Source organism: Nuphar pumila, chromosome 3 (genome assembly GCF_984573655.1).
Source record: "Nuphar pumila chromosome 3, dmNupPumi1.hap1.1, whole genome shotgun sequence".
NCBI classification, from domain to species: domain Eukaryota; kingdom Viridiplantae; phylum Streptophyta; class Magnoliopsida; order Nymphaeales; family Nymphaeaceae; genus Nuphar; species Nuphar pumila.
This window is the reverse complement of record NC_143251.1, coordinates 15,999,517-16,268,354: the sequence shown is the minus strand read 5'-3', so window position 1 is coordinate 16,268,354 and position 268,838 is coordinate 15,999,517. Positions and strand designations below refer to the sequence as shown.

General features: G+C 37.4%; 3 protein-coding genes and 1 long non-coding RNA gene across 7 annotated transcripts; 2 read left to right on the top strand and 2 right to left on the bottom strand.

Moving 5' to 3' along the window:
• Positions 1-5,049: 5,049 nt before the first annotated feature.
• Positions 5,050-5,765, bottom strand: LOC149842122 (uncharacterized). Its single transcript, XR_016431038.1, has 3 exons — positions 5,619-5,765; positions 5,445-5,532; positions 5,050-5,298 (listed from the first exon to the last, which is right to left on the bottom strand). It is a non-coding gene; the product is annotated as an uncharacterized LOC149842122 (long non-coding RNA).
• A 35,506-nt stretch (positions 5,766-41,271) lies between these two features.
• LOC149842121 (DNA topoisomerase 2-like) lies at positions 41,272-43,594 on the top strand. The gene is made up of 5 exons (XM_090000590.1): positions 41,272-41,386; positions 41,521-41,682; positions 42,756-43,054; positions 43,198-43,279; positions 43,403-43,594. Exons 3-5 carry the CDS (start codon positions 42,942-42,944, stop codon positions 43,592-43,594), a joined length of 387 nt encoding a protein of 128 aa, XP_089856716.1. The 5' UTR covers positions 41,272-41,386; positions 41,521-41,682; positions 42,756-42,941.
• Positions 43,595-49,197: 5,603 nt separating this feature from the next.
• On the bottom strand, positions 49,198-51,293 carry LOC149842120 (uncharacterized). The gene has a single exon (XM_089998915.1). The coding sequence runs from the start codon at positions 50,813-50,815 to the stop codon at positions 49,400-49,402; it is 1,416 nt and encodes a 471-aa protein (XP_089855041.1). The 5' UTR covers positions 50,816-51,293; the 3' UTR covers positions 49,198-49,399.
• Positions 51,294-76,000: 24,707 nt separating this feature from the next.
• On the top strand, positions 76,001-224,759 carry FAAH (fatty acid amide hydrolase). Of its 4 annotated transcripts, none has more exons than XM_089998922.1 (21): positions 76,001-76,132; positions 93,741-93,832; positions 93,981-94,090; positions 94,245-94,305; positions 94,447-94,637; positions 94,716-94,845; positions 94,920-94,997; positions 95,077-95,224; positions 123,454-123,566; positions 123,660-123,735; positions 124,276-124,347; positions 127,115-127,151; positions 149,167-149,247; positions 149,346-149,429; positions 149,562-149,665; positions 149,763-149,855; positions 150,297-150,365; positions 194,874-194,938; positions 218,596-218,657; positions 219,716-219,811; positions 224,498-224,759. In XM_089998922.1, the coding sequence occupies exons 2-21, from the start codon at positions 93,757-93,759 to the stop codon at positions 224,558-224,560; spliced, it is 1,809 nt and encodes a 602-aa protein (XP_089855048.1). In that variant the 5' UTR covers positions 76,001-76,132; positions 93,741-93,756; the 3' UTR covers positions 224,561-224,759. The 4 variants fall into 4 exon arrangements, with proteins under 4 accessions (XP_089855048.1, XP_089855047.1, XP_089855046.1 ...); XM_089998921.1 differs by having other exon boundaries at positions 127,115-127,166; positions 150,300-150,365; XM_089998920.1 differs by having other exon boundaries at positions 127,115-127,166.
• Positions 224,760-268,838: the final 44,079 nt, after the last annotated feature.

Genomic DNA, 268,838 nt, shown 5'->3' with positions numbered 1-268,838 from the left:
CCATCATCAAAGCTTGTGTCCCTTAAGACCAAATTAGATGGCAATAATAATTCGCCCAAGTTAAAGCTCATCATGTCCCGATTTGTGTGATTCATAAGCGGCAACATACATCACTTTTCATTCATGCCCTCATTCCAATTCCTCAAGCCAGTGGGAGAACCATAATCACATTTTCTTCCCTTAAAAAATGAACTTTAAGCTCTTATCCTTTAAGATGCTAAACGAGTTTGTTTTGACCGTGAAAGGAACGATCTTTGCATCTCTTGAAGCATGCTTCTCATGAAAATTTCCAAGTGCCATGATTTCAAAGAGAGTTCCATGGAAAAGTTTTCATGAATATGGGGATGATGACTCAGGAGAGGTACGCAGGTTGCCCCTGAAGCCCATCAGTAGAAAGCCATGTTTTTCCATTCCTTGGTATCTAAAGTTGCACCTTTCGGTGGCGTTTGATTGCATGGACAGAACTGTGTAGAATAGATCTATCTGAACACTGCTGATCGGGTGCGCAGGTGTTCTCGACTTTTTGTCTCAAGTGTCTCGCACTTTTCTTTTCTTTTTTAATTTTTTTGGTTTTTGTTCCATGTGTCTTGGACACTACTGCTTTAGGATGAGGGGTGAAACGTGTCCCACTAGATGCATGAGACACTGTGTTCCAGGTGTTCCATGAGGGCATGTTTGATGCGCCGTTCCCAGCGAGATTCTGACGGAAATCCCGCTGGGAACAGCGAAAGCAAACAAATGTTGGATGCGGCGGACGACGTTCCGCCGCGTCCACCGCATCCGGCGCCAAGAGGCGGCGTCCCTTCGACAACACAACAGGTGGCTCCTCCTCCTCGTCTGCCGCTGGCCACGATGACTCTGCCGCCCCGTTGATGCCCCTCCCTCCACGTCCAGAGCTCCTTTGCAGGGGCACCAAAAAGCGCAGCAAAGATCACTACTTCGAGAGCAGCCTCCTGCGTACGCCCTTACACACACCTCAAGAGCCTTTGGTTTAGGTAAGGCAACAAGCACGCGGTTTTGATAAGATGTTTTTAGGGTACCACAAACTTTTTCATGGTCATGTTTAGGGTTCGATTCGAGAAGGCTTGTTGTTTTCGTTTGAGTTTGGCTCAATGCATCAAATAATGGAGTATGCGAAGCCATCAAGTCATACAAGATTTGAAGGTCTCTCTCTCTCTCTCTGTGGAACCCCAAATTGTTCTTTGGAGCAACTTCTGATTGTGCGTGATTTTGTTTGTTTGATAGGGTGAATCTTAAATTTTGTTTGTGTTGAACCCATTTTGAAAGCCAGTATCCCGATACTAACTACCATAAGTAATGGGTGTATTTGTATTCTTTTCAGCCTGTTAAGAACTCGACTTCTTCATTTTATCAACTTATTTCATTTTTTTTTATATGTTTATCTTCTTACTTTGTAAAAATTTGTTGTTGATGTTGTTGACGAGTGTGCGACGCCGGAAGCTAGACCATGGAGGCCCTCCCCAACCCTTGTTGTACACACTTCAGTAATTTTCCGTTTTTTTTTTTAAACTATTTCTTCATTTCTGTATTTTTCTTTAGTTTTCTTCTTTTTCCAGAAACTATATACAAGGATTACCACACCGATGATCATGCACTAGTTTTTGAGTCTCCTCTATGTATTCTCTTTCTTTTTTTTGGGTGTTTTATATGTGGCAGAGTTCGTTGTTTTGTTTGAATGAGGGTTCATTGTGGTTTGTATTGTTTGATCGTTAGGTTTTTGTGGCATTGTGATGATCATGCACTAGGTTAGGCTTCTTTCTTCTTTTTCTTCATTTTGCTATGGTTAGAGCTCGCTTCTTCTTTTTCGTTTTAAATCTGATTCAGATTGAGGTCCGGTCGTTTGGCTTAGGGCATTTAGTTGGCATTGATGGAATTAGAAAAGCATATCAAGAATACTTGTTTACTGTGGAAATGCATCTCAAGAATTCCTGTTTACAGATTCAGAACAGGATTACCACTAGTAACTACTAAATGTTGGATTCACCAACTCAGAGTGCCATAGTTGCTACTTTTGATGGGTTAACATTGTTAATATGAAAGAAGAGTTTCATGCATAATTAATAGTTGCTGAAAATATGGATCCATCTCTGGGATGTTCCTCTAGCTAAAAAAATAGTTCCTCAATATTTTTTGAGGAGATTTTCTGGTATTCTTGGTTTGTAAGCAGGTTTTGTCTCTCTAGTGCCAGAGTTAGGAGAAGGTTTTTGATTTTAGTTGCTTGGATAGCGTAATCTTGCAATCCTGCTGTATATCTGTGCTTTTTCTAATGTTCTTGTTTTTTATTTTTATAGACAGTAGAAAGTTATGCTCGTGAGTTTCTTGGTATAGACAATTCAAGCAGCCTGGTTGCAAGTGTGTTACACACCAACAATTATGCTTAGTTTTGTTTGTTGTTTAGCGGGAAATTTCTTGTGTATTGAAATGACTTTTAAAGCTTGTGTAAAGAATATATCGAGTTCAATGGCATGTACATGCAAAACTTTGTTGGTCTGACCGGAAGCAAACATGCATATCAGTCTTTAGGAAAAGGTGTAAGGTTGAAAGAAGGGTGTCATATAAATCGAAGTTTGCTTACACTTGGAACTGTTATTCGCAAACTTAGGTCATATTTTCTTCAGATCTCTTCTTTGTGCTGGGTTGCTCTTACAATAGCGAATTCTTAAAGAATAGTGCCCGGGCTTGGTAGTTTGAAGATTTATCTGTTTTGAGTTCCCAAGTTATTGAGAAGTTGATCATGGCCAATTGTATAGATTTTATCCTTCATCTGATTAATGAAAATTATTCATTTCATAATCCTTCATTTTAAATGTGCACGGTTCACGATATCTCTAGGATTTGTTATTCTCTTCTCTGAAACAATATGGTGTTTTTGGAAGGCCATTGCGTTGTTGCTCTTTTTTCTTTTTTTCTTTTCGAGTGCTGAATTCTGCATCCCATGGCTATTGAGGATCAAAGTGTCGGAAAGTTTCTGAATTTGTCTCTATATGATGCCTAATTCACATAATTTACAGTACACATTTCTAGGATAATTTATCAACGGAGCAGTCAAATCACACAAATAATATGATATCAAACCAACAAAATTGGCTCATAAGAACATTATCACTGGCAAATGGCAGCTGGTACGTATTTGACCAATACATTTCCATATGAAATTATGAGCAACTGCTTCTGCAAACTGCTTTTCCTTTTCTTTTTTTGAATTGCATATATATATATATATATATCATATTTTTTGACATTTTATTTTTAAAGGGTTTTGATAAAAAAGGCATTTGAAATATTGTGATATCATCATGTGGTGTTTTCGTGCAATTCTTTTGTCAATATTTTCATGATGAATGCCACATATTCTAAGTTCTCTGATGAAAAAACTTTGCTAATAAATACTAATATATATATATATATATATATATATATATATATATATATATATATATATATATATATATAGAGAGAGAGAGAGAGAGAGAGAGAGAGAGAGAGAGAGAGAGAGAGAGAGCTACAAACACCTAGGTCTACAAGAAAGTTGCTCGACCACACGATGTCAATGGCAGTGTAACCATAATTTCATACTCAGAAGACAAAATAATAGCTTTTGCACTATCATGATATCAAGGGATCTTCTGAAAATGCATTGATGCCACTGGTAGAGAGCCTGCAAATAGGGTCTCCTCGTTATGCACACAAATCAAACTATATGTACTTGAACAACCCATCTGCAAGGGTTGGGATAAGTGACACCATTAATATACTTTTTAGTGTTCATGTGCTCATATGTATCACTTCTATTACAAATATGAGCTCATGCAAAGATAACCATAGTGAAGAATAGGTAAGCTCAATGCTTGCCACACATATCTAAAATAAGTGTTCTCAAGTAGAGGTAGAAGTTGCATCTAATAATACAGTTATACAAATGCCATCCCAATTTCTTGGTAGTAAAAATTGTATTTCTCACACTTGAGTGAATCCTGCTACCATACCGAGTAGATCTAACAAAGAACACTAGTATCTACTCTAGAGCATATGTTGTATCCGTTAAAAGAGCCCTTACGTGCCTGGTTATGTTTTTAGTCAAAGAATAAAGTTAGGGGCACAAATCCAATTTGAGATCCCTATTTGGAGCAAAAATCCATATTCGGGGTAAAAATCTCATTCGAGATCCATATTTGATGCAAAAATTCATGATTTTTAGATATAATTTCATAATTGGATCCATATCCGGGCAAAAAACCATAATAAACTTGTTAAAACATATAAAATGGTGGATGAATCGGGTCATACGATCCAAAACGAAGTAACAATTTGTCTCCACATCATCGTCAAACAACAAACATTTGGAACATAACATTTAAGTACGGTCTAAACAAACGTTGGACTTAGAGCAGTTGTTACGGAACGAACATAACTAATGTTCCATTCTTTTTGTTCTTTTCGTCCAACCATGGACAAGCCATCAAACATACCCTGAGTCTGTTGTTTGTATCGATGCTTAGAGCGCAGACAGCCTACCTTATTCCTGAACGGACAAACTAGAGTAGGAATCGTGGGAACCACCACAAACAACGTGATTTCTGAGTTTAAGAACCCGAGAGAGCAGCGTCATTAAGGTCCTGTTTGGAATCTGTAGCTGGGATGAATTAAAGAACTGGCAGCTGCCAAATCCATGAGTTGGTGTATAGATAGGCAAAAGAAGAAAGTGCCGCACTTCCCATCTCAAATGCATAAACGCCCGGCAGAGATTCCAAACAGGACCACCAAGGTAGTTTGACCAAGATTTTACCTCGGGACTACCAAATGCATAAACGCCCATCCCAGCACCGAGATTCCAAACAAGATCTAATCGTTCAGGTTCCCATGTGCTCCAAAAAGAACAGTTTGTTTGCCTCAAACTACCCCACGTTCGTACCGCGGACATCACGTGGGTGTCAGAGGGGTTTGGAGTGTGGACATAGCACCAACGAAACGGGGGTGTCTACAGTTTGTAATAGATACATGAACAGAGAGATCTTTTCACAAGAGAGAGAAAGAATCAACACAGATAGTAAATATTATATGCGACTGATTATATACTAGAGTCTAAACTCATCACAAATCCATTCACAAGGCACACAGAGGAAGGGCCAAAAGAAGAAGAAAAAACAGAAAAAAGAAAGAAGTAAAATATGAAGCCACCACAATGGTCGTCAAACCAAAAAGCTTCAGCTAACGAATATGATGGAAGGATCGCAGCAGCACTCGTCGATCAAACAGCAGCAACACAGAGCCGCAAGACTGCCCAAAGAAAGCAGACGAAAAATTAATCAACAACCATGGAACGAACAGAGCTTAGACAAAGAATCAAAGCATCCCAAGAGGGAAAAGGCGAAAACCCAAGAGGGAAAAGGCGAAAAGGGCAGTCGAAGAATAGGGGGACGTACCATCCTTCAAGAAACCCTCGGTTGCTCCTCTGTGGAGGCGGCGCTGCGTATTGGGGAGGTGCCATAACAGGCGGTCCCTGGTAGTACCCTACAAACCAACCACCAAAGACAACAAAACCCCATTACACCAACATATATAAATAAATCACCAAAAGAGAGAGAGAGAGAGAGAACCTTGGGCTGGATAGGGATAGGCGTATTTGGGGTCGGCCATGACTGATGCTTAGCTTTTCCTTCTTCCCTTTCTCTCTTCTTCTTCTCTCTCTCGCTAGCGCGGAGCAAACGATAAAATCTCAAGCGAAGACTCGAGATGGAAGATATGGGGATTGTGGCTCTGTCTTTACTTTTATAGTTGAGAGAAAACGAGGTTTCCAGATAAGCGGCTGAAGCGATTCTCTGATTCCCTACGACCAAAACCACCTTATGATAGATGACGTCTACGCTAAGGAATTTGGTATTCTCTCCTCCACGAAGGTAAAGAAAGTTGGTCTCTTTCCGACTCCTCCCGCCCCTTTATTTCTGTCAGTGGTTCCTTTTTTTTGTTCGTTTCATATTTTTCTGATGATATTTGGGAAGAGAAATCCCTTTAAGAAAGTGATTTCACATCTTCACTGTCCATTGCTTCAGATATCATGGTCCTTGTATAGATCCTCTCCCAACACCCAGATTTTGTGTACAGATACTCTCCAAACACCCAAACTAGGAGTGTCAACGGCCCTGGTTTACCCGGACATGATTAGAACCAAACTTTATAGGGTTTAGGTATGGTGATAAATAAGAAGACCTGATTAAGACTCGGGTTCAGACCCAAAGGTCGGATTAATAAATAGACTCAAGTATAGTTTGTAAAATTTTATATCAGACCCGGACCCGACCTGAGTTTCAATTAAGACCCACGATTTTTCAATGTAAAATGATAAAAAAACATGGTTTTACGAGGTATGATCCGGGTTTGGTTCACCGATTAGACTCGTGTCTAAACCCAATACCATACCCATAAATATGATCCAATTGTGGTTTCACCTGGGTCCGAACCAAATCTGACACATTGACACCCCTAACCCAAACCATCATATGAGAGAGAGATATGCTTGGGTTGTAAATGATTATTACCACAAACTTGGTTTCCTTGGGATTCGCTTGGCCTTTTGATAAATTTGGGTTTTAGTTAGTTTCTCCCATGAAACGAGATTCACACCTTGCTAAGAAATGTCATGCAACAAACAATTTTTTTTTTTTTTGATATTTACATATTTACACGGAGAAACAACCCTGATCAGATACCTAATTGCACTGGCTTTACCTATCATACTCACGGTCGTTGTCCTAACAGCATAAAATTCGGTGGGCTTACCCCTTGCCTCCAGAGAATGGCCACAATTCGGCTTGCACAAGTAGTGATGCCCATGTGATTTGAACCCAGACCATCTGCCTTGCCTAGGTCTCATCCCACTATGCCAAGCCCCTTTGGGGGCAACAAACGATTAATTTGTTAAAGAATATTACGAATGTTGCGTGTTGTGTGATATTTCCAGGTTCCACGAGAGAGAGAGAGAGAGACTAGAATATGTGAACTGAAGTATAAACTTAAATTTTCATGGGTTCTTTTAATTTTTCCTTAAATTTTACCATACTTATGTGATCTACATGCTTGGTTTTATAAAACCAACTCTCAGCTCATCCGATTGTGATGCATAGGTATATATTCAAGCATCCAAAAATCATATTTTTCATCAAAAATACATGATCCAACACTTTATTCTTAGCAAATGGATAATGCCAAATACAACTTTAGGGTTGGATTTGCAAAAAGAGTGCCAGAAATGCCTATATATAGGGTTAATATTGGCTACTAATGAAGGAACTAAACTAATGATTAAAAATCACTTATTTCTTCCAAAATTTCCAATTTTCTGTAGATCAAATGTTAAGTATATGATCTACATGATTTGTTTAGTAAGAAGCTTGTTTTGAATGATGTGATTATGACAAGTAATTAGGTTTTTAAGGGGGGCCAAAAATCATCATCTCACCATGTGCCAAAATTTCACATTTTTACACTAGAAAAGCACTATCCAAGGCTTGATGCTTAGCCGACAAACCATGCTGAACCCATCTATGTGGTCAGATTGAGTCAATACAACTTGCACCTATGATTTTTAGCTCATTAGTTTTGTACCTTCTTAGTAGACAATATATATATATATATATATAACTGAACATATTAGGCCCCATTTTTTGTTCTGCCTCTTCTGGCTTTAAGTGTTTTATATATGATAGATCTGAACCATTAGATTATTTAGCATGATCGATTTAGTGAGAATAGACTCTAGGATTATATTTTTTCTACCGAAAAACATGATTTTATGAGCTGAAAAAAATTGGTACCTTCATAGCCATTGATTTTGGATCACCGGAAAAACCTTTATACAAGTCAGATTTCAACTATCCAAAAACTGGTTCCCTATAGATCACATCTACAGTGTTAGACATGAGAAAAGATACTTAAAACTATGATTTTTGAAGGGGCCTAATGAGACCTAATGAAAAAGTGGGCCTAGGAACGCATTACTCATGTATGTATGTATGCATGTTTTTAAATGAGCAATGCTGGGGTTAGGCAGGATCCCTACCTGTATTAACTAAAGAAATAGATAGATAATGTATAAAATGGGATCAGTTTGCATGAGCTGAGCCAAGTTTGAGCACTGCATGCTCCTTGTTTAACCTTCACTACTTGGCTGGCCGAGCTCAATTTAGAAGCTAAACTAACTTTTCATGAGCCCAGAGAAATCACAAGCTGCCTGTGTCGTTGTTTACGCCCAGAGAGAGAGAGAGAGAGAGAGAGAGAGAGAGAGAGAGAGAGAGAGAGAGAGAGACGAACTAAGAATATCAACATTACGACAGGTTCAACAAACGTTGAAACTGACAAACAAAACACACAAGACCCAGACCGACAAAGAACACATAAGCCAAAAAAAAGGGGGCACAAAATACAAACCAGAAACAAAGGCGATCAGTCCGGATCCGGGGGAGGCATTAGCGGCAAGTGGCGCTGAAGATCAAGAAGACAGATGCGTAACGAGGCATATACATCCGCCAGAATATAATTTACTAACTTGTTGAAATTAATCGAGAAAATAACATTGTTGCGCGACATCCAAACAACCCATCAGGAAGAAAGCAATCAAGTTCTTCAAATGATTTGCCAACTTCTACATCTACGAACTGGCTGGGGGCCCCACAAGAGGTCCACAACAAAAGACTCCTGGTGCACGCACACGACCGACTTATTTCAGGTAACCTTAAAGGAGAGAGAGGATGAAATCTGTGCTGAGAGAGATGATGACATCTGCGATTATTCATAAATATTATTGCGTCTCACAGTTGACCGTTATTTTCCAGAAGGTACTTCTGCTGCAGAAAGAATATGGAGAAGAACCAAAGTAACTGCCACCAGTTGTATTCAAATCCCAACAAATTCAAAGTGTGCAAAACGTCAGACATTAATTAAGAATACCAAGAACATCAAGTCAACATTGGAATCCCACCATCCAAGGATGTAAAGTCAACTAGAGCTCCAGACTTTTCAGTGTTACAAAAAAAAAAACAAAAGTTGCATGGATATCTTATCAACCTTATTGGTTCTAATGGAGGATTAGCCATATCACATTTATTTGTACAAATTATCCTCAACTTCCCAACAAATGAGGAAGAATACAAAAGGTGCGTTTGAACAAATAATCGTTGACCACTCATCCCTCCCTCCATAATCCCGGATAAATAGTCAGTTATCCCCTTTTACAACAACAAAAACAACAACAACAACAACAACAACAACTACACCTTCATCCCAAAACAATTGGGGTCGGCGATATGAACCAAAAAAGAAAATCATTCTGGGTCTTCCACATGAATCCTTCCCCTCCAATCATTTCTATCCAATGCCATGTCCTCGGTGAGGTTCAAAGCATTCATATCCTTTCCTATCACCTCCATCCATGTCTTCCTAGGCCTACCCCAACCTCTTTTAACTAATATATTTTTCCATTTCTCCATCCTTCTAACTGGAGCATCATTAGGCCTTCGCCGAATATGTCCAAACCACCGTAAACGATTCTCTCTCACCTTATTTTCAATGGGTGCAACACCTACCTTCTTACGTATCTCCTCGTTCCAAATCTTATCTTTTATTGTATTTCCACACATCCATCTCAGCATACGCATCTCAGCTACACTCATTTTTTGAATATGCTGTCTCTTGGCAGCCCAACATTCCGTACCATATAGTAAAGCGGGCCTAATAGTCGTCCTATAAAACTTTCCCTTCAACCGCAATGGCATTCTATGATCACACAACACTCCAGTTGCACTCTTCCATTTCATCCACCCAACCTTTATCCTATGATTTACATCTCCATTAATTTCTCCATACTTTTGAATGATAGATCCCAAATATTTGAAACAATCATCCACCGGTATTTCTTTCTCACCAAGTTTCACTACACTCCCATCACTACTTTGTTGCTTACTAAACCGACATTCCATGTATTCTGTCTTACTCTTACTCAACTTAAAATCTCTTGCTTCCAATGTCTGTCTCCATAATTCTAACTTAGCATTAACCTCAGCTCTAGACTCATCAATCCAAACAATATCATCAGCAAACAACATACACCATGACACATTTTCTTGAATTGATCTCGTAAGCTCATCCATCACTATAGCAAATAGGAAAGGGCTTAAAGCAGATCCTTGATGTAACCCAACCGTTATAAGAAAATTGGTTGTCACCCCTCCACAAGTGCGGATATTGGTTACTACTCCTTCATACATATCTTTAATTATACTAATGTACTTGAGAGAAACGCCTTTCTTCATCATTGTCCACCAGAGAACGTCCCTAGGTACTCTATCGTATGCCTTCTCCAAATCAATAAATACTATATGCAAATCTTTGTTCCTCTCTCTATTTCTCTCAATAAGTTGTCTAAGAAAATGTATAGCTTCCATAGTTGATCTTTCAGGCATAAAACCAAATTGATTCTCCAATATCATGACAACCTTCCTCAACCTAGACTCAATCACTCTCTCCCAACGTTTCATAGTATGACTTATGAGTTTTATACCACGATAGTTTGTGCAATCTTGTATATCACCCTTATTCTTATATAGAGGCACCAAAGTACTCTTCCTCCACTCATTGGGCATCTTATTTGTCCGCCAAATCTGGTTAAAAAGATTTGTCATCCATTCTAAACCTTTCTCTCTCAAGCATTTCCAAGCCTCGATAGGTATACCATCTGAGCCAACTGCCCTTCTTGATTTCATTTTCTTCAAAGCCTTTGCAATTTCTTTCTTTTGAATCTTGCGCATAAAGGCATGATTCATCTTATGAAAAGGAATGGAGAAGTCTCCAAGATCCTGAGCATGACTTTCTTTAAATAGCTTATCAAAATAATATTTCCATCTCTCTTTAATCTCCTCATCTTTGACTAAAAGCCTTTGTGTTTCATCTTTGATACATCTAACCATACCCAGATCTCTCGATTTCCTATCTCTCATCTTTGCAAGCCTATAAATATCTTTCTCGCCCTCTTTGGTATCCAACTTGTCATAAACCTCCTTATATACCTTATCCCTTGCGTTCTGAACTACTTTTTTAACTTCCTTCTTTGCTATCATATACTTCTCCAAATTCTCATTATCACGACTCTTACTTAGATTTCTATAGCACTCTCTTTTAACCTTAATAGCTAATTTGACATCCTCGTTCCACCACGATGTATCCTTACCTAGCGGTGCACCACCTTTAGACTCACTCAATACCTCCTTAGCCACCTTTCTCATGCCACCCGCTATCTTATTCCACATTGATTCTGAATCCTCCTCGAGACACCAATCAGCTTCCTTAACTACCTGCTCTACAAACATTCCTTGTTTAGCTCCTTTCAGTGCCCAACACTTAATTCTAGGATCTATCCTATGTGTATCCCTTTTGCAGCATTGTCTAATTCTAAGATCTAAAATTAAGACTCTATGTTGTGTAGATACACTTTCTCCCTGTATAACCTTACAATTGATGCAACAACCCCTATCTCTCTTTCTAAGTAAGAAAAAATCTATCTGACTCGTATTAACCCCACTTTTAAATGTTACTAGGTGAGACTCCCTCTTCCTAAACCCAGTGTTTGCTAAGATCATATCATAGGACAAACCAAAATCTAAAATCCTTTCTCTACTTTTGTTTTTTTCTCTTATACCATAGCCTCCATGGATACTCTCAAATCCATTCCTACTAATGCCTACATGCCCATTAAGGTCACCGTCAATGAAAAGCTTTTCTCTATAAGATATTCCTTGTACTACTCTATCTAAATCTTCCCAAAATTGATGCTTGATGGAATCATCTAAACCTACTTGAGGTGCATAAACACTAATAATATTAATAATATCCGTACCTAATACTAATTTAATAAGTAAAATCCTATCACCCTTCCTACGGACCTCAACTACATTATCTATAAACTTACGAATCATAACAATCCCTACTCCATTTCTATTCCTATTTATTCCTGTATACCAAATCTTATATCCCCAAGGTTCTATCACTTTTGCTTTCTCACCTACCCATTTGGTCTCTTGTAGACATAAAATATCAATCTTTCTCCTACACATAACATCTACTAACTCTACCAACTTACCAGTTAAAGACCCTATGTTCCAAGTGGCTAACCTAATTTTATGATCTTTGACTAACTTCTTTACCCCCACCCGTCCAACAAAGTGAGGGAACCCTTGCATATTTGACACCACACCCGGGCGCCGGTGTGACGCGTCGCTTTCAGACGATGACCTAGCAACCCTTGCCCATTTATCACTGCCTCCGGGCCTATAAAGTATAACGTGTCGCTCAGTAGGGAACGCCCCAACAAAATTCTCATATTGGTTCATATTCATAGGGTATGACTAAGTCTTTATGCTGGCTGTCACAGGCCTACCACAACCCTCCTCCTTTATCCGGGCTTGGGACCGACAGTGTATAACTAAACAGTTATCCCCTTTTGAGGATGGGAAATAATCTCAGATAATTTGCTGTGTTTGTATCGAATGCCAAAAGGTAAAATAAATAATTCTAGTTGCTTTGTTTTTTTTTTCTATTCAAACGCCCCTAAACCAAGCTAAGGGGAGTGATATAACACTTTAATTATACTCAATTATGAGCCTCGATTATAGTTTAATTATATTACTTTAAGCAAAAAGTCGTCTGAAGTTCTTATGTGTTCAAGTGCTGCAAAAGGTACCATAAAAAAATTTAATAATTAAGATGTTACATTAGAGGGGGTCCAAATGAAACCCATCCAATTTTACAGCTTAATAGAAACTAATTTTTAAATTTTTTAAAATAAAAATTGGCTTATGATATGGCATATCAGATTACAATATGTCATATAATTTTTCCTTGAAATTAACATAAGATAGCCCACGATAGCTCGTCTCGTTTGGTTGGGGCAACTCATAAATGTCACCAAGTTGACAGGATGTGAACAGTTCGAACCTCATGGGTGTGCGTGTTTTGCTACAAGACTGTAGTTGGGTGTACTCTCTTGCAGGCAAGGGGGGGAATGGGGTTTTGCACAATTGAACTTGGTGAGTGAGGCAAGTTTTCCACCTTTTTCTAAAACAAAAAAAAAATCAAGATAGTACCTCTCTTATTTGCCCACAAGGGTTTCGCTCATCTGGTAGCTGGGACTGGTGAGTGAGGCAAGTTTTCCACCCTTTTCCAAAAAAAAAAAATCAAGATGGTACCTCTCTTATTTTGGTTTGAAAGGCAAGATGGGGTTAGGCAGAGACCCCTACCAGTTATACAACTATACCATTGGGTTTTGAACCTGCAACGTCCTCACACATGGTGACATGCACTAGCTGCTCCTACCAGACAAGCGGAGCCCCTGTTGGTAGCACCTCTCTTATTTGCCCACAAGGGTTTCTCTCATCTGGTAGCTGGGACTTGTGGATGTCACCAAGTTAACAGGACAACACAAGGTCGAAACCCAAGGGTGGCATCCCTTGCCACAAGGTCAAAGCTGGGTGTACTCTCGGGCGAGCAGCGAGCAGAGAACCTCAAGGGTTTTACCAACCGGAGACCGGTCAATGTGCAGTTATAAAGATACAAAGACTACAACACATTAGAGAACATATAAACAAAAGAGGATTTTGATGAAATTTTCAAATTTAAGTTTCTCTTTGTTTGCTCGGGAGGTGCCACGTTGGTCTCAATGTTTCATGGGCCCTTTTTTTTTTTTCTACTAATGGTCCTTAAAGCCCTCAACCACTCCATTTTCCCCATTCTTGGAAGCATATCTCATTACTTGATTCGTTTGATGTCATATGCATTAAAAATTCTTGAAAACATCTTTACTAAATTGATACACGGGTGCATAAGCCAACAACATTCTTCATAATTTGATGATGGCACCAACAATAACAAGTGTCTCATGCAATCAGGATGGAGTGGTTATACTTGTACGCATACAGCTATACAATGTTGCTAGGGTGGAGCCAATGTTGTCAGTATCGTTGTGAATTGGCCTGAATCGGCCTAAAATCGGTACGAAAGAGGGATGACTCGGGTTAATTTTTCAAAAAAATACTTAAGAATTGTTAAAAACATTTTAAAATATATTTTAATAATTTTACTGACACGTGTCGTCCCCTGATTGAAAACTGATGGATTCAGCGAAATTCAGGTCAGAATTGAAATCTGCCAATTCCTCTCTGAATCATTTTGAAAATAGATTCAGGGCCAATACAGATGCTGACAACATTGGGTGGAGCAGCTCTATTTGCCTGAAAACTACCTACCTTTTCTCATAAATGTGGGAGCAACCACCGTTTTGGTTCGGATGTAGGAGCAGCTAGTGCACGTCACCTTGTGTTGGGATGCTGGAGGTTTAAAACCCAATGGTACAGTTGTATAACTGGTAGGGGAAAGCCTAAACCCCCGGCTTGCCTTTAAAAAAAAAAACTTGTAAGACACCATCTAAAAAGATGGATTTGTGGCATTATGGATGCAAATAGTTTGGATCCAGAACAGCTAAAAAATTGCAAAATTCTCATCCTGGATCTGACCCATTTACTTCCCTATGTGGTAATGCTACAAGCTTGTACCAACGGGGGGCTCCGTGTGGTTGGTAGGAGCTGACAGTGCTAGTCTCCTTGTGGTGAGACGTTGCAAGGGTCTGCCTATCCCCAGCTAAACTTTCAAAAAAAAAAATGCTACAAGCTTGTAATATTGGCTGCAATATAAATCTTGAAGATAGTGATATTGGTACAAAATTTCATTTCTATACACGAATTAAAAAAAACAAATCATGTCATCAGTAAAGGAAAATTCTTTAATAAACAGATTAATGAAAAAGAAGGAGAAAATTTGATCATGAAGACATGGAAAATGCCTGATATACAAGTAGAGGAGAAACAACATTGGTGATGGCTGTTTGGAAGAATTGACATTGAGGAGGTAGTTTATGCATTTGGAAAGAAGGTGAGACAGTCCCTCCTTCGCAGGGGTGAAGCCAGGAATTTAAGCTAGAGTGGGCACAAATGCACAGTAAAAAAATAATAATCTGGGGGCTTAAAATATAAAAGAACTCTGCTGCTTTGACAAGGGGTTTGATATGACAACCAAACACAATCTTTAAGCATGTAGAATCAAATGAGAAGGAAGTTTGAACTTAATTGAAGCACAAACTATAAGCTACCAGGGCCAATTGCTCATAACAACTGTTAAATGGGGTAGTTAGCTTTAAAAAACAAAACAAAACTGTTAGGTTAGAATCGAATCACACCACTAAAGTATGGAACCCAAATGCATTCAAAACTAAATTATACAATTAAGCCCCCATTAGAGGGAAATCCTCAAAAAAGACAGTAGGGGAAAAAGAAAAATGGGTTCCAAGCAAAAGATCCTAATGAATCCATAGACAGCAACCAAAATGAGGCTGAATGTAAACAGTGGCAAATAGAAACTAACCCAAATATTAATTATTGTATGCCACATAAGTTGGAAAAAAATGAAGGCAAAAGATCCTAATGACACCATAGAGAGAAAAACTTTCTTGCAGGAGTATGTAGAGAGCTTGGTGAGCTTCCCTATCTCAACCTGAAGCCATGAATGTGGGTTGAGGGCATGGAGTTGGGGCTCTTTTTATGAGTATGAAAAGAAAGGCTTTCTCATGCCACCAAACTGGAAACCTCCTTGCTTGCCCCAACTCTCTAAAATCCCACACAAGATGTCTAGAATCTAGACCCCCACCCTTCTACAACAAATCTTTAGAATTTCTCACCAACAAAAAAATGGAGCTCACGAACGATACCAGCATACCTACAACCCCAAACAAAATCTCTATAAACTTTTAGACCAACAAAGGGAAAACGAAAAAAAATACCCTCGATTTCAAAAACTACAACCCACCAGAGAATAAACAAAAATAAATAAATAAATAAAAGAGAAAAGAAAACTATGCCTGTTTGGGAGGGATGCCTATTTGGCGGGGAGGATTTAAAGAAAAAGGGATAAAAATGAAAAACTAATACCACTATTTGGAAATGGAACTGTTAAAAACAAATGGGTAGCAGAGAAGAAAAAAAAAACTTGACTGTCTCCAACTGGCGCTATTTTGATAAAAAAAAATGAAAAATCCTTGAGAGAGGAGGTGGGGTCGCATAGCCTCTCAAGGAGAGAGAGAGAGAGAGAGAGAGAGAGATTAGGGCATAATGGGGGCGCCTTTGGGTCGGGCACCAGTTTCCACCCTGACCCGGTCAGGGTGGGCACTGCCCATATTTTACACCGGTAAGGGTGAGGGACTTCTACCCACCCTCCCCGTAAAGTGACTCTGTCCCTTCTCCTTTGTATTTGCACTAAAAATTAGATTTGGTGGGCAATGAATATATAAATCCCCTCCTACTACCCGTTCCCAAACAAAGATGATGCAAATCCCACAACGGATTCACAGGATTACACTACGGTTGTACTATGAAACTAGAACTTCGAATTTATTAAATGGAAATAACAATAGCAATAAAGTAACATGGAATTGGGAAAAAGGAAAGAGACGAGGCTTTTGAGATAATCACATTTATAAGAAACACTAGTCGTAAATTGGATTTGAGACAGATCCATTACATAATTAAGATCAAAATCTAAAAATAACAGGTTTTAATTTATTCATTAGTGAGGGTGAAAGTATTCTTTTTTTTTTTGTTGTTGAAAGGCAAGCTGGGTTAGGCAGACCCCTACCAGTTATATAACTATACCATTGGGTTTTGAACCTGCAACGTCCCAACCAAGGTGACGTGCACTAGCTGCTCCTACCAGACAAGCAGAGCCCCCATTGGTAGGTGAAAGTATTCTTTTGATCTACCAAGATGATGAGTTGAGGGGTGGAATGAGATAGCTAGGTGGGTCTCGGGTTCCAATCCCATGGGAGTCATCTCTTAGCTTGCCCTATCAAAATAAATAAAGGATGAGAAGTTGACCATGGTAGGTCTGATGAAAGTGATTACAGGGGATTGTTTGTATTATAAGTCTTGATCTCATTGTAAGTTGGGGAACTAAAAGATGTTTTTCTTAGGTGTATTAAGCACATAGTTTGGATCTCTTTCACCAAAGCGTGAAGATACGTTCAAAAACGCAACTGAACTCTTTTTTGGCAGTATTTGTGGATCAGGGTCTAGTGGTTGAGGGTAGGGGTGGCAATGGTGTCGGGTTGGCGGGTCAGCATACCTCAACCCGACCCCGACCCGTTTATTAAACGGGTCGGCTGTGGCAAACACGAACCCAGCCCGTTTAATAAACGGATAACCCGACACGACCCACCAACCCATTTAATAAATGGGTTGGGTCGGGTAAACGGGTTCTCAGGTTGGCGTGTCAGGTTGGCGGGTCGGGTTGGCAGGTTGACGGGTCGGGTTGGTGGGTTGGTAGACGGGTTGGTGGGTCGACCCACCCGCCTAACCCGTTTATTAAACGGGTCAGGCAGGTTGGCATACCCCTAATACGAACCTGACCCATTTAATAAACAGGTTAGGCGGGTCGACCCGTTTAATAAACGGGTTGGTGAGTCGGGTTAGGTTTTGCCACCCCTAGTTGAGGGACAGGTTCCCTGACTTAGACTATGAAAAATGCTATAAAGACCCCGTCAGGGTCCGAAGTTTGCTGACCACTAACAATGTTGTGCCACATGGAGCACCTAGGATCTGGGAAAGGAGTTAATGCATTTGGCAAAAACTTGGTCAAACTATGTTGTGGTGGTCGTTTGGAAACTGTTAGCTAGGATGGGTGGCTATAAATTTGGGATGGGAAGTGAGGTCCTCTCACCTTTGTATCTACACTAAAGAATGAAATCCATATCACAGTAAAAACAAAATATCGGGCGGCTTAAAATATGCAGAACTTATGGTTCTGCTATGACAACAAAACACAATCTTTAAGCATGTGGAATCAAATGAGAAAGAAATTGAACTTAATTGAAACACAAACTATAAACTACCAATGTCAATTGCTCATAATAATGTTAGACATTATGGGTTAAGGGTCCAACCCACAGTGTGACCCGGTTTGACAACCAGGGTCATATTAATGGCCAAATAATGGGTTTAGTGGGTGGGAGTTACGTGAATATGGAGAGACCACATTCACGTAACTGCCTTATTCCCCCATTATATAAAGGGTTAGGAGGCTGCGAAGATGATGAGTGTTCGTAGCATTTCCTTGCCAAAATTATGTTTCGCATTCAGACGCTACGAAAAGGGTCCTGCTCACCGTCGATCTAAGGCCTGGGCTCATTGTGGGTGTCGACCGGCTGAGGAGAACGCCGAATTACCTACACGAACTATGGCAAATTCAGGTACGCTTCCTGTTCATGTTGATTTACACAGGGTTTTGCCAACATTGGGTTATGGGCCCACAATGCCACGCATTTCCGTTGTGCGTGGCCGTGTAGGCGTTTCGGCGATTTGGGTGTCGGTGGAGTCGCCGTGGGGCGACAACCACCGATAAGCAGCAGAAGTAAATCCCTGAATCGCCTGTGGCCATTGGGCTGCAAAGGGGTTTACCCTCACCGGTGTGCTTTCCCTTGTAGGTGTGGCCGACATATGGCGAAAGGGTTTCTCTGTTTTCCATTTCAGCCGTTGGGCAAGGGGCTTTTGCCAGAAAGCTACAGAGGTGACAGCGGCGGTCTTGCCGGCGCCCAGGTTACCCCACCTCATCGCCGAAGTAACCTGTACACCGACGACAATAAAAAAAAAAATTAACCCTTACCTGTCACCCGAGGGGTGGGTTCGCCGGGGTTTGCCGTGGGGCATTTTGCCGGCAAGGGCAGCCATTGGTCGGCGACAACCTTGCTGACACCGCCGGGGCTGCCACCGGACCGGCAGGCTGTGTCGGTCTTCACCCATCGGACGACAAAGCCGTGAATCGTCGCCGTGGGGTGACGTCTTTTGACGGGGGAGGGGGGGGGGCTGTCGCCTGATTGGCGTCACCGTGGGGTGACGCAAATCGCCGACAACCGGTGTCGGTCGCCATGACGGCAACGTGGGTCGCTGTGGAACCGAAAAGGGCGGAAACCCTTTTCGGTTTCCCTAATAATGTAAACAGAAACCCATCGGGTTTCTGTTTCATTCGTTTTTAAGGGGACCGGATCGGGTCCGGCGAGAAGACCCGATCCAAACCTTTTTGGGTGGATCGGGTCTGCTATTCACTTTTTGGATCTAACCCAGACCCATAATGGTACTGGGTCTGGGTCTGATCCGGAAAGAATCGGGTCTTTCTCTCGGATCGGGTTTGACCCGGGTCTATTTTGGATCGGGTCCTATCCAGACCCATTAAGAGCCAGGTCGAACCCGGGGTCCATTTTGGACCGGGTCTAACCCGGTTCTGTTATGGACTGGGTCGTACCCGGGGTCCATTTAGGACCAGGTCTAACCCAGGTCCGTTTCGGACCGGGTCTAACCCGGGTTCTGTTCAGGCCGGGTCCGACCCATATCAAGTATGGGTCAGGTCAGACCCTGGAGCCATTTAAACCAGGTCGGATCCATGGAAGCAAGATCCGAACACTATTAAGACTGAATCGGATCAGGAACCTGATCTGACCCCTTACGGAACCGGTTCAGAGTCGTTTTTGACCGGTTCTTTCCAGTTTTTCACCGGTTCCGAGATGCTGAAACCCTATTTTCATAAATATAAAGAGATACAGGGATTTTGGCATACGGTTATGGGGTTTTATGAACTTTTGTTCATATTAAGTATCAGTTTATAAGGTTTAGAACCGGTTCGGACCCTTAGATGACCGGTTCGGGGCGGTTTCAAACCGATTCAGAGTATTTTTAGACCGGTTCCTACTTGAGGACCATGGGTTTTACCCATATGAGTATGCTTTTGTTATTTTTCATGCTTTATAAAGTGTTTGTTTTAAATAATGTATGACTTATGCATGTTAATTCATGTATTTTGCGTTGGTTAAGTTGTGCATGATGATTTTAAGCATGAATTGTAACTAAATTCATGACAATTAGTTTATGCATATTTGTTGAAGTATGAACTTATATTATGTCATGAATATACATGTATTAAAATGTATGCATGAGCGTGCTCCATAATACGAATAGAATTTTCGGTAAAAGATCTTGATTGATCGATTCTTGTAATCATCAAAGCGATCTGAGTCGTATTAATTAAGGATTCTTTGGACCGTATTAAGATTCGTAATTATGATTGTGTGTGAATTTATGAAACATCGATTCTACCCAAAGGTAGGTCATTGTGTTCCAAATTTACACAGGATGTGATAGTAGATGTGTATTCCAGCCCATGAAGCATGTTTGTACCTAAAGTTACAGTGCTGAATTGCCTCTGGATTCATGATCTACTAGTTTCATCAACTGAAGTCAATTCCTTGATAATTGAAGAGACGGAGCAATTATGAGTATTGTCGTTTTCACCAAAGTGAAACAATAATGGCTCAACTACGCTTGTCTCAAAAAAGGTGAAAATAAAGGGTCTCACTTTTACCTTTTCAACACGAGTCTCGTCTGAGCAATAATAGTAATGCCTTTCCATTTTTCGTTCCTTGATTTATCAGGTTTCTTCCATATCGACGGTTCAAGTAGTATCCCTATCTTAGTCGGATCAAATTTTTCTGATTGAAAAGAAATCGTGTTATTCACTTTGGACAATATGGATTTAGATCTGACCCTTAGAATTGACGAACCTTCCGCTCTTACAGAGCAGAGCACAACCGATCAAAAGGCTGCCTCTGAGAAGTGGGAGCGCTTGAACAGACTTAGCCTGTTGCTTTTGCAATCTCGGGTGGCTAAGAATATTTGAGGTGCCATTTCTCATTGTAGGACAGTGGAGGAATTTCTGGGAGCCATTGAGGCTCAGTTCGTTACTTCTAATAAGACAATGGTCAGTACACTCATGTCCAAATTAGTGTCTATGAAATATGTTGGTGACAGTCACATCCGACAGCACATTTTGGAAATGAGGAATATTACGGCTCAAAGGAATGACATGAAGTTCGCCATCTCTGACTCCTTCTTAGTCCATCTGATCTTAACCTCGTTACCTACTGAGTATGAAGCCTTTAAAATCTCCTACAACACACATAATGATGAGTGGTCTTTTAATGACCTGTTGGCTAAGTGTGTTGAGGAAGAGGAGAGATTGAAGTGTGAGAGGGTGCCAAGTGCACATATGGCCACTCATAAGGATAAACAAAGGTCGAGCCAAAGAAAAGCTCTTTCAAAAGAAAGAATCAGAAGAGAGCCACTGGGGAGAGTTCAAACTCTCAGGCAAAAACTAGATCCCAGTTAGGAGGCCCTTTTATAAAGTGTTTCTTCTGCAAAAAGAAAGGGCATAAGAAGGTGGACTATTTGAAGTTTAAGAAGTTGCTCAAAAATAAAGGTAATAGGTCATTCGTTTCTCATGAGTGCAATCTAATTCATGTTCCATTGCATAGTTGGTGGATTGATTCTGGTACCACGGTGCACATTGTCAACTCTTTGCAGGCATTTCTGAACAAAAGGGAATCAACGGAGCATAAAAGAAGCATCTTTTCAAGAAATAAGATGCGTTCGCATGTCAAGAGCGTTGGGACCTGCAGAATTGTGTTGGAGTCGGGATTTATATTGGATTTGGTCGATACTTTTTATGTTCCATCTTATAGTCGGAACCTAATTTCAATTTCAAAACTTGATAAGTTTGACTTTGTATTTAAATTTGAAAAATCTGAACTTATTATTATGAAAAATTTAATGAATATAGGTTCTGCATATATGAGTGATGGTTTGTATCAATTAAGAACCAAACTCCAAATTCAGGAATCTCACTCCATTGAGAATACAATGATTGGCAATAAACGTGGCCTAAAGGATGATCAATCCTATTTGCTTTGCCATCGAAGATTAGGACATATCTCGAAAGAGAAAATCCAAAGACTCGTGAAAGAGGGAATCTTTGGATCCCTTGATTTTACGAATATAGAGCCATGTGTTGACTGCATAAAGGCTAAGCAGTCTAACACATATAAGAAAGATGCCAAACGCAGCAATGAAAAGTTAGAAATAGTGCATACGGATGTCTGCGGCCCTTTTTCACCGTGTTATATGGGTGAAAAATATTTTGTCACCTTTATAAACGATTACTCACGGTATATGTATCTCTACTTATTATCTGAAAAATCAGAAGTCTTTCAGGCTTTTAAGGACTTCAAGAAAGAAGTAGAGAAACAAACCAGTAAAGTTATTAAGGTTATCAGGTCAGATAGAGGTGATGAATATTATAGTCGTTTCACTGAGATGGGACAAAAGGAAGGTCCATTAGCGCGGTTTCTAAAAGAGGAAGGCATTGTGCCTCAGTATACAATGCCTGGTAGTGCTTACCAGAATGGTGTAGCTGAAAGGAGAAACCGTACGCTTAAAGAAATGGTTCGAGCGATGTTGAATCACTCAAACCTCCCTTTGACCTTGTGGGGTGAAGCTCTTAAGACAGCAATGCATATTCTGAATAAGGTTCCTACGAAGGCTGTTCAAAAGACTCCTTACGAGTTATGGACAGGTAGAAAACCTTCTTTATCATATATGCATATATGGGGATGTCTAGCAGAAGCTAAATTGTATAATCCACATATAAAAGATTTTGATCCTAGGACAAGTAGTGCTTTCTTCATTGGTTATCCAGAAAGATCGAAAGGCTTTAGGTTTTATTGTCCATCTCATACACCACAGATAGTGGAAACAGATAAAGCAAGATTTGTTGAAAATGGTTCTGTTGAGATAGATGCGTCTCAAAATATTGATTTTGAGGAAATGCAGGATTCAGGTTTCACACCTGTTAAGAATAAAGACTCGGTTTTCTCTATCATTGTTTATTCGAGTAATGTAAGAGAAAGTCCAGTCAATGAATATCAATCCCAACTAGATCCAGTTGTTGATGAGGATATACAACAACAACGGGATACATAGGGTCATTTTGAGCCACTTGTAGCACATGTATGGAAGTCCACCAGAATTAGGAAATCTGCTATCCATCCGGACTATGTGGTGTATTTACAAGAGTCAAATGATTTCATAGACATTGATGAAGATCTCTTCACATTTGCAGCAGTCATTGAAAGTGAAAGATCAACACATTGGATTAATGCCATGAAAGAAGAGCTTGACTCTATGGCAAAGAACCAAGTGTGGGATCTTGTACCTCGACCTGATGGAGTTAGACCTGTTGGTTGTAAATGGGTTTATAAAACCAAAACAGACTCTAAAGGTCATGTGAAGAGGTACAAGGCTAGGCTTGTTGCAAAAGGTTTCACACAGATAGAGGACATTGATTATAATGAGACTTTTTCTTCTGTCTCAACTAAGGAATCATTGAGGATAATCATGACCCTCGTAGCTCATTTTGATTTAGAGCTGCATCAGATGGATGTGAAAACTGCCTTCCTGAATGGGGATCTGGATGAGGAGGTATACATGCAACAACCTCCTGGTTTCAGTATAGATGACTCGAATAACTTAGTTTGCAAATTGAATAAGTCAATTTATGGACTTAAACATGCCTCCCGTTAGTGGTATAAGAAGTTCAATCAGGTAATAATGAACTTTGGATTCACTGAAAACATTGTTGATCAATGTATTTACATTAAGACTAGTGGGAGTAAGTTCATAATTTTGGTTTTATATGTTGACGATATTCTTCTTGCAACTAATGATTTGAGTCTTTTACATGAAACAAAAGACTTTCTTTCATCTCATTTCGATATGAAAGACATGGGTATGGCCACTTATGTCCTTGGAATCGAGATCTGTCGTAACAGAACTAAGAGTGTCCTTGGCCTATCTCAGAAATCCTATATCCTTAAGGTTCTTAAAAGATATGAGATAGAGAATTATTCTCCTAGTTCGGCACCTATAGTGAAAGGGGATAAATTGAGCTTATAGGACTGTCCTCATGATGATATTGCGAAGGCTCAGATGGATGTTGTCCCATATACTTTAGCAGTTGGGAGTTTACATTACGCGCAAACTTGCACTCGACCTGATATAGCATTTGTTGTGGGAATGCTTGGTAGATATCAGTCAAATCCAGGCATTGTGCACTGGAAGGCAGCGAAGAAGGTCATGTGTTATTTACAAGGAACGAAAGACTATATGTTGACCTACAGGAAAGCTGACCACCTAGAGGTCATTGGATACTCTGATGCGGACTTAGGAGGATGTATTGACAGTAGAAAATCCACTACTTGATACATTTTCCTTCTAGCGGGTGGTGTTGTCTCATGAAGAAGTGGAAAACAGTCTACCACTGTTGCTCATACCATGGAGGCAGAATTCATTGCTCTATACGAGACTTCGTCATATGCCATTTGGATAAGAAACTTCATTATGGGTCTTGGTATAGTGGACTCTATTAAGAGACCACTAAAGATCTTTTGTGACAATGAAGCAGTCATGTCCTTTTCAAATAACAAGAGCTCAACATCGTGTCGACACATGGAGTTAAAATATTTTGTTGTTAAAGAAAGGAGTGAGAATCATCTAGTATGTATTGATACATTTGGGACGAAGGAAATGACTGTCGATCCCCTTACTAAAAGGCTAGCACCGGGATTGTATTCCCAACATGTAAAGGGGATGGGTCTTTTTAATTCCTTCTGATGTATGACAATACATTATGTGATCACATTTGTGTTTATGTTTTGATTCTCTAAGGTTTTGTGTTACTGTTGATTTTGCATAAAGAATCTCTCATATGGGTTAGTAGGATTGAATTCGAAGTGATTTGATCCATATTAAAAATAGACATTCAATGAGGATTTGATCTGAATTTTAGTAGGATTTTAATTCAATTAATTTCGAGTTTTATTTGGAATTAGTTTGATTTAAATTTCAAAGGAATTTAAATTTAAAGTGAATTTGAATTTTATGTAAAGTTGATTTAAATTAGAATTTGAGTGAAATTAACTTGGAGTTTCATTTGAGTTTGAATTTGAGAAATTCAAAAATTTAAGAAGTGAATTGGATCTAAATCTCATTTGAGGTGGATTTCAAATTTAATCTCATGTGATTTAGAATTTAATTGATGAGAGTTTGGAATTTTGCATTTAGAAATTTGAATTTAGGAGTTTGAGTATTGGATCTTGGAGAAATCCAAAATCCATTTTTAGAATTGGATTTGGGTTTTCGGTTGATCCAAAATGGAATAGAATCCAACTGTGAATTCAGGATGAAATATGAAACTTAAAAATGAGAGTTTTAATTAATACAAAAAAAACTAAACATAATTTTGGAGCTATAGAAGATAGGGTGGATTGCCCCCTAGTAGGACCCACTTACAAAAGAAGGGAAATCAACCCCCTTCTCTCTTATTTTGGAATGAAATATATATATATATATATGTATATATATATATGTATATATATATATATATAGATATAAGGGAATTAATAATAAATTTTATATTATGGGTGGAATTTGGTCCATGATTGATTTTGAACTGATCCAATATCCATATCTAGTTGAAGGTGTAACTTGAGGTTGAAATTTTATTCAAGCTGGATTTAAAATTAAGACTGAATTAGATCTTTTATTTAATAGGTAATGTAATGATAAATTGAATTTCAAAGTGAGTTAAATTAAATTAATTAAAGGATTTGATTACAAGTGAATTCGAGTAAAAGCATATTTAATTTGGATAATTAAGTAATGTATTATTTGAGTGTGGAGTCCATTGGGAGGGACACCCCTATATGGGCCCTACAATAGCATATGGATTTTCAAATGGATTTGGATCCGTTTTTAAAACCAAGAAGAGGCCCAAGTAGGACAGGTTGTTTCACTTGTCATATCCCATCCCAGTGTAGGAAGAAGTTTCCTAAACTAAATCAACAAGAAATAAAATAAGAAAGAACAAAATAAAACAAGAAATAAAGTAAAAGGCAAGAGAGAAGTCTTACCTCATTCATGTTTTATTGGATAGGGAGGAAATACTATAAATTTTAAGGTAAGGTGAGAAAGTCAACTGACCTATTTGCCTTATCTTTTAGCAATAAAATAATAATATAATAGGTAATAATAATATATATAAGGATAATTATAAAAAAAACGAAATCCTAGAATTTATTATGACCAGACGGGGAAGTGTAACGCCCCAAAATCTTGGACTTGAAACCTTTTATGAAAAAGGTTAAAGCTTTTAAATCGATCATTTATCAGAGTTTGAAACAGGAGTTCAACGGAAAATCATGTTTGAAATAGCAAGTCCCTCGACCTTGGGCGCATTACAGTGCAAACTTTCCTTTACAAACCGATTTGCAACTCAAATATATTTATTGAAATAAAAAAAAGAAACAGAGTTTTGGTAACACAGTTTTAATAATTCAGAGTTTTAATCAAAGAGAGGCTTTCAAAGAAACTTTATACCATATTTACCAAAGTATCCTCAGAAGCAAAACGTCAAGGAAAGGGTCTCATCTTGATCTCATCACGTCATTATGTCATCGCAAGCTACCTCAACCTGTCCACCACCTGCCCATGAAATGGGTCAATTTCGCAAAAAACTAGTAGGAGTGCAAAAGAAAAGGATGAACAAAGACTACAATAAGCAAGATAATTACTCAACTAAACAGGAGAAACAAAACAGAGCTAACCATACATGTTGTCGAGTATGGCAAGCAAAACTCTAGTAAAGCAAATAGCTAAATACAAGAGCAGTAAGGAACAAAGTGTTGAACAAACAAAATATGCATCTATAGCAATCCAACTGATTCTATAGGCATGGAGTAACTAACTCTACCAAGCAATCAAACATAGTAAGCAGGGTGACTGAATAAGCATTTATAACGGAGCTCACAATGTATGCAATTACCATTGATATCTTCAATTCACCGTCAAGTAACTATATTAATCATAAAGTGCAAGCCATTGCACAACAAACAGTTTATAGGCTATCCGTGATTAAGCAATCACATGACAACAATTATATATTAACCACAAGGGGTAAGCAGCTTATAAGACAAGCAACTACATTGGTTCTAGTTGTAGGTAGTTCGTAGATTACAAGCTGTGAGCAATTACATTCATCATATAAACAGTTCATTATTTACGAGTTGTAAGCAGTTATATTCAGCATATAAACAGTTCATAGATTACGAGCTGTAAGCAGTCACATTCATCATAAGAGATGCAAACCAATAAGTGTTATATTACAACAAGCATGAATAAATCCACCAAGTAGTAAAGCAAGTCACATGCTAATATACTGCAACTAGTGTAATGCTATTATCATAAGCATTCAACTAGTACAAACAGCTAGTTATTACCAGCAAGAAACTACATAAGTAACTCAACCAACTAAAGCAGCGCCACAACAGAAGTGCATAGTTCAATGAGTGGAATACGCTGAACTATAGAGCAAACAAGCAATTCACGTCACAGCATGCACATCTCAACAATGTGAATAGTTTACATTTTATTCTGATTATTAGTTGGTCGTTATGGGTACGCATAAGGCAAAAACGTAGAAACAACCGAGATTGATCTAGGGGGTTATTATGCTATATATATTATGATACTCCGGATGACTGACTGAGTCCGCTCCTAAGGGGACAACCAGTGACTAAGAGATTAAATCCCCATAGGCATTCGTGGCCCTTGGATGCAACCAAACTTATGCAGAAGTGGCATGAAGGCTATCTTTGTAGTATTTATCCTAACTCTGATGACTGAGGAAGCTGAGTCATTTGCCTGAAATAGCCATTAATGGCTTGCCCATTAGAGTTTTGTACCATCCATCATCTCTCTTGATGAACCACTTTGAACGGGCACGATAGGAGTTTCTTAACCGCCAACCCATTCAACATGCTCGGGACTATTATGCCCGCTTGTGCATTTTTTCTGTGAAGGCGCATAATCACCATTATGTGAATTATATGTGCCAATGCACGTTCGAGGCAACCACACACCTCTCATCCTACTCATCGTAGTACGCAACATACCTGTTCAAAAGTATAACCGTGATGAGAGGGGTCAACTCATAGTGAGGGTAACAACATCACCATTTTGTGATCTCAAACATGTGTCATTGCACATTTGAGGTAAATATAGACCTCTCATCCTACTCTTCGTAGTACGTAATGTACCTGTTCAAAAGTATAACTATGATGAGAGGGGCATGGATTTCTTAAAAGAAAATCCCCGCAACTATTCTTTGCCGATAAGATATGGAGTAACCATTCAAGTTCAAACTTGTCATGCTCAGGTCCTTTAGACCATCATGAGCCTCTTGCCTGTTAGGTGAACGTCGATATTACATTATTAACAGAAAGTGTCAAAACATGCCTCGAGGTTACTACAGACCTCTCATCCTGCTCCTCATAGTCCAAACATATCGTACATGACTAATGGTACAACTATAATGAGAGGGGCATGAATTTCTCATAAGAAATCCATCAGCAATAATCTCACAAAGAAAGGAAAACCGTCAACTATTTTAGTTTGGCCAGAAAACCAAATAACTAGGTTTCACATCAAGGGTGATGTAGCAATGGTCTAGAGATGACACAGGTTCATTAGTAGAACCTTCACCCATCTCATGTGCATGCCCTTAAACAGGGTTATCTGAATTGTATCGGATACATGAATTGAAGTTGTAAAACACTTTTCCCCAATACATCGATTTGTGGAATCTAGCCGTTGTCTCGCAAAAGGCTTTCGAAATCTGCTTTACAAAACTGTACGTTTCAAAAATAGGTTTGTGCCTAAAACTCATTCTTTTTGGAGAACCAAGTGCATAAGTGTGCATCGTGTTTTTTAAGACAAATAAACAAGTTGAAATATGCTTGAAGTTGCACTTAGTGAGTGCAAGCTAACAAAAGAGAAACCCGTGCACGTTACAGTGCGGTGGTAAAGTACGATCGATCCTCAAAGTGTAAAACTATATGTCGAGCGCAAAACCTCATAAGCAATATACAAGGTACAAAAAACATATATCGGCTAATCAACCAAGCAAGTACGTGAATACTCATGACAATGCACGAGGTACAAAACCATACCTCAACCAAACAAACATACAAGCAAATGAGTACACAAGACAATGCACGAGGTACAAAACCATACCTTGGCTAAACAAACATACAAGCAAGTAATATTCAAGACAAAAGAGCATCAACAATATAAAAAGCAGAGAGAACAGAAGAAAAGCCTTGGCGCATAAAGCGCAGGGCCACAAAAAGGAAAGTACAATAATTAATAGAGATAAAACATAAAAGTCATGATGCATAAAGCGCGGAGCAACATAAAGAAAAGTACATAAAGTAAAATATGAAACAAAAGCCTGGGCACATTAAGCGCGACGATAAAGTAAAGACAAGTAAAAAACCATGGTGCATAAAGCACGGAGCAGCAGAAAAGTAAAGAGGACAAGGATCGTAAAAACGCATCCTTGAATTAAAAGACATAAAATGTAAAAACAGGAATCAAAAGCATGGGCACATATAGCGCGACGGCAAAAGAAAAAGAAAGTGCAAGGAAAGTAAAGAGGACAAGGATCACAAAACCACATCTTTGAGTTAAAAGACATACATATATATATATTTATACGTATACGTATATCATCGTCCTCTTCCTTTTTTAATTATCTTTTCTTATTTTAGCATTTATCCGTTCATTGTCCTTTTATGCAAGAATCTCCTACCCTGAGGGGTTGCGGGTCCTCGTACGCCTGCGGCGTAGGTAAGCATGGGCTCAAGCTATAGAGAGCGAGTCGGCTCTGTCATGCAACCTGCGGGTGTAAAGGCATTAGCATGAACATGATAAAAAACAATAGGCGGGTCCGATGAGACCTGTAATGGTCGCCGAACCGAACCTCGATACATGGCTAGGCAAAGAAGCTCAACTCCATGCAGAAGAGAAATAAAGGCAGAGAGTCCTCGGCTCCCTGTTTATTGAAACAGCAAAGGCCCTCCTGCTAGGGCCTTGCTGGCAGATGGCGGCAGGTAGGAGTAGAGGTAGGAAAGGCAGCAAGTCAGGGTGTCTTGGGTTCCCTACCTGCTGGAACAACAAAGGCCCCGTGACAGGGCCTTGTTGACCACCGACAACAAGCAGTGGCAGAGGTAGGGAGCTTTGCTCCCTCATGCCCAAATAACATAGAGGTCTAGAGGGCTCAAAGGTGCAGAGGCAGGGACTTCCCCTGCCAGACGAGCAGAGACTGGGAGGCCTGCTCTCAGACTATCAGAGCTGCAGAAGCAGGGGGCCCAACCCCTGCCTGCCGAAACAGAAAAGGCATGGGTGACAGGGTATCACCCCTGCCATCCTGCCGATAACCGGGATGGACAACCAAAGGCAGCAGAGACAGGGAGTGGCAAGGGAAAAGGGGTTTCGCTCCTGCCGACCTATCGATAAAGGCAGAAAACGACAGGGGCTCAGCCCTTACTGGCTTGCCAACAAGAAGAACAGGCAGCAGAGAGCTTGGCCCCTGCCGACCCGCTGGAACCACATGGAGGAAGGGGGTTCAGCTCTCTGACAGCCGGGTTGCAGAGGCAGAGGCCCAACCCCTGCCAGACCCGAGAAGACAGAGAAAAGGAGCAGTCGCTCCCTGTCTGCAGAAGACGCAAGCACCTCGTTACAGACCAGCATAGCTCACAGCCACAACGATGTTGGGCATTAGAGCCAACACTACTCATGCCCAAAGCATGAGCAGCATGCCCAAAGCTCTGCCCACTAGTTGGCACAGTGGCTGAATGAGTGAGCAAGCAAGTCAGAGGCATCAAACACACCAAACGCGAAAGAGGGGGAGCAAGGAGGCGGCAGAGCTCAGTAGGGCTCTGCCGACTCACAAAAATCCCGAGGAGGTGGCAAGGTCTCGACCCTTGCCACTCGCCAACAACCATCAAGGAGAAAAAGACAAGCGATAGGGTAGACGTCCCCCTGTCGGCCCAACATAAGGCGCAGGCGGTAGCCTGGCCGCCTGCCGAAAAAGAAAGAGTGAAGAAGACAACAAGGAGAGGTGCTTGGCACCTCTCTCCTGGTCAACCCAGAGCCACCCACGATGGTGGCTCTGATCCATCGACAACAAACGGGAAAAGGGGAAAAAGGGAGGCAGGAGGTCGACGACCGGTGTGTCCAATGAGAAGATAGCCAGAGAAGAGAGAGGGAGTTACCTGGGAAGACCGCCGATGTTGCGGGTTATTCAGCAAGGGTCGCTAATGAGAACTCAAGAGGAAGGCAAGGAGGCAGTCAACAGAGTTGCTTGCATCGATCTTGGGAAGCAACAGAAGAGGACGAAGGAGTGGGAAGCGATGGTGGTGGCGCTGTCGCTTGGCGGCGGTGCTCGCCGACGATGGCGGGTTAGAAAAGGCGATGAGAATGAGAGTGCTCGGGGTCGTCGGAGGTTCACCAAAGGGGAACATGACTGTCGACAAGGCTACCAGAGAGGGGGACGTCGACCGACAGGGGATCCCGATCGTGGGTTGCCGGCGTATGCAAGGAAGGCGATGAAGAGTGGAGGGGACATCGGGGACGTTGAAGAACCCAACTACAAGAGGGAAAAGGGACGAGAGGCAGAGGTCAAGGCATCGGGGACTGTCACCGACGAGGTATGCCAGAACATGAGCGACAGTGGGGGAGGAGAACAACGGCGGTGGCGTCGGCCGGACGGGAGAAGAGACAACAAAGGTGAAGGGTCGCCGGTGGCCGCAGAGAAAGGGGAGGAGACGGGAGAAGGAGAGGCGGAAGGGAGGAGAGAGAGACTAGCAAGGGTTTTACCCCTCGCCCCTCTCAGCTTGCATCTTTTAAAGATGCAGGCTCTCGAAGGTTTGAGAGCCCGGGTCCGGGTCGGGCCTGAACTCAGATCCGAGTCTGACACGATTGACCAACCCTGACACGTGTCCGACACAGTTTTTGTTTTTTACAGGCTTTACAGGAAGTCAATAGACCACTCAGATTATAGGAAAGAGATTTAAGGAGGGTTTTCAAATCAAGGAGTATGGAGGACAGGTTTTGGTAAGTGAAAAATAAAGCACATGTTTTTGTTTTTTGAAGATGACTCATATTGAGAGGGAATTAAAAATAAATAAATAAATAGGGCAATATGAATTGCTAACATTCTTGCATTATTTGATAGAACCCTCAAACTTGCCTAAACTCTTTGATTAGGGGTTGGAACCTATATATAAAATAAAATAAAAAAAAGAAAACTACATCACACGCCAGCCCCCTCAATTTCTCTATCTACCTCTCTCCCTGTCTTATCTCTTCTCCTCTTGCTCTCTTCTTTTTCTCTTCATTCTTCCCTTTCCTCCACACGTTTTGGAGGTGCTGGACAACATCCAGCTAGGAGGAGGAGGGTAGCCAATTGATCCCGCCATACCCCTAGTCCTATTCAGAGATTCAATTCATCAATAGATATAAAGGGAGTCAACCTAGAAGTCAAAAGAAAAAAAATTGACCATGTGCCATAAAGAGCCAATGGTCTGCTCCGTTCAAGCTGACCCTGGATGTGACTACGTATAGGGTAATGTTTGAGCATGTTTCGGTGTTCACAAGCCTCATTCTTTTGTTTCTTCATGACTGGGTTCAACACCAGTACATGCGTATTGGATACTTGTGGCTCGTATCCTTCATCAGTAGCTATTGTTTAATGTATTTTGAAACTTTTCCCTATTTGTACAATTTTAGTAACCATGAGTTTTCCCCCTCCGGGCCTCCCATGCACGTTTTCATTGTATTTCTATTCAAACCAATATTAGGAAGATATGTTTCCTTGTTGGCTTCTTAGGAAAAATTGTGTTGGATTGAACTCATGTTTTTGTTAAACTTAATGTTGTATCGTAAAATAGGGAGAAGTCTTTCTTATAGAACCGGAGTAATATGATAAATCTACATGCACACACAAAGTGCTTTGCATTACCATTAATGTTGGTTTCTTGTAACGACAGCAGCATGCCACCTTATAAGTTCCGACCGGCAGAGGTCAGCCCGACTCCCAGCCTGACCCTTTTCCCATCCTTTCGGGTGACCAGCAGGGCATGCCACCGTGCTGGTATGATGCAGGATCTAATCAGTGGTGTGTTGTATAACTGATAGGGGTCTGCCATAGAGGTGCAGGCTGGCTGGAGTCTGCAGATCACCACCAGTCGGCTGCCTCTCTTGTGGTACAGTAGGTGTGGCACCTCGCTAAGTAGTGACTTGCTGTGATGAACAAGGTGAGCAACTACAACTGCTGCACCTGTTTAAGTGTGGATAAGATTGGGTCAATTTGACTTAACCCCAGCTTATCTTTCAATATATATATATATATATGTAAACATTATATTGCCTGGTCATTATTTCAGAAGAATGAGCATACAGAATGTAACACACTTGCACGAGCACACTTATTCATGTGTGTTATGCATATGCACAAACATTGCTGTGTGGGGATGTTGTGCACATGCACAGGCACACTTTAATATGTGTGTTGTGTGTATGCTTAGGCACAACTGTGTGCATATACATAGCCATGACTAAAAAATTTTTATGTGTTTCACACACACACACACACACACACACACACATATATATATATATATATATATATATATATATATATATATATATATATATATATATATATATATATATATATATATATTACATTGAATATTTATTGTTGTGTACTTACTCAGAGTTGGTATGAATGAGATATCAGTGATGTATATGTTTCATAGGTGATTTTGTATGTGGTCTACATGTGAATGTCACGATCATTGGTCAATGCATGACCCACTTATTGTTAAATTCATATTTTTGATAATTGCACATTTAAGAAAATTTGCAGGGGCATGATTATGATAAAAACAAAATCGAGCACGTGATTCCACAGAACCCGTGTGGTGCCACATGAACACTTGTGAAAAAAAATTTGTATGTGTGACCTGCGTCGATTGATGCTACGTTGTGATGCATATACTTGGGCGTGTTTCACCCAGAACATAACATATGGTTGCATGACCAATGGGGTATGATGCATACACCCAAATTTGAAAATAAAATTTAAAATAATGCAAGCAGAAGTGTGTGGCTCAGATATGAGCCTATAATTCTGAGAAAAATTGTGTTGGTGCCTATTATGCACTAGGTTGGTGATGTGCATACACTTAGATCACACTGGGTGTGGGTTTGGGGTTTCAATAATCCCTTGTGGTGCAAATGTTTCATACTATGAAATAAACAAAATTTAATATATACACACATAACCTAAGTTACAGGATTCTGGGTATACCTGAAAGACGATATATGTTACTAATTTTTGTAGGTTTTAGGTATACTTGAAAGACAGTATATGTTACCGGACTATCCTAAGTTATAGGATTCTGGGTATACCTGAAAGACAATATATATTATTGGTTTTTCTGGATTCTATGTATACCTTAAAGATGGTATATATTACCGGATTACCCTAAGTTACGATATTTTAGGTATACCTGAAAGACGGTATATATTATTGGTTTTCCTAGATTCTGGGTATACCTTAAAGATGATATATGTTACCTGACTACCCTAAGTTACAATATTCTGCGTATAATTAAAAAATGATATATGTTACCAGTTTCACTAAATTCTGGGTATACCTGAAAGATGGTGTATATTATCGGACCCGTGGTCTACCTTAAGGAAGGTAGATGGTACAAATTCCATGAAACATTTTTGTTCTTGTGAGAGCTAGGCATCTCACCCGGCCCCAGTCCTCGGAGTTAGTGAGACAAGACTACCAATGTTGTCCTAGATGGTGTATCCATGTCTTCTGCAGAAGTCTTAAGATGCATCCTATTCTAGTTTTTGTCATTGGGGAGTACTCTTTCAATCATAGACTGTCCCTTTTGGGTATCTGTACAACTAGTCACTCAGGTTATTCAATAAAATTATAATAAACCCTTGTGCGGTCTCAGTCTACTACGATGTCTAAGCTTGTGCGTACTCACAAAGCAAGTTAAAAAGAGAAACCTAAATTTTACCTTTTATGTTTTTGAGATATATGTTTGGTTTAATGTTGCGACTGTTGAAATATGACTATGGTTTAATTATATGGTATATGGTAGTCAGTGATGTCTTTATTTGTCAGACAATATATTGTTTGCATTGGGTGATTTTCATGTGACTTAAATGAGTTTTGGTTTTTCATACACCAGTATTCGAATGTTTTGCATGTATATTTGTATACATGACACGGTGCACACTCATATTGATATTGTGTTTTTTAATCAGATTGGGTGTAGTCTGACCTCCTCTAAATTACTACTTTTTAGGTAGCGAATAAAAATCACAGAGCAATTATGGGCATCGCTATGGGTGGCGCCATGAGACCATATCATTCTGTTGATGTCCTTTGGAACTCTTATTCAAATTATTCTGTTTTCATGGCTTTACATGGCATGTAATAATTTAAGATAATGTTTTAATTATTTTGCCTAATGGAATGAAAGCTTCTATCAATCACCTATAACTCACCCAAAAAATGTAACCAAAATTTTAAGTAATTCCTCTATGATTTAAAAAAAAATCTTGGAAATTTTCAAGTTAAATATTTTGGGGTGTTACACTCGGGCTTCGAAAAAGAAGGGCTGAAGAAGAAGTTGAGAGGGCCAGGAGACCCAAGAGAGTGAAAGAACAGAAAAGTGGTGGTTCGACACGATCGCAGAGAGAGAGAGAAAGAGGGAGAAATAAAAAGGGTCTGTCAGGCCCTTTTTAAATTTGATTCGATAATGGCGATAAAATTGTTGTCATTATAGAGTAAAACCCTATAACAACGTGATCCATATCTCATCGTTATTGATCTACAACAGCGAGATTTTGTGGCCATTAAATATTAATGTTAAAGTGTTTTAATGGCAAAAAATCTTGCCGTTATACATATCTTTAATAGTGATATAACTCTTGCCATTATGGAGTAAACCCTATAACAGCAAGATTCAGAGCTTGCCATTATTGATCTATAACAGCGAAATCTATTGTTCGTTAAATATAGGCAATAAAGTGTTTTAACATCAATATTTAACGTCCAGATAATCTCATCGCTCTAAACATATCTTTAATGGCAACATCTAAAGGTCATCATTATAGTTCTGTCTTTAACAACAAGATATGTGCAGGGGCAAGGCTCAATCTAGCTCATTGTTATTGATGAAGCAATAATGGCGAGATTCATGGCCGTAGTAGAGTAATAACAGTACAATATTTATGTTGCTGCCATTACATATAATTTAACGATGGCAAAACTCTCACTGTTATTGCATAATCAATAGAGGTGAGTTTTTTTCTCATCGTTAAAGAGTCGCTGCTATTGACCCTCATCCTTATAGTGTAGGGACCTGAGGTCGTTGCTCTTATGAAGTGGAATGAAAAAGCAATCTCATGAAACATGATTTAATGCATTTTTTTTAAATCGAAACAGGTTTGGCCCATAGCGACAAAAGTTGAAAACACATTTTTTTGGCAGTAAAAAACTTGCAGTCTTTTAATTTTTTTTGAAAATCTTGCATTTTTTGAGAAAATCTCTGCAATAAAAAATATAAAAATATTTTTTATAAGAAAGTATAAATAAAAGATATTTAAAAATAAAAACCACACAATTTTGTCACAATAAATAGCCGTTAAAATGTAAATATCACATTTAAATCACAATATTTATGTTTTGTCAAAAAATCATGTTATTTTAAATATATCACGTGAAATTACTGTTCAAAACGTTCAAGTAATTTCCACGCGCTATTATCACAAGATTTTCATAAATCTCGCGATATTTGTTACTATGGTTTGGACCTACACAAAGATCTTGTTTGAATACCCCGATCCTGGAGGTGGGATCTGGCATGGGCCCATGTCAGATCCTCAGTTAGGGATGTCAATGGATCAGATATATCTGATCTGATTCTGAATCCAATTAAACCGATTTGGATCAGAAAACTAAATCCGTTCTGTAATCAGATTTGGATTCAATATAAGGATTTAATGGTAGAATCTGATGGATATCTGATTCCGACAGATATCCAAATCTGAATATAAGTATTTTTCTGGTATTAGTATTAGCCCTTTCCCATCCAAATCCGAGTCTTATTAGTCAATATCCAATTAGTCAGATTGGATATTGGCTACATCGGACCGAATACGAGCCGCTGAGAACACCTACCCCCACACACACACCAAAAAAAAACAACCACCACTAATCACTGTCTTTTTTATTTTTCTGGGTGTACGTTGCGTGCATGGTGAAAAGATCAGGTGCAATATGATTGCACAAATATTTGTGCATTAAGCACCTGATCACCCTCCATCTTGGGGACAGATGGAGGGCCATTGAGTGCTTAATGCACAATTTTTGTGCAATCATATTGCACCAGGTCCGGACTCGGGATGCATGGGTCCCGATCTAAAGCTCAGTGGATTTGAGATCCTACCCACATTTGGGATGCAAACGTCTGACCTCCGTCTTTTGCGTACCAGGGTTTTGCGACAAAAAACGTGGTGTATTGTGTGCTTGTTCTATGCTTCATGCAAACACTGGACATCCGCTAAAGTGGAACATACTCATCCTGTCACGTGCTTTTGCTAATTCAAACAGGCCCTTGGGGTGTATTTGTATTTTGTTTAAATACATGTCTTGGATATAAATGTATGACACGTGCCAAATTTAGTATTTAAGTAGGGTATGAATCTATAGGGTCTTACGTTGGATTAACGGTCGGGTTATATTTGAGTGGGTCTGACAGGATCTTATCTTAGGATCGGTGTACCCATAATCAGTGATGTTGAAAAAAATAGGTTCAAAATAATTTATAAAATCATTTATCAGTTTTTTAATATTTTAAATATAATTTAAAAAAATAAAAAACTAATTGTATTTTATCCATTTATATGGTATATTGCCATTTATTTGGTCCCTTGGCTTTCTTTTTTGTAAATTTCAACAATAATGTTAGTAAAAATCAAAAAGTGGATCGGTGAGGGCATTGAAATATGACCCACATAAGTAGTCTTGGGGGTTGTATTGGATCTATTAGAGTCGGCATTGAGATGAAGATTTGGAGTGAAAGGTGCCACGAGACAGATCATTTTCCAAATCCATCAATCTAAAACATCAACTTTTGTTGGCATTAATGCCTGAAATTAGTGCCATCAAATCAAATCCAATTCTACATGGCTAAATGTGCTTTGATAAGGTGGTAATAGCCATTAACGTTTTACCAATACATCATAATCTCCCATCCAAACAATTTTGGTACCCCAATTTTCTTAACTCGCTAAGAAAAGCTATAACTTAAGGGCACTGGAAGAGAGAAAAACTCTCATAGAAAAAGAAAGTTTTGCCTCTAAGAGTTTTTTATACTAAAAGTTTTTCAAAAGAAAGTTTTTTGCTTAAACATAATGAAAAAATGTGAAAAAAATGAAAGAGAGGAGCGTGGTTGTGACGGTGAGATGGTGGGTGGTGGTGCTGAGATGGGTGGTGGGAGAGTTAAAATAATTTTTCTCTTGGTAGGAAACATTTCTATCAAAATGTGTCCTTTGGGAAAACTTTTTCAGCAAAAAAGTCTCTCGATAGGAAGGGTCAAAAAATTAGTATGGATTTTCTATTTTGTATAATTTTTCCTATGTCTTTCTCACTTTCGAACATGCCCTAAAAGAAGTTACAAAGAGAGGTTGTGAATAAAGACTTGGGAGATTGGAAGAGAGCCACAAGGAGACAATTATTATTTTCTTATGAGAGCATTAATGAGAGAGAGAGAGAGATTACTCCTCACATGCAGCGATTTTATGTGTTTTTGCACTCGTTGCATGCGATAGAAAAGATTGCTACATAGAGAATCACGCATGTGCAGAGCTTTTCTGTATTTTGTGTGAAGTAAACGGGCCTGATCACTGGATCTGCTCTGCATCGAGAGAGAGCATGGGTCACTAGAAGGTAGTATTATATATTTAAAAAAAATCTAGAACCTTAAGATATAATAACAAAAACCAAAAGTTTCTACTATTTATCGATAAAAAAGATAGTATCAATATAAACATAAAAAAACTAAAAATAAATATACTCAATAACGAAGTAAAAAGTTACCATTTTTATAGAATCAGGTAAACCATATATTCACTTTAAATATTTATATTAATTTCAGCGCCTTTTATTGTCATAATTCTACAAACTGATTGTATTACCTTTAATTGATATGAATTTAAAATCTTGGCAAAATTTGAACTTCTTCCTCCTAAATCCATTCAACACTATGGTTTTGATTGATTGAAAGATTGGCCTGATATTGTTAATGATTTGGCCAAATACCTAAAAGATCACTAGGTCCTACATGCTTGGTTTCCATGCAACCTTGAAGGGACGAACTCTTTCATGGTCGTTCACATTGAATTTTAATAGATATCTAAAAGAGATCCAAACCATAGTTTTACTTCTTTTAAAACTCTAATCTTTCTGCTTATCCAAAAAAAAATTAATCTTTCTTCTTTTTCTTTCTTGTTTATTCTCAAGTAAAATATGGACTCTAAATCTGTTAAAGGAGCTGGATAGTTATTTTTTTTTAAAATAATGTAATTTGGACTCTAAACCTGTTGAGCCAATCTCAAACCCACTCATTTAATTTACAAAATAAATACATTGTTTCAAAGCTGTAAGCTATAAGATTTCAATGTAATAAAAATGTTAATTAGTGATGGAAATTTGTGATGAATTTTTTTTGTTGCAAATTTGATACGGATTAATTAAAAAAAACTAGCCGTCGTTAAAATTAAAATTAACGATGGGATTTTTTTGACCCAAAATTCATCGCTAATTTGCGATGAAAACGTTCTGTCTCAAAACTCCATGGCAACTTCGCGAGTGATAAAATTTGTCCGTCGCTAATTCCGTTTCCGTCGCTACTAAACTTTTTTCACTCCCTTCACACTTTTCCCCCTTTCACTGTACGCGCGCGCGCGCGCACACACACACCACCCCCCGAGCCTTTCTCTTCTTCTGCTTTCTCCTTGGCTGAGCCCCATCCACTCCTTGATCAAGGCGGCGTAGGTGACCTTGGCGGCAGATGGGAACTTGGTCTTTCGCCGGACCTCGAGCTCGTTCTCGGCGACCGCCCGCCGGTCCGTGGCTTCCCATATATCCTAGTTTGGGGTTTCCTTGTTCCAATAGTTGAAGATAGGTTGAGATTATTATTTTTCTTCTTCTGATTTACTTGTTTTTAGCGCTATTAGATGTTTCATTTGAGAATATAAAGATATAGATTTCCTTGTGTTAAATATTTTGGGGATTACGGATTTACATATTTCCTTGGCGAGTTCTTGCTCCGTTGGCTTTCCCTAAATCTACAGTGATCACTGTTTTTCATGATCTCTTTAGGCGTGAGCTTTCGATTTTTGTTGTTCCTGGCATGCTTACCTAACTAATTGCATTCTTAGTAGAAATTGTAGAGTTCTGAGAAGATTCCAGTTTTTTTTCTTTTATTAGTTTGCCTAAGATAATTAACAAAAATCGCTCTTATTTCCCCCTAGTTTTGCAGGGTTCCACACTCTTAGCTATTGAGAATTGTTGATTGTTTCCTTTTCTCAACGTTCTCTTTTGGGAAACAAACAGCGTCACCATTCACCTTGGCGCCCGACCTTCTTTCACATAAATCACAGATTGGGTAGTTCGCCTTAGCGGGATGAACTACTATGCTTGTCTCTCTATGCTTTCTCTACTGATTCTTACACCGTTCGCTATAGCCATCGAGGGGGCCAAGATATGGGCTGCTGGTTGGGAGGCTGCCATCCGTCAAATCGGTCCACACTTTGTATGGTAAATACAAACAAAGCCTGAATTCCTTGTTTTTATTTCTGTATGAGCACACTTATTTATTAGTCGTCTTTATTTCTGTTCACCATCGTTCTCCATGTCTTCTGTTCTATTTTTATGTAAATAAATCACTAAGTGACCATATTTAATTGTTTTGTTTGTGTCTAATTTCATAAGTGCCTATTCATGAACTAAAGGGTGTCTTTTCATTAATTGTTGCTTTTTCTGGTTAAATGTTTCTTGTATGGGGGAGAGTTCGATCTGGTATTCTTTTCATAGATCTCCACATGTTTGGCCATTGCTTATCAGTCACTATTATTGTGTGACTTTGCCGACCTTTTTGTCTTATCATCTACTTCTATGTGATCTGTCCGTGTGATTAGGCTCACCATTCCTGCGCCATCACCCTTCTCTATGTGATATGCATATCAAGCATAGGCAATGATTTTGCCTCTGTTGCTGGAAAAGCACTTGGGATGACTGTCTCAATCCATTACTTAAGCTAGCATACAAATGGAAAGAAAAAATGGAGATCTAGTCAACCGGAGTGGAATTGCAGATTTCCTTGGCGCAGAGGCGAATGGTAATAGTGATGTCCCATTGTCTTCTTTTTATTTGCTCTGCCTGTATAACTCACACATGTATATGTTGGAGGACTCATTTCAAACAATAGTTGCTCTTGTTCTCCAATAATGTAAAAAAGTTGTGACTTTGCAGATTTTGAGATGCTTGAAAACGTGGAATTTGGAGAGCAAAAGCAGACAGATGAAGCTTCTTCTCTGAAAACAATCAACTTTTCGTCTAAGATATTAACTCCCATGAACTTTTATCAACTTTTTGGCTTTGAGATGAGCCATTTATTACATTCATCTCTTTCAGGTACAATCATATCCATTGCGTAGGAAATTGTTTATTAACTGAAATACAAGGTCATTCAACTACACGCAATATTAAATGAGAGTCATGCATTATTGACCTGTGATAGATATGAAACATTCAAAGAATGAAGATTGAAGTAATACACATGAAATATGTATTTACCTTCTCCATATGCTGCATGTCAGGCTAATGATGTTGCTATTCAATCTGACATCTTTATTTCAGTCATAATTTCTTTATCATCTTCCAACTTTTTAATTGTCTCTGTTGAATCCCTAGCTTCATAAACATTTTGCATTTGGCCCATTTACATGTCATTATTTTACATTTCCTTTTTATGCATATGACGTTGGAATAAGATGGGTGTTTATTTCACCAGAAAGTTTTATCCTTTTTGTGTTGAACACTGTCACAGAAAAGCTGCTGAAACTTTTAATTTCATAAGTACACGTATGTATGCATGTGTTTGCATGTGTGTGTGTGTGTGTATGCATGTGTGCACATGTGGTGTTGCTGGCAAAAGTGTTGTGAAGGATTCAGAATACATGAGATAGGCATAATTTTTTGCTTGCGTTATGCATCATTTCTTTCATATCTTTAGACTTCCTAAGTACAATATTTTCTTTGTAAGATCTGAAAATTTTGTGAATTTTTAATCAATATATAGAGGATTTTTATTTATTTAGGATGTTGTCCATATACTTCTTTTTATTGAGCTATTTTCAGTTACAAATTGTGAAAGTTAGATTCATGGTTTTTTTGGTTTGAGATAAAGTGCTTTAGCAACTTGAAATCAAGGTTTGTTTTTTGGCCTGAATCAATTTGGCCATAGTTTTACTGAAATTTTGTATATTGTGAAGCAATGCAAGGTCAATCTGGTAGGGATCCTTCAGTAAGTGTGAGAATCATGTACAATAGACCTACCAACTTGCACATATTAGCTGTGTTGCATATTATCCAACTGTCAGCATGTCAAAGTTTTCTGTATTTGGGAATCTGTTTGCTGTGTGTGAATCACAAGAATTGATTTTCATTGCCTTCTAAGCTCTTAGCTGATAACAAAAGTGATGCAGGATCATGATGGTTCCCACGTTAAAGGACTGCTCATAAATTTCATGCATTCTTTCTGGCCATCTCTGTTGAAAATTCCTTCATTCTTGGTGGAATTCATCACTCCAATAGTAAAGGTCAGTGTAAATGCCAACTACAACAGAATTGATCTGTTGTGAGATTTTATCTAATCTTTCATTTTTATCTACATGCAACAAATAAAAATGGTAAGGTATTATCTTTCTATTCCATGCCTGAGTATGAATCATGGAAGGAAAGCTTGGGAGGAAGTACACGTGGTTGGACTATCAAATACTATAAGGTATGTTATTTATATTTTGGATAATGCAAGGTTGGTTTCTTGTATTGTGGTGCATAACAGAACCCACGAGCCTTTACATTCTTGAAGAAACTCAGCAGTCTTGATTTGGTCATTCCAATGCTTGCTTTTGTGGCCTTATGCAGGGGTGGGAAACATAAGAAAGATTTTGTGTGGGTGGATGATCATGATGAGGATGCAATTGAGTTGGCATTCAGCAAGAAGAAGGTAGAAGACAGGAAGACTTGGCTTAAACAGTATGATGTACTATCAGTTTGCTGCTTCTTCATGAAGATCAGGCTAGCTTGTGTTGCTTGTTTTTCTCTATAATTGATTTCTGGTATGTTCCAGGAAGGAACTTACCTTGATCAGAATGAAAAGCGCATTAAGTACAGGGATTTTGTCAACAAGGAGCTTATTCTGTTCTCACGGGCTGATTTGGAAAGATCAATTCCATCCATGCTTGATGGTCTAAAACCAGGACAAAGAAAAATCCTTTTCTACTCTTTCAAGCGCAATTTTGTCACACAGGCCAAGGTATGACAATAGAGCTCTGTTTGAAGATGAAAATGTACATTATTCTGGAGGATCTTTAATGACATCATTGCTATCGGTATGTTGGGGAAACTCTGGCAACTGTATTGAACTATATTTCTGGTGAAAAAAAAAATCCTTAGCTTCTACTTCTTGAATATATGAAATCCTTTCAAAAAGTGACCCAAAATATTTTATGAATTTATTATTTTTCATTAACTAAATTTGTTTGGTCTGTGTCATTAACTCATCTTTCTGTGGGTATGTGATTTGTAAACACAATTCAGAAATTTTCATTGAAATTTACAACAATCAAATAGTAGTTAGTTTTCTCCATTCAGAATTCAAATAGAATTTTCCATTGAACATCTGAAGGTGAAAAAAATAGTGAGAAATAAAACACTAAACTTAGTATATTAGACCCTATGCTCATGGAGAAGCACCTTACTCAGACACCACAAAACTGACATGTCACACCAGTTAACCAACTGAATTTTAAAATATATATATATATATATATATATATATATATATATATATATATATATATATTAACAATAATAAGACTTGGTCAAAGTTGTGCCAATTAGGGGACACGTGATGAGTTGTGGAGTCTGATTCAAAGTTTTTTTCCTTACATGAGGGTTCGGGGGTTTCCCCGGCGCGGGTCCCGGTTTCTTATGGACCAAATTTTTTCTTGGGCTTATGTTTGAGACCTTGTTTTTTATGGATCATACCCGATTTTTTACTAGCAGCTTAGTTAAAATTGCGTAAAAAAACCCTTAATTTTTTATTAAATGAGGACTTTGACCCTCATTTGATTAAAAAATTCAAGGCGTGTATGTCTTGGCATGAGGCGTGCCTTGCCTCGCCTCGAGGCATGCGCCTCAAGGCGTACGAAGTGCACATCTTAGGGTTCTTTTTTTTTAAATTTTATGATAGATTAGCGACAGATAATATCCGTCGCTAATATTCAACGATGAATTTTTGATGGTTTGCGACGGATTATATTCTGTCGTTATTTTAGCGACAGAATATTATCCGTCGCAAACCCAAATAAGTGCATATTTAGCGACGGACTCGCGACAGATCATGTTCATTGTTAATCCATCGTAAATTAGTGACGAAAGTAGCGACAGATAAATTCTGTCACTAATTAGCGACCAGGATTATGCGACAGATGCTATCCGTCGCTAAACTGTTTAGCGACGGATAGCATCCGTCGCTAATCCACATTTTTCTTGTAGTGTTGGAACTTTAAACTCTAAACTTGTAAGCAAACCCTTCAACCATCTAAACTCTATGGTATAAAATATATTTATTATTAGTAACAACCCTATATCAGCCAAGCTGAGCAGAACACTCTGTTGTTTGTATTGGGGTTGCCAGGCCTATTTCATGAGAGTTTGAACAAGCTTTTCACGAGCCAAGGTATGAGCCGCTCATCTTAGCCCTATCTACCGGCCTTGAGTTTTGAACTCGTGATGTCTCCGTGAACTTGGTAACATTCACCAGTCACCCCTACCAGATGAGAGGGGTCCTCATGAATGAAAAAAAGAAAAGAAAAACGTATCTAATTGTTTCAATAATAGAACAACAAAGCTTAAAATATCCCGAAAATAGAAGAGAGAGAGAGAGAGAGATGAATAAACCAAACAGGAGCTGTTCAGGCTCGTCTAGTTTACAAACAGCTACTGTTCGGGCTTGACTCATTTGAGCCAAGGCAAGCTGATGGCTCGTAGGTTGCCCGTCACAAAACAGCCAAGTCAGAGCTGGCTCATTTGAGTAAAAAAAAAGAAATATTAAGGGTTGAGTACAACCATCCAACTAATTAATTGAGCTAATATACTTCTAAAATTTATTATTTATAAATTCTATATAAGCTATTTGAACGAACATATACAAGATGAACGAAGCCGAACATCCCTTGTTGGTGATAGGCTCGGCTACTTATAATTAGGGGTGTCAATGAGCCTGGTACTGAACCCGACCCGAACCAAACCCTATAGGGTACGGGTATGGTGATAAATAAAAAGACCCGATTAAGACCGGGGTCCAGACCCAAAAGTTGGATTAATACATGGACCCAGGTATAGTTTGTGAAATTTTATACTAGACCTGGACACTACCGGAGTTCCAATTAAGAACCGCAATTTTTCAATGTAAAAATGATAAAAAAATATGGTTTTACCAGGTTTGGTTCACGTAGTTCTTATTGGATCCAGGTATGATTTTTGTGTAGTGGACCCAATTAGACCCAGGTCTGGACCCGATACCATACCCAAAAATCTGGTCTGGTTTCAGTACCTGGGTCCGAACCAAACCCGACCAGTTGACACTCCTACTTATAATGACTGAGTTCGCATTTGGCTCACCATCTACATGAACTGACTACGAATAGAGGTGGCTAATGAGATGGCTGAAAATTTGGATTATGACGATAGAGATAGGCATGGCAAACATGATTGATCATATTTAGGGTACAAATTGTAGAAAATTGAAGTTGGCTGCCTGTTCTTTGAATGTTACACAATGTTGATAATGGCATGGATGTTGAAGTTTGTAGCATGATGGATAATGCACTGGCTAGGTGGTGAAATACCTACATATTATACAGTTAAAAGGCAAAGGATAGGATAATCTATGGGCTAGGTTTTAATTAAAGGACCCACGTTTTTTTTTTCTGTTTAATAGTCAAGATGGGTGAATGTTCCCTACAGAATCCGAACCCAATATCAATCAGATCATGGCCAGTATCGGAATCGGACCTGTATTGTTTGGCCAACGATTCAGGTGAATTGGCCGATACCGATTCTCAAGTGAATCGTTATGAATCTGCCAAAAATAAATTAAAAAATATTACATGTCAATCATAACGTGACACATCTCAAAATCATTAAAATAATGTTAAAATATTACTTTTAAACTATTTTTATATTTACTAAAAAATGGCCGATTCAGGTCAGTACATATCGTATCCATTTTCTAGTGATTTGATATGTATTGGCCACTCCTACCCAATATTATCTGTATCGGCAGAAAATTGATACGCTTCATCACTGAATTGGCTATTTTTTAATAAATGTAAAAAAATACTAGAAATTAATTTTTAATATTATTTTAGTGGTTTTAACACAAAATTAATTTTTAATATTATTTTAGTGGTTTTAACACATGTCATGTTATGATCGATATTTTTTTTTTTTTGTGTGTCCGATACAGAATGATTCACTTTAGTATCGATAATTATAGAATCCACTTATAAGTCAAGTTAAAAGCATACACCTATGAATATATATATATATATATATATATATATATATATATATATATATATATATATATATATATATATATATATATATATATATATATATATATATATATATATATATATATGTATGTCTTTTTTAGCTGTTTAGGACAATTTAAGAGATAAACTGTAAACACGCTATTCTAATGATATAACGTATGCATGGGAAAGAAATCATGCCGATCACTAATAACACGAACAAGTAAACCAGTCCAACCCCAACAACCATCGATCCCTTTATACGCATGCCGCAAGGTAGGCGATATTTTCCTTTTGGGATTTTATAATAATTGATCACTAGAATATGCCCTCAAATAATTCAAAAAATTAGTGAGGTTATATAATATATTATTCATTGGTTTACTTTTCATCAACTCTTTTAACGTGTGGAAGTGAAAAATGATAAGAAAAAATGTGACTGAAAAAAAAAGGCATAGCTTTTTCAATTATTCCAAACAAGAGGAAATTTTCACATGAAATTTTTTAAAATCTAAGATGGAGAATTTTTTTTATATCAACAAGCTTCTCTTTCTCTCTCTCCAATTCCCTTTCATGTCACAAACAAAAGAAAAGTATTCATATGTAACATTTTAACTAGGAGTGGCAAAATCTGACCCGACCCGCCAACCCGCTTCTTAGCCGGGTTAAGGTTTGGCTTAAACGGGTTCGTGTTGTAAATGAGTCGACCCGCCTAACCCGTTTATTAAATGGGCCGTGTTCGTGTTAGGGGTATGCCAACCCGTTTGACATGTTTAATAAACGGGTTAGGTGGGCAGGTCAACCCGTTTACACAAACCTGTCAACCCGCAATTCGCTTTTATATATATATATATATATATATATATATATATAAACTTATCTAACTCTAACTCCTAACTTTACACTTTAGTCACCCACCTAACTCTTTCTTACCCAGCCGCAGTCAAGAGCCCGAGACCTCTCCTTTCCAGTGGTGGTGTGCGCCTGTGCGGTTATCTTGTCGACCCATTTAATAAACGGGTCATCATATCATGTAATCGTGTCGTATTGACCCGACCTGTTTATTAAACGGGTTAACCATGTCTTGTCGGGTTACCCGTTTAATAAATGGGTCGTGTTCGTGTTTGCTACATCTGACCCGTTTAATAAACGGGTCGTGTTCGTGTTGAAGTATTCTGACCCGCCAACCCGCTGACCCAACCAGATTGCCACCGCTAATTTTAAGAAGAGAAATTCTCTTGTGTTGGGGTTAGGCTCATAGGCGTGGCGGGGGGGCATCCCAAAATAGTTAAAAAAAATATATTTAAAGCCCAGCCCAGACTGCAGCAAATAGTTTGATTTGTCCATGTGAAATAGATTTTTATTAATAATTGCAGCCATTTTTTATTTTATCTCAAAAAAAAAAATTCCCCAAATATCACACGTTTTTTTTTTGCTACACCCCTGTTTGCCCCCACCACCACACACACGCGCGCACGCACACCCAGCTACGCCAGTGGATAGGCTGCCAGTTATACTTGCAACGCCCCCAACACAAAGTGACGTGTACTATCTGCTCCCACCAGACAAGTGGATAAATTTTTTTTTTTTTTTGCATTCTTATCTCTTTTGGATCAAAAGAAGTCTTTACAGTATGCCGCTGCTAATCAAGTAGGAGCGACCTGTGTTAATGCCACCAATTTGATGAGACTTCACAAGCACAGTGACAAATATCGCGGGAAATTGCCTGAAAGTTTAAAACAGCAATTTCTTGCGAGATTTTCAAAATATCACAAGATTTATGAAAAAACATGAATATCATGATTTAAACGCGATATTTATGTTTTAAACCGCTATTTATCATGAAAAAACTGTGTATTTTTATTTTTAAATAATCTTTATTAATATTTTCTTATAATTTTTTTGTTTTATATTTAAATTTTTTTTTTATTGCCGAGATTTTGCCAAAAAATGCGAGATCTATGAAAAAAAATTTAATTTCTTGTGAGTTTTTGAAAAACAAAATTTTGCCCAAAAAACGTGTCACTATGTTCACAAGTTCAAACCAAAAAAAAAAGAAGGCATGTGGATGTGCTCATGTGAAGATGATCTAAAGCCCCAAAAAAGGGCATTTTACTCCCATGCTCAGCGTAAGTCCTGGAGGCGAGGGTCCTAGCTTCGGAGTTTTAAGCCGCAGGGATGAGGACTATATCTCTTTTTTTGGGTTTCCAAAAAAAAAAAATCAACAATTTTACTACCAACCCAGCAATCACCCCGCTTCAGATACGCTAAGAACATAAGTTCCTCCTCCCGTAATGAGACTCTCACTGCAATGCTTCCCTGATCCCAATAACCACATCATACTTATACATTAATCACATAATAATCACCCAATTGCGGAAGGAAACCAACGTACAAGACATCTGAAGAAAAGACGATAAGAAAAATACACAAACGGGAAAGACGAAACAGAGGGGAAGTGAGGGCACCCCCTACACGCGCGTGGTGCGGGTGGCTAACCAATCGCGGACTCTGGGAGAGGGCTACTTGGTTCTGGCGGCGTCTTGACCGGCCTGAGCCGGTGGCTGGCGGAATTCGACGCCCACCGCTTGATACGGCGGACTCCCGGCGGCCACGGCCCCCTGCGCAGCCGTCGCGTAATACACGGTCCTGCCTCCCCCGGCCGGATCGAACACCACATGCGAGAACGGCGAGGCCGAGTCAACGCCCTGGCGCACCGCTGCATCCGGGTACGGCTGGCCCATCCTTGGCCCCATCCCATACGGATCGCCAACGAACCCGGCAGAAGCGGGGGGAGGAGGCTGTGGCTGGGCCATCATCTTCGCCGGCGGCACGGCGTAGTAGCCCTGGCCCACCGCCGGACCGGTCATAGGCCGGACGGAACCCGAGGGGTACACCGGTGTCGTTAGCATGTACACCGCCTGGTCCGGCGCCGGCGCGTGCCTATCCGGCGTCGACGGTGCCCAGTAGACCGGAGGCGCCGGTGGAGAGACCATTGGTTGGGGCTGCGGTGGCTCGTACCGGCTCTTCTCCTGGATTCTCTGCACGTAGTATTCTCCGGTGGAGGACACACCACCACTACCACCGGCGGCGGCCTCCCTAGCAGGGAATCCCGACGCCGATGGGAGGCTCCGGGTTAGGGCTTCTTCCTGCTTCCTCTGGAACCATGCCGCCTGCTGCTCCTGGCTCTCTATCTGCATCCTCTGGAACTCCTGTATCTGCCTCTGTATGTCCGCCGCCGGAAGCACGGCCGTCGGCGCCGTCTCCAACGAGCGCTGCTCCGTCTTGGCCGCCGCAGCGCCGGTGGGCAGCGGAGGCGAGTAAGTTCGAGGGTCGGAGACAACGGACGACTGAGCGGAGACGGAGGCATGGACGTCTTCCCGCGACTTGGGTCCCTTTTCGAGGCCGAAGAGGAAATCGGGGCTGCCGGAGCGGTCGAGGGGCTGGACGGGGCCGGGATTCAGCGCGTCGACGAACCACTTCTGGTCCGGCTTGGTTTCTCCGGCGGGCGGGAGCGAGGAGGAGTCGATGGGGAATAGGAAGAGGCGGAGTCGGGGGGGCTTGGGGGAGCGGTGGAGGCGGTCGTACTCGAGCATCATGTGCTCGAGATCGTCGTCGTTGGTGACGGAGATGAGGGCGTCCAGATCCTCGCCGGGGAGCTGGTACTTGAAGCAGACGTCGGCTTCCCACAGGGAGGAGAGCCGCGCCACCACCTCGGGGAACTTGGCTCCGCGATCGATGGCCAGGATCTTGGTGTCGCCGCCGACGTAGGAGAGCTGGTTGTCGTGGGGGCGAGGCTGGATCTTGCCGCCGAAGCTGCACATGAACTTCACCTTGTAGCTCGGCTCCTCCCAAGACTGGTTGTCCCCGTCGATCTCTCGCGACCTCGGCGATGAGTCCCGAGAGTCCCCGCAGGACGAGTACGCGAAGTTCTCCATTCGTTGCAACAACTACCAAAGGAACGGCTAGTGCTGCTTCCTCTCTTTCTGATCTCAAAGGAGCTGAGGTTAAATGATCGGGGTTTTGAGTTCCATCATGGTGGCTTCTTGACGACGACGGAAGCAAGCAATTTGACGGACGAGGGAGGGAACCGAAAAAAGTAAGCAAAAAGGTAAAGCTTCGCTCTCCGGCGGGGACCCACCTGTGATTAATTTGAGACAAAGGATAATGGGGGATGGTGGTGCAGTAGGTAGGGTTAAAAAAATATATGTACAGGACAGGCTCGGCTCGAGCTTCTCCTAAGCGGAGCCTTAACCGGACCGAGCCCCTGCCTAGCTCAGGTCAGTGTTTCGTACCGCTGCACAACAGACCGAATTGGGTTCGTGGCTCGGCAAGCATAGAGCGACACTCTTCCCTCTCTGAGCTCTCTCCCCTCAATCTGGAAGAGCCAGAAACAGAGAGGGAAAGAACCGGAAAAGAAAAGAGAGAGAGTCTTTCGGATCTCCTCTACTGCAGTCTGCAGGTGAGAAGGCACACCAGCAGGGAGGGTGAGGGCGTCCGTCAAACAGGGCACACTGGTGAGGGGTCTGGACAGCCCGACGAGGATGAGTTTTTCGGTGAGAGAAAGAGAGAGGCACGAGGCTCAAGAAGAGTAGGCCTAATGAAGAATTCATTATTCTATATTAATATATATTTTCTGTTATATAAAATATAAATACAAAACGAGCCTTATCGAGCTTAATAGGCTGATCAATCTCGGCCAAACCTTAAAGCTTAGTTCAAGATCAACTTATTTACAAGATAAGTTCAGTCCGAACTGAGCTTTATCTAGCCGAACCCGAGCCAGCTCGATTCGTTGTGCATACTACTTTTACGTAGGCATTGTACGGCATATGATGGAACTCGTCATACACCCATCTGCCACTTGTTTTGTCTTCAGCGTTTTGAGAAATTTATGAGGGAGTTTTTCCCGTTTTGTCCTTCGAGGCGTGGAGTGTAGAATACGCAGCCATGTGACGTGGGTGTGATTTGGTTCGTTGGGCCACCAATTCAGCTGTATCGTTGCTGATACCGATACTCAAGTGAATCGTTCTGTATCGGCTAGAAAGTAATAATAAAATATTATGTATCAATCATAACGTAACACATGTTAAAATGATTAAAAAATATTAAAATTGTAATAAAAATTAGTTTTAATATTTTTTGCATTTATTTAAAAATAACCGATTCAGGGGTGAAGCGTATCGATTTTCTGACAGATACTGATAACATTGGGTGCCAGAAGCACCTATTAAGAAAGCACCCAATTTTTGAAGTGCGAAATATAAGGGGAAGTGAAGAAGAAACCAGTCAACAACAATGGAAGTCGTGAGGAGATAAAAACGCAATTACGATTTATGTTTTTTTCTTTAATTTTTTTTATAAAAATGTTCAATATATACGTAAATTCTAAAACCGCAAATTTGAAAATTATAATTTGTTAATATAAAATTTGTTTTTTATATCCAAAAACTTTAGTTTCGTACCAAGAAAAGCAAGTTTTTTTTTTTTTTTGCAAAAACAAGGTCTTATAAAGCTGAAGGCACGTGAAATAAGTATCAGATCTCTCTCTCTCTCTCTCTCTCTCTCTCTCTCTCTCTCTCTCCTTCTGCATGCGCGTCAGATATTTTTGAGTTGATTTAGATGGACGACCAGATGGTGTCCCACCATCTCTGTATTCATTTGTAGATTTCTGGAAAATGTCTTATATTCTCCTAAAAGTCTTAGGGGGTGATTCATGATGATGATGACTAACCCCAAAATAATGACAACGCCCTACTTTACACTCAAGTCTGTTTGTCATGGCCCCTCCTAACGATATGATCGTAATTATTAAGTTATTTCCTCTTTTGTTTTTGGTGCCCTAATTCTCCTTACAACCTCAAATTTTAACTTTTTTTTTTTGGCTTTTCAACATGTTTATAACAAGAGAAAATATTTTGGCAAGATAAAATACTAATTATTAAAATATCGTTTATATATATATCGTCCCTGACCCAATTCTCAAGTATGAGCATGCAAAAAGTTGACCAGATTAATATTCAGGTCGATCCAAACCTGACCCAAGCAATATGCGGGCCCATGTTTGGGTCATGATTTTTGTCAGATACCCAACTCGACCCAACTTTTTTGCTGGGTACCCAACCCGACTAAAGTATTATATATATATTAATAAAATAAATAAATTATGCAGGTCTAGGTCTGGGATTTCATTTTCGTGACCCGACAAAACCCGAACCATGGGTCTGAGTCAAGCCTGACCCGTTGACAACCCTATATAAGTTGTAGCCATGTTCTTTTTCTCTTTGCTGCTTGAGAGGTTCCCCAAGGAGATTTGTTGTGGATTTCGAAAAGCTTATTTGATGTTTTTTTTTTAATTTGACCACGATTTTCCTTGTTAACCCGGGCGGCTCAAGAGAAGTTGATGCCCTAGGCATATTTTATTGGAAGCCTATATTTTTCCGTATGTTTTCTTTCATTGGAGGCCCTCAGCATGAGGCACATGCATGTGCCAGGTTAACCCTAAATTAAAACGAGTTATTTATAAACACATGCAAGTTAGCTTTAAAAATCTGGAAAAATGTTATTTCACATAATAGCTGCAAGATATCACAATATTTCTTAAATACTCACCTACTCATTCTCTGATAAATATAAGGGCATTTCTAATGATTTTACTTTTTTGCTAAAACATGAAACAACTTTTTCGCTAAATATTTCAGCAAAATTGAGTTTTGCCTATAAGTTTTAGAGAAACTCAATTGCAATAGAATACTAAATAAAATGCATCTAAATTCTAAAATATTCAATAAATGATGAGAATATATGAAAAATAAAATAGATCGTTATATTAGGTAATTAGAGTTTAGACATTGCCATGAGAGAGAGAAAAAACTGCAATGGAAGTCCAAAAGTTCAAAATCCAAAGTCTGAAGCCTAACATCGATTGTTTAACTCTCAATTAATATCAATAAAGATTCAATTTTGGCCCTCTTTTCAAAGTTGCATGGTATAGAAAAAACTTAAGGATTAATAATAAGAAAGAGAAACTAAATTGGCAAATTTACAATCTTTACTTCTTGTTGGTTTTCTTCTAAAAAACAAACCTTTTGAAAACTAGATTCATTAGATGTCTAACTCGAACAGTTTAAGCCGAGTTTGATTGATTTATGGGAAGTTTGTTGAGTTAAGACAATTAATGAATCTTGTGATTTATGGCAAGTTGGTCAAATTTACAATTCTTGTTGGTCAGTTTAGGCCGAGTTGATGACAAGTTTAGGCAAAAAAAAAAATGAGTCATTCTCAATTGGTGAGTCGTTTGGTACCTATTTTGAAACCAAGTTGACTCAATGAGTTTGCCAACCTTGGTAGTGGTGATGGCAATGGTGATGAATGGTAGTGGTGGTGATGGAAATAGTGATGGATGGTGGTGGTGAAATAAGTAGTTGTAAAAACAAAAAGGAAAAGTCTTACAACTAAGATTTGTTAGTTGTGTAACAACTAAACAGAGTTTTGTTATTTTGATGATAGTCGAGTTTTGTTAAAATGATGAGTTTTGCTAAAACTGTATAGGTGAATCTCAGTTTTGCTAGCGATCGTTGAAATGGTGAGTTTTGATAAAATTGTATAAGTGAATCTCAATTTCGCTGGTGACAAGTTTCCCTTAAATAGTGAGTTTTGCTAAAACTGTATAGGTGAATCTCAGTTTCGCTGAAATGATGAGTTTCATTGTTTCATGTTTTATAGGAAGGGTAAAATCATCAGATACGTATTCAGCAAAAATAGAACCGGTAGGATTCTAGGAATATTGTGATATTTGCAGCTATTTTGTGAAATGGCAATATTCTTAAGGGGGGGGTGTAATACAGTTATTTTCTTTAGAAATTCAAAGGCACCTGAATTTTTTTTTTCAGTTATCCAACATACTTTCATACCATATCTGTCTTTACTTTAATTATAATTAATATGCACATGATTAACTTGATGTGCACACGATTAACTTGATATTGGTTCTAGCTCCTCATAACAATTCAAGGAATCGGTGATTCCGATTCTGAACTGAATCAGCCAATTTTTAACTAGCAGATGACATGTGTCACAGAAATATAAAAAATATTAAACAATATTTAAAAATGTATTTGACAATAAACCGAATTAGATTGGTTTCTTATCAATTTCTGGCTGATACGATACAAATCAGCCTATTCTCAAGGATACTAACAGCATTGCTTCTCACAACTGCTAGATGAAAAGGTTAATGGTGCAAAATGGATGAGAGAGAGAGAGAGAGATTTATGATTTCCTCTTTTATCAAGGTAATTAATTTAGAATCATCATGATTGCTGTTTGACAAAATTAATAGACAAACAGACTTAATTATCTTACAATTAAGAGTTTTTTAATGAAAACTCGGAATTAAAATATAATTAGGTCTCGATTTGTGGATAAACTTATTAAGTTGTCTTTCTTGTTTACTAGCACAACAGTAGAAGCATCTTTTCAAAAGGAAAGTTGAAATAGAACATTTCATATGCTGATTCTTGTCCGTATGTTAAAAAAGATTGGAGTTAAAAGCACCAATTTTAGATACATACACCTGTCTTTGAAAAAATGGCAAGGGATATCTCTATTTGAAAATTTCCCTTAAGAGAACTTTTTTTGGAGGCTAAATCAAGAGCCCGTCCCTGTGCCTACTCCAAAAAAATGAGTATTAATTAGATACTTTTTCTCCAAAAAATCTCATCTTTTGCATTGGAATAATCTTTTGCATAATTTTGTATTATGTGGCATCACTCAAGTCTGAACTATAAGCTCAGGAATGTCAAAGGTTCTATAGTTTTTTTCTTTTTTGGTTAGTGGCTAGTCTGAGGGCCCATCACCGACCACACATTGACAGGCTTTCGGCTGATAAAACTCTTTTAGGTCGCCCGTGCCCCCACCGGGGGTACGGGAATAAAAACCTACCCAATAGAAAACCTCCCAAACCTACCCAATAAAAAACATGTATCAGATTTTCGGTGTTTTTTGAAATTTTGACCTTACAGATGTGATCTATGTGGTGGTTTTTATAAGAATCAGTTCTTGGAGCATTTGATTCCGATGCATGAATATGTTTTAATAAGGTTTTAAAAATTAATGGCATAAAATTTTGAGGCTCTAAATACCAATTTTTTTTTATCTAAAATGCATGATCCAAATATCAATTTTAAGTAAATCAATCATGCTGAACACATCTGTATGGTCAGAATTTTGAAAAAAATACCGACAATATGATAAATGCTTCTTATTGGGTAGGTTTGGGAGGTTTTCATTTTCCTCAAGGATTATACCCAACTTCAACCTCTTTGAGTTTCAAACTCATGACATCCCGTCAACTTGATGGCATTCAAAAGTTGCCTCTGCCAAATGAGCAGAGCTCTTGTGGGCTAAGTCCTTTAGTCTTATGTCAACTGAAGGATGAGTGAAATCTCGTTTTTCTAGAGAAAATATAAGAAGCATGCAGTGTATATAATATATAAAATATTATATAATATGAATTCTAAATAAATTCAAAATGTGCTTTTATCATGATAAAAGCATGTTACATTCAATATAGATGATATTTAAAAACATTTTTTTAGGTTTAATATTGGCTTTTGAAAATATCATCAAACTATGGCCCCACTTTAAGATTTGGCCCAAGACATAACCAAGTCTTGGATATTCACATACGATGCTGCTAAGCGTGTCCAACCAAATAAATCTGGACGGCTAGGATCACATGTACAAATGGGTGAGAATGTGGACGGCAAAGATGCATTCGGTTGGATGGCTAGCATCAACATGTGATGCACAATGTCATGTCATGGATTAGGATCTTTTTTTTTATCAGTGCTTAAGAGCACAACCGCCGATTCCTTGGGGATGTAATATTGTTTTCAATTCATTTATACTATAAAAAAATGTAATATTTTCAAAATATTTTAAATGATTGCATTGTTTATCGTTGATATAATTATGATATTTTCAAAATATGTTGAGATTGTGAAATGACTTTTAATCATAGTTACTTAGAGCTTCTTGCTACATGGAGAAACCAGCTTCAGAAGCATGGAACTCCTCACTTCTCTAAAGGAGGAGAAGCTTTGGACTCTTTGTTTTCCAAATTGAATCTTTTTTTACTTCTTTAAAGTTTTCTTGTCCCTTCTCTCTCACTTCCTTTTTTTATATTTAAAATTTTATAATTTGTTTACAGTAAGCTTGAATGTTGATTTTATATCGTTTTATATTTTTCCTTGTGTCATTTCTTATTTGTTTCGTTCTTTGCTTAATATTGTTTTCTTCGAGTTTATTTTCATTTTTCATGCACTTGTATAATCGCTTCATAACTGTATTGATACTACTTTTTAGCACTTGCTTTGCTTTTCTGCTTATGCTTCACCCCCGTTTCCTGTTAAGTATGCTTTAAATATATTCTTCGGCTTTCATAAATAATTGCACCAATAAGGGATGAAGGTCTGGTCCAAAGTGACATGGAGCGTGTTTGTGGGATGCTTTTGTTTCTTGCCAATCGTGGTACAGGTACGGTGGAGACTTGAGAGTAAAGCTTTTTGGCGTTTCCCTTTTGTGAGTATGAACATGGGTACTTTAAGGGCACGTCCCTTTCTCTTTCTGTGTGGGTCCTGCGGTGCAATCACATGGCACGAAATTTGTGCATTGAGCACCCCCATCACCCTCCATCAGGTCTTAGGTCCCACACCTGACAGGCCCTGTCTTCAAGATGGAGGGTGATCAGGTGCTTAATGCACACATATTTGTGCAATCATATATATTGCACCTGATCTTTTCACCTTTCGTGAGTATGAACATGGTACTTTAAGGGCACGTCCCCCCTCTGTGTGGGCTGGGATGCAAGGATGAGGCAGGATCAGATTGCACAAATGCAATTGTGCCGCTGCAACCGATGTCTTCTGTCTTACAGCTGTCGAAGTGGTCCCACCGGGCAAAATGTATGGTGATCAGCTGTAGCTGCACATTGATTTGCAGGTAACACTCTTTATGCAGAAAGTAGCTTCATGAGTGTGAAACAAAATCCGGCCACCTGACCTCCTCCTATCAGACTTTGTTTTCACAGTTAAAGTGGTGTGGTCACGGAGCTTTCTGCGTCCAAGTATCCCCTTATATTTCCACACGACGTGCCTTGTGGTGCGGGCCCCATTGAAAATGGTTCCTTTTACCACAGGAAATATATAGACCTTTATGGTGATCCACAAACAGGCCCTTAGAACATGGACTTGGTTAAAGAGTCAAGTAAAAAATAAAAGAATATTTCACATCTGGCTAAGTGGGTCTGCCAAAGGCGTTGAATGGCATCAAGAAATTGGATTCCCTGGGTGGAGAGGAGATCAGGTGACAACTTTAAGAAAGTGATTTAACATCTTCACGGTTCATTGCTTCATGCTTGTGTACATTGTGGACGGTGAGGATGTCAAATCACTTTGACATCTTCACTGTTCATTGCTTCATGCTTGTGTACATTGTGGACGGTGAGGTTGCTAAACCCCCCCGGCGTGTACTTTGCCGCGAGGATCAAGAGGTGGTCAAGAGATTTTACATCCATGAATGGCAATTGACAAAGGGACGGTTGTGGCCGTGAATCTTTTTGAACTTCTATGTAAGGGGAGCAGATCCAGTGTTTGGAGCAGAACACCTTATGAGAATGGTTTTTTTTTATATTATATTAAAAAAAAAAGGCAGGCCCATCTCGATTATTCATTAGAATCCGAGCGGATCATATAAAACGCTGGATGAGACTCGCCCAGAATTTACAACCACAAAATTAGCAATCTCTCCCAGCGTTTTACAGGATCCACTAAGATGCAATGGTTTTTCCCACTATTTTAGATTATACAAATGAAAACTTCAGTAGTAGGTGAATTTATACATCACAAATAGAACATCATGGCAATGTTCTTTCAAAAATTTCTTGGAGCATAGTATGTGTATGCCTAATGATGATTTCAAAGGGATTGGGGGTGGTGGGATGGGGCCTAGGCAGACGATTTAGGTTCAAATTTCATAGGTGTCATGTTTGCGCAAGCAGAAGCCGGGAGACTCTGGGGTAAGGGATAAGCTTACGGAGTTTTACGCTACCATGACAGTGATCATAAGTACGACAGGCGGAGCCAGTGCGGCTAGGTCTCTGATCCTAAAAGTAGTTTCTCTGTGTAAATATCAAGAAAAAAAAAAAACATCATCTTCAATGTTGTTATCAAGGCGTGAAGTGTGTGCCTCAGGGCAAGGCAGACCCTTCATGCCTCAATGGGTGAGGGTGAGGTCCAGACAGGGGCGTTGCTAGGATTCATGTGAGGGGGGGGGGGGGGCAAACAGGGGTGTAGCAAAAAAAAATTTATTTGTGTGGGGGCAGCGCCCCCGAAAAAAAAATTGAGATAAAATAAAAAATGGCTACAATTATTAATAAAAATCTATTTCATATGGACAAATCAAACTATTTGCTGCAGTCTGGGCTGGGCTACAAAAATGGATAAAAATCTATTTCATATGGAATCAGGCTGGGCTAGGACTGGGCTTTTAAAAAAAAATTAACTGTTTCGGGAGGCAAGACTGGGCTACAGCCCAGTCCTGCCCCCCCCCCCCTAGCTACGCCTTTGGGTCCAGACCTCCCACAAGCCTACGCTTCAAAGTGAAAAGTGCACGCCTTGAAGTGAGTATGTGCCTCACTTTGAGGCGGTCGCCTCTTTTACGGAAGCAGATCAGGTCATGCTGAACATGAGTGTTTTTGCTCATGCCGAAAATGCTCATGCCGACATCGTGGCCGTCTGTTTCCATTTTGGATGAATGCCACGTGGTTTTGTTGACTTTTTAGCTTTTTAAAATACAAATCGGATGACCACGATGTCGGCATGATGCTCATGTTCAGCATGACCTGATCTGCTTCCCTCTTTTACGGCAATGAAATACCAAGAACTTGTAGGGTTGAAAACAAGAGTCCTAAAACCTGCTTTGGTTTATTTCCTTATCATGTGCTTCATGAGAAATCTGGTTTTTTACCAGCCTTCTCTAAATCTTAGGTAGTAAAAACACATTTTTAAAAACTGCACCTAAATAAAGAATTTCTCAAAACATTTATCATATGATAGTGATAAGATTGGTTTGCAACAAGTTTTGGTTTTCTTCTTGCATCACCAGTTCATACACTTTGCTAATATTAGGCAAAAAATTAATCGTTAAAATTTAACTCCTAACAATGGCAAAGGAGTTGTTTAATCCCATGAGAAACTGGTACACTTTTTTTTTTACGGACATTCAACTTCTTGAATGCTCCACCTGTACATTCAGGAATATGTGAATACAAATTCAGTTCATCCCAAAGAGATTTGAAGGTAGTATAATAAGAACCAAGGGACGATTGATTTTGTGTATGATCTGTGATCATCTTCTTCAATTGATAAATTCTTGCAGCTTGCGAAAAACGTTCTTTTAAACCAAGGGACGATTGATTTTGTGTATGATCTGTGATCATCTTCTTCAATTGATAAATTCTTGCAGCTTGCGAAAAACGTTCTTTTAAATCGATATAGACAGCTCTAACAGTGTTTGCATAAATGACACAATTGGCTAGATCTTTGGATAAGACAGTCAACAACCAAGACAGAAACATGTGATTACAATGATCCCATGCTTGGAAATCTGAGGAAGATGCAATGAGTTTTGGTAAAGATCCATCAACAAACCTGAATTTATTATTTTCACTAAGAGCTATTTTCATGGCTCCTATTCGCGTGGAGTAATTATCACAATTTAGTTGAGATGAAACGAGGATGGAACCTGGGTTATCAGAGTGATGCAAATAATAAGGTGATTTTGGAGCATCTGCACCTCTTGGACCTTCATTGTTTGTGTTTTGTTGATTGTTGTCCGTAGCCATGGGAGAAAATAGTGATCTTTGAAATTTGTAGATGATTTAAACAACACTTTGGGCACAATCAAAACAGGGTGTGTGAATGGACAATCTCACACGTAAAAGGGTTGATCTACAACACTTCAGGCATGATTAGAACAAGGTGTGTGAATGGACAACCACACATGTAAAAGGGGCGATCTGGCAACCTGAATTTGAGTAGAGACCTCACCACCACCACAACAGTTGCAAGATATAGAGAGGAATCATGCATTCCAATGGATAAGCGTCGCTGCTATGATATCATATGGAAATGTCAAAAATGAATGGTAAGTTTCTTGCTTTTATTGTATTTGACAATCAATATAGAGAGAGATATAAAAGGTAGAATCCCACGATTAAAGGGATTGAGGTTGTAATACTTGCAAAAAAATTTAATTATTCTATGAATAAAAATGAATTTTATATCACAATTGTGGGTTGAATTTAAAATTTGATGTGAATTTGCATTTGAAATTTAAATTTAAGTTGGAGTGAATTTCATTTAATTCCAAAGTGAGTTTTGACTAAATTTGAATTACATGTAAATTTGAATGTACAATTAAATTAAATTTAGAATTTAATTAAATTTGAATTTGGATATGAAATTTAATTGGATTTGGATTTGAAATTGGATATGGGTTTAACTTAAATAGAATTGGATCTAATTCGGATTTGGATTCAATTAGAATTTTACATAGGAACTAATTAGAATTTGAATTAAGAATTTAATTTAAATTAAGTAGGTAATTTAAATTAAGTAGGTAATTTAGGAAGTAGATCCAAGAGGGTGGGACACCCCGCCGCCCACCCCCCCATGTGGGCCCATCCTACTTATCCAAAGTTTCTATTTTCCTAATTTCTAATTGCTTATAAATTCTAAAGTCAAAAGACCCCAGTTAGTTTTTTAATTAAGAAGTAAGCTAATTTGCTAAGAGATTTGGAAAACACATTAGGATTTGGTTTTGAATTAATTAGAAAGAGAGATTCACAAGGTTGGACACCCCACCTTCCCTCTTTAAAATATTTAATTAAACTAATTAATTAAGAATTCTAGGTGGCTAGGGATACCTAAACAATATATATTTAAGAAATCTAATTAGAAAAGATAATAATACGGTAAGTAGGTAACTCTCTCTTATCCACATTTTTTTTAGGAAATAACTGCATGGGAGTAGGAAACCCATGTGGAAGGAACCCCCTCCCTATTTCTTCTATCTCTCTCTTCTTTCTCCCTATCCCATGACCCTCCCTTGGAGGTTTGGAAGCTAGTTACTACTAATGTGAGTGCACATTGAAAGTGTGTGTATGTAGGAGGAAGCTCAATTGGTGCTCTCAATTTCATTAGAACCTTTTTCTGGCTATTTTTTCGAATTTGAGGTAGGTGCACTCTAACATGGTGTGTGTGTGTGTGTGTGTGTGCATAATGCTAAGATGCATATACATGTTGTGGTAGGATTCATAGATGCATATCAATATCCATATGTCATCCATGTAAATAAAGAATGTAGATATGATATTGATTATGAAGGTTTTGATAAACCGAGCTTTGTTTTCGAAAAAACCGTTTTTGAGAAAATCCCCTACATATTTTCTATGGATTTTGTAGTTGTTTACAGGTGTAGATCTATGGTATGACTTATGTTTACGTATTTAGCATGTTAATAGTGTTTATGTATTGATATGGTTTTGATGGATTAGAAGTTTCATTGGAGATATTCATAAAACCCAAAATATTTTTCAGAAATCAAATTTTGAGAAAATATAGGTTCTTATGTAAATACATGTGATTTTGCATTTGATACATATTATGAATTTGATCTATATGATTCTCGTATTCTTAGAGGTACACCTACATGTGTATGATATATGATTATGTTGAATTAAAATCATGAGATGCTTGATTTTGGTGTTTTATTTATGAAAAACATGAAATTATGTATGTGCTTAATGAATATGCATGTTGTGATGTTAATTCTATTCTGACCAGTTTAAAAAAAAATTATGGTTCTTCAAAATGGTAAATTCAAAAATTCTCAAATTTTAGAGAGATGTTTTAGACATGTAGGAGCAGTTCTAAAAAAAAATTGGGTTTGTTTGAGATTCAGATTGAGAGATATGACCTCTGCAAGTCAGTAAAGGTAATGGCTACACGATTTTATTGATTTTATTTCTCTCAAACTATTTGATGTTTATGGACAATATTTTTATATGTGTTAGTTTATATATTGAAGAACACACAATAAAAATATTGTGTGCATATTCATTACGGTTTGGAAATTAAAAATCATAAAAGTCTGTTGTAAAATTTAATTTTTTTAGAAAATAAAGTTTGTCCAAGAACATGAACAGACTGTAGTGTGTGAATTTTAATTCTCAGTTGTATTAAAGTTTAAAATTGATTTCTTTTAGAGCTTGTATCAGACGCACCAAGCTAACTATAGTAAAAATTACAAAAATTATTTTATTTTGTAAATTTGTTAGTTGTAAATAGAAAACCAGTTTTAGTAAAAGATTTATTATTTTCTGATCCGTAATGAGTTTAGGGCAAGATTTTCGCATATATAAAGCTAACACATATTGCATCTACAGTAAAATCTTTAATTTAAATTCATTATGCAAATGTCATGGCAGAATTTTTATCGTCTGATAATTTTTGTTCATACAATTTCGAGTTTGAAACTCTTTTTTGCATACATGTCATGGTTTAAAAAGTGTATCAATTGGACGGATATGGATCCCAAAGCTGGACCAAATGAATACACATTATTAGAGTATAGTGTGTGGGCCTAATGAGACTATATAGTTGTGTCTCTACTTGGGATCATGCATTGATTCACATGCTCTAAATTTTTTGTACAATATTAAAATAAATTGCATGCTTAATTAATATGTTTATATGATAATATGATATTCAACATGATAATATGACAAGCAACATGGGCTTATGATATACAATATGATGTTATGGTATGCATCATAATGATATATATTATTGTTATGTGCTATAAGACATGATATGCATGTTTGCACAGGTGGATGCTCATGAATGAACCTATAGTTTGAGAAATTGATTCAGTGCTATGAGAGCACGAGTTTGATATGTTGCATATGCTTATATTTATTGTGATGTAAGACATGAAAATACATGCACACATATGTTGATGAATGAATTTAGGGTTCAAGGAACCAATGTGGTGTCATGTGTGCACAAATGAATATATATATGGCATATAATTTTAACACCAAAATAAAAGTATGTCATGTGTTTTGGTTACATATGAGACCTTGAAAACTGTATGTATGCACATGAGTGCATATTGAGCATTGGTTTAAAAGGAAAGCATGTCATACTAAATGGAATGAGCTATCCATATGAAATAACCATATTGACCTATGACCTTAATACAAATATCCCTAATTAGGGATTATGGGTATACCTTGCAAGGGTATATATTACCGAAAATCTTAGGTCTACCTTGAAAAGGGTAGGTAGTGCAAAACTCACGTGAACCGTTGAAATATTATTATGATTCTAGTGACAATGGCTCAGTTGGTCCACAGTCCTCGGAGTTAGGTAAGCGGTATGTTCATGTCTTCTGCAAAAGTGTAGGATCGATCTTGTTTGGTTTGCGCCACTGAAAGAACTTCTCTTGATTGTGGGCCGCTCCCGCGGGCACCTGATTATGTCAATCGCTAAAAAAAATTAAAATATAAAGTATAATAAACACCCGAGTGGTCTTGTCTCATCTATGTTCATGAGATACCCTTCGCATACTTGATAGGGTTGGTAAGCAAGAGAAACAATGTGTTAGTTAAGTATGTATACTTTTTTATTATGCAATTGCATTTATATTATATTTGTATTGAAAGCATGCATTTTATGATGTTAATGTTCAATTAATGACATATTTAGATAATATGTTACCTTAGTTGAACTATTGCAGTTATCCATGTGAATGTATGACGATTGTTAAATTACACTATATATATTCTGAAATAATGTTGAGTACATGTATGCTTAGTACTATGTGTACATGCTCTATTAGTGTGTTTCCTACTTAGACTCATTGAAGTCTGACCCTTATCTTTTATACACATATAGGTAATCACTGTATCGAGTTGGAGTGATTGCGGGATGTTGTGGTGGTGCCAGGTGAACCAACTATTTGAATCTTAGAAACTTTGTTTTGAATAATTGATTATTAATCTTAAGGCTGATTGTATGAACAATTCATTTATTTAATAAATGATTTAAATTGATTTATGGATGAATGATGATGTGTTTGAATACTTGTAATCCGCTCAAAGTTTTAACTGAGTTAAGATAAATGATTTTCATTGTGTTTTCAATATATAAAAAAAATTACTTATTTTTGGGTGAAAATTTTGGGGCATTAAGTTACATGGGTGAAAGATAAGGATATACAATTAGTTACAATCAATATGAGCAACACACATGAATAGCTCACATGGATACATATGTTAGCTGGATACGTTATTGCCATGATTGTAGTTTAGCATTGATCATGTCAATTACCGGTTGCCATAATGGGGCTCGAATGAGTCGAGTGTCAATAAGAAGGACAAGCTACATTTTAGGCAGAGATCCAACTTTGTAGCCAAAGATGGAGGTGCCCTTGGACAATGTGAGACGGTCCAAGTTAAAAAGAAACACCTCACATTTGTTTTCATTGATGGTGAGACTGGAGACAAGTGCAAAGGATTTGAGGATGTTGATTTTGATTGTTTGCTATAATGAAGCTTCTCCAAAGACAATGCAATCATCGGTGAATTGTAGTAGCATAATGTCCCTTTCATGAAAGTGGAGGGGGTTTATTCGTCTTGCAGCAGAAGCTCTACGAAACAAAGTTGCTAACCCACAACTGCCAAATCGAAAAGGAGAGGAGATAAAGAACAACCCTGTTGAAGCAACCTATGTTGTTGGAAAGTGTCTTCCATCGATCTGTTGACATTTAGAACAATGGGGGCAGATTTGAGCAGGGTTTCCATACATTGACACCATTTAGACCAGAATCCCATATGCTTTAATGTTTGAATTAGGTATGGCCACAAGATGGGGTCAAAAACCTTTGATAAATTCAGCTTTAGCATAAAAATCTTCTTCTTAGATCGTGAAATATCATGCAACACCTCATTAACAAGAACCATGCAATCTTGAACCCTCCTTTATGAGATGAACACCCTTTGTGAGCCATCAACCAGTTTGGCAGCAACCTTGCGAGCCTATTTGCCAAAGTTTTGTCTAGAATCCGGTAGATCACACTAAGAATAGAGATAATCTCAGATCATAAACACATTCCACCATCAGTTTTGGGATGAGAACAATTTTTGCCTGCCAAAAATCTTCAAAAGAGAATAATTCATATGGAATTCAGTACAAAATAATTGAAGATTGATTTTGGTGTTGTCTCAAAACCATTTAAAAAAATCAGGTGAGAAACCATCGAGCCTGGGGGCCTTGAGATTGGAGATGGCTCAAGTTGCTTGGTGAATCTCTGATTCTGTAAAAGGAACTTCAAGCTGGCCGGCCTCCTCAGTCAAGAGCCTCCTAAAGATTAGAGGGCAGAGAGGCCCTCCTACAGCTACCAGTGTAGAGAAGAAGTTCTTGAAATGGTTCATGAGAGTCCAAATGACTTCATTATTGGATACTAAGTAATCACTCACATGAATTTGATTGATGTGATTAATCATTTTCCTTTTGGAAGCAAAATTATGGAAAAAGTATTATGGTCTCCAAATTTTAGCCATGAGACCCTTGTATGTTGCTTCCATTTTAGCTCGTCTATAATCATCCAATCTTTTTTAATGAGGGAAACGAGTTAAAAAATGTGCATGTCATGGTCGGGGTCATGTTGGCCGTCCTAAAGATTACTGAGACTTTGTAGCTCAGTCTCCCATTTTTCCACAAGCCAATTGTTGGTTGCATGCCTCAAACGTGCCAATTTATGGTCGATGTGATAAGTTGCTCAAATGTCTTTAATTGGAGTGCACCAAGACTATTTTATGATATCACACAGTATGTGTTCATGCATGGAGCCACCATTGCTGGAAGCTAAAGCAACACTTCCCCCACCTTGCATTTCCCCCCACTAAAAAATGACTACACCATGGTCAGATATTGTCCACATAATAGTGTCTGATATGTCTGGTAAGATGTCCAGAACACCAGGGGTTAGCAGCATCCGATCTAGATTGTGAAAGCAGGGATTCAATAGCTTGTTTGGCCAAGAGTAGTGCTCACCCCCAAGGTACAAGTTTGTCAGTTCCCATCAATCGATGAAATTTTACAAGGCGATAGAATCACACATGTTGAACAGATTATTAGAGTCTGTACAAATAAATTGTTTAGAAGTAACTTTTTTTTGAAAGGCAAGCTGAGGTTAGGCAGACCCCCACCAGTTATTATTCAATGTACCACTGGGTTTTGAACCTGTAATATCCCACCAAATGAAGACGTGCATTGACAACTCCTACCAACCACGTGGCGCCCCCGTTGGTTTCTTAGAAGTAATTTGATCTGTTTGGAACAACCTTCCTAAGTCTAAATTTGCTTCTTCTAAGTTGCTCAAGCTAGATTGGATTCGACCCTTCAGTTGCATGTGTTAGTGAAAAGAATGATCCAGAAACATCTAAAAGTTTAGATTGTTTAATTAAAGATAATCAAGATCAGGGACACCTAAAACATGATCAGGTGATGGAAGTTCGAGATGAGATGAAGACTCTAAAAAATATTAAAGATGCATGTAGAGGTCAATATTCTCAAAGGACTCCTATTAAGAGATACAATTACAAAGATTGATGAGCTAGTTAATGGAAGATAAGCCTTGGCAGGACTCCATCTTAGAATCATGTTTTACACTAGAAAAATCCTGACCATCTAGATGTTTAGATCAAATCCTTGTTCAGGATAAGACTACACGATCAAGTTGATGTGGGGTCAGCCACTGACCTTAATAGGATTGTAACCTTTGATAAAGATAAACTTGATAGGTAATCCTTTTAGGAAAAATCGTGTAATATGTTCTATATAAAGAGAAGCTCTCATCTCTGTAAAAGTGTGTAGAGAGATAGAGAGAAATTCGGTTGGTTGTGGACGTAGACCATCCTGGTTGAACCACGTTAAGGTTGTGTGGTGTGTTTATTACTTTAGTATGGTATCAGAGTCCCTCTGATCCAACGATCCTCTGACTAGCCTATTTGTTTGTGCGTTTATTGAGATCCCAACTCTTGGTGCAAGATTTTTGCTCTCCTTAAAGTTGTGACGGTTGCAAAAACAATCACCAATACAACATGTTCTAATGATTTTTTATCCTTATTCCTGCTCTAAATACTCTTCAACATTTTTTGTTTGTTAAGCTATCAACAAACAATTTTCTGTTACGAGAATCACAATTTATTCTCTTACTCAAAAGTTGTAACCTCATGGGTTACGTCGATGGAACAAACCCAAGACCAAATATGCTTCGTAGTGAACCGAAAAAAGAACCTATGGTTACTCGTTATCAAATAGGGTTCCTTAAGCCTAAAACCTTTACTATCTCCTGGTATCTCATTCCACTTTGTTCTTCTCATTCAATTTCTGAGAGACCATGAATTTAAACTAGCCCAATAAAGAACCTCACTGGCATAAAGCTAATAGAGGATGGATTTAATGCCTTACTTAAAAATGGTACTTGGACCCTTGTTCACCCAAAACCTAACATCAATGTCATTGGCAATAAGTGGATTTATAAAATCAAAAGATGGTCAGATGGTTCTCTTAAAAGGTATAAAGTGAGACTAGCTGCCAAAGACTATATTCAGAAAGAAAGCAACAATTATTTTGAGACATTTAGTCTAATTGTAAAGCCTCTTATTGTTCATATTGTTCTCACTTTAGTAGATGTGCACATTGTTTTTCTTCATGGTGTTCTATTCTAAGAGGTTTACATGACTCAACCACAAGGTTTTACAAATTTTTGTTATCTTAACTATGTCTACAAATTATCTAAGGCTCTTTATGAACTTAAACAAGCTCCTAGAGCTTAGTACGAATGGCTTGGTCAATTTATGTTGAGTATTGGGTTCATCATCTCTTCTTTGGATACTTCCCTCTTTGTTTACCAATAGAATCAATTTACAATATTTGTTCTAATCTATGTGGATGATATTGTTATTACTGGAAACTCTCTTTCTTATGTGCTTGTTATTATTTCTCAGTTGGGTGTTGAGTTTGCCATTAAGGATATGGGTCTTTTAAATTACTTTTGGGATATCAAAACCATTTTGACCCCATCTAGCTTATGTTTATCATAACAAAAATATATGTTGAATTTATTAGATAGGACAAATATGTCGGATGCAAAACCAGTCACCGCTCCCATGGTGTCCTCTACTAAATTATTTGTGGATGATGGAGAACCTTTTCTGGATCCCACACAGTACCATCAAGATGTTGATGCTTTGCAGTATCTTACACTTACTTGGTCAGATCTTAAATTTGTTGTGAATAAAGTGTCTCAATTTATGGATAAACCCTCTAACACTTATTGGACGACTGTGAATTGAATCTTCGCTATATAAAACATACCCTGCACTATGGACTTCTTATTCCTAAATGTTTCAATTTTCATATTTCTGCTTCCTCTGATGTTGATTGGGTAGAAAATATTGATGATAGAAAGTCCAATGGTGGATTTGTTGTCTTTTTGGGCCAATATCTTATTTCATGGCTAGCCCAAAAATAGTGCATTGTAACCCGCTCAAGTACTGAAGCTGAGTACCAATCCTTGTCCATCATTGTTGCAGAGGTTCTTTGGCTATGATATTTATTGTGAGATATGCATGTTCCAGTCCTGTCCACATCAACATTGTGGTGTGACAACATTGGTGCATCAAATCTTGTTGCCAATCTTGTCATGTGTAGTTGCACAAAACACATTGAGTGTCATGGGCCTATTTTTTCAATAGGCTAGTGTGACGCATCGGTCCTTTCTTGCCACCGCAAGCCTTTCGGTCACTTACTTGCCACTTGCAGAAGCTTAGATAACTCAGGGTGCAAGAGAGCGAGCAAGAGAGAGAGAGAGAGAGATTGCAATCACTTAAAAGTAATCACAATGAGAGTGAACAAAAGAAAGCTCAACGCATTTGCATTCATTCACACTTTTGCATGCAAGCTCATTACAGTTCAGATCTATGGGCTAACCCTTCAAGGTATCGATCAACCTGAACCAAAGTACAAGGGTGGCCCAGAGAAAGTTATAAGTGACTCAACATTTGCATCAAGACTCAACCAAATCAAAACAAACTCTAGACACAATTGTATAAAGTAGGTCACTCGGGAACAGGCTCCCTCCTTCAAATCATGCGCCGCCCTCTGCGCCATCTGTTTCATGGTAGTCTCTGACTTTATCTAGATTGCAGCTCTTCATCCGAAATGTCGGTTCTGTTGTCTCCTCCCACTGCACAAAATACTTCTTCGCTTTGCCTAAGTAGTTGACCTTGTGGTGAAGGATCGTGTTGAGACGCTTCTTGGCCCATTATATTCACAGGGCCCTTTGCAAGATAAGAGCGCATTGTGGTACGCTATGTTTCAAATCTCTCTCGTTCATATATAACGGCTTTAGGTTATACACGTGAAACACCGAGTGCACCTTGAAGTCCGGGAGTAGGTCCAACTTGTACGCTAGGTTGCTCACTTTCTTGGTGATGATGAATGGTCCATCGTACTTTCTGATTACTCCATAGTGTCGTCCATGAAAGATGCCTGTGCGATCCAGGTAAAGTTTCACCAACACCTGGTCTCCTACACGAAACTCAGCAGGTCGACGATGTTTGTTCACCCAATTCTTTATCCTCTTAGCTGCCTTATGTAGAAACACCTTCGCCAACTCGGTCTGCTCATGCCAGTCTTGAACAAACTAATAGGCGAAGGATAGCCTTCCCTTCTACTGTGTGACTAGAGTATGCGAGGTCAGCGGTTGTTGCCCTGTAGCTATCTCGAACGGGTTATGGCCTTAAGACTCACTCTTATGAAGATTGTAGCAGAATTGGGCCATGTCTATGAGCTTCACCCAGTCTTTCTGATTGGCACTAACAAAGTGCCTGAGGTATTGCTCCAACAGTCCGTGAAAACTTGTTGAAAATAGCATATTAAAGTCGAGTATCTGAAACACTTCACGCCAGAATTTGCCTGGGAAGTGAGCATCGAGATCGTTCACAATGTTTCTTGGTACACCCAAATGCTTCACAACATGCTTAACGAACAACTTCACAGTCTTCTCTGTGGGGAACTCCTTGAAAGCTGGGATGAAGGTGACGTACTTAGAGAAACGATCAACCACCACCAGGATGGAGCTGAAGCCATCTAGACTAACAATGAAGTTCATGAAAATGCTCTCCCAATAATGTTCTAGAATATGTAGAGGCAAACAATCTTCTGGTTGGTCCCCTTGTCTTGTTGGCAGATAAGGCACGTTCGCACATACCCCTCCACATTGTCTCTCATATGTAGCCAATAGTAGCCGCGCTTAAGGAGTACTAAGGTCTGCTCCTGACCTGAATGACCAACCTATAATGTATCATGACAATCTTTAAGCAATTTACGGTGAAGGCTTCCCCACTGCGGCATGAAGACACGTCCTTCTTTAGTCATAAGGAGGTTGTCCCATAGCCAGAATTGTTGAGTCTTTCTTGTTTGCGTCAGAGAGACAAGGTGTTGCGCTATTATGTTCTGTTGCATTCTTTCACGGATGCGGTCCAGCAACGCACCCTCCAAGTGAACTTCGGAAGGCTCCGCCCACGCAGTTGTCAATTCTACCTTGTGACTCAAGACATCAGCAACAACATTGGTCTTCTCCACCTTATACTCTAAAGCGAAGTCGAACTCAGCTAAAAACAATTGTCATCGAGCTTGCTTGGGCGTCAGCTTCTTTTGCATTTGAAAATAGCTCATGGTGACATTATCTATCTTGATGACGAACTAGGCACCCAAAAGATAGTGTCGTCAAGTCTTGATGTAGTACATGATGGTCATCATCTCACGCTCGTGCGCAGTGTAGCGCCTCTTCACATCCTTCAGCTTCTGACTCTCGTAAGCAATCAAATGTCCCTCCTGCATGATAACTCTGCCGATGGCAAAGTCTGAAGCATGTATGTGGACTTCAAAGGGTCTTGTGTGGTCTGGAAACCACAGTATCAGTTCCCTCACCAGGGTCTTCTTCAAGCCATCGAAGGCATCTTGGTGGGCTCCTGTCCAGAGCCATACCTGATTCTTCTTTAGTAAATCCGTGAAAAAATTGGCAATTGTTGTATTCTCCTTCAACCAAGACTTCTCGGTCCTTGTAACTAGGTCGGGTATACCTGACCCAACCCGACCAACCCAATGTTCCGAGCCGGTTATATTCAAGTCAATCCGATTTTAGTAAACTCAAGGGATTGAAAAAGAGGAACCAAGCTCGTTTGGACGCGACCCAAATGGTTCAACATAATGTAAAGCCAAACTTACTATCCTACCCTTCAACTGATTCAAACCCAAACCGGTTATATGCCCTAACCTGTTTTATACTTGAACTGACCCGAACCAAACTCATTGAAACTCGACCCACTGTTGAAATCTGAACCCGTTTTTTAAAGTTTTGGATTTTAGAAATTATATTGAAGAAAGGAACCTCTGTTTGAAGCGATTCACCCCAAGCTTATTGTTTCATTTGTTGCTCCAAAAACGATTTGTCATCTATTTCATATTGAGACCCGAGCTGAAACCCGAATCTTTTAGCCTATATGGGTCTACATTTTTCAACCACACCCAGAAGACCAACTAATTCTTAGAACCTATTAAAAATAGGCCTATTAAACAGCCAATCACATTATACCCGACCCGATACATACTCAAACCCGTAAACCTGTATTCATCCATAATTTTCACCTGTACACGAATCTAAACCTGAACTACATTTGGTCGGATTTGGATCTAACTTTTTAGCTCTGACTTAGAATCAGCTTTGACAAAACCTGACCCAAATACACCCCTATGACCTAGTCAGATTGCCGCCCACAGGCACATGGTATTGCTATAAATGAATAATAAAAACAAGAATAAATGTAAAATAAATATTGACAAGGAGAGATACCTAGCTGTTAGCGGCTGTAGCCTTAGCCGAATGATGCTTGACAGTGAGCAGAAACATTTTGTTGTTAACATTTATATAGTCTTTTGTAAGTAACATTTTTATAGAACAATAGAAAGGGAAATTAAACTTAAAATTTCATAAAAATCATTCATTTGTTAAATTACTTAAAAAAAAAAGCAGTAAGGAAAGATTTTTTTGTTCTAACTGCCCCTCCAAGATGTGATGATAACAGTGAGCTAGTTCATGGGTTTATTTACTTAATCCTGATTCAAAATTTGGAGCATTTTCTTTGCCAACTGAATTTCCTAGGACATGAAAGGATGAAATTGTTATTTGAAAAATAAAAAAAATAAAAATAAAAATGTTGGATGAAATAGTTAGGTTTTTCTGTTTTCATAATCTAAGGTGAAGCGACTGTAGCTCAAGTTGCTTTAGGAGCAACTTGAGTGAAAGGTAGTAACGGATCCACAGATTCCCTCAAGAAATATATTTGTTTTTAAGTAATAAAACAAAACAAAGCAGTGTGACAAATATCGCGAGATTTATGAAAATCTTGCGATAATATCTCGAGAAATTGCCTGAAAGTTTAAAACAGCAATTTCTCGCGAGATTTTCAAAATATCACAAGATTTATGAAAAAAACATAAAATACCATTATTTAAACAAGATATTTACGTTTTAAACAGCTATTTATTGCAAAAAAAATCATGTATTTTTATTTTGAAATAATTTTTATTAATAATTTCTTATAAAAACTAATTTTTAAATTTATTTTTTTATCACCGAGATTTTGCCAAAAAATGCAAGATTTATGAAATTTTTTAAATTTCTTGCGGGTTTCTGAAAAATGAGAAATTGCCAATAAAAATGTTTGTCACTATGAAACAAAGCAAGCTGACGGAGGTGCGATCCCTGAGTCAACAATAAGCAGTCATCGGCTTAAAAATTAATAAATTAATTCCTTCACCCATCGCTTGTGGCTTCCCGGAGCCTAAGATCCTGTATCCTTAGAGAGACTGGATAGAATGTCGATGGGTCATTTAAAACCTGCCCTTGTCTTGTATAAAAATAATAACTTGCTTGTTGTTTTCAAATTAAATAGCTTTGCTGGCTGCATCCCAATCCCCAATGGCTAATTAATTGAAAAAAAAGTCAATTTCCTGATCCGGACCCGCCTAATTTTACCTGAAATTTCGCACATTAGAAATTTAAGAAAACTGAAGGTACTTTTTAAATTAACTGCAAAAGTTGGTCACTAAATGAAAATCTTCTTTTTCTTCTTCAAAAAATTGAACCCCCAAATTTTCTATAATTCCAAAAGGGTGAACCTATATTATCCAACTAAGAGGATCACGTGCTCGAAATTTGTCTTTTCGAAATGTCGGACTTTTTTCTAACCACCTCATCAACTTCAATAATAAATATAACTTTTTTCCCATCCTTTCAAGGAGAGGGTCGTGAAAACGTCAGACTTGAATCAGTGATGACGACAGGAAAGTCTGGGTCTGGGTCTCGATCTGGACCCAAAAATGAGGACCCTGGACATACAGGGACCAGGTCAACAACCCGTAGGACCCATTTTCCATACAAGGTTTTGGCTTCAAAATATAGTTTGGTTAGAAGAGAACGAGTTGTAATGCGTAGGTCCGTGGAATCATTTCCAATGGACTTCTGCTCCATCTTCAAATCCAAAGACCGAGTAAAAGGGTCAATTTATTATCTCAATGGGTCGGATGTAATCCGGAACCCAACGAGAATCTGAATCCCAATAGTCGGATTGGCATTTGCTATTGAGTTTTGAATCTGAGTCCAAGTCCAAGTCCGAATCTGAATCTAACAAAATCCGAACCCTGTTATGTGTAAATATCGGATTATAAGCTAGTCAGATATGGATTCATTTTTGTCTCCGTAATGAATAAATTCAACCCGTTTACATTCCTACATACCCATGTTACAAAACTCTGGTCTCATTCCCCCATGTCCCACTTGGGAAAAATACTTCAAATTATACTCAATTATACAAAAATGACCTGTCATGTGGGTGAAGTATGAAGTCAGAAAGATACATTCAATTATACTCACTTATACAAAAATGTCATGTCATGCGCAAGTTCATTTTCAAATTAAAACCAAACTTTTTAATTCATGTAAGAAAGGTATAATTTTTAAGTGTTCTTACAGCCAGATTTTAAGAAGCTTCCGGTAACTATGGTATAGAAACAAAAACACGTTAGCCAGTGAAATAAGGAGCAGAAGTGATAAGGCTAATCGAGAGGCGGGCTAAACCACTCGGGCCAGAGTTTCGGTGGGCTCGAGAAAACGTGGTCGGGTCCGCTCTCAAGTAGCCAACAAATGAACTTATTTGGGCAATGTTGTCAGTATCGGTATTATTTGTCCACAGATTCCGCTGTATCGGCTGATACCGATACTCAAGTGAATCGTTCTTTATCGACAAAAAAAACAATAAAAAAATTATTACATGTCAATGTGTTAAAACTATTTAAAAAATATTGTTTAGAATTTTTTTACATTTATTTAAAAATAACCATATATAGATTTTCTGCCAATATGATGCGTATCGGACGATAGCACCGATAACATTGCTTTTAGATCAACAGCTTGAGGACCCGATCCAACAGGTCGATAGACACGAGGCCGGAGCCGAGCAGGGATCCAGGGAGCTGTTACGTGCCATGGCTAAGTGCCATAGCCATCCACATGACAGCATTTCATGTGGAGCCTGCACTCTGTAACTGTGGGCCCCATGCAATGCTGTCATGTGATTGGCTACGGCACTTAGCCATGTCAATTGACCGGTCCTTTGATCTCAACTCGGCCCGAGCCCCCTACTGGATCCTCATTCTCAGTTGGGATATTCTTCGCCTTCGGGTCTGGTACTTCTCAGGAGTCTCTTGGACTTGGACCTCTCAAATTCAAAAGGTGAAAAAGTCCGAGAACCGCTCGGACAAGGCAGTGTTTTAAGGAGGTGGGTGGGCCCCACCACCGCTCGCTCCTGTCAGAGGCGAAACCAAGAAACCGTCCACAAAAATGAGAAAAGCGACACCTCCTTCAACTTGGCTTTTGCTCTTCTTCCTCTTTTTCAACTTAGTTTGCTCTCGAAGTTTCTTCTTCAACACCGAACGCCTTTCCGATCCGAGCAACGGCTGAGAGACCGACTGCTGCACAATTATCGCCTGAATCCGGTGAGTTTCGAAACGTTTTCTCTTTCGAACGAAACTATGCGGTTTCTTTCTTCTTCTTCTCTTCTTTTTTGTTTTCTTTTTCGAAGCTTGTGGTGCTTGTTAGACGATTCTGAAGGAATGCAGAAGTTGTATGTATGGTTCGTATAATGAAGCCTTGCACAGCAATCGCAGTGACTCGTGATTCGGGTTGTTTATTTAAAGCTTTCTTTCCTTACGTACTTCTTTCTAACATGTTCTTCTCGGGATGTGAAGTTGGACAAGGCGTCTGTTTGGGCAATCCTGCTGCTTCCTTGGGGCATTTCTTTTTCTCTTGTTTTCCTTAGTAGTTAATCATTGATATAGTGAATGTTGACAGATGTTTGGTTTCCTGTTAGATAGAAACCAAGTGTTTGAGAAATCTGATGCTTCTTAATCATATAACCACGTTTACACCGTCTTTATCTCGAAAAGTGTGATACATTGGGACAGGGGCGTAGCTAGGATTCATGTGAAGGGGGGGGGGGGTTGCAAACAGGGGTGTAGCAAAAAAAAAAAACTGGTGTGATAGTCGGGGGGGGGGGGGGGCAGCTGCCCCGATTTTTTTTTGAGATAAAATAAAAAATGGCTACAATTATTAATAAAAATCTATTTCATATGGACAAATCAAACTATCTGCTGCAGTCTTTCTCAACCTCAACTGAAAGTTCTTAAACATTATTTAGTGGCAATATATAACACTGGTGCGATAATTTGAAGTTCATAACAATGCATAAATTGTATTTATGAAAAAATAAATCAAAATATAAAAGTATCAACTAAAATGGACCCCGACGGTTACCCGCAGCATAAAATTCATCTATAAGAGAATCTATAGCTAAAGTCATAGTATATTCTCGTTCGATGTATAATGTCATGCAGTCAGCAAGAAAACCGTCGTCCATTTTGTTACGAATTTCCATCTTCACATGCTTCTATCACTGAAAATGCTTGTTCTGTAGTGGCCGTAGAAACTGGTAATGTCAATACAAGACAAAATAATCTAGTTAGCATGATATAACTTTCTGACCTTCCACTTGCAACCACCTTTTGATACAAATCAGGTAGAGTAAGTACTTGAAATTGAGGATCAGAAACCACATCAATTTGATACAGTTGCTGATTGATGATAAAATTATTAATCAAACACGTAAACTATCAATAATCTACACAATTAATTATTACAATTCTACACAAGTACACCGAATCAGATACAATTACTGATTGGTGATAAATAACAGAAAAATACTAATATAACACTATAAGTCTATATCAATTAACAAATTAACACTATAACACTTAACACTTAACACTTAACAACTATAACAAACTAATAATCATGCATAGGGTATGGATCGGGACAAATAACAACAAAAAATTTGTAAATTGCAACTAGATGAGAGCTAAGCATATACTCACAAGTCACTAGGAGAGTAACTAGATAAGAGTTAGCACCGCTGAAACAATATTCACTAATTCACAACCTTCAAATATATCTTCTTGTCCTTCAAATAAATTCACTGATTCACAACATTCTCCTACTGTCCAAAGATAATTAATTTGGATATCAGAACATTAAAACACAAGTTAGAAGTCAGGACTTTTCTATATTTCTATATAATTTGAATAGATAAAGTAAATAATTGATTCTATAATTCCGAAATCAGGACTTATTCTAAAATTCAAAAGTCACTGATTCACAACCTTCTCCTAGCTTTGTTCCAACTAAAATGAGTAGATAAAGTAGAATTATTGCACCAAAAAACATAAATTACCATCAATAGTCAACATTCATCTTCCACTTTAATTTAATTTGTGAGTCAAACAATTAACATGAGATAAAATACTGAGAGACATCTGCATATATGTATATAATATATACATATATACATAAGAATATATGGATAGGAGCTCATTCAGGAACAAAAAATAGGACTTATCCCCAAAATGGGTAAATTGTTTTTTTATTTTAAATAAAATTTGATAAAAAATAAATGCAGTGAATTGCTTCAGGTCAGGATCAACCCTACTTCAGAGTTGATTTGATTAAATCCACTCCAATCCACTCTAATCCACCTATAATTTGATTCAATCAAACTAGCACATATTTGATTAGTCAAATTACCCAAAAGATCGATGTCTCGTCGTCGTGCTCGGTCGGTGTATCGTCATCTCGCTCACTCAGGAGCACGGGAGCAGCGCTGGAGGCTTGGAGGAGAAGCGTGGGCGGCCGGCGTCGGAGGAGAAGCTCGGCCGACATCGAAGAAGAAGCTCGGCGGCTGGGCGACGTTGGATCGGTCGTCGAGAGTCGGGGGATTTGGGGAAGACGAGGGCAAGGGCTAGGTCACTCAAAATCAAGATCGAAGAAGAAGAGGGGCTGAGGGGTAATAAGTTAAACGGGTCGGATCCAGCACGGGCGGGTGCCCGCCCTCGCCAGGTGCTGGATCCGACCCGTGAATCAGGGCTGGGCTAGGACTGGGCTTTTAATTTTTTTTTTTAACTGGGCCGGGAGGCAGGACTGGGTTGCACCCCCCCAGCTCCGCCTTTGCATTGGGACATTGTATCATAGATCTGACTGTAACACCCTACCATACTGTACTTTTCTAGATAAGTGGGTTATCAAAGATAAAGTTGCTAGACTGAGAAGCAGAATGAAGAAGTGATCCAGGGAAAGTGGACTTCAAGGGGTCGTCCACATGGCCTCGGGCTTTGAATAGGGAGGTCTCCCCCTGACCTCAATTCGAATCCCGGTGTAGGTGTTCCCTTCCGCAAGGTGAAGCAGGAGGTTCCCTGGGGTTGATGGGGGCCGTCCCGCAAAGTTTTACGTCACCGGGATGGATGGCCAGCGCGACCAGGTCTCTGGTCCCGAGGTGCGATTTCTGTGTAATAAAAAAAATTTATATAGGGAAACAGATGCAAGAAGTGGGACATTTTAAAACATCTAAAATGCAAGAAGTGGAAACCAAAATCAAATGTGGGATAGGGGCTGAATCGGAAGCAAATGTGTAATGTTTTCTTTATGAGTGTTGTACATATATGGAAAATCAGAAACGTGAGAATTCTAAGCCTACATAGTAATTACTATTGTGCATCATGTAACCTGTTCTAATATAAAATCAGCATGATGGTACACATTTTTACAATAGGGATAAACGTCTCATCATAATCTAGGCCATAGTCTTAACTTTAACCTTTTGCCATAAGTCTTGTTTTGTATCTCTCTATTGAGCCATTGGGTTTATACTTTATCTTGTAAACTGTTTTGATCTATAGAAGATGAACCGAGTCCTAGAGAGAGAGAGAGAGAGAGAGAGAGAGAGAGAGAGAGAGAGAGAGAGACGGATGCACTGAAAAACTCAAAACTCGATACCAATATTAGGGCCTCTCTCTATGTTAAATAGAGAGAGGCTTAAAAGCATAATTACAATAAAGCCCCATTATAAAAAACTAAAAATACAAATAGCATCTTAATATAAAATAACTTTACTTAAAACCACCTATTCTCAACACTCCCCCTCAAGCTGGAGCATAGATATCAATCATGCTCAGCTTGTCACAACATTTTGAGAAATTTGGTCTGGCAAGAGGTTTTGTGAACATATCTGCAACTTGGTCTTCCGACTTTAGATATTTGGTAGTGATATGACCCGCTTGAACCATATCCCTTACATAGTGGCAATCAACCTCAATGTGCTTTGTTCTCTTATGAAATACAGGATTGTTTGCTATATATGTTGCAGCTTTGTTATCGCACATCATGGTCATGGGAGAGGAAACCTTCACCTGAAGATCAAGAAGAACAATACGGACCCACATCAATTCAGCAGCTGTTTGGGCCATAGCCCGATATTCTGATTCTGCACTCGACCTAGAAACCACATTTTGCTTCTTACTTCTCCAAGAGATCAAGTTGTCTCCCAGGAACACACAAAATCCTGTGGTAGATTTTCTATCTACTACAGATCCTGCATAGTCAGCATCAGAATAGGCCACTATCTCCAGAGTTCCACCTTTCTTGAACAATAACCCCTTTCCAGGAGAAGATTTTAGATATCTGAGAATCATAATAGCTGCATTCCAGTGTACCTCAGTTGGTTTGTCCATAAACTGACTGACTTTACTTACTGCTAAAGCTATATCCGGCCTGGTCACAGTTACATACAGTAGTTTCCCAACTAAGGAGCGATAGCTTTTGCTATCAACCAGTTTTGACCCTTCTTCAAACAACTGAACTTTATGGTCCATGGGAATATTTGCTGGTTTAGCTCCCAACATTCCTGTTTCCTTTAATAAGTCAAGAACATACTTCCGTTGAGACAAAACCATCCCTTCACGGCTCCTGGCAACTTCTATACCCAGAAAATACCTGAGTGAACCAAGGTCTTTGTAACAAAGTGTTTTTGAAGATGAGCCTTTGTGACTTCAATAGCTTTCACATCATCACCTGTAAGAATGATGTCATCCACATATACCACCATAATAACTATGCCAGAGCTAGTTTTCTTTATGAATAGTGTATGATCTGCTGCTGACCTATTAAAGCCAAAACATGACATCACTTCCCCTCAACCTCGAATCCTGGAGGTTGTTGCATGTAAACAGTCTCAGATAAGTCCCCATATAGAAATGCATTTTTCACATCTAATTGGTACAGGCTTCAACCATGCTGAACAACTACTGAGAGAACAAGACGAATGGTACCCATCCGTGCAACAGGAGAAAAAGTTTCAAAGAAATCAATACCATATGTCTGAGTATACCCTTTGGCTACTAATCTGGCCTTGTACCGTTCAATTGAACCATCAGATTTGTACTTTATCGTATATACCCATTTACATCCAACAATGTCAGCATCTGCTGGGGAATCAACTAGATCCCAAGTATGCTGAGATATTAAGGCATCCATTTCTTCTTGCATAGCCAGCTTCCAGCGAGTATCAAGCTCTGCCTGCTGATAGTTCAGAGGAATAATTTCAGCAGATAAAGCTGAAATAAAAGATTTCATCTGATTTCCAATTCTGGCTTCGGAGACAAAATGAGATATGGGATATAAGGTACATTGTCGTGTCCCCTTTCGTAGAGCAATCGGCCTGTTATCATCATCATGAAGATCATTATTGTCAGTAGAACTTACCTCAGGGGAATAAGAAGATGGAGGCACTTGCGGAGGTGGATCTCTACGCACATATACCAATGGAGGATTATGAAATCTGGAAGAGGATGAAGTTTGGTTCGGGAATGAGGGCACGAATTCCAAGGGAAAAGGAGGTATAGGTAATGGACAAGACTCAACTGGATCAACCTGTAGCGGGGAACCGATATTAGAGTAATATGGAGTGGATTCCAAGAAAGATACATCCGCACTGACATACTCTCGGCGAGAAATAGGATCATAACATCGATATCCCTTTTGATTTTTGGGATAACCTATAAATATGCATTTTGTAGCTTGAACAACTAATTTATCACGGTCAGGGCCAAGTTTGTGTATAAAACAAACACATCCAAACACTTTGTGCGAGAGGGAGAAGAGAGGGGTATTGGGTTTTAGGATATGAATTGGAATTTGATCACCCACAAAAGAGGAAGGCATGCGGTTGATCAGATAGCAAGCAGTTGTAATTGCATCTCCCCAGTATACTGCAGGAACATTTGATTGAATCATAATGGTCCTGGCAACATCAAGTAGGTGACGATGTTTTCGCTCAGCCACCCCATTTTGTTGTGATGAATAGGCACAGGAAGTTTGGGGTTGGATGCCATTATCTTGGTAAAATTGTAACAGACTTTTTGATTTAAACTCGAGAGCATTATCAGTGCGAACAATCTTGACACTAGATTCAAACTGAGTTTTTATTTCAAGAATTAAAGATTTGATAATATTTGGAACATCAGATCGTTCCTTTATTAAACACCCATGATAACTTAGAGAAATCATCAACAATAACTAAATAGTATTGACACTGAGTCCTAGTAGGAATCTTACTAGGACCCCATACATCTGCATGAAGAAGTTCAAAGACTTTATTACTAGACTGACTCTGACTCGAAGGAAACGAACTTCGATGATGCTTGCCCAGCTGACATGCTTCACACTGAAATGATGTGGTGGAGGGAATCTGAGGAAAGACCGAACGAAGCTTTGACAATGAAGGATGACCAAGACGACGATGCCACTGAACAGGACTAAATGAATGTTCCACTGCAGCATGAACAATACCCATTGGATGATGTAAGTAGTAGATTCCATTTTCTTCATAGCCTCCACCAATCTTCTTCCCCGTCAGCAAATCCTGAAAATGACAACCCATTGGATCAAATATTACTCTACAGTGTTGTTCTTTTACAAGGCAACTAACAAAAAGTAAACTTTGAGAAAATTTTGGAGCATGAAGAGCATTTTTCAACTGTAATGATATAGAAATATTTTCCTGACCAACAACCGGGGAGGTACTCCCATCGACTAATGAGACTCCAAGCTGAGCCTTAATATCGTTTAGATCTGAAAAAACAAGTGAATTTCCACACAAATGTCTGGATGCACCAGAATCAATAATCCACTTACGATCAGTCGGATGAAGAAGATTTCCGGTTGAATAGGCAACACCAGCAACAGGAGAGGTAGAACTCAAAGGACGAAGAGCTATCAGCTCATCATATTCAGCACGACTGAGGGTTATACTACTGTCACTTGCAGAGATATTTTCTTGTGCCTTTGTTGCCTCGGGAGTAGTAGTATTAGCTTTAGGAGCATATGACTTTGATGAAGAGGAGGTTGGTCGGCCATGCTTATCCCAGCAAGGATCTTCTAAATGTCCAGATTTTCCACAGAATGTACATTGAAGCTTTCCTCTGCCTCCCACACCTCGTCCGCGACCTCGTCCTCTGATGTTCTGAAGATTTCCACGTCCATAACCAGATGAGACAACTAAGGCAGATGACTGAGTCACAGGCTGAGAATGTGGAAGAGATATCGCAAGTCTGCTTAGACGGTTATATGCCTCAGCAAGAGTAGGTACATCCGAACCAGTCAACATTTGGACTTTTGCAACAGAAAATTCTGAAGATAAACCTGTAAGAAACCTAGCAACCATAGTTTGTTCTTGATGATCTTTTTGTTTCGAACAACAGAGAGGTCTGTGAGCATTAAGTCTTTCAAACGCAGCTTTTACGGAGGCATAGTACTGGGCCAAGGTTTGATCTCCCTGTTGTAAATTGTATATTTCCTGTTCGACTTATACGATACGACTCACATTAGTCTCTTGTGAGTATGTATCTCGAAGATTGTCCCACATCTGTTAAGCTGTATTATAATAAATTAAACCATCTGCAATATGGGGTTCAATACTATTCATAATCCATGACATAACTATGTCATTATCTTCATCCCAGGTAACATATTTTCCCACCTTTTCAGTGGGTTCATCTTCCAACAAGATATGTTTTCTACGATGTCCAGATATCGACATCATAAATGTTCTGGACCACCTGGCATAGTTAGTTTCATTTAACCTTACAGACGAGCCGTACGAAAATGGATTGGCAAATGCCTTATATTCTCCAATATGTTCCAATTTTGAATCACATTTCGAAGTTTCAGCCATACTTCTGGTTAAAAAAAAAACTGGACAGTCTCCAAACTAAATAGGGAAAAAACCGTGTGTTACACTCACACACCAACTGATATTCCAATCAGCAGTTGTTCACTCACGAACAAAAACAAACCCCACGACAGTAGTGAGCAGCAACCCACAAATAGAAAAATAATTCAGCACGTCAGTGAATCACGACTAACATGACTTCTGCATATGCAACAAATTTTTTTTTTTCATAACAGGGGCAGCTCCCCAGACATATACAGTTCGACAATGAGTCATTCATTTTTTTTTTCACGAGCAACACCACTACGTGTTGGATTGCTGCTAAAAAAAATAAGCAGGAAGTCACGACCTGAAATCACGACATGTTCAGTGCACATTGTACCACCAGCAATCAAACTCCCCACAGCAACGATATCAAGATAAACAAAACAGGGCCCCAACCATATGTAGAATCACCAACAACAATCAAACTCCCAACAGCAACGATATCAATATCTCACACGACATGTTCAGTGCACACTATACCAACAACAATCAAACTCCCAACAGGTAGTCACGAGACTCACGGCAGGAAATACCACCGAGGCAGTAGGTAGTCACGAAACAATAAAAACAAGGAGCTACGAACCCACAGCAAGCATCCACGACTAGCAGCATGACCAGATCTGTCATCAGATCTAAAATTTTTTTTTCATCGCTGACCTGATTAGGTATTGATTTCTTTTACTCATTGGATCGGAGTTTGATCACGATCAAGATGGCCTCCACGATCGACCGAGCCTTGATCACACTCGATCACGCTCCCATGTCACAGTCGATCACGCTCCCACGATCGGCTAGGCTCTGATACCATGTAGAAGATGAACCGAGTCCTAGAGAGAGAAGAGAGAGGGAGAGAGAGAGAGAGAGAGAGAGAGAGAGAGAGAGAGAGAGAGAGAGAGAGAGAGAGAGAGAAAGAGAGAGCGAGAGAGAGACGGCTGCACAGAAAAACTCAGAATTCGATACCAATATTAGGGCCTCTCTCTATGTTAAATAGAGAGAGACTTAAAAGCATAATTACAATAAAGCCCCACTATAAAAAACTAAAAATACAAATAGCATCTTAATATAAAATAACTTTACTTAAAACCACCTATTCTCAACATGATCCAACCACATTCTTCCCTTTAGGCCTTGGTACAACTTCCCAGTATGACATTCATCTATGGTCTCGTCTCTTCATTCATGGTTTCAACCTATCATTTGTTTTGGCAGCTTGATTATATGATTTAGGTTCGTCATGTTTGCTTATCTCAGTCAAGAATAATTAGTGGTCTATTAAAAAACTATCATAACTTAGCCATCTCTCTATCAGGTGTCGAATCCTTCCTGACCTTCTCGACTCAATAGGATGTTGGACCTCTTGAATGATAGGATCAGTTTCTGCAACTCTTGATCTTCTTCTATATACAATGTGTTCTTTATACCTTTTAAATTCAGCTGTAGACTGATTAGCTATTTCATCCGGTTCTGCTGTAAACTGATCAACCAGTTCAATTTCTTGTTTCTGCAACTCTCCAATGTTCGGTTCAACTGCCTCCCTGTTTTGTTCTTGCTGAACATATTCAAGATTAGGGAGAGCAAACAATTCAACACTAAGCCACAGCTGATAAGATTTAGTTTAGTACCACCTTTATTCGCAATCTGATCTTCCATGTCTCTGGGCACATCCTTGAACAATAACTCATCAAATTCCACATTTCGAGATATCTAGATACACCTCTCTGATAGATCATAGCAGTGGTACCCCTTATAATTATCTGCATATCCAACAAATCTACACACATGAGCTCTTTTCTCAAACTTAGTCCGCAAAACTTTGTCTATATGAACATAACAAGTGCAGCCCCATGCCTTCAATTCGTCATAATCCAGATTTTTTCCATACGACATAAAAAAAATGCCAACTTGTTATCTGATTTCTAAGGCCATTTTGTTGAGGGGTTCCTGAACAAGACCTTTGATGTGAAATTCCATTTTCTTTTAAATAACATTTGAACTCATTTGATAAAAATTGACCTCCCGAATCAAAGCAAAAAAATATGAATGTTAGTTTGAAATTGATTTTAACTAGGTTATGAAATTCCTTGAAGAAATAAAAGGTTTTTGATTTTTGCCTAAGAAATTAAATCCAAGTATATGAAGTATAATCATCAATAAAAATAGCACAATAAGAGAATCCTCCTTTACACATGACCGGAGTGGTCCCCATAAATCCGAGTGCGCCAATTCAAAAGGTATTTTAGTTTCATGAGATCTATAAAAAAAAGGAAGAGTTTTCATTTTCCCAAGTATACAATCTTTACACACAAATTCTTTATCATTACATAATTTTTCTAAAACACAAAAAAGACAAAGTTAAAATACACTTTGATGACCTAATCTTCTATGTCAAGTTTCAATATTTTTATCTTGAGGCATAGTTACAAAAAGATTTTCTTGGTATACATAAAAAATCCATGTAATATAACTTTCCTCTTCTGTGATCTTCCCCATTCAGCTTTTTTGACTGGTGATCCTGCACGAAGCAACCTATAGATGAAAAGGGTATTTCATACTCATGATCGGATATTTGAGAAATGAAAAGTAAATTTAAATTTAGTTTAGGAATAACTCTTCCCAACAGCTAGCAAAGTGGAACAAAATATACCTTATAAAAGGGGTAAATAACATAAAAACAAAATTAAATAAAAATACATATTAACCTAAAATACATTATAATAAACTACACACACAAATATATATATATATATATATACACTCACACATACTAGAAATCATAGTTGTAGGTTGTATATTCTCAATCAGACCTTACGGATATACTCAACATAGTTTATTTGCTAGGGATCATTATTTGGATCATGTTTTTTGGACATAAAAATAGAATTTCTTAAGTCATTAGATTTTGATACATTGTGAGCCATTGATTTTTAAAGGTCTTAAAAAACCTGCACGTATGCTATAATCAGCTGATCCAAAACTTGTTTTCTACTAAATAATACTTATAGATCATATCTGATCAATTCAAGAAATTTGAAAATCTAATGCTTCTATTAGGTGGGAGTAGGTGCTCTGGGAGCACACTATCACTACTAATATATATATATAAACACCTTTTCCCAATTTTTTGCCACACTTGATTGAAAAAGCATGCTTGTTGAGAATGGAGAATTCCTCTTAAAAAAAAACAATGGAGAATTCATCAAAACTTTCACTGGTGTATGTTAGTGTGCAATGCTAGAGACCAAGGCATCTAACTTTAAGAGTTTTTTTTTCCTTGAGGAACTCTACAATATCTTCAATTCTATTTTATTGTTGAAATATTAATCCAAAAAATATGTGGGAATGAAGTTATTTGGTGATTCACATTTGAGCTGTGTTAATATGCATGTGATAATTCAGTCTTGCTTAACCTAAGATGCTGACAGCTTCTTTTTTATGTGAAAGTGGGGCTATCTCTTCAACTACAATGTGATAAAAATAATACTTGTTGAAGGAAAGATTAGATACACCGAACCCTAGGTAGAGAGAGAGAGAGAAGGGAGAGAGAGAGAGAGAGTGAGAGAGAGAGACGGCTGCACAAGAAAACTCGTTTAATCCACATTAGGGCTGCTCTCTATGTTAAATAGAGAGAGGCCAAAAGAATAAATTACATCTAAGTTCATTATTAAATAAAAATTTCAAATAACCTCAAAACTAAGAAGATTTAAACTTAAACCACCTATTATCAACACTCCCCCTCAAGCTGGAGCATAGATATCAATCATGCTCAGCTTGTCACAACATTTTGAGAAATTTGGTCTAGCAAGGGGTTTTGTAAACATATCTGCAACTTGATCTTCCGACTTTAGATATTTGGTAGTGATATGTCTAGCTTGAACCATATCTCTTACATAGTGGCAATCAACCTCAATGTGCTTTGTTCTCTCATGAAAGACATGATTGTTCGCTATATATGTTGCAGCTATGTCACATGGACTCGGCTAGGGAGGTGCCGCACCCGAGTCGACACGCCCCGACACGGGTGCGGCTTTGGACTCGGCCTGGACTCGGTCAACGAGTCGAGGCCGAGTCTGTCCACATTTTGGACTCGGTCAACTTTGACCGAGTCCAAAAATGTCTATTGAAAAAACTAAAAAAACGATTTTTTTTATATAAAAAGAGACAGTGCACAGTGCTTGTGCCTGTGCACAGTGCTGTGCCTGTGCACAGTGCTGTGCCAGTGCACAGTGCTGTGCCTGCGCACAGTGCTGTGCCTGTGCACAGTGAACAGTGCTGTGACTGTGCACTTTTTAAATAAAATAAAATAATATCTTTTTAAAAAAATAAAATAAAATAAAATAATATATATATATATATATATATATATATATATATATATATATATATATATATATATATATATATATATATATATACACATATAGCCGAGTCCCCGTGTCCAAAAATTTTAAAATTGCGCCGCACCCGCACCCATGTGACATAGGTTGCAGCCTTGTTATCACACATCATGGTCATAGGAGAGGAAACCTTCACCTGAAGATCATGAAGAACAGTACGAACCCACATCAATTCAGCAGCTGTTTGGGCCATAGCCCGATATTCTGATTCTGCACTAGACCTAGAAACCACATTTTGTTTCTTACTTTTCCAAGAAATCAAGTTGTCTCCCAGAAACACACAGAATCCTGTGGTAGATTTTCTATCCACTACAGATCCTGCATAGTCAGCATCAGAATAGGCCACTATCTCCAGAGTTCCAGCTTTCCTGAACAATAACCCCTTTCCAGGAGAAGATTTTAGATATCTGAGAATCATAATAGCTGCATTCCAGTGTACCTCAATTGGTTTGTCCATAAACTGGCTAACTTTGCTTACTACTAAAGCAATATCCGGCCTGGTCACAATTACATACAGTAGCTTCCCTACTAGGGAGCGATAGCTTTTGCTATTAACCGGTTTTGACCCTTCTTCAAACAACTGAACTTTATGGTCCATGGGAATATTTGCTGGTTTAGCTCCCAACATTCCCGTTTACTTTAATAAGTCAAGAACATACTTCCGTTGAGACAAAACCATCATTCATGGCTCCTGACAACTTCTATACCCAGAAAATACCTGAGTGAACCAAGGTCTTTTGTAACAAAGTGTTTTTGAAGATGAGCCTTTGTGGCTTCAATAGCTTTCACATCATCTCCTGTAAGAATGATGTCATCCACATATACCACCATAACAACTATGCCAGAGCTAGTTTTCTTGATAAATAGTGTATGATCTGCTGCTGACCTATTAAAGCCAAAGCGTGACATCACTTCAAACAACTTTTGAAACCATGCACGAGGACTTTGTTTCAAGCCATAAATCGCCTTTCTCAGTCTACACACATTCTGACACTCCCCCTCAACCTCGAATCCTGGAGGTTGTTGCATGTAAACGGTCTCAGAGAGATCCCCATATAGAAATGCAATTTTCACATCTAATTGGTACAAGCTCCAACCATGCTGAACAACTACTGAGAGAAGAAGACGAATGGTACCCATCCGTGCAACATGAGAAAAGGTTTCAAAGAAATCAATACCATATGTTTGAGTATACCCTTTTGCTACTAATCTGACCTTGTACCTTTCAATAGAACCATCAGATTTGTACTTTATTGTATATACCCATTTACATCCAACAATGTCAGCATCTGCTGGGGAATCAACTAGATCCCATGTATGCTGAGATACTAAAACATCTATTTCTTCTTGCATAGCCAGCTTCCATCGATTATCAAGCTCTGCCTGCTGATAGTTCAGAGGAATAGTTTCAGCAGATAAGGCTGAAATAAAAGACTTCATCTGATTTCCAATTCTGGCATTAGAGACAAAATGAGATATGGGATATAAGGTACATTGTCGTGTCCCCTTTCGTAGAGCAATAGGCCTGTTATCATCATCATGAAGATCACTATTGTCAGTAGAACTTACCTCAGGGGAAGAAGAAGATGAAGGCACTTGCGGAGGTGGAGCTCTACGCACATATACCAATGGAGGATTATAAAATCTGGAAGAGGATGAAGTTTGGTTCGGTAATGAGGGCACGGATTCCAAAGAAAAAGGAGGTATAGGTAATGGAAAAGACTCAGCTGGATCAACCTAATGCGGGGAACGAATACTAGAGTAATATGGAGTGGATTCCAAGAAAGATACATCCACACTGACATACTCTCGGCGAGAAATAGGATCATAACATCGATATCCCTTTTGATTTTTGGGATAACCTATAAATATGCATTTTGTAGCTTGAGCAACTAATTTATCACGGTGAGGGCCAAGTTTGTATACAAAACAAACACATCCAAATATTTTGGGCGAGAAAGAGAAGAGTGGGGTATTGGGTTTTAGGATATGTAATGGAATTTGATCACCCACGGAAGAAGAAGGCATGCGGTTGATCAGATAACAAGCAATGGTAATCGCATCACCCCAGTATAACGCAAGAACATTAGATTGAATCATAATGGTCTGAGCAACATCAAGCAGGTGCCTATGTTTTCGCTCAGCCACCCCATTTTGTTGAGATGAATAGGCACAAGAAGTTTGAGGTTGAATGCCATGATCTTGGTAAAATTATAACAGAACTTTTGATTTAAACTCAAGAGCATTATCAGTGCGAACAATCTTGACAATAGATTCAAACTGAGTTTTTATTTCAAGAATTAAGGATTTGATAATACTTGGAACTTCAGATCGTTCTTTTATTAGAAACACCCATGACAACTTAGAGAAGTCATCAATAATAATTAGATAGTATCGACACTGAGTCCTAGTAGGAATCTTACTAGGACCCCTTACATCTGCATGAAGAAGTTCAAAAACTTTATTACTAGACTGACTCTGACTCGAAGGGAACGAACTTCGATGATGCTTGCCCAACTGACATGCTTCACACTGAAATGATGTGGTGGAAGGAATTTGAGGAAAGACCGAACGAAGCTTTGACAATGAAGGATGACCAAGACGACGATGCTACTGAACAAGACTGAATGAATGTTCCACTGCAGCATGAACATTACCCATTGGATGATGTAGGTAGTAAACTCTATTTTCTTCATAGCCTCCACCAATCTTCTTCCCCTTCAGCAAATTCTGAAAATGACAACCCATCGGATCAAATATTACTCTACAGTTTTGTTCTTTTACAAGGCAACTAACAGAGAGTAAACTTTGAGGAAAGTTTGGAGCATGAAGAACATTTTGCAACTGTAATGAGGAGGATATAGAAATATTTCCATGACCAACAACCGGGGAGGAACTCTCATCGGCTAATGAGACTCCTCGATGAGCATTAATATCCTTTAGATCTGAAAAAACAAGTGAATTTCCACACAAATGTCTGGATGCACCACAATCAATAATCCACTTACGGTCAGTCGGATGAAAAAGTTTTCCGGTTGAATAGGCAACACCAGCAACAGGAGAGGTAGAACTCAAAGGACGAAGAGCTATCAACTCATCATATTCAGCATGACTGAGGGTGATACTACTGTCACTTGCAGAGATATTTTCCTGTACCTTTGTTGCCTCGAGAGTAGTAACATTTGCTTTAGGAGCATATGACTTTGATAAAGAAGAGGTTGGCCGGCCATGTTTATCCCAACACCGATCTTCTAAATGTCCAGATTTTCCACAGAATGTACATTGAAGCTTTCCTCTGCCTCCCATACCTTGTCCACGACCTCCTCCTCTAATATTCTGAATATTTCCACGCCCATAACCAGAGGAGACAACTAGAGCAGATGACTGGGTCACAGGCTGTGATTGTGGAAGAGATATCACAAGTCTACTAAGGCGATTGTATGCATCATCAAGAGTTGGTACATCTGATCCAATCAACATTTGAACTTTTGCAACAGAGAATTCTGAAGATAAGCCTTTAAGAAACCGAGCAACCATAGTCTGTTCTTGATGATCCTTCTGCTTCGAACAATAAAGAGGCCTGTGAGCATTGAGTCTTTCAAACACAGCTTTTACTGATGCATAGTACTGGGCCAAGGTCTGATCTCCCTGCTGTAAATTATATATCTCTTGTTTGACTTGCAGGATACGACTCACATTAGTCTCTTGTGAATACGTATCTCTAAGATTGTCCCACATCTGTTTGGCTGTATTATAGTAAATTAAACCATCTGCAATATGGGTTTCGACACTATTCATGATCCATGACATAACTATGTCATTATCTTCATCCCAAGTAACGTATTTTCCCACCTTTTCATTTGGTTCGTCTTCTAACAAAATATGTTTTCTACGATGTCCAGACACCGACATTATAAAAGTTCTGGACCACCTGGCATAGTTAGCTTCATTCAACCTTACAGAAGAGCCGTACGAGAAGGGATTGGAAAAAGCTTTATACTCTCCAATATGTTCAATTTTGGAATCACATTTCGAAGTTTCACCCATACTGAATATTTAATTCTATTTCAGCAAAAAAAAATCAGATTTACCCACTTGAATAGCAAGTTTTATAAACCTAGCAGCCACACCAGAGATAAATTTTTTTTTGACAGGCTTCTAGCAGCACATAAAATAGTGTGTGTGACAATCACGCATCAGCTAGAACCGACGACCAACATCTATACTCAACACAGAATCCCACGACAATAAAAAAAAAACTTTCACATAAACAAGATATTTTTCAACACAACAGAGAAACACGCTTGTTGTTTCCACGACATGAGCACAACTGAAACTCTTTCACAACAAAAGAAAACAAATCACGACAGCATGAAAAAAAAAATTCATGACCCAGCAGGGAATCACGACAGATGCTGAAATCAGGACAGATGTTGAAATTTGATACCAACTGAAATCACGACAGTTGTAAATCACGATAGCTGCTGCTGAAACTATATTGACAGATGCTGTAAATCACGACAGCAAAAAGGAAGCTCATTTCTTCAAGATCTCACGACAGCTAACAAGGGACACGATAAAAAATCACGGCAGCAGCACATCTCGATCACAGATAGCAGCACCTAAAATCTGTTATCAGCTGCCAAACCCAAAAATCACGGCAGGTGGAACTCATGGGCTCAAGGGTTTGCACAGCAGGAAATCACGGCAGGAAAAACTCGAAAATCACATCAAGGCTTCTCCCAAACAACAGAAAATCACGGCAGGAACAAAACATCTGCTCCCTTAGATCTGATGACAGATCTGGGTCATCAATCCCAGATATGTTATCAGATCTTACACAGAATAAGAACAACTGACCTGATTTGAAGATATAAAATTTTTTCGTTGGTGTAGATCATTCGAAGATTGATCACGATTGACGATCACGCTCCCACGATCGGTAGCTCTGATACCATGTTGAAGGAAAGATTAGATACACGAACCCTAGGTAGAGAGAGAGAGAGTGAGAGACGGCTGCACAAGAAAACTCGTTTAATCCACATTAGGGCTGCTCTCTATGTTAAATAAAGAGAGGCCAAAAGAATAAATTACATCTAAGTCCATTATTAAATAAAAATTTCAAATAACCTCCAAACTAAGAAGATTTAAACTTAAACCACCTATTCTCAACAATACTCATGCAACTTTGATTTCTTGAAACTTCTATTTTTGGCATCTTAGTTTTTATTTCTTTAGTTCCTAGGTTTTGGTTCTCTATTGACAATTTGGCAAATCAAATTTAAACTATGGCCTGGATCATGTTGACTTTTTTTATTGGCGTTTATACATGCAATTCCTTCCCTCACCTAGGTGAGTATATGTCAGGTGCCTAACCAATAAACCAAAAGGTCCTAGGGGGATTAAGGTGCATAAAGTCAAGTCCTTAAGCCAACAGGATCCTAACAATATAGCTTACGTAAATAAGAAAAATGTTTGATTGACTTGCAGTTCTTACCTTTTTGACTAGTCTAAGCATAACAGTGATAATATGGGTCTTTTATGATCTTGCAGTTTATTTGTTAAGGACATGGGGAAACACTTCATGTTGCCTGTGGAAGAGGTGGATATTTCTGCAGTGAGGTATCACTCTGAGGTGGTCAAAGGTCAGTGGAAATATCTTTCCTTTTATCAATTAAAATGGATTTACATTCTTTGAACAGTTTGCCAGAGGAAGTGTTTTATCATTCATCAAATCCTTCAAACTTAAGGCTACTTTAACTTGCATCTTATCCATAAATTGATGGACAACAGCTCCTCGTATAGCGGGATTTGTACTGAGGCTATTCTTTTGGTTGCTTGAAACTCCACTGATTGGGTCTTCCATCCTCTCAATTATGAAGCGGCAGAATAAGCTCAATGAGGTCCATTTCTATCTGTATTGTTGATACATATTTGTGTTTTGATTTGAAAGTGCTTCATGGAAGTCTCAGTTGATTAGATTTGTTCTCATGAGGTATGTAAACTTCATTGGTTTTATTTTATATGTCTGATTGGGAATGAAATTTTTGCTCTCAGATGTTGCGTGATACTGTGATCCCAGAGAAACCAATGTTCAAACCTGAATTTCCTCCCCAAGGTACTTGTTTTTGCAGTTGTGGGCCTATTGCTCTGTTTCACTCAATTTTAAGATTTATCTTTGCACTCATTAGATGTTTTTCTATGTTAAATATTAAATTTATAGATACCAGAATTCAAAACTTTTACATAATTGGTGTAGATCCAGAAACTGGTGTTTGTCCGCTAGGTGAGGAAGCAATGCCTGCTCTTCGAGTCACGTCAGCTGTGGACTGCCTTCTGCCTTATGATACTACTTGTCATTCAACTGATGGCACTGCTCGCATGCCTTTGTATTGGAGGATTCGTGATTATGCTCGTGCATATCGATCTGGATCCATTACTCCTTCAATTGTAAGTCCCTATGTTTAGAAATCCATGACTTAGATGGTATTTGACTTTTAAATCACAGAAATAATATCAGACATCTAGGTTGCAGAGCGCGTCATCTTGGTCATAGAGGAATGGAATAAAACACATCCTTCCATGCCTTGGCTTGTTTCCTTCAGTGCTGATGAAGTAAGGAAGCAAGCTGCAGCTTCTACACAACGCTTTGAGGAAGGTATGTTGGCCTCTATTTGTGAAGCATGAATTGTCAATCAAGTACCTTCAAATACGTGTATATGACATATGCAGGAAAACCATTGTCCATTTTGGATGGAATTTTTATGCCAATCAAAGATGATATAGATTGCCTTCCATATCCAACCAAGGGTAAGCCTATGTTCATGTAGCATATGTGTAGGCTATATTAAAAGATTGATGCATTTGGCTGAGACGTCCCATTCTTCAGGTGCTACAACATGGTTACACAAGGTCCGTCCAGTCAGAGAAGATGCTGCTTGTGTGGCAAAGTTGCGAGGTTGTGGTGTCATCTTCATAGGAAAAGCAAATATGCATGAGTTGGGCCTTGGGACAACTGGAAATAATCCAAATTATGGGTAGGGCAAACAACATTTCACAACATATCCTTTTCCTATTTCAATTTTAGGATTACATTGTATATCCTGACGAAACTATTGATAAATATAGAATACATCTTGATGTTCTTACAGGTGATTAGAATTATGAATGCATAATGATTAATAGCCGATAGTTGGATGTCCTGTCACTTCCAACTCCCGTTGAAAATTTCATTCTCCAGTTGTCCCAATTTATGGCATATCCTTTCTCTTGTTTATTTCCTCCTTGTAGTGAGAAAGAGGGATTGTACATCTTGGATGAGCCCCAAGTTATGGTTTCTGTGAGAGCCAATTTTGTCTCGTGTTGGATAAAACTCAGTTATGCAAAGATAAATTCGGTCACTTGCCCTGCAAGAGATCAAACATCATCATGTCTTTCCCTAGTAGTTTTTCAAGGAGTGCCAAACCTTTCGAGACGATACATTCTGACGTATGGTGTTTGGTCAGTACTTTGTAGTTTGTATATTTTGTTGATAATTGCACAAGGATGATTATGGTATACTAAATGAGATCTAAAAGTGAAGTATCAATTATATTTTTGTTGTGCATAAATGGCTTCAAAACTATGTCACATGGGTGCAAGTGCGGGGGTGCGGCACTTTCAAAAACCTTGGGTGCGGGGGTGCGGCAGGGCAAAAATGTAAAATATATATATATATATGTATATATATATATATGTATATATATATAATTTTGAAGTTTTAACAGTTAACATTGTCATAATATCATTCATCATGCATGCAATATATCAACCTAAATATCAATCAAATAAGTAAAGCAATTACATAAATCAACCTAAATATCAATCAAATAAGTAAAGCAGAAAAGAACTAAATTACATACCAAAAGTATATCCTACAATGTATATAACGATGAAGTAATGGATCTTAATAATTTTCTTCTTAATCATCAAATGCATCATTAAAAGGAATACTGGGCTCAGCTGAATCCATGTTTGTCATGTTGAAATCATGCTGTCCTTCGAAGTCACAGTCTTCTGGGTTTATATCCCAAAATTTGGATGTTCCTTGTCTGCGTTACAAACCCAATTTGAAAATGTTAAATACAATACAAGTATATTTAAATGAAAAACTAAGAAATAATCAAATAACTAAGAGAGCAAATTAGTACCTGCATTCATCATTGGTTCGCGAAAGTAATCGAAGATTTGAATGAACATATACTAAATCCTTTGCTGGTGAGTTTGTTTCTCTTCATGTTGTAGATTTGAGAATATGTGCTCCAATTTCTTTCACAACAGGATGAACTAGCAGGCTGCGATAGCAATCTTAATGCAAGACGTTGGAGAAGAGGTGTTTTTGATCCAAATGTTGACCACCGTGTGATAGGATCAATATTATCCTTCTTTCTCGCGAATAATGCTGGTCCATATAATCTCGAAGATGAAATTTTTTCAAACTCTTGTGTGACTTGATGTAGAAGATATGCTTCTGGAAAAAGTCTTGTCATACATATATTTCTATGTCTTGATAGCTCTGGGTCTAAATTTGGAGGGACACGACCAATACCACCTGCCCGCCACTTATTTGCATAATATTTTGGATTAAGAGAATGTGCTATGCAATGCAAAGGAGTGTTGATCTTATCTCATCTTCTGACTAAAATTGAATGAATATGGTTAAAAAATTCTGAATCATCCAATGCAAATTTTTTTTCTTCATGTTTGAAAACTATAGCTTGTATTTTTTCAATGATATTATCTCACATTTCATAAACTCTGTGAAGCATGGGCTCATCCTTATCAACTTCTCTTAACATTTCCCAAATAGGTTGCGTAAATTGAAGGAAGTATACCACTATGTCCCAAAACTCATCATCAAAAATGAATTTCTTAATTTCTTGAGCCTTGATATCATCATCAGCACGATAGAATATCCAATTTTCATCAGTCACCATGTTAACCAAAACATTCTTCACTTTTTTAATCCTCTTCACTATTACAATGATGGATGCAAAACGTGTTTCAGTGACCTTCAACAATTTCAGGTCAGAATGCCTATTAAATATAGCATTAGCACGATGATGGTTAACAACAAAATTCCTAATGCTTTTGACATTTCTTTTTAAATCTTCAATTCATGAACATAAAGCATTTGGTTGTGAATTTTCTTCTTCTTTGGGGTTGCATATGCTCTTTAGGGCCATATTTAAGTTGTGCGCTACACAAGGAGTCCAAAAAATATGAGGGTACTCACTCTCCAAACTCAACACTGCACTTTTACAAACTGGAGCATTGTTTGCAATGATTTGTACCACTTTCTGATCACCCACTTCTTTTATGACTTCTATAAACAACCATTTCAAATACTCTGCATTTTTATATTCCCTAGATGCATCAACTGCTTTCAAGAATATTGGGCCACTATGCGAACAAGCAATGAAATTGATCAGTGGACGCCTTTGAATATCTGTCTATCCATCAGAAACAATATAAACTCCATTTTACTCCCATGAATATTTTTTAATCTCCAGCAACCTCTCCACATTTGCCCTCTCTTTTGCAAGAAGTGTGGTTCGTATTTTTTCTTAGCTTGGAGGCATATAGCCACTCAAATTACAAATTGCCAAAGATGTTACTAAATCCTTTCAATAAGGATTTCTAGCCGCATTAAATGGGAGTGAACTAGAATAAAAATACCTCCCTACTTTTCTATCCATATCCTCCATTTCATATGTATTGAATGATGCTTGTATCATTCATCTACCTCCTATATTGACTTTTCTTTTTTTTCAGCATCTTCTTGGTGGCTTCCAAATGGCACACTAATTGCACAAGAATCACTCATTGTCTTTCTCTTCTCGTATTCTTCTTATATTTTCTTGTATTGTCTTCGCATTGCCTCATCAACTTTTCTGTATCCTGAAATACCATGTCCTGGTATCTTCAACAAATGAGCCTTCACTCTTGTGTATGACACAATAAAATCTCTTTCACAGAGCTTGCATCAAAATCTCTTGTTTGCACCACCTCCTTCTCCAGTTTTTGCAAGCTTATCTACATGTACTCATAGTAGCCCTACATCATCACTCCCACTACAACTATCAACAAAACTAGCAGCAGAACTCACATATGGGGATGAAGATGATGCAAGTCCTTTCCCTTTATCCGTCATTTTTGTCCTGAAAATACAAAAAATTATATTAAAATCAATTATGCAGACAATCAAGATTTATAATATCGAGTCTAATGATGAGTTGTGGAGCCTGATTCAGAGTTTTTGCCCTTATTGGGGGGTTCGGGGGCTCCCCTCCCCCCGACGTGGGTCTCGCTATGCGTTCAACGGGCGGGTGTCTAGGGAGGGGGTGCCCCTGGCGGGGGGGGGGGGGGGTCGTAAGGGGGCAGCGCCCCCCGAAAGAAATTTTTTCTTGGGAGGGGCTCGGCCCCTCCCCTGAAATCAGAGGGAGCAGGGTGGGGGGCTCGGCCCCTCCACTGCCGAAAACAGGGAGGGGCTCGCCCCCTCCCCTGAAATCAGAGGGAGCAGGGAGGGGGGCTCGGTCCCTCCCCCTGCCAACCCAACAAGAGAGCAAGAGGGAGCAGGGAGGGAGACTCGACCCCTCCCCTGCCGACCCAACAAGAGAGAGAGAGGGAGCAGGGAGGGCTCGACCCCTTCCCTGCCAACCTAACAAGAGAGCGAGAGGGTACCTGCGATGAGGGAGAGGAGGTGGCGTCAGGAGGAGAGGAAGTGAGTGAGAGAGCGGAGCTGCGCAGGAGAGGAGAGGATTAGGGCAAAAGAAATTTGCCCTAATCCTCTTTCGCAACCCCTTTTAATCGGGCATTAGAAAAAAAAATTATGTTAAAAAATTGGACAAAAATGACCCCGGGTGCGTTGACCACACCCAGGGTCGTGTTGACCGCACCGGGTGCCGCACCCACACGCGCACCCGCGTCGCATCGCGTCGACAAGGGTGCGGCACCTGCTTTGCCGAGTCTTTGTGACTTAACTTCAAAATCATTTAAGGTATTACAATCAGATAATGGGCAAGAGTTTGCCTCCCATCATATTAGAGATTACCTTATAATGTATGGCATTGAACCTCAGACTACCATACTCCTTAGAGGAATACAGTTGCTGAGAGAAAGAATAGACATGTACTATAGGTCAATGTTGTCAGTATCGGAATCAGACCGGTATTGTTTGACCAATGATTCTGGTGAATCGGCTGATAGTGAATCGTTTTGAATCGGCCAAAAAATAATTACAAAATATTACTTGTCAATCAGAACGTGACACATGTTAAAACCATTAAAATAATATTAAAAATTAATTTTAAGCTATTTTTTACATTTATTAAAAAATAACCAATTCATGTCAGTATCTTATGGATTTTCATCGGGAATCACACTGATACTGACAACACTGCTTTAGGTTATGCAAGCACTTTTGCTTACAGGTAATGTCCCTAAATTTGGGAGATGCTCTTTTAACTGCAGCTTACTTCATCAATAGAACACCCAACAATGGTCTTGAATAATGAAATTCTTGTGAGAGTTTTTGACCAGACAACCAAAGCATGTCATGTACCTCTCAGAGTCTTTAGTTAAATTTGCTATGTCCATGTTTTTGCTCAAACTGAAGATGAGCTTGACCCAAGGGCAATAAGGTATCTTTTTTAGGTACTCTTTCTCAAGGTTGTAAGTATTGTATCATTACTCGTATTGGTCAGGCCCAAAGTCACACCGTATCGTAAATGTATCAAAAATTTGTAATAAAATTTTTTCAAAAAATCCAAAAAAACCAAGAATTAGGAGTGAACACAAACTCACCTTAAGGAGTCTTCTTATATATTTCAAAAAAAAGAAGAAGAATTAAGTGCAACATAAAATGCACTAATTGTGTATCGTAAGATACACCTTGTTGAAAATCAGATCATGTCACATGAAACATTAGAGAGAAGACAAGACAAGACAAGACAAAGGGGCTGCAATGAAAATTTTCTATGTGGATTTCCTTTTAATCAACATAATCATATTTTTATGTTATAAATATGCCTTTAATTCACAAACATAAACAACGACAATGAATAAGGGTAAAACCGTAAAATAGACAAAATAATATAACACGCTAAAATATAACATGTTGGGACGTGATGTAGAGCTATGATCTTGATCCAGTATTGGATCTGGATCCAAACCCATCACGTATCAATACCCTCCCTCAAGTTGTGCATGGTAAGAACCATGAACACCTTGCTCTTCAAGTAGCCAAACCTTTCTTTACTTAATCACTTTGTGAACAAATCTGCAACTTAATTATGGGTCCCAACAAATTGTGTATAGATCTCTCCACTTTCATTTTTGCTTCTAATGAAGTGTTGATCTATCTCTATATGCTTTGTTCTTCCATGCTGAATAGGAATGAGGGATATTTTGATCGCACTTTGATTATCACAAAACAAGATGGAACTTGGCATTTGTTGATGTAGATCAGACAATAAATATCTAATTCAAGTAATTTAAGATGTTGCTGCTGCCATGGATGATTGGATCTGTATACAACTTCAGTACTTGACTGAGCCACTGCTTTCTGCTCCATGAAACTAAGTTATTACCAATAAAAACACAATACCCAGAGATAGACCTTCTGTCATCCAGATCCCCTGCCCAATCAACATTTGAAAAGGCCATGATTGTTAAATCACGTTCTCCACAATCACACTTCCGATAACATAACCCATCTTCAAGGGTACCTTCTAAATATCTAAGAATTCTTTTGACAGCTTCAACCTGAGTCACACGGGGGGGGGGGGGGGGCAGTGCATGAACTGAGAAATTTGATTGACAACATAAGCAATGTTAGGCCGAGTAAAGGTGAGGTATTGAAGCATACCCACGATGCTTCTGTATCTTGTAGAATCGCTAAAAACATCCCCTTTGTCACGTCCAAGTTTTTGCTGCAAGACACTTGGAGTAAATATTGGTTTGCAATCCCTCATTCCAGCTCGATTGAGTAAATCAATAGTGTATTTGTGTTGGGTCAACATCAATGAGTCTTGTTTTCGATCAACCTTCACACCCAAGAAATATTTGAGTTCTCCCAAGTCTCTCTTCTTGAATATGCTATTCAACATTCCTTTGACATTATTAATATGATTTTCAGAGTTCCTTGCAATGATGATATCATGAACATAAATAAGCAATATTGTAATCTAATTATCAGTTTTGCAAATGAACAAAAAATGGTCTAAAGAAGACCGACAAAATCCATGTTGCTGAATTTTGAGAGAAAAACTCTCAAACCATGACCGAGAAGCCTGTTTCAGTCCATATATAGCTTTGTTCGGTTTGCATGCATAATTGGCTGGATCTTTCTCACTATATCCCTGCGACTGTTCCATACACACCTCCTCCTTAAGATCTCTGTACATGAACTCATTCTTAATATCTAGTTGACTTAAATGTCATCCATAATCCACTGTTAGAGAAAGAACTACTCTGATAGTTCCCATCCTCATCACTGGGCTGAACGTTTCATCATAATCCAATCTGTGTTTCTGAGTAAACCCCTTTTCAACCAATTTTGCCTTGTATCGCTCTATGCTGCCATCAGTCTTGTATTTTATTTTAAAGACCCATTTTGATCCGACAACATTCTTTTCAACATGTTTTTTTACAATATCCCATATTCTACATTCATACAATGCTTGCATTTATTCATTCATGGCCTCAATCCATCTGTTGGATTTTGAGGCTTGGTTATTGTAATGAAGTATGCAGAAGAATTCAAGAATGCCAATGCATTCACTATGTCCAACACCAGACAAAAGAAACAAGCATAAGAGAGGAAATCCACTAAGGGATATACGAAAGGCCTTACAACAAGACTACACACATAAAATAAATACCCTTTTTATTGGAGAGGAGCTCTCTAAAAAGCAATACAAGATACAAGGGGGTTCCCCCTATTTATAAGCAAAGGGAGACTAAAGGGGGCTCCCAATAGAGTCGTTGGGAGCCCCGAACAGTCACAATTGTGACCGTTGGGGGCCCCAACGACTCCATTGTGGGCCCCTTTAGTATCCCAAATAAAGATTCTAAAAAAAAAAAATTTAAATAAAAAATAGAAAAATAAAAAGAAATAAAACAAGTACCCCTATCGGGTACTTGTGAAAAGACCATAATACCCCTATCGGGTATTATGGTGAATACATCTATATATATATATATATATGTATTATTACATATGTTTTAACACCCCCCTCAAACTTTACGAGGAGATGACCGAAAGTTTGCCAAGAAGAAACAAGAAGCGAGGAGCAGAAAGTGCTTTGGTAAAGAAATCTGCAAGCTGATATTCCGAAGTGACGTATGGCAATGTAACTGTCCCACGAAGATATTCATCACGAACATAGTGACAGTCCATTTCAATATGTTTAGTCCTCTCATGAAAGGTGTGGTTGCTGGCAATATAGATCGCACTTTTGTTGTCGCAACAAAGCTTCGAAGCACCGGTAATTTCGACTCCCATATCTTGAAGAAGACTTCGAAGCCACACAAGCTCCATTGTAGTAGTTGCCATGACCCTGTACTCAGCTTCAGTGGAAGACAACGAGACTTTCTGTTGTTTCTTGCATTTCCAAGCAATTAGCGAATCTCCTAAAAAAACACAAAAGCCAGTAGTTGAAACTCGATCATTTGAGTTTCATCCCCAGTCAGCATCAATATAAGCAAGTAAATTTAAGGAAGAGAGTGAGGATAAGAATAACCCTTTAGTTAAAGTATTTTTTATGTAGCGAATGATCCGAAGCACAATACTCATATGCATAGTTGTAGGAGCATGCTGAAATTGGCTTGCAGAGTGCATAACATGAGCAATATCAGGCCTGGTGATAGTCAGATAGGTGAGGGAGCCAATGAGTTGCCTGTAGGGCGTAGGATCATCCAACAGAACTCCATCCTCCAGTCGTAGTTTAGCATTGATAACCTCGGGAGTCTCCACTTTTTTGACATCTGAAATCCCAGATTTGGAACATATGTCTGCAACAAGCTTCATCTGTGACAAAATATACCCTCGAGGAGAGTACGCTACTTTTATACCAAGAAAGTACCTGAGAAAACCCAAATCAGACATATCAAAATTATGTTTTAACATATTTTTAACATTAAGAATACCACTTTCATGATTGCCAGTGATGATCATATCATCAACATAAAGCAGAAGGATGATCATGTGAAAATCTCTACAAAAAGAGATTGTGTGTAACACCACAATACAAGAAATACAAAGAGTGCACAAAGGCACAAAGGAGAACACTCACAAGTGCACAAAGGCACGGATACACATGCACAAAAGCATGAAACAAAATGAACTTCAATTCATAAGTTCCCAAGAGGGGCTTTACAAAAGCATTGTTATTGCATATGCACTCACAAAAAAGGATTAGTTTACAAGGGCCACTAAGGCCTATTTATAATGCAATAAGAAGCCACAGGGTGCAGCTCAATATGACTGTTGGAGCTGCACCCAACGGACACATTTATGACTGTTGGGGCAACTCCAACCGCTATATGGAGCTGTCCCTTTCACAACAGTCAAAAAGAAAAAAAGTGTAAAAAGAAAAAGGTGTAAAAGGCAAAAGTAAATAAAAAAAGAAAAAGTAAAAATGTTAGCTCATTAGGGTGGCTGACACCTATTGAGTAAAAGGACTGAAATACCCCTGATGGGTATTTCAGTTTACAGTTAAAAGAGACATAATATTTTAACACTCCCCCTCAAACTTAGGGTGTCACGACCGAAAGTTTGCCAAGAAGGAAGTTAAATCTTGGAGAACATAATGCCTTGGTGAAGAAGTCTACCAGTTGATATTCTGATGTAACATATGGAAGGTCAATGGTTTTTTTTTTAAATATTCTTCACGAACATAGTGGCAATCCATCTCGATATGCTTCGTGCGCTCATGAAATGTGTGATTTTTGGCAATATAGATTGCACTTTTATTATCACGACATAATTTTGTGGGCCCTTGAACTTGAATATTCATATTTTCCAACAAGTTGCGAATCCAAACAATCTCCATGGTAGTAGATGCCATGGCTCTATACTCAGCTTCGGTGGATGAAAGCGATACTTTTTGCTGCTTCTTGCATCTCCAAGAGATTAATGATTTACCTAAAAAAATACAGAAACCAGTGGTGGAGTGACGATTATTTGTGTCACCTCCCCAATCAGAGTCAGTATAAGCAATTAAACTTAATTCAGACGTAGAAGATAGAAATACTCTCTTGTTTACTGTACCTTTTATGTATCTGATGATGCGAAGGATGACGCTCATATGGACTGTAGTAGGTGCATGTTGAAATTGACTAGCAACATGTACTGCATGAGAAATATCAGGCCTGGTAATGCTGAGATACGTTAGGGATCCAACCAGTTGCTGGTAAGGTGTGGGATCTTTTAGGAGAATCTCATCATCAATCTTCATCTTTGAACCTACTATTTCAGGAGTTTCGCAGACCTTGTCATCTGTGATTCCTGATCTATCAAGAATCTCACAAGCAAGTTTAGTTTGAGACAAAAAATAGCCTCTCTGAGAATAGGCAACCTCAATTCCAAAAAAATATGTCAGAAATCCTAAGTCTGACATTTCAAATCTTGAAGTCAAAATAGATTTAATGCTCTTGATTCCTTTGATATCATCACCTGTTATTAACATATCATCAACATATAACAATAATATAACAATCCCTGCATCAAATTTCTTAACAAACAAAGCAGTGTCAGTATAGCATGAAGTGAAACCATTTTCAGTCATTACATTGTTAAACCTATCGTGCCAAACCTTGGGTGCTTGTTTCAGTCCATAAAGAGCTTTATGAAGATGAAGAACTTTATTTTTAGGGATTTCCATACCAGGTGGAGCATCCATGTAAACTTCTTCATTAAGATCTCCATTTAAAAATGCATTTTTGACATTCATTTGGTAAATATTCCATTTTCGAATTGAAGCAATGGTGATAAGACATCTTTCAGTAACCATACGAGCTACTAGAGCAAATGTCTCTTCATAGTCAATCCCATATTCTTGACTGTACCATTTAGCTACAAGACGAGCCTTATACCTTTCAAGAGAACCATCACTCTTAGTCTTGACCTTGAACACCCATCAACATCCTATAGTTTTCTTGCCATTGGGAAGAGATTGAAATTCCCAAGTGTTAGCTTTCTTAAGAGCTTTGAGTTCACTCTCCATGGCTTCTCTCCATTCAGTACATCGTTTGGCTTCTCCAAAAATTTTTGGTTCAAAATAAGAGTGAATGGCTCTCAAACAAGCTCGATATTTAGGAGAGAAAGAATCAAAAGATACGAATCTAGAGGGAGTCCTTCTAGTTCTTTCAGTTCTCCTAGGATGAGAATCATGAGTGAAAATAGTCTCACTAGGTTCACTATATAGTTCATTAGCACTCCTAAAGGTGCTTCTATCTCTATGAGAATAAGTGATGGGTTCTCTAGATACATTTTCTTCTTAAGGGATAGAAGGGTTAGAGTTATTGTTGATCACAACCGTTTCATTTTCACTATTATATATTGATTTATCATCACTAGAGATATCATCATCCTTAGATAAAAGGTCAAAAAGAAAGGAGTAATCGGCATTTTCTAAATGAGATTCATTTTTTTCAAAACCACTATCATTTTCCAAAAAAGTTACATTCCTTGAAACATATAATTTATCATTCTTAGAGTCATAACATCAAAATCCTTTTTGAGTTTCCGAATAGCCAAGGAAAGCATAAAGAATGGCTTTTGGTGAGAGTTTATCATTTTTATCGGTAAGAACAAAGCACTTACAACAAAAAACTCTCAACCTATTATAATCGGGTTTTTTTTCATATAGAATCTCAAAGGGAGAAATTTTATCTAAATTTTTGGATGGAAGTCGGTTGATAAGATAGACGGAAGCAAGAGCCGCTTCAGCCCAAGATTTTTTAGGAATATTTTGGGAAATGAGAAGGGTTCAAGTGGTTTCAATGATATGCCTATGCTTTCTTTCGGCCAAACCATTTTGTTGTGGGGTCTTAGGACACGATCTTTGATGGACAATGCCACAATCCTCAAGATATTTCTTAAACTCATTAGAGAGATATTCACCTTCGGAATCGGTCCTAAATATCTTTAAATTACTATTAAATTGATTTTTTATCATCATATGATATGTTTTAAAACATGAAAAAACTTCATGCTTATGTTTGAGAAAATATATCCAACAATATTGTGAAAAATCATCCACAAAAATCACATAGTAAGCAAAACCACCTTTGGATATGACATGTGCCGGTCCCCAAACATCTGAGTGAATAATTTCAAAGGTTTAGTACTAAACATAGTTCTTGGTTCAAAAGGTATACTTCTCATTTTTCCAAGAATACAATCATTACAAGAGAAAGTATTTTTACAAAGATCTTTAACAAAATATAGATAGGATAACTTGGTAATGTTGGGATGACCAAGTCTCTTGTGCCAAACATTTATGTCTTTATGTTGGGCCACATTACAAAAGGTGTTTTTAGGAATTTGAAGAAAGTCCAAATAGTACAAGTCTCCTTTCCTAGAGCCTTCCCCAATCAATCTCCCAGACTGGTGATCCTGTATTAAACATTTATTAGATGAGAATTGAATGTTACACCCAAGGTCCGTGAGTTGAGAAACAGAAAGCAAGTTTAAATTTAATTTTGGTATAAGTCTAATTTTGGAATAAAGAAGTTTTGGGTTTCAAAATTTCCAATTCCTTTAATTTCGAGAGAAGTACCATCCGCGGTCGAAACAAAAGAAGGTGACACATTTTTAGAATACTCGGAAAGAGATGAAATGTTTGGGGTCATATGAAAGGATGCACCCGAATCTAAGAGCCAAGAAGTTTTACCTGGAGGAGAAGAGGTGGATACGGCGACACCGGAAATAGCTTCCTTTAGAAGCGGTTGAAGAGCCTCCACAATTTGATTGAGAGATAGAGCTTCTTTTGAAGATTCCTCTTTGGATGGTTGAGATGTAGTTGCCATTGCTAGAAGTTTCTTCCATTTTGGGCAAACCGGTTTGATATGACCCGGTTCTTTGCAAAAGTGACACGAGATTTTGCTATAATCTCTTCTTCCTCCTTGATTACCTTGATTTTGATTCTTAAAATGAGGAGGTCTATATATTCTTAAATTGTTACCGGGTCTAAAAACGGCATTAACACCATCACATTCTTCTTGATTTGTGGACATTGCAAGCACACTAGGATTTTGCTTGCTAATGCCCATACGGGTTTCCTCTCCACTTAATTTAGTTAAAACATCTTCAAGAGAGGGAGAGGTAAAAGAGGATAGGAGAGAAGATCTTATTTGCTCAAACTTGGGCCTTAGCCCATTCAAAAAATTGAAGAATCAGTCTTCTTCTAATTGCTTATGACGAAGCTCTATGGCTTCTCCACTCCACTTGGGTTCAAGCATGGCAAGCTCATCCCAAATTGAAGAGAGTTCCGCAAAATACTCTCTTATAGACATATCACCTTGAACAAGAGTTAACACTCTCTTTTGAAGATAATACTTATGAGACAAGTCTCTAGAAGTATACATCTTCTCAAGATACTCCCACGCTTGAGAAGCCTTTTTAAACTTTATAATGTTGGCATTAATCCTTGTCTCAACGGAATTGAAACTCCAAGACAAGATCTTAAATTCTTCATTTCCCATTCCTCATGTTTCCTACTATATTCCTCAAGAGCATTAGTTCTTTCATCTCCCTCAAGGATTTTGATTTCCCCTTCTTTAACCAAAGTAATTTTAGGCTCTGGTTCCGGAATCGAGCCTTGAATGTAACCCCAAAGCCCTTTCCCTTTGATGTGAGCTTTCATATTTCCGGCCCACACGTGATAATTTGAGCCATTTAGCTTGAAACCAAGAGAAAAATGGGAGTCTTTCTCACCCATTAGAGAGGAAAGAAGAAAGAAAAGAATACGTACCACAATAAGATTTTAAATCTTTCTTGTTGTAGTTGTTAAAATATATCTAATATATATATATATATGCATATTACATCAATACCCGATAAGGGTATTTTTGTAATTTCACAAAGTTGTTTTAGAAAACAACTATTTTTCTTTTTTGAATAAATGTAATTTTATTTTTTAAATTCTTTTTTTATTTTATTTGAGGACCTAAAGGGGCTCCAACCTTAGAGTCGTTGGAGCCCCCAACGGTCACAAATGTGACCGTTGGGGGCTCCCAACGACTCTATGGGAGCCCCCTTTTGGCTCTCCTTTTGAGGCCTTTTGGCCATCCCTTTGCTCATCTCCTTTTTGTATAAATAGGGGTGAACCCCTTGTATATTTTTCATTCTTGAGAGCTTTCTCTCTTCTTAATAAGAGGCTTTTTATATTGTTGCCTTCTTAAAGGCTTGTGCTTGTATTGTCCCTTTATGGACTTGTGATATTGTCTCTTTTATTCATTGTTGTAAGTGCTTGTATGCACTCTTTATATTTCCGCAATATCTCATTACATGGTATCAGAGCCACTCGATTCTTGAAGGAAAGGTGTGGTTCGTGTATCTCATATTTACTGAACATCTTTTCACTTCTTGGCAACATCATGGAGACAAAGATTGACCTATCTTTCAAGCTTAATGAAAAGAATTATATGATGTGGGCATCAACAATGAAAAATAATCTCAAAGGAAAGAAGCTTTGGGGTTTTGTCATGGGTACTGTTCCGAAACCTAAGCTTATGCTCACGAAGGTAGAAGAAGGTCAAGAAAAGGCTCTTGAAGGAGATGCTCGCCTCAAGGCCATTGAAAGTCATCAAAAGGAAGTGGAAGATTGGGAAAGCAATCACGCAAAAATCCTTGCGTGGTTTATGAACAATGTGGAGCTTAAGGTATGTGCTAATATAACTAAATTTCGTAGAGCCAATGAGGCTTGGTCCTTTATGAAGGGTATGCATACCCAAAAGGATCTTGCAAGAGCATACTTCTTGCAAGAAAAGATTAGAACCACCAAGCAAGGTGATTCTAGCATTCAAGACTATTATAGTGCCCTAAACCCACTATGGGATGAATTGGCTCTCTTGGAGCCAAAATGGGTTTCTATGGAAGATATTGATTTAAGGCAAAAAAAAAATGGAACAAGAGCGATTGTTTCAATTTCTTTTTGGGCTACGTCCCGAATTTGAGCAAGTGAGATCTTCACTTCTCCATAGATCTATTTTTCCTCCTATTGAAGATGCTATTGCCGAAATCACTCAAGAGGAGACAAGGCTTGGCATGAGTAAGCATGTTGATGAAGTCCTTGTCGTATCAAAACCGGGTAACAATGTTAGAACCTATAAGCCTCCTCATTTTGGGAAACAAGGAAACTACAATGGAGGAAGAAAAATGATTGTTTGTCATTATTGCAATAAGCCGGGTCACATTAGACCCGCTTGTCCAAAGCTTATTGGAACCTTCAAGCATAAAGTGGCCTCTCTTGAAGAAACCACCACCAAAGAAGATGAAGGAAAGAACAATGACATCAAAGAAACTCTTGGACAAATATCAATGGCTCTCCAACAAATGCTAAAAGTTTCTTCCTCCACATCGGGTGCGGCTATTGCTTCAACATCATCACCCGGTACGTATTCTTGGATCCTTGACTCCGGAGCTTCTTTTCATATGCCCCTCATGAAAATGCACTTAGTGATGTTTGCACCAATTCAAAGGACTCTTGTGTCTCTACGGCCGATGGAACCTTTTTAAAAATTTCAAGTATTGGCTCTTTTAAAGATTCACAAAATTTTTGTGTTCCAAAAGTAAGAGTTGTTCCCAAACTAAATTTAAACCTATTTTCGGTTTCTCAAATTGCCGACCATGGATGTGAAATATCTTTCTCATCTAATGGTTGCTTTGTGCAGGATCTCCGGTCTGGGAAGCGGATTGGGCAAGGCCATAGAAAGGGAGACCTCTACTATATGGACCATCTTGATCTCCCTACAAACTTTTTTTGTTCTTATGTCAAAGAAAAAAACATGGAAACTTGGCATAAAAGACTTGGTCATCCAAGTTATTCCAAAATGTATCTCTTTCCTTTTGGAAACAAATTTTGTAAGGAAAAAGAAATTAATTGCAAAGATTGCATTTTTGGAAAAATGAAGTCTATTCCATTTCCAACTAGAACATTTCTCTCATCAAGGCCTTTTGAATTGGTGCATTCGGATGTTTGGGGGCCTTCTCCGGTTATGTCTAAAGGGGGCTATTCATATTATGTTACGTTTATTGATGACTTTACTCGGTATGTTTGGATTTATTTCCTTAGTCATAAGTCGGAAGTATTTACTTTCTTTAAAGATTTTCATAAAAAGGTTCAAAATCAATTTCAAAGTAACATATCCATTTTAAGATCTGATTCCAGTGGCGAATACTTATCTCACGAATTCCAAAACTATTTAACCCAAAATGACATTTGCCATCAAAAGTCATGTCCTAGGACTCCTCAACAAAATGGCCTAGCGGAAAGGAAACATAGGCACATTATAGAAACCGCTAGAACATTACTTGTTTCTAGGAATATTTCAAAGAAGTTTTGGGCCGAAGCCGTTCTAACCTCAACCTATCTAATCAATAGAATGCCATCTTCAAAGGTAAAAAATGCTTCTTCCTATGAAAAACTCTTTAAATTTTCACCCGATTTCAATCATCTTCGTATTTTTGGTTGCAAATGTTTTGTCATATTACATAAAAGGGATAAGTTATCTCCAAAAGCAATTGAATGTGTTTTTCTAGGATATGGTGAAAATAAAAAAGGGTATAGATGTTATGATTTTAAAAATGATAAACTATATGTTTCAAAAGATGTAACATTTCTAGAAGAAGAAAACGGTTTTGATAAAATAGAAGAAACAAATGAAATTGATTATATATTCTTATATGATCTTATTGATGACATACAAGAAGATTTTCTTGAAAACATAGACGATACTCATGAGGTATCCCCTCTTGACATAACACCCTCAAATGATAGTGATTCAAATATAAATGTTCATGATAGTGATACCAATATAAATGTTTACTCAAGAAGAAATCAAGAAAATCCTATTAGTGCCCTCGAAAAATACTCTCAAATTTCTGAATCCACTGAGGAACCACAAATTAGGCATTCTTCTAGAATATCAATACCCCTAAATAGGTTTGTATCTTATGATTCCTTAACTCCCAACTATCGGGCATGTTTAATAACCCTACATTCTTATTTTGAACCGGCCCACTATAATCAAGCTAAATCTATACCTCATTGGGTTGAAGCAATGCAAGTTGAACTAAATGCTTTAAAAAGGCCAATACTTGGGAAATAGTTAATCTACCCTCACACAAAAAACCTATTGGTTGTCGCTGGGTCTTCAAAGTTAAAACTAAAAGCGATGGTTTTTTAGAACGATATAAAGCTAGATTAGTTGCTAAGGGATACTCCCAAGAATATGACATTGATTACGAAGAAACATTCGCTCCCGTAGCTCGAATGACTAGTGTCAGGACCTTAATAGCTGTCACATCAACCAAAAAATGGCCTATTTATCAACTTGACGTAAAAAATGCCTTTTTAAATGAAAGTTTAAGTGAAGAAGTTTATATGGATCCGCCACCCGGAATAAATATTAAGCAAGGTCAAACACTTCGGCTTTTGAAGGCATTATATGGTCTTAAACAAGCTCCTAAGGCTTGGTATGATCGTTTCAGTGATATCATGATAAAGTTAGGATTTCACTCGTGTAATACTGACACTGCTCTTTTTGTTAAACATGCAGGTACTAGTATCGTAATTTTGTTGCTTTATGTTGATGATATGATTATCACTGGGAATGATCAAAATAATATTATTAATGTTAAAAATATGTTAAAAAATAATTTTGATATGTCTGACTTAGGTTTTCTCAGATATTTTCTTGGAATTGAAGTTGCATATTCTCCCAAAGGATATATTTTGTCACAGATGAAGCTTGTTGCAGATATATGTTCTAAGTCTGGGATTTTTGATGATAAGAAAGTAGAGACTCCCGAAGTTATTAATGCCAAATTGCGGTTGGGGGATGGGGTTCTTCTGGAAGATCCCACACCTTACAAAAACTCATTGGGTCTCTTACCTATTTAACCATCACCAGACCAGATATCACTCATGCGGTTCACTCAGTTAGCCAATTTCAGCATGCTCCTACAACTGTGCATATGAGTGTTGTTCTCCGAATCATCCGCTACATTCGGAATACCATCAATAAAGGGCTATTTCTATCCTCCTGTTCTTCTTTGAATCTTCTTGCTTATACTGATGCAGATTGAGGAGGTAATCCCAATGATCGAGTCTCAACTACTGGTTTTTGTGTCTTTTTAGGGGACTCTTTGATTGCCTGGCGATGCAAGAAGCAGCAGAAAGTTTCACTATTATTCACTGAAGCTGAGTACCGGGTTATGGCAACCACGACAATGGAACTTGTATGGCTTCGCAGTCTGCTTAAAGACATGGGAGTTGATATTACCGAAGCCTCAAAACTATGTTGCGACAATAAGAGTGTCATCTATATTGCGAGCAATCATACTTTTCATGAGCGTACCAAACATATCGAAATGGATTGCCACTATGTTCGTGACGAATTCTTACGAGGAACTATTGCTCTTTCATATGTCACTTCAGAATATCAGTTGGCGGACTTCTTCATTAAAGCTCTTCCGGCTCCTCGCTTCATGTTTCTTCTTGGCAAACTTTCCGTCATTTCCCCGTAAAGTTTGAGGGGGGTGTTAAAATGTATCTAATATATATATATCTGCATATTACATCAATACCGATAGGGGTATTTTTGTAATTTCACATAGTTGTTTTAGAAAACAACTATTTTTCTTTTTTGAATAAATGTAATTTTATTTTTTAAATTCTTTTTTTATTTTATTTGAGGACCTAAAGGGGCTCCAACCTTAGAGTCGTTGGAGCCCCCAACGGTCACAAATGTGACCGTTGGGGGCTCCCAACGACTCTATGGGAGCCCCCTTTTGGCTCTCCTTTTGAGGCCTTTTGGCCATCTTTTTGCTTCTCTCCTTTTTGTATAAATAGGGGTGAACCCCTTGTATATTTTTCGCAATATCTCATTACAGTAGTAATCTTCTAAAATATTGAATGAAGAAGAGTCTTCACTCCAATCACCAAAAAGTTGAAGGCACATTTTCTGAGGCACTTGATATTGAGAAGAATCACACCAATTTCTTTCTCCAAACAACCTTGCTCTGATACCATGTGAAAATCTCTACAAAAAGAGATTGCGTGTAACACCACAATACAAGAAATACAAAGAGTGCACAAAGGCACAAAGGAGAACACTCACAAGTGCACAAAAGCATGAAACAAAATGAACTTCAATTCATAAGTTCCCAAGAGGGGCGTTACAAAAGCATTGTTATTGCATATGCACTCACAAAAAAGGATTAGTTTACAAGGGCTACTAAGGCCTATTTATAATGCAAAAAGAAGCCACAGGGTGCAGCTCAATATGACTGTTGGAGCTGCACCCAACGGTCACATTTGTGACTGTTGGGGCAGCTCCAACAGCTATATGGAGTTGTCCCTTTCACAACAGTCAAAAAGAAAAAAAAGTGTAAAAAGAAAAAGGTGTAAAAGGCAAAAGTATATAAAAAAAGAAAAAGTAAAAATGTTAGCTCATTAGGGTGGCTGACACCTATTGAGTAAAAGGACTGAAATACCTCTGATGGGTATTTCAGTTTACAGTTAAAAGAGACATAATATTTTAACAGATCATACTACTACCTGCACATTTAACAAAAAGAGCAGTGTCAATATAACATGAACGAAATCTCAATTGTAACATGATAGCACTAAATCTATCATACCAAGCCTTAGGGGCTTGTTTAAGGCCATATAAAGCTTTTAATAATCGAAGAGTTTGACCTTGGTTAACACTAATTCCCGGCGGAGGGTTCAAATATACTTCTTCATTCAACTGACCATTAAGAAAGACATTTTTAACATCTAATTGAAATATAGGCCATTTCTTAGATGATGCTACAACAATTAGAGTTCTAACACTTGTCATGCGAGCCACTGGAGCAAAAGTCTCCTCATAATCAATGCCATATTCTTGTGAGTATCTCTTAGCAACTAATCTAGCTTTATAACGTTCTAGGGAACCATCACTTTTTGTTTTGACTTTGTAAACCCACCGACATCCTATAACTTTTTTATTTGGAGGAAGTTGAACTATTTCACAAGTTTTAGCCTTATTTAAAGCATCTAGTTCAACTTTCATTGCTTCAACCCAATGAAGAATATTTTTTGCTTGATTATAATGGGAAGGTTCATAGTAAGAATGCAAGGCTATTAGACAAGCTCTATAGTTAGGTGAGAGAGTTTCATAAGAGACAAACCTATTAGGTGGAATTGATTCTCTAGAAGATCGCCTAAGGGAGGTTTCTTCTAGGGGTTCATTAAGCCGCAAGAATTTTTCTAAAGCACTAATAGGTTGCGCTTGCTCACGCCGAGTGTATACTTGGAGATTGTCACCATTAGAAGGTTGACAATCTCCAGTTAGAAGGTTGGAGAAATGGGAAAATATATTAGTTAAAAGAGGTCGGGGTAGGCCTAGGAAGACTTGGATGGAGATGATAGGAAAGGATATGAATGCTTTGAACCTCACCGAGGACATGGCGTTGGATAGAAATGATTGGAGGAAAAGGATTCATGTGGAAGACCCAAAATGAATTTCTTTTTTGGTTCATATCGCTGACCCCAATTGTTTTGGGATGAAGGCGTAGTTGTTGTTGTTGTTGTTGTTGTACTAATAGGTTGCGCTTGCTCACGCCGAGTGTATACTTGGAGATTGTCACCATTAGTTGGTGATACCTCAATATCAAGAGAATCATTATCATAAGTATTTTCTAAAAATTCAGGATGACTTAAAGAGTCATCATTTGAATATTCTAGAAGATCATTGATAAACATATAATCAATTTCATTTGGTTTTTCCAATATTTCAAAGCCATTTTCATCTTCTAAAAAAGTCACATCTTTGGAAACAAATAACTTATTGTTTTTATAGTCAAAGCATCTATAGCCCTTTTGACTTTCACCATATCCTAAAAATACGCATTCAATTGCTTTTGGTGACAATTTATCTCTTTTATGCAAAAGAGCAAAGCATTTACACCCAAAAATACGAAGACGATTGTAATCGGGTATTATATTGAAAAGTTTTTCATAAGGAGAGATATTGTTCAATTTTGAAGATGGCATTCTATTGATTAAATAGGTGAAGGTTAACACGGCTTCGACCAAAAAATTTTTAGGAATATTTTTAGAAATGAGTAATGATCTAGTGGTTTCTAAAATATGTCTATGTTTTCTTTCCGCTAGACCATTTTGTTGAGGAGTTCTTGGGCCTGATTTTTTATGACAAATGCCATGTTGTTTTAAATATGATTGAAACTCATTTGATAAGTATTCTCCACCCGAATCGGATCTAAGAATGAATATGCGACTTTGAAATTGATTTTGAACTTTTGCATGAAATTCTTTGAAAAAGCGTGTAAGCGAACCACCGACGCCTCCTTAGTAGCTTCTTATTACTTCAAGGACGTGGCCCACTTTGTTTACCTCACACGATCACTTCAGATCGTGACACGCGTTTTATGAGTTATTTTTTGAAATCGTTATGGGCTTACCACCCTCAAACAGATGGCCAAACCGAAGTTGTCAACCGCACTTTAAGAAACATGTTACGGAGTCTAGTGGGGGAGAATGTCAAAACTTGGGACCTCGTATTGCCTTAAGCCGAGTTCGCATATAACAGCTCCATCAACCGGTGTAGAGGCAAATCTCCGTTCCAAGTGGTTTATGGTCGGTCACCCACCCATGTAGTTGACCTAGCACCTGTGATATCCATTTTGGAGAACCGGTCAACAATGACTAAAATTAAATCAAAACGACGCAGGGTTTTGGGAAGACCCACAATAAAATCCATGGACACATGCTCCCAGGGACGCTCCGGGATGGGTAACGAAGTATAAAGACCACTATTCTGACGATGACCCTTAGACACTTGACATACTTGACAACTTTGAATAAACTTAACAACATCTCCGTGCATTTTGGGCCAAAAGTAGCGTTCCTCTAATAGAGCGAACGTCTTATCATGTCCAAAATGCCCAGCTAGTCCCCATTCGTGTAACTCGGAAATCAACTGAAGTCTCAGAGAGAAATCAGGCACACATAACTTGTTACCGCGGAAGAGGTAACCGTTATGTATACTAAATCGTGGGTCGACCTTGCGATCAGAGGAGAGGCACCCTTCCCAGATTTGCTGAAAATTCGGATCCGCCGGGTATAACTCCTTACATTGCTCGAACCCAATGACTTGCACTGACATAGTCATCAGAAGACTGTTCTTCCTGCTAAGAGCATCAACTACCTTATTCAAAGTACCAGATTGATGGCGAATCGTGAAGGTGTACTTTTGCAAGAAACTGGCCCACTTGGCATGACGAGCACTCAACTTCCTTTGACTATTCAGGTACTTCAAAGCCTCATGATCCGTGTACAAGACAAACTCCTTATAAATAAGATAACGCCTCCAATAACGAAGGGCTTGTACCACGACATAAAATTTGACATCATAGGTGGAATATTGGCACTTGGCCTGAGTCAGCTTTTCACTAAAGAAAGCAACGGGTCTGACTCAAGATTGCGCCAATCCCCACTTTAGAGGCATCACACTCAACCTCAAAGACTGCAATAAAATCAGGAAGGGCTAAGACAAGGGCACTAGTCATTTTCTCTTTGATGAGCGTAAAAGCTTTTATTGCAGCAGATGTCCAATGGAAACTAGTACCCTTTACGTACTCCGTGATGGGGGCCATGAGGGTGCTGAAGTTTCTCACAAAACGACGGTAGAAATTGGCTAGCCCATGGAAACTACGGATTTCTCCTATGGTCTTTGGGGTAGGCCAATCTACAATCGCACGGACTTTGGCGGGATCCGCCTTAACTCCATCAGAAGACACAATAAAACCCAAAAATACGACACTTGACGTCATAAACTGACACTTCTTAGCATTGACATACAACTTTTCCCTTCTTAAAATCTCTAAGACCTGACGCAAATGACTTAAATGATCAGACAACGACGAGCTATAAATCAAAATGTCATCAAAATACACAACAACAAACTTCCCTATGCAAGGACGCAATACTTGGGTCATCATATTCATGAAAGTACTCGGGGCGTTTGATAACCCAAAGGGCATGACTAACCACTCGTACAATCCATCACGCGTCTTGAATGCTGTTTTCCACTCATCCCCCTCTCGGATACGGATTTGGTGGTACCCACTTTTTAAATCAATTTTGGAGAAGATAGAGGCACCGACCAACATATCAAACATATCATCCAATCGAGGGATGAGAAAACGGTATTTGACAGTGATGCGATTGATAGCACGACTATCAACACACATGCGCTTGGACCCATCTTTCTTAGGAGTGAGAAGGGCGGGTACCGCGCAAGGGCTCACACTCTCGCGAATAAAACCCTTTTGCAGTAACTCCTGAATCTATCTCAACAACTCGACATGCTAGGATGGGTTCATGCGATACGCGGGGAGGTTAGAGAGACTCGATCTCGGGACAAAATCAATGGCGTGCTGGACCACCCTCATTGAAGGTAGCCTATCTGGAAGGTCATTTGGCATAATGTCGCGAAACTCCTCAATGAGGGGGCCAACATCTACGGGAACATACAAAGACGTACTCCTTTAACGGCTTAGCCACCAAGGCATAACAATAACCATCTCCCCGACAATGGTTCAAGAAAGACCGGTAAGAGAGGCCCGCGAGCTTGGGAACTCGCTCAGGCTTATCCACAGTGGGAAAACCGGTCTCCTTGATAGGGAGGACTATTTTATGGCCCTTAAAAATAAAAGAATATGTGTTCTTGCGGCCATCGTGGATTGTCTTGTGATCAAACTGCCAGGGACAACCCAAAAGAATGTGACACATACTTATAGGGGCTATATCACACCACACCTCATCATGGTAGTGCCCCCCCATGGAGAACTGAACTAAACAACGTTGGGTGATGGGAACCTCGTTTCCTTTATTGAACCACGCCATCTTGTATGGTTAAGACAATTTCTCTGTTTTCAGGTTCAAGGTAGACACAACACTCTCGGACACTATATTCTCACACGCACCAGTGTCGATAATAACATCGCACGCATGACCCTCACAGTTGCACCAAGTTCTAAAAATGTTGTTCCGCAACCATTTTGCAAGGGTCGACTCACGAGGTGTGATCAAAACATGACAGATGGACAATAAATTGTCGACGTTGCCGTCAAACTCTACGACTTTCCTCTCATCCTCGTCCTCAACCAATGACTCACTCTCACTCTTAGAGGCTGACTCAACAATACCCTCGACGAAATGGGTGTTCTTGCTCATGGTGGGGCATTTGGACGCAATATGGCCTAACTCCTGACACCTAAAACAACGAATGGTAGACTCACTGGGCTTGGCTTTGGATCTGGTATGGTACGCGGTTTCGGACTGGTCAGGTTTACTAGGGTCTGCTCTATGGGTGGATTTTGAGTCCTCTTTCCTAGGGGAGCTTGCTCCCTTGGTTGGGAAACTCGACTTGGGTCGACTGGACTGGTCACTACGGGAGGTCCTATATTCGTGTCGTCTTTTCAACTTTTCCTCAACATTCATGACATAACTGCTTGCCTGATCTAATGTCTCGATTGTGACACAACTGAAATCATCAGAGATAGCAGGATAGAGACCAGAAACATACCTCGTGACCTGCTGGCGGGCGGTCTCCACAATCTGCACTCGCAGGGATAAACGATGGAACTCAGTAGTGTACTCCGCCACAGTTCGGGTGCCTTGACGCAAGGTAAGGTACTCCTTGTAGGATCTCAGTGTGATCTGACAACACGAACTTGGACTGCATTAACCTTTGCATCTCCTCCCACGTCTGCACATGCTCTAGTCCCTGTCGCTCCCTCGACCTCTGCAGCTCAACCCACCATGTCTGTGCTAGGCCCCTCAACCGGGTGGACGCTAGAGAGACGCGATGGTGCTCCGCTACAGCGTGGTAGTCGAAGAAAAACTGAACGGCGTAGGACCAGTCGAAGAACTGCTCTGCATCGAATCGTCCCGCGAACTCCGGAAGGTCTAGCTTCACCCCGTAGGTGGAGGGGTGCTCGGGCGCTCTCTAATGACGAGCCTCCACTATTCCTGCAGGGTACTCGTTCCAGAATGCGTCATCATCCAACACTGCTTCATCACCCTCTTCGCGGTACTGCTCGCCTGGATGATGGTGCTGACGAACTCCAACGACGTGTGGTCAGCGCTCAGGTCGCGCCGGTCCTTGCTGATTCTGCCTCGGTCTGGCTTGCCCGTGGGCGGGAGCCATCTGTGGCCGACGTTGTGGCGCCGGTATGACAGGAGGTCCTACAAAAGGCGGACGGACTTGCCGGGTATCGGGCTCTAGGTGGGTAGGAATAGGATAACATGGGCCTAGGTTATGGGTTGGATTAAGGTAGAGATAGTGGATTGGGTATGATACGGGGTTCTGGGTTGGGGATGGGTTAATGGGTTGGTCCAAGTTTGGGTTTTGGTAAGGGTATTGGGTCTGGTTTGGGTAGTATTGGGATGATTCACCCCATTGGATATGGATCGAGTCAAGTCCTAAACTACTCGTCGGACCCAGAGTGGGATAGGTAGGATCATGGATCGAGTTGTGGTGTAAGGAGGCCTGGTTCGAACTCGATCCTTGATTCATAACAAAATGGGTCTGGTTTTGACCCGACTCAACTTCAAACTGGAGCTCCGTCCGGGTCCGATACAAGTTTGGGTCGGCATTGGATCCATATTGTGGGTCAAAACTAAAGGGTTGGGTCTGATTCGGGGCGAACCGCGAACCAAACCCAACTGGGTAGGTCGAGTAAGGGGCTTCGAGACTCGAACCCGCTCCCGGGGACCCAAAGGATGGTCCTCGAGAACCGGGTTTGGGTCCTGTTCTCGCGAACTCGAGTCTGGACCCTCTCGGGCCTGTGCCCGTCCACACGGACCCTGCTCCCGCTCGTGGGTTTGCTGCCTTATGGCTCCCCCTCTCGGGTTCATGGGGGAAGGATAATTCCTTCCTGGGTCGAACAGATGCACCTGGATCTGCAACAAGGCCCAGCGTGGTGCTGGGACCCTGCAGATCCGACCCACTCTGTGGCGCACCCCCATGGCCCGAGGCCACGAGCCCAGACCTGTGGCAGGATCCAGCGTGACACTGGGTTCCTGCAGACCAGGCCCAACCTGCGATGCAGTCGTGGGGACCCGCTGCCACAGCTGGGGTACACCCGAGCGATGGGGTGTACCACTTTGATGGTTCGGTTGGAGGGTACCCGGATCTGGGCGAGCCACAATCGCTACTGGTTTGAGATGGAGGGAGTTTACTGGATGGGGAAGGCTGCCACGACCTGCATCCCTGTGCAGGGTCCCCTCAATGCCCTCTCGCCGCGCAACATGTTGGAACGTCAACTGGGCTGGGTCGACGACGGTAGTGTCAGCAGGGTCAATCGTACGCTCGCCTGACTGGTTCAATGGCATCGCATGCGCATCTACCTTTGATTCAAGAGCACCCATCCGCGCCTCGACCCCATCCATGCGCTTCGATAGACCGACTACATCTTTACTTACTTGTAGCATACTTTCTTGAACCTTGGTCATCATGGCCATCATATGCGCCATTGGATCTTCGGTGTCGGTGTCCTCCCGCTCCGTTCGATTTGATGGGTCGTTCCTCGCATCATGAGACATGCTGCTGACGACAGAGGAACCCTGGTGCTCTGATACCACTTTGATGCAGCGAGGTACCGGCCTTCACGTGTGCTTGTGTGCTGAACCGAGGGGCACGACTTCCCCGTCGTGCGATGAACAGTAAGGAATCAATGAAATGGCCACTGAATTCGATGGCAATGACTCTTTATTCTTTTTATTTCAATGAAAGTTGGTCGAACATTGGGAACAATCTTAACAGGAAATAAGAAAACAAATAATGAGAATGTAAAGGAGAACGAACTAAGGGAAAACTGCTAACAGAAACAAAACGAAGGAAAAGTTGCTGCAAGATCAATCTTCTTTGCCCCTCCATGCAACCCTAGAATAGGGTTTTATAGACGTCAGCTGGATCCGGGTCTCGGGTCCGATACCGGACCCGAGACATCTTCTCGATGCTGCTGGGTCTGTGTCGTCTGAGCCTGCGCACGTATGGAATAGGTACGAAACACGTCCTTGCACCGGGTCACCTTACCTGTGGTCGGATCCCGCTCTTGGGTCCAATCGTCCATCCTTGGAAGTGGATCGGGCACCCGGGCCGATCCTGGGTCACGTGGTATAGAACCTTTCGACATCCACATCTGCATCACGATCACAAATGTGGATGTCGAAGAAGGAGAAGAAAACAAATATAATGAAAATGATTATGATTATTGATGTATCATGTATTTATGTTTTATTAAAAAACTTGTTCTTGTGCAATGTTTTTTTATGTAATATGAAAGTATGACTCTTGTGGTATGTAATAAAGATATAAATGCTTCCTAATGTGATTTTATGTATGTAGTTTATGCAATTCATCATTATTTTATGTCATGATTTTTTTATTTTTGGATTTTTTAAATTTTTTATTAAAAATTTATGATACGTTTAAGAATTGGTGTTACTATTGGGTCGACCGATACGAATAATGATACACTACTTACGTTGAGACCTCCCCAACAGCTCTATTTTTAGCCGTTGGGGAGAGTCCCAATGCTTCTATCGCTTCCTCTCTTGTATAAATAAGGGGTTTTCCCCTCTTGTTCGTTAAGCTTGTTCTCAAACACTCTCTCAATGAAATCTATATATTTTTTATGCTTTCTCTCTTGCCCATAAGTGGCATTGTGTTTGTGTTTGTATCTTGACCCATAAGTGGTCTTTGTTCGTGTGTGTTTAACTTTCCCATAAAAGGCATTTGTTTGTGTTTCTTTGTATTTCATTACAGAGAGAACCAACCACATAGATACAAATTGTCACTTTATAAGGGGAAAAGGTTGAACCCAAGGAATTTCAGATTATCTTTGCATTCACCTTCAATTAGCTGATATCTTAACCAAGGCAGTGAGTAGAGCCCAATCACAAGAGAGACTATTAGCAAGTTAGTGATCAGTGACATCTCCCCCAATTGAGGGGGAGTATTAGAGTGTCATTCATATTAGTCACTGTCCATTTTGTCTTCAACTCTATATAACAATGCAGTCTTAATCTCAGCGGCACAAGTGCACTTTTGTCATGGAAAAAATATAGGCATATGTACATAACTGAAGGACAAACAAATGAGATTAAGCTTTTTCTCTTTGCCCTAACATTATCATACGAGACTCCTTCCCCTTCATATTCTTCTTCAACTCAAATCTGCACATGCATACACACGATATCTCACAAATCAGCCATAACACAACTATAAAAATGCAGTTCTATTACTTATCAACAGGGATGTGGGTTATTATTTTGCATGAGTCTTCAATGCGCCATTAGAGAAAATGAAGAAATGCCCCTGCAGTCAATGATAATAATAGCAAGAAAGCCATAAACATGTTATGACTGCAGTACATCACAACTGTATCCTTATTAACAACTTATCACAATATGAAACATTGTTGAGTTGTTCAATAAGGCTGGATATCAACATAATTTGGATAAATAATCAAGAAATTCCTCCTGAATAATTGATCTGAAGGTCCATAGCAGTTCAAAGCATATAGATCAATTATTCTTATATTGCTGCCCTATGCTATATTGGGTTTCTTCCATTATCTTTTTCTCCATTTTTTTACAGTTGGAAGGCTTTCCATATGTGACCAACTTATTTTCGTGGTCACAGAATAGTTTCGGAAATTTATGATCATAATCTGAAACGTATTTTTTATGCAAAAGGTTGGTGTAAATCGCCACAACAATTTCAAAGACTCAACACATCATCTTGAAAATGATAAATAGTTTATTATTGCAAAAAACATTGTAGGTGTTTCAGTTGGGTTCAACAGTCTCTGTACTATATTTAATTCATCATTTTTAAACAAATTGTATGTGCCACTAGCTTTGATATGCTGCTGCTGACCATTAACACTTCATCTGTTTACATAAATTTGTCACAGAACACCACGAAACCCTCATTCAATAGATAGGTATACTGGTGGGTCTTCATCAGGTCCAGCAACAATTGTAGCTTCTGGGCTTTGTCCAGCTGCACTTGGAACTGATGGTGGAGGTTGTGCTAACTTTTCACTTTATATTCATAAAACTTATTTCATTGGATGTACTTAATTGCATAGCTTAATGGAAATTTTAATGTCAAATGCAGGCTCTATACGAATTCCTTCTTCACTTTGTGGTGTTGTCGGATTAAAAACCACATATGGGAGGACTGATATGACAGGGTTAGTGCTATATAAGTGCAGTTATTACTACTATTTCAGTATTTCTATTGTTCTTTTTTGTTTGTCTGAGAATAGCACGACTTTTTCCTGTTTGAAAGATTCATGCTCAATGGCAGATTATAGAAGCCATACACATTCTTTTTTGTATTTCGAGGGAAAGAGTGGTTGCCCTTCGGTTTCCACTTAATGCAAATACTTTGGATGCTGAGCAGGTTATTCTCTTCAAAATAAGAAGGAAAAACATCTTATCAAGTAATCTGAATAAATCACATGTGAATTACTCTGAACTATGTATGTGGAATAATGTTTAGAAATCCGTTGATGAATTTGTTGGATTGTGCATAGGTTCTATGTAGTGATGGTGACCCAAAAAATTTACTATTAGCTGGATACCATTAATAGAAACTTGCAGGCACTATGTTTCTCTTAGTTCACAACGTTGATGATAGCTTGACCTTCTCACGATGCAGATAAGAAAAAAATAACTTACAAGTTGGTACTATTCTTGCTGACATGTTTCTCACACTAGTGTTTTTGCAGTTCTTTATGTGATTGTGGAACGGTCGAGGTAATTGGCCCAATTGCTGCCACAGTTGAGGATATTTTGCTAGTGTACGGTATTCTTTTTTAGTACTAAATCTAAATTTGTTTTCTTTGCATCATCTTTGTCACCTTCATCAGTTCTTATCCCAACTACATGGGGTTAACTTTACTGGTCTTGTTTCTCTATTTCTCCCTGTCTAGAGCTACATCTTCAGTCCCTTGGAATCCTTCATACCACCTCTCAATGCCACCCTCTAGGTGTTTAACAGTCTTCCTTTTTTCTAATTTCTTTCCACTTGGCATCGTATTAATCTTGTTGATGTTGTGATAGGTTTCCATTGAGCATGCCCAAACCATCTTAAATGACATTCTCTAATTTTTATTGGTAGGATTCATGTTTTTTGATCTCTAATTTTAACCTTTTGTGTAACTCTATACATCCATCTTGACGTTTCTATGACATACATTCTCTTTCCATCACCTTTAGTTGCCCAACATTCAACACCAAACAAGAGTGTTGCGCCCTTTCAATCAGAGTTACTCATTTAACAACACTCCAGCTTGTCGCCACTTTATCTAACTGGCAGAAATCCTATTAGTGGTAGCTTCTTGAAATCCACCATCTTATTCTATCATAGATTTTAATTAATGATACTTTTGATATTGCTGACTTGCAAGATCTTGTGTTTTTATACCATTATTTTGACCAATTTCCTTGCAAAACCTGCATGCCATATATTTAGTTTTTGTTCTGATTCTTAAACCAGTTTTCTTTGATATGCTCCTCTAGTGTTCTAGTTATGTTTCTACACTTTCCTTGCCTTAGCTAACACATACTATATCATCTGCAATCAACATACACTGAGGGACTTCCTCTTGGATAGAAGATGTTACTTTGTTTATGACTAGGTGAACAGGTATAGACTTAAAAATTGGATTTTTGGTGTAACCCAATCGTAATTGGAAATATACTTGTTTCTTCACATGTCTTAATAGTCATTATGGCTGCCTCATATATATATTTGGATTATTTCAGTATATCTGTAAGGGCTTCTTTCTTTGATAATTACCAAATTAGTAGCCTGAGAACTTCATAAGCCTCCTCTAAATCTATAAAAAAACGTACTCAAGATTTTTCATGGACTGTCCTAACAAAAAAAAAATCTATTGTTGATCTTCTTGGCATGAAATCAAATTGACTTTCTGATACATGTGATTTTCTTCTTAGACATCTCTGTTATTCTCTTAAGCTTCATACTATGAGTTATAAGTTTAATATCCTCATACTTGCGACAATTTTAAATGTCACCTGTATTTTAGATATAAGAATCAGAGTGCTCCTTTTCCACTCGTTTGGCATTTATTTTATTTCATCTTTCCCTTTGACATCCAAAACTCAATGGGTATATCATTTGGACCTAATGTTTTATTTTTTCTCATATTCTTTATCCCTATTTATACTTCTTAATTGCTAATTTATCATATTTTCTCTAGTTTGGTTCTCACCTTTAAGATTTCACCTCTTGGTTCTTGGGTTTCTCTTGATGTCTCTTCTTATCATCTTACTGTTTATACACAAATGTCAAATTGATATGCTGAGTTGTAGTACACTATCCTAGAATGGCCTTGCATTTTCTTACACATTTTTTTTCTTTTCATATTAGAATAAAATAATCAATCAGTGTCATGTGAGGCTCTTGAATCTTGAATGTTATCAGGTGTTTATCTTCCTTCTGAAAGTATGTATTTGCTATTGCAAGATAAACATGCAATTGCAAAGTCAAGAATATCATATCTCCTAGCCCAATTTTATCACTAACTCCATATCCTGCATGTATTCTCTCAAATTCATTTTTTGTTTTTCCTATATGTCCATTCAAATCTCCACCAATGCATATACTTTCATTATTTGGAATTTTTCAAATTACTTCTTCAATCAAGTCTCTAACTATTTCCTCTTAATCGTGGTTGGTTGAGGTATATATGCGCTCATAACATTAAAGGTCTTTTTATCTAAGATAATCTTTAGGTACTTAAACAACCTTTTCAGATAATAAAACAGTATCAATTACAATCCCTATCATTTATTGAATTATTCATCCTACATATGATAACATAAATCCTTGTAAATCTTCCTTTCCTTCTACTGACTCTTGTAGCCATACATACATACATACATACATACATACATACATACATACATACATACATGTCCTCTTAGCACTTGATATTTTTGCACTCTTTCATGTTAATGTTCCTATATTCCATAATGCAATTCTCATCCTGCTACCAAGACTCTTTTGCATAAATGTATGTGAGTGCTAAGCCCTTTCTTTGTACTGACAACAACTAGGTTTTGTTGAGCATTGCTTATGGGGAATGTCCTCACCCTTGCCTGCTTCTCAGTATGACCAGGTGTCATCTTAGTGTGTCCCTTTCAGTGAATGCCCTATCCCTTGACTACTTCTCACAGAGATGTGTTTTGCCATAGCATATCATTTCAATGAATGTCTCACACCCTTGCTCACTTCTCGTTATGATCACTTTCCATCTTAACCCTCCAGTGGGGAATGCCCCAGCATTAAAGGACTTTCTCTTAGGATTTATATTCATATAATGTAGTAAAGTTTCACACCCATTTATCAGTGAACCCAACCCTCCTTTATCCAGAATTGTTACTGTTATTAGTAGGGTCGCAACCTCCTAATGGCTGAGTTTATTTTCTTTTCCAAAAAAAAAAAGAATATTGCGAGATGGTTGTATTATAAATGAAATATTTATCCTTGTTTAAATGGTTCATATTTGGAATTTGATGTTGTTTATAATCTCTATTCAGGTATTCTGCAGTCTTGGGTTCTTCTGCCATTGACAGAGTCAGTTTGAAGCCTGTAATGTGATGTTTCCAATTATATCTGTCTTTGTTGATGATGTTTATATCATGCAGATTGATTGTTCTATTTGTGTTTATTAGGGTTAATTATATGGCTTTATGAAGAGATAGTAACAAGGTTCATGCATTTGTTGTCATTTTCATAAATCTTTCTTTGCAACGGACTTATTGTTATTGTGTACTATTTATCCTCCATATCATATCTGCTTTTTGTGAAGTTCGTTCCACAAACATATAGGTTTCATGACCAATATTTGAAATGAAAATGCATTTTTGTATTTGTGAAAGTATTGGTTCTGAGTTCTCTAAGAACTTATGTGAAGAGAAAGAGGCTTGGATTACCTTGGAGGGGAAACAACGTGTTGCCCCAAATAACCTCTTGTCTGTGGGGCAAACACATCTAAACATCCCTAATGGGATGATTTACGTGAGGTTACACAAATACAATGAATAACGAGAATGCCACACAAGAATAACTATAAAGAAAATACATATCCACTAAATTAACATTACATCCAATTTACTTCCAAAAAAAATCGATAAGAGTAAAAAATAAGGGTGGAACTCAAAGGATAGAAAAATATAGAATGCTGAAAGTACCCTAGGCCACCCAGTAATGCTCCCCGCTCCCCTTCAGTACATGGGGTTCCAACTGTTAGAATATGTTCATGTTTCTATGTAACTTGTATATATAATCATATATATATTTATGTGTTCATATTACATGTATATATATATACACCTATTTGTCTACTTTGTAATAGGAAATACCCTCTAGGGGTATTTTGGTAATTTCATTATGTAATAGGGTCTATCCTTTAGCGACAAAAAAAATCTTATTACACACTCTACCTTTAGGAGCACAACTGACCTTTTGTTATCCGTTAGTCAATATAGCTATTGGGAATCATCAACAACTATATTCAGTTTTATCTTTTAGCCAATATAGCTCTTGGGAATCTCCAACAAATATATTCCCCTTTGTCTTTTAGTCAATATAGCTGTTGGGAATCTCCAACAACTGTATTTCTAGCTGTTGGGGCCTTTACCAACAAACAACTATGTAGGTCCTTAGCCCTCTTGTTTATATATAAATAGTGGCCTCTTGTCTCATTAGATGTAATGCATTTTCTTAATGCATGTTTTGTGCTTTCCTCCAAATATATATTGTTTTTTTATATGTGCTCTCTTGACCCTTAGTGTTAAGACTATCAAGAATAGTCGGATCAGATCAGATCCAGATCCAGATCCAAATGTATTATTTTGTTATTTGTATTCCTGTATTTAACTTCATATCCAAAGGGAAATATTGCAATGTCTCTTATTCATATATATAACAAAGGACATCACCCTAGAGCCGGTGAGACATCTTCTTTGCCTCCATCAATATCTTTTCCTTTCTCTCTTTGCTTGTCTTGTCTGTTTATTGTGCAAGATCATTTCTCAAGGTTATTTCACATGGTATCAGAGCTCAAAAAGAGGTAAGTCTCATCGATCCTGGTTTCTTTCTTCCTTCCCATTCTTAAATCATCCTTCTTTCTCCATATCCCAAAAATAATAATAGTATTTTAACAGATTTGAAAAGTCCTTTCCTGTGTCAGATCTGAAAAGTCTTATTTGATCAAATCAATCCAGATCTGACGATCATCACGTCAGATCTATCCCTTGTCCATAAAAAAAACAAGATCTTATCATGTCAGATCAGACCCGTCTTATTTGATTAAATCGATCCAGATCTGACGATTCATCACGTCAGATCTGATCCCTTCTCAAAAATAAAAAAGAAATCCCATACCTATCATTTTGTTGAATAAAAAAAGTATTTCTTTTCTTTCCCAGCTTTATTCGTTCTTCTCCTATCACATCAGATCAGATCCGATGTGACTCATCCTCTTTTCTTGAAATATATATATATATATATATATATATATATATATATATATATATATATATATATATTCTTGGATCTGTGTTTCTGAATCAACCATAAAGAGTGCCACTACCTTTAATCTGTAATTTCTGATCATCTGCAAAAAAAAAGAATGCAGATATTGCTCAGATTACAATAGCCTGGAATTCAGAATCGTCTGACAGATTCAGCATGATTAGTTGGTTTTGCTTTTCATTGAAACCCATTGTCCTTGTTTTTATTCCTCATTTTTTTGTCAAATGGCTGCCATCAATGCCTCTTTCCTCAGCCATTTAGTCACTGAGAAACTTGATTCTTTCAATTTTGGAAGAAACAAATTATTCCTTTCCTTTGCAGCCATGATCTGATGGGACATCTTGATGGGTCGATTTCTGTACCTTTGGAACTTTTTCCCCAAATAATTTTAGTGCAGGATGGAAGCGCAGATAAAGCCTCTAAGGTCATGATCAAAAACCTAGAATTTATTGCGTGGCAAAAAGATAATCAATCAGCCATAGCATTTATCACTGCTACCCTCTCCTGCAAGGCACTTCTATACATCCCATTAGGAGTTCCAGCAAAAAAGCTATGAGATACCTTACATCAGTGGTATGAGGAGATTTTCATTCCCAAGATATATCAATTAAAAGTAGAGTTTGCAGAGTTAAAAAGGGGAAATTCGCATATTGCTGAATATCTCACTAAAATTAAGGTCCTAGTGGATCAGCTTACTGCCATAGGATCCCCAATGTCGGATGAAGATATCTACACAGACTTGGACAGGAGTACATGTTTATTGCTGTTTATACTAGAATTGTGCCTCATCCACCTTTTGATAGGCTGAGAACCATGCTATTAGAACATAAAACCATGATCAACATATCATCCGGGTCTCATAAGGATGAGGTGAATCATGAAGTCCTGGTTGCAACCCAAAGCTTTAACTCTTCCCGAGGAAGAGGGCGTAGCCGTGGCTACAATTTTGGTGGATGTGGAACAGGTATTCTCCCTTCACCTTCTTCCTCTTGTAATCAAATGAATGTGATATGTCAAATGTGTGGGAAGAAGGATCATACATGTTCCAACTGCTATTGGCATTATGTTCTTATCTATCGGGCACCTACAGTGCTGATTCCTGCTCGTTTTCGAGCCCTTGCAGCTGCTGCCCCACCTTTAGCTGGTGTTGATCCTCGTGCTCCAACAAATTTTATGCAGGCTCCCTCTAGTTCATATCCTTCTTCAGTTGCTGGTTCACATGATTTGGAGGCCCTTAATGTTGGTTTCGAGCAGCTCAATTTCCATTAAAATGATAATCTTGTTGAGAATTCGTGACCTGTCAACATGCACTCTTCATCCTCACTTGGGGTGCACTCTATGTCAGGACACACTCTGAGCACCTCTTCTTAGGGCTGGTTCATGGATTCATGGTCCGCACACAATGTTACGGGAGATTCAGGTAAACTCTCTTGAACATTATCGTGGTAATGGGAGTGTGATTACGGGAGATGTGAAACACCACCATTTTACTTACATAGGTACAACTATTGTTCCCACAAGTAAATGATTTCTTTGTCTAATACGTTGCTTATGCCTAATATTAAGAAAAATCTTATTTTTGTTTTCCAACTTTGTCGTGATACTAATTCTTGTGTCTCCTTTTCTCCTTCCTCTATTTCTATGAAGAAAATTCACACGAATTAGACGCTCGTTGGGGGGAGAATATGCAAAAATCTATATGTCCTAAATGAAACTCCAAAGCCTCTTTCATCGTTAGCTAGTCATTCGTTGTTTGCATCGTCATCTAGTCCAGGAGTTTACCAACAAATTAATGTTTGACATCGTAGATTAGGTCATTTCAATTCGAGTTTTCTTGATCTTTTATATAATAAAGGTTTAATTGAGGTCAAAAGAAGAAACTTTTCTTCTTGTATTGTCGTATTTGTAAGAGTCATGAACTCCCTTTTTCCATATCAAATAAAGGAACTTATTTTCCTTTTGAGCTTATTCACTTTGATGTTTGGGGGCCTTTTCCTATTATGTCCCTATCAAAATCCAAATACTATGTGATTTTTGTAGATGACTTTACTTGTTTCACTTGGATATATTTCCTGAAATCCAAGGACCAAGTTTTTCATATTTTTCGTAGATTCAAAACATATGTTGAAACCCAATTTTCTCGAAAAATCTTAGCCTTATAAAGTGATGGTGGTGATGAATACATTTCTAATGAATTCACACAATTTTTACTTGATAATGGGATTCAACGTGAGTTGAGTTGTCCAAGGACTTCCCAACAAAATGGTGTGGCTGAATGTAAATACCATCATATTATGGAAACAACCTTGACTATGATGTATGATGCTAATCTCAAGGCTGGTTTCTAGTCAGAGGCATTTCATACAACGGTTTATTTGATAAATAGGATGCCTCTATCCAATCTTGGAGGAGAGTCTTTCTATTTTTTGTTGTACGGTTTGTAATGAAATAAGTGGAAATAAACACAATGTCCTAGAATGGACATTCACAAGCAAGATGCAAAGAACAAGTCCACAATGGACAAACACAAGGCCAAGAATGACTTGCTAAAAGGAAAAATCTTATAAAGCAAAAAATGGGCTTGTAAAAGCCACACATTACAAAGGGGTTTACCCCTCTATTTATAAGCAAAAGAGTGAGAGAGAGAGAGTGGGAAAAGAGAAGAGAGAGTGGGCATTGGGAGGCCCAACAAGGAGTCGTTGGGCCCCCAAATGCATTATGCATTTAATGCATTTACAATAAAAAAAAGAAAAAGAAAAATAGGAAAAAGAAAAGCAAGAAAATAAAAGAAAAGAAAAAGACTAAAATGCCCCTATTGGGCAAAATTACAAAAATACCCTTTATCGGGTATGATGTGATATATATATATATATATATATATATATATATATATATTTAACACCCTCTCTCAAGCTTTACGGGGACATGACCGAAAGCTTGTTGAGAAGGAACATAAAACGAGGAGCAACAAGAGCTTTGGTGAAGAAGTCCGTCAACTGGTACTCGGATGTAACGTACGGCAATGCTATGGTCCCTTGGATATTCTTCACGAATATAGTGGCAGTCCATCTCAATGTATTTAGTACGCTCATGAAAGATGTGGTTGCTTGTGATATAAATTATGCTTTTATTGTCATAACACATCTTCGAAGGTGTAGAGATGATTATGCCCATATCACCGAGGAGTCTTCTAAGCCACACAAGCTCCATGGTTGTAGTGTCATTGCACGATATTCAACTTTCGTTGAGGACAATGAAACTTTGTGTTGCTTCTTGCATCTTCAAGAAATCATAGTAACCTAAGAATACACAAAAACCAGTAGTTGAGACTCTATTATTGGGATTTCCTCCCCAATCAGCATCAGTATAAACAATTAATTCAAGTGATGGAGAAGAGGAAAGAAAAACTCCCTTAGTTATAGTATTTTTAATGTATCTGATGATTCTTAAGACTGTACTCATATGCACGGTTGTAGGTGCATGTTGAAACTGACTGACTGAGTGAACTGCATGAGCTATGTCTGGCCGAGTGATGGATAAGTATGTCAGAGAACCAATAAGTTGGCGGTAGGGAGTGGGATATTCAAGAAGATTTTCATCTTCCAACCTTAACTTTGCATTGATAACTTCAGGGGTTTCCGTCTTCTTGTCATCTGTGATGCCAGACTTTAAACAAATGTTAACTGCAAGTTTCATCTGAGAGAGAATGTACCCCCATGGAGAGTACGCTACTTCAATACTTAAAAAATATCTTAAGAAACCAAGATCAGACATGTCAAAATTTTCTTTAAGACAGTGATGATCATATCATCAACATAAAGCAAGAGAATAACTACTGAAGACCCTGCACTTTTCACAAACAAAGCAGTGTCAGTATAGCAAGAGCAAAAATTCAAACTCGTCATTACGTTACTAAATTTATCATGCTAAGCCTTTGGAGCTTGTTTTAATCTATATAAGGTTTTGTTAAGTTTAAGAATTTTATCATTACCAATACACACTCCTTGCGGAGGGTCCATATAAACCTCTTCATTTAGTTCTCCATTTAAGAATGCATTCTTAACATCTAATTGATAGATAGGCCATTTTTTAATAGAAGCAACAACAATAAGAGTCCTAACCTTTGGTGAAAGTGCTTCGATTGGTCGGCAGTGAAGACAAACCAACTATGGGTTATCTCTATGAGGCCATGGATAAGGCAAAAAAGGCCATTAGAGATAATTTGAAGGAGAAGAAAAATTGTACATACCTATATGGAATATCATTGATCATAGGTGAACTGAAAAACTTCATCAACCTCTTCATGCTGCAACATATTATTTAAATCCCGCGTTTAAATACTCATATACATTTAAAATAAATAGGGAAGTCAACAAGAGACTTTTGGATTGCATTGAAAGGTTGAACCCTGATTATAACATTCAAGATTAAATTCATAAAGAAATTTAAACTTATGATAATGTATTGTATGATATGGGGAGACTTGCAGCAGTGCAAAACCATGTCACAATACGTACAGGTAATTTATTTTGCCTATTTCAATTTTAATTTCAAATTGTTATTTAGTTATGGTGTTTAATATGATTCTATATATGTTATTGTCTTATAATTGATTTCTCATTTTTTTAATTTTCTTTTCAGACTTGTGGTGAGCAAGGTTTGGAAGTGATATTCCAAATTTGAGAGTTTTTGCCATTCACATTCTTAGCCAAACATGTAGTACAAGTGAATGCTAGAGAAACTAGAGTATATTTGAGCAAATCCATAACAAAAGAAGAAATAGATTGGAGCATAGAAGGCTCAATGACCTCGTCTACATTTGCTACAACTTACAACTGAGGCAGAGATATATAAGATTATAAATTTTATTTGTCATTTTCATTCAAAACTCAATTATTTCTAATTTTTTCATGTCATCTTTTTAAGCAAATCGAAAGGTTATCAATAATAAGGTACAAAGAGCAATTCAATCCCATCAATTTGGAACATTTTGATGAATTGGATGCATGGGTTGAAGAAGCAAAAACTCTTTTGAATGAAGAGGGCATTTAATGGATTAACGCGAAAGGAGCATAAGAGGTAGATGATGAAGACCCCACGTATTTTGGAGACAATATCAATGTCGAAAGAGGAATTTATTTTTTTTAAACAATTGCGAAAACAAACACAAGGATTCAGGGCCTCACAAATTTAATATACTAAACCACAAACTATAGTGTGCATTGAATCCAAGGAAGAATAAATCAAACTTTATTAATCAATAAATAAATGTCGAATGGGCTCAGAACAAAAATCGTCTATCGCATAAAAGCCATCTTGTCAGAGAACTAGAAACTAGTCACAAGGCTCGCAGTCTCCAGCCAGCTAGTCAGGACATCACTGAGCATCCGAACCTATAAGACAATTTTATGAAAACGAGTAAGAACCAAAATTATTTGTATGAATTTCTATAAAAATTTAAACAGTAAAGGAATAACATAAACCAAATTCATGTATAAATTTCAGAGGAATATCATAATAACAATTCACCATAATCAACTTACCATTCAAGTATTAACAAAATATCATGCAATAACAAATATCATGTGAAACAAAGTAAGCATGAATGCATGAACTAATGTTGAACAGTAAATATGCATGATTTCATGTACATGCATGAGTAACTTATGAAGTTATTTATCAGAGTTATTTTTGCATGCATGTCCCTATTAAATACACACAAGTTTAATTTTTACTTTTCCTTAAGCTCGCAGATACTTAAAACAGGCACAAATTTTTGAAGTTCAAGTTAGGTTCTCAGTTGTAACTTAACACCCTATTTGTATTTTATTACTGGGTTTCACACTTATTACTTGACCGATATGAAGAATTCTCACCTTCCATCGGAACATTAGGAATCATCACCTAATGTCGGGATATCAATGAAAATCCTCAACAATTGATGCACTTTCTTGATATACCAAAACTACTGCTGAGTCAACACCCCCCCCAGGCAAAGTAGTTGAAATCTCCCTAAAATCGAAGTCGGGAGGTAAATCACTATATCGGGTTCAGAAGCATAATCACACAAGAGTTTTAGTATCCTCACGCTCTCCCATGACCGTTACCCAAGATTCCCATATTGTGAAAGGGGCATTAAGAGATTAATTACACTATTTGGTCTCTTTTACCTTTTAAATAATTTCAAGTTCTTTACACAAGAACCATTTTGTAAATCCACATGCAAAACGAACTTCGGGCTATGGCCCACACAATTTAATAGTGCAACTAATTTTGAAAAACAAATAATTTTCATAAATAAATTTTGCAATACATAAATAAAATCAACAATAAGTGGAGCAATACATGCTCCTGGCCTATATGGCTCACAATGGTTCACATCTGACTATCAACATATCTCAAAAGTGATTTATGTATCCTTTGCAAAATTTTAGTGAACATGCAACACACATTGTTTCAAAACATGTCTACAATGCACATTCAAACACCAAAAAATGAAAGCACATAAAATCAAACGCATACGCATGCGAACAAATGCTTGCAACACACATTATCATGATCAATTACATGCATAAACACCCAAACATGCACATGATCATATTTATGAAAACATCAAAATAAACTTCAGATTTATATGTATGATATGCATGTTTGCAACATGACATTCGATTGCATAAACATACATAACCAACCAAACTTATAATCGAATACATAATCCTGCAACCAACATGAATGTGAGCCTAAACACGACAAAATTGTTCAGATTTACATGCTCACGAATCTCGACAAATCTGGTCAACTTTACATATATCTTGGTCTTAGTTGATCTGATCAGATTTACACACTAGCGAAACTCTGCAAGTCTGATCAGATTCACATACAAGCGAAACTCTGCAAGTCTGATAAGATTGCATACACAGAGTCCATCGATAAATCTGGTAAGATTGCACATATAGGGCACATTAGCAAATCTGATTAGATTGCAAACCCAACACAGTAGCAAATCATATCAGATTGCAAGCATACAAACCACTAGCAAATCTGATCAAATTCCAAATGCAGCACACATTGGTAACTCAGATCAGATTGCACACACACACAACCATCGACAAATCTAATCAGATTGCACACACATAGCCATCGACAAATCTGATCAGATTGCTCACTCACAACACACTAGAAAATCTGATCAGATTGCAAACTCACAACACATCTGCCAATTTGATCAGATTGCTCACACGCAACATATCGATAGTCTTATCAGATTACACATGCACAACATATCGAAAGTCTGATCAGACTGCACATGCACAACACATTGACAAATCTAATCAAATTGCACATGCTCACACATTAGCAAATCTGATCAAATTTCACACACAATATATATAGGCAAGTCCGATCATACTGCACACACATAGCATATAGGCAAGTCTGATTAGACTGCACACATGTAGTGTATAGGCAAGTCTGATATGACTACACACACATAACAAATTGGCAGATCTGATTAGAAAACAACACATTCTTATGCGAGTATACATAACTTAGCTGAAATTTGAATTGATAAGAGGAATCGGTAGATCTGGGCCATATCTGCACACACACACACACACACACACACACACACACACACATATATATATATATATATATATATATATATATATATATATATATATATATATATATTCTGCAAATCTGTACTAGATCTGCGTACACATATATGTATGTTACGGACCTGTACCAGATCTGCATATACATATAGGTATGCGGCAGATCTGATAACAATAATAAAAATTTAGTTCAGCGACATATTAAAAAAACCACTAAAATCCATGGTAAATGATAGATAAATACATGAGCATAATTAAATTTCTTCATCTCAATGAAGATAGCAAAAACAACAACACATATATTAAGTGCAAATTTTCATATGCATCAACCGAAATTATTTTGTGCTCATAGTTTTGATGCATGAACTAGGGAACTCGGTAATATGCATATAAATAAAATTGATGGCATGCTCAAATCAAGAAAATTGACATCTATGGGGATAAAAAACATAGATATTTCAAGATTTAATACTCTAGGGGAATCCAAATCTCAAGAAATAATCATATATATGTATACATACATGAAATCGTTACTTTATATACATATACATATATATTTTTTAATTAGATTTTCCTTTCCATCTAAACTTACACATGAAATCAGATTTATACCTATTTCTTCCCATAAGAACTCAGAGAGAATCCAGTACTTTAATCGTAGCGTAGAAAAATACTAAAAAATTGATGGATGTATGAAGAAAACAATTTTTTCTCCTCTCTTTTTCCTTTCTTTCTCTTTTTTTTTCTCTTTCTTTTTCTTTTTCTTTTCTCTCTCCTCACCCGATTTTGGGTTCTCTTTTTTTTAGCTCTCTCTCTCTAACTCTCTCCCTCTTTCTCTAGAACACGATTTTCTAGAGAGAGGAGACCAACCCCTTATATATTGGTTTATCTTATTTTATTTTAGTTTTAGTTTTTTAACAAGGATTTATCTAGAGGGTGACGTCCCCTCTAGAGTACTTAATTAAGTAGCTCTAAATATTATCTTTCTTTTAATTAATTTATTTACTTATTTATTTATTTTTTTATCTAATATAATATTCAGAGAATATTCCAGAGGGTGTCGCCCCCCTCTAGAAGTCTCCCTAGAGTAGAGTTCTACTCCAGGTAGAATTCTACCTACCCAGTTTAAATTTTAAATTAATTTTAAAGTTTTAAATTAACCATGGATGGATTTTGGATCTAGATCTGGATCTGCTAGACCAGATCCTAGTTAATATGGATCTTGGACTGGGTCCAAATTTATATTAACTTGGATAAAATGGAGTGGATCCGATCCAATCTAGAAAAAGTAAAAAACAGATACGGGTCATTTTTGAAAAATGCGATTTTCGGGCCAATCGTAACTTGATTTCAGAAAAATAGGTCACAAACGTGCTTAGAATTACGAGGCGCATCTAACGATATACATACCTGAATTTCGCCTGAATTTTGCTCAATTTTTGCTCGAATTTAAAGGTTAAAAGTAAAGAAATAAATAAATTATAATTGACTCAACTAGGCCACGCCCAGACCCAACTGTTGTCACCTATATTTTAATGTATTTTTCATCATTTTTATCAATATAATTAAATATTAAATTTAAAAAATTATATTTTTTGAAATTAAAAATCATGAAAAATACGCGATATTACAATTTCTCTTATAGAAAATTAGTTTAACACTTTTGCTTATAAAAGATTGAAATGCAAGTCTATACTCGTTGTACCGAGGATCACCCTCCATGTGCCTTAGAAAAGTATTCTCAAAATCAAGTCATCGACTAATCTAGTATTAAAAGATCCATGAGAATATCTAAAGCACCTAGTAGATTAGTATCCTATGAATTCTTTGAAACTAAATATAGAGCATGTATTTGTAATGAAATGAAAAAACAAACAAACAAGTGTCTTTTATAGACTTATTAGAAGACAACCAACCAAGAAGCACACTTGATTGATCAACCCACACCACCCACACAAGGGTCAAATAAAGGCTTTTGTATTACATAAAATGCTCAAAAGACATTGAGCTTTACAAGGGCTTGAAGCCCTATTTATAACAATCAATGGGAACAGGGAGCAACTCAATTAACTCTTGGGAGCAGCTTGGAGCTGTCCCAATCAAGGTACAAAAAAGTAAACATTACAAAAAAACAAAAAATAATAATTTAAACAGTTAGCCCCTAATTGGTTGACTACTATTACAAGGTAAAATGATTGGAATACCCCTGATGTGTATTCTGGTTTACATACATATGGACATATATATATATATTTTTATTTATTATATATATATATATATTTATTTAATATATACATATAAATATATATATTAGAAGCTTATCTTAACACCCCCCCCCCTCAAACTCACGGTGTAACAATTGAGAGTTTGCTAAGTTGGAAATGAAATCTAAGTGACAGGAGTGCTTTAGTGAAGAAATTCGCTAGTTGATACTCAGGTTGAACATAAGGCAATATGATGGTCTTCTTCAGAAATTCTTCACGAACGTAGTGGCAATCCATTTCAATGTGTTTGGTCCGTTCATGAAATGTATGATTTCTTACAATGTATATTGCGCTCTTGTTGTCACAAAATAATCTCGAGGCTTCTGCAATGTGAACTCCTAAATCTTCTAATAATTGTCTCAACCATACTAACTCTGACGAAGTTGTTGCCATGACATGATACTCTACTTCAGTGGAAGAGATGGACACTTTCTGTTGCTTCTTTCATATCCATGAAATTAGTGAATCACCTAAAAAACACATGAACCAGGGGTTGAGTGTCTATCATTCACATCCCCTCTCCAGTCAGAATCAGAATATGCAATAACTTCTAACGAGGAAGCGGATGAAAGAAATAACCCATAATGAATAGAATCTCTAATATATCTAATAATTTTCATTGCAACACTCATATGTACTATAGTGGGAGCATGTTGAAATTGACTAACAGAATAAATAGCATAAGAAATATCAGGACAAGTAATAGAGAGATAAGATAAAGATCCAATCATGTCTATATGGAGTTGGATCCTTCAGAGATTCTCTATTATCTTTTATCTTTGCATTTATGACCTCTAGAGCATCAACTCGTTTTTCATCTGAGTCCTGACCGTTCAATGATCTTTGTTACATACTTAGTTTGTGACAACAAATAACCACAAGGTGAGTAAGCCACTTTTATTCCAAGAAAATACCATAAAAACCCAAGATCTATCGTATCAAAGTTATCTTTGAGCACATCTTTGATATGACTAACTCCTTGCTTATCATCTTCTGTGATAATCATATCATCAACGTATAAAAGTAATATCATTATTCTTGTATTAAAAGACTTGACAAACAATATAGTGTCAGTCTAACAAGATTTAAAGTGAAGTGTCATCACACTACTAAATCGATCATACCAAACCTTGGGGGCTTGCTTTAGACCATACAATGATTTTCATAACCGATTTTTTTTTCATGTACTAAACTTAAACCTGGTGGAGGATCCATGTAAACTTCCTTATTGAGATTACCATTCAAAAAAGTATTTTTTACATCCATTTGAAAGATTGGCCATTTTTTAATGTATCGGTAGAAATAAGGGTTCTAATAGTAGCCATTCGAGCGATTGAAGCAAATGTTTCGTTATATTCTATTATGTATTCTTGACTATATCTATTGGCTATTAACCTAGCTTTATATCTTTCTAATGTCCCATCACTTTTAGTTTTTTATCTTATAGACCCATCTACATCTTATAGTTTTTCTTCTTTTAGGTAATGTTTGAATTTCTCAAGTTTTTTAGCTTTTGTAAAGCTTGTAATTCATCATTCATTGCTTTAATCCATTCTTGATGGTTATTTAGCATCATGGTAAGATGTTGGTTCTGTAATGAAATGGTGGTCTTCCACAAAGCACACGAATCTCTCAAAAGAATGTCTATTAAATACACTTCAAACAAAACCCATAAAAGGGTATAAGTGGAAGAACACAAATAACATAAATGAATATTTATTTATCACAAAAATGCTTAAGAAGCATTGATACAAATGTTTAAGGGGATCACCCCTATTTATACAAAAAAGAGAGAGAGGCAATCTCACTTTGAGCTCTCTTCAAAAGAGTCGTTGGACTCTAGTCCAACGGCTCTTATTATAGCCGTTGACTAGAATCCAACGTCTATAATACCTAGTCAAGTTCCTAGTTGGAACTTGACTAGTTTCTAATTCTAGTTCAATTCGAACTAGAAAAATAAAAACCAAAAAACAATGAAAAGAAAAATAATAAAATAATATATATAATAATAATATATCATATTATTATATATATGTTGCATTTTATGCTTTAACACTCCCTCTCAAACTTACGGTACAATGAGCGAAAGTTTGTCTAAGAGAAAGTGAAATCTGGGAGCCACGAGAGGCTTGGTGAAGAAGTTTGTTAATTGATACTCTAATGTAACATATGGCAGATCAATGGTTTCATGTAAATATTCTTCTCTAACATAGTGACAATCCATCTCAATATGTTTGGTGCGCTCATGAAATATCTGGTTGCTTGCAATATAGATTACACTTTTATTGTCACAACACATTCTTGAAGTGTGTGTTGCTTCAGCTCCCATATCAGCTAGTAGGCATCTGAGCCAAACAACTTTTATAGTGGTGGTTGCCATGGCTCTATACTCAGCTTCGGTGAATGAAAGCGAGACCTTTTGTTTCTTTTTGCACCTCCACGAAATTAAGGATTCACCTAAGAAAACACAAAAACCAATGATTGAGTGTTTATTATTGGGATCACCTCCCCAGTCAGCATCAGTATAACAATTAAATCTAATGACGATAAAGCAGACAAGAAGAGTTATCGTGAAAGAGAGGACTTTAAGTATCTAATAATAAGCAAAAGTGCTCTCATATGTACAGAGGTGGGAGCATGCTGAAACTGACTGATTGTGTGAACGTGTGCTATATCTGGCCTAGTAATGGAAAGATAGGAAAATGCTCTGATAAGCTGTCTGTAAGGAGTAGGATCATCAAGAAGTTCTCCATCATCAATTCTCATTTTGACATTGACAACTTCTGGAGTGTCCACTTTCTTATTATCTGTAATTTGAGACCTGAAAACAATATCAAAAGCAAATTTAGATTGAGATATCAAATACCCACGAAAGGAATAAGCAACTTCAATTCATAAAAAATATTTTAATAAACCTAAGTCAATCATTTCAAAATGAGTTTTAAGAAGAGTTTTGATATTTGCAACTCCCTGTTTGTCGCCTCCGGTGATGATCATATCATCCACATAGAGGAGAACAATGATTTATGCATCAGATTTCTTAATAAACAAAGCAGTGTCAGTCAAACACGATTGAAAACCAATATCAAGCATAACATGACTAAATTTGTCATACCAGACTTTTGGTACCTGTTTAAGACCATAAAGAGCTTTTTCTAGACGAAGAACTTTACCCTTAGAGATACCAATACCTGACAGGGCTTCCATGTATGCTTCCTCAATTAGATTCTCATTTAAAAAGGCATTTTTGACATCCATTTGAAATATAGATCATTTTTAATGGAGGCCAAAGCTATTAAAGTTCTGACAATGGGCAAAGCCCTTGCCTGACCAACCCCGGAAAGGGAGGCAGGGTGCTTCACCTCTGCCTGCCGAAGGAGGTGGAGGCAGGGGACTTGGCCCCTGCCATCCGAAAGAAGGGCAAAGGTAGGGGATTCGGCCCTGGCTGCCAGAGAAAACAAGAGGCAGGGGCCTTGCCCTTGTCGGTCGGTCATACTCAGGCGGCAGGGGAGTCGCCCCTGCCGGAAAGGAAGAAGAAGAAGAAGAAAAAGAAGCAGACAACGAAGGTAGAGGGAGAAAGAGAAAGAGAAAGGGAGAGAGGAGGCTCACCTGAGGGAGGGCGTCGAAGGTCCTTGACAGCGACAATCCTGGGGTCGGGTGGCCGGAACACGAGCGGGAGAGGTGACAGAGAGGGAAAGCATCGGGGAGGGTTCCTCTGGCGAGGGCTCGGGAGAGAAGAGTGAGGCAGAGAGGGACGAAGGTTACTTGATAGGCAAAAAACGAAGGGGCAAAAACCCGAGCGAGAAGGAAGAGGGTTCGGGGTTGTTGGAGCAAGGTGGGTTCCGGCGTCGGAGGGCAGCGGTGCGTGGGAGGAGGGCGAGCACACACACACACACACACACACACACACACACACACACACAGAGAGAGAGAGAGAGAGTCGGGTTGGGGTGGCCAGCACACGACGAGTCGGGGAGAGGGAGAGACGAGACACCCTGTGTGGGGTTGCCTGCGTTGGTCCCGACAACGGAAGAGGTGAAGGAGAGGGGAGTTCAAAAAAAGGGGAGGCTCGGGCAGCCTACTGGTGCCAGGGCTCCTCCGATGAGCCGAGGAGGTCGAGGGAGAGAGAGCACGCGAGGGAAGGGGGATGGCAGCGGTGCTGTCGGCGGCGGACGGCCAGAAAAAAAGAAGTGGGAGAGGGAGGGAGGGTATCAGGCGACAAGGAGAGAGGAAGGGCAGGGGGAGCAGGGTTTATCGAATGAGAAACCCTCATCCCCCTGTGTGCTTTAAGTAAGCATGGGGGAGGCGACGGGGTACCCAGTTCGTATCCGGGTCGGGTTCGACCCAATTTTTTTTCAAAAATTACGAGCTTTATATTATATATATATATATATATATATATATATATTCAGATTTGATGATTTTTACACTTGAGAATTGGCGTGTCGATTTTCAATTTTCGTTGCTTATGCATATGACTCCATACATTTAGATTTATTGATTTTTATTTGTTCATGCCGTTGAATATATATATATATATATATATATATATATATATATATATGTATATGTATATGTTCAAATTTATGGTCATGCAAAGAGGCACATGTATTTAGGTTTATTGGTTTTATTAAATTTGTATCTAAAGATATGCATAAACCTTCAGATTTATCAATTTTGATATTCATACATCTGAATGTATGTTGATTTTTTTTAATGACCATAAATGCTATATATATATATATATATCTATATATATTCAGGTCTATCAACCTTCTTAATCATATATCTTAATATGTGCATCTTGTCTATGTGCAAAATATAGGCTCGTATGGTCCTGGTTCAGATCGGTCGAGTGTATAAACACTGATCTGGTTCAAATATGCTGAGTGATCTGTCCAACTCCACGCTCATGCATTTGAATGCATTGTTTTGATTCATATTAGTCAAATTTCATGCTTATGCTTCTGCATATAATTACATGTTTCAGTTTTATAAAATTTATACTCATGTATTTATGCAGACCAGCATGTGTAGTTGTGTACTCAGGTCTGAATTTTTATACTGTTTGGATTTTTAGAGGTATTCATATAAAGGACTTCGGTTGTTACCCTTTTTCTTAAAACTGTTTTATAAGCACAGATGCTCAGTGATGTCATGACTAGCTGGCTGGATACTACTAGCTGTGTGACTGGTGTTCTAAGTTCTGACAGAGTGGCTCGAGTTGATATATTCGATTTTCATGTTCTGGACTATTTGACATTTTCATTAAATTAATAAAGTGTGATTTATTTCTCCAGTTGATTCAATACACGGTATGGTTTGTGGTTTGGTATATTAAATTTGTAATGCCCAAGATCCTTGGATGAGTTTTCACAATTGTTTAAAAAAAAATTCCACTATTTTTACAAGGGTCAGTTGGAGTCATTACAATTTTGATGTCTTTCACCCTCACGCTGGGTATACACACGAGCACCACGATCAATAAGGCTCAAGGGTGAAAGCACCTAGGGGCTCTAATACCATGTAATGAAATCAAAATGTGCATAAAAGATATGCCTCTAATTGGCTACAAGAGTACAATATGTGCCCAAAAGCAAAAGCCACTAATATGCTAAATATAATAAGCCATAAAGGGCTAACACAAACAACTCACAAAGAGTAGAAGAGAGCACAAAAAATAAAAATAAATAATTTTATAAATGCTTTAAGAGAAGCATACCATAAGAGGGGACAATAGGTCCCTTATCTATAACAAATGGGGCCTAGGGAGCTCCCAACACTTCAAAAAACATAATTTTTCGATATCAGGATGCTGAGACATGATATGAAGAACGGGCCTGACTGACGCACCAGAGTCACCCGAAAGACTGTACTCTCTGTTCGGGTCCGTTTAAGAGAGTGTAACAACAAAATTTGTTGACAGACAGAACATGAAAGATGTAGATATTTTCGATAGCTTTTCAACGAATCTAAGAACACAAAATTATAACATTGGGGTGTCGAGATATCACACCAACACTGAGACTGACTCATAAACCATAACACAGTCACGAAAATGATGATGCTCTCTGTTTGGGTCCGTTATTTGAGACTGTAAATACATAATATGTTGACGGACAGAACACAAAAGATGTCGGTAAATTTGTTTGCTTTCCAACGAATCTAAGCATGCATAAATCGGACTTATATCTAACGAGATATGCTTCGTTTACTGAGATTGGGTCAGACGGACCAGAAAACCGAAAATGTATACAAGCACAAGCAAGATTATTATATGCCGATTTTATCTTAGGGTGATTAGAGTTCGACCTGCACAGAAAAACACTTCTAAAGGTGATTTCTATAATGTCAATATCCCTTCCTCCTTAACCCGATTCTGGTTGGATCAAAATACAAGCAACAGACGATAATAAGAAAAACAATTTCTCAAAACCGAAATCTTTCAAAACGCTGTCAAGTTTTATAAATGATAAACACAAAATTAGAACTCAATCAAGAACTATCACGATGAAATATCAAACCCAAGACCCAACAACTTTCATAGCACAAGTTTAACAAAATAATCAAGTTTCTAGTTAAACCGAAATAGATGAATGTTGGTTGATTTAAACACCACGAATCGTCGATTCAATGGACACCAAAGATGAAGATGCAGTCCATGGCTGCCACAAAACGTCACAAATGACTGCAAGGTTCACGAACAACAATGGTTCACTCAAACAACAACAACGAGATTCCATGAACAAGGTTCACAAACAAAGTTCACACAAACAAGGATCCAATGGCCACAACTTCACACGGCTAGGGTTCCTCCAAGAAAGTCGATTTCTCCTTTTCTTTTCAATGACGACAAAGAATGGTCGAACACTTTTCCAGAATAGTTTAATAGACTTCAAAATCTAGCTCTTTCCAAGATTTTAAAAGTAGAGCTAGGATTAATGCCAACTCCATTTTTGAGGAAGCCTTAAAAGAGCTTCTTCAAGTTTCTATGCTTATTCAAATTAAGTCAAAAGAGCCTTAAAGCATCCAATGTTTTTCCAAGAGGCTCCTAAACTCCTCTACACAATTTTTCTAGAGGCCTCTTAAGTGTGGATCCAGATCCACATTGACCCAAATAAAAGCATTTTCTCAAAATAGCCAATGTAGATCCAAAGCTTGAATTTTGGATCCCTCTCAAGATCCAAACTTGAAAATTGGATCTTTATCAAAAGAATGGACCCAAGGTCTAAATCCAAAGTTGGATAAAAAAACTACCCTTATTCCCAATACACCCTCTAGTACCCAAAGTTAAGCCTAACAGATACCAGAACTATCCGGATCCATAGAATTCAGCAACCTAACAATAATAAAAATACAATCGCAGATTTCTAAAGCTACAAAAATGGAATAATTTTCTAAGAAGGATGAAAAAAAAATCTCAAAAAATTAAATCACGCAAAATTACCAAAATGCTCCTAGGATCCATTTGGACCCAAATGGGTCGAATTAGCCTTGGATCTTCTAGAGTAAGATTTCTCGGATCGGGTCTTCAATGGCGGTTCACTCTCTTGCTCCATGCTAATCTCCTGATGATCTGGATGCCCTGCATCGGTGTTAGAATATGTTCATGTTTTTATATAACATGTATATATATATATAATCATATATATATATACATATTTATGTGTTCATATGACATGTATATATATGTATATGTATTCACATTATATATATACGTATTTTTCTACTTTGTAATAGGAAATACCCTCTAGGGATATTTTAGATAATTTCACAATGCAATAGGGTCTGTCCTTTATGGATAAAACAATCTTTTTACACTATGCACATGTAATAGGCTCTGCTCTTTAGGAGCAGAACTGACCTTTTTTTGTCTTTTAGTCGATATAGCTATAGGGAATCTCCAACAGCTATATTCAGTTTTTCTTTTAGTCAATATAGCTGTTGGGAATCTCCAACAGTTATATTTCTAGCTGTTGGGGCCTTTCCCAACAGTTGTATGGGTCCTCGTGGCCCTCTTATTTATATATAAATAGGGACCTCTTGTCCCATTAGATGTAATGCATTTTCCTATTACATATTTTTTGCATTCCTCCATCAATTATATATTATTTTTTTAGATGTGCTCTCTTGGCCCTTAGTGGCTCTTGTGATTAAACCCATTTTGGGTTGTGTTTTTCCTCGTGTGAGGTGTGAAAACTCTCTTAATTTCATTACACCAACTTGTACAACTTGTCGCAGAGAAATCATAACCTTTCTTTTGGTAGGCACTTGAACTACTGCCCCTACATATTTTGTTTTTACTTCATTCTCCAGTTTTTGTTGTGTATAAACTATAAAGTGACAATCAATGTGTATATTTCTTGGTCTATCATGAAAAATGAGATTGACTGCAAATGTCACTGCACTTCTATTATGACAAATTATGGTGGATTAACTTGCTTGGGCACCAACATCACAAACTAAGCTTTTAACCCATACAGTCTTTTATATTGTATCTACTAATGCCGTGTCTACTTTTGTATTGAATATTGATCTAGCTAATTTTTTCTACTTTACTTTTTCAAGTTATAAAGTTTTTTCAAAAAATACGTATACCCTGAAACAGACCTTCGAGAATCTAGGTCTCCAGCCCAATCAATATCAAAGTATCCAAAAAGCGAATCTTCACAATCTATAAACTGACATACATGATCAAGAACGAATATTATACCAGGATGGGTAATCATTAAGTGCTGAAGCACTCCAGCCATGCATCTCTACAATTCTGCTTTCAGCTCCATCATATCATGACATCTTTCTACTTAATGACATGGGTGTGTCAGTAGGATTGTAATTTCTGAACTTTAATCTTTTGACATGTCTAAGCCATGTCTTTGTTGGGTCAGTCTTAAACTTTCATGATCTCTATCAACTTCTATCCATACCAAGAAAGTACTTCCGCTTACTCAAGTCCTTCATTTTGAAGATCTCATTCAAGAAGACTTTAATTTTATCAATCAACAAACTGGAGCTTCCAGTTGTAATAATATCATTTACATATAATAAAATGACAACTATACCTTTTTCACCATGACATGGAAACAACAAGTACCTCTTGGCTAACCTCTCTTTTCATAGCTTCTGTATTTAAGTCAGCCTCTTGGTGTAAAATCTTGTTTCATATTGTCCCATATAGCAACATGAAAGGACAACCCTCAAGCACTTTTTTCTCCTAGCCTGACTCATGTTTGAATGAGAACCACCATTTTAATTATTTATAAAATCTGACCAAGGGGTTTTGCTGCATCCAGATCTATCTGTGATGTGCTTCCAAACATTGGACACAGTGCTGTTTATTTTCCTTTTCACATTTATAAAGGTAGCACCTATTAAGTTAAGGAAGACCAAAGCTTAATCTGTCTTTGGTTGGCAATTCATTTTCCTCGTGATTTAAGAATCTAATGTGATTTTTGGAACAAATTCATTGCCCCAATTTTTAATTGGGTGTGTAACTCTTACCGTCCTGCAACTCTTCGTTGTAGACAATATTTCAAGATCATACCATCCCACCATAACATCTTTTCCTTTCAAAAGGTTACTAGCCTCTTATTTATTCTGGTTTCAAGTGAGTGAGGGGAATGGACACACAAATCTGTGCAAGTTGATACCTTCCTCAAGAGAGCATGTAAGATATCTCTCCATGATCTTCTAGAGGATGCAGTAAAGTGGTAAGAGGTCCACTAATCCATGGATCTGGCCAAAATTTTGTAGTCATGTCATTCTGTATCTTCTAAAGAAATAACATTTTTTAAGCCTAACCAGCCCCAAGTCATTCCTTTCCATGTGTAACAGGCCTGATAGATCTTGTAGTTGGTTGATATTTGCTTGGTTGCATTAGTATTAACCAATGTGGTAATGTGTCTTTCAGAGGCCATAGCTAAGTGTTCATCATAGGAAGATAACCATGCACTTCTTAAGATGATAAAAAGTCATTTGGGTCTTTTATTTCTCTTTTTATTATCTTTATATAGTTTCTCTCTCTGATGCTTAAGATGGTTTCTTCTTCTTATAGTTTATTATAGAATAAGTTTAACTTGTTTGACTTCATTTTGTCAAGAGTTCATTTTCTTAACTTGCTTTTCTTGGTAGCCAACTATACACTGAAATTTTTAAATTTGTTTGTTTTTTCAGCCAGTTCCCTGTGTGCCAAACTTACTTCCCGATGAAAAATCAGGTGCATTGAGATCTCTGAGGTTAGGAAAATATTCTCCGGTATGATTCCTAGTCTCTGGGTGTAAACTCTGCCTTATAGATGGATTATTTATGACATTTGAACATCAAGTTCAATCTGACACTTAATTGTCTGTCAGTGGTTCAATGATGTCTACTCCCCTGATATATCTAACACATGTGACGATGTTCTTAAGCTGCTTTCAGATACATATGGTTGCTTAGTAAGTTCATGCAGAAGTTCCTTTTATTTCTGAGCTTTTTGCTGCCTTTGTTTAAACTGAAAAGCAAAGGGAAGTCCTCAGCATGTAAACTTTTTTTCCTTAAGTCTGATTAGTTGCTTGTCTTGTATGAAGACAACAGAGATTGTCCTACCAGAGTTGCATGAGATGCGGATGGCCCATATTGTTTCTATTGGTTCAGAACAATTATGTGGTTTAAATCCCGAACGTCTTGATGGGTATGGTACTTTGTGGTTATGGAGAATTTGTTGAAAGACATTTACCTCATGGATCAGTGTGCAACTATCTTTTCTAACATACTCTTTTGTTTCATAGAAACTGGTCTCAGCTAACCTTTGATACACGCACTAACCTGAAACTCTTCCAGTCATTCTCTGCAACAGACTATGTTGCTGCTCAACGCCTTAGGTGAGCTAAAAACAACTTACTGAAAATGTAGCCATATTTCCATTTTTCTATGCTTCTTTTTATAGTTATTGGATTTTGCTTTTGCCAACAACTATTATAATTTTTACACTTAATTTTTTCTGTTTTTTTTTAAGTTTTTGGGGACACAAAACTAAGCCCATGGGTTCATTTCCATTTTGTTAGACTTGTGAGAACTGAGACGTAATTACCATTTGTTTTACACAGTCAAACTAGCCCAGCCATGCACTGTTTAAAAGTTGTGTCACATCAAAAGATTAGCAGGCTGAAGTTGAACATTATGTTTCGATTTGTTTGGATGTCTGCCTTCATTACTGATTTGCTTATTGCATACATTTTTAGTTTCTCCTCAAATATTTAAATTTTTTTTCAGTGTGATTTTCTTGATAATACTCAAATCACTTTTCCTTTCTAATGGTTTAGAAGAAGGATAATGCATTACCACATGGAAGCCTTCAAAAAGGTTGATGTCATTGTGACCCCAACAACTGGGTAATGGAAATGTTTTATTCTCCTACTCTTGATATTGTACCTTTCCTGGTTTTTGTTGAATACTTTCAAGTCACAATTAATTGCATTTGGTGATGCAGTTAGTAGTCATTAAGGAGAGATGTTTCACTTCCATCCATGGACTTCGTTAGAATAGGCTCTTTTAGCTCTTTATGTGTCTCTATGCATCATTCTTGATTGTATACTATTTAGAATGTATTATTATTGTTGTTTGTATATGTATTGTAACGACCCCAAACTGACCCTTGAAAAATATGGAATTTTTTTTATGGTTAAATGATTTAGAAACATTGTGGAAATTATCCCAGGGACCCAAGGCACATTACAGATTTAATTTACATGACCCAACAATCATTCAATGTATAGAATAAGGCAAACCATAAGTTAAATTGAATTTAATTTAATTAAATAGTCCTCATTTAAGGTTCACATGTTCCCTCCAAAACAAAAACTCACAATTACAGTTAGAACTTGGGTCACCACATCATAACCCTCGCTCCCTCCAGCTAGTTGGTCCCTCTATAACTGTGCCTCAGTACCTAAAAATGGTTTTTTTTTAAATAGGGTAAGAACTGAAGTTCTCGTACGAGACCCTCTCAAAAATCATTAGTAAAAAAATTAGCAAAAATCAAATCAAACATAAGTTTAACATGGTTCTACAAACATCACGCATTTAGAACAAGCTTGCAATACAAGCAGTTCAAATAAAACAACCAATAATTTCATGTTAAATTAAATATTTAGAGATGCATTGATCAGTGCAACATGCATGAATAACTTTTTAAGTTCAATTATCAATATTGATTTTGCATGCATGTTCCTACTTAATACACACAATTTAATTCTAACTTTCTTAAAACCCGTAGATACTAAAAAACGGGTCAAACTCTCGAGGTTGAAGGCAGTTCTCAGTGGTAGCTTAACACACAATTTGTATTTTATTTTGTAGGTTCTACACATTTTCCTCGACCCACGTAAGGAATCATCACTATTAATCAGAACATTAGGAAATCACCTAATGCTTATACGACAAAGAAATCAACATCCATTGACGTCACTTTCTCGGTATACCAATACTACAGTTGAGTCTAACAACACTACCCTCAGGCAAAGTAGCTGAAGTTTTCTACAACCGTGGCCAGGAACACGAATCACACATCAGGTTCTTGGAGAAAACAAATACACACGGTGTTTAGTATCCTCACAGTCTCCCATGACCATCATTCGAGGTTCTAACCGTTTTAGAGGGCCACCAAGGAAGAAACTTATTAAGTTGTTTGGTATCTTTTACCATTCTTAATCAATGAAAGGTTTTTTATACAAAAACAGTTATGCAAATCATTATGCAATAACATATTCGAGCCCTTGCTTTGTCAAATTCAACAATATTATTAATTCAAAAGTAATACCAAAATAGTTTTGCAATGCATTTACAATTTACTACTGCACGAGCAATATATGCTCTTGGCCTCCAATAGCCCATTAGTGGATTCACACATAACCATTACATAATTGAATATACATTAAATGACATTGCAAATTTTACGATAACAATAATCATGCATAGACGAATACAATTTAGTATTCACGGTTCACAAGACATGATAACAAAGCATATTCATGGCTAGTGATCAAATGCAAACTTTATCAAGCACATCAGATGTGTTATTATATTGTCCTAGAATCCAAACTTTTTTGAGACCGACCAATTTAAATACTCACTCATTAGGTTCAATTTCAATAAAATATTCATGACCAACGAAATTTTATAGTTTCAAAAGAAATCAGATTTTGCAACATAGTAAATCACATAACTGAATGTGTGTATGCAACTCAGATTAAAACAATAAATTAAATATAGCATGTATAACCAAAACTCTCATAACTACAATACTTAAAACCTATATATATATATATGTTGATCGATATACATATAAATATATACTGATCAATATATGTATTTTGACATATATATATCCTGATTGAGATATACATATGCTGGTACAGATTCAGGTTAAAGATTGCAGGTACATGTATTAAGCATAATACATGCCCACACTTGTACAAAAAAAATCACTGCTGCATATACACAGTGAAATACACGAATGTTCCTGATTAATTCATATATGTGATGGCTGATATATATCTATATCCTGTTCCATATACATACATATATACTTATTTATATATATATATATATATATATATGCTAACTGATAAATATTCATATATATATCTTGTTTGATATATATACCGACTGATACAAGAATCTGTCTTGAATCTCTCAGTCCAAGAACCTGTCTTGAATTTGTCAGTCCACGAATCTGAAATAAAAATCAGTTAGCTCACTCTTATGTATCACAAATCTGAGTATAATATAACCTTTCATAATATTACAATATCAGCCAAGAAAAGAAACCAGATCTTATCATGATGCTACTCTAAAATCTGTACATATTCATGTATGAAAAGTTACCACCAATGCACAGGGAAAAAGAAAATCAGAATATGCGAAACTCTGAGCCTACGAAAAAAATCTGGATGTGTAACCCTGAGCATGGAAAGACATGTTCAAGATTCTATACAAAGTCAAACTGACTCATATTGATCAACACAGTGAACACAAGAAAATTTATTTTTTAGACTTGATGCTATGGTCTGAATCAGGCTCCAATCAGTTTGTAAAAAAAACATGACAGCACATGAAATCTGTACCGAGGTACACAATCCAGCAGAAATCATACTCAAACCCATATTAAATCACTGATTATACCCCAAACAGTTGCAAATTCAGAACCCAGATTTTTAATAGGTTCAAGAAACACACAGTCCAACATATTTATACATGTATATGTTCAAGGGCATGCAGTCTAACACACACACATATATATGTGTGTGTGTGTGCGCGTGTGTGTGTGTCCATGATACACGCATGCCATATGCCTACTCTTCCCCAGGCCAGCTGAAACCAAAAACCCTTCTTGGGAAGGGTTTGGATTTCAGCATGAGCTTCTTTAAACTTATGTGATTCAACTCATGCTAGCCTCCTATCTATAGGAAAAAGAGAAGAACCCGTACCTTTTCCCTTGTTGTAGCTGAACCTTGAAGAAAGAAGAAAGGGATGTAACGTTGGCGGATAAGGCTTCTCTCTCTCTCTCTCACCCACGGTTCAGCCCGTCTTCCTTTTTTTTCCTGAAATCAGCCTTCTCCCTCTCTTAAAATCAGCATAGAGAGAAAGAGCAGTTATTGGGTTTTTATAAAGCACATGGGACTCCACTAAGGAGGACGTCCCATGTGTTTCTAGAAATAGAAAGCCTTCTATTTCCTCATGGAAATAGAAGTCTTTCTATTTTAGGACTCTTATATATATATATATATATATTTTCTTGTTATAATAATTTTGTTTTTAAAAGCTTATATTATAACGACTCCAACTCATACCCGTGAAAAAGTGACAAATTTCTTTTTTTTTTAAACAAGTGCGGAAACATTCCCAAAGATCTAGGGCCTTACAGTTAAAACATAATCACCACCACAAAGGATCTTATACTCATCTTTCGTACCAAACCAAACCAAACCAAACTTTATTTATTCAATTGCATATAGTTTGAAACATAAGTAAATAAAACGTAAATAAAGCAAAAGAAGAGTCATGTTGTTCAAAAGAATCCGTCAGATAATCATGTAATTCTCTCGTAGCTTCTCTCAAAAGCAAGTCGCCCCACTAGGCATCTGAAGCTGCGAAAAACACAAAAAGTAAAGTGTCATAATCCAAAGAATCATGTATACAAATCCCTCTAATGAAACAAATAAGTAAAAAGAGCATAACTAAGATTCATACAATATTTTAGAGGGATACAGTTATAACAAATTCATAATTCAATTAACTATTCATGCAATAGGGAACAATTAATAAGCATGATGTAACAATTAATAAACAACAGGGATCACAAATTAAGCAATACAAACATTTAGCATGCATTAGGGAACAAACATCATGCATTCACCATTATATCACAATTCAGAGAACAAGTAAATATGCATGATCTAATGCATAGTAATAATATGCATGATTTCAATGCAATACATGAACAAATTATTATCTTTAATCAAGGTTTCTTTCACATGCATGTCCCTATTAAATGCATATAATTTAAGTTTTACTTTTTATTACCATTGTCCGCAGATACTCAAAACGGGTAAGAATCTCTGAGGTAGTGTTCTCAGGATAACTTAGCACACAAGTTGTATTTTATTACTGGATTTCAAACTTAGCCCTCGACCGATATTAGGAAACAACACCATCCATCGAAATATTAAAAATCAGCATCTAATGTCGAGACACCAGGGACATCAGTATTCACAAGTGTCACTTTCTTGGTATACCAAAACAACAGTTGTATCTACACACCACCCCCAGGCAAAGTGGCGCAAACTCCCTAAAACTGTCGCCAAGAGAAGAACCTCAATATCGAGTTCAGGGGCAACAACAACGCACACGGAGTTTTAGTATCCTCACGATTTCTCCTAAACCGCAATGTCCAAGATTCTCACACTATCGAATCGACATCAAGGAAACGTAGATTACACTATTCTTTAATTTCTTTTATCTTGTTATTAATTCATCTTCTTTAATTTGCAATTCAACAGGCAAAATTAATAACACAAGCTTGCAAATCAACGTGCTAAGCTCTTCACGGGACTACAACCCGCGACAACATAGAACAGTGCAATAAGACAATAATATCACATTTGATTTTTGCAATGCATATAACAATAAAGAACAACACATGCTCAAGACTCACACAGCTCAGGACGATCCATTTTGATCATCGATGCATTCATATGCAAAAATCATCAATCACATGCCACTATGCATTCTTTTTACATGTTTTTCAATACACATTCATGTATACAATCTTTTAAGATATACAAAAAACCATAATATCCATATGCATGTGCATGAGTTCATATATTCAGGTTAAATGCATGCTTTCATTCAATACACATATCCATGTCCAATGCGTGATTTAATTTAATACATGTATTCATATCAACTGCATGCGTTCAGTCATGAAACCTTTCAATTAAAACATGTGAACATTCATGCTATTACTTACATGCGAAACATATCAATTTTATGCATGCATTTGCACATAAGAACAATGGTGCATTAATACTTCAAGTGAGCATGACGTACTATCGTGCAAGAAATGCAGAGATTTCATTCTTTTACATGCATAAAGCCAAGCCCAATTTGATTAACAAATCTTAAAATTTAATTACATAACCGAACACATCCACTTTATGCACGGACATACACTTGAAACAAACTTGAAAGAAAACATATTGCTTAGGCATGTCACACCAGGGTTACCGGAAGCGCCTAGCTAAAAGGGGAAGCGCGCTTCCCCGAAGCGCGCTTCGGAAGCGCGGAACGTCGCGCTTCCGAAGCGTGGGGGGAAGCGTCCCCCTTTTTTGGGAAGCGCGTCCCCCTTTTTTGGGAAGCGCGCTTCCCTTTAATGGGGGACGCGTTTCCCTTTAATGGGGGACGCGCTTCCCTTTAATGGGAAGCGCGCTTCCCCCTCGCTTCCCCCTCGCTTCCCCCTCGCTTCCCCCACGCTTCCCCTGTTTTTTTCAATTTTTTGTGTATTTTGTATTTTTTTCGCTTCCCCCTCGCTTCCGAGACGCTTCCTATGTCACTTCCGAGACGCTTCCTAGGTCGCTTCCGAGACACTTCCCGAATCGCTCCTAAGTGGTCCCACGCTTCCCCGCTTCCTAAAATTTTGAAAGTGCCTCGCTTCCCGCTCCCGCTTCCCGTATCGCTTCCCGCTCCCGCTTCCTCAACTGGCAACCATGTGTCACACTAAGTCGACGCATGTATTAAAATCAAAATACATGTACTTAACAAAATCTGAAATTTTAAAATACACAACACAGTTTTTTTTTTGTAAAACATAATCCAGCACCCAGCCGACTGACAGTCGGCTGGGGCTCGGCTCCAGCTCAGCCGACCCAGTCGGCTGGGGGCTGACTGCCCCCATGGCATCAAATAAAATAGTATGTTTGTTATTATTTTTTTGTTTTTTTTTTAATACCTGTGACCCAGCGGACCCAGTCGGCTGGGTCTGGCACACAACCAAACCCACCCAGCCAACCTAGTCAACTGGGTCATACCCCCAGTCCAGCCGACCCAGTCAGCTGGGGGCTGACTGGCCCAAAAGCCCAGCTGATCGGGGTCGGCTGGGATCCTTAAAAAAAACCTCTTTATTTTTTTTTTTTTGAAAAAAAACAACTGTACCCAGTCGGCTGGGGTTCGGTTCAGGCCCGGCTGAACCCCATCAGCTGGGTCTGATCTGGACAGACCTGGCACGGCCTGGCAGGGAGCTGCCAGGCCTGCACTGGTCCATCCGCAGGCTGGAATGGGCCCGACACGGCCTGGCATGCCCTGTCCTGTCACTTGGCTGGGCTGCCAGGTGCCCAGCCAGCACCCTGTTGGGTCTGGTTCAGCCAGACCAGACCCCAGCCACGCCTGGCATGTCAGGCCAGTTGAACAGGCCAGGTTCAACTGGCCTGACAGCCAGCTCACCTGGAATCCAAAAGTAACTATATATACTTTTTTAAAAACATAGGAATCTTTTTTTTAAGTGTAACAGCATAATACCAAAGCGTTGATATGAGTGAAAACTTGTATGTGCAAGAAATAACCTAAGTATACATACACAGCAGACTCATGTGGCCAAAATCATGCACTTAGGGTCTTATGCTCAACAATGCTCAAGAAATGCCAAAACCCCCAAATCAGGTATTAGCAGACCCATCAGCAAGAACATGCTTATTCTAATTTTGCATTCAAGATTTCACATGATCACAAGAAGTAACCTAAACGTGTATCTTAATACACTATTTTTATAAATCCAAAAACTTGATTTCTAATTTAATCATGGAACTAAACTTGATCATAAATCATTTTAAAGTGCTAACGCACTAGATCGGCGGCTCGTCATATATATATATATATATATATATATATATATATATATATATATATATATATATATATATATATATATATATATATATATATATATATAGATAGATAGATAGATAGATAGATAGATAGATAGACGTACATATATACACGTATCCTAAAAAAAATATTATTTTAACCATAGAGCTTAGAGTAAATATTCAAGTTTACTCTTTCTCATGGATTTTTATCGAAAATATTGCATGGAATACAAATCCATGCTCTTTTTCTCATTCGAAACAAGAGAAAGACCCGTACATTTACCGTAGATAAAAAAAGAAACAAGATTAATGGTGGAAATTGATGGATGATCGAAGAAGGTGACCTTCTTTCTCTTCCTCTCTTTTCCTCTCATTTTCTCTGTTTCTCTTCTTTTTATCTCTCTCTCTCTCTCTCTCTTTATCTTTCTTCCCCTTTTTTTGGATCTATTTATAGATCTCTAGATGGGTTGGAGAAGAGAGTGCAGCCCCAGCTGGAACTCTCTTCTCTGCTAGAGTTCCAAAAATTTTGAAACTCTCCAAGTGTTGACTTTTCAAATTTGAGTATTTTTTTTAAATCTTTCTTAAAGCTTCTAAGGCATGAACAAGGGCTCTATAAACAGTCCTAAACTCTCTAAAAAATAAATCTCAGAATTAATTAAAATTAATTAATTAATTAATATTTATTAATAAATAAATACCTAAAAGCTTCTAAAAATCATATTATTGAACTAGAACACTTCTAAAGTGATTTTATATGGGTTTAAGGGCTCTACTTAGAGTCATAAACAATTATCAAATTAAATTCTCATATTTACATTGAATTAATTAATTATTTATTTAATATAAAATAAAAATAAATTTCCAGAAGCTTCCAAAAATTACCAAATTAACCTGGGAGGCTTCTTAACATTAAGTAACTCTAATTTAAAGGTTTCTGATGAAATTAAAGTTGGAAAATCGCTGGGCATGGATTTGGATTTGGATTTGGATCTAGATCCAATATCCAAATCCATCTCGAAAATCCAAATGGGTCTTGAGCTGTATCAAATCCAGATTAATATGGGTCTTGGATAGAGTCCAAATCCATATTATTTTGGATCAAATCCATCACATCCGGTCCGATCCAAATTGGGATCCAAACCGCCAAACTATTAAATTTTTGAAAAAATGTGATTTTCTGGCCAACCGTAGCCCGAATCAAGGAAAATAAAATATCGTTACATTCAAAATTTTGAGATGTATCCAACGATATATAACTCGAATTTCTCTTCCGAAATTTGCCAGAAAATAACCCGGATTTTGCTTGAATTTAAAGGTCAAAAATAAAACTTTTTGTCAACTTTTAATTGGCTCATTTAGGCCTTGACAATGAGACCTGAGCCAAGCCCAGACTCCAAAGCATCGGCCTAAAATCGAGAATCTACCGATTTTTCTTCTATACATAGCCAATTTTTTAAAAATCTCAAATTTAACTAGGTGTGAAAATACGCGATATTACATATATATCCCACTACAAATGGATCTTGGATTTTGGCCCAAAGGGTCCCAAATCCAATATTAGGATCCATATCACGTCACACACACACACACACACACACACACACACACACATATATATATATATATATATATATATATATATATATATATATATATTTGTTAAATCAATTTAAATAATAAAATTACATTTATTAAAATTTGAAAATTAGGCAAAATTTGTGAGATATTACATGTATATTCTGTATTTGAATTGTATATGATCTGTATTTATGTTGGGCATGTACTATTTCAATATAAGGGTATTTTCATCCACGATATATATATATATATATATATATATATATATATATATATATATATATATATATATATATATATATATATATATATATATATATATATAGTCACTGGAATATGAGAATTGTCGTGTGAACTATTATTTTCATGCATTTTTTGTTCCTTTTCTCTTAAATCTAATGTACGAATGTGATCTACATGATTGGTTTTATAAGGACCAGCTCTTGAATCATCCAATTATGGTGCATAAACAAGTTTTTTAAGGATTTAAAATCAATGCTCATAATCTTCATAAATATTAAAGCATCCGAAAATCATATTTTTTCATCGAAAAATACATGATCTAACAATTGATTCCTAGTAAATTTCACCATGCCGAACACATCTGCATGGTTGGATTTGCAAAAAATGTGTTCGAAATGCCCACGGTAGTTCTCATATTCTAGTGACCAATAGAGGACAACAAAACTTTCTCTACCATTTCTTCTTGCTTTCTCTCTCATACATAAGGCACAAACAATCTAATAAGGGGGAGGGAAAGGAAGGCCATGATTTTTATCTCCATAATTGTGAAAGTATCTTTAAAAAGATACTATGATCAAGACACGATGTTCTTGATGGAAAACAAGTGCACTAATGCACATTAAGAACATGTGCACAAAGGCACAACCCACAATATCTCACAAATGCACTAATGCATAAAAGAATGAAAAACTTTATTAGATCACACATAGGCTTTGACCCAAAGCCTTAAGAATTACAAGGGGAGAGCCCCTATTTATAATCCACCAAAAAGGAGCCTTGGAGGGGCTCCACTCATAGACGTTGGAGGGGCCCAACGTCTATTTGAGTGCCCCCCCCCCCCCCCAAGGTATCTTTTGGTAAAAAAGAAAAACAAAAAAGTAAAAATAAAAAAGAAAGAAAAGAAAAAGAAAATTACAATCACATTCACGAAAATGAATGTGCGTAAAATTAAGAAAATGACTAAACTACCCCTATGACTAAAATAAGGGAAAATATGTATTTTATATATATAAGTGGATAGATACATATATATCATATATGTATATGTATATGTATCATCCTTTATATATATAAAATATATAAGATTACAAGATTTCGGTAATATAATTTAACAACCCCCCTCAAACTTAGGGCAGGATGATCGAAAGTTTGCCAAGAAGAAAGTTGAAACGCGGAGCACACAACGCTTTGGTGAAAAAGTCTCCCAACTGATATTCTAAAGTTACATATGGAAGATCAATGACCCCTTTCAAATATGCTTCACGAACATAGTGACAGTTCATCTCAATGTGTTTGGTATGCTCATGAAATGTGATTTTTGGCAATATAGATTGCACTCTTGTTATCACAGCAAAGCTTGGTGGGCCCTTCTACATTAATCCCCATATCTTCTAATAGCTGATGAATCCACACAATTTCCATGGTAGTCGTTGTCATGGCTCGATATTCAATTTCGGTAGAAGATAAAGACATTTTTTGCTGCTTCTTACATCTCCATGAGATCAGCGAGTCTCCTAAATACACAAAAAAACCAGTGGTGGAGTGACGGTTATTTGGGTCACCTCCCTAGTCAAAGTCAGTATAAGCAATCAATTTCAATTCAGAAGAAAAGGATAAGAATACTCCCTTATTTAATGTACCCTTTATGTATCTGATGATCCGCAAAATGGCACTCATGTGAACAAATGTTGGTGCATGCTGAAACTGACTTGCAGTATAAACTGCATGAGAGATATCTGGTCTAGTAATACTTAGATACATCAACAATCCTACAAGTTGTCTGTAGGGAGTGGGATCTGTGAGGGGAATGCCATCCTCAATCTTCATTTTGGCTCCTACTATAGCAGGAGTCTCACAAACTTTATCATCTGTAATACCTAACCTGTCAAGAATCTCAGAGACAAGCTTAGTCTGAGATAAAAAATATCCGCTATGAGAGTATGCCACTTCAATACCCAGAAAATATGTTATAAATCTCAAATCAGACATTTCAAATCTATCCTTTAAGATTGATTTTATGCTTTTAACTCCTTTAGTACCACTTCCAGTTATTAGCGTATCATCCACATACAAAATCAAATAACTATCCCTGCTTTGGTTTTTCTAACAAATAGAGCAGTGTCGGTGAAACAGGATGAGAAACCATTTTCTAACATTACAGAATTAAATCTATCATACCAAGCCTTGGGGGCTTGTTTTAAATCATACAGTGCTTTTTGAAAATGAAGCACTTTTCCTTTGGGAGTCTCCATACCTGGCGAGGCATCCATATATACTTCTTCATTTAGATCACTATTTAAAAAAGCATTTTTAACATCCATTTGATAGATGTTCCATTTGTTGATTGAGACTACAGTGATGAGGCATCTGATAGTGACCATTCGGGCCACAGGGCAAATGTTTCTCCATATTCAATCCCGTATTCTTGACTATATCCCTTTGCAATAAGCCGACCTTTATATCTCTCTAGAGATCCGTCGCTCTTAGTTTTTACCTTAAATATCCATCTACACCTTATTGCTTTCTTTTCCTTGGGAAGATCTTGAAATTTCCAAGTTTTTGCCCTAGTGAGAGCTGTAAGCTCACATTCCATCGCTTTTAACCATTCATCATTCTTTTTGGCTTCTTCGAAGTTTCTGGGTTCTACATAAGAGTGAATGGCGCTAAGACAAGCTCTATGTTTAGATGTAAAAGAATCATATGAGATGAACCTAGAAGGCACCTTTCTGTTTCTCAGTTCTTCATAGGGTTTCTTCATTTGTTGAAGTGGAGCTACTAGGTTCATTGTATTTTTGAATCGCACTTCTAAAATTGTTTTTGTCTCTATGGGTATAGGTTATAGAATCTCTAGATGCTCCTTCATCACTATTTTGGTAGGTAGATGGATGGAAAGAAATATTTTCCTCATCTTCATTATTATCATCATCATAAGTGAGTTCATCCTCACTATCATCATCTTTCGATAACAACTTAAACAAAAAAGAATAATCCATATTTTCTTCATAAGATTCATTTTCTCAAAACCATTAACATTTTCCAAAAAACTCACATTTCTAGAAACATATAACTTATCATTCTTAACATCATAACATCAAAACCCTTTTTGGGTTTCGGAATATCCAAGAAAGGCACATGTAATGGCTTTCGGTGAGAGCTTGTCGTTCTTTTCAGTAAGAACAAAGCATTTGCAGCCAAAGATTCTCAACCGACTATAGTCAGGTTCTTTGGTATACAACATTTCGAAAGGCGAGATTTTGTTCAAATTTTTAGATGGTAAACGATTTATAAGATAAACATATGTTAAGGCAGCTTTGACCCAAAAACCTTTTGGGATGTTTTGAGAAATAAAAAGGGTTCGAGTTGTCTCTATTGTATGTCTATGCTTTCTTTCGGCTAATTCATTTTGCTGAGGTGTTTTTGGACAAGATCTTTGATGAAGAATATCATGACTTTCAAGATAAACTTTGAATTCATTTGAAAGATATTCTCCTCTAGAGTCGGTTCTAAAAAATTTTAGGTTTCCATTAAATTGATTTTTAATCAACGTATGATAGTTTTTGAAAGTCGAAAAGACTTTGTATTTGTGGTTAAAAAAAATCCAACAATATCTTGTGTAGTCATCAACAAAAATTACATAATACGCAAAACTCCCTTTTGATAAAACTGGTGCTGGTCTCCATACATCCGAATGAACAATTTCAAAAGGTCTTGTTGTAAACATAGATCTTTGACAAAAAGGTATCTTTTTCATTTTCCCAATAATACAATCATTACAAGTGAAATCACTTTTACTTAACAAAAGGTAAGTAAGAAATTTTTACAACATTTGGATGTCCAAGTCTCTTATGCCATACATTAATATCCTTTTGTTGGACAACATTACAAAAAGGGTTCTTTGGAATTTGAAGGAAATCGACATAGTATAGATCTTTCTTCCTAGAACCTTCCCCAATCAACCTCCCGGACCGACGATCCTATATCCAACATTTGTTAGATGAAAATTTTATATCACACCCATGATCCGAGAGTTGAAAAATCGAAAGCAAATTTAAGTTTAATTTGGTATAAATCTAATTTTTTGGATAAAGAACCCTTGTTTTTCAAAATTTTCAATTCCTTTTACTTAAAGAGATGTTCCATCCGCGGTTGAAATGAAGGATGATAAGAGATTGTTTGAGTATTCGAAAAAAGTACTAATACTTGGGGACATGTGAAAAGAGACACCTGAATCTAAAAGCCAAGAGGTCTTACTGGCAGGTGAAGAGGTTGACATGGCGGCTCCGAAAATTGCCCCTTTGTGAAAAGGTTGAAGTGCATCCACAATTTTTTGTAATGAGAGAGCTCCATTTGAAGATGATGAACACTCTTCCTTTTAGGTTGGGATGTGGTAGCCATAGCTAGTAACTTCTTCCACTTTGGACAAATGGGCTTGATGTTCCCCGGTTCCTTACAAAAGTGGCACACAAGCTTGCTATAATCTTTCTTTCCGCCTTGACCACTTGTACCTTCGCTTTGATCCTTGAAGTGGGGAGGTTTATAAGTTCTTAAGTTGTTCCCCGGTCTTGAGACGACATTAACACCTTCACTTTCTTCATGGTTGGAAGATGTGGCTAGAACACTTGGGTTATTTTTGCTTATGCTCATACATGTCTCTTCCCCACTTAGTTTCGTAATTACATCTTCAAGAGAGAGGGAAGTGAAAGAGGAAAGAAGGGAGGATCGAATTTGCTCGAATTCGGGCCTAAGCTCATTCAAAAAGTTAAAAAAGCGATACTCTTCTAATTGTTTATGCCTAAGTTTAATAGCCTCTTCACTCCATTTGGTTTCAAGCATAGCAAGCTCATTCCAAATAGACGATAATTTCGCGAAATACTCTCTAATAGTCATTTTGTTTTGTTGAAGGGTCAAGGCCCTTTTTTTAAGATAATACTTGTGGGACAAGTCCCTTGAAGTGTACATCTTTTCATGGTATTCTCACGCTTGAGAGACTTTCTTGAACTTATGATGTTGGCATTAATCCTTGTTTCAACTGATGAGAAAATCCATGATAGGATTTTGAAGTTCCTCATCTCCCATTCTTCATGTCTCTTACTATAGTCTTCAAGAGCCGTGACTCTTTCTTCTCCTTCAAGGATCTTTATTTCTTCTTGTTCCATCAAAGTGATTTTGGGCTTCGGTTCCGGAATCGAGCCTTGGACATAGCCCCAAGGCCCTTTTTCCTTTAATATGGGCCTCCATGTTTTCGGCCCATACGTGATAATTGGACCCATTGAGTTTAAAACCAAGAGAGAAATGGAAATCTTTTTCACCCATTAGAGAGGAGAAAAGTGAGAAAGAGATACGTACCACAAAGGAATTTAGGATCTTTCCTGGTAAAAGAGACTTTTAAAATATTGGATGAAGAGAAGAGTTCACGCCAATCACCAAAATTTTGAGTGCACGTTTTTTGAGGTACTCGAAAAAGGTGAGGAACCACATAATCGTTTTTCTTCAACCTTGCTCTGATACCATGTGAAAGTATCTTCAAAAAGATACTATGATCAAGACACGATGTTCTTGATGGAAAACAATTGCACTAATGCACAATAAGAACACTTGTGCACAAAGGCACAACCCACAATATCTTACAAATGCACTAATGCATAAAAGAATGACAAGCTTTATTAGATCACACATAGGCTTTGACCCAAAGCCTTAAGAATTACAAGGGGAGAGCCCCTATTTATAATCCACCAAAAAGGAGCCTTGGAGGGGCTCCACTCATAGACGTTGGAGCCCCTCCAACGGTCACAAATGTGATCGTTGGAGGGGCCCAACGTCTATTTGAGTGGCCCCCCCAAGGTATCTTTTGGTAAAAAAGAAAAAGAAAAAAGTAAAAATAAAAATAAAAAAGAAAGAAAAGAAAAAGAAAATTACAATCACATTCACGAAAATGAATGTGCGTAAAACTAAGGAAATTTCTAAACTACCCCTATGACTAAAATAAGGAAAAATATATATTTTATATATATAAGTGGATAGATACATATACATATATATCATATATGTATCATCCTTTATATATAAAATATATAAGATTACAAGATTTCGGTAATATAATTTAACAATAATGTCATTTGATCATTTTGTTGACATGGTATTACTTGTTTAGATTAAGGTTTTGGTGAGATTCAAGTGCTGGTTGTAGGAGGCAGAGAGAATAAAGGAGAGGAGATGTGATAGGGGCCTCCCGATTAACTAGATAGGGTCAACAATGTTGAATCCTCTCTCGTTCTTTATTAGTATTCTGTCTAACGTATAAAAAATCAAGAATATAGATTTCCCTTTACATTTGAGTAGATGGTTCTATTGAAAGGCATAAGGCGAGATTGGTAGCCAAGGGCTATATCCCAATGTATGAATAAACTACTATGAAATATTTTCATCAGTTGTAATATAACACCCAATCGTATTAACTACTACTTCAATTATGGTATACTTAAATAGGGTTATAGATGTGTGAATGAGACATTATGCAAATATGCCTAGTACAACAGGACAATTCTCAAAAATTAGGATACAGAAACATGACCTTACACACGCATAATTCTTAACATGAAGCAATAAAGCATGAATATCATCTTATGTGCAAATTCTTGAACTTCAATCACTATAACTAAAAATATCAAATAATAAAATTAAATTGAAATTAAAATATATTATAACTGATAACAAACTTTGGGAGAAAATGTAAGTGAATATAAAAATAAGTAATTAAGATCATAAAAATAAATAGATAAAGCTAATGATAATGTGAGTTGTCCTATGTCCATGAAGTGTCTTTGATGTGTCCAAGTGTCGTGCTGTTTTAAGACGGAATACACATATTAAATGTCCATGTGAAATGTTAAATGATATGTATTAATGCATATATATATATATATATAACACTATAATACCCGATAGGGTTATTATAGTCTTTTCACAGTTGTTTTATTAAACTATTTTTTCTTTTTTCTTTTTGTTGTTTTATTTCACGCCAAATAGGGGCCCCACAATAGAGTCGTTGGGCCCCCCCAACGGTCACAAATGTGATCGTTCGGGGCTCCCAATGACTCTTTGGGAGCCCCCTTTTGGCCTCCTTTTTGAACCCTTTGTGAGTGTATAAATAGGGGTGAAACCCCTTGTATTTTAGTTAGTGAAGCCTTTGTGCTCTCTTTCAATAAAAGAGATTTTATATTTTTAGTTTGTGATTCTCTTAAAGCTTGTGTATGTATTGTCCAATAGTGGACTTGGCTATTATTTCCTTTGTGTATTTGTCCATTGTTGGACATTGTGAATGCTTGTAGCATTCTTTATCTTTTTGCATACTTTATTGCATGGTGTCAGAGCCATTCAGTTCATAGAAGCAAATGCGTGATATTCATCTCTTTACTCATTGTCCTTTTTCTTCACACACTTTGGTGGCATCATGGAAGCCAAAATCGATTTATCCTTCAATCTCAATGGAAAGAACTATATGATGTGGGCATCGGCAATGGAAAACAACCTCAAAGGTAAGAAACTTTGGGGTTATGTAATGGGTTTTATTACGGAACCCCAATTAAAGCTCACCAAGATTGAAGGAGACCAAGAAAAGGCTCTTGAGGGAGATGCTCGCCTCAAAGCCATTGAAGACCATCAAAGGAAAGTTGAAAATTGGGAAAGCAATCACGCCAAGATTCTTGCTTGGTTCATGAACAATGTTGAACTCAAGGTATGTGCAAATATAGCTAAATTCCGTCGAGCCAATGAGGTCTGGTTATTTATGAAGGGTATGTATACCCAAAAAGACCTTGCAAGAGCATATTTTTTGCAAGAAAAGATTAGAACCACCAAACAAGGTGATTCAAGTATACAAGATTACTATAGTGCATTAAATCCACTATGGGATGCGTGTTAGAATACAGTTTGCATATGCGTATGGATCTGGATCCAGATCCATACACATATTATATGAAACACATGTTAAATAGGATCTCATTAATGGCATTCTTGTAATATGCATATGTTTTTACTTTATAATGTTTAGGGTTTTGGAGGTCGTGTATTGCAGTGCCGCCCCAGCCATTGTGAATTTCTCTCTCTTTCTCACTCTCTCTCTCTCCTTATTTCCTGTGAACGAATTTGATATGGTATCAGAGCTTAGGTTAATCCTGTGTGTGAACAACAACCTAGATCGTGGACAGTAACAGTTCCAGCATGAACAACAGATTTGTGATTCTTCAGCGTGAACAGCAACCCCAGATCGTGATTCTTCAGCGTGAACAGCAACCCCAACGTGAACAGCAACCCCAGATCGTGATTCTTCAGCGTGAACAACACCCAGCGTGGACTGTTTCAGCGTGATCATCTTCTCTTTATCTCAAATCTCATCTTTTGAATCTGAAATCTCATCTTCTGAAAGGTGGTCCCTTTTTTCCTTTTTCCTTTCAGCGTGCTCATCTGGCCTTTTCTTTTTTGTTACCCATTTTTATTATTCTCGTTCATTGGCATTTGTTTATCTTCTTCATTCCATCGTTTGTGTTGATTCCATCTTTTCCTCAACATCAACGACTGTTTTTTTTTTTAGACCTGTGTTGGTTCTATTTCTCCTTTCCTTTATTGCTGTTTTAGTGTTCTTTGTGCAACACTTTTGGTAGTACAAGTATTTTTCCTATATTCATCTTGTTTGCTTATTCATCGTTTCACTGCTATGGATTTCTCTTCGTCATCTGGTCCCTCTGCCAATTTCTTGAGTCAGCTCGTTACTGAAAAACTTACTCATTCTAATTTTTTGACCTGGAAGAGGCAAATCCTTCCTTTTATACGAGGTCAGGATCTCGATGAACATTTGGGTGGTTTAGTTCCTATGCCACCACGGCTTATTTTGCAGGAAACCAAAGATGAGAAGGGTGACCTAATTACCATTTCTATTAAGAATCCAGAGTATACAGCTTGGAGGAAGCGGGATCAGTCTTTGGTTGCTTATATTACGTCAACACTCTCTCAAGAAGTGTTGGTTACTCTTTCAGATGATTGCACTGCGGCAGATCTGTGGAGTAAGCTGTCTCAGACATACTCTCAGATATCAGAAGCTCGAGTTATGTACTTAAAAAATGGATTTCAAAGTTTGAAGAAAGGCTCCATGACCGTCATGGAATACATAGGCCGCTTGAAGAGTATTACTGATCAATTGACTGTTGTTAGAAGTGCTATTGCAGATAAAGATAAAGTTCAACAACTTCTCAATGGATTGGGTCCTGATTTTGACATGTTTACGACAACTTTATCCTGCCTTCCTCACTTGCCCACTTTTGACGACCTCTAAGCGAAACTTCTCCAACATGAGATGATTATGAAGCAAAGGGCAGAAGGAAATGAGTCAGCTCGTCCTCAATCAGTTTTGGCCATGGACACTTCTGTAGGTTTTGGACGAGGGAATGGAGGGTATCAAGGAGGCAGAGGCCGCGGACGTTTCGGGCAGAGAGGACGTGGTATCTTACCTACACATAATATTTCAGGGGCTTTTAATACAGGGAATCAGAGGAGAGTGCCCACTTGTTTCTTATGTAACAAAAGAGGATATGTGAAAGCTGATTGTTGGTTCAATCCACAGAATAGAGGAAAATAAACAAAATTGAGAATAAATCAACTACTGTTGTGGACACAAAAGTGCCATCCACAGATGTGCAACAACTTTTGTTATCAGCATTGTCACAGATGACGATAAAGCAAAATGAACAAGGCGAATGGTATGTTGATTCTGGTGCCGCCACACATGTTACGGGTAATGCGGGTAAGTTATCTCACTTATTGCCTTATTTTGAAAAAGGTAGTATAGTTACGGGAGATGGAACTTATCACTCCATTAGTCATACTGGCAATGCACATATCCCTATGTCAAAGTCCTCACTTCATTTGTCAAATGTCCTTCTTGCTCCTAATATTAAAAAGAACATTGTTTCTGTAGCTAAACTTGTTGACGATATGAATTCTTCCGTCGAATTTACTCCCTCTTCTATTTATGTTAAGGATCTACGAACGAAGGAGACGTTCGCTAAGGAGGAGCGACAAGGAAACATGTACGTCTTCAAGGAGATTCCTCCAGTGTCTTCGCCCTCAGTCCCAGTCCTCCAGTTGAAGTCGTCCAAGCATTCTTCAGTGTCTTCGCCTTCAGAGTCTTTGTTTTTTCCTTCATTGGAAGTTTTTAATTCATCTCATTGTAATAAGCCAAATATTTGGCATAGTCGTTTGGGACATTGTAGTCGAGGTTTCGTTGAAAATCTTGTATCTGATGGTCTCCTTCCAGAGTCTAGTTTAAGTTCATTTTTTGATAATAATAATAAATGTTCTTCATGCGAACTCTGCAAAAGCCATGTTCTTCATTTTCATATTATAAATAAAAGAGCTTCAAAGCCATTTGAGATTATTGGTTCCGATGTTTGGGGACCCGCACCTATTTCTTCTCTTTCTGGCAGTCGTTACTATGTTGCCTTTATTGATTCCTATTCCCGTTATACTTGGATATATTTCTTAAAACACAAGCATGAAGTTTTTCAAATATTTCGGGAATTTCATTCGATGGTCAAAACAAAGTTTGCTTGTGATATTGTGCATTTACAATGTGATGGTGGAGGAGAGTATTCGTTGAACGAGTTTATTGCCTTTCTTCGAGATAAAGGAATAAGCCGACAGGTTTCTTGCCCTCATACTCCTCAACAAAATGGGGTTGCGGAGAGGAAACACAGGCATATTGTCGAGAGCGCGATGAGCATGTTACATGATAGCAATGTGCCCGTTAGTCTCTAGACAGAAGTTTTTCACACATCTGTTCATATCATAAATCATCTTCCTATGGTACTCTTGGATCGAAAATCTCCCTATTATACTTTATTTGGGCAACATCCCTCTTACGATGAACTGCGTGTTTTTTGTTGTGTATGTTATGTACATATTGATTCATCTCTGCGAAATAAGTTTCAGGACAAGGCTGTCAAGTGCAGATTTGTTGGGTATGCAGATGAATACAAAGGTTATCGATGCTATGACCCTACTACAAAACGTATTAGGACCTCCAGAAATGTTGTTTTTGATGAACAAAATTTTCAGGTCAATGACTCTGCAGTGTTGCCACCTCGAGAATTAGAAGTATATGATCCATGGATGAACGCAGATCTTTTTGCTAATACAGGAGAAACATGTCAAACAAATTGTCCTTCCTTCGGCTTGAGTAGGGAGTTGAATGACTCACAAATGCATGGTGAATTATCTCCAGTTGAGCCACCCCCAGTAGAACGTTTCTCTAGACAGATATACACTAGACGGGACAAAAATACAGAGTCGAGGAATGTGGAGGAAAGCATCGCCAATGATTCGGCTCAAAGGTCGTCACGCATTAAGCATCCTATTCAACGATGGGTGAGTTATGAGACCTTCTCCCTTGATTTCCAGTTGTTTATGTCTCAGCTCACAAAACAGGATGAACCCACTTGTTTTAATCAAGCTCTTCAATCCCGTCATTGGACTGAAGCTATGAATAAAGAAATGGAAGCTCTTTATGAATGCCAGACTTGGGGAATAGTCTCTCGGCCAGAAGGAAAGAATGTAGTTGGCTCAAAATGGGTTTATAAAATAAAATATAAGCCTGAAGGAAGTATTAACAGATATAAGGCGCGACTTGTTGCTCGAGGATTCACACAACAATATGGTGAAGACTACGACGAAACTTTTAGTCTCGTAGTCAAAATGGGTACTATTCATATAATCATATCCTTAGCAGTCGATCAAGGTTGGAGCCTTAGCCAGATGTATATTAAAAATGCATTTTTGCATGGAACTTTAAAGGAAGAAGTGTATATGGAGCAACCACCTGGTTATGCCGAGAAGGATCCTATTGCTTGGGTGTGCAAACTAAGGAAATCTCTGTATGGGTTGAAACAGGCGTCCCATTCCTGGTTTGAAAGTTTCTCTATGCAGATTCAGAGTTATGGTTTTAGAAGATGCTCTCTGGATCACTCACTCTTTATTTACCAAAAGGCGGACATTGTTATACTTCTTATATATGTTGATGACATTGTGATCACTGGGAGCTCAGATAGTCATGTGCAAGACGTGAAACAGTTTTTAATGAAAACTTTCAAGATGAAAGATTTAGGGGAGTTGCGGTATTTTCTTGGTGTGGAAGTTGACAGACAACAAGACACATTGACACTCATGCAACAAAAATATACTCTTGACCTTCTGGAAAGAGCCGGGATGACGAATTGCAAACCAGTCAGCACTCCTAGTGTATTACATCAAAGGCTGAGCTCTGAAGATGGTCATCTTTGTGTCAACCCTACAACGTATAGAAGTCTCGTGGGGATGTTACAGTACTTGACCTTTACCAGACCTGATATAGTTTATGTTGTCAATCAGGTATCCCAGTTTATGCATGCTCCAACGGAGGGTCATATGGAAGCTGTGAAGCGCATTCTACGTTATTTAAAAGGAACTATAGGAGACGGACTTGTTTATCGCAAGAACGATAATCTGCATAGAGGACATGCACTCATCACTTATATAGACGCAGATTGGGCAGGGGATCCAGATGATAGACGATCTGTCTCTGGATATTGTGTTTATATTGGGCACAATTTAGTGTCCTGGAGCAGCAGAAAACAAAAGGTAGTGGCACGATCGAGTACAGAGGCTGAATACAGATCGATGGTTGCAGGCACGACAGAAGCCACATGGATTAGACACTTATTGAGTGATCTTGGGGAGACAATTATTCGATCATCTCTTTTATGTGACAATCAAAGCGCAATAAACATTGCATGTAATCCTATCCAGCATAGCAGAACGAAGCACATTGAGATTGATCAACATTTCATACGGCAGAAAGTCGAGATGAAGGAGATAGAACTACGTCATGTTCGAACAGAAGATCAAGTGGCAGACCTGTTTACCAAGGGATTAACAGGACACCAATTTTGGCTATTGAAGAGCAAGTTGTACATGCTCCAAAATCACGTACAACTTGAGGGAGGGTGTTAGAATACAGTTTGCATATGCGTATGGATCTGGATCCAGATCCATACACATATTATATGAAACACATGTTAAATAGGATCTCATTAATGGCATTCTTGTAATATGTATATGTTTTTACTTTATAATGTTTAGGGTTTTGGAGGTCGTGTATTGCAGTGCCGCCCCAACCATTGTGAATTTCTCTCTCTCTTTCTCACTCTCTCTCTCTCCTTATTTCCTGTGAACGAATCTGATAATGAGTTGGCTCTTTTAGAGCCAAAATGGGTTGCTATGGAGGATGTTGAACTAAGACAAAAACAAATGGAACAAGATCGATTATTTCAATTTTTGTTTGGGCTATGCCCCGAATTTGAGCAAGTGAGGTTATCACTTCTCCATAGGTCTATTTTTCCTCCAATAGAAGATGTTATAGCCGAAATCACACAAGAGGAAACTAGGCTTGGCATGAGTAAGAATATTGATGAAGTGCTTGCCGTATCCAAACCCGGCAACAATGTCAAAACGTATAAACCACCCCACTTTGGAAAACAAGGAAACTATAGTGGAGGAAGAAAGTGTTAAATTATGTATATATATATACATATACTTATATATATACATTCGTATATATATAAGTATATATATACATATATGTATATATATACTGTTTTCTTTTTAGTGAAATACCCGATAGGGGTATTCTTGTAAAAACACAATGTATTTTTCCTTTTTACTTTTTTCCTTTTTTCTTTTTCTTTCTTACTTTTTTTCCTTTTTATTTTTCTACTTTTTGTAAGACCACAAGGGCCCCACTCTTGTAGTCGTTGGGGCTCCCAACGACTACAAGGGAGCCCCCTTGTGGTCCCTTCTTTGAGCCTCCCTCCTCTATAAATAGAGGAGGTATTCTCCTCTTGTAAGCATGGGGTTTTCACCCTTCTCTTCCTTTCTTCAATAAATTCAACTTATGACTTTAAGTCATTTTTTACTTTTGAGAGTTTTGTGTGTACACTTATAGTGTTTGTGTTCTTGGTTCTTAAGGTCACTCTTAAAGAGTGCTTTTTACTCCATTGGAGCTTTCGCCTCTTTTCATTACATGGTATCAGAGCTCGGTTGGTGATTGGGCTTCTCTTTATTATCTTAGAACGTGTGCCTCTCAAATTTTGAGAAGAAAGGAAGGATTTGGTGCGGATGAAACGTGATTCTAAAGTGGAGCTTTCTTTTAAGCTAAATGGGTCCAACTATCTCATGTGGGCCTCCGTGATGGAAAATCATCTAAGAGGTAAGAAACTTTGGGGTTATGTTATGGGAACTACTCCTGAACCCTCTCTTGTTCTCACTAAAATCGAAAATGAGATTGAAAAAGCTTTAGATGGCGATGAGCGCATCAAAGCTATCAATGACCATCAATCCAAAGTTGAGGATTGGCATGGTTTATGAACAATGTTGACTTTAAAAATTGTGCTAATATTGCCAAATTTAGGTCCAATGAGGCATGGTTTTTTCTTAAGGGTATGTATACCCAAAAGGATCTTGCTCGACAATTTTTTTGTCAAGAAAAAATCCGTTCCACCAAACAAATGGATATGAGTGTCCGGGATTACTTTAGCTCTCTAACCCCTCTTTGGGATGAACTTGCTCTTCTTGAGCCTAAATGGGTGGCTCCGGAAGATATTGAATTAAGAAGGGAACAAATTGAAAATGAACACTTCTTTCAATTTCTTCATGGTCTTCGCCCGGAATTTGAACAAGTTAGGGCATCTCTTCTCCATAGAAGCAAAGCCTTACCTATTGAAGATGCCCTCGCCGAAATATGCCAAGAAGAAACTCGACTTGGCTTAAGCATTAAGAATGATGAAGTTTTGGCCGTTACTAGGCCCGGATCAAATGTATTGGAATTTGGCATGAGAGACTTGGTCATCCAAATTTTGTAAAAATGTCTCTTTTTCCGTTTTTGAACAATACTTGTAAAGGCAATCACATGACTTGTAAAGATTGCATTTTTGGGAAATCTAAAGCTACTCCATTTCCTCAAAGAAGTTACTTTACCACTCGGCCATTTGTACTTGTTCATTGCGATGTGTGGGGACCTTCCCCTATTTTGTCTAAAGGAGGATTTTCGTATTATGTGGTCTTTATTGATGACTTCACTCGATTCACGTGGATTTACTTCCTAAGTCGCAAATCCGAAGTTTTCTTCTTCTTTAAAGAATTCCATGCAATGATTAAAAATCAATTTTTGGAAAATCTATCTATTCTTAGGTCCGATTCGGGGGGTGAATATATGTCCAATGATTTTCAAAGCTATTTAAAAGAACATGGAATTTGTCATCAACGTTCTTGTCCCAACACTCCGCAACAAAATGGTTTTGCGGAAAGAAAGCATAGACACATAATAGAAACTACAAGAACGTTATTAATTTCAAAAAATATCCCAAAATCCTTTTGGGCCGAAGCAGTTCTAACCTTAACGTATCTTATAAATAGAACCCCTTCATCTTCTTTGAAAAATCTTTCTCCATTTGAAAAACTTTACAATATATCTCCCGATTATAAAAGACTAAGGATTTTTTGATGTAAATGCTTTGTTCTAACTCACAAAAATGATAAACTTTCACCTAGGGCTATTGAATGTATTTTTTGGGGATATGGCGAAAAACAAAAAGGTTATAAATGTTTTGACATACTCAAAAACAAACTTTATATCTCAAAAGATGTCACATTCCTAGAAGAAGAAAATGGTTTTTCGCACCAACCAAATGAAAATATTGATTATTCTTTTTTATTTGACTTATTGCCTCAAAAAAACATCACAGATGATCATATTGATCCTAGTGAACCCCTTGGTGAAAATCATTTTGAACATCCAAATGATGATCAAAACTTAGAAGAAAATGTTTCAAGACAAATACAAGTCTACTCTAGAAGGAATGAAAGAAATCCACCTTGTGCCCTTGAAAAATTTTCTCAAAGTGAGTCAATCGAAGAGACCTCTAAAAGAAGATCAAATCGGATTTTCAAAATACCAAATAGATTTGTTTCATATGATTCCTTTTCTCCTAACTTTCGAGCATGCCTACTTGCTCTTCACTCCTTTCATGAACCATCTCATTACAATGATGCTAAGCAATATGCTCATTGGAATGAAGCTATGGAACTTGAACTTAATGCTCTTAAAAAGGCACAAACTTGGGAAATCATTGATCCTCCCAATGGCAAGAAACTCATTGGATGTAGATGGGTTTTTAAAGTAAAAACTAAGAGTGATGGTTCATTGGAAAGATATAAGGCTAGGTTGGTTGCCAAGGGATATGCCCAAGAGTATGGGGTAGATTATGATGAAACTTTTGCCCCAGTTGCTCGAATGACTAGTGTTCGAGCTCTTATTGCTATAGCCTCAGTTAAAAAATGGCCAATCTTTCAACTTGATGTCAAAAATGCCTTTTTGAATGGTAATTTAAATGAAGAAGTTTATATGGAACCGCCTCCAGGTATGAACTTAAATGAAAAAAATTTGAAATTAAAAAAAGCTTTATATGGACTTAAGCAAGCTCCTAAAGCTTGGTATGATAGGTTTAGTAATATATTAATCAATTTAGAATTTTCTTCTTGCTATACTGACACTGCTCTTTTTGTTTAAGGGACATGTGACTCCATTATTATGCTTCTACTGTATGTTGATGATATGATCATCACTGGGAATGACAAAAAGGGAGTAAATGATGTAAAGTCTATGTTAAAAGAAACTTTTGATATGTCTGACCTTGGATATTTGAGATATTTTTTAGGGATCGAAGTGGCTTATTCCCCGCGAGGATACATCCTATTTCAAATGAAATTAGCTGCAGAAATTTGTACCAAATCAGGAATATCTGATGAAAAGAAAGTTGAGACTCCCGAAGTTATTAATGCAAAACTGAGACTTGGAGATGGTGTTCTTCTTGAGGATCCAACCCCCTACCGTCAATTAATCGGATCTCTCACCTATCTATCCATCACATGTCCAGATATAGCTCATGCAGTTCATGCAGCACGCCAGTTTCAACATGCACCTACTTCGGTTCATATGGCGGCCGTAATGAGAATAGTGCGATATATCAAAAATACTATATCCAAGGGACTCTTCTTATCCTCTTCCTCATCTCTTGACTTAACTGCTTTTACTGATGCTGACTGGGGAGGAAATCCCAATGATCGTATCTCAATAACGGGTCTTTGTATTTTTTTAGGTGAATCCCTCATTTCGTGGAGATGCAAGAAGCAGCAGAAGGTTTCACTGTCATCCACTGAAGCTGAATATCGGGCCATGGAAATGACAACTATGGAGATCGTATGGCTCAGGAGTCTCCTTGGTGACATGGGCGTCCCCATTTCCACTCCCACCAAGCTCTGTTGTGATAACAAAAGTGCGATATACATTGCCAGCAATCACACCTTTCATGAGCGGACCAAGCATATCGAAATGGATTGCCATTATGTTCGAGATGAATATCTCAGAGGGACTATCTCATTACCATATGTTACTTCAGAGTATCAACTAGCTGACTTCTTCACCAAGGCACTCTTAACTCCACGATTTATGTTTCTTCTTAGCTAACTTTCGGTCTTCTCCTCGTAAAGTTTGAGGGGGCGTGTTAAATTATGTATATATATACATATACTTATATATATACATTCGTATATATATAAGTATATATATACATATATGTATATATATACTGTTTTCTTTTTAGTGAAATACCCGATAGGGGTATTCTTGTAAAAACACAATGTATTTTTCCTTTTTACTTTTTTCCTTTTTTCTTTTTCTTTCTTACTTTTTTTCCTTTTTATTTTTCTACTTTTTGTAAGACCCCAAGGGCCCCACTCTTGTAGTCGTTGGGGCCTCAATGGTCAGATTTCTGACCGTTGGGGCTCCCAACGACTACAAGGGAGCCCCCTTGTGGTCCCTTCTTTGAGCCTCCCTCCTCTATAAATAGAGGAGGTATTCTCCTCTTGTAAGCATGGGGTTTTCACCCTTCTCTTCCTTTCTTCAATAAATTCAACTTATGACTTTAAGTCATTTTCTACTTTTGAGAGTTTTGTGTGTACACTTATAGTGTTTGTGTTCTTGGTTCTTAAAGTCACTCTTAAAGAGTGCTTTTTACTCCATTGGAGCTTCCGCCTCTTTTCATTACAGAAAGATGATTGTATGTCATCATTGTTATGAGCCGGGTCACATTAAACCCGCTTGCTCAAAGCTAAATGAAACATTCAAGCCTAAGGTGGCTTCCCTTGAAGAATCCACTACTAAAGAAGATGAAGGTAAGAGCGGTGACCTCAAAGAAACTCTTGGTCAAATCTCTATGGCTCTAGAACAAATCCTCAAAACCACTTCCTCCACATCGGGTGCAGCCATTGCATCTACTTCGTCTCCCGGTACGTATTCTTTGATCTTAGACTCTGGCGCATCTTTTCAAATGACCCCACATGAGAATGCATTAACCGATGTATGCACCAATTCAAAAAGTTCATGTGTTTCCATGGCCGATGAAACCTTTTTAAAAATCACAAGTATTGGAACACTTAACTCTAAAAATTCTCAAAATCTTTTTGTTCCAAAAGTTAGAGTTCCAAAACTAAATTTAAATCTTTTTTTAGTTTCCCAAATCGCCGACCATGGATGTGAAATATCTTTCTCATCTAATGGATGCTTTGTGCAGGATCTCCAGTCTGGCTGTCATTTATGTAAGTCATGTATTACCTTTCCATTCTATCAATAAAAGAACTTCAAGGCCCTTTGAGGTCATATATTCTGATGTTTGGAGTCCTGCTCCAATTGCCTCTGGATCCGGTAGTAGATACTATATTATCTTTGTCGACAATTATTTTCGTTACACTTTGATATTATTTATAAAATACAAGTCTGAAATTTTTGGGTTGTTTCATAAGTTTCTTTCCTTTGTCAAAAACCATCTCTCTGAAAATATTCTACATTTTCAATGTGATGTAGGGGGGGAGAATTCTCCTCTAGTGATTTTATTAATTTTCTTCAACATAATGGAATAAGCATATGGGTGTCTTGCCCACGTACACCTCAATAAAATGGGATCGCTGAGAGGAAGCATCGTCATATTGTTGAGAGTGCAATGAGCATGATGCACGACAGTAATCTCTCCATTACCTTATGGACGAAGGCCTTCCACTCTGCAGTGCATGTGATAAATTGCTTCCCCATGGCCATTTTAGAAAACAAATCATCATATTTCTCCCTTTTTTGGCACTCACCCCAATTATCATGAATTACCTGTGTTTGGATCTATTTGTTATGTGCATATTGACAGCTCATTGAGACACAAGTTTCAGGACAAGGCCTTGAGGTGCAAGTTTGTGGGGTATGCTGAGGATTACAAGGGGTACAGGTGCTATGATCCTTTGAGCAAGCGTATTAAAATATCGAGAAATGTTGTTTTTGATGAGATGAGTTTTGATGACCAGTCAGCTAATCCTTCCGGTTCAAGTTCTAGCGTTGAGGTGTACCATCCATGGTTAAGTTCAGAGCTCTTCTCAAACATTAATTATGGTTGTCCTTCAGATTGTAGGCAGAATAAGATATGCAGGAAACCAGCAGATGGATCACAATCAGAAGAGATTATAGCACCCCCTTGGAAACAGGAAGGTATAAAGGTGTTATCTACACTCAATGATGTAAGGAGCCTCCATCCGTCTCCAATCAAGATGTTAATGTTTCCCCTACTTCTACACATGCATTGGATGTTAGGAAATCTACTTGAATACGACACCCAATAGACAAATGGGTCAGCTATAAAAACTTCTCAATGGATCTCCAATTATTTTTAGCAACCATAAGCAAAGAGAATGAACCTCTCACATTCTATCAAGCTGCAAATTCTAGGAAGTAGATTGAAGCAATAAATGAGGAGATGGAATCCCTCCATGAGTATGGCATGTGGGAAATTGTCCACAGGCCATCCAGTAGGAATGTGGTGAAAAGATGTGTTTTTGTTCATATCGGGTCACGGGTCAGGGTCCAAACCCGTAATCATGTATTCCTTTCATTAATGGCACATATGTAATTATTCTTTGTTGTAAAAAGGGTATTTTAGTACCCTAAAATTTTGTATTAGTAACAACATATAATAAGAAGATTAGCAGTGATTCCTGTATTGGGGAATCAGGATTTCTCTGCGGCTCCTCTCTCCCTCTTCATGCACGGTAAAACTTTGGATTTTATAAAATCTAACATGGTATCAGAGTCACGCTAGAACTGGATTTGGGATTCCTTCCAAAAGGTATGTCTAGAAAGATCGTTTAGTCTCAAGTCAGAAAATTGATTTCCAATATCTTTCTGCTTCTCAACCTTGATCAGACCTGATCAAAATCAGATCTGATCACGTTTTCTGTCATTAAGCAATTTTGTCTCACCACCTTAATTCCCAAAATATTTCTTGGCATCACCATCTTGATCAGATCTGATCAGAATCAGATCTGATCCCATTTCTCTGTTATTAATAGATTCTGCATTGTCTTCTTAATTCTCAACCTGGTTCTAAATTATCTTGTTGATCAGAATCAGATTTGATCACGTAATTGGTTGCCTATCAATCTCGTTAATCCTTTCTTGATCAAATCTGATCAGATTTAGATCTGGCTCCATTTGCCATTTGACATTTTCATTCTTTTCATCATTGAACAACTCTAAATCAATATCGGATTTGGGCTTTACTTATGTGTTCATTTTAAATTTTCGTACTTAGTGCTTACCTATTTATTCAATTTTGGATAATTACAGATATGATCAGAATTCAATATCTGATCTAAATTAGATACCAGATTTGGGATTTTGTTTCAGTTTTTTTTTATTTATTGTCTATTGTCCTTCACATAGCCTGATATAGTCTATTCTACAGAAAAAGAAAAAGGGAGGTTCCAGTTACTTTAGTCATCTGCGTGACTATTCTGTCAGGAAAAAAAAAAGAGAGTAAGAGGCTGCAGGAATTTCTTTGAGGTTAAAAGTTGTCTTTCGATATACTGATTTATTTAGCTATTATCGGGTTGTGTGCTAAATATATTCTTCTTATTGTGAAACATGGATTCATTTCCTTCTCAGTCTGGTCTTTCTTCAAGCTTTCTTAGTCAACTCATGTCTGAAAAATTAAACAATTCCAATTTCTTGACTTGGAAGAGGCAGATCATTCCTTTAATTAGGAGTCAGGATCTTTCTGGACATGTGGATGGATTTGTTTCAGTCCCTCCAGAGTTTATATCACGAGAAGAAAAGGAGCATCTACCACAGGATATGTTAGAAATCCAGAATTTGTAACTTGGATGAAAAGAGACCAGGCACTAGTTGCTTATATTATACGTTGTCACAAGAGGTGCTTGTGGCAATTCCAGATGACTGTACAGGCATGCAACTTTGGGACAGACTAGTTTAGACATATTCACAGGTTTCTCAGGCCAGGATTGTATTTCTTAAAAGAGAATTTCAGATGTTAAGAAAGGACTTCATGACTATCATGGAGTACTTGAACAAAATGAAGATCATCACAGATCAACTAGCAGTCGTTGGGTGTGCAGTGAGTGATAAAAATATGGTACAACAAACTCTGAGTGGATTGGGGCCTGACTATTATGTGATTGTTACTTCCTTATTGTGTTTACTTGATCTGCCCAGATTTGAAGACCTGCGTGCAAAACTACTTCAATATGAGATGAACTTAAAAGGGTTCTCTGAAGAATCATATATGCATACAGGGACGCAAGATGTTCTTGCCACAGGGGTAGCTTATGGACGAGGACGAGGAAGTTATGATGTTAAGGGAAGAGGAGGACAAGGAAGAAGTGGACAAGGAGGTTGTAGACTATTACCTACACCCAACATGCCTCCCAACTCACAGCGACAGAGGCCAATTCCTACTTGTTTTCTGTGTAATAAAAAGGGGCACATCGAAGCTAACTGTTGGTGTAATCCCTTAAATAAAGGAAAATCAACACGAACTGAAGCAAAGAGAGGAACAGATAACTCAAAGGCCAGTGGAGAAGTAAAAGAGTTGCTATTTGTCAGCCTTGGCAGGATTAAATCTGAAACAGAATGAGTAGGGTACTTGGTATGTGAACTCTGGAGCAGCGACTCATGTTACTGGTGATGTTCGTAAGCTCCTAAACTTTGTTCCTTATATTGGTAGAAATAGTATAGTCACTAGGGATGTATCCCACCATTCTATCTCTCATATTGGAAATTTCGTTATACCTATGTCAAAGTCCTCTCTCAGTCTTTCAAAGGTTCTCTATGCTCCTAACATTAAGAAAAACATTGTTTCTGTTTCTAAACTTGTTGATGATATCAATGCTTCAGTTGAATTTACTCCCTCTTCTGTTCTTGTCAAGGATCTCTGCACGAGGGAGACGTTCGCTAAAGGAAAACGACAAGACAATATGTATGTTTTTCAAGAAGATCCTTCCACTCATGTTCGCCCTGTTGACCCCAACTTGAAGCTCTCCTCATCGTCGTCTTTAGTGATTCCTACATGTGTTTTTAGTGTCCCTGAATCCAATAAGCCAAATCTTTGGCATGGTCGTTTAGGTCATTGCAGTAGTAGTTTCATTGAGAAGCTTGTCTCGATTAACCTCGTTCCCAAGTTTAGTTTAGGAATAAATGTCAATGACAACAAATGTTTTAGTTGTCTCTTATGTCAGAGTCATATTTTACCTTTTCATTCTATCAATAAAAGAGCTTCAAGACCTTTTGAGATTATCTATTTTGATGTTTGGGGGCCTACCCCAGTTGCTTCTGTATCTGGAACTAGATATTACCTTATATTTGTTGACAATTATTCTCATTATACTTGGATTTTCTTTATGAAACACAAGTCTGAGACCTTTAAGTTCCAAAATTTTCACTCTTTTGTCAAGAATCAATTTTCTGAAAACATTTTTTGCTTCCAATGTGATGGAGGAGGTGAATTCTCTTCAAGTGACTTTATTAACTTTCTTCAAGGTAATGGAATAAGGAGAAGGGTGTCTTGCCCTCTTACATCTCAACAGAATGGGATTGCTGAAAGAAAGCATCGCCATATTGTTGAGATTGCAATGAGTATGATACATGATAGTAATCTTTCGATTACTCTATGGACAGAAGCCTTTCATTCAACAGTCCATGTGATAAATCGATTGCCCATGACTATTTTGGAAAACAAGTCTCCTTACTTTTCCCTATTTGAAGTTCATCCCAACTATCATGATTTGCGCGTGTTTGGTTGTGTATGTTATGTTCATATTGATAGTTCAATGAGACATAAGTTTCATGACAAGGCTTTGAAGTGCAGGTTTGTGGGTTATGCATATAACTATAAAGGATACAGGTGCTATGATCCCATGAGCAAGCACATCAAAATATCAAGAAATGTTATCTTCGATGAATTGAATTTTGATCATTGATGCATCACTTCTTTTGAATCAAATTCCAAAGTTGAGATCTATCATCCTTGGTTGAATTCTGAACTTTTCTCCAGTACTAATAATATTTGTTCTTCAGATTGTGATCAAGAGGATAAGGGAACTATGCATGCTGATAGGTGTAAAGAGTCTTTCACACAATCAAGTCTACAAACAACTTGACAAAACATACATTCATCCAATATGGTAAACCAAAATAGCATACAAAATGCTCCACAGCACAAACATAAGAATAGTGCATAAATGCACTTGAATCTAAATATGTAAGAGGTAAAACCCTCTACCTTTGTATATGAATTACAATGGGCAGCATGCCCTTATTTATAGAGAGGTTACATGAGAGGAGCTATTAAAATAGCTGTTGGGATAGCTGTTGGGCTACTCCCAACAACTCTAATTAGAGCCGTTGGGAGTAGCCCAACAGCTCTATTCAAACAGTCAACATTTTGACTGTTTGACAGAACCTGACAAAAAGGCTGTTGGATGTTTTGACAGTCCAACAGCTCTAGTCAATTATGACTATTTGACAAAAAGACAAAAAATAAGAAAGAAATAAAATTACAAAAATAAATAAATAAAAAAGTATTACAAGAATATAAGTATATACTTTAAATATATAGTTATATACATATACATACTCTTGTATTACGAAAAGTATGTATATATATATATATAAATATATATATATATATATATATATATATATATATATATATATTCAAGTATATACATATATATGTCATTTTCTAACAATAGGTTGATTGCACAGGAGAGTGCAGAGCCATCTTTGGATCCAGAAAGGTATAAGGGTTTTGTTTATACTCGACGAGGAAGAGAGGCGCCCACTATTTTTAATCAGAAAATGAATACATCCTCTACATCTACTTCTACTTTTGATGTTAGAAGATCCACTCGCTCTCGTCATCCGATAGAAAGATGGGTTAGTTATGAAAATTTTTCATTGAACTTTCAACTTTTTCTAACTGCTTTGGGCAAGGAAGATAAGCCCACAACATTTTCTCAAGCAACAAATTCTAAAAGATGGATTGAAGCAATGAATGAAGAAATGGAGGCTCTACATGAATGTGGTACCTGGGATGTTCCCAGACCACCTGACAGAAATGTAGTTGGGTTGAAATGGGTGTACAAAATAAAGTACAAACCGGATGGGACTATAGAATGGTACAGGGCGAGACTTGTCGCCAAAGGATTTACGCAAGAGCAAGGACATGATTATGATGAGACCTTTAGTCCAGTTGTGAAAATGGGGACAATCAGAGTCATACTATCTTTAACTATTGAACATCAGTGGACAATTAGTCAGCTTGATGTCAAAAATGCTTTTCTACATGAAAATTTGAAGGAGGAAGTATACATGGAACAACCCACTGGATATGCAGAAGGCAATCCTACAAAATACGTATGCAAATTAAAAAGGACAATATACAGGTTGAATCTGGCATCCCATTCTTGGTTTGATAGTTTCTCTCTTGAAATACAAAATATAGTTTTAGGCGATCTCTCCTTGACCATTCCTTGTTTATATTCAAGAATCAAACATAGTTACTCTGCTATTGATATATGTAGACGATATTATCATCATAGGTAACTTCAAAGTTTATATTGAGGTCAAGTATCTCTTGAATCATAGATTCAAAATGAAGGATCTTGGAAAACTGCGCTACTTCCTTGGAGTTGAAGTTGACAGTACTTCTAAAGGAATGACTTGTTAAAATGTAATGTTCTTGTTATATATATATATTCTTATATATATATATATGGAGAGATACATATATATATATATATGATATATATCTATCTAAGTATATATATAAAAATATATTTTTCAAAACCCGATAAAGGGTATTTTGGTCATCTCTCATTTTGGGCATATTCTCGTTTGAGAATATGACTGTATTTTTTCATATTTTTATTTCTTTTAATTTTTTTTATTTTATTTTTTTGTTTTTTGTCTTTTATAATATGGGGGGGGGGGCATAACACATACGTTGGAGCCCCCTCCAACGGTTATATTTATAACCATTGGAGGGGCTCCCCCACTCCTCCAACATGTATATATTAGGGGTGCTCCCCTTCTAGCTTTTTTATGCTTTTGTAAAGCCCCTCTTGGGACCCAATATATTAAAGTTGATATTTTTTATGCTCTTGTGCATTTGTATCCGTGCCTTTGTGCACTTGTGAGAGTTCTCCTTTGTGCACTTCGTGCTTCTAGCATTGTGTTTATACACAAAATCTCTTTTCATAGAGATTTTCACATGGTATCAGAGCAAGGTTGCTTGGGAAAAGAAAATTTTGCGGTTCTTCACAATATTGAGTGCCTCGAAAAGCGTGCCTTCAACTTTCTTGTGATTGGTGTGAAGACTTCTCTTCATCCAATATTTTAGAAGATTACTACAAGTTTTAAAATCTCATTGTGGTACGTATTCTTTTCTCTCGTCTTATCTCTCTAATGGGTGAAAAAGACTCTCATTTCTCTCTTGGCTTTAAGCTCAATGGCTCCAATTATCACGTGTGGGCCGTAAATATGGAAGCTCATATTACAGGAAAAGGGCTTTGGGGTTATGTTTAAGGCTCGATTTCGGAACCGGAGCTTAAAATTACTTTGGTTGAAAGAAGAGAAATCAAAATTCTTGAGGGAGATGAAATAACTAAGGCTCTTGAAGAATATAGCAAAAAACATAAGGAATGGAAAATGAAGAACTTCAAGATTTTGTCATGGATCTTCTCCTTCGTTGAGACTAGAATCAACACCAATATTATAAAGTTTAAAAAGGCTTCTCAAGCGTGGGAGTAACTTGAGAAGATGTACACTTTTAGAGACTTGTCCCCATAAGTATTACCTCCAAAAGAGGGCGCTAACCCTTCTTCAAGGGGAGACGACTATAAGGGAATATTTTATCGAACTCTCTTCCATTTAAGATGAGCTTGCTATGCTCGAACCTAAGTGGAGTGGAGAAGCCATAGAGCTTCGTCATAAACAACTAGAAGATCGATTTTTCAACATTTTGAATGGGCTAAAGCCGGAGTTTGAGAAAATTAGATATTCTCTCCTATCCTCCTTCACCTCTCCCTCTCTTGAAGACGTCATTACCAAATTAAGTGGAGAGGAAACTCGCATGGGCATTAGCAAGCAAAATCCAAGTGTTCTTGCAATGCCCACAAATCAAGATGAGTGTGATGGAGCAAATGCCGTCTCTAGGCCCGAAAACAACTTGAGGACATATAAACCTCTTCATTTTAAAAGCCAAAATTAAGGTGGTCAAGGCGGAATGAGGGACTATAGCGAAATTGTGTGTCACTTTTGCAAAGAGCTGGGTCATATCAAACCGGTTTGTCCTAAGTGGAAGAAATTACTAACAATGGCCACCACATCTCAACCACAAAAAGAGGAATCTACAAATGGAGCTCTATCTCTAAATCAAATTGTGAAAGCCCTTCAACCCCTTTTTAAGGGAGCTATTTCCGGTGCCGTTGTGTCTACTCCTCCTCCAGGTAAAACTTTTTGGCTTTTGGATTCTAATGCTTTATTTCATGTCTCCAAACATTTCCTCCCTTTCTGAATATTTTAAAAGTTCGTCTTCATCTTTTGTTTCAATCGCGGATGGCACTTCTCTTGAAATTAAGGGAATTGAAAATTTTAAAACTCAAAACTTCTTTATTCCTAAAATTAGATTTATACCAAAATTGAATTTGCACTTACTTTCCGTCTCTCAACTCTCGGAGCTTGGGTGTGACATTTAATTCTCACCTAATAAATGTTTAATACAAGATCACCGGTCCGGGCGGTTGATTGGGGAAGGATCTAGGAAGGGAGACTCATACTATGTGGACTCTCTTCAAATTCCTAAAACCCCCTTTTGTAATGTGGCCCAACATAAAGACATAAATGTTTGACACAAAAGACTTGGCCATCCCAATATCACCAAGTTTTCCTATTTGGACTTTGCTAAAAATCTTTGTAAAAGTACTTTATCACTAAACCTTTTAACAAATGAAAAGTATGTCTTTTTAACAAAGATCTATGTTTACCACTAAACCTTTTGAGATACAGAAGCATGGTTTCTCACGATCCCTTCTAGATCATTCATTATTTATCTACAAGGAACAAAATATAACCACTCTCTTGTTGATATATGTAGATGACATCATTGTCACAGGGAACTCTAGACCTCATATTGAGGAAGTGAAGCAAATATTGAGTTAGAGATTTAAAATGAAAGATTTAGGAGACCTACAATATTTTCTTGGAATGGAGGTTGACAGAAGAGGTGATACTCTCACTCTCACTCAACACAAGTACACTGTGGGCATTCTTAGTACGACAGGCATGAAAGATTGTAAGCCTCTGGCCACCCCAAGTCCTTCATCATAAACTCAGCTCCAAAGATGGGGACCTTTATGAAGATCCCACTATGTATCGTAGTATAGTGGGTATGTTCCAATACCTAACCTTCACTTGACCTGCCATAGTGTACTCAGTCAATCAGGTGTCTCAATTCATGCATGAGCCACATACAGAACATATAAAGGTTGTTAAGAGGATACTTCGCTATTTGAAAGGTATGACTGGAGATGGACTGGTGTACAGGAAGAGCAAATTAAATCAAGGTGCACATGAGATCATTGTTTACACTGACATCGATTGGGCGGGGGACCCAGATAAACAAAGGTCAGTATCTAGTTATTGTAACTTTATTGGGACAAATCTGGTGTCTTGGAGTAGTAGAAAACAGAAAGTTGTTGCTCGATCGAGCATAGAGGCTGAATACATATCGATGGTTGCAACTACTGAAGCTACATGGATCAGACATCTCCTAACAAAGATAGGAGAACCGATTGCTCGATCTCTTCTATTATGTGACAACCAAAGTGCTATTAATATATCCTTTAATCCCATCTATCACAATCGGGGAAAACACATTGGGATAGACCAACACTTTATTAGACAAAAGGTTGAAGAAAAGGAGATTGAACCTAACTTCGTGCATACCGAAGAGCAGGTTGCTGATATATTCACCAAAGGTTTGACGAAGGACAGATTCTGGTTGCTAAAAGGAAACCATGAACAACTTGAAGGAAGGTGAAAAGAAGTCATGATGTATATGGGTTGGACCCAACCCAATGTTGTTTGACGTGTTATTATACTATTGTAATTTTGTGTTTTATTAGAGGGTATTTTCGTACCCTAATTATTGTAATGTTCTATAATATGTTGAATACAATTAGTCACGTCTGAGATGAACAAAATGTAACCTTCTGCAGCCCCTTCTCTCTATCATCCTTCCTCCCCTGTGCAGATGATTCTGGATGACATTTTTTAACATAGGTAATGATTGAATCTCTCAAGTCTTGGTCTTTTCTAAGGCTTCTAATTCATTATTCATGGTCGCAATTCATTCATAATGATTTTTGACCTCATTATAGGAGGAGGGTTCTACATAGGAGTGTATGGCCATAAGCGAGACTCTATAGTGAGACTCAAACGACTCATAGGATACAAACCTACTAGGTACTTGGGATATTCTCGTTGATCTTCTAACACTAGATTGATCTATGTCTTGACTTTGGATATACCTTTCTAATGCACATGGTGGTTTGAAGTTCATTGTGAGGTTCAACAATAGTCATATCGCCTTCATGTGCATCATGAGTGTTACCATTGACACTCTATGCATATCATGAATATCATTACTTTCATTCATGTTATCAATAGTATCATCATTATGCTCATGCATTAGATCAAACAAAAATTAATACTCACATGGTTTCCTAGAGTCAATTTTTCCAAAACCATTTTCTTTTTCAAGAAAATTTACGTTCCTTGAAACATAAAGTTTGTCTTTCTCAATATCATGATACCTAAACCTTTTTGGTTTTTGGCATATCCTAAGAAAACATAAGGAATGGCTTTAGCAGAAAACTTATCATTTTTTGTTAGAAAGAACAAAACATTTAGAACCAAAAGTTCTTAATCTTAGATAATTGGGAGAGATTTTAAATAGTCTCTCAATGGGAGATGTATTTTCAAGAATGGTGGAAGGCATTGTAACGCCCCCAAAATTCTAGACTTATAACTTTTTAGGAAAATTTTGAAAGCCTTGTAATCATTCCTTTATCAGAATTTTAAATAGTAATTCAGCGAAAAATGGTCTTTTGAAATAACAAGTCAACGGACCTTGGGCGCATTACTTGCAAACCTCTCATTTACACAACGGATTTGTAACTCCCTACGTTCATTGAAACCAAATAGATTCAAAACGAGGCTTTAGAGTTTATACGAAAGGTGGAATTTCAAAGAAAACCCTTATACCAAATTACAAGAAAAATGTCCTCAGGAGCGAAACGTCAGGGAAAGAGTCTCATCTTGATATCATCACATCATCGTGTCATTGCTTGCCGTATTAACCTAATCATCACTTGTACCCATGAAACGGGGTCCGATTGATGAAAATTTGGTAGGTGCATAGATATAACAATTCAGAATAAGACTAACATATGCGTAGTTCCATTCATGATATGTTGTTTAGAATAAGTAAAAAAAATGAACATGATAACATTGTTTCGATATTAGCTGTCCTGAGGGTACGCACATGAGAGAACATAGAAGCAACTGAGACTGTCCGAGGGTTTGTTATGCGATGTATTTTGATACCCCAGACAACTAACTGAGTTTGTTCCTAAAGGGACGTCCAGTGATCGAGAGAGAATTTCCCAGAGGCATTTGTGCCAAGGGATGCATCCAACTTCTGCAGAAGTCCATGTGAACTACCACCTAGGATAATTTTTGGTAGCCCCGTCCCCTAACTCCGATGACTGGGGACACCGAGTCATTTGCTTAAAGAGTGTAGTTGTTAGCAACCTATCCATCAGAGTTTTTGTACTATCTCATCGTCTCTCTTGACAGAACCAAGAGACGAATGGGTACGTCAGGTCCTATTTTAACTGACGACCCTATTCTGCATGCTCTAGTCTTTCAAACCAAATCGAGCATTTTACCTGTGAAAGCTATGATCACCATTTATGTGATTTTTCTTTTTATCATTGTGCATTTGCACACCTTGAGGTTACCATAAACCTCTCATCCAATCATCATAGTATTAACATGTTGCACATGTCTGATAGTACTGCTACGATGAAAGAGGTATCAGTTTCTCAAAAAAAAAAAACCAACTTTATTGTGTTGTGAAAGAAACAATGTAACCATTTTAGTTTAACTTGACATGCCCTGGTTTTTCAAACCAACTCTAGCATCTTGCCTATGAAGGCGATCATCACTACTTATGTGATTTTCCTTTTTTAACATTGTGCAATTACACGTTACGAGGTCACCATGAATCTCTCATCAATTTATCATAGTACCCATATGCCGCGCATGTCTGATGGTACCACTACGATAAAAAGGGGTATTGGTTTCTCAAAAGAAACCCCCAACTTTGGCTAGAAAGTATCAACTCCCCGTGCTCTTGGTTGGGGGTATCTGAGTCATTCGGATATCGAACAAAATCTGTATGTACCCCTTCCTATCACGCTGGTTCAAAGAAAAAGCTTGGTTGCGAATAAGCAACCGTCAGGTGTTCGTTTTTGCTTTTCAAAACCACACACATTTCAAATACTGGAAATCTTGCATAAAATCTCCTTTTAAAAGACTTGGCGAGCATGTGCAAATTTGCGTCTTTAAAAGCAAGCGTAAGCCTGTGCACATTACAGCGCGACGGCATAGTATATGTATATCAAAACATAAGTTTGTGCATATTACAACGTGGCGGTAATCTAAATGACATAAAGCGAGACTCGATATGCGAAACCACACACCGAGCTAAATAAATTGTGTAAGCAGTGCATGATGTACGAAACCGTACATCGGCTAAATAGCTAGCTAATAATAGAAAATGAGGAGGCAGGAGGCGTTGCTCTTGCCAGCTGACCGAGAAAAGGAGGCAAGGGGCGTCGCCCCTGCTTGCTAATCGAGAAGAGGAGGCAGGGGGTGTCGCCCTTGCCTCCTAATCAAAGAAGAGGAGGCAAGGGGTGTCTCCCCTGCTTGCTAACCGAGAAGAGGAGGCAGAGGGTGTCGCCCTTGCCTGCTAATCAAAGAAGAGGAGGCAAGGGGTGTCTCCCCTGCTTGCTAACCGAGAAGAAGAGGAGGAGACGGCGCCCCTCCCCTGCCATTGTTTTACCGGAAACACAGAGAGAGGGCAGGAGGGGCGGTGCCCTCCTGTCAGCTAAACTAGACAGAGAGAGAGAGGGAGGACGCGTACTTACGAGGTCAGGCAGCTCCAGCGAAAAGAGAGGGAGCGAGTGCAGAGGGGAGAGGGAGCAGGGGTGAGCGTCGGGGAGAGGGGGAGAGATGAGCGCAGGGGGATGAGAGAGAAAGAGCAGGGAGCATAAAGCGAGACTCGATATGCGAAACCACACACCGAGCTAAATAAATTGTGTAAGCAGGGTGTCTCTCCTGCTTAGATTACCGCCACGCTGTAATTTAGATTACAGCGTGGCGGTAATCTAAATGACATAAAGCGAGACTCGATATGCGAAACCACACACCGAGCTAAATAAATTGTGTAAGCAGTGCACGATATACGAAACCGTAAATCGGCTAAATAGCTAGCTAATAATAGAAAATGAGGAGGCAGGAGGCGTTGCTCTTGCCAGCTGACCGAGAAGAGGAGGCAGGGGGCGTCGCCCCTGCTTGCTAATCGAGAAGAGGAGGCAGGGGGTGTCGCCCTTGCCTCCTAATCAAAGAAGAGGAGGCAAGGGGTGTCTCCCCTGCTTGCTAACCGAGAAGAGGAGGCAGGGGGTGTCGCCCTTGCCTGCTAATCAAAGAAGAGGAGGCAAGGGGTGTCTCCCCTGCTTGCTAACCGAGAAGAGGAGGAGGAGACGGCAAGAGGGGCGGCGCCCCTCCCCTGCCATTGTTTTACCGAAAACACAGAGAGAGGGCAGGAGGGGTGGTGCCCTGCTGTCAGCTAAACTAGACAGAGAGAGAGAGGGAGGACGCGTACTTACGGGGTCAGGCAGCTCCAGCGAAAAGAGAGGGAGCGAGTGCAGAGGGGAGAGGGGGAGAGATGAGCGCAGGGGGAGGAGAGAGAAAGAGCAGGGATGGGAGTCGGGGGAGACTCAGGGGGTGCGAGCCTGCGATAAAAAAAAGCCCCCCCTGGGGGGTTTAAATAGAATACATGGGGGGGGGGGATGCTGGATCCAAAAAAAAAAAATTTTAAAAATACGTTACAGGCATTCTATTAATTAAATAAATTGTCATAAGAAGAGCTTCTGCCCAAAACTTTTTTGGAACGTTTTTTGGATATTAGAAGAGTCCTAGTGGTTTCAATAATATGCTGATGCTTTCTTTCGGCCAATCTATTTTCTTATGGGGTTGTAAGGACAAGACTTTTGATGAGTAATCCCTTGTTGATCAATAAAACTTTTAAAATCTTGTGACAAAAATTTTCTCCCAGAATTGGATCTAAATATTTTGATGCAGGTTTTGAATTTATTTTTAACATAATTATGAATTTTTTAAAAACATTCAAATACTTCATATTTATGTCTAAGAAAATAAATCCAGGCATGTCTAAAAATCACATAATAAGATGCTCCTCCTTTAGACATAACCGGTAATGGTCCTCATATATCCGAATGTATTAACTCAAAAGGTTCTTTAGATATAAATTAGCTATTTTCAAAAGGTAAAGTCTTCATTTTTCAAGTATTCAATCTTCACAAACAAAATCCTTTGCATTACAACTTTCAAGAAAAAAGAATAAATACATTTTTAACATACTTGGATGCCCTAATCTCCTATGCCAATGTTCAATACTTTTCTTCTCAACAAAATTACAAAAATTTCGATTTGATAATTCCAAATTGTCCATGTAGTAGAGGTCACATCTTCTATTGCCTTGCCTAATCGGCTTCTTAGATTGGAGATCCTATACCAAGCAATTATTAGATGAAAAAGTGACCTTACATCCATGGTCGGTAATTTGAGAAACGGATAAAAGGTTTAGGTTAAGTTTAGGTACTACTCTAATATTTGGGATAAAGAATTTTTTAGTAATTTTAGAAGAATTTTGTAAAGTACCCAAGCTTTTAATTTTTAAAGACGTTTTATCGGCAGTTGAAACATAAGAATCATTAGAGTTAATAAGACATTTGGATAGTATGGACTCATTAGGAGTCACGTGGAAAGAGGCACCAGAATCAAGAATCCAAGAGTTCTTGCCAAGGTCCCTGCATATTGATACGGCCACACCGGAGAGTGAGAAAACTTGGCCTTTGATTAGTGGTTGAAGGATTTCCATGAGTTGAGGAAATGAAACATTCTTGGAGCCTTCATTTACACCACCTCTTTCACTTGATGATCCCATAGAGGCCGCTTTCTTTTTATTTATCTTTTTTAGGCAAAATGGTTTGATGTGACCCAACTCTTTGCAAAAGTGGCATATTATCTTACCATATTTTTTGTATTCATAATCACTTGGATTTCTTTCATAGTCATTTGAGCTCTTCCCATAGTCATTTTGGCTTTTTCCAAAGTGAGGAGACCTATATGCTTTGATATGATTTTTGGGTGTTGACATAGCAAGCACCGTTTCCTCATCTTTGCTAGGAGAGGATTTCTTTAATCTATTATCTTCAATAGTTAATTCTTCTAAGGTTTCTATTATAGAAGGAACACCATCTCTACGAAGAAGGTCCGATTTGGTTCTTTCAAATTCGGGCCTAAGCTCATTTATGAAATGATATAAATGTTCCGAGTTGATTTGTTTTTCTTGAAGTTCTATGTCAAGTGGACAATGCCACTTAGGATCTAAAAGAGTCAATTCATCCCAAAGGAGAAAAAGAGCATTATAGTATTCTCTTATGCTCATATCTCCTTGGGTTATGAATCTTTCTTTCTTTTAGAGATTACATATATGAGCTATATCCTTTAGAGAATACATATCTTGGAGATATTTTCAAGCATCACTAGCAAATTCAAACTTTGTTAAGCTAGAACATTTTTTTATTTCAACACTATTAATGAGTCATCCCATGATTTTAGAATGACTCGTCCTCCACTCCATCTCTTTTCATAGTCGGCAATGGCTTTGTTCATCTCTCTTCTTGAAGTACAATTTCTTTGCCGTTTTCACTCTTTGAAAGCATAAGCTTTGATTCTTTCTCGGATCCATCTATCAAATACCATAAACCCTTTTTTCAAATCTTGTACTTCACTATGGATGCCCACATCACATAGTTTGTGTCATTGAGTCTTACCGGTATGGTGACAACCATTCACCACGAGTCCATGATCATACGATCCGCGATCTCACATCCACACGAGCATGTTTTACCATGATAAAGATTGCAATGGCTCTGATACCATGTAATGAAATCACGAACTTTTCGCATACCTCAAACAAGAGACAAGATACGGGTTGGGTATAAAACTAAAGGCACCCATTAATTTACATTATGACAAGACAACAATTTGAATGGTTTTGGATCTAGTATATCATTAGAGAATGAAACACATTGATAGTGATTGTCACTTTGTAAGAGAAAAGGTTGAGTCCAAATTATTTAAAGTGATTCCTATGTGTACTCAACTCCGTGTGTGTTGCGTCTTTCTTGTACTAAGAAGCCCCAATTCCACCGAAATGTAGAACTATGCTTCAACATTCTAGAGATGACTTCACATGCTGGCTAGCAAAACAACTTTATTGAGTGGACAAAACACATTGAGATGGATTTCACTAAGCCCAAAGTTTTTTGGATTTCTCTCACATAATGACTCTTTTTCCTAGCTATCGGCCTTCATGAAACTTTTTCCACTTTGTTCCTGTCCCCTCCAAGCACGTAGCCATCACGGCATGACTACAAGGGTTGTTAAAGAGTAGAGATTTTATTTTGCTTTATTTTGTTGTAAATTTTCAATGATTAGTGTGATTTGAAATCTCTGATGATATTTGCCTCATTTTGGCTCCTTATACCATGTATAGCTTGAACGCATTTGTTCCACAAAAATGTGCGGACTTGTTTAGCTTCCATACTGTCATTGCATTATGTCACGTATATGGGTGAGGGACTTTTGCATCATATTGTCACAGTGGAGAAAGAGTTATCAATTTTCTTTGCATCATAAGTTTTTAATAATCATGATGTGTTGACAATGTTTCATTTATACAACAGTGTGACTGCACCCATAATACAGCCAGATGCCCTCAAATTTGGGGAGACAAACTTGCAGCTGGCAGGTATGATTGGAGTTTCTGTTTTCTTCTGTGCAGATTTCAAATTTTGGTTGATATAATATGGTAGATACTAAGTATGACTATAACTCACATCAATATATAATCACCTTTCCTCTAAGTTTTCTAGTTCACAGAAAATTTTATTTTTGTTCGTCTCTGAGATGCAGAACTTGCTTTTCCGTTTCGTCCATTTTATATGTATATTCTTATTTTAAAGTAATTTATAATGAACTTTATGCTGATAGTATCTTGGGTCATTCTCATTAATGCAATTTCCAAGCAAGATTTGCTCACATACAACAAATGCTATCCTTCGGTAATTGGTTAGAATTGAATAGGTAGTGTTCTGTATTGTTTATGCCCATTTACACCTTGAACTATGTAGCCTTTTGTATGGTTATGGTTGTCAAAAGCTTGTTGATGTTAAATTATGTACATAATCATATAATGTAATATATATATTTTATATATATATGGTAATACATATACATATATTAATATATATGTATATATATTAATATATATGTATATGTATCTACTCAAATATATATATATATATAAAATATATATTTCTATTTGTTTAGTCATAAGGGTAGTTTAGTCTTTTCCCTATTTTTGCGCACATTCATTTTTTGGATGTGATTGTAATTATTTTTATTTTTCTTTTTGCTTTTTTCATTTCTTTTTGTATGTGTACCAAAAAGGTACCTTGGGGGGCCCACCAACATAGTCGTTGGGCCCTCTCCAACGGTCACATTTGTGACCGTTGGAGGGGCTCCAACGACTATGGGTGGAGCCCCTCCAAGGCCCCTCTTGTGGTGTTATAAATAGGGGTTCTCCCCTTTGTATTTTCTCATGGCTTTGAGTCAAAGCCCAAGTTCTCAATAAATTGATTCCATTATTTTGTGCATTTGTGAGTTATTTGTGGGTTGTGCTTTTTGTGCACAAGTGCTCTAAAGTGTTCTTATTGTGCTTTCGTGGTGGGTTCAATATCAAGAATATTAAGGTCTTGATATTAGTATCTTGTTGGAGATACTTTCACATGGTATCAGAGCCTCGTTGGAAGAAAGAAGATCGTGTATCTCGCCTCTTGTGAAGCACCTCGAAAATCGTGCCCTCAAGCTAGTGAAGTTTTTGAGTAAAGCATTTGCTCCGGGCAATATTTTAGAAGCAACTTTTGTCAAGAAAAGGTTGAAAATCCGTTAAGGTACGCTTTATTTTTCATCTTCTCCTCTCCATAATGGGTGAAAAAGACTCTCACTTCTCCCTTGGTTTTAAACTTAGTGGTTCAAACTACCATGTTTGGGCCGGCAACATGGAAGCCCATATCAAAGGGAAAGGTCTTTGGGGTTATGTTCAAGGATCCATATCGGAACCCGAACCCAAGCTTTCTATTATAGAGAAAGGGGAAATCAAAATTCTTGAAGGAGAAGATAGACAAAAGGCCTTAGAAGAATATTCCAAAAGGCATGATGAGTGGGAAATGAAGAACTTCAAAATATTGTCTTGGATTTTTTCGTCCGTTGAAACCAAGATCAATGCCAACATCATCAAATTTAAAAGGGCCTCTGAAGCTTGGTTATACCTTGAAAAAATGTATACGTCAAGAGACTTGTCTCACAAATACTACCTCCAAAAGAAAGCCTTGACTCTTCAACAAAATGATTTATCTATTCGGGAATATTTTGCCGAATTATCATCTATTTGGGACGAGCTTGCCATGCTTTAACCAAAATGGAGTGGAGAAGCTATTGAGTTAAGGCACAAACAACTTGAGGAAGATCGTTTCTTCAACTTCTTAAATGGTCTTAGACCCGAATTTGAGCAAATTCGGTCCTCCCTTCTATCGGCTTTTACCTCCCCATCTATTGAAGATGTCATCACCAAGCTAAGTGGTGAGGAAACACGTATGGGGATTAGTAAAAATAACCCAAGCATTCTTGCTACACCTTCTCAAAATGACTATGAAGTGGTCAATGCCGTGTCAAGACCCGGTAATAATTTGAAGACCTACAAACCACCCCATTTCAAAAATCAAGGGCAAAATGATCGATATGGCAAGAGAGATTATAGCAAATTAACTTGCCATTTTTGTAAAGAACCGGGACATATCAAACCCAATTGTCCTAAATGGAAGAAATTCCTCGCCGCGGCCTTAGCATCCCAATCGGAGGAACGGCCTTCAACATCAAATGAACCTCTTTCGCTTCATCAAATTATGGATGCTCTTCAACCTCTTCTCAAAGGAGGCACTTCTGGAGCCGCCATGTCATCTTCTTCCTCTCTCGGTAAGACATCTTGGCTACTTGATTCTGGTGCTTTGTTTCATATGACTCCAAGTCATTGTTTTCTTTCTAATTATTCTGAAAATCGCCTTCCATCTTTTGTCTCAACCGCGGATGGAACCCCTCTTGAAATTAAAGGAATGGGCAATTTTGAAAAACAAGATTTTTTTATCCCAAAAATTCGTCTTATTCTAAAACTAAACTTAAATTTACTTTCCGTTTCTCAACTCTCAGACTATGGTTGCGATATAAAGTTCTCTTCTAATAAATGTTGGATACAGGATCGCCAGTCCGGGAAATTGATTGGGGAAGGCTCTAGGAGAGGAAACCTCTACTATGTTGGTTTTCTTAAAATTCCCAAGAATCAATTTTGTAATGTTGCTCAAAACAAAGATATTCATGTATGGCATAAGAGATTGGGTCATCCCAATATTGTTAAAATCTCTTATTTGCCTTTTATTAAGCATCTTTGTAATGAAAATTTTGTTTGTAATGAATGTATTCTTGGAAAAATGAGAAGTCTTCCTTTTCCTCAAAGATCCATGTTTACAACAAAACCTTTTGAAATCGTTCACTCCGATGTATGGGGTCCAGCTCCGGTGATATCCAAGGGAGGTTTTTCTTACTATGTTATCTTTGTGGATGATTTCACTAGGTTTAGTTGGATATATTTTCTTAAACATAAATATGAAGTTTTTTCAACTTTTAAAACATTTCATATGATGGTTTTAAATCAATTCAATGGAAATTTGAAAATTTTTAGAACCGATTCGGGTGGCGAATACCTTTCCAATGAATTTAAAAGCTATCTTGAAAACTATGGAATTCTTCATCAAAAGTCTTGTCCCAAAACCCCCCAACAAAATGGGTTGGCTAAACGGAAACATAGGCATATTATTGAAACCACACGAACTTTGCTCATTTCTCAAAATATACCGAAAAAACTCTGGGCGGAGGCCGCTCTTACTTCTGTCTATCTCATAAATAGACTTCCATCTAAAAACTTGAACAAGATTTTCCCGTTTGAAAAATTATACGAAAAAGAACCTGATTATAGCAGGTTAAGGGTTTTTGGATGTAAATGTTTTGTCCTTACTGATAAAAATGACAAACTCTCCCCTAAGGCCATTCCTTGTGCCTTTCTTGGTTACTCTGAAACTCATAAAGGTTTTCGCTGTTATGATGTTAAGAGTGATAAACTTTATGTTTCCAGAAATGTAAGCTTCTTGGAAAATGTTAGTGGTTTCGAAAAACTTGAAACTAATAATGAGAATATAGATTATTCTTTTCTGTTTGATTTATTAACTGAAGATGATGATACTAGCGATGATGAAACAAATCAAAATGATGAAACTCATACTGATCAACCCATTAATGAAGAACCACATAGAGATCCTATAACCTACTCTCATAGAGATAGGAGTACTTTTAGAAGTGCCCTCGAAAGATATGATAGTGAGTCTACCCCTTCAAGTGAAGGAAATCTTCGTAGGACCGAAAGATCAAGAAAACCCCCCTCTAGGTTCATCTCATATGAGTCTTTTTCACCAAAATATGGAGCTTGTCTAAGCGCCATTCACTCGTACATAGAACCTAGGGATTTTGAGGAAGCACGAAAATACCCAGAATGGATAGTTGCTATGAACAATGAACTTGAAGCCCTAAAGAAAGCAAAAACCTGGGAGTTTCAAGACCTTCCTAAAGATAAGAAAGCAATAGGGTGTAGATGGGTGTTTAAAGTCAAAACTAAGAGTGATGGGTCTCTTGAGAGATATAAGGCCCGCTTAGTTGCAAAAGGGTATGGTCAAAAATATGGGATTGATTATGAGGACACTTTTGCCCCCGTTGCTCGGATGGTCACCGTCCGATGTCTTATAACTGTTGCTTCAATAAATAAATGGAACATCTATCAAATGGATGTTAAGAATGCGTTTTTAAACGGAGATCTAAACGAAGAAGTATATATGGATGCTCCTCCTGGAATGGAGTATCCTAAAGGGAAAGTGCTTCGTCTTCGGAAAGCACTGTATGGTTTAAAACAAGCTCCCAAAGCTTGGTATGATAGGTTTAACTCTGTGATGTTAGATAATGGTTTTTCATCATGCTTTACTGACACTGCTTTGTTTGTTAGAAAGTCTAATGCAGGGATTGTTATTCTGTTGCTATATGTGGATGACATGCTTATTACTGGAAGTGATTCTAAAGGGATTAAAAGCATAAAGTCCATATTAAAGGATAAGTTTGAAATGTCTGATTTGGGTTTCTTAACTTATTTTTTGGGTATTGAGGTTGCATACTCTCATAGAGGGTATTTTTTGTCTCAAACTAAGCTTGCATCTGAGATTATTGACAGGTCAGGTATTACAGATGATAAAGTTTGTGAAACTCCTGCTATAGTAGGAGCAAAAATGAAGATTGATGATGGTGTTCCTCTCTCCGATCCTACTCCCTACAGGCAACTAGTAGGCTCGTTGATGTATCTAAGTATCACCAGACCAGATATCTCACATGCGGTGCATACGGCAAGTCAATTTCAGCATGCACCAACTTCTGTTCACATGGGTGCTATCTTGCGTGTCGTGAGATACCTAAAGCACACTATTAATAAGGGAGTTTTTTTGTCTTCCTTTTCTGAGTTAAAATTAATTGCTTATACTGACTCTGATTGGGGAGGTGACCCAAATAACCGTCACTCCACCACTGGTTTTTGTGTATTCTTAGGAGACTCATTGATCTCATGGAGATGCAAGAAGCAGCAAAAGGTATCTCTATCATCAACTGAAGCTGAATATCGTGTCATTGCGACTACTACCATGGAAATTGTTTGGATTCATCAGTTGCTGGAAGATATGGGAATCAAAATTGAAGGGCCTACCAAGCTTTGCTGTGACAACAAAAGTGCGATTTATATTGCTAAAAATCATACTTTTCATGAGCGGACCAAACATATAGAGATGGATTGTCACTATGTTCGGGAGGCGTATCTCCAAGGAATCATTGACCTTCCATATGTCACGTCCGAGTATCAGTTGGCGGACTTCTTCACTAAAGCCTTGTGTGCTCCGCGCTTCAACTTCCTTCTTAGCAAACTCTCGGTCATCCTGCCCTAAGTTTGAGGGGGGGTGTTAAATTATGTACATAATCATATAATGTAATATATATATTTTATATATATATGGTAATACATATACATATATTAATATATATGTATATGTATCTACTCAAATATATATATAAAATATATATTTCTATTTGTTTAGTCATAAGGGTAGTTTAGTCTTTTCCCTATTTTTGCGCACATTCATTTTTTGGATGTGATTGTAATTATTTTTATTTTGCTTTTTGCTTTTTTCATTTCTTTTTGTATGTGTACCAAAAAGGTACCTTGGGGGGGCCACCAACATAGTCGTTGGGCCCTCTCCAACGGTCACATTTGTGACCGTTGGAGGGGCTCCAACGACTATGGGTGGAGCCCCTCCAAGGCCCCTCTTGTGGTGTTATAAATAGGGGTTCTCCCCTTTGTATTTTCTCATGGCTTTGAGTCAAAGCCCAAGTTCTCAATAAATTGATTCCATTATTTTATGCCTTTGTGCATTTGTGAGTTATTTGTGGGTTGTGCTTTTTGTGCACAAGTGCTCTAAAGTGTTCTTATTGTGCTTTCGTGGTGGGTTCAATATCAAGAATATTAAGGTCTTGATATTAGTATCTTGTTGGAGATACTTTCACAGTTGACTTGTGTTAGAATGTGGGCTCTTATTATTTATATTTATACATATGATGTGACTGTAATATGTATTATCCTCCAGGGGTATTTTGGTCCTTTGACCATTATAAATTCATTGTAATAGGTGTCGCCCATTAGGGGCTTTTATATTTATTTTTGTAATATGTTATGTCAAGGGCATTTTTGTGCTTGACAATATAACAACTATATAGCTGTTGGGAGCTCCCAATGGCTAGATTTTTAGCCGTTGGGGAGCCCCTGTAATGAAAAGAGGCGGAAGCACCAATAGAGCAAAAGTCACTCTTTAAGAGGGACCACTAGAGCCACGAACACAAACACCAAATGTGCACACACAGAACTCTCAAATATAGAAAATGACTTAAAGTCATAAGTTGGATATTATTGAAAAAAGGAAGAGAAGGGTGAAAAACCCATCCTTACAAGAGGAGAACACCTCCTCTATTTATAGAGGAGGGAGACTCAAAGAAGGGACCACAAGGGGGCTCCCTTGTAGTCGTTGGGAGCCCCAACGGTCAGAAATCTGACCGTTGGGGCCCCAACGGTCAGAAATCTGACCGTTGGGGCCCCAACGACTACAAGAGTGGGGCCCCTTGTGGTCATACAAAAGTAAAAAAAGAAAAAGAAAAAAAGTAAAAAGGAAAAAGGAAAAAAGAAAAAGGTAAAAAATAAAAAGTACATTGGCTGTATTACAAGAATACCCCTATCAGGTATTTCACTAAAAAAGAGTATGTATATATATACATATATGTATATATATACTTATATATATACAGATGTATATATATAAGTATATGTATATATATATATATATATATATATATATTTTTTAACACGCCCCCTCAAACTTTACGGGGAGAAGACCGAAAGTTTGCTAAGGAGAAACATAAATCGTGGAGTTGGGAGCGCCTTGGTGAAGAAGTCAGCTAGTTGATACTCTGAAGTAACATATGGTAATGAGATAGTCCCTCTGAGGTATTCGTCTCGAACATAATGGCAATCCATTTCGATATGCTTGGTCCGCTCATGAAAGGTGTGATTGCTGGCAATGTATATCGCACTTTTGTTATCACAGCAGAGCTTTGTGGGAGTGGAAATGGGGACGCCCATGTCAGCAAGGAGACTTCTGAGCCATACGATTTCTATAGTTGTCATTGTCATGGCCCGATATTCAGCTTCAGTGGATGACAGTGAAACCTTCTGCTGCTTCTTGCATCTCCACGAAATGAGGGATTCACCTAAAAAAATACAAAGACCCGTTATTGAGATACGATCATTGGGATTTCCTCCCCAGTCAGCATCAGTAAAAGCAGTTAAGTCAAGAGATGAGGAAGAGGATAAGAAGAGTCCCTTGGATATAGTATTTTTGATATATCACACAATCCTCATTACGGCTGCCATATGAACCGAAGTAGGTGCATGTTGAAACTGGCTTGTTGCATGAACCGCATGAGCTATGTCTGGACGTGTGATGGATAGATAGGTGAGAGATCCGATTAATTGACGGTAGGAGGTTGGATCCTCAAGAAGAACACCATCTCCAAGTCTCAGTTTTGCATTAATAACTTCGGGAGTCTCAACTTTCTTTTCATCAGATATTCCTGATTTGGTATAAATTTCTGCAACTAATTTCATTTGAGATAGGATGTATCCTCGCGGGGAATAAGCCACTTCAATCCCTAAAAAATATCTCAAATAACCAAGGTCAGACATATCAAAAGTTTCTTTTAACATAGACTTTACATCATTTACTCCCTTTTTGTCATTCCCAGTAATGATCATATCATCAACATACAGTAGAAGCATAATAATGGAGTCACATGTCCTTTTAACAAAAAGAGCAGTGTCAGTATAGCAAGAAGAAAATTTTAAATTGATTAATATATTACTAAACCTATCATACCAAGCTTTAGGAGTTTGCTTAAGTCCATATAAAGCTTTTTTTAATTTCAAAATTTTTTCATTTAAGTTCATACCTGGAGGCGGTTCCATATAAACTTCTTCATTTAAATTACCATTCAAAAAGGCATTTTTGACATCAAGTTGAAAGATTGACCATTTTTTAACTGAGGCTATAGCAATAAGAGCTCGAACACTAGTCATTCGAGCAACTGGGGCAAAAGTTTCATCATAATCTACCCCATACTCTTGGGCATATCCCTTGGCAACCAACCTAGCCTTATATCTTTCCAATGAACCATCACTCTTAGTTTTTACTTTAAAAACCCATCTACATCCAATGGGTTTCTTGCCATTGGGAGGATCAATGATTTCCCAAGTTTGTGCCTTTTTAAGAGCATTAAGTTCAAGTTTCATAGCTTCATTCCAATGAGCATATTGCTTAGCATCATTGTAATGAGATGGTTCATGAAAGGAGTGAAGAGCAAGTAGGCATGCTCGAAAGTTAGGAGAAAAGGAATCATATGAAACAAATCTATTTGGTATTTTGGAAATCCGATTTGATCTTCTTTTAGAGGTCTCTTCGATTGACTCACTTTGGAAAAAATTTTCAAGGGCACAAGGAGGATTTCTTTCATTCCTTCTAGAGTAGACTTGAATTTGTCTTGAAACATTTTCTTCTAAGTTTTGATCATCACTTGGATGTTCAAAATGATCTTCGCTAAGGGGTTCACTAGGATCAATATGATCATCTATGATGTTTTCTTGAGGCAACAAGTCAAATAGAAAGGAATAATCAACATTTTCATTTGGTTGGTGCGAAAAACCATTTTATTCTTCAAGGAATGTGACATCTTTAGAGATATAAAGTTTGTTCTTAAGTATGTCAAAACATCGATAACATTTTTGTTTTTCGCCATATCCCAAAAAGATACATTCAATAGCCCTAGGAGAAAGTTTATCATTTTTGTGAGTTAGAACAAAACATTTACATCCAAAAATTCTTAGTCTTTTATAATCGGGAGACATATTGTAAAGTTTTTCATATGGAGAAAGATTTTTCAAAGAGGATGAAGGAGTTCTATTGATAAGATATGTAGAGGTTAAAACCGCTTTGGCCCAAAAGGATTTTGGAATATTTCTTGAAATTAATAACGTTCTTGTAGTTTTTATTATGTGTCTATACTTCCTTTCCGCAAGACCATTTTGTTGCGGAGTGTTGGGGCAAGAACATTGGTGACAAATTTCATTTTCTTTTAAATAGCTTTGAAAATCATTGGACATATATTTGCCTCCCGAATCGGACCTAAGAATAGATAGATTTCCCAAAAATTGATTTTTGACCATTGCATGAAATTCTTTAAAGGAGAAAACTTCGGATTTGCGACTTAGGAAGTAAATCCACGTAAATCGAGTGAAGTCATCTATAAAGACCACGTAATACGAAAAACCTCCTTTAGATAAAATAGGGGAAGGTCCCCACACATCGGAATGAATAAGTTCAAATGGCCGAATGGTAAAGTAACTTCTTTGAGGAAATGGAGTAGCTTTAAATTTCTCAAAAATGCAATCTTTACAAGTCATGTAATTGTCTTTACAAGTATTGTTCAAAAACGGAAAAAGAGACATTTTTACAAAATTTGGATGGCCAAGTCTCTCATGCCATATTCCAATACTTTTGTCTTTTACAAGATTGCAAGATGACTTACATGGAAGAGTCAAAAAATCCATAAAGTAGAGGTCACCCCTTCTATGGCCTTGCCCCAATCAGCTTCCCTGACTGGAGATCCTGCACGGTACAATCTTTAGGTGAGAAAGAGACTTGGCATCCATGATCGGTGATTTGAGAAACGGAAAAAAGGTTTAAATTAATTTTAGGAACGATTCTTACTTTAGGAACGAAAAAGTTTTTAAAATCAAGTGTTCCAATACTTTCAATTTTTAATGATGTACCATCGGCCGTTGAAACACAAGAGGATATGGGTTCGGAAAAAACATTTAAAAGAGAGTTTTTATGAGATGTCATATGAAAAGAAGCATCGGAGTCTAGTATCCACATACCTGGAGGTGATGAAGAGTAGGCGATGGCGGCTCCGGATGTTGAAGGAGAAGTCTTGAGAAGATGTTGGAGAACTTCGGACATGTGATTTAGAGTTTCTTTGATATCTCCTTCTTTGGTACTTTCTTCCTTCTTTGGAGAATTTTCCCCAACCGCGGCTACCTTTCCTTTGAGTTTTGGACAAACCGGTCTAATGTGTCCCGGTTCATTACAATAATGGCATATTATTCCCTTTCTAGGCCCATTACTATTTTTGTTAAAATGGGGAGGTCTATATGCTTTAACATTCGATCCGGGCCTAGTAACGGCCAAAACTTCATCACTCTTAATGCTCAAGCCAAGTCGAGTTTCTTCTTGACATATCTCAGCAAGGGCATCTTCAATAGGTAGGGCTTTGCTTCTATGGAGAAGAGATGCCCTTGTTCAATTTCCGGGCGAAGACCATGAAGAAATTGGAAAAAATGTTCTTTTTCAATTTGTTCCCTTCTTAATTCAATATCTTCCGGAGCCACCCACTTAGGCTCAAGAAGAGCAAGTTCATCCCAAAGAGGAGTTAGAGAGCTAAAATAGTCCCGGACACTCATATCCATTTGTTTGGTGGAACGGATTTTTTCTTGATAAAAAAATTACCGAGCAAGATTCTTTTGGGTATACATACCCTTAAGGAAAAACCAAGCCTCATTGGCCCTTCTAAATTTGGCAATATTAGCACAATTTTTAAGGTCTACATTATTCATAAACCATGCCAAAATTTTGGCATGGTTACTTTCCCAATCCTCAATTTTGAATTGATGATCATTAATAGCTTTGATACGCTCATCGCCATCTAAAGCTTTTTCAACTTCATTTTCGATTTTTGTGAGAACAAGAGAGGGTTCGGGAGTAGTTCCCATAACAAAACCCCAAAGTTTCTTACCTCTAAGATGATTTTCCATAGCGGAGGCCCACATGAGATAGTTGGATCCATTTAGCTTAAAAGAAAGCTTCACTTTAGAGTCACGTTCCATCGGCACCAAAAGTCCTTCCTTTCTTCAAAAAATTGAGAGGCACACGTTCCAAAGGAAAGCCCAATCACCAACCGAGCTCTGATACCATGTAATGAAAAGAGGCGGAAGCACCAATAGAGCAAAAGTCACTCTTTAAGAGTGACCACTAGAACCACGAACACAAACACCAAATGTGCACACACAAAACTCTCAAATATAGAAAATGACTTAAAGTCATAAGTTGGATATTATTGAAGAAAGGAAGAGAAGGGTGAAAAACCCATGCTTACAAGAGGAGAACACCTCCTCTATTTATAGAGGAGGGAGACTCAAAGAAGGGACCACAAGGGGGCTCCCTTGTAGTCGTTGGGAGCCCCAACAGTCAGAAATCTGACCGTTGGGGCCCCAACGACATCAAGAGTGGGGCCCCTTGTGGTCATACAAAAGTAAAAAAATAAAAAGGAAAAAAGTAAAAAGGAAAAAGGAAAAAAGAAAAAGGTAAAAAATAAAAAGTACATTGGCTGTATTACAAGAATACCCCTATCGAGTATTTCACTAAAAAAGAGTATGTATATATATACATATATGTATATATATACTTATATATATATATACAGATGTATATATATATATATAAGTATATGTATATATATATATATATTTTAACAGCCCCCAACAACCATATTTGGGGAGCTTCTCGATCCCCTCTTGCCTATAAATATGGGGCCTGAGTCCGTTGTAAGTTAATGCATTTGTGTGCATTTTGATATCAATAAAGTTATTATTTTTTATGCTAGCTGTTGGGGAGCCCCCAATAGCCATATTTGGGGAGCTTCTCACTCCCCTCTTCCCTATAAATATGGGGCTTGAGGCCCTTGTAACTTAATGCATTTTGTGTGCATTTGGATATCAATAAAGTTATAAATATGGGGCTTGAGCCCCATGTAAGTTAATGCATTTTGTGTAAGTTAATGCATTTTGTGTGCATTTGCATTTGCGTAAGTACAATCTGGAGTGTATCCTGTTTTGCTCATTTATTTTAAAATGATGAGTCACACTTATGCATTTCGGTTTTCAAAAAGGGATTTCTAGCGCGAATCTGTCTCCAAATGCGTACCTTTAATGAGCAGGTTTTGAAAATCTTTTTTATTGCAAAATTGCAACCAAGTCTCCCAAATTGACGCATTTGGGAGAAGTGTTTTTACTACCTCTGTTTGTGTATATGATACGACTCGGATAACCCTGATTTAGGGGCACGAACAAGTGTTTGGGCGGGATTCTGTTGAGAAACTCGTATCTTGTTTATCGAAACTAGTATCAAGTCATGTGTTGCATACAAATACTATGATAAACAGATGAGAAATCAGTGGCAATCTCATACCGCTGCATGCAGATACTATGATAAACAGACGAGAGATCAATGGCAATCTCATACCATGCAAATAGCACAAATGTTGTACTTCAGTTTCGAAAGATAAATCATGTCAAATAAGTTTTTACATTACATTGCATCTTTGTGAAACTTGATGTTGGGGTTTTCTTTTGAGAAACCTATACCCCTTTTGTCGTAGCGTACTCGTAGATATGCGGGTCATGTCAATACTACGATGATCAGATGAGACGGTCATGTAACCTCGAATCGTGCAAATGGCATAATGTTGTAATCACATAAATAGTGATAACTCGCCTTCATAGGCAAGATGCTTGTGTTAAAACTAGAGCATGACAATTTGTGATCATGCAAAAATTTTCCTCTCGGTTCTCCTCTTCCTTCTCTTTGCCTTTCTAACCTCTATTTCTCTTTTTGAAGGGGAATAAAAAATAGAAAAGAAAAGAGAAAAGAAAAGGAATAAGAGAGAGAAACTCTTTTGCAAGGTCTCATCTGACCAAAGAAGTGTTTTGAAAATCACTCGCCTCCGTTTTGAAAATTTGCAGGAAAATGGAGAGACGGGATTCGCTCGTCAGTACGAGGTTCGATCGTTCTTGGCGCCTTTACCAGGGGTAATCGAACCGAGGATCGAATTTATGCTTTTTGCTTTGCTAGAATATCATCTAAGAATTTATTTTAAGTCTAAATGCACAAAGAATCATGCTTGTGCGAATGCAAATGCAGAAATATATGCTTTTGAGAAAGTATTTTGGAAATTTGGGATTTTCCAAGTGATTCTGAGATAAATATGATAATGGAGTGAAGAAATGATTCAAAGGGTTGAATTTGATTTGAAAAAGTTAGATTTTGAATCTAACTCGAAATTTGAAATAGATCTGGAGGGAGAGACTTGAAATTCCAAGTCTTGGAATAATCAGAATTTTGGAAAGATAAGTTTATAATCAGAATTTTGGAAAGATAAGTCTTCAGATGAAGAGAAAAGGAATTTAGAATTGGAATTTTAAAATAAGAATGAATTTTCAAAGTCATAATGGACTTTGAATTTGGATCGATTTTCAAGAATCGATTTTGAAAAAGGAGATTTTGAATTCAGAACCTAAAACAGGAATTAAATTTGAATTTAGACTTGAAATTGGATTTGGAAATGAGATTTGGAAATGGAACTGGATTTTGAATTTGGAATAGAATTTGATCTGAAATCTGGAATCCTAGATGGATTTGAATCTGAAATCTAGAATCTTAAATGGATTTGGATCTGAAGACTGGAATCCAAAATGGAGTTTGAATTCGAAATCTGGAACCCTAGATAGAATTGGATCTGAAGTCTGGAATCCAAGATAGAGTTGGATTCGAAAATCTAAATCCGAGGTGGAATTGGGTTCTAGAATCCAAGATGGAATTGTTTTTTCGAAAATCCAAATGGGACTTGTTGATGGATCTGGATTTTGAAAATCCAGATTTGAATTTAAAACTTAGGAAAAATCGAATTTTGAGATTCAGAATCAATCTCAAAACTTTGATTTTGACTTGAGAATCAAGACTCAATAAAGGATAAACTTGATTTAAAGCTTAAGTTTTCAAATCAAAAGATGAATCAGGAATTGAATTTTGAAAATTGGATCAAAAATGCTAAATTGAATTTGAATTTGAATCTGGGAGATGAAAAATGAATTTGAATTTTCAAAGTTGAATTTGGACTTTGAGATTGGTTTTGGATTGGAAATTGAATTTAGAATTGAATCTTGAAAATGAATTTGGAATTTCAAAGTCAAATTGAACTTTGAAATTTGTTTTGAATTGGACATTGAATTTGGAATATAAAAGTGAATTCAAATTTGCAAAGTCAAATGGGACTTTGAAATCGATTTTTTTTTTTTGAAATGAGATGGAAAGGTGAATAAAAATTGAAGGTTGGTTTGAGAAATGAAAGAAGATATTTGAAGAATTATCTCAAAATCGCTTGGGTTTTGAAAAAAGAATTTTGAAAACATGATGAAATTCTATCCTAAATGATGAATGAATTAAAAGAATTTGAAATTGGATTTTTTTGAAAAGCATATTTCATTCTTTAAGTGAATTAAAATAAGATTTGAGAATATAATACATCTCTGACTATGGTCATAAAATGTATTATATAATAATCATATTTAAATTCAAGTGAAGAATAAAACACATTTTTTGTGCCTTTATAGAGTTTAAAATGAAATTAACTCTTAATATATCCTGACTATGGCCATTGCTATAGATTTTGAGTTAATTTTAAGTTAAACTCCAATAAAGGAAAAAAAATAGAAAAATATGATGATTTTAGAAAAAGATCAAGTGTAGATCCAATGTTATTCCATAAAAGATGAAAATTCTAAGTTTTGTTTGCACCCTGACTATGGTCATTGATGCAAATCGTCAACTTAAGATTTAATCACTTTTTATTAAAATGGTGCACGTGTCATTCGTGTTCCCATTCGTGAATTTTTGAAAGAAAAAAGAGAAATAACATGAAATAGGCATGCTCATACATTCTAATCTAGTGCAGGAAAGGTAAATTTCTCATTATAATCTAGCTATTACAATTCTGAGATTGAAATGACAATTACAACTTCTAAACTAAGGAAGGAAATAACATTCTCCGTGCATTTCCCTCAAAATCCCAGTTAATACAAGGTTAAAAATGTTTATAAAAGGGGAATATCACATTGAATTTGAGATGCAAGAAGGTGGAATGGATGTTTGAGATGCACACTAAGCTAATGAGGAAATGAATTCTATGATGCTTATGCTTATACCTATTCATGGTATTTATCTTGAACAGGGAAGGCTTAATGAGGTTTGAAGTATTGGTGCCCATGGGAAGTGGATGCATGCTGTAGAAGATATTCAGGATATGTTGTTGATGTAGAGACTAAGTATATGTACATAGGTGAACCAGGGAGATTGAAGATGAAGTGCATTTAAACTACGCTGGAGGTGATAGGGGTGATGAATAGTACAGTTTGCAGGAAATGGAAAGTGGACAGGGTTGTTGTGAAGGACTGTGGTGCTTGTGGTGCTGAAGGGCATATGCAGCGGGTGGCCAGTGAAATCGAGCATGTATACAGGGTATGCTGGATAATGCGTTGATAAAGTGATAGGTAAATGTAACCAACAGTCTGATGCAAGAGTGAAGGTTTTGCTGTTGTATGATACAGCAGTGGCATAGGAAGTAGAGAAGGGTTGCTGGGTTGAAGATTATGACTGTTGTAGTATAGCCTTGGTACATATACAGCAGGATGCAAGGGTAACGAAGGGAACTGAGTAATGGAAATGATGGATGGGCAGCAAGAAAGATGGAGTAAGATGCTGAAACAGTGGGAATCACTATCTCAGACTTATGAATGGATTTCTTACCACATGGAATGTCATCAGGCTGAATTTCTGTGGCTGTTGGTGATGCTTCACCAACACAGGCTTCATTGCCCCTATTACTTCCACCAGTTTGTAATGGGGTATTTATGGAGGGAGACGATGTAGGACATGAGTTTTATCGTCATGGTAGATGCACTATTACAGCCAGAAGGTAGTGTACAGCAGTAGCTTGCATGACATATATGGTGGGTGGGAACGTAGTATACTAGTGGCCATATAAATGCAAAGAATGTCAACAGTGTGTACAGGTGAGGGGTATGTGTTGTGCCATGAGAACAAGTGTAGCATCACCAGATGATAGCAGAGCTACATTACTATCTAAGTGTAAAGCTTGTCACTATGAAACCATTCAAGATGATGAGTTGTCCCCAAGGTGCCAATTTGCAGAAAAATCCAGATCATCACAGAGGATTTTACCCAGAAGACAAATGTTACCTCTTTACACAACTATGGAAGATAAATGCAAGTGATCATGAAATGAAGTTAAAATGCAAGCCAACTTCTACATTTCAGAACTTTGGTCCGCTTTTGCTATCTAAACTGAAATGAAGATGGTTAACTGATCAAGAGCATGAAAAGAAAGAAAAATGTTATTACAGGAAAAGGAACAGGGGATGAGATTTTTCCTCTTTTGGAACCTGATTTCTTTAAACAAGACCTGAAAACGTTATTGAAAATCATCCAAACTTATAGTCATCTTTGTAGTATTTTCCCACAACTCCCCTTTCAAGTTCCACCGTTTTGCTGTCAGCACCAAAGCTTCCCTTCTGGACTTCTATCAGACTTATGTCTTGAGTATATCAACACTTGACTTTTTTTTATATACAATTTATCAAATTTGATAATCCATTCTATCACCCATTAATACAGATATCATTAACGATAATCAAAACATAGTAGGTTTATCAATGAGAATGGATGAAACCTGGTTGGGCTCCAATTGCTCCACATGCATCGAAAGCAAAGCTTGCTCACTTTCCCCCTCAGCTCAGAGGATGCAAACAGCAGGATTCTCCAGAACCTCTGGCTTTCCTTTTGGATGAACTGCATGAAGATCTTAACCATGTGAAGTAAAAACCTTTCAATAAAACAAAGGAACCACATAAATGACCGGATGAGGAAATTGGCAATGAATACTGGGAAAACCCCAAGGCTCGAAATAATTCTGTTGGTGTAGATGTTTGCCAGGGTCATTATAAGTCAACATTGGTTTGTTCAGTTCGCAGCGAAAATTCCCATCACCTTTGATCCCTTTACGTGCCTGTCACTGCCATTACCTTTGACAAACACTTATTCTAGGAGAATTATATTATTCTTTGGGGATGGAAGTGGATAGTAAAATGACGGAGGATGCTATCTCAAATGTCGACAATCAGATGGTTGACCCAGATCTTGATGAATGAACTCAGAAACGAGATGATTAATCAAGATCTAAAGGAGTTAAATCTTGGACACCGGTCCAGGATTCAGACGACCGATTGTCCGAATCCTGTCGATCGGCAATCAAACAGTTTCTTGTCGATGCAAGGCAGGAACCGATAGATAGCAATCAATCCAGACTTCCAGTCGGTCATTCTCAAACAACCGATTGAACAGATTCAAAACTTTGATCACTAAACTCCACCATTGATAAAACATTCCGGCGACCAAGCATTTTCAAGACCGCCGGAAACACACCTCCCCTTTTCAACTTCAAACAACACTTGACCACCAGAATTCCGTTCAAAGCTTTGGCAATTTAATGACAAAACGATCAATCAGACTGATCCCGAGGCCAGCAAATCAATGTTCAAGACATATCCGGTGATCAGGCTATTCAATTAAAACTTGCCAGAAATCAAGTCACAGTTAAACAATACTCAAGTGATCAATCGGATCAAGCTTTTGACAATATTCTGATAAATCAGAATCGGTCCAGAAAACATGATCAATGTCGAGAAGTGAAATAAGAGCACCTGAATGCTATGAAATGAAGCATCACAGGAGATGACAAGGTTAACGAGGATTAAAATGTAACAACCTATGAATACACAAAATCAAATCCCGAGAACAGAGATAATGACACGAACGGAAAATAGAAAATTCTAAAAAAAAGGGAAAGCAAAAATATATATATATATATATATAAGTCCACTACGAGACAATATAAATGCCAAAATCGAATACAAGAACACACAAGCACAAAAGTGTATACAATGGATACTAATGGGCAATCAAGTGAACACAAACAACATAAAAAATATGTCTTTATTGGCTAACAAATGCATAAGAAAATCATTAACAAAAGAGGGGAAATACCCTCTATATATACACTTGCCTTGGGGAGCTCCAATAGAGTCCAGACTGTATGGTCTTTTAACCAAGAGCTCCTGCACAGTGAATAAAAGACAAAAAATAAAATAAAATAAAAAATAAGAAAGAAAAAAAAACAAATTTGTGCCTGTAACAGGAAAAAAAATTGTTTTGATTCGGGCCGGACCCGACCCGGACCACCGCCTTTCGCTGTCTTTTAAGACAGCGAGGCAGGCGGGAGGAGGGTTACGAAACCCCCCTCACCGCCTCTCGCCCTCTCGTCTCTTCCCAACTCTCTCTCGCTCGTCCACTGTCGCTGACGCAGGTGACCCGCGGCCATCGGCGACACGCGTACTCCGGCGGGCTTCTCTCCGGCAGCCTCCCCAGGTACGTTCTTCTTCTTCTCCTCTTTCCATCTCTCTCTCTCTCTCTCTCTCTCTCTCTCTCTCTCTCTCTCTCTCTCTCTCTCTCTCTCTTAACTTTCCGTTGCGCATGGAGGCGGTCGAGCTGCCTCCCTGCTGCCTTAAATCACCAGGGAGGGGTCGAGCCCCTCCCTGCGACGTGTTTTGTAAGGGAGGGGCCGAGTCCCCCTTCCTGTGCCACTTTTTGGAGGGGAGGGGTCGAGCCCCTCCTCCCTGCTCCCTGCATCCCCTTATGGCATGGGGGGGCTGAGCCCCTCCTTGCTCTTTATCATGGCAGGGGAGGGGTTGAGCCCCCTCCCTGCTCTTGGTGTTGACAGGGGAGGGGGGGGGTCGAGCCCCTCCCTGATTCCTGTTACGGCAGGGGAGGGGCCGAGCCCTCCTCCCTGCCTCCTGTTACGGCAGAGGAGGGGCTCGCCCCCCTCCTCTTTGTTCCTTTTGTTCGGCAGGGGAGGGGATGAGCCCCCTTCCTGCTCCCTGTTACGGCAAGGGAGGGGGGCGAGCCCTCCCTGTGCCTCTTCTCTCATTAGGCAGGGGTGATTCCCTGCCTTCGCTGTTTTTCGGCAGGCGGGGGCAAGCTCCCTCGCCTCGCTTCTCCCTGGCATCAGGCGGGGCCTTCGGCCCTTGCCTATTCGTATTTCGACAGGCAGGGGCAAGGCCCCCTGCCTCCCTCTTAGCATGTTTGTTAGGCAGGGGCGAAGCTCCTTGCCTCTGTTCGTTGTTGACAGGCAGGGACTTTGACCCTACCTCTCTTCTACTTTGTCAGGCAGGGGCGCAACCCTGCCTGCACTCGCTTTATGAGGGCGGGGGTGCAACCCCCTGCCTCCTCGGAGTCCGCTGACAGCAGGTCAGCAGGGGCTCGCAGCCTCTGCCCCTGCTTCTTGTGCTTATAGCAGGGGCACGATGCCTCTGCTTCCCTTACGTCAGGATGGCGACAGTGTCCCTGACCTTCTATTTTGGTATTAGCTTGCTAAGATTGTTACTTTTGCAGCTCGTGCGACGGACTCTGCTCGCGCTCTGCGACCCCAGTCGTCCACCGCTTACATTTGCAGACGCCAACAAGCTTGCAACTCTCAAAGGTAGGGGAAGATTGCATGAAAGACTTGGATAATTGAATTAAGTTCAATTAACTAAAAAGGGACTATTAAATAAATATATATATTGAAATATATATATTTATACGAGTCCGCATTTAACTCAAGGATGTGGTTTCGCGATCCTTGTCATTTACTTTGCCGTCGCGTATCGCGCAAAGGTTTTGCGTTGCACTCCTGCTTACAGTCTTTACTTGTCGTCGTGCATCGTGCAAAGGTTCTGCGTTGCACTCCTGCTTATAGTCTTTACTTTGTCGTCGCGCTTTGCGTCATACTCTTGCTTTTGCATATGTGTTGTTTCTGCCTTGCTATTGCAAATGACATGTAGGTTCTTGCTTTTTGCGTATGCCTTAAAGGCATCCTCATGGAGGATGCAAGGGGCATTTACCACTCTCCCTCTTGTGACAAGAGTTCAGTCGGGAGCTGGCGATACACCTTCGTCTAAGGAGAGGGATACCTCGTAAGGATCCTGGCTCTTCGTGTGCGCAATCCTACACAGTCGACTTGAGATTTTACGGAGCTGCGCAAAAGCATCAAAGACTGCTCCAAATCGAAGCATTTGGAAGGATGTGACTGGCTGATCCTGCTCGCCTTTTTGGCATATCTCGGGTGATCTCGGATTGGGGGTTCGAGCGAACTTCTTAGCGGGTGTTCTGTTGAGAAACATGTATCCTGTCTATCGAGGTCGGTATCGAGTCATGCGAGACATGTAGATACCCCGATAGCGGATGTGATTCGAGATAATCACATGCATAATGTTGGCACAAGGTACTGTTGTTTCAAAAGATAAAGTAAAGTTGATAAACTTTACATCTTTGTGGAACACTCCTGTTGAGGCTTCTATTGAGGAGTTATACCCTCTTCATCCTAGAATACTTGTAGTCGTGCACGACACGTCTAGTACTGCGATGATCGAATGAGACGGTCGTGCGACCTCGAACAGTGCTAAATGCACAATGTTGTAATCACATAAATGGCCTCACATTCGCCTTCACAGGCAAGATGCTCGAGTAGTTTAAAGACCACAGCATAGGATGGGTCGTTAGTTAAGCAACCCCTAACGCACCCATTCGCTTCTGGTTGTTCTGTCAAGGGAGAGGATAGAGCGGTACAAAACTCCAATGGACAGGTTGTTAACAACCACCCCACGGGCAATGATCCGGCCTCCCCAGTCATTGGAGTTAAGGGGAAAGGTGCTACATTAGTTAGCTCAACACTTCTGCAGAAGTTGGATGCATCTGTAGCATAGCCTCCTTTGGGGAATCCTCTCTCGGCTAAAGCCGGCCCTTTAGGAGCGGACTCAACTAGCTATTCGGGTTATTGAAAATACATAAAATAACAGACGCCCGAACTAGTCTCAGTTGTTTTTACGTTTTGCCTGCGCGTACCAGCGGGCCAGTAATATCGAAACATAAAGTTTGTTCACATTGGTCGATCGCTTGCTTGCTCGGTAGTTTAGTATGCTACTCGTTGAGCTGTGCACGCCTGTCAAGGCGTTACTCTAGTTGGTTAAACTGCTTACGCAGTTCTTTACGGAGTAATAAGGAGCTTCTCATACTAGTTAAATGCTTATAATAATAGCAATATGCCAGTTGCTACATATTAGCATGTGACTTGCTTTATCCCTTGGTCGAACTGTTTAGTGCTTATTGTAGCGTAGCACTTGTTGGCTTGCATCTCTTATGATTGATATGATTGCATACAGCTCGTAATCTACGAACAGGTTGCAACTAGGATTGATGTGGCCGCTTGTTTTATAAGCTGCTTACATATTGTGATATAACTGTTGCCATATAATTGCTTATGAATGGCTTGTGACGCAATGGTTTATGCCTTACGATTAATTTAATTACTTGTTGATGGACTGAGTCATTTAATGGTAATTGTATGTTTTACGAGCATTGTTATGAGTGCTTGTCTTTTTCAGTTGTTTTGTTTGGCTGACGGGTAGAGTTAGTTACTCTTCGCCAATGTGTGTTCTCTTATGTTGTTTACGCATGCGTTGAGGTCCTATTTGAGGATCGCAATGTTCCTCGTGGCAATAACACGATGCGTAGTATTATATGCTTCTGTGTGATGTGATTGATATGCCGCGTGATATGAAATGTTGGAAGTATGCGATAATATGTTCAGGGTTCATGGAACCTTATTGGAGGAATGGGTGATCGTGTGTTTTGTTTTACTATGTGAAGTGATATGATGCATATTGATAATATACATGCTTGTGCTCACATTGTGGCTACTGACCCCAAGAGCAGTCAACTGTTCGGAGCAGTTGATTGTATAGATGCGTGTATCACTGAGTATGGTATCTGTTGAGGACCTGATCTCCAAAGGATTATATGTGAGGAAGTGTATGGTCTAAGACCAGATATACCATCTTGGGCGGAATTCCTTGTGAGGTTATACATTTCCCAGACCAGGTGATCCGGCGTTGATCTTGTTGATTGTAATAGTGGCTATCGACCCTGAGAGTGGTCATTTGCGTTGATGCGTGTATCGCAATGATTTTCATTGGATGTGGTATTTGTTGGGGATCGGCTTCCCAAAGGTTTCGCTGTGTGGTTATACATTTCTCATATCGGGTAATCCGGCTAGAGCGGTAAAATCTTTGTGAGGATGTACACTGTCCATAAACGGGTAGCCGCGAAGTCGGTGAACTCCTATGAGGAAGTGTATGGTCCAAGACCAAGTATACCCTCTAGGGTGGTAATTCCTTGTCAGGTCGTATATTTCCTGGACCGATCGATCCGACGTGGATCTTGTGTTTTTGCTTACCATAAAAAGTTATGGTGAGCTATGATGATCTTCTGAGATTGTTTGTGATAGCCAACTATGAATTCATAGTTTCAGCTTTCTGTTTTAGCATGATTACATGTAGGACTCAGATGTGAGAATCAAATCGTTAGCGATTTGAGTTAGTGATTATGTTTTGGACCTTCTACGGAAGGGTGGGCTTTTCTGAGAAATTATGACGCCTTAGTGAGTCATAACAGGTGGCAGTTGGCCGCGTAAGGTTTTGAGAGATGAGAATAGATTAAGGTGGTTCAGGACAAAGCGTTTGTTAGAAGTAGTGAGCAACAAACGATGTCCTGATGGTGATTAGATGCAGAGATCCCATTTTAGGAACGAGAACAAGATTGTTGTGTGGTAGTTCACAACTTACGATCAAATGGATCGTATGCTGCGTTGTCAGTTGTACTGTTTTCTTGCTTTGAGCTACTTACTCGCTTGCACTACTTACCCGTTTGCACTGCTTACCTTGTTGTTTTGCTTACCTGTTTAACTGCATATCTGCTTTAAACTGCGTAACCTACTGAATTAAATGTACTTAATTCAGTTTCCTGTAGTCTCTCTTGCGCACCTACTAGTTTTTCGCGAAACTAACCCATTCTATGGATACAGGTGATGATTAGGTACACTACGGGCGATGGCGCGATTGCAAGATGGCTTCAAGACTTCTTCTTTCTGCTCTTAGCTCGCGTCCTGGACGCTTTCGGTTTGTATCGGATTTTTCTTCGGATACTCGAATTTTGTGAGTTTTGGTTTTTTAGCTAGCGTGCCCAAAGTTGTCAGCTTGCCTTCTGATTTAACAAAAGAAAAATCTTCCGCTGATTTCATAAATAAACTCTGAAGGAAAGAGATATTTCTAGTCTCTTGCCTGTTTTTCTGAAAAGGTTCGCAAGTTTGAAATTCGGGGCGTTACAGTGCCTATTGGACAGACCCTATTAATAGGCAAAAAGATCAAAATACCCCTAATGGGTATTGCCTATTACATCAATGTATACAATTATATATACATATGAATATATAAATATATTTTAACAGTTTGTCACTTCATGTATTACTCTGATAAATTAGATGCATATACTATCATTTCATGCAGTTGAAACTTGAAAGTATGGATCTCTCTCTCACTAGAACAGAAAATCTAGAGAACATCCCTTTACTTCTTACAGGCAAACTTGTTCTTTGTTAATTTTTTATGAATGTTGTTACTGATTCTGATTAGACCTGGTTACAGTGTATCTCCTGGCTACCTTTAAGATGAAAATTGAAGTTTGTTAGTAGCTGATCTCTATTTAATTGCAGGCTACCTCATGCGATTTATAATTGCCGGAAACCTTCTTGGTCTCCCTGCCATTTCAATCCCAGTAAGTCCCTGAGTTATTTTATTTTGTTTGACAATGCCATTCTGAAAATTAGTCAATATAATCATTTCTTGCATTGCAGTCAAATTCATTCTGGTTTATGTTGCAGGTCTTAAAAGTTAATACAATCCATAAATTGTACAGATAACCATAACCACCCATTTCATTTGGCAAGACCTTCAAATTCAAGATATGTTGAAGCTTTTGTTGCATTTTCTCCTAGATAACTTTGATGCTTTAATCAACAGATCCATGCACCTGATGGATTTCTCCAATTTTTTCATCTCTTAATCCATTGGCTATTTTTTTGGAAAATGAACTGCATTCCGTCACCATATTGCTTGTTTATGGGGGGAAGATTAAGGTTACTTTTCCTTGGACATATTTTTTATCATCTGCACTTCATTGACCTCTAAAGTGAATCCATCGAGACATTGAGACCTATTGGGTTTGTTTGTGTTTTTTCTTTTTCCCCAGTACCTTTCTCCCTCTTTGTCAAATCAAAGTTTAAGGGGGTGGGTAGATATTTATCTTTTTTTCATTTGACATCTTATCTTTATCATTTCGTAAGAGGAAACATTAAGGATTTAATTTCCTTCAAGGCACTGCAGGGAGTTGGTAGAAACAGATGCTAAGTAGGGCGAAATATCCACAAGAATGTTCCAAAAACCTCATTGTTGAACCTAAAATTCTGCTGAAAAAGCTTCTGATAAATGTTATTGCATGTAGGGTTCATTGGTCCTTGTAGTGCTTGGGTGTCCTTATATTTTTCCTTAAGGCTGTCATAGAGTTGGTAAACAAAGATACCACGTATGTATTCTCTTTCTTTTTATATTATTATTATCACACCATCCAACCAATGTTACAAAATGTTATCTCATTGTTCAATTACACTTGAGACAGTTCTCTCGGACCCTGCTAAGTAATTTTCTATTTGTAGTTTCTTTTTTATTGATATCAACATTTGTAGATGCATATATTGTTCTTTTCTTTTGGTTAATCCCATTAAGCTTTGTCTTCATGGTTAATACTATAGCCTGGTGTCTGCTTTTTCATTTCAGGTGGGCCATGATAAGGAAGGGCTTCCTATAGGTTTGCAATTGATTGGACGTCCATGGGAAGAAGCCACAATTATACGGTTGGCTTCTGCAGTGGAGGTAATAAATTATATGTCGAACTCAAAGTTGCATAGCTTTTGCTTACTGAACATACTTATCTTGCTCCATTTTTCTTAGTCTATTTATGTGACTTAAACTTGAAGGAGATTGCTTATACGAATGAATGTTTCTTCTGTTGATGTTCCATTGCTTGTGTTCTTGAAGAGGTTGTAGTAGTTCTTGGTGTAATGAAAGGAAAAATACTAGAGGCCTCTTATGGGCTTACAAGAACACAATGACCACTTATGGGTCAATACAAAAACACATACAAATAAACTACTTATGGTCTGAATCACAAGTAAAAAATAAACAATTTTACTGAGAGGGAGGGTGGTTGCATAAGGGGAGGTCCCCTTTGTATACAGGTAAAGAGCTCTATAGAGCAATAAGCATCCCAACTGTAACAACCTCAAAGTGACCCTCGAGATTTTGCGGATTTTTTTTCAAATAAATAATTTAAAAACATCGTGGAAAATATCTCTGGCATCTAGGGCATATTACAGGTTTAATATACACAACCCAACAATCATTCCACATATAGAATAAAGCAAGCCATGAATTAAAATTTAATTAAATTAAATAATCCTCATTTAAGATTCACATGTTCTCTCAAAACAAAATCTCCCCAACACAGTCAGAACCTAGTCCACCACATCATAACCCTAGCTCCCTTCGACAAGTAGGTCCCTCCATCACTATACCTCAGTACTTAAAAACAATTTTTAAAAATAAGATAATAACTGAAGTTCTCATACGCCACCCTCTCGAAATTCAAAAGTAAGAAAATTAACATAAATCAAATCAAACGAGGTCTTAACAACCATTAGACATGTAGAACAAATTTACAATATAAGTAGTTCAAATCAAACAATCAACAATTTCATGCTAAATTAAACATTTAGGGATGCATGAATAACTTTTTAAGTTCAATTGTCAATATTGCTTTTGCATGCATGTCCCTACTTAATGCACATAATTTAATTCACTTACTTAAAATCCGTGGATACTCAAAACAGGTCAAACTCTAGAGGTTCAAGGCAGTTTCTAGTGGTATCTTAAAACACAATTTGTATTTTATTTATTAGGTTTTACTCATATTCCTTGACCAACATCAAGAATCATCATCATCAATCCAAACATTATGAATCATCACTTAATGTCAGGACGACAAAGAAATCCATATTCATTAACGCCACTTTTTCAGCATACAAATAATTGCAGTTGAGTCTAACAACACCACCATCAGGCAAAATAGTGGGAGTTCGCTACAACTGTGGTCGGGAACACGAACCACATATTGGGTTCTTGGGAAAAATAATGCACACGGCGTTTAGTATCCTCACGGTCCTCCATGACCGCCATCCGAGGTTTTCACTCTTTTAGAGGGCCACCAAGGAAGAAAATTTATTACATTGTTTGGTCTCTTTCACCATTCTTAATAAATTAAGGGTTCTTTACACCAAAACAGTTATGCAAATCATTATGCAATAACAGATTCGGGCCCTTGCCCTATCAAAGTTAATAGTGTAATTAATTTAAAAGCAACAATAAAATAGTTTTGCAATGCATTTACAATTTACTATTGTGTTGTGAGCAACACATACTCCTGACCTCCAAAGGCCCATCAGTGGTTCTCACATAACCACTACATAATTGAATATAAATTAAATGGCATTGCAAATATTACGGTATCAACAATCTTCTATAGACGAATAGTAATCACATAATTAATTTGTGCATGCAACCTAGACTAAAACTGGAATTTAAACATGATATGCATAACCAAATCATTGGATAAATAATCGGATGACCAAAAATTTCAGAATGCATTGATTGCAACACATAAATACATTTGTATATATATACGCCTGTATATATATATGCTGATTGTTATATATACATATATTTATACCCCGGTCAACACACACACACACACACACACACACACACACATATATATATATATATATATCATGTTTAACATATATATGCTCAAGAAAACTGCATGTGTATATAACATACAGAATATATGCTGGTACAGATTCAGGAAAAATCACAGGTACATGTATTCAGCATAATACATGCCTACACTTATCCAGAAAAATCATTGCTGCATATCCACAATGAAATACATGGGTGTTCCTCTTTAGGAAACGCAGATGCAAAATACATGCTAACTTCTCACACAATTAGATGCATATTCATAGTTCACGAAAGTCATGCATATGCAGAAAATAGTTAACCAATCGCAGAAAATAGTTAACCAATCTGCCTATGCAAACCCAACACAATACAGGTCTAATATCCATCATGCAGGAACAAATTTATTAAATATTAAGCATGAGCTGATTTAACTAATCATTCACATACAAATCGGGAATCAAACAAGCATATGCTGAACATGTATGATTCAGTGTCAGCATAAGTGATTTCTTAATAAAAGAAAACTGATTACAATCAGTTCTATAAAGGAAATATACATATATATCCTTTTCAGAACTGATTATAATCAGTTTTAATATATGTTACCAAAAATCTGTTTCATTAACCAGCATCGATCATCAGTTGAGGCCAAAATTATCGTGAACTCTCTTCAAAAGAAAACACAGATTCAAGAATTTAACCCATTCAATCTGTTCCACACAAGAATACCCTTGAACCCAACCTAATAGCAGCCCAATTCACGAACAAAAACAAATGCAGAGTCGCAGACTGCTATATATATGTTATGTTATGAAGTGAATGTATCAATGCACAAACTGAAAAATTACTTAAAATGTTGAAGTTGCCCTTTCACAGAGTTGGCACTATTTTTCAATGTGGCTTTGTTATGAGGGGTAAGAAAAGTGGTTTACTTATTTCTCGTGGAATGAGTAATAAGGTGCATTTATACAAATATAAAAGGAAATTATGTTGCAAATGAGTGATACATTTTTATAATGAGAAACACAAAATAGTGAAAAATATAGGTGAAGAATTATTCAAAAATGATTTTCAGGGAGTGCAAGGTCATGAATGGTTCCAGTGTGAAAAATAAATAATAGATTGAATAAAAAATAAAATCGGAAATTAAGAACGAGAAAGTGAGAAAAACAACGATATATGTGGCTCCGTTAAAGGCCTACATCTACTGGAAAAGTCTCGCACTCCCTCTTTCATTATATTTAATCCCTCAAGTCAATATTTATATAGGTTTAAAATCCAAATCAAGAAACCTTATCTACAACTCTTATGGAAACTAATCAAGATAAGATAGTGATGTATTGAATCTCATCTAATCCATCAAATCTTAGAAAAACTATAACTGAAAATCTCCTCCAGATTTAGATAGAACCTTCCATATTGTCATAGATTTTAACATCCCCTCAAGTTGGAGGTTGAACAAAGAGGACTTTTAACTTGCAACTTGAAAATTAATGCTAGAATTGATGCAAATGATTGAAGACATCAATGCTCCAATGATGATCAGGCAGCAACAAAGCGTCAAACGAACCACAATTTGAACCAAAGTCACCAAAAAACTACAACCTTCAAGTTGGTAAATTTGGATCATACCCTGCTCTAATATCATGTGAAAAATAAATAATGGACTGAATAAAAAATTCAGAAATTAAGGAGGAGAAGAACACTGATATGTGTGGTTTGGCCAAAGGCCTACATCCACTTGAAAAATCCCACGCTCTCTCTTTTTCATTTTAATCAATTCCTCAAGTTACATATTTATACAGGTTTAAGATCCAAATCAAAAAACTTTATCTACAGCTCATATGAAAACTCTGATGATAAATGGTCGGTGATTAATCTTAATTTTCTTGGCACACATGGATTTCCTAATTTATAACTTTGAACGGAGATTTGTTTATGGCCCATGAGAATCATTCTCTCATACAAATGAGAACAATTATCATTGGTCTCCATTCTCTCATGTCAAAGCAAATATGAGAGAATGGGACTTCAGAAACGACTTTCATTTGCTTTTGTCATTTTCTTATTTGCCCCATAATCAGAATCACAAGGGACCCATTGTGATTCTGATTCATATGACTAACCACATTTGTTTTAGAGTCGTATTGGCCAGCAAAGCAAACGTACCCTAAGGCAGCGTTATATGCTGGACACATGGAGCGGGGCACACTTGTTTTGAATGGTTCTGTCCTGAACAAGTGATTCACACCTCTAGGGGTGCAACACTATTGTTCCAAACAATGAAGAGTCAAGCGTGGCCAAAGGACCTAAGGGTTCTCACGTTTTTGTGATGTGTTTGCTCCCACCAAAGGGCCCATGTGGAAAGGGATGCAACAGTGCCCGCTGACTGTTGCGTCCTTTGATTCAAACACACCCTAAATATCATTTATTTCTCCACAATGGATATGGTTCTAGAACTAGTATTTGTCAAACTCAGTATGGAGTAGGTAGAGTCAGATTACTTGAAAACTGACAAGGTCGCAGGATGAAATTTGCCTTAATTTCTTTTGCAATTGTTGATTGGATGCTCGCCGTGTTCTATCACCTAGTTTGTTATCATCTTCAGACAATAGTCGTAGGGATTCAGAAGCTTATCATGTGGGCACCTTGTTGTCTTTGTCTTATTTACAAACTTTAAATATTTTTCTTACTGAAATGTGAAGAGCAGATTGTTGGATTTTATGTGATTAATGTTGGTGACTTGGAACTTTTGAATTGCAGGAACTGTGTGCACGTTCTAGGAATCGGCCATCCATCTTCTGTGACATTCTCAACGACCGCTGATGAACTGAATAACATGGCTGGGCTCTTTGCTTCCTCTACTTCAAACTCATTATCCTAGTAATTCCGATGAACGAATTGAATAAGTTTGCTAAACCGTAAACATGCTTTTCTTTTGTTCACACAATGTGATGCAAAATTTGATCTGGCAAAACGGCCTCCTTTGGGATTGATTTCCATAATTAAACATTTGCCTCTGCCACTTTTGTGTAAGGGTACATTCATTAGATGTGTTCAGCACATTGAAATAACTGAAAAGAGGAGGCTTTTTTTAAAACATATAGCTGCGGAAGAGCGGGTCTTTCATTTTTGGAGGACAAAAAAGACTCCAGCATGTTTTTTGAAAAAATAATAACAATGTTTTGTAGTTTTATTTTAAAAAGTGAAAGGCAACTTTTTCCTAAAACAAGCAACTTTATATTTTTTTGAATTTTTCATTGGTTTTGAGGGTGTTAATCATTTTAACTAGTTGAATGTTGCTAGCATTAATGGAAAAGGTTCAAAGTTAAATGAATGCTATATATATAGTAATGATATGGTGGTGCTCCAGGAGCACTTACTTTCACATACTAGAAATCATAATTGTATGTTGTATCTTCTCAATCAGGCCTTATGGATGTATTCAACATAGTTTATTTGAAGAGAATCTTGCATTATGTTTTTTGGACATAAAAATAGGATTTTTCAAGTCATGAAATTTTGATACATTGTGAGACATTGATTTTTAAAGGTCTTAAAAAACATACATGTATGCTATAATCGCATGATTCAAACCTTGTTTTCTACTAAATAATGTTTATAGATCATATCTATAGGGTCTATCAACAAATAAAGTTCAAGAAATTTGAAAATCTAAACCTTCTATTAGGTGTGACTAGATACCGTGAGAGCACCCTATCATTACTAATATATGTATATATATATAGAGAGAGAGAATAATGCACTCCTTGGTCTCCCTTTTCTCATTAGGCCCTTTAAAAAAATTTAGTTTTTTGTATTTTTACATCTAACACGGTAATATCGTGCATTTTTATACTTAGTCAAATTTAGAGACTTTTGAAAATTTGCCTAAGTGTCAAAAAAAATTTGATAAACCTTCGATATTAAGAATGTGATATTCGAGTCTGGGCTTGTGTCAGGTCTCATCAACAAGACCTAAACGAGCCAATTAATGGGTAATAAAAAATTTTATTTTCAACCTTTAAATTTGAGCAAAATTTGAGAGAATTTCGAAGGTGAAATTTGAATTATATATCGTTTGATGTACCTCAAAATTTTGAGTTTAACGGTATTTTAATTTTCTGAATTCAAGTTACGATTGGCTTGAAAATCGTAATTTTCAAAAATGACCCAACTCGATGGGTCGAGTTCAGATTTTGATCGAACTGGATACAATCCATATGATCAAAATTAATATGGATCTGGACTCAGTTCAAGACCCATATTAAGTAGAATTTTATCCATTTTTAAATTCAAATGGATTTAGATATAGATTTGGATCTTAGATCTAGATCGAGATTCAAAATTCAAATTCAATTAAATTAAAGTTTTAAAATCTGAATAAAGGTTTAAATTAAAGATATTTAATGTTAAAAAGACTCTTAGAGGAATAAGGTATCTTGTAGAAATTTTTGAAGAATTATTGATTAATAAATAATTATTAATTAATTATTTTATTATAAAATAAATAATTTTTGAAATTTGTTGGAGAGGGTAGTTGGCTGATTAGGGTTTCTAGAATAATCCCTTGCTACTAAAAGATAAAGAAAGTAAAAATAATAAAAGAAGAAAATATGAAAAAAATGAAAGAGTTGAAAAGTCAATATGAAATATTTAAGAAATAGGGAAAGTGTGTTAGAGATGGACTCTCACAGGGAAAATCCTACCTCCAACATACATTAGAAAGGCTTAGAAAATGGGGGGGAGGGGCGATCACCCCCTATAGAGCCCTACATAAACAAAAAAAAGGAAAAAGAAAGAAAAAGAAAGAGAGAGGAAAAGAGAAAGAGGAGAAAATATTGGAAAAGAACGAGAAAAAGAAGAAGGATCTACTTTCTTCTTTGGTTGTCTCACAAGTTTTTTCAGTCTTTTCAAACTTTAAACAAGGTAGGTTCGTTCTTTTGATTTGAACAAGAAAAACGGAGCCTAAATCAAATTTAGGCGAGATTTTTAAAGGGAACCGTGAATCTGATCTAGTTTTTCATGTTCGAAGTAGGAAAAATCGATGTATGCATGGTTGTCTATGTGTATATCATATTCAACTCCTATTTTTATGATAAAAATATGTTTTATATGCGATTATTTCATGTGTTACTTATGAGATTTGAAAGAAAAGCATATAGATTATTTATTTATGTCGATCCCATGTTAGTCATGTGCACACACGCACCTTATATTAATTTTTTATTTATGACAGTACATATACATGTATATATGATTATTCATACATGTGCGTAAATGTCTATGCATATAAAATATATATATAAGGTTTTGTACATGTGCATCGCAACCGCGGTTTAGGCCTGATTCGATCCAAACCGGGACCGCTACAACATCCCGTATAAAAACTGTTAAAGCACAACAGAGGGAGTATAGGGAGCAGAATTGGGATTGTTCAGTCCCAGCCGACTGGGTTGGCTAGCCTGACACTACAACAGAGGGAGTATAGGGGGCAGAACCCTCAGACCCCCCCTCTAGATGTTGTCAACATTATAAAAAAATAGTAGACTAGGGATAGAAGACTGCACTAGTTTTCATGAGAAATGACCTCTAACAACTAGCCAGCCAACCCAGACAAGGTAAATCAAGTGGTAGGTGTCATCATATATAATTGATACAACATAAAACCAGCATATTGTCTTCAACAAAAATGAGTTGAAAAAGGGCAGGAATTTTGTAATATTGAGATTTACATAGGGAAGAAATAGGAGGTAAGAAGAAACAAACAAGATGTTGATAATGATGACAATGACGATGCAGTGATATTGTTTCTTGTAAGTTTTTTTTTTTTAGACATGACCAGTGGAAGAAATGCACTAAAAGGAACTGAAATATAACAAGAATTGGAAGTGGGCAAGATTATGCATTGTGTCAAGCGGCAGAGAGAGAGAGAGTATCCAAAGTTCCTTAACCTAAATATGACACCATAAACAGTGTAGAAACCAAATAAATGCCAAACAATTGGCTTTAATGATCTGTGCCATGATTGGCTAATGCATCCTTGAATTTCTTAATTTGTACAAACACAACCACATTCTGAAAATGTTGGAAGGCCCTCTCTTATAAAAACTAGAATATGAACAACCAAAAAAATCCTAATCAAAATTAAAAAGGAAAAAAATGAAGGAAGAAAAAAAAACCAAAAAGGTGTTTAGATGTTAACTGGAAGAATGAGTGAAGGAAATTGGGGGAAGTGGAGGTCGGTGGTCTATTTAATTGTCACATCGAATTGAGAGGAAAAGAAAATCAGGCATGCATGTAGGACTAGAACATGATTGTTAATGCATCCACATCAAGCAGTGTTATCATCGCAAAATTTTTACTTTTTGCAAGTCAAACTGACCTTTGAAAAAGTTTTTGAAAATAACTCGCCTCCGTTTTAAAATGCGGGAAAATTCCGAAAAATGGGACTCGTCTGTCGGTAGGAGGTTCAATCGTTCCTACCGCCTTTACCAGGGGTAATTGAACCAAGGATCAATTGTATGCTTAACTTTGCTCAACTTGTCTAAATCATATTCTATTTCCTAAATGCACAAAGAATCAGGCATGTGTTATGAATTTCTGAAAATGCATATTTGAAAACATGATGTTTGCTTCAAAGATTGGAAAATATTTGGAGATTCTTGAAAAAGATATCACTTGAAAATTGTGAATCATGATTGAGATACTGTATTTGAGAAAATGAAAATCGATTTCTGAAGAATCTAGAGGTTTTTGTGAAAATCGATTTTGAGAAATGTGAAATAACTTTGGAAAACTTGATTTCTTTGAATTCAAACTTTGAAATTGAAAATATAACTTAGAAAATTGAATTTGGAACTTGGGAAATACTTGAAATATCATTGGCAAATCAATATTTTGATAAAATCGATTTTTGAGTAAGACTTATGAAATTTTTGAGAAAATTGATTTCTCTGAATTGAAATTGGAATTTGCAAATGCATGAATTGAATGAATATGGATTTGAAAGACTTGATTTTGAGGAATTGAGAAAATCCTTTTTGTATTTTTGAGAAATGCAGTGCATTTTGAAGTTAGCCTAAGAGTGTAGGATGAATGTGGCTAATACGAAGATTACAAATCTGGGTATCATTCGTATTCTGACTATGGCCATAAATACAAATTCCACCGAGTTTGTCAACTCCATAAGAGCTAGTGCACGTGCCATTCGTGTAGACCATAGTGAATTGGTAAAAATATGCATGAATGATACATTCATCAGACATTTAATATTTGCAGAATTAAACTATATGCAATGCAATCCTAGTCTAAGCTGAAATTTAAATTCTTATTCCAAATTTAATTTAATTTACATCACTATTGAATTTAAATGACTGAAAATAAAGTCTTCAATGTCCCTGCAAAACTAGAAAAACTGGTTAATGAAAATATGTTGGCTTTTCTAGGTTTATCTAGTAATATCTAGAAATTACTGGATTTTGCTAGATATAAGCCTTTTCCATGATTCCCTTAAAAAAAAATGATAAAATATGAAATAAAATTGAATAAATAAGGAATATAAGATATGAAATTTCGAAATTGGGGTTTAAATGACCAAAATACCCCTGATAGCAAGACTATGGCCTTGAAATCAGGGTTTTCAGAAAAATATTTTGTAAAATGCAAGTTTTGAAATTAAAATGAAGATAAATCAAACTAAATATGATGTGACATGATTAAAAATATGGAAATTAGGGTTTAGAATTTTGAAATTGAGGTCAAATGACCAAACTACCTCCGATAGCAAGACTATGGCCTTGAAATCAGGGTTTTCTGAAATAGATTTTGGTAAAAACTTGGGATTTATGATTGAAATAAACACAAAATCAAACATGAAACACCCTAACATGATTATAAACATGAACAAACCCTAAAAACACACACTTATGCACGAAAATTAAGAAATATCACAAAAATTGTGATTTTATCAGTGTTTTTGGATCTTTCAGGTACCCTGTTTTGCAATTTGATCAATTCAGACATCAAATGAATTCTAAATTTCATAAAAATTGGCACAGACACTTATTATAACCCTAAAATCAGATTGGAATTGCAAAAATAATTTTTTGACATTATTTTAATCTGAAAATTGCATTAATAACCCTGAAATAAGCTATTTTTAACCTAGGTCACATACCAGTTTCAGAGTTAGACCCGAATCAGGGGTCAATCTTCCATGAAAACTTCTGAATTTTTACAAAGATAAACTAGGAAGAAAAACAGAGATTTCTAAATTTACAAATTGGAAAAATCATCTCCGGTTAGGGAAAAACTCTTCCGGCAATCTGAACTAGAATCTAACAAACCTAACAAGGGTTAAAACAACTACTTCAGATTGAAAATACAGACATAAATAACAAACTTAATCAAAAATTTCTAAAATTTTAACAGTAAACAGTAAACAGTAAACAGAAAAATAATAATACTCACTTTTTACAGATCATGAATCGGATCTGTGGTTTGGGATTTATGAACAACACAAGTCTGATTAGGGTTTTGGTAAACTCTAACGAGTTTTAAATTTAAAATCACACTTTCTGTCAGAAGAAAAATACTAAACAGATATCAAAAAATCTCAAAATTTTACAGTAGATAAATATAATCAATATGAATCCATGGCATTTTACAGATCTCAAATCGGGTATAAGATGAGAAAAATATCATAACAACAAGTTACCCTTTTGATTTTAACAACGATTTTAAAGTTTTAAAACCCCGATTTGATGTCTGATTTTTCTGACAGGGTTTCCGAATCCCAAAAATTCTGATTTTTTTACAGTTGTTCAATCACATATGCATGTATCACATATAAAAAAATCCAAAATTAACAGTGAATATTTCAATCCGAAACAGCATGCTCTTTTCTGTTCTAAACTAAGAACACATAGAAATCTAAGAAACTTAGGAAATCATGCATTAACGAATGAAAAACAATAAAATAAACACTAAAACAGTAAAATAAAAATTATTTCTATGCTGGAAAACATGTAATAAACATAAACAAACACATAAATAAATAAAACTTAGGGAATCAATTGCTGGAATTTGATGTTACCTTTAAAAGCATGGATTTAACCCATTAAAAGGGTAAATCACATGTTTTATTGGTTAAGAATATAAAAAATAATGCAATAAACGATTCTAATGGATTAGAATCATGAAAAACAGCATGGAATAGGGTTAGATCATCTTCTTGAATTGATTTTGGGGTTCTTGGATGAAATCCATGGTTAAATCCATGAACACAAGAGTTTCCATGGTGAAATATATTGAAAACTCATAAAAAACTAATAAAATAATAATAAAATAATATTAAATAACTCACCTTGGGGATGAAACTGCAATGGAGGAAGGTGGAGGTGCTGGAGAGGAGAGAGAAGCCACGAAAATTTGAGAGAAAAAAGCCCCCTTTTGCCCCTCTAAAGACCCCTTTTTATAGTTTTTCAAAACTCATGTAATTAGGACTAATTAATACCTAACTTTGACTTTTTCAAACTCTATCTAAAACCACCAAGGGAGGACGATTTTTTGTGGTTTTATAACCCTAAATGAACTCTAACTAAACCTTAATTAACACCTAATTAAACCCTAAAAAGTCCAAATGTGGCACCACCTAGTATGGACCCACATTTGGTTTTAAAAACTTGAATTTAAAACCTTTAAAAACCAATGGTTTAAAACTTAAATAAAATGGATTTTCAAAATTGATTTTGACTCCTTTAAACCCCTAACCTAACTAGGACAATTACTAACCCTAGTCTAACCTTGACTTCTTCAAATGTGGCGCCACCCCGAGTGGGCCCTACTTGAGTTTTTCAAAAAGCGATTTTAAAACTTGAAATTGAGAAAGTTTTCAAAAGATTTTCAAAAGTAAACTTTGAAATTAAATTTTTTGAAATGGCATAGGGTCCTAACTGGATCAGGACTCCTCTGCATATGGCTTCAACTGAGTGGACCCCACATCAGAGTTTTGAAAATTTGAAATAAATATTGAAAATGGCTTTGAAAAGGGGTTAAAATCAATAGTTGAAATTCAAAGTTTTGAAAGTAGAGTCTCAAGCGAACTGGAACTCCGGGTTAGAGTCCTGGATTTTTAGGACTCTTGATTTTGGTTTTTAAAAGCCAAATGAAGGAGTTTTTGAAAAGATTTAATCGAAAATGGTGAAACAAGTTAGAAAATACAGTCAGGGTTAGACTCCTAACTCAATCAGAACTCTGAAATAGAGTCCTGAATTAACTGGACTCTACAAAATGACCTAATTTTTGAAAAAAAATGGAAATAAGTGAAAAGGGAATAAAAACATACTTCAAAACAGACTCATGACTGGACTAGGACTCCGAGACAAAGTTCTGATCGGACTGAAACTCTAGATTTTTTTGGTATTTTTCTAAAAAACAGATAAAAGAACTTGTGAAAACAATAACAAATATTGGAATAAACCAGAGTTCTGATTCAACTGAGACTCTGAGGACAGAGTTCTGATTGAACTAGGACTCTCAGATTTTTGGATTTTCTGAGAAAACAAATGAGAGAATTTTGAAAAACAGTTAAAAACATGATGAAATTGAATTTTGGTTCAGAGTCCTGATCTGATTAAGACTCTGAGAAAGAGTCCTGATTCGATCAGAACTCTAAGAATTTTGGCTTTCTAATAAGCAAATAATGAAATTTGGAAAAAGCTTTTGAAATCCAGTGAAAATGAAGTGAGAAAATCAATTTTGGATAGAGTCCTACTTCGATCAGGACTCTGGGGTAGAGTCCTGATTTGATCAGGACTCTGAGATAAAATCTCAGAATTTTGAAATTCTTTGATAAAAGTGTAATAGTTTTGGTAGATTGAAAGATTTCTGAAAGATTCTCTCAAAATTGAAATCAGGATCAGAGTCCCGATCCAACTAGGACTCTCTGAACAGAGTACTGCTTTGACTTAAACTCTGAGTTTCTGACTCATTTTGAAAGATTTTGAAAGATTTGATTGAAAATAGATAAAATAGCTGTAAAAGATTAAAGTCCCAATCCAATTGAAACTCTGAAGAAGAGTCTTGATCCGATTGGACTCTTAAAGAAGAGTCCTGATCCAACTAGGACTCTGAAATTTTGGCCAAAACAGAAATTTTTTAAAAGGTTTTCTTCAAAAACAGGTAAAAAAGTAGTGAAAAATAGAGTTTTGATCCGACTAAAAATCTGAAAAAAGAGTCCTGATCGGACTAGGACTCTGAAATTTTTGGAGATTTTTGACAAGTAAAGGAATCCAGAAGCGACACCACCTAAATGGGTCTCATCTGAGAATTGAAATCAGTTGAAAATTGAGTTTAAAATGAATCCAGATTGTTTTCTGAGAAAACATTTCGAAATATAAGGTCCCGGGGTTGGAAAATGACAGAATGTTGAATAAAAACCTAGGTTTTGAAATTAATTTCGAAAGAAAAAGTTTTAAAACTCAAATCTGGATTAAATATTTTGAAAACATGAGTGTTAGATCTCGAAAATGAGATGTAATGACATGCAATGCTATACAATGCAATGAAATGATATGCTGAATTCATGCAATGATAAGCAATGACACATGAAATGGATGAATACTGAATGAGGAGGAAAATTTGGGGTGTTTACAAGCAGTCGAGAAGAAACAAACATATGAAAGAGGAATGCAGCAATACTAGCAGTCTTGTGAGATCCAAAAGACTGGTCACAACAACAGGAAATGGTTCAACAATTGAAACTGCATACACCTCCCTGCAGAGGAAAAATAAAATGAGAAAATGGATAAAAACAATAAGAGGCTTTTGGTTTTGGTGATGCAATATAGCAAGGGCAGAGCAGCAAACTAAAAGATACAAGGACAACAAGAAAATTTGTTTAAACACAATAGCAATACAGGTATGGCTTTGAAGCAAGTGGAATACACTCATTTCTGAGAAAATGATAGGGATCATCTTTTATGTGACTTCAAGTATCAAAGGAAAAAGAAATAGGTGCAACAAGAGCAAATAAACAACTGAGGGTCCTGTCCTAAATCGTCACCTCTTGGTGACAGTAGAACATCTATAACCTAGCAAATACAAACAAATAGTATGTCCAACATATCCTCTCCCACTTTCCACCACCACCAGCCCGAACAGGAAAAGATGAGAAGGTGAGCAAAGGAGTCTGTTCCTAAGATAATTCAATCACATGGAGAAAATTCACTAAAGTTCAATTAAAAGCATATCCTCTCCTTCAGCTAAATGACAGCTTTACATCTGAGCATGTGGAATTGTTTTCCAATGACAATCAGAGACATTTCAACCAAACGCAACTTTGATGGTGACTGGCTAAACAAATCTAAGAAAGCAGTCTTCATTGATCTTTGCTTCTCAGGCTCATTTCAGAAACAAGGGTTGCAAACTCATGCATTTGGTTACTGCATACACCTCCCTACAGAGGAAAAATAAAATGAGAAAATGGATAAAAACAATAAGAGGCTTTTGGTTTTGGTGATGCAATATAGCAAGGGCAGAGTAGCAAACTAAAAGATACAAGGACAACAAGGAAATTTGTTTAAACACAATAGCAATACAGGTATGGCTTTGAAGCAAGTGGAATACACTCATTTCTGAGAAAATGATAGGGATCATCTTTTATGTGACTTCAAGTATCAAAGGAAAAAGAAATAGGTGCAACAAGACCAAATAAACAACTGAGGGTCCTGTCCTAAATCGTCACCTCTTGGTGACAGTAGAACATCTATAACCTAGCAAATACAAACAAACAGTATGTCCAACATATCCTCTCCCACTTTCCACCACCACCAGCCCGAACAGGAAAAGATGAGAAGGTGAGCAAAGGAGTCTGTTCCTAAGATAATTCATTCACATAGAGAAAATTCACTAAAGTTCAATTAAAAGCATATCCTCTCCTTCAGCTAAATGACAGCTTTACATCTGAGCATGTGGAATTGTTTTCCAATGACAATCAGAGACATTTCAACCAAACGCAACTTTGATGGTGACTGGCTAAACAAATCTAAGAAAGCAGTCTTCATTGATCTTTGCTTCTCAGGCTCATTTCAGAAACAAGGGTTGCAAACTCATGCATTTCTATAGCACTGCCACTTTGGCATATTTAGTGAAGCCCTCCCTAAAGCATACAAAATGCATGCTCGCTAAGTGCCTGAGGGTCAAATATAGAACTCATAACCTTAGAAAGAAATAGGTTCACATTCCAGAGGGAATATTTTTCATGAACAGAAAAAGAGAAAGATTATAATACATCACTTAACCATCAAACAAATTTCTAAAAAAAAATTGTGAATGACCAACTTACAACTCTGTTACAACCCTGTAATCTCCCTGATTAGAACATTTTACACCAAACCAAGGTGGTAAATCGCCGTCTCCACAAGGATCATCTCCAATCCATGAATACACCACTCTCCAGCCAAGGGATGCCTTTATTTCATTTAGTGCCTTCACTGAAATAGAATATCAATATGTCGCTATGTCAACAAACAATCCTAAAAGGCAAATGCAGAAACCCCACATCAGAACTAACTTTATTATTCAACCATTAAATCACAGCTAAATATTCAGGGTTTGCTTCACATGTAGAACAATTAATCTAAGAAGTGGCGATAGGCTGAATGGCGCCATAGCATCTGATATTCCCGTGCACTTAAAATCCCAGTAGAGGTCTTCTTGATGAATGCATTCCAATCAATTTTGACACCAGGAAATTGATCAACTTCTTGGAGAAGAGCAAGTATTGTTGTAGCGGTGTACCTATAAAACAAAGAGAAAACACAAGTTATTCATGAGATCACACAAAACAAAAGATTCTAGTTACCATTTTGTGGATGCATATGATTTGTTTAAAAAAGTTTTGACAGGTGGGTTAGCTTCATAACATACAAAAGCATCTCTCCTTTCCCTCAATCATTATCATCCTATTTCTTTTTACATACAAGAACATATACAATGCCCAATATTTGCAGTATCTTACAAGAGAAAACAAGAAGTCATCAAACAGAAAGGAAAAAACATAAAATTAACAGAGAAAGGGAACAATAAACATCCTCCTCTTCTTTTCATATGCGTGTACTAAGAGCCTAATAAATACACATCAGTTGTCAAAAATATCTAAACGGATCACAAATTTATCCACAATTTACAGGTAATGGAGTCATGAATTAGATGCATTCGTTCACAATAAATATGTGATTGTTCACTTTATGCACGATTACCTAACATAGTTGTGCAATAAAACCCATCAACTCTTCCTCCTTCAATGTCGAGCAATATAACCAACGCCATAAACTCCATGTCAAGTCCTTAACTAATCAAGCTGGACAATACAACCCAAATGAGAAACTTCCCCGCTTCGTGCCTTGCTTCAGATTTTAATGGGATGAGATTTTAATGGGCTGAAGTACTGAATTTGAAACTCCAGTTGCATACTCTAATTAGAAACCGTTCTACCGTCACAAATCTATAGAATTAAAATCCCATATGAATATAATGAAAATGCTCTATTTTCATAGGAATCACACAAAAGAATGCGATGTTAAAGCAGAAAAAGACTCAAAATATCAGGATGGGTCGAGATCTATCGTCTCTCTTTAGGGTTTTGGAGTGAGTGACGGTCAGAAGCAAAGAGAGCGATAGGAGGAAGTCGAACACAGAATCGAAAGATGATGCCATTGGGATCGAACTCGGCACTTATGATGCCGACAGATAGAGCGGAAAGAGGAGCAAAGTTGCAAAGAGAACCCATTGAGGGTGGAACTCATGAGAGATGCGAGGAGCCGGCTTTTATACTTCCCTTCAGTTTCTTCCCACTAACTCGAGGAAAAATCGCTCCAACATCGAATCGGGGATCGGACTAACCCACAACTCTCAGTTATGGGGGTAATTAGAGAGAGAGAGGGAGGGAGGGAAAATTTTGCGTGTTTAAGTCAAAAAGTAGCGATGGATTAGCGATGAAATTTTTTTGTCGTTAATTTGTCACTAATTAGTGATGAATTTTGAGACAAAAATTTTTTGTCGCTAATTCCATTTTTAGAGATGACTAATTTTCTCTAGCTAATCCATTGCAAATTTCTGTCACTAATTAACATTTTTCTTGTAGTGTGAGTCTCGACAAAAAAAATTGGGACATGACAGTTTGTTGTTCGGTTCTAGCTGACACAGTCGACTGGGATAGAACAACATGTTGTTCAGTTCCAGTCGATTGGTTCGGCTGGGACTAGTTCCCTGTCAAAACAGAGAGAAAAAAAACAATGGATGCTCTGTTTGTCTGGTAAGAGCAACTAGTGTATGTCACCTTATGCAGCGATGTTGCAAGCTTAACAACCCAATGATATACTAGTATAACTGGTAGGGATCTGCCGACCCCACTTGCCTTTCAAAAATATTTTCTTTTTGGGCATCTAGTTAAGCCCAGTCGACTGCAGTCAGCTAGGCAAAACCCTACGCAATTGTGCCCAGATGACTGCCTCGACGAGGCTGGTTTAACAATAGTGAAAGAGGGCCCAGTCGACAGTCGGCTGGGCAGATTTCTAGATTGTCAGCTGCGCAACACCAAGCATGATTAAAAAAAATGAATAGGCTTGGAGATCATAAAATCTCTGGATAATTACTTTGCTGCATAGATTAAAAAAAAGATTTCTAAGCAGATTCTGAGAAAATTTTTGGGCAAATTCAGGATTGTTTAAAGAGAATTAAAACGGGTATAACTCAGGGCAGTTTAAAAAAAAAATGAATATATGTGTATTCTAATGACTAAATTTGCATGCATGTGCAGATTTACACGTGTGCAGATTTATACATAAGTGCAGAACTACAAATAGGTTCATATTTAGATGAATAGTTAGATCTACATGTTCATCTGCATGTTTCGAATTTACATGTTTATATGTATGAATAGATTTAATACTCATGATGTAGACATGTTTGTATCCATATTCGTATTTGTTAAATGCTCGTAGCTATGTCCAAATTTACATATGTAAATTGCTCATGTTTTTTTTCAGATCTACATTTGATAAATGTTTAGACTTTATGCATGTTAAATGTCTAGATTATGCATGTTTATGACTAGACGATTATGCATGTCTTCATATGAGCATTGGAATGGTTGTTTGTGACTTTCAATGTTGTCCCATATGTGGGCAACAATGGTTTGGATTCGGTGGGTAATTGTTGTACCCCGTGCTTCCCAAAAAGGCAAAAGAGTTGTTGGTTACACATGATTTCAATATTTAATGTAATGCTTGCGTCCATATGCATGAGATGAAAACGTGAATCCTGGAATTTGTGTTTGTAGTTACACTAGTATGATCACGTGCATGTTTGCATAGTGTGCTTAAGATGAAACATAAAATTAAAGATGCATTTTTGCAATCATGTGATGATATGCATATGTGAAAGTGTTATGCATTTACATTCTTTTTGTGGTTGCGTGAATAAATGGCATGCTCGTTATGGTTTTTGCATAGGGTGTATCGGTGGTCAAAAGCGAACCACTATAGGCCGTGTGGGTCACAAGCAGGTGTTGCTCCATGTTTAGTTTTTATGCATCGCAAAGATTAACTTAATGTTTATTGAATTTTAAATTAATTACATTGTTCATGTTGTAACAGGCTCAGGTCCTGTGATGAGTTTCCCATGCTGATTTGCGAAACAAATGATGTTGTGTTTTGTATGTTGATTTGCAAAATGAGTATTGTGAAATAAATTATTCTTTTGATAAAAAGATAAAAAAAGAAAATGGTGTAATTAATATTTTTTCTAGATATCCCTTCTTTAGTGTGGGAATTCTGGATTGCGATTTTAGGAAACCATGAGGATACTAAAATTCAGTGTTCGTTTGTGCCCCTAAACCCGACTAGGTGGTTTACCTCTCGGCCATAGTTTTAGAAAAAAAAATCACTTTGCCTGAGGGTAGTATGTAGACATAACTATTGTTATTGGTATACCAAGAAAGTGGCATTAGTGGATGTTTATTTTCCTAGTGTCTCGACATTGATGTTAATTTTTAATGTTTCGATAGATGGTTTTGATTCTTGATATCGGTCAAGGGTCAAGTGTAGAACCCATTGATAAAATATAAATTTGTGTGTTAAGTGACAATTGGGGACCTAACATGACCTCGGGAATTGTTGTGCTTGTTTTTTAGTATCCGCGTGTTTTAATGAAAATTGAAACTAAAATTATGTGCATTTAATAGGGTCATGCATACGAAGAAAAACTCCGATAAAAGCTAATAATTTACTCATGTATGTACATTGATATCATGCATATTTCTGTTCTGCATTAAATCATCCATATTAACCTGTTTTCTTACTTGTACTATATTGATGGTTGCATGATAAATGTTCTCTAATGCATGAATGGCTATTTGAAGTATGAATTTGTTATAGTTGCATCCCTCTAAAAATGTTGTTTGAATCTAATTCATGTTATTTTTACTTACTTAAATTATTAGAAGAATTTATACGTAGGATATATGATTCTGACGCCATACATTTTATATTTTTTACAGTTTTTGAGGTTCAGTGATGAGATCAGACGCTTTGAGGAGCTACGAGGACTGTGTGATCGCGCTGACATATGTTTCCTTCGACAGAGTGACTCTATTTAGTTTTATTTGATATTCATTGCTATTATTCTTAGACTTTCATTAATAATGAATAAAGTTATTTTTGGTTTGGGTGATGGTGGTGTAAGATCCATTGTGGTTGTGGATGTGGTTATGACTGTAAGACCCCAGGTCTCTGGGATTGTTTCCGTAATTGTTTTAAAAAAAAACACTTTTCAACGGGGATGAGTTGGGATCGTTACAACTTTGGTATCAGAGTACACCACAAGATTTTACATTTTAACCATTTTTGTGTACCAAAATTCTTATTTTGGTAATTGTGCCCTGTCCAAAAAAATTTGTCAACAAGTCACGACTCATGCTTCAGAGCAGTTTTCATCACTAGTAAGGTTATTAAATATTTTTTATATGATGAAATGCAAATATAGCTTAATTAATTCCTTTTGAGGGTAAATTAGTAATTTTGGTATATTTGTACTAATGTAAGTGTGCTAAGATCAATCCTAAGAGGGTAGGATCAATCATGGTATAACTTTCTAAATTTTTATCTTTTAGATGTATCACTGTACGTGAACCTCAACTTCTAGCGCTTTCGCTGACTGGCAGGAGCAGAAAGTCTTCATGTTGAATGTCCTCAACACTTTGACTGAGACTCTGACTACACACATTCAGGCGCAGGTGGCGCATGCACCCATGTGTATCCGTCTCACCAAGGTCACTCTGAACCTCGGCGTTGTTACTTATGAGAAATTCTTAAAGTTGGATCCATCAACTTTTTTTAAGAAGGCCGACCCAGAGGTTGTTGAGAGCTCAATCGAGGAGACTGAAAGAACTTTCCATGTTCTGCCTATGCTCGAGGACAAGAAGATGGACTTTGGCACATACTGATTGAAGGGTGATGCCAAGAAGTGGTGGGACATCCTACGATGGATGAAATATGATGGAGCAGATGTTATCCTCTGTGAGGTTTTCAAGGAGGAGTTCCTAGAGGTGTACTTCTCAACTTATGTGTGGAAACATATACAACAACAGTTCCTCGAGTTAACTCAAGGAAACATGAGTTTGGTGGACTATACCACCAAATTCAGGAGTTGAGAGCGCTACTGCCCGAACCTCTTTGCTGATGACATGGAGAGAGCAACCAAGTATGTTCATGGACTGAAGAACAGACTCCGAGTTTCGGTGATGATGAGTTGCCCTACTACCCTCAACGATGCTATAGAGTCTGCATCCATCTTGAACGAGGAGTGGGAGAGGTTCAAGGAAGGATCACAGAAGAAGGGCGGCAATAGAGGCAGCACCAGCGATAGAGCAAGGAAGAACCCACCTATGGGTGGCGAGGCACAGGAGTGTAAGAAGCAGAGGACTCATGAGGGGCGCCAGTAGAGAGCCCAGCAGGGGAAGACTCCATTTGTGTGTCGATGATGTAACAAGCGCCATACTCAAGGCTCTTATCCATTGTTCAAGGGGGTCTACTACCAGTGTCAGCAACTAGACCACATTGCTACCTATTGTTCAAACAAGCAGGCGGCTCAGGGAGGGCAACAATAGCAGCAACATAGGTCTCAGCAGTAGCAACCACAACAGAAGACCAATGGGAGAGTATATGCTGTCACAACTGCCACACAGGGCGATCATGCTGATATGATAGAAGGTATTTTCTTAGTTGTTGATTATTATACTTGTGTGGTGTTTGATTCGGGTGCTACTTACAACTTTATATATGCTTTGTTTGCAAGCTTGCTTGATATTATGCCATCGAGCCATGAGAAGGCTCTTGATGTAATGTCTTGGATGGGTAGATCCCCTTCTTGTGGGAAATACTTTCATGCAGTTTGCATGGTTATCAAGAGGCATGAGTTGTATGTCGACCTGATTATCCTAGATATGACTTTTTATAATGTCATTCTGGGTATGGACTGGTTGTCCAGACATAATGCTACCCTCTAATGTCGAGGAAAGAAAGTTCAATTAGAGCACCCCAATTTGTCCACTTTGGTGTTCCCAACGACTACACCAACGAGTGAGGTGAAGATAGTCTCAACATTGAAGATCTTCAAGTACCACAAGCAGGGTTGCATGGTGTTCTTGGCTAGTGTGTCTGTGAAGGACAGACAGGCGATACCCTTGGAGCAGTTGGACGTGGTTCAAGAGTTTTTGGATACCTTTTCCAAGGATTTGTCGGGTTTGTCACTTAACAAGGAGATCGAGTTAGTGCCTGGCATGACACCAATGTTCTGAGCACCATACCGCATGGCATCTGCAGAGCTAGTGGAGCTGAAGAAGCAGCTACAGGAGCTTCTTGACAAGGGCTTTATTAGACCGAGTGTGTCTCCTTGGGATACACTGATTCTCTTTATCAAGAAGAAAGATGGGTTCATGCAGCTCTGTATCAATTACTGCACGTTGAACCAAGTAACGGTGAAGAACAAGTATCATTTACCTAGGATTGATGGTTTATTTGACCAGCTGAGGAAGGCAAAGGTGTTCTCGAAGATAGACCTTCGTTTCGGATACCATCAGTTTTGGATCAGGTCGGAGGATATTCCGAAGACCGCATTCATGTCCAGATATGGGCATTATGAGTTTCTGATGATGTCTTTTGGACTCACCAACTCGTGTTCATTGATGACATTCTTATCTACTCAGAGAGCATGGAGTAGCACCTAAAGCATATGCGGATTGTACTGCAGATACTGAGAGAACATCAATTTTATGCTAAGTTCTTGAAGTATGAGTTTTGGCTTGACAAAGTGATGTTTTTCGGCCACGTGATCTCTGCAAAGGGTGTTGAGGTTGATCCAACCAAGGTAGAGGCAATATTATCATAGGAGCAGCTGAAGTTAGTTACAGAGATCATTGGGATTGGCAGGCTACTACCGTTGATTTATCCAAGACTTCTCACGTATCATTGTTCTGATGACTCGATGACTCAATTACTGCAGAAGGAGGTAAAGTTTGATTGGTCGCCTCGGTATGAGGAGAGCTTTTAGGAGCTAAAGAGGATGTTGACCACAACCCCAATTTTGACATTGCCTTCTGGGATGGGTGGATTTGTGGTGTATAGCGATGCTTTAGGGAACAGACGAGGTTGTGTTCTTATGCAACACGAAAAGGTCATCGCATACGCTTCTCGACAGTTGAAGGTGCACGAGAAGAATTACCCCACGTATGACTTGGAGTTAGTGGCGATCATCTTCGCGCTAAAGATCTAGCGGCACTACCTATATGAGGAGCAATTTGAGGTCCTTTCAGATCACAAGAGCCTCAAGTATATATTCACATAGCATGATTTGAATTTGAGGCAGCGAAAGTGGTTGGATTTCCTGAAGGACTATGACTTCACCATCACCTACCACCCCGATAAGGCGAATATAATGGCAAATGCACTTAGCAAGAAGGCATCAGTCACAATAGCGAGTTTGATAGGGCGCAACTGATATCTGATCGAGGACTTTGTCAGATGGCAGTCATTTGCAGATGATTCCAGATGCATCTTTTGTGCAGGAATACAGGTGCGACCTAAGATTATAAACTGCATCAAGGAGCTCCAATTAGTTGATCCATACTTTGAGAAGTTGTGTGTGAGTGCCCAGAAGCCTGATGCACAGTTTTGCCATGAGGAGGATGAGACCATCATGTTCGAAGACAGATGGTGGGTCTCGAAGGCACTGCAGGAGGAACTAATGAGTGAGACCCACAGGTCGAGATATTATTGAGTGTGTTCGAAGAGTGTCTTCCAGTTCGGAAAGAAGGAGAAGCTAAGTCCTCGGTATATCGGACCCTTCGAGATTCTTGAGTGTGTTGGGAAAATCGTGTACCATATGACACTTCCTCCTCATTTTTCACAAATTAACAACATTTTTCACATCTCGATGTTGAGGAAGTATGTACCTGACTCATCACATGTAATCCACTATAAGGCGATCAAGATACAACCTAACTTAACGATAGAGGAGAGACCGGTGGAGATTATGGGCCGCCAGGAAAGAACGTTGCGCAATAGGATGATCTCGTTCATGAAAGTGCACTGACAACATCATGGACTCAACAAGTGCACTTGAGAGCCCAAGGCGGATATGCCTGAGCATTATTCATATATTTTTGGTACGTTCTAATTTCGTGGACGAAATTCTTTTAAGGGGATAGGGATGTAATATCGTGCATTTTTATACTTAGTTAAATTTAGAGACTTATGAAAAATTGCCTAAGTGTTGAAAAAAAAATCGATAAACCTTCGATATTAGGAATGTGATATTGGAGTCTGGGCTTGGTTCAGGTCTCACCAACAAGACCTAAATGAGCCAATTAAAGGGTGATAAAAAGTTTTATTTTCAACCATTAAATTAGAGCAAAATTCAGGTGGATTTCAAAGGTAAAATTCAAATTATATATTGTTTGATGCGCTTCAAAATTTTGAGTTCAACGGTAATTTAATTTTTCGACTTCGGGCTATGGTTGACTCGAAAATCATAATTTTTCAAAAAAGACCCACCTCGATGGGCAGGGTCCGGATTTGGATCAAACTGGATCCAATCTATATGGTCTAAATTAATATGGATCTGGACTCAGTCTAAGACCCATATTAAGTATAATCTGATCCAACTTAGAATCTAAATGGATTTATATGGATTTGGATCTTGAATTTGAATCAAGATCCAAAATCCAGATCCATTGAAATTAAAGTTTCAAAATCAAAATAAAGGTTTAAATTGAAGATATTTAATGTTAAAAAGTCTTCCAGAGGGATAATGTATCCTCTCAAAAATTTTGGGGAATTATTGATTAATAAATAATTATTAATTAATTGTTTTATTATAAAAATAAATAAATTCCAAATTTTTTTGGAGAGGGTAGTTACCAGATTAGGGTTTCTAGAATAATCCCTTGCTACAAAAAGATAAGTAAAAATAATAAAAGAAGAAAAAGATATGGAAAAAAGGAAAGAGTTGAAAAGTCAATATGGATTTTTTAAGAAATAGGGAAAGTGTGTTGGAGATGGACTCCCACAGAGAAAATCCTATCTCTAGCACACATTAGAAAGGCCTAGAAAGGAAGGGGGGGGGGGTGCATCACCCTCTATAGATTATACAAACAAAAAAAAAGAAAGGGAGAGAGAAAAAGATGAAGAGAGAGAGAGAGAGGAGAAAATGTTGGAAAAGAAGGAGAAGAAGAATGATCTACCTTTTTCTCTGGTCGTTCGACAAGTTTTTTTGGTCTTTTCGAGCTTCAAAGGAGGTACGGGTTTGTTCTTTTGATTTAAATAGGGAAAAGGAACCTAAATCAGATTTATGCAAGATTTTTAAAAGAAACCATGAATCTGGTCTGGTTTTCCATGTTCAAAGTAGAAAAAATCAATGTATGCATGGTTGTCTATGTGTACATCGGATTCAACTCTTGTTTTTATGATAAGAATATGTTTTATATGTGATCATTTCATGCGTTACTTATGAGATTTGAAAGAAAAGCATACAAATTATTTATTTATGTCGATCTCATGTTAGTCATGTGTACACACGCACCTTATAATGATTTTTTGTTTATGATAGTACATATACATGTATATATGATTATTAATCCATGTGCATAAATGTCTATGCATGTAAATATATATATATATAAGGTTTTGTACATGTGCATCGCAGCCGCGGTTTGGGCATGATTCAACCCAAATTGGGACCGCTGCAACATCCCGTATGTATATATATATATATATATATATATATATATATATATATATATATATATATATATATATATATATATATATATAAAAGGATGTTGAACAGTTTTAGAAATTGTTAAAGCACAATAGAGGGAGTATAGGGGGCAGAATTGGGACTGTTTAGTTCCATCCGTCTGGGTTCGCTGGGTTGAGTCTCTGTCAAACAAAAAAAATTGGGATAGGTCATTTTGTTGTCTGGTCCTAACTGATACAGTCGGCTGAGACAAAACATGTTGTTCAGTCCCAGTTGACTAGTTCGGCTGGGGCTGGGTCCGTGTCAAAATAGAAAAATAAAATTAAAAAAAACCAATGGATGCTTTGGTTGTGTGGTAAGATCAGCTAACGCATGTCACCTTGTGCAGAGACATTGCAGACTTAAAAACCCAATGATATACTGGTATAACTGGTAGGGGTCTGCTGACCCCAACTTGCCTTTCAAAAACATTTTTTTTTGGCATCTGGTTAGGCTCAGTCGATTGTTGTCGGCTGGGCAAAACCCTATGCAATTGTGCCCAACCGATTTTGTCGGCTAGGCTGGTTTAAGAATAGGGAAAGAGGGCCCAGTCGACTGGGCAAATTTCTGGATTGTCAGTTGCGCAGCACCAAGCACAATTAAAAAAAAATCTGAATAGGCTTGGAGATCAAAAAATCTCTGGACAATCACTTGGTTGGACAAATTAAAAAAAAGAAGATTTATAGGCGATTCTGAGAAAATTTCTAGGCAGATTTAGGACTGTTTAAAAAGAGTTAAAATTGGTACAACTCAGGGCATTTTAAAAAAAAATGAATATATGCGTATGCTAATGACCAAATTTGCATGCATGTGCAGATTTACACATGTGTGCAGATTTATACATAGGTGCAGAATTACAAATAGGTTCATATTTAAATGAATAGTTAGATCTACATATTCATATGCATGTTTTCAATTTACATGTTTACATGTATGAATAGATTTAATGCTTATGATGTAGACATGTTTGTATCCAGATTCATATTTGTTAAATGCTCGTAGCTATGTCCAGATTTACATATGTAAATTGCTCATGTTTATTTCCAGATTTACATATGATAATGTTTAGACTTCATGCATGTTAAATGTCAAGATTACACATGTTTATGACTAGACAGTTATGCATATCTTCATATGAGCATTGGAATGGTTGTTTGTGACTTCCAATGTTGTTTCGTGTGCGGGCAACAATGGTTTGGATTCTGTGGGTAATTGTTGTACCCCAAGCTTCCCAAAAAGGCAAGAGAGTTGTTGGTTATGCATGATTTCGATATTTAATATAATGTTTATGTCCATATGCATGAGATAAAAATGTGAATCCTAGAATTTGTGTTTGTAGTTGCACTAGTATGATCACATGCATATTTGCATAGTGTGATTGAGATGAAACATAAAAGTAAAGATGCATTTTTGCAATCATGTGATGATATGCATATATGAAAGTGTTATGCATGTACATTCTTTTTGTGGTTGCGTGAATATGCATGTGAGAGCATGTTGAGTAATTGCATAAGTGACATGCTAATTGTGGCTTTTGCATAGAGTGTATCGGTGGTCGAAAGCGAACCACTATAGGTCGGGTGGGCCACGAGCAGGTGTTGCTCCATGTTTAGTTTTTATGCATCACAAAGATCAACATAATGTTTATTGAATTTTAAATTAATTGCATTGTTCATGTTGTAACGAGTTGAGGCTTTGTGATGAGTTTCGCATGCTGATTTGCGAAACGAATGATATGTTTTGCATGTTGATTTGCAAAATAAATATTGTGAAATAAATGATTCTTTTGATAAAAAAATAGTGTAATTAATATTTTTCTTAGATATCTCTTCTTTAGTGTGAGAATCCTAGATTGCGATTTTAGAGAATTGTGAGGATACTAAAACTTCATGTGCATTTGTGCCCATGAACCCAACTAGGTGGCTCACCTCGACCATGACTTTAGAAAGATTTTGTCACTTTACTTTGGGGTGGTGTTTAGATACAACTGTTGTTATTGATATACCAAGAAAGTGGCATTAGTGGATGTTGATTTTTCTGGTGTTCTGACATTAGATGTTAATTTCTAATGTTCTGATGGATGATGTTGATTACTGATATCGGTCGAGGGTCAAGTGTGGAACCCAGTAATAAAATATAAATTTGTGTGTTAAGCTACAGCTGAGGATCTAACTTGACATCAAAAATTATTGTGCTAGTTTTTTAGTATCTGCGGGTTTTAATGAAAAGTGAAACTAAAATTATGTGCATTTAATGGGGTCATGCATACGAAGAAAAACTCTGATAAAATATAATAATTTACTCATGTATGTACATTGATATCATGCATATTCATGTTCTGCATTAGATCGTCCATATTTACCTGTTTTCTTACTTATACTACATTGATGGTTGCATGCTAAATGTTCTCTAGTGCATGAATAGCTATTTGAAGCATGAATTTGTTATAGTTGCATCCCTCTAAAAATGTTGCTTGAATCTAATTTATGTTATTTTTACTTAAATTATTAGAAGAATTTATACGCATGATCTATGATTCTGACACCATGCATTTTATATTTTTTACAGTCTTTAAGGTCCAGTGATGAGATCAGACGCTTTGAGGAGCTACGAAGACTGTGTGACTACGCTGACATGTGTTTTCTTAGACAGAGTGACTCCATTTAGTTTTATTTGATATTCATTGCTATTATTCTTAGACTTTCATTAATAACGAATAAAGTTATTTTTGGTTTGGATGATGGTGGTGTAAGATCCATTGTGGTTGTGGATGTGGTTATGACTGTAAGACCTCGTGTCTCTCGGATTGTTTTCGCAATTATTAAAAAAAAATCCCTTTTCAATATGAATGAGTTGGGGTCGTTACAAACACCATATATATGATATATAAGTTTTATTTAGTGGTATCTGGCACATGTATACAGGTTTTTTCACTGTTCCAAATATCAATGTCTATAAAGGCATCAAATTTTTCTGGCTCATAAAAATACATGTTTTCATCAAAAAATATAATGAAGAGTTTATTCCTATTGAATTAAGCATGATAAACACATCTAATGGTGCAGATCTATCGCAAAACACTTCAAACTATGAGGCCTAATGAGAATTAATGAAAAAATGGTGGCCTAGTATGTTCAATTCTCATAGACACACACAGTGTGCATGTCTATGTTCACTATGAACCATCCAATTAAATGACCAGATTGACAAAAAAATCACATATTTGTGGCTTACATAGTTTTTTAATAAAAAAATATGTTTTGGATCATGTCATTATAAAGTGCAAGAAATATTTTCAAAGGCTTTGAAAATAAATTGCCTCTGGTGTGTACCAACATTTATTTGTTTTAAGTTTAAGAAACATGGTAAGGTTTGATACTTTGATCCATATCAACAAACCATGCCAATCACAGCTACGCAATCAAATAATTATTGACTTGGTCAAAGATGGGTGCACACGAGTGTACACTTTGACCAATACGCACCTATTGAAGACGTGTGTGCATGTGTGTGTGTTGCAGGAAGGATTTTTTAAGCATTACAACATAACTCATAAGTACCATGACTCGACAACTTGAAAAAACTCATTTTATTTCAAAAAGATGCAATCCAACATGCGATCTATAGCAAACAAATCATAGTGGATGCATATAAGTTGTTAGATTGAGTAAAAGAGACATTGATACGAGTGCAGAAACGGTGAACACTTCAATCAGTGCAAGTTGAGCAATTACTCTCTCACCAACGGTGGCTTTGCTTGTCTAGTAGGAGCGAGAGGGTGTTGTGTGTTCTCCTCGGAACACAAATTCGCGTATTCTGGTGTATATGGAGGAATATCTTGAGACCTGCGATAATTCATATGCCAATGTTGCCCACGATGACTTTATAATAAAATAACATATAAAAAAGGTAGATATGCTTTTGAAAGAAATGTTCTTCCGTAAGATAGATATGCATTGGACAAAAATGTCCTCCCGCTCCCCATAAATAGATTTGCACGTTCCGCCTTTGTTTTTAGCATGTGTTACAACACATGTCCACCTTCTTGTTCCTGCCTTGTGTTAGATAGAAAACATTCCCGGGTTCGTTCCTACCTCGTGGAGATAACTATAAATCGAACGACTGGTTCGATCATTGGTGGGTATCATAGGGGGATTTGTCAGCCATCTTTTTTTACAGTCTTCTATTCTTCTTCATTTTCTTTAGGCAGTATGGAAAAAAGCAATGACGCACAAACATTCCAACAAGTGTCATTAAAGCGTCGTGAGTACCTTTCCATGTCATCGTGCTATTGTTGAAGAACATATGTCATCGTGAGTTTCATTAAGGTGTTGTTTTGTTATTGCAGGTAGATTTTATCATTTCAACGATTGGAAACTTGAAGATATTTGTAAGATGGTGGGATCTGTTGACAAGAATGCTTGGTTACAGATGTGAGCAAGTGCCTCTATCCCATTCGGTATCGTTCATTCACTCAGTATATGCAATATAACACAAATCACGGTTGTAGTAACATGTATATTGATTTGTGAGATATTGTTTTGTTTGTTAATATCGATTTATAATATATTATGTTGAATTATCGTATATCGATTTGTAAGATATTATGTTTTCTAGTGTCAATTTGTGAGATATTATTTTGTTTGTTAATATCGATTTGTAATATATTTTGTTGAATTACCGTATATTGATTTGTAACATATTATGTGTTTTCTAGCGTCGATTACTGAGATATTGTTTAGTTTGTTAATATCGATTTGTAATATATTATGTTGAATTGTTGTATATCGATTTTTAAGATATTATATGTTTTCTAGTGTCGATTTGTGAGATATTGTCTTATTTGTTAATATCGATTTGTAATATATTATGTTGAATTGTCGTATATCGATTTGTAAGATATTATGTGTTTTCTAGTGTCGATTTATGAGATATTATTTTGGTTGTTAATACTGATTTGTAATATATTATGTTGAATTGTCGTATATTAATTTGTAAGATATTATGATGAATTGTCGTATACCAATTTGTAATATATTATGTTGAATTGTCATATATCGATTTGTAAGATATTATCTGTTTTCTAGTGTTAATTTATGAGATATGGTTTTGTTTGTTATTATCGATTTGTAAGTTATTATGTTGTTGCTTTGATATTGTGATTCATTTAATCGTTTCTTTGACTTGCTTAACTAATCGGTAGTTGTTGTTATATGCATCTTGAATAAATTGTAGTAAATGTATGCGCTGGCTAACGCAAATTGATATTTTTCTTATGATAGTGTTGAGCATATCAAGTAGTTCAGTGAAGATGATGTATTACAATCATTGGAAAGTCATGGAGCAACAAACATTCGTACTATCGACACACCTGAAGAAGTGGATATGTGCACTAATGATGCATGCAGGCATTGGATTCACTCTTAACTTGAATATTTCAGCAAACAAAATGTAATTCGATAATAAGGTAGACAATCACGACTGTACACTTGACAAAGGTGCAAGCACCTCAAGTTTACATGATAGTACACTTGACTCTGTTCCCGTAGAGGGAATACAGTTTAATAATGATAAAGCTGCATACAAATTTTATAATGATTATGCCTTAAAACTTGGCTTTAGTGTTAGAAGGTATTCTTGGGCAAAAAATGCACACGGTGTCGTGGTGAGAAAAGCATATGTTTGTTTTAAGCAAGGTTGGAAGAAGTCAAGTAGAAATCCATTAAGGAGCAAGCCTAATTCAAGATGTGGTTGTCCAACGAGAATGGTGTTAAGAAGACTTCTGAATGGGAAATATGTAGTTCGTACTTTAATCAATGATCATAACCATGAATTAGTTGCTTCATTTATGACTCATATGTTAAGGTCACATCGTAAAGTAACTGAAGCGCATGTTGTAATTGCTGAAATAGCCGATAGCACCGGCATTGCACCAAGGAAGACATACAAATTGTGTGCGTACATAAATGGTGGTCGCGAGAATGTACCATTCACACCTATGGATCTAAGAAACCACTTGAGAAGGAAGAGGTCAGATAACATGAAGAATGAATGAATATGTTCTTTGGTTGATTACCTACAGAAGAATTCAAGCAATGACCCTGGTTTTTTTAGTGCAATGCAACTAGATGAAGATGGGTATTCTGTGAATATGTTTTGGGCAGAACTAAAGTCAAGAGTAGATTATGAATGTTTTAATGATGTGCTTGTTTTTTATACGACAGTGAAGATTAACACGGAATAGTGGCCATTTGCGTAGTTTGTCGTAGTGAACCATCACTCAGGGAGTTGCATATTAGGTGGCACTTTTTTGTATGACCAGACTAAGGAAACCTTTGAGTGGTTGTTCAAAGTATTTACACACGCAATGAATGAGAAGCACCCTGGAGCTGTACTTACAAATGGTGATCATGCAATTATGCCTGCAGTGTCTCATGTATGGCCATATGCACAGCATCGCCTATGTTTGTGGCATATCTTTCAAAATGTAGCAAAGAACATAGGACACATTTTTAATCAGAAGACAGGGTTTGATAAAAAGTTTTGAAAGTGTGTACTTGAGAGTATAGACGAGGTCACCTTTATGTTTGATTGGGAGCAAATGATTCAGATGTACGACCTTGAAGATTGTGTGTGGTTACAACATTTATATGCAGACAAAGAGAAGTGGGCATTGGCATATGGAAGACAATACTTTTGTGCAGGTATGATAAGCACACAAAGAGCTGAATTTATGCATGTCATACTGAAAAAAACCTTGTATTTATGTTTAACAATATTTTGTTCCATGGAACAATATGAATTATTTGTAGACGGTCTTAGACGGAATGAGCTTGAACAAGATGTGAAATGCTTCAACACCCGCCCTGTAACTTTGGGCATGAAAATATTGATGCGACCTGCAAATCTGTATATACTAACTATATTTGAATGGACTAAGAAGGAGGTTATACAGGTCATGAATTGCAATATAGAAGGACATATGCAAACTGAGAATATGCATAAATATCATATTGTATGGGAGGGAAAAGAGCATCCAAAAAGGAAAGAAGTACATGTTACGTACAATGTTGATAATAGAACAGTTGAATATACGTGCAAAATATTTGAATTCAAAGGTATTTTATGTCATCATGCATTAAAGGCACTTAATCAATAGAAGATATAAGAAATATCTGAGTCATATTTAATGCAAAGATGGACGAGACAAGCAAAGATTGAATTGTTGGATACAAATAATGTCAGTCCATCTCTTGTTGATGAGAAGTGCCACATAGCCTCCCGTTACCAATAACTATGTAGGTCACTTATGCATGTTGCAGATTTGACATCGAAAAGCGAAGAAGCCTATGTATGCATAAAAAAAGTGTCAAGGAAATTACTTTAAAAAGTGTAGCTAATTCACCATGAGTCTGCTGCAGCTCATGAAGACCAATCTAAGAAAACATGATCGAACAACATAGGTGAAAATCATGCTTCCCCTGACTCTTATGAGAAGTTACGTCGAGCATAAACATCATCTTCGACAAGTTAGGAGTAAACATTATAGATTATGATGAAAATATTCACCAAGCGAAGGGTATCAAAAGGAAACCTGCCTCTAATCGCAATCGTTGGAGGACAAAGGGTGCACTAGAATTGGTTGGCAAGAAAATGTCTAAGAAACAACCAACCCTTAAGCAACCAAGCCCTTCGCATGAACAGGTATGTAATACAGTATATTGCTTCTCATGTAAATTACATTATGTGCAACTTATCAATATCAACTTGTGTAATTTTCAACATGCAACAATACCCTACAGACGTGCACTATAATGTTGGAACCTGCAATCCTCTCGACCTGTTTGAGTGAAATGATGACATGAGTTTGACAAGTCTTTTGGTATGTAACAATTTTGGGAGGATGTTTGCATTTCTTGTTGAACTTAATGTAGTATCTGATATTGTTTTGTTTCATGACGGACTCAGTTTAATTCAAAAGTGAGCAACGCAACACAGAAATCGCGTGTGGATTCTTTAGCTACAAAATAGTTGTAGCATTTAACTTTCATTAGTGTAAAGCGTTGTAATATTTAGCATTCTATAATTCTTTGTTATAAATCGATAATTCTTTGTTGTAGTTCTATAATTCTTTGTTGTAATTCTATAATAGAAATCATACTATAAATATCATAAAAATTGATACTAGAAAACACATGATATCTTACAAATTGATATACAACAATTGAGCATAATATATCACAAATTGATATGGCAATTCAACATAATAACTTACAAATCGATATTAACAAACAAAATAATATTTCACAAAAATAGGTAGAAACGATTAGTCCTGTCGCGATTTACATAATGACTGATAAAAGGCAAAAAAGAGAAAGAAACAACAAATTGGCATGATGTTTATTGATAGAAATATCTTAAATCTATATAATATCTTATAAATCTGCAAATCGATAAATTATCTTACGAATCAATATAGAAATTTCTACTGATATGGGAACACATAACCTCCTATTGATATGAAAATACGTATTGATAGCTTAAAAATAGATATTAAGAATCAGCATAGAAATCGATATTAAGAATCAAAACAATATCTTAGATCGATGTTAAGAATCAACATAGAAATCAATATTAAGATTTTGAATAATATCTTAAATCAATTTGAAAATTCATATTGATATCTTAAAAATTGATATTTAGAATCAAAACAATATCTTAAATCAATATTAAGAATCAAAACATCTTAAATAGATATGAAAATTCCTATTGATATCTTAAAAATCAATATTTAGAATCAAAATAATATCTTAAATCGATATTAAGAATCAAAACAATATCTTAAATCGATATTAAGAATCAAAACAATATCTTAAATCGATATTAAGAATCAACATACAAATCGATATTAAGAATCAAAGCAATATCTTAAATTGATATAATATCCTATAAATTTATAGTAGACATCATGTTAGGAAGCAATATCTGCAAATTGATGATAAAAAATCTTACAAATCAAGAAAAAAAATCCCATTAATAGCTTAGAAATCGATATTAAGAATAAGCATATAAATCGACATTAAGAATCGATTTGTAATATATTATGTAATATTATAGCGATTTGTAAGATATGTCGATTTGCAAGATATGTGTATTATGATTTTGAAACATGTGTCTGTGGAATTTACATTATTGCAATTTGCGCACTTGAGGTGGCAATTTGCGTAATCAATACACGTGTGCTAGGTGCATAATTTTGGTTTTTGGATCAATATGAATTTTTTACATAGTCTTACAAAATTTGTATACACAGTTTACAAAATCTGTTACAAATGTCTATACACAAAAAAATTGTCATGTTTGACAAATTGAATGTTGAACCAAAAATTCCTATCTCTCTCTCTCTCAGCAGTAGAACGTAACCCTCTTCACGTTATCCTTGAGAACAGGTAGACGTTTAAAACGACTTTCTCTTACTTCTAGGGCATCGCATCCTTCATTGCTTTCTAGGTAATCTTGCAGTCTGGGTTTTTATATCTTCTGCAATTAGAAAATCCATCAATTTTTTGCATAGTTCTATGCGGAAACCAGGTATATCATCCTGCAAAAAAAAATGAAAGTCAGACCAATAGAGAAATGTAGTCACCAATAATATAGGATAATAAAACATGTTTAAGTGTACAACATACAACAGTGAATTCTGGTTCTCGTCCATAATATATTTTTTCAATATACTTCATTACAAAGATATCACAATCGATGTCATTATTTTGTAAAGGAGCGTCATCTACAACGTGACGCCTCCATGGGCCAATGATGACACCCAACATGTCTTTGAAAAATCCAACTTGTGGTTTATGCAAAAGCAAGTAAATTTTGGGCTACGTATAAGATACGGTAATCTTATAGATAGAAACTTATCAAATGCATAATGTCATGGACTACACTACCGTTAATGTCCAAGGAGTTGTAGAACCATATTTGTTATTTTTGTACATCCAACACGTATACGACCCAATGCTTTTTCGATTGCCACAATGTAGGAATCAATATCTACAAATCGATTATAAAATATCTTACAAAATCGATATGGAAATGCGTATTAATGGCATAAAAATTGATGTTAAGAATCAGCATATAAATCGATATTAAGAATCAAAACAATATCTTAAATCGATATTAAGAATCAGAACAATATCTTAAATCGATATAGAAATTCCTATTGATATCTTAAAAATAGATATTAAGAATTAGCATAGAAATCGATATTAAGAATCAAAACAATATCTTAAATCGATATTAAGAATTAGCATAGAAATCGATATTAAGATTCAGAACAATATCTCAAATCAATTTAAAAAATCGTATTAATATCTTAAAAATCGATATTTAGAATCAAAACAATACTTAAATCGATATTACGAATCAAAACATCTTAAATCGATATGGAAATGCCTATTGATATCTTAAAAATCGATATTTAGAATCAAAACAATATCTTAAATCGATATTAAGAATCAAAATAATATCTTAAATCGATATTAAGAATCAACATAGAAATCAATATTAAGATTCAGAACAATATCTTAAATCGATATTAGGAATCAACATAGAAATTAATATTAAGAATCAGAACAATATCTTAAATCGATATGGAAAATTCTATTGATAGCTTAAAAATAGATATTAAGAATCAACATAGAAATCGATATTAAGAATCAAAACAATATCTTAAATCGATATTAAGAATCAACATAGAAATCGATATTAAGATTCAGAACAATATTTCAAATCGATTTGGAATTTCGTATTGATGTCTTAAAAATCGATATTTAGAAACAAAACAATATCTTAAATCGATATTAAAAATCAAAACATCTTAAATCGATATGAAAATCGATATGGTCACAAACCTTTTCACTTGACCAAAAGTTTGCCATTTGGTCATCGTTACCCCAATATTGTAGTCCATCTAGAAATCCAGCTGCGTATGGCATTCGACGGATGATACTCTATTGAATGAAATAGTAATAATAGTAAGTTTAAAACACGAAGGTACATTAGTAAATCAAAACAGAAAATAAATATATAAGATAACAGATATACCATAAAATAAGGGGTGACGATGCAGATCGGTATGGTTGTTCCCTTATTTTGAATATACATGACGAAATCATGTATAGTCTGTTTACAACAAATATGCACTTGTTAATATACATACCCATGGCATACGTAAATGTATAACTGATAGTGGTTTCATACGTACAAAATTACTGATAGTGTTTCCTTCTACAAATTCATCTTGCATTCAGTTGATGTTCTCTTTGAGCACTTTGCTGAGTTTTCTGACACCTTGTTTTGTGGATGTTGCACTAAAATTAGCTGAATATTTAGTAAACAAACCGTAGCATTATATTGCAATTCCTTTCTATAGTACACAAAACAAATCGAATATACAATATAAAAAAGATGAAGCAGGTTAAAGGAATCAAAGGTACTTTTTTTTATGGATGTTTGATTGAATCGCAGTGTCCTTCGACATCGATACAGCTTTTGCGATAAAGGAGGTTAAAGGAAATGTTGATTTTTCTGTTCGTTGCTCACAAAGCAGGTTATAGGAAAGGCTCTGGTTCTTCTTTAAATAAAACATCACATGTTCCTTGCTCTTAAAGGAAACGTCTTGTGTTCACGTCCCGCCCATTTTCAAAAATCATGCCCAAAGAATATAATAAATAAATAAATTACATTGTGCATTAATTAAAAGCCATCATTTTATTTGCTAGTATCATCGAAACGACGTTAGTACGTGTAAATGAATGACACGTGCATAACATCAGTAGTGTGTCAGATGACGTTTCCCTAAACTCTAGACCCTAAACCCTAAACTAATGCTATGTGACATTCCTTGCTCTTAAAGGAAATACTATAAATAATAAACCTTAAACCAATAACCGCTTAACGATTGAGCAAACCTAAGTACAAATCGTGGTAACTTCATAATCGCTATACCTAGTAATCACTAGACTAAGTAATCGCTATACATAATAAACTCAAAACTAGTAATCGCTATACGATTTAGCAAACGTAAGTACAAATCGTGGTAACTTCATAATCGTTATACCTATTAATCGTTATACTAAGTAATTTGTGATCATCGCAAAATTTTTGCTCTCTTGTGGTTTTTCTCTCTTCCTTCTCTTTTCCTTTTCTGACCTCTATTTCTCTTGTTTGAAGAGAGAAATGAAAAGACAGAAAAGAAAGAGAGAAAAGAAAAGAAGAGAGAAGAGGAACGTTTTTGCAGGGTCTCACTTGACCTTAATTTGAAAATATTTAGCAAATTACTCGCCTCCGTTTTGAAATATATTGCGGAAAAATGGAGAGACGGGATTCGCTCGTCAGTACGAGGTTCGACCGTTCCTTGCGCCTTTACCAGGGGTAATCGAACCAAGGATCGAATCTATGCCTTTTTGCTTTGCCTAAATATCATCTAAAATTTGATCTTAAGTCTACATGCACAAAGAATCATGCTTGTGCAATGCAAGGATGTATGCTCTTTTGAAAATGTTTTGAAAATTCTCAAGTGTTCTTGAAATGAACTTGATAATGGAGTGAAGAAATGGTTGAATCTAACATAGAACTTTGAGATAGATCAGAGAAGTTCTAAATCTTTGAAGTAATTTTAGAGTTGGAAGAATAAATCTTGATTTCTGAGAGAGAATGATTTGAAGATGAGATAAACGGAAAAGAATACGAAATTTCAAAGTCAGAAAATGGACTTTGAACTTAGATTTAGGAGAAGAGATAAACTTGAAATGGAATTGAATTTAAAATTTGAAATCACAATGGAGTTGAGAAATCCAAATGGTATAAAAAGATAGAAATGGATTTAGGAAGTTCAGACGAGATCTGAAAATGAAATTGGGTTTTAAATCTGGAAATGAAATGGAAAAGTTGGAATTGGGAATGGAATTGGATTTTGAATCCTAAAATGGGTTCTGGATCCTGAAATGGATTTAGGATATGAAATCTAAGATCCAAGATAGAGTTGGACTCTGGGTCCTAAAGGGAATTTGGATTTGAAGTCTGAGATCCAAAGTGGAACTGGGTTATGGATCCTAAAATGGATTTGGATCTGAAGTCTGAGATCCAAGGTGAAATTGGATTCTGGATCCTAAAATGGAATTGGATCTGAAGTCTGAGATCCAAAAGTGGAAGTTGAATTCTGGATCCTAAAATGAAATTGGATCTGGAGTCTAAGATCCAAAGTAGAATTGGGTTCTGGATCCTAAAATGGATTTTTGGAGTTTAAATTCAGAAGATGAATCAAGAACTTCCAAGTTTGAATTGAACTTGAAAAATGAAATTTAGAATTTGAATCTTGAATATACAAATGAATTTCAAAGTTGAATTAGACCTTGAATTTAGAATCTGAAAATGATATTTGAATTTACAAGAGTTGAAAATTGATTTGAGAAGTGAAGAAGATGTCTGAAGGAAATCACTTGGATTTCTGAAAAAGAAATTTAAAAATAAGATGCCATTCTATCCTAAATGATGAATGAATTTAGAGAATCTTGAAATTGGATTTTGAATAAGTTATTTCATTCTTTAAATGAATTAAAATAAGATTGAAGATATAATATATCTCTGACTATGGTCATTGAATGTATTATATAATAATTTGTATTTAAATTCAAAAGAAGAATAAAACATATTTTTGTACTTTTATAGAGTTTAAAATGAAATTAACTCTCAATATACCCTGACTATGGCCATTGGTATATGTTTTGAGCCAATTTTAAGTTAAACTCTAATAAAAGAAGGAAATATTTGAAAATATGATGATTTTTGAAGAGGATCCAGTGTGGATCCAATGTTATTTTATAAAAGATAAAAATCCTAAGTTTTGTTTACATCCTGACTATGGCCATTGATGCAAATCATCGACTTAGGATTAATTACCTCTTACGAAATGGTGCATGTGCCATTCGTGTTCCCATTTGTGAGATTTTGGAAAATGAAGGTAAAAAGCATGAGAATAAGTAATTAATGATTTTTACAATGCTCATCCATCCTATCTAAGAGTTGGAAATGTAAATTCTCATTGATATCTAAATTATTACAATCTTTGAAACTGAAATTTGAAACAACTTCTCTAATCCGAGAAGATTTTCCATGACTTCCCTACAAAGAAACGAGTTAGCATAACGTAGGAGAAAACACTTTGTTGAGAGAAAAATTGCATATGATTGTATTGATTCTAATACCAGATGTTGAATGAGAAAGGCATATACAAGGGGTGAAGTCAAGAGCCAGGATGGTCCAAGACGAATCAACCTGAAATATAGTAGTTCCTGATGGCCCAACATAGAAAAGAAGGGACACAGTGGTTCATTGTGAACCACTATGAAAGCAAAAACTATTATAGTAGTTTTTGATGAACTACTTATAATAAAGCAGGGTTGCAGGGGTTCTTTGTGAACCATTGCAACAGATAACTATTGTAGTAGTCCCTAATGAACTACTATAAAGGAAGGAGACCACGGTGGTTCACGGTGAACCATTGTGAATACGCAACAACTATGGTAGTTCTTGATAAACTTTCATAGAAGAAAAGGGGACACAGTGGTTCCTTGTGAACCATTGTGAAAACACAATAGGTTCCCTAACTTGGTTACTTAACCAGTAGATTGAATTGATTATATAGCTCAAAGATCAAATATACAAATTAACTCAATCAACTGGATGCCACAGGTCTGCATAGTTTCAGCAAGCTGGTTGAAATAAGTTGATTGTATCAATTGATGACACACAACACCATAAGATCAACTGACAGATCAATTTCTGCAACTAGATTTCCCGAGGTAACTATTCATTATGCAATGAGTTGGTTGTATGCAACAACCATGGCATTGGAGATACAAATTCAGGGAGATTAATTGTCCTGTGAGTATCAGATATAAAATTGAAAATGCCATGAAATGCTTGTATATATAGGGTGAAGTGAAGCATTACAGAAGGATATTATATTGATGTGCAATAACTCAAATACAGAGATGTTGGTGCAATAATATGCAAAAGATACATGTAAGCGATGATGGTGTGGCTGCAACTGTAACTATAAAAGGCGGTTTTCTGTGAAGTAATGACATGATATTCAGGGTAATGAACTATAGATAAACAGTCTCATGAGAAAGAAAAGTTGTTTAATAGCAAGTGTACGATGTGGACTGGATGTCACGAATGATGAGCAAATGGCTTTTACAGTTCAAATCATAGATTGTAAATCTTTTAATGCTAAGGAAACAACTATCTCAAAATCTGAATGCAAAACTACACAAGTGAAAATATTGTGACATACCTGGGCACAGTTGATAGGGAAAATGGTCTACCTTCTAGAATCCGATATATAAATATATGCACATAGCCAAACACAGTGATTACTGAGACAGTACTTCTAATGTCTGTTACAGGGGAATATGAAAAAGTAAGAACGTGAAAGCAGATAACTAAGCAAAAAAAAAAATTAGCAAAGGATCAATAGTGTATACACAACAAGGATTACAGGAATGTAAAAAAAAAAAAGAGAGATGACACAATGGAACAGGTGGTACAAAGCAGCAGGAAGCATAGGGACCAATCGAGCCAGTTTCTTCAAGAAGCCTGGAAGCTACCCAAACCTCGGTTGCTGCCTGTCTCACGTTTGCAGGCTCAGATGATGAATTGCCTTACCTGGACGATAAAACAGTGAGTACTTATTATAAATTACGAACCAGATTTTACCTTTACCAAAGGCAGAATGATCAATGGGTCCCGCTCCATTAAATGACATCAGGCTTCTGAATAGCATTGTCCATTTCTTCACGTACACTCCCATGCAGCATATTAAGATTTTCTATTTCTTGACATATCATGTAGTTTCGATAATTAATTTTGCCCAGAGCTGTGACATCGATTTAGAGGTCCATCTTGCACATAGTAATGGTTTCTTGGCAATACAATTCATCTGACTTCTAAAATTGCATACAGTTCCAGCAGAAAATTACCCCAAGTATGCAGCAAATGTACTTAGGATTCCCTTTAACATCTAACAACTGCATTAATGTGAGACGAAGATTAATATTCAGCTAATAACAATAATAAAAAAAAAAATCATCCATTTGTTCCCCATAACGAACATAGGCAACCCTGGATTCTATTGATCTCAAGAAGTGTGAAAGCCCTTTGAAAGTTGCGAGCCTAACTTCATATGATACATCTGAAAGGCAGGTTTCAAACACAATATTGAAAGGCGTCAGACTTCTCTCTCTTTTTTTTTTTTTTTAACAAACCCCATTCTGTATTATGACTGGCGTCAGCCCCATTTTCTTCCAACTATCATTATCATCAGCATTGATGATCGTGTAGGAATACTTGATCACTTTGCAGGAATCCACTAATTTGTCAAATTTACGAATTGAAGTTAATCGGCGAGGTGTAGGGGTGATACCGAACCAGGTGATAACATAGGTTATGTATGTCTCACACTAAATGTGCCGTGAACATCATGAAGCAGGAATTTAAATGTAGGATAGAAGACCAAAGCATGACAGACGACTAGAACCAACAGATATACAAAATAGAAATAGAAAATCAAAAACCAAAAGGGTAAACAAAATGCACATAGAAGATTGAGAATTAAAGGAAAAAGGAAGAAGAAATCAAAATACATGCAAATTATTATGACAAAATAAGAGATTAGATGCAAACAAGGGGTTGAGCTAAAGAAAAGAAACTCAAAAATAAGATCACATATAGATTGGAATCATGATGCACAGAATGATGGCATTGAACCACAAGAATAAAACCAGATAAATAACTAAATATGAATAATAAAATCAAACACATAACATCTATCCTGATAAATAAAAAAAAAGAAAATGATCAAACGAATGGATGATGAGTTTCTACGGTGAATGTAGCTTAGGATTTCACAGCGAAGTCAATATGGGTTATGAATTCACTTATGGAATTCAGTGCAAAGGATTAAATCGTCGAACCCACAATCACAGAATGTGGCCAGAAGGATCTCTTTACTATCGTACTAAAGGCATATTGAGACTGCTATGAGCATATCCATATTACCTGATGTGCTTGAAAGGGGCCAAAAGATGGGAAAGGAAATCAAAAGAGATAAGCTCAAAGGGGAAAATATAGAAGGAATCGAAATCCCAAAATCAGAAGAATGCTACTAATGAAAAGGTCATTAGAAATAGACTAAAGAAAAATATAACTCAGATTAGATACTAAAATGGGTTAGCATCTTGCTCTAGAGGAACAAATCAAGATCTGGTTTGCTTCCATCAAATCAAATCTGACTCCACTTTTGATCTGGAGCAATCAACAGGTAAACAGAAATTTGAAAATCAAGCAGACAAAGAAATACAAGCTGATCATCAACAGGAGAATGTGAAATCGACATAAACCTGAAATTAAAATTAGTGAAAGAGATCAAAACAAAATAAATCGTGGCCTACCAAGTAATATCAAACAAAATGACGAAATATGGAAGAAGATGAAGAGAGAATAAAATGTGTTGGAATAGTGTCTTTCCTGTTAATCTTGCACAGGATGGATCGACCCTGCACACATTGCAGGTCGATTCCCCCCTTTTGCTTTGTAATAAAAGAGAAGAAATAAAAATCATGACAGACAGATGCTGAAAACGAAGGGGAAGAAATGCTTTTCTGGAAAAGAAGAGAACAACTAGAGGGATGAGGTCACTTACCTGTAGAGGAGGCGTCGTGGAGAGGGATCGATGGTAGCCGCTTGCAGAAGAGGATACCAGAGAGAGGAGCATATAGAATTACAAAGCTTTTAAATATGAACAAAATCAAAGAAAGAACAGCTGGTTCAACTTGTATTGTCGGAGCTGAAGATCTTGTAACCCTGCAGGGGTTTTGGATGAAAGGGGAGCCCGACTGTGAAATTCCTCTCAGAACCAGTGGAGAATAAGAAGAAGGTTGGGGTGAAGATGATGAATGAGATCGTCGAAGGAAAGAGAGGTGCGGGGGTGAGAGGCGGTCCTTCTGAAGGAATAATGGGGTTTGTTAAATAGGGGAAGAAAGAAGAATCGAGAAGGGATTAGTTGGCGATGAAGGGCTTAGGGAGGATCCGGGCGATGGAGGATGCAAAGGTTAGCGATAGATGGCTTGGGCGAAGCCTCTGGAGGGTTTGGAGGGCGATTGAGGAAGAAGGTGGAGCGGAAGAAGGAAAAAATGTTTCGCATCCGACCCCTTGAGAGAAAACCCTAAAAGATGTTTTTTTACGAGGCCCTTCAGACTTTTCACGCAAATTTAAAAAGAAGGCTCCTTTACCAGATTTTTCTAAAAAAGGTTTTTCTTAAAAAGGATATTTTCAAAAAGAGGTTTTCAAAAACCGGTTTGGACATATTTTTTTTTCTTTGCATTTTCTACATTTTTTGGCATTTTTTAGAATAAAACCCTAAAATCAAAGATTTAAAACTATTTTTTTGTATTTTTGAGAAATATTTACAAAAGAAGGTTTTCAAGGCTATTTTGGGAAAATTTCTTCAAAAGAATGGGTTTGGACCCAAGTTTTGAGAAAATATTCGAGTTTTAAACCTCAAATTGAGGAACATGACGCGATAGATCCAAACGGATATCGGATGAACTGTCTGAGCCTGTTAAAAGGTTACTTTGGTAATTTTGAGAATTTGATTCAAAAACTGGACAACGAAGCTCAGATTTGGATCCTTTATTTGGATCCGGATCCGAAATTGAGTCAAATATACAAAATGAGTTTAATTTCAAAAAAAATGAGAAATAAAATGGAATTTAGATTTAAAAGTGACTCAATTACTCAGAAGGTGAAATCAGGGGCAAAAAAGGAATATTTAAAAGATTTTGAAAAATTTGGGGTGTTCACATAATCGCTATCACATAAATTGCTATAAATAATAAACCCTAAACTAGTAATCGCTATACGATTTAGCAAACATAAGTACAAATCATGGTAACTTCATAATCGCTATACATAGTAATCACTATCACAGGAATCACGATACATATTAAATCCTAAGCCAGTAATTGCTATACAGTTTAGCAAACGTAAGTATAAATCATGGTAACTTCATAAATCGTTGTTGTTTCAAACATACAAATTGCTGCTTCGAACGTTCAAATCATAGTAGAAATTGCACCCTATATAGTACATATCGTTGTAACGTTTGGAATACAAAAGTAAAGAAAACTTGTACGATTTTTCAAACTTAAGTTTATGTAGTCTTGTCGATTTTTCAGTGACACTTCTGTGTTACACTTATTAATGAAAGAATTATATAATTACAACAAAGAATGATAGAATTACAACATAGAATTATCGAGATACACAAATCACATAATATGTTTATTCACTGTCACTTGATGACTTAGATGGACATACAAATCATCTTTTTCTTTGCCTTGGTGGAGTCTCTTTATTCGGCGACCTCTTCATTCCCTTGATCTTATTAAACTCACTGGTAATCATCTCTACCAGTGACCGCATTTGTCTCCCTAAATTCTGCACATGCTTCCGTAACTCCTTATTCTCTCTCTCCAGTATCGCAAACCTATTGGCGGACACTACCTTCTCCTTTGTGAATTGTGTTTGCTCCTTATCGTGTACTACAACAGAGGGAATCATAGTATCCGCCAAAGGGACATGATGAACGTTACGTCTATGTTGGAAGACCGCATGCTCGGGGATAAGAGTGACCTTACTTTCAGGTTGCTTCTCCTTAATCTGTCGATTTTGATGCATAGGTTGCTAATATTGTTTGAAATAGTTGGGGTCATGTTGTCATTCTTTATAATCATATGGTATGACATGAACACCTCCTTTGTTTCAGTTATCCAATTGTTTCTTGAAGCGTTCGTGCCAATTCACGTTCTTGGCCCCACCACTATTTATCTTCCTTCTCAATACCATAGGCACTTTTGGTATCGACTGTCCCAAGCCAACTTGTAGGAGTACTCGACTACCATGCTGCAACTCGGCTTCACATTTGCTAAAGAGCCAAATATCGCAGATAGACATTTTTGCAGCCTCAACAACAACCTCTTCATCCTCGTCCTCCCCATCTCCATATTGTCTACACACAACTTGTACAATCGAGATTGTCGTTTAGATATATACATAATTATTCATGCAAAATGCTGAATGCGATAACGATTTATACTAAGGAAGACAAAATGCTGAATACGATGATTACTTAAGAATGCTAAATATTATAATGATTTACGGTAATAACAGTTAGATGCTAAGTAGATAACGATTTGTACTAAGAAAGACAAAATCTTAAAGCGATGATTACTTAAGAATGCTAAACTTTATAACAATTTATGCTAATGAAAGTTAGATGCTAAGGAGATAACGATTTGTACTAAGGAAGACAAAATCCTAAAACAATGATTACTTAAGAATGCTAAACATTATAATAATTTACGCTAATGAAAATTAGATGCTAAGAAGATAACGATTTGTACTAAGGAAGACAAAATCATAAAGCGATGATTACTTAAGAATGCTAAACATTACAATGATTTAAAACCATTTACCTTATTTAATTACAAACCATCTAAAATGAACTGAACATTATCCTCTTTGACATTTATTGTAGCCCACTGGCCGATCTTGGAAAAACCACATACCGCAGGGCCACACTGAGGACGCAAGAAGACAATATGCTCCCACGTCTAAGCCTACAAAAATAATATATTAGTAAGACTACAACTTTCAACGAGCTTAGTCTACAAGTACTAAATATGTAATAAATAAATACCTGAATAAATGACCAAAACCCTTTGATGGTTTTTGTACCCTTACTCGCACTGTAAAGATGACTGTACAAGTGTGCGAGCATAGCAGCACCCATGCCTAGTTGTCGACTTCATCTAAGTCTTTCAGGAAATGCAGCCACAAGTAACTTATTCTCAAACTATAACAATCAAAAAATAAAGTAAGTCAAAAAATATAAAGAAGAAAGTTGCACAACTCTTGGTCAGCTGCTTCAGATGCACATGTAGCGGACCGACCTTCCTATTTATTATGGAAAAAATAAACTTTCATCGAAATGGAATTGTTTTCACCAAAAATACACTCACGTCATTCCTTCACCGACATTCCTAGAAGGGTCATGCACTTGTCCCTTGGGTTATAGTTTGAATCCCATGTTAGGACAACACTTCCATGGCACTTAAGACTCGTAATTTGTGCCACATCTTCTAGGGTCATGGTGATCTCAAAACCCCCAAACTGGAACATGTTTGACTTATGGTTCCACTTATTGACCAGGTGGGTCATGGTGTTCCAGCAATTTTCAAAATAATGTTGGTCTAGAAGCTGCCGAAGTGCATATTTCATAATCGGTCCTTCTGATATTCACTTAGATTTTTGTACCACAACAGAACTACATGCCACTGACATCGCTTTTTCAACTTTTCATCTGTTGCTCTGCTTCTCTTCTGACCTGCTTATAACACAAAATATCAAATCACAATTAGTCTCATTATATATAGTAATCGCTATAAATAGTAATCGCTATACATAATAATACCCATCATAGTAAATCATGATCGATTAGAACGATTTTCCTATCAAATCACTTTTAACAAACATCATTTCATTTGCTCATATCATCGCTATATGATTTAACCAACTCAAGTACAAATCGTAGTAACCTCATAATCGCTATACATAGTAATCACTATCATAGTAATCGCTATCACAGTAATCGCTATACAGAGTAATCGCTATAAGAGTAATCACTATACATAGTAATCGCTATACAGAGTAATCACTATACATAGTAATCGCTATACATAGTAATCACTATCACATTAATCACTATACAGAGTAATTGCTATTCATAGTAATCACTATATATAATAATACCTACAATAGTACATCGCGACAGACAATAGAGATTTATGTACCTTTGTCACACTTTTCTTCTCGTCATCCCCTCCCTTTCTCTGCTTTTGTATTTCTTCCTTCCTTCACTCCTTCGCGTCCATCCTCTGCCTTTTCCTTTCCCTTTTCTTCTCTTCCTCCTGCTGCATCTTCCTTTCTCTTTCCTTCTCTTCCTCATCCTCTTTCTCCTTTCTTTGTCTTTCTTTCTCTTCATCATCCTCCTTCATTTGCCTTTCCTTCTCTTCTTTATCCTCCTTCTCTTTCCTATGTCTTTCCTTCTCTTCCTCGTCCTCCTTCTCCTTCCTTTGTCTTTTCTTCTCTTCCTCATCCTTCTTCTTTCTTTGTCTTTTCTTCTCTTTCCCGTCCTCATTTTCCTTCCTTTGCTTTTCTTTCTCTTTCTCATCCTGAATCTGCTTTATTTGCCTTTCCTCTTCCTTCTTCTTCAATTGCCTTTGCTTCTCTTCCTCCTCCTCCTTTTTCAACTATCTTTGCTTCTTTTCTTCCTCCTTCTTCTTCTTTAATTGCCTTCACTTCTCTTCCTCCTTCTCTTTATTCTTTATTTGCTTTTCCCTCTCCTCCTCCTCCTCTTCTTTCTTTTGCCTTCGCTTCTCTTCCTTCTTCTTCTTATTCTTTCTTTGCTTTTCCCTCTCCTCCTCCTTCTCCTTCCTTTGACTTTCCTTCTCTTCCTCGTCCTCCTTCTCCTTCCTTTGCCTTTCCTTCTCTTTCTCATCCTGAATTTGCTTTCTTTGCCTTTCCTCTTCCTTCTTTTTCAATTGTCTTTGCTTCTCTTCCTCCTCCTCCTCCTTCTTCAATTGCCTTAGTTTCTCTTTCTCCTTCTCCTTATTCTTCCTTTGTTTTTTCATCTCTTCCTCTTTCTTCTTTTGCCTTCGCTTTTCTTCCTCCTCCTTATTCTTCCTTTGTTTTTCCCTTTCCTTCTCCTTCTTTTGCTTTTGCTTCGCTTCGTCATCCTTCTTCTTTTTCATCTTTACTTCTTCCTTATCATTTTTCGTTGGATTATCATCTTCAATATCTGATGGATTAGGTTCCGCTTTATACTTTACCAACACTTGCTCTCTTTCTTTATCATTTTCAATCGTCATTATTCTGTAGTACGCTTCTAATTGCTCATACAAAGTATATTGTTTGATGATTGCGTCAAGAGTCATCCCCTCTAACGGTGAAGTGTTTCTTCTCTTACGAATGTAAGTCATTGGTAACTTGCACAACACAAAAACATCGTTGTAAGATTTAGCAAACCTAAGTACAAATCTTGGTAACTTCATAAATCATAAAAACACATGGTTACATGAAACTCACTGAGATGACAAAGGGTGCTCCGACGAAAGTAGACGACGACAAAGATTTTTTGTGGAACGTTTAGGGGGAAATATTGCGACGAGCTTCTTTTATAGTAGAGGAGTTTAATGCTTATGGGACCTGCCAAAGATTTTATAATAAAATAACATATACCTTTAAGTGATTTATGTTTTAGGTGATTTACGCAATGACGTCTTTGTCGACCATAATGATTTGCCTCTTTTATAGCAGAGGAGTTTAATGCTTATGGGACCTGCCAAAGATTTTATAATAAAATAACATATACCTTTAAGTGATTTATGTTTTAGGTGATTTACGCAATGACGTCTTTGTCGACCATAACGATTTGCCTTTATTACGAATATATTGTCATAGTATAATGCAAATCAATGATCAAATATCATACAAATCGATATGGAAATTCCTGTTGATAGCTTATAAATCGATATACAGAATCAACATATAAATCGATATG

What these genes read in the sequence shown, in the direction of transcription:
- LOC149842121 (XM_090000590.1), top strand. Translation starts at nt 42,942, where the DNA reads ATGCAACAAATAAAAATGGTAAGGTATTATCTTTCTATTCCATGCCTG. An exon ending in GGACTATCAAATACTATAAG is followed by an intron (nt 43,055 to 43,197) that starts GTATGTTATTTA and finishes GGCCTTATGCAG; the next exon opens with GGGTGGGAAACATAAGAAAG. An exon ending in TGGCATTCAGCAAGAAGAAG is followed by an intron (nt 43,280 to 43,402) that starts GTAGAAGACAGG and finishes GGTATGTTCCAG; the next exon opens with GAAGGAACTTACCTTGATCA.
- FAAH (XM_089998920.1), top strand. Translation starts at nt 93,757, where the DNA reads ATGGGGAAACACTTCATGTTGCCTGTGGAAGAGGTGGATATTTCTGCA. An exon ending in GGCAGAATAAGCTCAATGAG is followed by an intron (nt 94,091 to 94,244) that starts GTCCATTTCTAT and finishes TTTTGCTCTCAG; the next exon opens with ATGTTGCGTGATACTGTGAT. An exon ending in GATCCATTACTCCTTCAATT is followed by an intron (nt 94,638 to 94,715) that starts GTAAGTCCCTAT and finishes TCAGACATCTAG; the next exon opens with GTTGCAGAGCGCGTCATCTT.
- LOC149842120 (XM_089998915.1), bottom strand. Translation starts at nt 50,815, where the DNA reads ATGGAGAACTTCGCGTACTCGTCCTGCGGGGACTCTCGGGACTCATCG.